Here is a 288358-nt window from a genome sequence, read left to right on the forward strand (position 1 = left end):
TCTTCCTCCAGCAAGGCTCCCGGTTTGGTCATTGTCCTTTTTAAAGTCAGGATATGCCCAAGTGTCTCTTTAATTTAGAGAATGGGACTGCAGCTGACATTCTCCTGCCACGTTTGTCCCTGCCACATTTTATTGTCCCAAGTGGCTGCAATCCACATCCCCTTGTAGAGGTTGCTCAGGTGTATATTTGGATCACGTTTTTTAATTGTTGCTTCCCAAAATGTTACTGCCCCAGGCAATCCCTGAGCTATAAGTGGGCTGGACTTTACTGGATGTGCTCTTTCTGCCAAGTCTCATCTCTTTGCCATCAGGGGACTGGATTTGCACAGGCCTCTGCAACTGCTGGTTTTGTATTCATAAATGCCTCTTTCCTGGGCTGTTTTTTCACTGCCGGCCCCGCTTCCCCCCGGCCATGTCAAGTCAAGTTTATTTATAGTAAACTGTTTCTGCACTCAAAGTGGGTTCACAGTAGATATACTCTAGATATAACAGAACTGTTGGGGTAATTTAAAAAATAAAACAACCTTAGAATAATTTCAGTAATCAATACACAGTGCATTACACTAGATGCAACGTCCTTAAATAGTAAATCACAATTAATTTACCCAAATCATTTATTTATGTTCTTTAGAGGAAAGTGACTAAGGGAGGGGCCATGACAGAAGCTTAAAAAGTTATGCATCAGATGGAGAAAGTCGATAGAGAGGTTCTCCCCCCTTCTCTCAAGGCTTAGAACCCAGGTCATCCAATTAAGCTGAGTGGTGGGAGTTTCAGGGCAGACAGACTAAAGGAGACTATTATTTTTCAGAATCCCTTGCCACTAGATGTGGTGATAGCTTTAAAAGGGAGATTAGATAAATTAGCAGAGATGGAAGAGAGATCTGTCCACAGCTAATGTCTGTGATAGTGAAATGGAACCTCCATGGTCAGAGGCAGTGCCAGTTTATGGGAGGCAAACTGTGGATGCGAGAGCAGTCGCCTTCGAGCTCAGCATGCTGGGTGCCCAGAGGCATGTGGCTGGTGACTGTGGGGAATGAGGTGCTAGGATGGACTCATGGTCTGATTAAGCAAAACATTTCTTAATTCCTATCTTCTGGAAGGCTGAATTTGTGAGAGCTGCCAAAGTGTGAGGTGTGATGCCCTCCACTCCCCAGGTCTCAGTTTCTTTATGTGCATCTTGGAAAGGTGTAACATTAGCATCATCCTGTGGTATCTCTTCCCCCCACCCCGGACATTAAACCTCACTCAGCTGCCAGCCAGTTACTTCATGCAATGAATATTTCTGCAGGAACAGAATCTGAAGGTCCTTTCTGCTTTCCACCTCTCCAATTCTTTCCTTCAGGCAAGCTTGCGTACTCCGGAGCTGACATGGGAGAGGGTGAGGTCTCAGGTAGACCATGTAATTTGGCCTGACGGGAAGAGGATAGTGCTGCTGGCAGAGGTACGTGAGCAGCTGTGGGACCAAGGAGGGCCTTCCAGACAGGGTAGAATAGCCTTTTCACCCTGGTGCGCTCCAGATGTTTTCAACTACAAGTCACATATGCTTTCTGGGGCTAATGGGACTTGTAGTCCAAAACACCTGCAGGGTACCAGGCCAGTGAAGTTGGGGGTATAATATACAGAGATGGGTAGGTGGTACGAGCTGTGGGGAGGGGGGCTGTGCCTGTAATTCAGAAGATGCTCTCCTCCTTCATGTTGGCCAGTGTGGCTCCAGTGCGTTGCTACCCAGTGCTGATCGTATAGATGCTTCTCCAGAGAGCTCACATCCTGGCTGAGTCAAAGACTGAGCTAACTAAATTCTCCTCCTCCTCCTCTTGCTTCTTGACAGTGGAGCTGAATTACTGGTGCACCCTGCAGATCAAGGGGATCTGCCAGTGGAGGAGCCCGTGTTGAATGCGGGAACATGTTTGTCTTTCAGGGGCGCCTGTTGAACCTGAGCTGTTCCACAGTTCCAACCTTTGTACTGTCGATCACAGCAACAACACAGGTGAGAGGGATTTGGAGGAGATAGTCAAGAAACTGACTTTGCCTTCCTGGATCAGAGGAGAGGCCATTTATTTCAGCTGTTTGTCATAATGTTGCGGTTGAGGATTTGCACCAAGGGGTTCCGTTCTCACTGTGCACACGTTATCCAGAAAGGCAGCACAAACAGGTTTGTGTTTTGCACACCTCAGCTCTCACTGTTTAAGGGAAGGAGCACTGAAGTTACCTTGCTTGAGGGTCTCATAAGATCCTGAAGCCAGCACTGCTAGGAAGCTTCTGATTCAATATCTATTGGTCAGAATTTCCCTTTACTTATTGTGCACCCTCCATCTTTGCAGCTAGAGTTTTCCTTAAACCAGGGGTGGGAAACCTGTGGCCCTCTAGAAGTTGTTGAACTCCAACTCCAATCAGCCCAAGCCAGCACAGCCAATGATCACGGATGATGGGAGTTGTAGTTCAACAACTTCTGGAGAGCCACAGGTTCCCCATCTTTGTCTTAAGCTTTCAGTAGCTGAAAACTAAATTCACAGTGCTAGGACTTTGTAGGAATTCTTCAGGAATTTTGTTGCTATTCCCCATTTGTGGCCATTGCGAGCAGTAAGGGATTCTTGCCTTCCGCACAGCCAACATTTTGAAATACCTACACTCCACACACGCACACACACGCCCCTTCTGGGCTGTCAAGGCCAAAGATGATCAGGGGACTGGAAACAAAGCCCTATGAGGAGAGACTGAAAGAACTGGGCATGTTTAGCCTGGAGAAGACTGAGGGGAGATAGGATAGCACTCTTCAAGTACATGAAAGGTTGTCACATAGAGGAGGGCCAGGATCTCTTCTCGATCGTCCCAGAGTGCAGGACACGGAATAACGGGCTCAAGTTGCAGGAAGCCAGATTTTGACTGGACATCAGGAAAAACTTCCTAACTTTTAGAGCCATGCAACAGTGGAACCAATTACCTAGAGAGGTGGTGGGCTCTCCGACACTGGAGGCATTCAAGAGGCAGCTGGACAGCCATCTTTCAGGAATGCTTTGATTTGGATTCCTGCATTGAGCATGGGGTTGGACTCAATGGCCTTGTAGGCCCATTCCAACTCTACTATTCTATGATTCTAAGGGCTCCTATAGTTACAGATCTGCTCCACTCAGTATCATCTGCGACTAAGTAAAATTCCCTGGCGTAGAGAATCAGTGGCTGGATTTCCCTTCACATTTTTTTTATTTTATTTTTATTTGTTTCATTTTTAGACCGCCCATAGCTAATAGCTCTCTGGGCGGTGTACAAAACAGATTAAAAATACAATATTATAATAAAATCAATCACATATATCAACAACAATATTAAAATAAAGCGTAGACATAAACATTAACATTAAAAACATTAAAAAGCCTGGGAGTACAGCCAGGTCTTAACCTGGCGCCTAAAAGAAAGCACCGTAGGCGCTAGGCGTATCTCTTCAGGTAAGCTGTTCCACAATTCGGGGGCCACTACAGAAAAGGCCCTAGATCTGGTAACAATCCTCCGGGCATCCTGGTGAGATGGTACCCGGAGGAGGGCCTTAGATACTGAATGAAGTGAACGGGTAGGTTCATAGCGGGAGAGGCGTTCCACAAGGTACTGTGGTCCCACACCGTGTAAGGCTTTATAGGTCAAAACCAGCACCTTGAATCTGGCTCGGAAACAAATAGGTAGCCAGTGCAAACGGGCCAGGACAGGTGTTACATGCGCAGACCGATTGGTCCTCGTCAATAGCCTGGCTGCCGCGTTTTGCACCAGCTGAAGTTTCCGAACTGTCTTCAAGGGCAGCCCTACGTAGAGTGCATTACAGTAATCCAGTCTAGAAGTTACCAGGGCATGAACATTCAGTATGTTTACCTAATCCCTGCATCTGGAGTTAGCATGGGACTTTTTCCCCTCGGGAAAACAACGGCTACTGAATCTAACAGATGGGGTTGCCAGCTAGTTTTAGCCTGTGATTTGGCTGGCTTTTGAGAAGTGATTTCCTTCTCTGGCCCCTGTTCTTCAGTGCGTGTGCGTGTCTTAGGGGATGTGGGGAGGGATCAGGAGGGGACAGAGGTTGGGGCTGATCTGCAAAAGGTTCTGCTGTGGGACAGAGTCCTGGACTTGGTGGCCTTCTGCTCCCTTCCAGTTCCAGTTCCATTTAAACAACACCCTTGCTGCTCGGTGTTTCCAGTAGATAGCTGGATTTGTGCATGGGTTGACCCAGCATGACGAGGCTCCCTTTTCATTGGTTTCCAGGCTCTGGCTTTGATAGAGCTCTACAACGCCCCAGAAGGACGCTACAAGCAGGACGTCTACCTGCTGCCTAAAAAAATGGGTAAGCCTTGGCCACCCCCACCTTCCTTATGGGCAGAGCAAGGTACTCCTGTGCTTAGCTTCTTCGTGCAGGAGGGAGGTTAGCATTAGGGCTTATTCCCTGCCGCCATATCCCCAAGGCTCTGGGGGAAGCAGTGTTGGAGATCACCTTGCTGCCTCCATGCTGGGCTGCACGGAGCAGTCCTCTGAAAGCTGAAGGCTGGTAGCTTTGCCTGCCCTTTTTTGCCCAGCGACAAATACTACAAACCTCTCTTCTCTTAGAGTCTTCGCCCCTTCTGGCCCAGTCTTGCAAGGCAAGGATCCTTTGAGTCCAGCCCAGGGAAGGACGTCTGCAGCCCCTTAGAGATTGATCTGTAAAAGAACAGAGGATACCTCCACTTAGCCAAACTAATGGTTTCTCTAGGTCAGGGACAGGGAGCCTGTGGCCTACAGCTCTCATCATTTGTGGCCCTTGGTCATGCTGGCTGGGGCTGATGGGAGCTGGGATCCAGCAACATCTGAAAGGTCTCAGCCCTGAGCTGCCTGCCGGTCAGCCAGTCCTCGGGATATTTCTTTGTTCATAATCCCAGCAGTCCAGCAGTGAGGGGTCCGTTGTCTCTCAACATAGATGTTGCTTTTCTGATAGTGGCTGGTAACCACTGAGGCAGTCTTGAGTCTTGTGTTTTGTTGCTGCTGAACGTCGTGTTTCCATCCCGTCCAGTAGCATTGTGGGAGGTTCAGGAGCTTCCTGCAGCTAATTCAGTGCCATTCCTTTTTCCATTTCAGATGAGTACGTGGCAAGTCTTCATCTCCCAACATTCGATGCACACCTGACAGAGCTTTCAGATGAGCAAGCAAAATACTTGGGGCTAAATAAAAACGGTCCTTTCAAACCAAACTACTACAGGTACTTCCCTTTTGTTAGAGTAAACAAAAATGGCAGGCCACCTTGTCCACACAATGCCCCATATACTGGCAAACTGGGAGCTGTTTCAGAGTCTGGTTGGGCTGTAAGCTAGATAGTGACTCAACTGAGTGAATTTGCGGTAAGAGGAGGCAAAATAGGTACAATGAGGCTTTCACGTTTGTCCAGCTCATCTTGGTGTGAGCACAACCCGGATTCTCCGTTAAATCAGACATTTCAGCTGAAGATGACAGGCTCTTGATTCCTAGCAGCTCAAGGAGGTTTGCAGTCACTTAGTGGCATGAAGCAAACAGAACTAGTTCCACTGAACCACAGATTCCACAGCTGCAAAAGTGTAACCAAATTGTAAAAGCAGCAGATTCTACTTGATCAAACTCAGAGCCTGCCGAAGTCATCACTTAGCTTGGGGTAAGCATGGGGGTTGGAAGATTGTCCCAAGAGGCTCGCAACTGGAACTTGATGGGCTTCACAGCGACTTGCCACTACCCAGAATTTATCATAGCTTACCAGCACAGTTTAATTGAATGAAATGAAATTCACTTGTCTCCATGGAAAAACCTTCTACACTCAGCTGAAGGTATGCATTCTGGTTGAGCATGCAGCAGGGATTAGCGATGAGAGAAGAGCTCAAATGTAATGAGGGCAAATTTTGGAATCATTGCATGTGACCCCTTTCCCTCCTACCCCGTAAATGTTTCTTGAAGGAGAGGAAAAAGTGGATACGTTTGATTCATCCAGTTGTTTTGTGATTTTTGAATAGGTATTAATTTCCTGTGACCGTAGCTGGAAGGAAGAGGAGGAACAAGAATCCAGGACAGCCACCTCTCCGTCGGCTACTGTACAGGACGAACCAGTACAAGCTTCTGAAGTTAGAGCCAGGCTTGCTCCCCGTAGTACACAGTGTGTTAGGTTATTTATTTATTAAACTAGAATACTGTAAATGCGGCCTCTGCCAATGGTGTTTTTTAAACTGCCATGGGACTGTGAGATGATGGACTTTGGTTTTTGGGGGTGGGTGGGGGTGGGGTGAAAATGGTAGGTGGGGGTGGGGAAGGAGAGAGATTGTCTGGCCAAATGAATTTTACTGCAGATTATGTCAGCTTCAAGCAGTCTGTTACCACTGTTATGTCTCATCCAAATGTACAGATTAACCTGGGGGTTGATGAAGAAACCAGCCAAATTTGGGTGGGTGTGAGAGTACGGATCAAGGGCACCTGATCACTCTTGGCTTCCTTTGCCTCTCTTGTCTTTTTAAGCCATGGCAGTTGGGAAAGTGGCTGCAGGTTTGCAGGGAAATTAGGAGCTGCCGCTTTAAAATGGAAGCCACACGAATGTGTTGTTGCTCCAAATGCTGCTAAAACAGTTTCAACCTCATTGCAAGAAACCTTGTTCTTAATTTAGCTGCTTGTGCAAGGGGGAAACTTTTGGGGAGCAGGCCAGACAAATGCTGTCCCCCACCCACCTACCCCTTACTGGGATCTGGGGAGTAGACTCTGTTTTTGCGTAAGATCATTGTTGCGCTTCTGCAATAGTCTTGCAGGGTTTATATGCAAGTTAGGATGAGCCCCATTCTTTTCCATGCTTACCAAAGCCATGTTCTTGCAGGATGTCTGGTACCGGGGCATAACGCCCTCATCATGATGATAAGCAACCAAGCAACTTGTTTTGGCCATTGGTGCTTACCATAAACTGACAGTTCATGTGTCGCTACAGAGCAGTGCAGCGAAACGATGACAAAACTGTTTGCGAGGACTCTTGTCTCATGATCCTTCTCTCTGTGCCAAGGGATTGTAGTCCTTGCTGAGAATAGTTTTGAGACGCACCTGCATTTGGTCCTAGGAAACTTCCAAGTCTCCCCTGGTTGGCTGGGCGGTCGTTTGGGGCAGGTGCTTTGGACGCTTACAAACGCCATTTGCCCAAACTCCCAAAGTGACTCAATCTACTTTTGATCTATTCACAAGAACAGAGCAGGTTCTGCTAATGAATTAAACGAGGGATGTTCTTTGATCATTTGGAATTTGTTGACGATAGTGGGCCTGAGCCAGCAGAAACCTTTCCTGCGCACGGTGCATGGAAATGGGTGTGTCTCGGCCTGCCTTGGGCTTGCGGATGTCCCATCCATTTTAAAAGTGCTGGGTGCAGGATTTGATCCTGCTGTGTCCTGATCCTGAGCCCCACCAAAACACAGCATGTTGTTGCTGCGTGGCTGGCTGCAGAGCGTGCCGTTGTTGTGAGGGGGCTTGGAAGAACCAGTGTCCTCATCTCTCCAGTGTAGTCTTGTCCACGCACCTCCACTTGGCTGCTCAAGAGAAAGCAACCATTCCAGCATTTGAATATTTGGCAAGAGTTGTTGTCAGGCAGTAGCTCAAAAGGACATTCACAATGGAGGGGCAGCATTGTATACAAGATCATAAAAAGTAGAGGGGCAAAGCCGCCCTCTGAGTGAACCTTTTTGTGGGACTAGCCCTGACATTGCCTTTTCATTGGAGTCCCCCAAGCATTGCAGTGTCCTGAGGCACGCCTGACCCTGCTTGCAGACTTCCCACAGGGGCATCTGGTTGGCCACTGTGGAAAGAGGATGCTGGACTAGGTGGGCCCCCTTTGGGCTGATCCAGCAGCCAGGCTCCCCTGATGTCCTCAGATGTAGGCAGGCAACCTTAGGTTGCATCCAGACCAGTACACCCATTGGTCTTACTTTTGTGTCCCTCTATGCTGGTTTTAATTTTTGCAAATATCCTGTACTTACCATCTGGCATTGCAGCCTCAAATTACTATTTTTTAAATTGCACCTGTCATGTTTATACCTACCTTAATGAATTTTATTCCTTTTACCAGAAAAGAGGGTGTGATCCCATATTCAGATAGGATCACGAGGAACCTGGATTCAGGGATTGTTTATCTTTTGCTTTGAAAAGCTTACCTTGTTCATTTGATCTGCTGTCAAATGTGCTGGAGCAATAGTGGAATAAATTTCCCATTAGGAAATAGTTTGAAAATAGAAAGCGAAAGGATCTTCTGATGGAGGAGGAAAGGGTGGGGCAGTGCAAAGGGCAAAGCTTGTGTTAGTTTAAGGCTTAAGCTTTTGCCTGCGGGGGAAGAAAAGAGAAAGTGGGATTCAAACAGTGACCCACGTCAGGACTCATTGCAGCCTGAGGTGGCTGCTAGCCTCAGAGTGTCCTTCATGCTTTCAGTAGCATGGAGTTAGTCGGGCTGCGATGTTTCTGGAGGTACCTGAGTGAAGAGTCTGGCTGTGCGATGCTCCGCCATCTTTTGCAAATCTGAAGCTTGGTTTTGTGGTTTGTAATGCCAATTGTGAACTATGTTGGAAGAAGCTGTTGAGCAGTTTTGCTGTTTTAAATACAAACAGGGTTTGTTAACTTTTTCTTTCTTTTTTTTAAAGTCATTATTTTGATTCTTTTGCTTCTCTGTGTATACTTTGCAGCTGCTTGACTTCACCCTGGAGTCTGTCTTGTGTATGTCATGCTTGGGTACTTGAAGAGACACTGCCATGCATTTGATATCTGTAAGACCCCAGACACTGGGAGTGGGTGGGAGTGCAGCTTAAGTGGCAGGAAATATTCAGGATTCAACTCAGAGTTCGGGCCACACCTCACATTTGTGCACTGGAGGCTGCATCCACTTCCAGAATAAAAAATAGTGGAAGAACAGATTCCTTTGCCCTGCTGTAAGGAAGCAGACCCTTTGGAGAGGAAAAGTGCCATGTGAATGTACTACCCACCACACCCCTGACCTGTAATTCTGAGCTGACTGCCCATATGGACTTTGGAATATCTTGACTGCATGAAGCTCAGTATCATCTTTGTCTGCCACCCCAAAAAGCTCAGTTCCTTGGCTTAGTCTGGTCAGGTTTGTCTTGTCCTCTAACTTAGATCTAGCCGTGTTGACCCTACCTACAAGAAATACGGGTACAGTCATAAGGCAGACAAATGGTCCTGTGGTTGGTCCACAGCCCCTCTCCCCATCTCAGCTTACCATACTTCTTTAGGATGCTGTGCATATATCCAAGACCCATGATGCAGCCTGTAGGCTACCGAGTAGGGATCAGGGGTTGCATTCAATGTAGCACTACGGTAATCGTTCTGCCAGTGCAAGGATTTCTCTTTGCATGATGGAACAATCACCCCGCGCTTCCTCAGTCTTTGCAGGGTTTCCCGAAACCTCCAGAGCGGATTTGTTAAGAGCCTAGTAATGCATGCAGCTATTCCTCCTTGTGGCAGGCTTCTCGCCATCCTCTTGCCCATGGATGTGCTTCTCCCACTGGTGTGACAGAATTCTCATCTGCCCCTTCCTTGCCAGCCCGCTGACTTCCAAGGAGCAAGAGTCACTTCTCATAATTACTTTTAAAAGACACAGGAGCACCCTCGTAAGCAGCTGGCAGCTTGGAGGAAAGATACAAATGCAGTCGTATTTTAAACGTATTCTCTCCACTACCCTCTCTAGGATCAGGGAAGTTGCAGCATGAATCATACGTAGGCAACACACATACATCCTCCCTCTGGGTTAGGGAATCTGTGAACTTCCAGATGTGGTTGAACTACCGACTCCCATCCTCCCCAACTGGCTGATGAGCACTGGACTGAGTCCAACAATGTGTGGAGTGCCATAGGTTCCCCACCTCTGCTTCAGGTGACGTTCTGAGCCCTGTGACTTGTACAAGCTTGCATGTGTCTTTGAAAGGAACCTTCTTAAGCAGGACTTAGTCAGATGTGGAATAGTGGAGGAAGGTGATATTTGGAGCGAGAGCCCCAGGGCTGTGTTCAAGCTCCTAGCATCAGGTGACTTACCACCTCTTGTACGGGTTTGTTTTTTTAAAGGGGGGCGTGCTTTGCCCGGGCCTATCTAGTGTCAGTCTATGCATCTGGCCAGTTGCTGGGAAGCGTGTTCTCAAGATTAGGAAATGCTACAGGAGTGGGGAACCTTTGGCCCTCCACACGTTGCTGAACTACAACGTCCATCAGTCCCACCAAGTATGGCCAGGGATGATGGGCGTTGTAGTTCAGAAACATCTGGAGGGCCAAAGGTTCCCCACACCTGTGCTCCATCCTGGACTTCAGCTGATTATTTTTAGGCAGATGAGCTACTTGCAGCCTTGGGGAGGGTGGGCTCTTCATTTGCAGGTAGACAGCCGCTAGCCCTTGTAGTCTGCACTCAGAGCAGGAACAAGAGAGCATATCCGTGTTCTGTGGGGGGTGGCTTTTCCTGTAAGGGAGGAAAGAGGGCAAGAGAGAGCAAGCAGGGTGGTTGGGCTGACATGCCGGTTGAGCCAGCATTCTTGTTGCTTTGTTTTGATTTTGTGGAGGAAAGTTATCCTGTAATCCCCATCACTTAATTTCCTGGAGGGGAAGATTCCTCTGGGTATAGCGAAGCAGCATCTAATCCCCTCCTCCAGGCAAGAGACAACCATTCCACCCATGTGACCCTAAAAGTGTGCAACCCGAAGGGAGGGTGTAGTGGGGAGAGTGTGTGTGCAGGGAAGGGGGGGTCACCTATTCAGTGTCTGTCACTAGCTAGAGCGTGTGATGGTGCTGTACTCATTTGTAAATTTGTTTGTACAAATCATTTTTATCTTTGACGTGGCGGGCTGGGGAAGCAAAAATGTCCCACAGAAAGACTTTTATCTCCACTAATTTTAAAATTTTTCTCTGTGTTCTGCTTATTTTTTATCTGTAAGCTATTTTGCTTGCTCAGCTTTTCCTAATCAATCTGGAATCGCCATATTCTGTGATCATCTCTAAATTTAAACAGTGTAATAAATGTTTTATTTTCTAACGTAACGTTTTAAAGACTATTAAAGAAGACAGATAGGAGACACCAGCAAAAAACCAACAAAAAACCTGCATAAGGAAAAAACAATGAATTGTGATCCGAATATTTGAAATCAGGAAACAAAAATCATGTCATAATTCTCCAATAAGGAAGCTTAAAAAAAACTTAAGAGATTATAATATTTTCAGAAGGATGTTTTAAATATTAATGTCTGAGTGATTGTATTAGATCAGCAATAAGGACTCTGTAATCTCAAAAATATAAATAAAATATTGTAAAAATCCAAATTAGTCTTTGGAAAGTTTTTAATGAGTGAGCTTTTAGATCGGATCCCTTTGGCATACCTGGATTGAGGCAAAAATGGCTGAGGCCTCAAACTCTGATGGCCAAACCACAGGAGACTGCTCTTCTCCAGATGGAAAGAGAATCCGAGTTTTGTGTACTAAGAGCTGCCTGGAAGCTCCACCATCTTTGACGGTGGAGTAGCTTGTGGGAGCATTTCTGTATATTAAAAGGAATATGAGAGTCTCATTCTGAAGTCAAATGAGTTCCCTAAATTGAGATGTCTCTGGGGTTGGGGAAGAACTGAGATGTTGCTGTCACTTCGCATTGGGGTTTCTCTTCCACCATAGCTCCCCTCACGCTTTTTAAAACATCAGGCATTAAATATCCCTGTTTGGGAAGTTGAAAATACACATAGAGAGGCAACCAGAAAATCAGCTGTGAGATGCAGTGCTTTGTGCTACTTTTGGAGAGGATCTGATGCAAATAGGGGACTCTTCATCTTGCAAAGCTCCTCTGAACTTCTCAAGAGTCATATGCCTTATACCCAAGGGTGTCCCTTCTGCTGCCTCTGAGCTTCTCTGTGCGAGCTTTGCAAAAGTAAGTGGGGAAGTGTAAAGCCAAGAATGGCCTTTGCTTCATGCCCTTGGATGCGATGCTCTGCCTCAGTTCCCCACCGAGGACAAATGTAAGAGTGACCTGTCCAAGAACGGTTGTGTATTCTTCTTTAGCCAGACAAAGTTCTGTGTCCAATTCTGGGCACTGCAGTTTAAGAAAGACATTGACAAACTGGACTGTGTCTTGAGGAGGGCAGCAGAGATGGTGGATGACATGGAGACCAAATCCTGTGAGAAGGTGCGGTGGTGGTGAATTTATTTATTAATTGCCTCTCATACGCACTTCTCAAAACACAATAGAAACAGTTAAAAGCAACATTGAAGACAACAGCAGATGAAACGTCAAAGCAGTACAGACACCCGTGGCAGAGACCTATTCATCCAGCTCTGGCAAGGCCTGTCAGGACAAAAATGTCTTCAGTGGTTTCTGCCACGTGCAAATAGTGGGTGTGGACGGAAGGAGATAGGTACATTTGGCTTTGAGAAGAGACAACTGGAAGCAGGGCTGCGGAGTTGGTATGCCAAACCTTCGACTCCGACGCCTCTATTTTTCTACTGTCCGACTCCGACTCCACCCAAAATTGATTCTGACGCCACAGCCATGGAAAGGGCTGTAAATGTCTTTTTAAATTGGAAGCTCTCGTAGGAGCATTTTTATCGCTGCCTGAATATGCGCTGATCTTGGCATCACAGCATTTGTCTTCATCTGGGTCCTGTGTCATACACTGACACACAAAATGTTTTCCATCCTGAGTTATGGTGAAACGCTCAACTACAGCTGACTTCGTGGGAAGCTTCTTTGACATTGTGAATTTCTATTTTAAAAAATTTGTCAATCAAAATTTATTTTGAAGTCGAAGTCGGTACATTTCTACCAACTCCGACTCCACTCAAAATTGCTCCCGACTCCACGACTCCACAGCCCTAACTGAAAGGCAATACAGTAGGGCCCTGCTTTGCGGCGCTCCGCTTTGTAGTGTTCCACCGATAAAGTGCTTGTCAATTGCAGAAAGGCCCCGCTCCTATGGCGCTTGTTCCACTTTTATGGTGTTTTTGGGCATCAGGTGCCATTTTAGACGTTAGTCAATGCGTTCCACTTTACGGCGGATTTCGCTTTATGGCGGCCATCCGGAACGGAACTTGCTGTATGAGCAGGGCCCTATTGTACGATAATGAATAATACATTTGAAGGGTTGCCACATAGATCATGGGGGGAAATTGTTTTCTGTTCCCCTAGAGGGGAGGACACAAACCAATGGGTCCCAATTAACAAGAAAAAACAAGTTTGGCTAAGTGGTTGGAAGACCTTCGTTATGGAACAAGCCGTTCAACAATGGAGACTGCCTTAGAACTGGTGGTAGAAGCCTTTTGTTAACAAGGGTTTAAAAACGCAAACCAGAAGCTGGATAGCTGTGTATCTGGGACACTGTAGCAGCAGGAGATTGGGTTAGATGACCTGTGACACTGATTCTATGAGACAGTAAATCTCTTTATACACAAAGTTATAAAGATGAAAAATTCCAGAACCCGAGGCAATTTGATGAGAAAGGAAGGAAGCAGCAAGGTGCATGCGTTGATTTCTTGCAGAACAACTACAGAATCAGACCCTACAACCACCTTTGATCCTGAATCCACACTGGGATGCCTGCGTGGGGATGGGGGGAGAGGAATGTCATTCTTTAGTGCAAGTGGGACTGGACGAATTGGCACTTGGCTTCTCATTCATTAGTTGGTGACATGAAAGAACTTGAGGAATGGCCCCCTTGCTAGAGTCGTCTGGTACTATTCCTTTGGCACATTTTTGTGGGACTTGACCCCCAGTCTATGCTTGTGCACACAAGGTCTACCGTGGGTGGTTATCTCGGGATGGGCGGCTGGTTGGTCCAGGGTTGACCACCACTCTTTCTTGAGCTTCCCGTTGGGAGTTCTGCCTCTTCATACAGCAGATGAACTGCAGCCTTCTAGGCTGCAGGTGGTGGTGGTGGTTGATGGGGATTGTAGTCCAAAACATCTAGGGGGTACCAGATGGGGGATGAATGGTCTACTTACTGCATGTATTTTTTTAAAAAACCTTTAAAACATCTTGAAAACAATTCCATCACATATGCAGACTGTATGCCATTAACTTGCCATAGCAAATGCTTGAAAGCAAGACAAACGCACAACAGTCGTACATCAGGGAGTCATAGCCTGGAATGACATCCTGGTTTGTGCCTTCGTCTCTCCAGAGAGAGTCCTCTTCGCTTTATACTTTTCACAGTGCTCAAGAGACTCCAGGGTCCTTTCAGCAGACCAGTCAGCCTGTACATAATGTAAATCTACCCTCAGACTTTTCCTAGCCAAGCTGACAGGTGTCCTTGGTGAAGTGGGAAATGTTTTGGCTATTTGTTGAGTTAGGATTCCTTCTTCCCCTTCCAAAACTGCTTGGTGAAACAGCTTAATTGTGCAAAGACTTTCAGGCTTCTTTTCTCTGTGAACAAGTTGACTTGAAAAAAGGGTTCCTGCAAGCTTATCCCCATTGAAAACTGCTGCACAGGAATTTTGTAACATTGCTAATGGGAATTCAAGGATGATAGAGGCTTAATGGCTGGGGTGGGGGAATTGGGTGGCCCTCCAGATATTGTTGGACTCCCAACGTGGCCAGTGGTCAGCGATGATGGGAGCTGTTGTCCAGTGATATCTTGGGAGGGGGGGACCAGTTCTGCACCCCTGATTAGTGGCATCACCTTAATGTGTTACGGCTTGAGAAACTTGCATGACCTCCATCTGCAGTTCTTAAAGGGGCAGGGCTGGCTTAAGAACAGCAGGAGGGGCTTGGTTTTAACATATCCTTGTAGTCAGCAACATTTTAATAATTAGTATCAGCTCATCTCTCTCTTCAACCCACTTAACTGAGTAAGTAATGGAGGGGATTTGAATAATTCAGCAAGGGGAGGCCAGCTGAGGTTTGCTCAATGCGGCAAGCAGTGCTTGTGTGGTTTCACAACTGAAGAGGCTGGAAGTCGATAGCAGCATGCACATTTTTCATGTTGGAGCTTCCCCTACCCCCCATCAACCTCTGTCATCTCTGCTTAAGGCTTCTGCCTGAAAAATCCCAAGGATCTGTACTGTATAGTTGTTGGCTCTCAGGTTTCATATGAGGGGCAGCAGTGTAGTGGCAAATGCAGACATGCAGCGTCCCTTCATGACAGTCACAGCCACATACACCCTTTTTTGCTCCTCCGGGGCCAAGAATGAGAACCTTGCTAATGCCGTCTCCCATAACAACAGATGTTTCTAGGAGCCAATCAGCATGAAAGAGGGGGTGTTAGCTACTGAAAAGAGTCTTCTTAGTGGCTGGCTCACCTTTCACCCTGATCAGGTCCAATCAGCAGGAAAGGTCAAGGAAGCATGTTAGAAGACTCTTCTCAGTGACTAACACACTTCCCTTTTCACACTGATTAGTTTGTAGGAGACATAGAGACCCTGCTGGGACCCTGCTTCCAAAAAAGTAGGGGGACTAAGAGGCCCCAAGACCCTGGACAACTACACCCCTGATTAGGGGTGAGGAACCTCCGGCTTGGGAGCCAAATCTGGCTTTCCAGTCCTCTCTGCCTGGTCCTTGAGACTTTCCCGTGGCCACACTCCTCTTACCTGGCCACCCCCTTCACTGGTCCTGCCCCACCCCCTCCTCAAGTGTTTTTGCTGGGGTGGAAAGTGTCTGTGAACCTGTAATAATGCCTTTTGCTTGCCTGAATGGAGAGGTGTACATGTAGAAACTTCTGACTTTTGCTTGGCTGGACTGTAGCTTGCTACGCATGGCCCCCAGAAAGTTGTGTATGAGGGAATGTGGCCCTCAGGCTGGAAAAAGTTCCCCAGCCCTGTTTTATGTGGTCTACTGGTCCTAAGATAGGTAAAAAAAATAGATTGATTTATTGATTTACCACAATGGTATCCCAGCGTTCACCCAAGCAATTTTTGGGTGGTGTTCATGCCTTCATCTTCATGACAACACCCCTCTGTGGTAGGTCAGGGTGGGAGAGAGTGACTTGCCGCAAACCACCCAGTGAGCTCTGTTGTGACTGGTATTGGGACCACCGCATGGTGGCTCTTCACTGGAAAAAACAGGAGGTCTCCTTGGATGCGGATACAGATCCTAAACCATCTTGACTCTCGAGGCCTTTGGATAAAGACCCACCCACAGATTTGGTTTATCTGCTTGTACCTTTAGCCGCGCAAACAGCAGGCGCCTTCCAGCTCATTGCCCAAGAGAAGGACGAGGCCACTTCCTTTGTGTCCTCTGCTCCTGTAGCCTCTTATCAAGGGCTCCAGGGTGGGCTCTTATCACTCCAGCTCTGAAGGGCAAACTCAGCTCACGGAAGGTGGGGGAATATCTTCTGGGCTGCCCTCCTGACGCAGTCGAGGACTTAGGCTCACATGCTGTTACCTGACACCAGAGAAACATGTTGCAAAAGTCAACACATAGTTAGGCTATGGGATTTATTCCCACAGGAGGCAGTAACGGTCACCAACTTCGATGGCTTCTCTAAGCTGTGTACAGAAGACAAAACAACAGCAAATATTATAAAAATATACAATAAAGCCACAATACAAATACATACATAATACAAATAGATTGGACCTTGACTCTTCTGCATGCCATGCAGGTGATCTGCCACTGAGTTTGGGTTCCTCTCCAATGAAAGAACTAAGAAAGCCTGGGCCTTGTTGCTCTTGAGAGAGCATAATATCACAACTCACAAAGGGAGGCAAGCTTCTCTCTGGGAAAGAACACGGTCATGGAAGGAGGCCTGATCAGACTGTTGCTCCTTTTCCGCTTTGGATTGGCTCCAGAACATCTAACAAGAGCTGGATGCCCTATCTAGATTAATAATAATAATAATAATAATATTTAATTTGTGTGTCGCCTATCTGGCAGATAGCCACTCTAGGCGACGTACATTAAAATGGGATAAAATACAATAGTATCAAATGCAGTCACATTAGTCTCAATAAAGAAAATACTGGACAGTCATCAATACATTTATAAAACATTTACATTTACAGCATATAATAGATGACAAATCATGGAGATTAACCCATCCCAAGGATCTCAAAGGCCTGTTGAAATAGCCATGTCTTCAGGGCCTTGCGGAATACATCCAGGGAAGGGGCATGTCGAAGATCAAACGGGAGGGAGTTCCAGAGAGTGGGGGCCACCACGGAGAAAGCCCTCTCCCTAGTACCCACCAACCTAGCTGTTTTGGTTGGTGGGATTGAGAGAAGGCCTTGCGTGGCTGATCTGGTCGGGCGGCATAATTGGTGGCGGTGGAGGCGCTCTTTCAGGTAAACTGGGCTGAAACCGTACAGGGTTTTAAAGGCTAATACCAACACCTTGAATCAGGCCCAGAAAACAACCGGCAGCCAGTGTAGATCAAATAACACCGGCATAATATGATCATGGCGGTGGCTGTTGGTAAGTAAGCGCGCCGCTGCATTCTGTATAAGTTGCAATTTCCGGGTCGTTTTCAAGGGTAACCCCACGTAGAGCACATTACAGTAGTCCAATCGAGAGGTGACCAGGGCATGTACTACGAGTGGGAGCTGTTGAACAGGGAGGTAGGGTTGCAGCCTACATATAAGGTGTAATTGATACCAAGCTGCCCGGCTCAAGGGAAATATATTTGCAGAAAGGATCTTCTACAACTTACTGGGTAATTCGAGACGCATGTCTTCTGGAAGTAAGCTTCATGGAGTTCAACTGGACTTTCTCCCAGGAAGTGGCAGCTCCATGTCAATGGGGCAGAGGAATCCGCTCCAGGTTTCATTCTGAACTTTCACGGAACTGTCCAAGGTGCTTCAGTTCAGACTAAAACCCAGAGCAGGTTCCACTGACCCACTGCCATGGAGCCCCCAGCTGCCACTGCTCCCAGGTACGTGTGGGGTGGCAAGGGTGCAGAACCTCGGGGTTGGGGGCTGAATGTGGCCTTTCAGGCCTCTCTGTAGCCCCTGAGGCTCTCCACAGGCTATAGCCCATCCTCCCTCTGCCATACCTCTCACACTGGAATAAATGTGTGACTGAACTGGGATGATGCTTTTGCTTTCTGGATGGAGATGGTGTGTGTGTTATGTGCATATAAAAACAGCAATTAAACTCTTTAAAAGAGCTAAAATCATAACACAGCATCATCAAGGATGCTGGATCATGTTCTTTCATAAGAATATGAAAAGAGGCTGGCTGCTGGCTCAGGCCAGTGGCCCAGCTAGTCCAACATCCTGTTCTCACAGGGGCCAACCAGATGCCCCAACGGGAAGCCTGCAAGCAGGACCTGAGAGAGACAGCAGCACTCTCCCCTCCTGTCGTTTCCAGTAGATGGTATTTGGAAGCAGGCTGCCTCGACCGTGGAGGCAGAGCATAGCTAATAGCTGATAGCCTTGTCCTTCATGAATTTGTCTAATCCTCTTTTAAAGTCATCCAAGTTGGTGGCCAGATCATTTCTACCCTGTGCCCAAGGACCCTGACCTCCTTTGCTTCCTTCAGTGAGGAGGAAGAGGAGGAGGAGGAAGGTCCCTTGAACTAGTGCAGAGACTGAAGGCCTGCTCTGGACAGGAGTGACCAGGCAAGGCCTGGGCCTGGCAGGGCAACCAGAGTTTCAAGGACGAGGGTCTGAAGGCACAAAACCATTGTCCTCCTGTTCAGCGCGGGGCACTCTATACACGCTCAGGGAAGAGTCGCCTTGCGCAAACCCCGAGGAGCGCCAGCCGGCCAGCCACAAGCCCCGCCTCTCTCCACCTCTTTTTTCCTCTGCTGCTGCTGCTGCCCTGGTTACAGTTCTCCCACAGGTGTCTCCCTCCTTCCCGCCGCAGCCAATCGCGGTGAAGGGGTGTGCGTGCTGGGGGCCGCCTATAGGCGGTGGCCAGCCAATGGGGGTGCGGGTGGGCGTGACTCCAGCGCTCTGGCAGGGAAGCGCCTGTGCCAGCCCCCCACGTGTCTGCTCCGTTCCGCGGCTGAGCCAGGCAGGCACTGGAGGGCTCCGCTGGCATGGACGAGCCTGGCGGAGGAGGCGGCGTCGGCGCCGCCGCGAACGGGGCGCTGGGCAAAAGCAAGGCTCAGCCCCAGGCGAAGGGCAGGGAGCTCCTCAGGAGCCAGCGGAAGGAGTCAGAGGTAGGAGGCAGAGGTGGCCCGGGGGGGCAGCGAGGGAGGGTTGCGGGGCCGGACTGAGAAGACCCGGGGAAGGGGTTGGGCGAGAGGGGGGGCGCTGGTCTTGGCGAAAGAGGGCGGGGAGGGGGTCAGGGAGCGACCGTGGCGGAGGGGAGGGGAAGGGCTTGGGGGTCCCTGGGGAGAAAGCAGGGGGGAGGCCCTGGGTGGGTGGGCTGGAGGAAGGGGCCTGCTGGCCTTGAACAGGGAGGGGTCCGGGTGGGGGAGGGTGAATCTGGCATATTTGGGGGCGGAGGAGATCCAGGCGTCAGTGGAGGGAGGCGATGGGGGACCCTCTGTCTTGGCCAGAAGGGAAATGGGGAGCTTGGAGTTTTGAGGTGACAGTAAAAGGGGGGCCGGTGAGTAAAGGGGGGGGAGTGCGCTGAGATGACCGGCAGACCCCAGAGCGGACTCTCGCGCTTGGAAAGGAGGGGATTTGACGGCGTGAGCCTGGGGAGGTGGTAGCTCGTCAGGGGGAAACCATGCATCTGTGAGGTGGGGGCTGGCCTCCTTTTCCTTGGGACTAGGGAGAATCTTTGCTGGGGGACGGCAAACAGGCTGCTGCTTGCACCGCCCGTGTGGGGGATATCTGTGGGGTGCCACGGTGGAGCTCCGCGGCTGCTGGGGGGCGAAGGAGCCCGTCTGCCCGCCCGTCTCTTTCTGCGCCTGTTCTGCGCCGTGGAATCCTGTTCGCTGCTCCCGCCTGTTTGCCAAACTCTTCTCCTTGGCAGGGAGGGAAGGCGAGATACAGAACGGTGGGAACTGCTCTCCCTCGCTTGCTGGCCTGGCTCGTTCCCCCTCGACCCACCGCCTTCCCCCTCTCTCCTTGGGCGTTGAGAGAGGCAGGCAGGTCCCTCGTGGATAATGTACAGGAGCAGCTGAAGGGGGGAGAATGAAGGGTGTGTGTGTGTGTGTGCACACGCTGTGCCCGGGAATGGCGAGGCGGAGGCTTCCCTCTGTAGCGCCAGGGCGATTCCTTCTGCAGCTCTTGAGCTGAAGACCAACTGCTGTTGCTGCAAAAAAAAAAAAAAAGGCACCTGCTCACATTTATGATTATTTTTTCTTCTGGGTCAAGTTTTGGTGTTTTGCAAGGTGTGGGTGAGTGAGAGAGTGTATGGGTCTGACCACAGTGGGGCAAGAGATTGGGGGCCTGGGGAAAAGAGATATGCCCATCTCTCTCTTGCAGCCCGAGCAAAGGTGTGCGCTGGAGGATGGCTGTAAAAAACGAGCTTGAAGCCCCAATAGTGTCGTGTTGGGTGTGTAGGCTTTGTGTAGATCACGCTCAGCATCTGCACTGACCTGTAAGCTAGCCTGTTCTAGGATGGCTTTAAACCTGATAACGTTTAGATAATCAGTTGGAGTCATTGTTGGATTGTTATGTCTTGAAATGACTTGAAACCATTGTTTTGTTTTCGAAATGATTGCTGTTGATGTAGCGATTTGCATTTTTGTACTATTGTAAGCCACTTTGAGTATTTATATGGGAAAGTGGGATATAAATTTAAGTAATAAATAAATAAATAAGCTAAGTCTTAAGGCAGCAACAAATCCTAATCCATAAGTAACATGTTGGTCAGGTGCTTTTCTCCCTCAGGAAAAGACAATGGGAGCCCTGTATCTTTTCCCTTTTGGTGGAAAAGCATCTGGGAGAAGGTGGCACTGAGCAGCAAAATAGAAAGAAGGAATTTAGCAGCCTGTGTGCTTTAACTCTGCTCCAAGCTGACATCCTTCCAGGCTGCATTTCTCTCTGTGTGTGTGTGTGTGTGTGTGTGTGTGTGTGTGTGTGTGTGTGTGTTTAAAACCACTCCTCTTGAGAGTTAATCTTTTGTAATGTCTGCATTGGCAGCATTTGACGAGGGGCAGGTTTATTGTATGTGTGTGTGCGCGTGTGCATGGTGGCAAGGAACCCTTTGAAATGGAAATTCCTTCCCAAAGAGGCCTGCCATACAGGCAATTTGCTTTGAAATAAAATATGTCTCACCCCCACTTCCCTGTCAGGTTCTTTTGGACTTATGAGAGAGGGTAAGTGAGAGTTATGTGCCTTTCAGTGGTGGCTGGTGTCCCCTGGGACTGATAGGGTAGAAGGCAGGGAGCCCGACAGGAGGCGGAGCCAGAGCCAATGATAGGCGGAGCCGGCCAATCGTTGTTTTGCTCCCATCCTCCTCCCTGCTGAGTTCTGCAAGGACAGCGCTGAGGAAAAGGAGAAAGCTGACAGGGCGGGCCACCCCGCCTCATTTCTAATGTGTCCCGTACAAATTGGTGCATTGTGAGGAATGTGACTGCACAGAGTATCATGGGAACTGACTGGCTAGCGCTTGTGACGTCACTGCATTCATGACAGGAACACCGTCTTCCAACTCCCCTGCCATTTATAAGAGCTTAAAAAGTGTGTGTTTGTCCTCTTCAGAGGCTCAGGGCAGCCCATTGTGCCCTTCTAGTGTTGGAATTCTGTGCCCAGTTAAAAGGAAATGTATAAAAGTCTTGGGAGGATACCAGAAAGTTCACTCTCTTCTCCAGGTCTCCAGCAATCTTTCTATAAATATATTTCCGTGCTGTGCAGTTCTTTATTGCATTGCTGTGTATAGCACAAAATCAATTCTATTATTTATTGCATTTATGTAATGGTTAGTTTTTTACTACACCCTGGGAGACCACGGTTCGAATCCCCACACAGCCACGAAGCTCACTGGGTGACCTTGGGCCAGTCACTGCCTCTCAGCCTCAGAGGGAGGCAATGGTAAACCACCTCTGAATACCGCTTACCGTGAAAACCCTCTTCATAGGGTCGCCATAAGTCGGAATCGACTTGAAGGCAATCCATTTTTTGTTTTCTTCAAAGAAGCTCAAGACGGCACACATGTTTCTCCCCCCTCGCTGTTTTATCCTCACAACAACCCTGAGAGGTAGGTTGGGCTGAGAGGCAGTGACTGGCCCAAAGTTGCCCAGTGAGCTTCATGGCTGAGCAGGGATTCATACCCTGATCTCCCAGATCCTAGCCCAACACTCTAGCCACTACACCACATGTTTCCAGAAAAAAATAGGATAGTTACATGACTGCATTGAGCAGGGGGTTGGACTTGATGGCCCTATAGGCCCCTTCCAACTCTGTTGGTGGGTTCAGATGCAATGCGAAACCATGGTTTGGCACCACACGAATGGTGGCCCTATAGGCCCCTTCCAACTCTGTTGGTGGGTTCAGATGCAATGCGAAACCATGGTTTGGCACCACATTTCATGGGGTCATTTCCCTCCCCCTCGCTATTCCAATTTAGCAGTGTTACCATAGTTTGCTGTTAGATGTGGATGAGGCAAACGATGGTTTGCCCACACCGTCACTTCTTTGCCAAAAGAGGAGGAGGGAACATCCAAGTGCAAAGGTTGTTCATGCAGTGCCAAACTGGCCTTGGTCATGGCCGCCCCGGGCTCCTGCCGGAAGGAGGGGCGGAATATAAATCAAATAATAAATAAATGAAATCTAGACTTGTGGCCCTCCACTCCTCCTCCGGCCCCTTCCACCCTTGACATGAGCTCCTGGCAGGTTGCCTGTGGGATAATGTGGCCCTTGGGCTGAATACGGTTGCCCATCCTTTCTGTGCATGAAGTAGGTCCCATTGAGCTCAGTGGCGCTTACTCCCAGCAAGTGAGGGAGTTACTAACCCTTGACTCAAATCCAAGCTCTTCTTTCCTCCAAATTAACAAAGGGGGATCATTTCTCCCAGAGCGTATTCATTTTTCTGTCTGCCACCTTTCCATTGTAAGTCGTTGTTATGTGCGTTCAAGTCGATTTCAACTTATGGCGACCCTATGAATCAGCGACCTCCAATAGCATCAGTCATGAACCATCCTGTTCAGATCTTGTAAGTTCAGGTCTGTGGCTTCCTTTATGGAATCAATCCATCCCTTATTTGGCCTTCCTCTTTTTCTACTCCCTTCTGTTTTTCCCAGCATTATTGTCTTTTCTAGTGAATCATGTCTTCTCATTATGTGTCCAAAGTATGATAACCTCAGTTTCATCATTTTAGCTTCTAGTGATAGTTCTGGTTTAATTTGTTCTAACACCCAGTTATTTGTCTTTTTCGCAGTCCATGGTATGCGCAAAGCTCTCCTCCAGTGCTTTTAACGCTTGTGCCAATTCCCAGGTTTGATCCAGCTCATTTTCCTTCGTTGCTGGCACTTGCCGGTGTAAAGGCTCTTCTAGTGTTCAAAGGGCAGGAAAAACACTACTGGGCTCCTTGGGACTCTGTAACTTGCCCACGGCTGCACAGGTGGCAGGGCCCATAACCCCTGAGCCAGTCGCGGTGGGGGTACTTCACTATTTAAGCACGTGCCTGCTTATGTGCTGGTCTCCCTTCAGATTGTATAAATCTCTCCCCTTTTACTTAAATAAGTATTTCTGACCTGATGTTCAATGGGGTGAGATTACCCCTAAAGGACCAGGTCCACAGCCTTGGGGTTGTTCTTGATTCCAAGCTGTCCATGGAGGCTCAGATCTCGGCAGTGAGCCGGGCAGCTTGGTATCAATTACACCTCATTCGTAGGCTGCAACCCTACCTGCCTGTTCATCAGCTCCCACTAGTAGTACATGCCCTGGTCACCTCTTGTTTAGACTACTGTAATGCGCTCTACGTGGGGTTACTCTTGAAAACGGTCCGGAAATTGCAACTTATACAAAATGCTGCGGCTCGACTACTCACAAATTGTCGCCGCCGGGAACACATCACCCCAGTGTTGTTCGATCTGCACTGGCTTCCAGTTATTTTCCGGGCTCAATTCAAGGTGTTGGTATTAACCTTTAAATCCCTATATGGTTTCGGCCCAGTTTACCTGATGGAGCGCCTCCAGCGCCACCAATTATGCCGCCTGACAAGATCAGCCACTCAGGGCCTTCTCTCAGTCCCACCAACTAAAACAGCTAGGTTGGTGGGGACTAGGGAGAGGGCATTTTCAGTGGCGGCCCCCACTCTCTGGAACTCCCTCCCGTATGATCTTCGGCATGCCCCTTCCCTGAACGTATTCCGCAAGGCTTGAAGACCTGGCTCTTCAGACAGGCCTTTGGGACTTCCGGGGAGGGTTAATTTTTAGGACAAATTGCCTATTACTCTGAACTGTTACTATTTTACTGTTATGTTGTATTTTATTTGTATTTTATTGTGATGCATTTTTCAATTGAATTGTACGTCGCCTAGAGTGACCAGATAGGCCAGATAGGCGACACACAAATTAAATTATTATTATTTTTATTATTTCCTGCTTGATTATGAGGAGCTAAGAGCTGCATTGGGCCAAAAGCCCCCTCTGTCCCACAGCCAACCAAATACCTTGGGACAGAAACCCTTCCCTCTTCTCTGTCTCTAGCAACTGGTGGCGTAGTGGTAAGTTTCCAAGTTTTGGCAGGGTATTGTGACAGCTCCACCAGAGCCACGCCCCCAGGGAGAAGCCGCAGCCACCCCAAATGTGTGGGTCTGTATAAATCCCAAATGGCAGCAGTGTCTAGCATAATGCCCAACTGATAAGGATGAACGGACAGTCATAGGCTAGTGAGCTGGCAAAGGATACTGCAGTGGTTGGAAAGATCTGGGTTCTCATCCTTAATGGCCAGTCACTTTTCTGACCTTGGCCTAGCCTGTCTTAAGAAAGGGACTGTGTACCAAGCTAGGCCTCTTCTCCAAATCCTCAAACATACAGTGTTGCGAAATGCCAGCAGATGCCATCATTGTTCCTGCTGTGACTCATATACTCATTTAATCCAAACACCAAAGTTCCCCTTAGTCTAATGCCTGATAACTGCAGTTAGACCTATCATCTCATGGAGGACTGGTGAAGTGCCGGATGACTGGAGGAGAGCTAATGTTGTCCCTATCTTCAAAAAACGGGAAAAGGAGGAACCGGGGAACTACAGACCAGTCAGCCTAACATCAATCCCTGGAAAAACTCTGGAGCAGATTATAAAGCAGTCAATCTGTAAGCACCTTGAAAACAATGCAGTGATTACTAGGAGCCAACATGGATTTATGAAGAACAAATCCTGCCAAACTAATCTCATCTCATTTTTTGATTGGGTAACCTCCCTTGTAGACTGTGGGAATGCTGTGGACATAATATATCTCGACTTCAGCAAAGCTTTTGACAAAGTACCCCATGATATTCTGATTAGCAAGCTAGCTAAATGTGGGCTGGATGGAATAACTATCAGGTGGATCCACAGCTGGCTCCAGAATCGTACTCAAAGAGTGCTTATTAATGGTTCCTTCTCAAACTGGGCGGAGGTAACGAGTGGGGTACCACAGGGCTCGGTCCTGGGCCCAGTGCTCTTCAACATTTTTATTAACGACTTGGATGAGGAGATACAGAGCAAGCTTATCAAATTTGCAGATAATACAAAATTGGGGGGCACAGCTAATACGGTGGAAGATAGAAACAAAATTCAAAGGGACCTTGATAGGCTGGAGCATTGGGCTGAAAACAACAGAATGAAATTCAACAGATAAAAGCAAAGTTCTACACTTAGGAAAAAGAAACCAAATGCACAGTTATAAGATGTGGAATACTTGGCTCAGCAATACTACATATGAGAAGGATCTTGGAATTGTTGTTGATCATAAGCTGAATATGAGCCAACAGTGTGATGTGGCTGCAAAAAAGGCAAATGCTATATTAGCTGCATTGACAGAAATATAGTTTCCAAATTGCATGAAGTATTAGTTCCCCTCTATTCAGCACTGGTTAGGCCTCATCTTGAATACTGCGTCCAGTTCTGGTCTCCGCACTTCAAGAAGGATGCAGACAAACTGGAATGGGTTCAGAGGAGGGCAACAAGGATGATCAGGGGACTGGAAACAAAGCCCTATGAGGAGAGACTGAAAGAACTGGGCATGTTTAGCCCGGAGAAGAGAAGACTGAGGGGAGATATGATAGCACTGTTCAAGTACGTGAAAGGTTGCCACACAGAGGAGGGCCAGGATCTCTTCTAGATCGTCCCAGAGTACAGGACACGGAATAATGGGCTCAAGCTGCAGGAAGCCAGATTTCAACTGGACATCAGGAAAGACTTCCTAACTGTTACAGCCATACAACAATGGAATCAATTACCTAGAGAGATAGTGGGCTCTCCGACATTGGAGGCATTCAAGAGGCAGCTGGTCACTTAAGCTAGAGCCTTGATGAAATGAAAACTGGGAAAGACGTTAATGTTTTCCCTTATTTGTTTGTTAAAAGAAAGGGCACAATCTTCTAACAGTTTCTTCCTGCACAAATTTCATTGAAATAAATTGGACCTACCGGTTAGCATTGCCAGGTTCAGGTCCTGAAACTGATCCTGTATCTTTAGGAGAAGAGAAAGTCAGCCAAGTGCAGGTGTTCTTGCAACCCTGTAATGGGAAAAACCACAAGGTGAAATTCTCCCTTCCCCCTGCACAACCTTTAAAGATCATAAAAGACCTCTTGGTTGCCAGGCCAGGCCTCCAAGAGGTCTTCTGTATCTTTAACAGTGGTTCAGGGGGAAGGGAGAATTCCACCTTGTGGTTTTTCCCATTAGAGTGTTGCAAGAACACCTGCCCTTGGCTGACTTTCTCTTCTCCTAAAGATACGGGATGAGTCTCAGGCCCTGAACCTGGCAACCCTACTACTGGTGCAAGAAAGCTTTTATTATTTATTTATTTATTATTTGATTTAGATCCCGCCCTTCCTCCCAGTAGGAGCCCAGGGCTTTTCCAGAGAATTGTTCCCAACAGCAAGAAAATGCCCCGCTTCAAGGAAGAGTAGTAGATCCGAGTTTTCTACTCTGCAGATTCTGAGCCGGGCTTTTCCTGGTTTGAGCTGTCTACCACCTCAAGCATGGCAAAGCTTACCTGAATGGATTTGCAAAGGAACCAAGCCCTTGTTGAGATTTCTGCTATGATTTAGCATTACAACATCCCAAAAGTTCTGCAAAGCCTAAAAAACCTGAGTTTTTAGATTAAAGCAAAGCACTTTACAATACAGCTCAGGTCTCTTGTGAATGAATCTAGCTCTTTGTGAATCACTTTGCTGCTTAGCTCGCAAAGTGTTTGCCGTTGCTGATCTTGGGCAGCTGCCGTTGCCAGTGAGGTTGTTCAGGAAATTTCAGTGAAGGTCAAAGTGGGCAGAATTGCATCACGTTTAGGAGATCTGTTTTCAAGTGGAAAGAAAAGAAAGCTGAGCTTTAGAACGAGAAAGTTCTTGCTCAATTTGTGCATTTATCTTCCAATGATATATATTATTTATTATATTTTTTATATATGTGTGTTTATTGGAGGTTGCATGTCTTGTGCCTATTGCAACATGCAGCAAAACCAGCCTGAATCGGGGTATGGTTATATTAAAATTCCGGTCAATTAACTTTTCCTTTTTTATTTTATTGACCTTTGCCTGTTCAAACAGGCAGAATTCTGCCATTTGCTCGTTAGGGTGAGCTAATGCTGACATGATGGGGCTTGCTAATAAACTTGAGTTCTCAGTAGCTTTTAATACCCCAAAAGGTGCTTTATCAGCAGTTTGTGCATCTTCCTCCCCCCCTTTGCCTGTGCCTTAAGTGTGGATTCCTTGCTCTATATTATGCAGTCAAAGCCTTCTCACAAACTGTTTGGCTGCAGATCAAGAGCCAGAACTGAGCACTAACGGAGGCTGGGAACTGGGACGTGCCGGCCGCGCTTAGCTCCTGGCCCTCCTGCTGAAACCTCCCTGAAGTCTTGAGAAATTTGCTGGAACTGTGTGCGCGTAATGCAAAGAGAAGGCTGCCAATCTCACTGCAGTAATTGATGGCTTCCCAACGTAAATTATGCTAGTGCAGCCCTTTGGATAATGCTCCTTTTCCCTTCTTTTGGGTGGAATAAATAACCGAACTCCTTGATGTTTTTCCTCCCCACAGTGCCTTCAGCACTTTTGGAGTCTGCGCTCAGAGGTGACTTCAGATGATGGTTCATTGTGGGCGGACTTCTTCTGCATGATCTGGGGTGCATAGGAAACTTCCTTATACTGAGTCAGACTGCTGTTGCTGGAGCACCCTTGAATAGTTCAGCTTTCCCCAACCTGGTGCTCTCCAGATGCTTTGGATGACAGTTCCCATCAGCCCCAGCCAGCATGTGCATCCAGAGCGCACCGTGTTGGGGAAAACTGATCTGCACTGACAGACACTGGTTCTCCAGGGTTTCAGACAGTCTCCTTTTCCAGCCCTCCAGAGACGCCAAGGACTAAATCTGGGGCCTTTTGTATGCAGGGCTCTGAGTTGTGGCCTGACCCTGGCCTCAAGTGTGTTGCTTTTCTTAAACAAAGAAAAAAGCTTTGCTGTCGCAGGGTGTGCTTCTGCATTCAGCAGAATCAAGTGGTGATGCTTCCTTGAAGTTGCTCTGCTCCAGGAAGCCTCAGGAGGGGAGAGTGTCCTTGCACTCGGGTCCTGCTTGCGGGCTTCCCCCAGGCACCTGGTTGGCCACTGTGAGAACAGGATGCTGGACTAGATGGGCCACTGGCCTGATCCAGCAGGCTCTTCTTATGTTCTTAGGTTACAAAGAATACCAATTTTTGCATGCTCCCTCATTGAGGTGGGGAACACCCTGCACCTAAAAGGGGCAATCACAAGCACATTAGGAGGTCAATACTGTGCTGTGTTTATGCCTGTTTGGATGCACTTTTTAAAAAAGAGTCGATCTACATCTGCATCAGAAATCATGTGGGGCAGCTGTTGGTGGACCTTTCCACTTCAGACTGCTGCAGAGGGGTCTTGTTTGTAGGTTTATCTTTCTAAGGGGGGGGGAGCTCTCTGCTTCAGGAAGAAGGCTGTTCTCAAGCCCTTCCCTTTGATAGGCATGGATTTGGTGTGTGTGCGTGTTTTATGTGAAGGGCCATTTAAACACAGGATTTCTTTCTTCCCCTCCCCACTCTGCAGTCTGAAGTGGTAGAGTCCAGTAAGGGCTACATCATGAGATTTGTTCTGATAGTGTAGTTTTGCTCTTTTTGAGTTCCTGATGATGTTGTTTCCTTGTTCTTTTACAGCTCCAGGATTATGTTAACCAGCCTTAAATCCTCTGATGTCAGTGTAATCTCACACAATTCAGATGATGTATCTCTGTTCCATTCCAATTATTTTAAGCCTGTGTGCTTTATCCTTGGCAGAGAGATTGGGCAAACAAGGGTCTTCAGCTCATCTGGGGCGCTGCCTGCGTCCTCTGCTGTTGCAAAACCTAACAAAAACCAGGGAGCCCTGTAGTTCAGCCCCTCACCATGGAATGGGCTGTCCATCCAAGCAGCAACCTATGTCACTCACTAAGGACTAGAGGCCTGCAGCCAAAGATTTGATAATTGCCCGTGTGCTATAACTCTGGAATGTGAGATTTAAAGATCCATTGGCAAGCGTACCATTTTAATCCTCCAAATGTGAATCTTTGAAATGGCAACTTCTGTCATTGTTATTTCACAGAGCGGGGCGGGGGCAGAGTTCAAGTCCCACCTCTGTGCGGCTTCAGGCAAATTGCCCTCTTCATTGCTTTTGATTCCCTTTCATGAAAAATGGGGGTAGCAGCCTATTTCTAACCCTGAGGGACCTGATGGTAAAGGGGCAATGTCATTAACTCATTGTTGAGGCTTTTCTCCTCTCCTCCACCCCTCCCCCTCCATTGTTCATGCCCTAGTAACATTCTGTGGGGCAGGGGGGAAGGACCCCAGTGGCAGCCCAAAGGGACTCTGTCACATATAGGCCAAAGCATCACCACAGGCAGTCCTTAAAAGGCTGGTAAAAGCTCATGGATGCTGTGAATGGGGTTAGGCTCCGGCGTCCTTGTGTTATTTCCCCTCCAGTTGCTGGGACCGAAAAGGAGGGCAGGACAGGATTTCTTGACCTCAAATAGGTTCCCGGGACGATGCATCTCCTGGGCCTTCAGGCAGGTTCTCTTCTCCGCCTGGACCCCCTCAACTGGGGCAGGCACTGATTGTGGCTGGGTTACCCGGAGGTTCTCCTTCATAGGCCATCTCTCACCTGAGCGTCCCGCTCTGCGGCGAGGTGATGATCAGGCTGCGGGCAAGGCGAGGCAGGAGAAGGCTCAGGTGACATGCACGGTGGGCTTCCAGCTGGGTTCCAGGCGAGGTTTCCTCGGGATGCAAAGCAAGGCAGGGCTCAGGGCTTGATGCAAGGCGTAGGCTGCACTGTAGGAGACCAGAGGCGGCCCTGCTTCAGCATCAGACAAATATGCAGTGTCTTTTTGTTTTCCTGTTTGGACGCCGCTTTGAGTCCTATTTTGGGGGGGAAGTGACTGACAAATACTACTACTACTACTATTAATAACAACAACAATAATAAAAGGGACCAGCCAGGCCCAGCATCCAATAAATGGAGCAGGAGTGCTGCTGGTCTCCCTGGCCTCTTCTGCCACAGAGTCCTCCGAGGAGTGGCAGTGCCACGCCCTTGGGCCGGAGGGGCACTGGCCCCGCTGGTGCGTCTGGTAGCCGTGCTCCTGGGCCTGGCTGTGCGTGCCCTTCCCTTCTAGTTTGGACTTCTCAACCCCGTCACCTGGAGAAGGGGGCCCTGACGCAGAGAAGCGCCCGTTGCCAGAGGGGGCTGAGTAGGCGGCCACGCTGGCCTCGTGTGGGACTCACAGGAAGTTCCTGCACTTAAGAGTTCCCTTGAGCCCAGGGTCAGCCCCGACGTTCACCGATTACTCGCTTCCCAGTCCCTATTCTTTGTTTTAGAATATGCCACACTTAGGCCATGAGAGACTTTGCCCATGTGCTGGTGAAGAAATGGAGTCCAATGAACATGTCTTTTTTAGATGTACTTATTATTGTGATTTAAGACAGCAATTGATTTTACCTATTTTATTGCCTTACCTAGGCAGACCTGAATCATTTTATCTTGATTATTTACTAGGAGACTACTCACCTGCGGTGACATTTGTAGTCGCCAAATTTAGTGCTGCTGCTATCCAACGTAGGAAAGCAATGGTGAAACATATAGCTGCATACTAGTTCCTAATGTGAATCAATGATTAACTATTTTATTGTCAAACTAAATACTGAAATTATTTGTACCCATTTTATTCTATTGACATATGTCTTTGTATCTTGTCTGTCTGAAATGGTCAAATGACTGTAACAATAAATTTCATTTCATTTCATTTCACTTAGGCCACATTCACACCAGACATTTATTCCACTATTATTCCACTTTAAATACTCATGACTTTCCCCAAAGAATCCTGGGAAGTGTGGTTTGTGAAGAGGACTGAGAGTTGTTACGAGGCTCCTATTTTCCTCAGAGAGCTACAATTCCCTGCGTGGTTTAACAGTCAATCCCTCTTTCCAGGAGACGCTGGGAATTGACGCTGTGTGAGGAGATTAGGAGTCTCCTAACAACTCTCAGCACCCTTCACAAACTATACTTCCCAGGATTCTTTGAGGGAAGTCATGACAGTTTAAAGTGGAATAATAGTGGAATAAATGTACGTGAATGCAGCCTTAGTATCCCCTTTTATTCTCTCAGTAAAATAGTTTGTGTGGTCAATTAGGCAGACAGATAAATGACTGGTGGGTTTTGTCAGAGAGATTTGTGGACTGTGAGGATTCGAACCCGGGTCTTCCAAGTTGCGCATACTGTCCACTGCACCACGCTGCCTCTCGCCCTCTTGCTTGGGGTGGGGCTGCGACTAAAGGGGTCGCTTCTTCATAATGCCCATTTTCCACACTGTGGAAGCTGAGTCTCTGAGAGGGCAATTCAAAGGGGCTGTGTCTGGATTGGAACCTGTTTTCTAGGGTCAATAGCTGCCCATTGGGTTACATTAGTTTGTGTGTGTGTTGCTGTCCCCTGTGCCAGCGTCTGTTAACTTGGGTCCTCTGTTGCAGGGTTCTGTGGACTGTCCCAACCTGGAGTTCGAATATGGGAATGCCGACAGCTACGCTGCTGAACTGTCAGGTAAAAAGCGCGTGCAGGGGCAATGGCGGAATAAACTCCCTTTGCTGCAAAGGAAACGCATTTCTAAGGCTCTGGGGAGTCTCTCAAAGAAGATAAGTTGCAGATCCAGCTTTCTGCTTTTTGAAAGCGAGGGGGAGAGAGAAGTCCCGCGACGGACTCTCCTGCCCATTCTGACAGTATTTCCAGGTCCCCCTGGAAGCCTCAGAGGCCTGTACAGGTAAAAGCTGGCCTCCGCTTCTGGGATTTCACCTCAGCAACACTAACCACGGGATCTCCCCATGATGAGCCTGTTACTTCCCTGGTTCCAAGGCCATATTCCGAGGCTGGCGAACCTCAGGCATTGGGGACGAGTGTGGCCCTCGAAGCCTCCCTGGCCGGCCCTTGGGACTCTCCTCACACCACGCCTCTTCCCCAACCACACCCCTCTCCCCAGGCCAGATCCCTCCTTGACTGTTTTGCCTGGCTGAAATGAGCCTCGAACTCCGATTATCACTCTTCCTTCCCCGGATGGAGACGGGAGCTTGCGCCTGTGTAGAACCGAGCCTACTCTGCTACAGTCAAATCTGTTTTCTTTGCTCTGCCCGCCTTTGCCTTTAGCTTTACCCACCACTGGCACGTGGCCCCTGGAAGGCTGCCCAGAAGGGAATGCGGCCCTTGGGCTGGAAAAAGGTTCCCCCCACCTCCACCAGATGCCATTTGAATCTCTGGTGCTGGGGCACAACAGCAGGAGGGTGTGCTTGTGCTCAGGCCCCGCTTATTATTATTAGTAGTAGTATTAGTATTATTAGTATTATTTGTATACTGCCCCATAGCCGAAGCTCTTTGGGCAGTTTACAACAATTAAAAACATTAAAAACAAATATACAAATTTAAAAACACATTTTAAAAAACAATTTAAAAACATACTAAAATGCCTGGGAGAAGAGGAAAGTCTTGACCTGGCGCCCAAAAGATAACAGTGTTGGTGCCAGGTGCACCTCGTCAGGTAAATCATTCCATAATTTGGGGGCCACCACTGAGAAGGCCCTCTCCCTTGTTGCTATCCTCCCAGCTTCCCTCGGAGTAGGCACACGGCAGAGGGCCTTTGATGTTGAGCGTAGTGTACAGGTGGGTTCATGTCGGGAGAGGCGTTCCATCAGGTATTGTGGTCCCAAGCCGCTTGTGGGCTTCCTGTCAGCATCTGGTTGCAGGGCTGGCCAGCGCGAGGCATGACTAGGCCCTTGGACACCAGCCTGCCCCAGGGCCCCTCCTGATACAGGTGGTGTGGGGCTAATAAGCCCCTCTGTGTGCCCCGCCTACCTCCCATGTTGTGTGAATGACGTGCACACATGCCTGCCATCAACCAAGATGGCAGTGGGGGCTTTAGCCCCTTAGGGAAGCCCCCACTGCCATCTTGGGGGGTGGTACGTATGTGTGCACGTCATTCACCATGACAAGAGAGGTAGATGGGGCATGCGTGTAGGCTTATTGAACCCCTGCTGCCTGTATGGGGAGAGGAAGATGTCTGAGAGTCCCCTCTCTGCAATCTGCAGCATCCAGACACTACCATAGATTGTGAAATGTGAGCACCACCATCCCACCCTAAGGAGGGGCCCCTGTGGGCTACAGGAGCCCTTGGCTAGCATCCAACCTGGCCAACCTTTGGCACTGGGTCTGTCTGGTTGGCCACTGTGGGATACACGATGCTAGACTTGTTGGGCCTTTGGTTTGTTCCTACTTGAAGTGAGATGGGGAGGGAGTGTACATAACCTGGGTCCTGATCTTGCCCTGCGCAGGGAATCCAGCATGCAAACTAAAGTGTGAACAGCCCCAGAATTGCAGCCCAGTCTTGTGCCCATTTCCTTGGAAGTGAATCTAGCAGGGCGTAACTCATAAAGCATGCTGAGGACTAGGACTGCAGCCAGGATTTAGTTTTTCCGTGTGCTATTTTTATTTATTTATTAAAGGAGCAGATTGCAATCCAGCTACTAGGGCATATTCTAAAATAATAATCATCAAATAATATTCAAGCCACACTGTTAGCAAAAATGCAAATAGGAAAGATCCTGAACATTGTGGAGGAAGAGAAGAAGATGTCATGTTGTACAACATAGAACTGCTTGGCATGTGTATTTGTGCTGTGTAGCCATGCCTCTCTCTCTGCTTATTTTGTTCTCTTCTGTAGGGTGGATTTGTTTCCAAAAAGGCAACCCCATTTGTCATGACCACATATGCTCTGTTAGCTTATTTGAAAATGTCATTTTTCAGGATATTAAAATCTTGCAATGGGATTTTGTTGCCTTCTGTTGCCCTTTGTACTCTGCTCCTGCCTCTCCCCGCCCCGTCATAATCTCTAGAGTTTGCAGAAAAATAAATAATCTCTTTTTAAATATGTGCATCTCAGGATTTAGACAGACAAGACAGGCACAGCTGCATAAGAGCAACTCAAGAAGTAAGCTTAAATTCTGCAGCAGCTGAAATTAATGCACATTTGTCTCCTCCCCCCCCAACTCCATTCTTCTTCCTTTCCTCTGCTACATTAGACTGTAAGACTCCTCTACATTAGACTATAAGCTCATTGGGGCAGAGACCTCCCCCCTTCTGCTTTGTAAAAGCACCATACATTATCTGAGGCCCTCCCCATCTCCCATCACCATCTGAAGTGGGTAATGACTTGGGGGGGGGAGGCCTTTTTGGTTGTGTTGCTGTGACGGTGGAATCCCCACCCCACCCGAAAAGGCTTCCCTAATGCCAGCTTGATGCCAGGCAAACAGTTTTTTTAAAAATTGCCTTGCCATCTTCCATTTGTAATGTAAGTGAGCTTCGTATTATGGCTTTACCCGTTTGTGGATTTTGAGCGGCTGCTTCCACTATTTTTTAAAAATGTTTTGTAACGTTTACTGCATTTGTTCTTTATTGTGCAGAGGGGGCATCCTAGAAATCTTCTAAATCAACAAATATGGTTAGGGCATATTTAGCACTAGCTCTGTTAGAAATGTTTGACCTCTGTGGTATATTTGTGTATCTGTAGGTGGGGGTGGAAGGTAGCGGCTTTTTAGTATTTTGTCCTTTGTATTGATTTTTTTATCCTGTAAATGGCCTTGCTATTTTCTATGAAGGCATTTTATAATGATTTTTTTAAAATAAATTGGTGCTATGATACATTATTTTTAAAAATTAAATTTTATTGAAATAGTAATTACTATTAATGTTCCTTGGTTCAGCAATATATTGAGGGTCAGCAGTGTATCACCCTTAGATCCAAAAGGCGCACCCCAGAATTCTGCAGTGCAGTGGACTGGAGAACCTTTTATACTTTTCTGCTGAAATTTTAAATCCTTTTTGTTTCAAGCGCAGCGTCTGCAGAACTGCACTTTGTTGCAAGCCCTCCCCCCTTTCTGTCTTTTCCCATCTGCTTTTAAAATAGACGCCTGTTGCATTCCAAATCTCTCTTGGACCAAGGCATCGTCAATAAGGGGATGTATAATGATATCGTTCTATGTTTGCCAAGGATGCCCTTCATTGCCAAGGACTCCGGTGACCAGCGCATGTGCCTGTCACGCTGGGAAGAGAGGACTCCTGGCAACATTAGGACAATATAACCAGGGCTACACTATGCTAAAAAAGTGCACGGGGGGGGGGAGGTTGGGGCAGGCATCAGCATGGATTTCCCAGCGTATGTTGTTTCCCTACTTGGCTGCGACATTTCACCCCCTCCGTGGGAGGGTTTCTCAAGATGCACAAAACACATGCACTCTGTCCGGAGTTGTCTTTCCTAAACTGAAATGCTCTGTTCTACTCTGTCGTCCCGAAATTCCTGTCTGTACCTTTAAAGTACCTCGGCACAGTCCTTAACCAAAATGGAAACAATAGTCAAGAAATCAGAAGAAGGCTAGGATTGGCGAGGGCAGCTATGAGAGAACTAGAAAAGGTCCTCAAATGCAAAGATGTGTCACTGAACACCAAAGTCAGGATCATTCAGACCATGGTATTCCCCATCGCTATGTATGGATGTGAAAGTTGGACAGTGAAAAAAGCAGATAAGAGAAAAATCAACTCATTTGAAATGTGGTGTTGGAGGAGAGCTTTGCGCATACCATGGACTGCGAAAAAGACAAATAATTGGGTGTTAGAACAAATTAAACCAGAACTATCACTAGAAGCTAAAATGATAAAACTGAGGTTATCATACTTTGGACACATCATGAGAAGACATGATTCACTAGAAAAGATAATAATGCTTGGAAAAACAGTAGGGAGTAGAAAAAGAGGAAGGCCAAACAAGAGATGGATTGATTCCATAAAGGAAGCCACAGACCTAAACTTACAAGATCTGAGCAGGGTGGTTCATGACAGATGCTCTTGGAGGTCGCTGATTCATAGGGTTGCCATAAGTCATCTCTGCTATCTTTTTGACGCCTTTTGAAGACTTTCCTCTTCCAACAAGCCTTTAAAGTTGAGACCTATCCCAGTCTGCGTCTGTGTTAGAATTGCTTTTAATATGTCTTTTAATATGTCTTTAACCCTTTTTTTAAAAAAAGATGTTTTTAACGTTTTTTTTAATGTTCTTAACATTGTTTTGTTTTAATGTATTTTAAGGTCTTTTTATTATGTTTTAAAGTGTTTTTAGTGTTCCTGTTTGCCTCCCTGGGCTCCTGCTGGGAGGAAAGGCGGGGTATAAATAAAATAATAAATAAATAAATAAGTCGTAATTGACTTGAAGGCACATAACAACAACCTTTTAAAACTGTTCAGTTTTATTGGAGGTATGCCCAGAATTCAGCTTCCTTAGATACAGAGTCAGATCCTCCGGCAGCAGCTCTCCATGGGGACAATCCCAGCCGTACCTGGAGATGCCGGGGTGAACGAGGGACCTTTGGCATTCAGAGCAGACACTTTGCCCCTGAGCTACGGCCCTTCGCCCTTCCCCTCCAGAAAAGAGGCATGACCAGAACTTCGCAGAGTTCTTCAAATCATAGACCAGTTTAAAATGAACAATTTTAAAAAAAATATTTGAGCCCTTTTTATTGGTTGTCTCCCGACTCCCCCTATTTTGACAGAGGGATTCAAGCTCCGTTTAGATTTGTGCAATGAAAGTAGATTAAAGCACTTGGTCACCTTGGCACAACAAATTCACTTTTTAAAAAAACAACATGATTTTTTTTGCAATTAGGTAAAAGTGATGGGGAGATGCACTGAGACACTGGAGGCATTCAAGAGGCAGCTGGACAGCCATCTGTTGGGAATGCTTTGATTTGGATTCCTGCATTGAGCAGGGGGTTGGACTGGATGGCCTTGTAGGCCCCTTCCAGCTCTACTATTCTATGATTCTATGAGAAGTGTGAGGTGAACGAAGGATTAACGGGAAGACGTACGACCACTGTGCAAGCAAATCAAACCAAATCAGGATGAATTCAGGGTGAAATCCTCATCATTGTATAACCCCCCCTGCAAGCTGCCCTCCCCTCCCCCATTCCACACTCAGAGTGGGCTGGAAGTTGACTCTTCCTTCATTGCTGTCAATGGGGCTGCAACTACTTTAATTGTGCAGGAGAGGCCATATTTTATTTATTTATTTAATTTAATTTATATACCACCCTAAGCCCGAAGGCTCTCTGGGCGGTGTACATAAAAGGTAAAAGCAAGCACAATATATAAATACAATAAATATAGTAACTCAAAAAACAAAAACACACAAACAATACGAGAAACAAACAACATCCAGAATACAACATAGTAATAAAATACTGTAAAAATACACTTTAAAATGCCTGGGCGTATAAAAAGGTTTTCACCTGGCGCCGAAAAGATAGCAGCGTCGGCGCCAGGCGCACCTCATCAGGAAGACCATTCCACAGTTCGGGAGCCACAACCGAAAAGGCCCTATTTCTAGTCACCACCCTCCGAGCTTCTCGATGGGATGGTACTCGGAGGGGGGCCTTAGATGTTGAGCGCAGTGTCCGGGTAGTTTCATATTGGGAGAGGCGCTCCACCAGGTATTGCGGTCCCATGCCGTGTAAGGCTTTATAGGTCAAAACCAGCACTTTGAATTTAGCCCGGAAACAAATAGGAAGCCAGTGCAGACGGGCCAAAACAGGTGTTATATGAGCGGACCTTCTGATCCGCGTCAACAATCTGGCCGCTGCATTCTGGACTAACTGTAGTTTCTGAACTATCTTCAAGGGCAGCCCAACGTAGAGCGCATTGCAGTAGTCCAATCTAGAAGTTACCAGAGCATGAACGACTTGTTGATGTGTGTGCGTTGTTGCGTGAAACAACATACATTACGTTGGAGTTAAGTTGAGCAAGAAACTTCTTCAGAACATTAGAGCATGTTAAGAGTCTTTTATTAAGACATTATGGCTTAAGGCTTAAGAGTAAATACATGTAGAGTTTCTTCAGTCACCCCCCCCGGGGGTAAACACAGAAGAGAACCTCTCAGTTCAGAGGCATAATTCAGAAGACACAACTTACAGACTCTGTTAGAACTTTCCCAGTCTATCAGATGGTTACCATAGCAACGGCCTTGGCAGTCCGTTCCCAGACTGGGCTAAGACATAACTCCCCCTAGTTACAGTTTTGCAGACTTGATGGAAAACTACTAGGCCTCATGCCAACAAGCCTCCCTTTTTCCCATCATGTCTGTCAATTACAAAAAAATCTCAACAATACATCTCCACAATACATAGTCATACAGTAATACATTTCTACAATACCTCTTGCAATACATTTCAGTACATTGCATCATACATTCTCAGTTCAGTACAGTTCAAAATTACATCTCAGTACAGTTCAAAACTTTATTCACTCAAACTTTGGTTGAACACATGTCAAATAAAGTGTCTCAGGATCCATTTCTACAACTTTATTCATTCCAGGACTTGTTATTAATCCCACGGTAGATCTTTCAGGCGGTTTGCCTAAATTTGCTCTTGTAGAGCGTCTTAAAGGAACCAGGGCTTCGGCTCTCTCTGCCCCCCCATTTGTGCTTGTACTTGTGCTTGTGCTTGGCACCGCGTGCCCAGGATCTTCCATTTCCTCATCTTTTCGTTTCTTTGATCTGCATTTCCCACAAATGAGCTCATTTAATGCATCTCTGAGAGGAATTTGTGTACCTTCCACTTTAATGTCAAGGTTTGGCTTAAATGTCTGTGCTTGTGTTCGTGTTTGTGTGTCATCTGTTCCTGTAAGAATAACTGTCTGCCTTTGATCCCAAGGCTTTTCTGAGACTTTAATGCTTCTGCTCAGAATTAACTGCTGTGTTTCTGGACACCAAACTCTGAAATATGCATTCTGAAATCCCAAAACAAAACCTTGCTGTGCTCTGGGCGCAAGCTTGCCCCTCCTTTTTCTCTGTGGAATGTGGATCCAGCACCTTGCCCCGAATTTTTGAATGTGTTGTATTTTAGGCTTTCTGCCAGTAAGTTTCTCATAAGGAGACATTCCAAGTGCACTGTGTAACACCCTGTTGTGAATATAATTCACATAAAGAATTGCTTCTGCCCAGAAAGAATTCCCTAAACTGCAATCCATCAGCATGGCTCTCATTGCTTCTTGCAGCACTCTATTCTTTCTCTCAGCAGTTCCATTGGAAAACGGGCTAAATGGAGCAGTGAAATTCTGATTTATTCCCTTACTCTCCAGAAAGTCACTCAATGCCTTATTCGTGAATTCCCCACCTTGGTCCGAGCGTATAGCCCCCACCGTGACGCCGTGTTGAGTTTCGATTCTCTTAATGAACAGTTTCAGCTTCTGCTCAGCTTCACTTTTTATGCTTTAACAGAAAAACATGACAAAATCTTGAAAAATCATCTACCAGTACCATGAAGAATTTCGCACCTCCTCGTGAAGCATTTATTGGCCCTGATAAATCAACATGAACTAGCTGGTAGGGAGCTATTGTGGTTCTCTCAGCCTCCCGGTTTATTGGTGCAATAGTCATTTTAGCTTTATTACATGCATCACAATCCATTAACTGTCCACAATCTTTTAAACGCATGTTTTCACTGTGCAAAGGGGTTTTCTTTATCGTGTCAAGGTTTGCATGCCCCAGCCTTTGATGCCATTCATGGACGCAGCCCTGATGTACCTGTGCCTCAGCATTTAACACAGCACACCCTGCTTGACTGCTCTTTATTACAAACTGTGAATCATTCAGGCTTCCCTGCATGCACACTTGATCTCCCCTCATTACAAAACATTGGTCTTTGTGAAACAAAATTGAATAATTACAACTCACCAGTTTTCTAACTGATAAAATATTATGAGCCAATTCCGGAACAAACAAACATTCTGACATTATTCCAAGCTTGTCAAACTTCACCAGACCTTTAGCTTCCACAGATTTCCGTGATCCATCTGCCAGGTGCACAAAGTCCTGCACTTCTTCTGAAACGTAAAACAAACTTCTGTCTTTAATTAATATATGGCTTGCCCCGCTGTCAAGAATCCAGTTAACAGGTGCTAAATCTTGAGACTTCTGTTTACAAACAAAGTTCACACTGCCTTGCTTCAAGCCTCCGTCCCTGGAGTTGCGCTTGACTGGACATTCCCGCTGTAGATGCCATCGATCTCCGCAAATAAAACAAGCCTTCAGCCTTTGTTGCTGCTCCTGTTTATTATCCTTCGGCACGGCATTTTTCACCTCTTGCCTCCTGACAGCTTCCATCGACTCGGCTCTTTTCGCCTCCTGTCTCCGCTGCCATTCTTGGGTCAGCTTTTCCTCAATAAACGCAACGTTCAAACCTCCGTCAGGCATGGCTTCGAAAGCCATGACCATATTATTCCAAGTCCCATCGAGTGAAGCCAGGATCAGATAGGTCTTCTGAAGTTCAGAGTGTTCGACGCCTCGGTCTGTCAGCTCAGCAAACAGGCGTCTGAATTCCGTGAGATGCTCACTCATGTCGCACTCACCCGTGAAGCGCATTTGATACAGCTTCCGTGCCAAACACAATCTAGATCCCGCAGTCTGTTGCACATGAATGCCTTCCAACCGGTCCCACATCTGTTTGGCGTTTGTAACATCCCTCACGTGTAGCAGTTGAGAGTCTGATAGAGCCAGAAGTATAAAAGCTTGAGCTCGCTTATCGTTCCTAGTCCAAGCCGCTGAAAGGGGTGCAGGGGGTGTACCTTCAATAGCTTCCCATAAATCTTCTTTTACTAGCAAAGCCCGCATTCTCGGCTTCCAGCTGCCATAATTCTTTTCATTAAGCCGTTCCATCGGCAAGCCTCCCCCAGACAGGTTTACAGCCATGTTGCTCACCTCCGTCTGGTTCAATCAATCAAGCTGCCCTCTCTGGAACTCCGTCTGCCGTTCAGACCAGCAACTTACTCCCGTGTAATGCGCTGTGGATCTGGGCCCATAACCCCTGTTGATGTGTGTGCGTTGTTGCGTGAAACAGCATACATTACGCTGGAGTTAAGTTGAGCAAGAAACTTCTTCAGAACATTAGAGCATGTTAAGAGTCTTTTATTAAGACATTAAGGCTTAAGAGTAAATACATGTAGAGTTTCTTCAGTCACCCCCCCCTCTGGGGGTAAACACAGAAGAGAACCTCTCAGTTCAGAGGCATAATTCAGAAGACACAACTTACAGACTCTGTTAGAACTTTCCCAGCCTATCAGATGGTTACCATAGCAACGGCCTTGGCAGTCCATTCCCAGACTGGGCTAAGACATAACTCCCCCTAGTTACAGTTTTGCAGACTTGATGGAAAACTACTAGGCCTCATGCCAACACGACTGAGGCGAGGTCGTCACTGTCCAGATAGGGACGTAGCTGGGCTACCAATCGGAGATGGTACAAAGCATTCCGTGCCACTGAGGCTACCTGAGCCTCAAGAGACAGGGAAGGATCGAAAAGAACTCCCAAGCTACGAACCTGTTCTTTCAAGGGGAGTGTAACCCCATCCAGAACAGGGTGAACATCCACCGTCTGGGCAGAGAAGGCACTCACTAACAGCGTCTCGGTCTTGTCTGGATTAAGTTCCAGTCTGTTAGCTCCCATCCAATCCATTATTGCGGCCAGGCAACGGTTTAGTACGTTAACAGCCTCACCTGAGGAAGATGCAAAGGAGAAATAGAGTTGCGTGTCATCAGCGTACTGGTGACAACGCACTCCAAAACTCCTGATGACCGCACCCAGCGGCTTCATATAGATGTTGAAAAGCATGGGGGACAGTACCGATCCCTGTGGGACTCCACGATGGAAAGTCCAGGGTGTCGAGCAGTGTTCCTCAAGCACTACCTTCTGTTGACGACCCACCAAGTAGGAGCGGAGCCACTGCCAAGCAATACCCCCAACTCCCAACTCCGTGAGCCTTCCCAGAAGGATACCATGGTCGATGGTATCAAAAGCAGCTGAGGGATCAAGGAGAATCAACAGGGTCACACTCCCCCTGTCCCTCTCCCAACAAAGGTCATCATACAGGGCGACCAAGGCTGTTTCGGTACCAAACCCAGGCGTAAAACCGGATTGAAACAGATCGAGATAATCAGTGTCATCCAAGAGTCCCTGGAGCTGGCCGGCCACCACCCGTTCCAGAACCTTGCCCAGGAACGGCTTATGTGGCTTATGTGGCTGTGCTCTTCAACATGGTTTGGGGAGTTGCTGCTGCCTCCCCTCATCCCTCTGTGGGCTGCCTCCCTCTGCCTAATAGCTGGGTCAGGCCTGCCTGCAATTTCTTCCTTGAGTTGAGCAGCTCAGGAGAACCTTTGGGCATGTTTGCAGGAGGCACCCTGATAAAACTGATCTTTATAAAGAGTGGGAGTATCACAGCAGCTAAGATCCAGCTGTAAACCAGGAAGGTCCCAGTTCAACTCCTGCCTCTGCCGTGAACACAATTAGGCAAGGCTTGCTGTCTCTGCTCAGTGTCCATCTGCAATACAGAGATATCGTGGACCAACCTTACAGGGCTGTTGTAAGGATTAGGAGTGCTCTGGACACGCTAAAAACCTACATAAAGCATATATATGGCTGTTATCATCCATCATCTGTGTTTTGAATTTTTTAAAAAAGCTAGATTGCGTAATCTGCATAAATTTAGGTAAAGTGGGATAATTAGCATATATTGTCATAGTTATTTTTCACTCACTTTAGAGTGTTGGGGGGTGATATGGGGCTATAAACCCTCCCTGCTGGATGACTAAGTTGCTTTCCTTCCTCACTGCATTACTGAGACTTCCTCAGGCTTTGTGTGTGTGTTCGTTCATTCGTTCGTGTGTTCGTTCGTTTGTTCGTTCGTTCACCCTTGCCTCCTCAACCAGATACCAAACTTTGCTCTCATACTGTGTGCTTGTGAAGAACTGGCATTTAGTATAGTATTTAATTTAAAAAAATTAACTGGCTTGTCTGTGGCTGAGTTTTTTTGTTTCTTGTTAGGCTGTGGTAATTGTCAGTTCATGCTAGGTTTAGCGGTGTTTTGTCCTGTAATGAAATCCTAATTTTTTTAACTTGTTTTTAAAATGTATTTTGGTTTATTCGTGTATATTTTTGTAAGCTACTTCGGGAAACATTTTTTTGGAAAAGTGGTCTAGATTTTTTTTAAAAAAAAACCGAGTAGATGGGTAGCTTGGTGCAAGGACAGGTGGGTTTGGCAGCTGCTCTTTTGTCTCCTGCAAGCTGCAAGCGGGGCTTGCCCACTCTGTCTCTTCTGTTGTGAATGGGGCCCCTCCAGATTGCAGAGCCCCAACATGCGAGTCTGTGAGGCAAATGGGGTGGGCTGATGGCACATTGCAGCCTTCACCAACCAGGTGCCCGCCAGACGTTGTCCCAGCAGGGGGCATGGAGAATGGTCAGGGGTGATGGCATTTGCAGCCTGGGAACATCTGAAAGGTCCCAATGTAAAGGGTTGATGGCTTGGTCAAGCTGCCTTAAGCAGGGCTGATGGTCCTGGAATGTGCTGGTTCAACCTCACCTCTTTCTTTGTCTCCTCTTCTTTTTAACCTCCTCTAACAGAACTGTACAGTTACACAGAAGAGCCAGAGTTTGCTGCCAACAGGAAGTGCTTTGAAGAGGATTTTCAAACCAAAGGTATCCTCTTTTTTTGGGGGGGGGGTGTAGGTCAACTTAGAGCAGAGGCTTGAAAGAATGGAACTCTTAGCTGCACCACCATCCCAGAGAGCCATAGCTCAGTGGTAGAGCATCTAATTTGCGCACAGAAGGTCCCCTTTTCAATCTCTGGCAGCATCTCCAGGTAGGCTGGGAAAGACCTTTGTCTAAAACCCTAGAGGGATGCTGCCAGTCAGTGTCAACAAAACTGATCTAGATGGACCAACTGGTATAAGGCATCTTCGTATATTTCTGTGTGGGAAGGGTCGTAGGTCAGTGGTTGAGTAAGTGGTTTGCACCTAAAAGATCACAGATCAACCCCTGGCATCTCCATCTGGGGCTGGGGGAGACCCCCACCTGAAACCCTAGAGAGCCACTGTCAGTCAGTGTTGGCAGTACTGAGCTAGGTGGACCATGTTAACAATACCGTGCAATGTTCCTGTGTTCCAAATCCTGCATCAGGAGAACTTTGAGCCTGGAATGCCGCCATTTTTGCATGCTTCGTTCTAAATTTTGATGCTCTGGCAGAATTCTTTTGGGGGTTGCTTGGGTTTGTGTTTTGCAGTGATGTCATGGCAAAATGACATTTGCACATAAGGTGATGCACAATCCCAAGGCAAAAAGTCGATGGTGCTCCACTGCCTCGGATGACTACGTACAGCAGCCTTCCCCAACTTGGTGCCCCTTTGTCGTGTTCTGGCTGGGGCTGATGGAAGTTGCAGTGCAAAACATATGGAGGGCACCAGATTGGGGAAGGCTGCTGTACATAATCATCAGAGGCAGTGGTACACCTTACCCTTTGCCTTGGGAAATAACATTTTCCGTTACTTTATGTGCAGTTTTTTTTTTTCTGTGTGCAGGATAACAGAAGGCCAAGTGTAAATGCATAGGTTCATTTTCTACAGGGAATAGTCTTGATAAGTTTATGTGTCCCTGTGGCAGCGTATTCTTTTACGTGCCCTCTCTGCATGGTGCCCCTGAGATATGCTAACAGAGCTATCCTTACTGTTGTCTCAGAGTTCTCTCACATAATGGTGGATTTATAAGAAGTGGGAAATCTAACCTTCTGGTGTCCTTTCCCTGTAAACCTCGCTCAGTTTAGTCTCTCAGTTACCCACTTTTCTCTTTACAAAGCAGATATGAGGGCCTAACAAGCAAATTCTCCCTGTGCCCCCTCCGAGGGAAGTGTGGAGGGTGGCGACACGAGAAGAGGCTTTTTAAGTGGTGCCTCCCCATTTGTGGAATGCTCTCCCCAGGGAGATATGCCCGGCCATCGTTGTCTCTCTTTAGACGCTAGGCAAAATCATTTCTATTTATCTGGTCCTTTGGGCCTTAATTTGGAGGGCTATTAGTTCTGTCTGTGCCCTTATCCTTTTGTGGGGTGGGTAAGGGAGGGGTGCGTGTGTGAGCATTATACATTTGTATCATTGCTTTTGTATCTGGCTTTAATTCTTTGTCATCTCTGTTTTTTACAAGTTGCTTTAAGACACTTTGGCGTAAAAAGCCATGAATAAATACAAGAAATGAATAATAGGAACAATAAATCGTGCTGTCTTCTGGGTCAGCGGCTTGCAGTCAAAGGCACTTGACCCTTATGTCAAAACCCGCTTCTGTGCCTTGTGTCTTAGCTGGACTCCTGGGAAGCAGGCAGGGATGAGAGGGGGCCATTTGAGAGCGATGTCCAAACTTTGGTTTTTGGGTCCTGCAGTGAAGAACAAGCAATGGCTGGAGCTGGACTTGACTCGCCAGAAGGCGTACGTGATGCATCTTCTGGATGGGCTGGAGGTGGTCAACAGGGAGAAGAGGTTACAAGTTGCTCGGGCCATTCTCTATTTGGCACAAGGTAAAAGCAGCCTCTGAGTGCCTGGAAGACTTAATCTGTATGGAAAAGGCAGCGAAAATACAATCTGTTTTTTGAGCAAAACGTTTACTCTTTTTTAGATGCTAAAAGTATTTCTGAACACAAACCAAAGTCACAGGCAGTCTCTTAAATCTCTAGATACCATGGGTTGCGTTGGGTGTGGGGAAAACCCGTTCAACACCTAGGGAGCTGGAGATAAAACATTCTGCCTCCAGCCAGTTTGCATTCAGACAGATCACAGAGGTCAAAGGGATTTATTCTGAATATTGGCCAAGTGCAATATTCGTGCAAGTCTGTGTTGGAATTGCTTTTTAAGATGTTTTTAAAGCTTTTAAAATATATTTTAATGTTTTTAAGTCTGATTTTAAGATGTTTTGGAGGGTTTTAGTGTTTTTGTTTGCTGCCCTGGGCTCCTGCTGAGAGGGAGGGCAGGATATAAATTTACTAAATGAATAAGAAAATAAATAAGTCTGCGCACCTCACAGAAGCAAATGAGCACTAATCACTACCCAAATGGCCTAGAGGACTCGGACTCAACCATGTTGTCTAGCTGTTTTATTTATTATCATTATTATTATTATTTATTACATTTATATACCGCCCCATAGCCGAAGTTCTCTGGGCGGTTTACAACAAATAAAAACATTAAAAACAAGTATACAAATTTAAAAACACATTTTTAAAAAGCAATTTAAAAACACATGCTAAAATGCCTGGGAGAAGAGGAAAGTCTTGATCTGGCGCTGGAAAGATAACAGTATTGGCGCCAGGTGCACCTCATCCATAATTTGGGGGCCACCACTGAGAAGGCCCTCTCCTTTGTTGCCATCCTCCCAGCTTCCCTTGGAGTAGGCACCCAGCGGAGGGCCTTTGATGTGGAGCGTAGTGTACGGGTGGGTTCATGTTGGGAGAGGCGTTCCATCATGTAACGTCTTGGTGATAGGGTTTAGTTTGGAGGGGTTGTGTCCAGTGCTAGTCATACTCAAGAGTAGGCTCATTGGAATTAATGGACCTAACTAACTTTAGTCCATTAATTTCAATGGGTCTACTCAATAGAACTAAGTTGGGTACAATCCCACATGCTTGAGGTTAGGGTGGCCTTTCACCCCCCCCCCTGCGATTCGTTAGAAGTGGAAGAGCCCAGAGCTTTTGAGCTCTTGATGACAAAAAGGATAAAATCCAAAACTGGTGTGATGTGCTGGTGCAGGGCTGGATAATATTGATCCTCAAAAGCTAAGAGACTCAATCTTTTGATACAAAGAAGACCTTGGCTGCTGGATCAGGCCCAGACTGCTGTTCTCACAGTGGCCAACCAGATGCCCCAAATGAGAAACCCGCAAACGGGACCTGATTGCAGCAGCTGGTCTTTTCTACTTGTGATTCCCAGCAACTGGTGTTCCGAGGGCATGCTGCCTCCAGCAGTGGCAGTAAAACTTAGAGAGCCATTGTGGCTAGTAGCCATTGATAGCCTTATAGCCCATGCATGTGTCTAATCCTCTTTTAGAGCCATCCAACTTGGTGGCCATCACTGCCTCGTGTGAGCAAACAGTTTAACTCTGCGCTATGTGAAGAAGGACTTTCTTTTGTCCTGAATCTTCCCACATTCAGCTTCATTGGATGTCCATGAGTTCTTGTGTTATGAGAGAGGCGAAGAACTTTTCTCTGTCCGCTTCCTCCATGCCAGGCATAATCTCATCCACCTGTTTTCATGTCCCCCCTCCTTATTTGCCTTTTCCCTGTTTCCCAGGGGTCTTTGGGGAGTGTGACACAGAGGTGGATGTCCTCCACTGGGTGCGTCACAACAACTTCCTGTTGTACCAGATGGGAACTTTCACTGCATTCCTGGAGTTGCTCAACATGGAAATGGCGTAAGAAGTCCTTTGACAAAAAGACTTAAAAGCAAAATGCATTCAGTGCTGGTTTCCTTTGCATTTGTTACTGGAAAGAGCTATTTTTTCTTTAAGAAAAGAAGCCGAGGGACGAGGGGAGTCTGCTTAAATATATATATATATATATTGACCTATGGAACTCATTGCCACAGGCTGTTGTGTGGCAAATGCCACGTGTGCAAAGGACTGGATAGATGGAAGAAGAGTGACCAACTTCTTGGGTTCCATCTTAGAGCTGGAAGGGCCCTATAAGGCCATCAAGTCCAACCCCTTGCGTTCCTGCATTGAGACTTACAGGCTCCTTCCAACTCTACAATTTTATGATCCTGGTCTCCAGACAGTGTTCTGAAGACCAGAAATGTATTTCATTGCAAACTGAACTACTCCCCCACTTCACTCATGAGTAGCCAGACTCCATAGCACACTTGGTGCCCTTGAGGAGAAAGAGCTTTCCAGATAACAGAGTGCTTGTAGTCTGGCATAGCCAGGGCTTTGCATATGCAAGTCACAGGGGCCGGCCCTGCCATTAGCCAAAGTGAGACTCCTGTCTCAGGTGGCAGATGGTAAGAGATGGGGAAGGGCACTGAGGTGTTAGAGCTGAGAACTGTGTGTGTGCCATAGCCTGCCCTCAGTTGTGGTGGTGGATGTTGTCCCATTGCCAGCCGTTCAACTGCAGGCCAGTTAGTTTCAGTATGTGGATGAGAAGGGATGAGGGGACATCCTCTTGTCCACTTCATGCAGCAAAGTGTTCTGGGACAGCCCTGAAAAGCTGAAAGAAATGTAACAGCGTGAGGAATTTGATCTCTCTCCCCCCATCTTGAATTCCTCCCACCCATATGCATTTAACTGTGAGCAAACATTTCGTTGCCACTCGCAAGGTCCAGGTAAAACTGCTTTGGGTGGTGGACCCATCCTGTGAGCTGCCAGTCCATTTTTGCCTGCCTTTTTTGTTTTTCCCAAGATTTATATCCTATCTTTCTATAAACCATATATAATCAAGATGCCTATTGGAAACAAACAAAACAGGTAAAAAATAATAACAGTGAAGGAAATGTAATTCATTTCTAAAACAACAATCAAAAGCCAAAACCCAACATCAGTTGGATCTAATTCAAGAGCAGCATCCAGAAAATGCTTAATGAAGTGGGTTTTAGGTTTATTGAATTTATGAATCGCTTCCCACAACAAAAAGTCCCAAAGCGATTTGCGACAAAAATAAAATACAGCCATAAAAATACATACATATATTCAAAACATATTCAGAACAAATACATCCAGTTGCTAGTGCTGCCCAAGTGCGTGTAGAAACAAAAACGTCTTTGGCAAAGTTGGCACCAGGCAGGCCTCTCTGGAGACAGCATTCCATAGACAGGAAGCTACTACAGAAAAGGCCTGTTTTCTTGACACCCTGCTTCCAGACCTCCCTTAGAGGGCCTCAGATGATGTCTCAGGGCCCAGGCATGTTCATATAGGGAAAAGTGGTCCTTTAGGTATAGGGATCCTAAAGTGAAATGGCCTTTGCTGCTTGCAATCAGTGCAGGAGCCTGGTGAACTTCCCTGGAGGCTGTTTGGCATTCTGGGGGCCACCACCAAAAAGGGTTTTTCTCTCTGTCACGTTCACTCACTGTACATCTGACAGCTGGGGGGGGGCATGGGGAAGGATCTCAAAGTGGGCCATGGTGTCCAGGCAGATTCATGAAGGGTGTGTGTGGCATGGTTCTTCACCTGGCCATTCTTTATGTAGAGTCAAGGAATATTGTTGGATATTCACCCTGGTAGTCAGAAATAAAAAAAACTGCCACGATCTGGATTTGTTTGTTTGTTTGTTCATGGCATTTATATACCTCTTAATCATTTGTATTTCTAAGTGGTGTAAAACCATACAGAGAGTAAAACAATAAAAATTCATCATAAAACTGAACATAAACCCAAACACTACCTTAAAATGCCTGCTGGAATAAGAGTCTTTTGTTGTGGGCCTGAAGTTCAGCAAGTACTTTCATTCCATCTGTTCAGTGAGGCTGGATGCTTTCGCCATGTCCTGCTCTTGCAAACCATCTGTCAGTGTACACTTAATTGCTGGTACTAAAGTGTCGGAAAGCAACAGCCTGATGGCATTTGACACCCTTTCCCTCTCTTAATTCCAGCAACAGCGGCAGTGCCCTGAGGAAGCCTGCCATCTCCCTGGCTGACAGCACTGAGCTCAGGTAGGCCCCCTGCACTGCCCTGGGGCTGTTGGCTTGGGATGCACGTGAAAGATCCGGTGTTACAGACCTTCCTCAAAAGTCACAAAGTAGGCTGTTCCTTTGCTCCAGATGCCTTTTGTTGGCCACGTTAGCAACAGTCAGAGGCCCAGGGTTTGTTTATTACTATTTATTTATTTGATTTATATCCCGCCCTTCCTCCCAGTAGGAGCCCAGGGCGGCAAACAAAAGCACTAAAAACTGCAAAACATCATAAAAACAGACTTTTTGTTGTTGTTGTTGTGCCTTCAAGTCAATTACAACTTAAGGCGACCCTATGAATCAGCGACCTCCAAGAGCATCTGTCATGAACCACCCTGTTCAGATCTTGTAAGTTCAGGTCTGTTGCTTCCTTTATGAAATCAATCCATCTCTTGTTTGGCCTTCCTCTTTTTCTACTCCCTACTGTTTTTCCCAGCATTATGGTCTTTTCTTGACTTTAAAATATATTAAAACATTTTTTAAAAAAGCTTTAAAAACATATTTTTTCAAAAAAGGTTTAAAAGGTTTTTAAAACATATTAAAAAGTAGAGTTGGAAGGGAAACATGGGGAGCTGGCTTACGCTGCGTCAAACCATTGCATCAGCTAGCCCAGTATGGTCAGCACTGACTAGCAGCAGCTCTCCAGGGTTTCAGACCCAGGAGAGTCCCAGTCTTCCCTGGAGATGCTGCCAGAGATGCTCTGCCGCTGAGCTGTGGCCCTTCAGCTAAGCACCCAGCTGGTAATGTTGTTGGTCCCATCCCAGCTTCCCTCCCCAACAGCCCCCAATCATCCCTCGCCATTCTCATGGTTGGAGAGAAGATGTGCTGTGAAAAGAGCAAGTTGGATAACTCAAGCAAGTGAGCCAAGCTGCAAAGGAAATGAGAGAGTTCCTATTTGTAGGGTCGAAATGGACATGAGGCGTGAAACTTGTGATGGGATCTCTCAGTATTTGTGTGTTTCACCTTAAGCAGCTGCAGTGTGTGCTGGAAGGGGGAGTGTTCTGGTTTTAATTGGGGCCTAATCCTCTCCCCCTCCCTAATGTCATGTTTCTAATTAAAATCTTAAGCCTCCTCTACCGTGCAAAGCTGCTGAAAGCTTTCGACGATCAAGCAGTATATAAATCCTGTTTATGAAAATAAAAGAAATACATTCCCAGGCCAGTTTTCTATCCTGGGGCAGATGTTGATTGGGAACTGTATAGAGGCCCCCATTTCAGTTCCCCATTGCATTGGTTCTTGAACGTGAGAGTTCCTTGCCCCCACTGGGAACCACGGAAGTACCTTTGCACCAAAGAGGAGGAAGTCGGGGAGGGCATATTTTCTGGGGAGAGTTTTTTGGGGGAGGGATGATCAATGACCAAAATTGGTGGGGGGGTCCCATCTTTCTCTCTCTCTGTGCTGTGGGGCACTGATTTCTCCTCCCTCTGCTTTTCCCTCAGAGTGTTACTCAGTGTCATGTACTTGATGGTGGAAACCATGCGAGTGGAGATGGAGACTGACCCACCACAGTGGAAAGCTGCCCGGGAGTCATTCAGGACTGAGCTTAGTACGTTTTTGTAACTTAGATCTGGCATGGGGAATCTTTTTCAGTCCAAGGGCCACATTCCCTTCTGAACTATCTTCTGGGGGCCACATGCTAGCGTTGGGTGCGGCCAGAGGCAAAAGTCGGTGGTTCAACAAATATAAATTTTACCTTTGTATATTAGGCTCCTTTCCACACATGCTCATCCATCCCTTTCTTATCTCTCACCCAAACAAGCACGCAAGAGGCGTACTCGTTCCAGCCAGGCAAACCCCCTCTGACAGGGAAAGCAGGGCTGGTGAGGGAGGCATGGGTGGTCTGGGGAGAGGCCTGGGGGACAGATGAGAGAGGCTTGGAGGGAGGGAGGCCCAGAAGATGACAACAAGAAAGAGGGCCTTCTCAGTGGTGGCCCCCGAATTGTGGAATGATCTTCCTGACGAGGCACGCCTGGCGCCAACATTGCTATCCTTTCGGCGCCAGGTTAAAACTTTCCTCTTCTCCCAGGCATTTTAGCATTTTAGTATTTGGTATTTTAATATGTGTTTTTGTCTGTCTTAAAATGTTTACAATTTTGAAATTTGGATGTAGTTTTAAAATTGTTTAAATATGTGTTTTAATTGTAGATGGAAGTTTTAGTCTGTACACCGCCCAGAGAGCTTCGGCTATGGGGCGGTATAGAAATTTAATAAAATAAATAAATAAATAAAAATAAAATTGGTGGCCTGCATTTGGGCCCTGTCCCTGTCTCAGAGGGAGTGTTCCGCCAGTGTCAGAGTACCAAGCTGGGCCAGAAGGGTGGGAACAGGTCTCCCCCTCAGCTGGGGACAAAGCAGCGCATGAGACTTTGCCCACCGGTCCCTCTGGACGGACCTGTCCAAATGTTAAGATCAGCAGGGGAGGCCCTTCTGGTGGGGCCACCACCCTTTGCGGTCCGAACAACGGTGGCATGTAGGGAGGGCCTTCTCTGTGGTGCTGCCCCCCCTTCCCCAGTTATGGAACGCCCTCCCATTCAGAGGCGCGTCTGGCACAGCTGTTTTACTCTTTTTGACGGTGTGCCTCTTTGGCAGGCTTTAGGGAGCCGTTCTAGATCTGGCTGTGCCCCCCTCGCCCCACACTCCTGCGCTGTGCTAATCTCTACATTTGAATTATGGTGTTAGATGACGTTTTAGTGTTATATAGTATTTTCTACTGAATGTATGTGTCCCGCCCTGCGGCCTTGCAGTGAAAGCTGGGAAATGTATAAATGCCCAAATAAGGGTTCCCTCACCCCGTAGCCCAGGAAGATTATTGCTTGACCATGCTGAGGCATGGCATATCGCAGTCTCACTCAACTCTATTCACGCTGCAGTGGAACAAATCACAACAGTGAACAGTGCTTGGAAGGAACCCAGATTCAGCAAATAGGGTGGATTGGGGGTGTGTGCGCGTGTGTGCGCGCAGTTGGCACCGCTTGGACCTTGAGGCAAAATGTTGGGCCTGCTCCCGAGTTCTTATGGATCCCTCCAGATTTTATTTTACATTATTTACTTATTATTATTTATTTTTATCATGATTATTTGTGCTCATGGTGGTATTGGGGTGGTTGTACGTGATCCCACTTTCAATACTGTTTGTGCCTGTAAAGTTGTGGGGTGGTCACTTCATTTCCAATCGGTGCATATCCTGTAACTTCCTGCTGAAATCTTATTTATTATTTATTTAAAATATTTCTATCCCGCCCTTCTACCCTATAATAGGGCACTCAGGGCGGCTTACAAAAATAAAATCAAACACGTGCACAATAAAATTGTAAACAGTAAAATCACAACAACATTAAAATAAATTATAATACATAAAATACAATTAAAATACATAAACTACCATATATATATATACACAGAGAGAGAGAGAGAGAGAGAGAGAGAGAGAGAGAGGGAGGGATTGGTACTAAAGGGACTACAAAGGTAAAATTTAACGTAGAAGGCATAACTTTGCATGCTGCAAATGTTCCGGTTTACTTTTGTCCTGTTTTTATCACGCTATAGTGCAAGAGAGACCCTTCAGACAGCAATAATGTAGTAACTTTGGGGAAGCATTGCAGAGCAACAGATAAAGCTGAATGATGTGTGGGTGGTCACTAATGTGCTGCTGTTGTGTCGATGACATGTAGCAGAATGTGAAAACCCCACCAGTCTGGAGGGCTCTATGTCTCTCTCAGCCCCTTGCCTTTTGATGTGCTTCCTCCCCACGCCAGGTTTTCCTGTGCACAGTGAGGAGCCTTTTGCGCTCTTACTTTTCACCATGGTGACCAAGTTCTGCAGCGGGCACGCTCCGCACTTCCCAATGAAGAAAGTCCTGCTTTTGCTTTGGAAAGTCCTTGTGGTGAGTGAGATTCCTCCTGTGCCTGTGGCTGAAATGGGGGGTGCATGTGTTTGGGGTGGGGTGGGGGAATTGCATCCCCCATATAACTTGAAGAAAAAACATACTCTGAGCTTGGGGGTGTTGGGATCTTCATTGCTGCTGCTGTTGGTTGTTTCTTGTACCACTTCAGGAACCTTCTCAGAAATGTTCTGGTCCCTGTTTTCAGATATCATGAGCTGGACGAGAGAAGAACATCAGAATAGCTTTGCTGGATCTGACCCAAGGCTCAGAAGCGCACAAGTTCAGCCCTGCTGGGTTTATTAGTTATATATTTCATTTACTTGGTAAATTTGCCTTTCCACCAAATGCTGCTCAAGTCCAAATACAACGGAATGGCAACATGTTTTTTAAACACACACACACTTGTTGTTGTTGTTATTAATATTCCTAGAATTTATTACCTGCCCTTCACCCAAAGGTCCCAGGGCAGGTTACAGCAATTTTAAAACACATAATTAAAAAGAGTTAAAAACAACCTCAACATCTAAACACAAGGCAGGTAGAACATCAGTCAAAACAACCAGTTGAAACCAGTTGCAGCCTATTTGCAAGGCTGTTTATGGGCCAAAGTCCTGTCTAAATCAAAAGGTGGAGAGTAGTTGGGCACGGGTCCTGCCTGGGCCTGCCCTATCTTGGAAAGGTATTCCAGAGCCCAGGAGCAGCCTCTGAGAAGGGCCATCCTAAATCTTCCACCATTCAGCTTTGTTGGATAGTTTTGGCTTCTAGTATTATATTGGGGGGGGAGGCCCATCTGACTTTCCTGCTTCCGATAGGACAGCGATGCTGCCCCCCTCCTGCTGCTCTTTATCTCCCTGCATCTGATGTTTAGAGGCACACTCTCTTGGAACCTGGAGGTTCCTCTTTGCTTCTCATGGCTGGTGTCCATACATAGCCCCCTCCTACTGCTACTACTGTTCCGCCCCCCCCCGCTTGCTTCACCCCTTTTTTAAAGCCAGCTAAGGCAGAGGCTCCTCCCCCCCAAATCTTGTGGGTGCATGGAGTTGGGCAAAAGGAGGAGAGAGAAGGTAACTTCCATGAGCTGGTGTGAGCTAGATGGCAGAGGGGGCAGAAGTGGAGAAGAGAAGGGAGGGCCCTGCACAGCTGAGGAAGAACTCTCTTTTGAGGATTTTGGAGAAGGGGGAGAGTCAGTTTGAGGCTGGGGGGAATCATAGAATAGTAGAGTTGGAATGGGCCTGTAAGGCCATCGAGTCCAACCCCTTGCTCAGTGCAGGGATCCCAATCAAAGCATTCCTGGCAGATGGCTGTCCAGCTGCCTCTTGAATGCCTCCAGTGTCGGAGAGCCCATTACCTCTCTAGGGAATTGGTTCCATTGTCGTATGGCTCTAACAGTTAGGAAGTTTTTCCTGATGTCCAGTTGAAATCTGGCTTCCTGCAACTTGAGCCCTTTATTCCGTGTCCTGCACTCTGGGACGATCGAGAAGAGATCCCGGCCCTCCTCTATGTGACAACCTTTCCTGTACTTGCGGAGGGAAGAGAGGCGAGGTTGACTGTTCAGGGAGGCAAGGGGTGATGGCTTGGAGTGCTGTGCTGAGCGTTTTCCCCTTGGCTGCAGTGACTCCTAACACCAGAAGTGGGGTTATCCAACAAAGCTGAATGTTGGGAGGTTTGGGACAATCAAGAGGGCGTACTTTGTCACACTTTTGTAACTATATTAGGAGACAGGCAGTGATGGCCATCAATTTGCTTGACTTTAAAAGCAGATTAGACAAATTCATGGAGGAGGAGGAGGCTAGCCATGGGTGCTAGCCACAATGGCTATGTTCTTCCTCTACCATCAGAGGCCAGTTGCTGGGAGACATGATAGAAGTGTATAAAATTATGCATGGCATTGAGAAAGTGGATAGAGAAAAGTTCTTCTCCCTCTCTCATAATACTAGAACTCGTGGACATTCAAAGAAGCTGAATGTTGGAAGATTCAGGACAGACAAAAGGAAGTACTTCTTTACTCAGCGCAGAGTTAAACTATGGAATTTGCTCCCACAAGATGCAGTAATGGCCACCAGCTTGGACGGCTTTAAAAGAAGATTAGACAAGTTAATGGAGGACAGGGCTATCAATGGCTACTAGCCGTGATGGCTGTGCTCTGCCACCCTAGTCAGAGGCAGCATGCTTCTGAAAACCAGTTGCCGGAAGCCTCAGGAGGGGAGAGTGTTCTTGCACTCGGGTCCTGCTTGCGGGCTTCCCCAGGCACCTGGTTGGCCACTGTGAGAACAGGATGCTGGACTAGATGGGCCACTGGCCTGATCCAGCAGGCTCTTCTTCTGTTCTTATGAATTGCAAGTGGGGAGAGTTGCTCTTGTGTTCAGGTTCTGCTTGCTTTGGGGCTTCCTGTTGGGGCATCTGGTTGGCCACTGTGAGAACAGGATGCTGGGCTAGATGGGCCCCCTTTGGCCGGATCCAGCAGCCAGGCTCTTCTGGTGTTCCTCTGGTGCCCTCATGGCTGACTCTGCCACTGCCAGCCATTCGGTCATGCTGAGTGCCCACAGGGGACCAGCCTGCAGTCGCGTCTTGACCTTTTACCTCTTGCCTCCACAGTTCACCCTGGGAGGCTTTGACGCCCTCCAGGCCATGAAGGTGAAGAAGCGGCAGGGGTTGGGCTTGCCGCTGCTGCCCGAGGACAGCATCCAGGTCATGCGCAGCATGCGGGCGGCCTCTCCTCCCGCTTACGCCATTGAGCTGGTGGAGCAGCAGCAGAAACGGAGCCACCGGAGCAGGAGGGTAAGGGCTGTGCAGGGGGGGGGGGGACTCTCACCTTTCCACATGTGGTTGTTGCAAGCATCCCAGACCCACTATCCTCCTCCCCCTCTTTGTAAAAATTAAAAATGTGACCACGCACTGCCACGCCTGTGGTGCATCTGATGTTTGGGGCAAAATTCCTTTTTACAGGAAAAATGGAAAGCACTGGCGAAAGGCCCCTGGGAAAGGCTGAAGCTGGAGCACATCTTCCCATAACTCTGCCTCTCCTTCGCTCACAACCAGGGCTGTGGAGTCGGTATGCCAAAGCTTCGACTCCGACTCCTCTATTTTTCTACTGTCCGACTCCACCCAAAATTGCTTCCGACGCCACAGCCCTGGAAAGCGCTGTAAATGTCTTTTTAAATTGGAAGCTCTCGTAGGAGCATTTTGATCGCTGCCTGAATATGCGCTGATCTTGGCATCACAGCATTTGTCTTCATCTGGGTCCTGTGTCATACACTGACACAGGAAAATGTTTTCCATCTTGAGTTATGGTGAAATGCTCAACTACAGCTGACTTCATGGGAAGCTTCTTTGACATTGTGAATTTCTATTTTAAAAAATTTGTCAATCAAAATTTATTTTGAAGTCGAAGTCGGTACATTCCTACCGACTCCACCCAAAATTGCTCCCGACTCCAACTCTGACTCCACAGCCCTGCTCACAACCCCCCGCCCGCCCCCCCTGCTACAGGGGTCCCCTGTTTCGGGTGGAGTGACAGCAGAAAAGCAGCAGGCTGTTTTCCCACCCACTTACCTGTCCTGGGAGGCATGGAGAGGGGCCTCCTGGGTGCCGCGTCCCAGTGGGGGGTTCCCAGGGGTGGGCTACTCAACTCCTCTCCCCCCTTCCTCCACTGCCTTTCCACTTGGTTGCGTGCAGCCTCTGATGAAGCAGGATAGCTTGGACATCTACAATGAGCGGGACCCCTTCAAGAGCGATGAGGCTCTGGTGGACGAGGAGGAAGCCGAGGACATCAACAATGGGATGGAAGGGGAGCTGGATCTCTTGGAGCGGGACACGGTCATCCAAGCTCTGTCAGTCCCACGCCCGCCTGTCGAGAGGGTCTCCTTCCCCAAGGGGCTTCCCTGGGCCCCCAAAGTCAGGTATTTCCACCCCTTGCTCTTCCCGCTTGCCCTCCTGGGGCCTGGACCAATTTGGGCAGGGTGGGGATTTATGTTTTTGCATGCTTCCCTACGTAAAATCTCTCTGCAAGAAGAAAACTAGCATAGGAAAGTGATGTGATAGTTTTCTACTTGAAGTCTTCTTTTCTTTTTTAATGTGGTAGAACATTCCAAAAATGGTCTCCCACTGCTGCCATCTGTAGTGGTAACTACCCTGAACACGCCCGATCTCATCTGATCTCGGAAGCTAAGCAGGGTCAGGCCTGGTTAGTACTTGGATGGGAGACCACCTGGGAATACTGGGTACCATAGACGTAGAGGAAGGCAATGTTAAACCACCTCTGAATACCTCTTACCATGAAAACCCTGTGAATATATCCAAAAAAGATTCATAGGGTGCCATAAGCCGAATCGACTTGAAGGCACATAACCACTACAACAAATCACCTCATTCTGCTGCATGGTTAGACTAGCCCTGGGAGCTTGGGTTGTAGCTAACCAAGGCTCCCAATTTGCTAAGCTCAAGGCTCTGGTTTTTGGTGTACAGCTTGGGATACCTGAAATATCATTTTACCCCTTCAATACCCAGTTGATCACTGCGCTCTGCAGGTGAGGACCTCCTGCAGAGACGATCCTATTAGGAGGTCCGTTCCACACAACATAGGAAGTGGACCTTTAGTGTGGCAGCACCTGCCCATTGGAATTCCCTCCCCTTAAATATTAGACAGGCACCATCTCTGCTATCTTTTTCGGCACCTACTGAAGACTTTCCTTTTTCAACAAGCATTTAAAGAAAGATCTTTCTCAGACTGCATCTATATTAGAATTGTTTTAGTTGTTTCATTGCTTGTGTGTGTGCCACCCTGAAGGCCTTTATTTATTTATTTATTAAATTTATATACCGCCCGACTAGCAATAGCTCTCTAAACTATGTGGGTCTGTGATTCAACCAAGATGTTCCAGTTCCTGCAAAACAAATTAGAACTGGACGCAACTGAATTTCTCAGAGAGGAAACTATAAAATTGCCAGGCAGCATGTTGAATCTGAGGCTGTATTGAAGTCCTCTAGGCCATTTGGACAGTGATGATTACTCATTTGCTTCTGTGATATACACGGACTTGCATGAATATTGCACTTGGCCTATATTCAGAATAAAATCCTTTTGGCCTCCATGTCATCCGGCAGAACACGAAGTGGCTGGAGGCAGAATGTTTTGTCTTGAGCTCCCTTGATAGCGGAAGGTTCCCTCCCCCCCATAACATGTGGTGTGTTTCTGCATCTTACTTCCCCCTGCTCTCCCTCCCTGCTTCTGCAACATATTGCTTGTCTTCCAGACAGAAGGACATAGAACATTTCCTGGAGGCAAGCAGAAACAAGTTCATTGGATTCACGCTTGGGCAGTGAGTATCATGGTGCATTTGGGAGGAGAACGTAGCACTTTGGGGCTATTTTTACCTCTCTCGTGAATCTAGGAGTCAATTAGAAAAGAAGCATTTAGTTCTTCTCTCCTCCTCTCCACCCCAGCACTCCTCAGCCGTCCAGTTTTGACACTTAACCTCTCTATTCCCCCCTTCTCCACCTCCACCCACTCTTTCAGGGACACGGATACTTTAGTAGGGTTACCGCGCCCCATCCATGAAAGTGTGAAGACCCTAAAACAGGTAATTCAGAAATTCCGACTAAGCGCGCATGTAGCAGAGAATGTCATAGAGTTCCCATGTGGAAAGCCCTTCTGTGATTGTGCTGCTCTGTCTCATGGTAGGGCTGGGGGTCTTGGGAATTGGGCAGTAGTTCTTCAGGCCTCGCTGACACCATCACAGCTGGCAGAAGAGGGAGCGACAGGTATTTTGAGACCCCTAACAGAGGGGCTCTTAGGCAAAGCCTTCTGAGCTCGGGAGCCATGGGGTAATATGTGGCTGGCCTTACCGTGGCTCCTGGCTTGCAAGGCTTTGCCTAGGAGTTCCTGGCAGCTGGCCTGATATGGCTGTAGTCTCCCCCTTTAACCAGCTGCTGTTGTGGTACAATGAGAAAGGAAGCAGCATGGCCTTCTCCCCCCCCCCCCCAGGTCTCTGGTGCCTGACATCATGGACATGAATAGCCCATTGAGTCCCTAGAACAGTGGTTCCCAACCTGGGGGCCATGAAGTAATCCAGAGGGGGCCACAAGCAGTAAAGAAATGAATTATTTATTAAGTTTTTTTTAAAAGTCTTCACTCCCTGGACATTGTCTGCTCCCCACCTCCCCCTTGCTCCAAACAAGAGGGGAGGATTTTTGCTGCAGCGCCAGAGCGTCTCTCAGGTGCACCAAGGGCAGGCATCTGCCTACATAATACATGGCAGATGCCAAAGGAGGCTGAGGGTGGAGGTACCCGGAAGGGGATTACTATCACCGACTCCCGTCTCCTCTCACTGCCACCCTTACTCAGAACGAGAGGAGAGGGCTTTTTGTGGAGCAAAAAGAAGCAAGGCTGCTTTCCCCCTTCCTTCCTGGCAGCCAGCCTGCCTCCCTGGAAGGAGAGGGTCACTAAATGTTTTGAGCTTATAAAGGGGGTCTCGTACTCATAAAGGTTGGGAACCACTGCCCTAGAGCAGAGTTTCCTCTCCAGGTGCCCTGATCTTTTGATCAAAGCCTCTTGTCCTCATCTTGTCCTACAGCATAAATACGTCTCAATCTCTGAAGTGCAGATCAAGAACGAGGAGGAGATGGAGAAGTGTCCCATGTCCTTGGTAAGCATCCTCTGTGCAACTCTGATTCTCAGGCTGTGGCACGGGTTCTAACAACTGCAGCGTAAACTCCAGAAGTGGCCTGCCAAGTCTTGTCCTAAGGTGCAAATGAAGAGTCTCCTAATCTAGAAGGATGCTTGACATTCATTGGATGAGTTCAGAACAGGGACACACTCTCAACACAATACAAATAAGCAAAGCTGTCTTGGAGAGAGCAGGACAGCCGGTCCACCTAGTCCAGCACCATCTATACTGTGTTCTAACCAGCAATAGATTTCCAAGGTATTCAGGCAAAAAGGGGTCCCACTCCTTGCTCTGCTTCAGGAGATTGAATCTGGGAGTGTCTGGCTGCAACATGCATGCTCTTCCACTTCTCTGCTCGGTTAGGGTTCCCTTGCACATCCTAGCAGGGACTTAACCCCTGGACCACAAGACTGAAAGGTCTGATGCTGTGGCAACTGAGCTTCCCAGGGACTTAGAGGTTCTTCCTCCCTCTTGGTTAGTGAGAGACCCGGTGGCTGTGGGTTTCCCTTGTGCCCTTGATAACCCTGTTTTTGGAGTCAGGCTGCCTCTTGGGGACAGAAGTGCAAACGTCACAGTACTTGGGTGCAAATTTTGCAAATTTCACACACAGATGGGATTTGCAGGAAGGCACTGGTGCCTTTTGGAAAGGAAGACTTTCATCAGCCTGCCTCCTTTTCGATCCCTGCTTCATTGGGAAAGTCTTTTGACTGCCGTACTTTGCAGCCTTTAGTTCCTGTCTCTGATCTGTTGTGTGTCAGGGGGAAGAGGACGTGCAGGAAACTCCCTGCGAAATACTCTACCGGGTGATGCTGTACAACTTCCCACAGTACATGGTGAGCATCATCTGTCCGTGCGAGCGTGCAGGGTGAACGAGAGCGATGAGGACTTTTGCAGCGAGGGACTGGGCAAAGGGCAAGCATCCTGAGGAGAGTGTCCACGGGGGGGGGGGGGCTGCACCATCGGGGCTGAACAGACTATTTATTTGTAGTTATTTCTTACATTTATATCCCACTTTTCCTCCTCAGGGAGCTCAAAGTGGCATGTACGGTTTTCCTCATCCCCTGAGATGTATATTTTTAGGACTCACCCTGTTTTGTGATTTTCTAAGTTGTTTTTAATGCTGCGGTTTTACAATTGTTGTAACCCGCCCCGGGACCGTAGGATGAAGGGCAGGTAATGAATGGTGCTGCTAGTAATAAAAATGATGGTGATTTTTGTCCTCACAACAACCTTGTGAGGTAGGGTCAGACTCCCCGGCCAACATGGCCACTGGTCAGGGATGGAGGGAGTCAGAGTCCACCCTTCAGAGAGGAGCAGGTGAGCAGCCATTTCTTAACCTAGGCAGTGAACGAAGGGTTGGTTACTCGAGCGAGGGCTGAGGAGGAGAGGTGTAGCGGAAGACTGAAGCTTTAGGGGTTGTTGCTTCCATTTAGTCCTTATGGAACTATGGCCAACAGTGTTATCCTACACTCGGGTACCTGGGGGGAAAGTGCTGTTGAATTCAATGGGACATTTCTGAGTCAAGAGGTATAGGAAGCAGTACAAGTCTGCTCTAAAGCTGCTGGCTGCAGGTCCACTCCCTTCAGGTAGACTAGATGTGGGAGCTGCAGGCCCAGAGTGCGAATGCCGCCCTCCAGGCTGCTCTCAACACCCCTCAATGGCCGTGTTTTGCACCCCAAGCAATTCGCCCGGCTGCGGTGTGTCCTTGCACCCCGAAAATGCTCTTGCGTGTCTGGATGGAAGAGAGAGAGGGGCGTGAGAGGGCATGTAGAAGTGACCCTGTTGGGCAAAGGTAAAGCCTGCACCCGTTGCTGTGCCTGTCTTTGCCCCTGGCCCCGCCCACCACTCATACATGGCCCTTGGAAAGTTCCCCAGAACCAACTCCGGCCCTTGTACTGGAAAAGTTCCCCACGTCCTGAGCTGGAGAAACGCTTGGGTTTTGGAGCTTCTAGAAAGTGAGCAAGTGGGAAGGCAGGCATCTGTAGGTTTCCTAAAAATGTCTAATTTTGGGTCTGGGGGCGGGGGTTACCCTACCCCTTTCTACAGATAGCCTTGCTAAAGGTCCTTTTGGCTGCAGCGCCAACCTCCAAAGCCAAGACGGACTCGATCAACATCCTGGCAGACGTGTTACCTGAGGAGATGCCGTAAGTCATTGATTGATTGATTGATTGATTGATAGCCAGCTGGGAGACATCCGTGGAAGAACCGCAGTGGAGTCTCTTGGCTGGCTAGAGCTTAGCAAGGGGTGAAGATCTGTCTGGTTTTTATTTACTATTTGATTTATATCCCACCCTTCCTCCCAGCAGGAACAGGAGTTTTTGTGAGGGGCGTTGTTGCAGAGCAACTTTTCTCCTTCACCCATAAACTTTAATGCCCCTCCCTTTTCTTGGGGGTTAAACCTACCCATTTGAAACCTGATATTTTTGGATCCAGAGGGCACATGGGTGTTTTTTCCTCATGTTCCTTCTTTGCAATCTCCGCAGAAGGCTGTGCCATGCTTTGCATAGCTCCAGTGGCACACAGTCACAATTGGCAAACCCACACTGAGTTGTAACAAAAGATTGTCAGCCAGCTGAAATGGAACCCTCCGCTTTTAATTAGGAATGCCAGCACGCTTACCAGGGAGTGTCGCTATTGAATGGCTAGCATGAAGCATGACACCCATCCAAGGGGTGCTTGCTTACTGTTTACATTATTTTTCTCATTCTCTGGCTTCCTGCATGCAAGAGGTGGAGAACCTTAGGCCCAGGGGCCAACATGTGCCCCTCCTGGCCTCTCTTTCTCACCCATGGGAATCTCCCTGGGCCACCAGCCTTGTTTCACGCTCTCCTTGGGTTTTGCCTGGATCCTGCACTGGATAGGCCCTGTGCAGCTCTTAAGTTCTTCATCCTTTCCTTCCCTCCTTTCTGGGTCAGCATCACAGTCCTTCAGAGCATGAAACTGGGGATCGACGTGAACAGGCACAAAGAGATCGTTGTGAAGAGCATCTCAGCCTTGCTACTTCTGCTCCTGAAGCATTTCAAACTGAACCACGTTTATCAGGTGGGCCTTTGGACCGTTAAACGGGCAGACCAGCTTCCTTTTTCTCCCAGGTTTCTTAGATCAGTGTCTGCATTGGTAGTTTTTCAAAGAGATTTTCCGTGGTTCTCTAAGGAGAACTGCTCTAGACTGTGGTTTTTTTGTTTTTGTGGGTCATTGAGGTGATAATAGTGTATTGGTGGTGGATTTATACTGGACCATCTGCACATCATTCCACTTTATTAGTTGTTCTGTAGTGCTTCCTCAACATTACCACATTATTACCGTCTGGAAGGGCACTCTTGTGCTATTGCATGACAAAAATGGGACAACCCCCTCCCCAACAGTTCTGGTATAAAAGTTATAGGATTAATTGGCGGGGGGGAGTTACAGGATTTCAGCAGGAAGCTATGGGGCATGCTCATATTGGAAATGAAGTAGTCCAACCACCCCAAAACACTTGCATTCTCCAATAGTATTGAAAGCAGGATTGTGTCTAATTGCCTTGATACCATCAGAAGCACAAATCATCATGAATGCACAATAAAAAGGACAGGGGTGGGCTAAGAGTACTTTTGCTATGACATTGAGAGTTTTTTCACACTGGGCATATTCCTAAAGAGCGAAAAACTTTTCCTAAAAGTAATTCAGTGGTGGAGAAGAGTGATGCTTGTCAAACATATCTTGAGATGCATGTTGAGCATTTTTTTTAAAAGGCAGAGAGAAATAATCTAAGACTACTTCCTAAAGGTCACTGGTGATAGTAGTTCAGAATTGGAAGGGACACAGTTAAGGAATATCATTAAGTATGTGGGCATGCACACTCCAGGGCTTCCTTACTTAACTGTTTCATTCTGTATTAAATCTCTGTAATGTCAGGCATAGGGATCTACATAGGCTGTCCAAATAAGTGTCCATTAATTGTTGCTTTGAATAAGCTGCACACTCACGCAACCCAGTGCCATCAACTTCTCTGTCCACTCACGTATAGACAGGGGTTGGGGTGGCTGGGATCATCTTTCCAGTGCTGTAATATCAGCCTTCTGGCTACCATGAGGGCTTGTAGGAGCTGGCAGCAATGGCCATCTGTCACTCTCTGTGCTCCTGGGATGTAATTCAATAAAGCATTTTACTTCCGTAAATCACTTGGACTGCCAAGCCAAAAAGAGCTTGAAGGGCATGTTGTGGCTGTATATATCCATTGGCAGCCCCAGGAAGACTATGCTAAGCCTGCAATCTTGGGAAGAAGAGGAATTAGGCAGTGGGGCCAGTCAGCTGGGCATGTGTGAACATGTTGATTGCCTGTAAGAGTTGGAAGTAGCTGTGTGTATGTGAAAACCCTCCTCCTTCTCTTTCCAGTTTGAGTATGTCTCTCAGCACCTGGTGTTTGCAAACTGCATCCCGTTGATTCTGAAGTTCTTCAACCAGAACATCATGTCCTACATAACTGCCAAAAACAGGTATAGCCTGTGTAAAAATTAGTTGCCCTTTCCTTTTACCAACACAGAGGCAATTTTAAACTGCTTTGGCACAAGTCTCTAACGGCAATGAACTGATGTGCGTGTGTTTGTGTCTCCTTTGATTTCCCCTGAAGCATAGCTGTCCTGGATTATCCCTCCTGTACTGTCCACGAGTTACCAGAACTCAACGCTGAAAGCCTGGTAAGGAGAATGATGATTACTGTTTGCAACCCAGCTTGCCTGTGGGCTAGGCAAACTAAAATGTGGTGGCCTCAGTCATCGCTCTGTAATACAGGTTTAAAAATGTTTACGGATTCCAACGTCCGTATTATGGGAATACCTTTAATTAGGCCAACCAAAAATCATTAAAAGTGTATAAGTCTTCAAGTTCCCCAGAATTAATCAGGCTAGATGTTAAAAACCGGGGGGGGGGCAGCAGAGGGAGAGAAAGAAACAAGGCTGTTGGTGTTACATCAAGACGTTCCACCTTAAAACGTACCAGATACAGACATGGGTGGCTTGACTAACCCCTTTTTTCCCCACATCCCTCTCCGGTTTTATTTTAGCACCTAGCCTCATGAAGACTCATGGGGTACTTGAAACACTATTTTGTGACACTTTGGTTGGCTTAATAAAGGTTATTGCCCTAATATGGATTTTGGGATTTTTCCTAGGAGCCAGCCTTTACTCACTGCTAACAGAATTATTGCAAGGATGAACTGGATTTTGAAACACTCCGTCTGGGCAGAAATAGGTGACAGAATAGATGTCTGCATTTGGAGCAGGATGGTGGTGTGTTCCTCCCCCTCCAAGTGAACCCTCGTGGCGGCTGTTCATCAGAAAGCATGAGCCCCTGTGGAAGGAGGGAGGAGAGAGGGTTTGGAAATGCTACTCTTAGCATTTCTGTACTGGCTAAGTCAGTGAAACAAGGCAAGAGGGATAAAAGGGAAATCCTTTGAAATACACTGTGCTGTGTGTGATACCACTGCAAGCAAGGGGGCATTGTTAGGGAGGGTCTTTTCCTCCAGGCCCTGGAATAATAATAATAATAATAACAACAATAATAATAATTATTATTATTTGATTTATAGAATCATAGAATAGTAGAGTTGGAAGGGGCCTATAAGGCCATCCAGTCCAACCCCCTGCTCAATGCAGGAATCCAAATCAAAGCATTCCTGACAGATGGCTGGCTGTCCAGCTGCCTCTTCAATGCCTCCAGTGTCAGAGAGCCCACTACCTCTCTAGGTAATTGGTTCCATTGTCGTATGGCTCTAACAGTTAGGAAGTTTTTCCTGATGTCCAGTCGAAATCTGGCTCCCTGCAACTCAAGCCCATTATTCCGTGTCCTGCACTCTGGGACGATTGAAAAGAGATCCCGGCCCTCCTCTGTGTGACAACCTTTCATGTACTTGAAGAGTGTTATCATATCTCCCCTCAGTCCTCTCTTCTTGTATCCTGCCCTTCCTCCCAGCAGGAGCCCAGGGCGGCAAACAGAAGCACCAAAAACATTAAAACATCATAAAAACAAACTTTAAAACACATTAAAACAAAACGTCTTCAAAAACATTACTTAAAAAAAACTTTCAAAACATCTAAGATTAAAAACATTTTAAAAAGAAGGCTTAAGAGCATTTTAAAAAGCAATTCCAAGACAGACGCAGACTGGGATAAGTCTCAACTTAAAAGGCTTGTTGAAAGAGGAAAGTCTGCAATAGGCCATACTATGCAACAGCTGTTCTTAGGGCCAAACAACCCATTAATGACTGGTTGTCTTTTGAAAAGTCTTACGCAGCCCTGGGCCGCCTGAATTGGGTTGGCGCTGCCACCTTCAACATCTGCTGCTTGAGACAAAAGACACATGTTGGCGATTGAGAGGGCCAGCCGTGGCTATTGCCCTCTGCATCCTAAGGGTACGGGTGTGTGTGTGTGAGGGAACGCTGCTAATCTACATTACATGGGGCCAACCTTGTTTTGCCCTTTCCCACCCTGTCCTCCAAAAGCCCTTTGAATCAAACTGTCTTAACACAGTTTCTGGAAGACTCACTTGGAGGTCTCCAGGGAAAGAGAATCTCCAAGTTTTATTTTAGTTATATTTTAACCTACCTTTGCTCGGAGGATCGCAGGACATTATACACAGTTCTTGCACCCAGCTGTTTAATCAGGGCTGGGGGACCTTTTTTGGCTGGGTGAGCTATATCTTTATCTTCCCCACACACACCCCATGGGCCAACTTTGACTAGTGGGCAGGACCGTAATGTTGCCAAGGTTGACAGCTGGGTAGCCCCACCCACCTGACAAAGTTAGCCTGCAGGGGTGGGGGGAGAAATTAACCAAGCAAGATTGACCTTCCCACGCAATTTGGCCCTGCTTTCTGCAGAGAGCCGTGTGATGCGTCCTTCCCTGGCTCTCCCTGTCAGGTTCCTACCTGCTCGTGGTTACTGCCTGTCTCTAGGCAACACCAGGGACTCCACCAGTCCGGACCGCACTCTCTTATGGTTTCTCTCCCTGCTCTAGCACAGATCTCAACAGATCCCCCTGCTAGGCAACCACCAGTAACGTCCCAATACTAGTATTCCCAGAGACTCTGAATACTCGTATTGTTATTCTCTTCACCGCTGCCACCATTTGTTACAGTTCCCCTTCAGCCTTGGTCATTACCTTACCCTCCCTTCTGGTCTGTGAAACCCCAGCCAAGGATCAGGCCTTTGGTAAACCAAATTAAGTATTTATTACAGATAACAAAGCTAACAAGATTAACAAGATTTCTTCTTAAGGCACATAAGCATATGGTTTTACTCAATACTAATCCGAACTCCACCTCCCTCCTTCTTCACGCTCTCCTGGCAAACAACTCTCTCAAACCCCACCAAGCAACCCACTCTTTCTCTTCTCCCCCCCTATTCCACTCTCACTCCCTCACATTCACCCAGATTTACCTGTCATCCTTTCATTTATACTGTCAGCCATTTTAAACATTCAGCCAATCATCAAGCATTCTATTGCCCATTCACTCCCCCGCCTCTTTCACTACTTACTATGTATACTCTAAACAACCAGCGCTTACCATATATACACTAATATATAGGAACATCACATTTCCCCCCCCTTAAACAACAGCAGAGTATTATTCCTGTTCCAGGATTTATACGTCGCGTTAACAAATAAAAGTCTCTATGGGGAAAATGTCTTTCTTTGTTCCTCTGTCTGGTCACGTCACTGCAGTCCCAGCCACTTGCCTGGAAAGTCCATCGGCCAGTACATTGCCCTTGCCTTTTATGAACTGGAAGTCCACTTGATAGTCCTGTAGGGCCCAGGACCACCTCTGCAGCATATTGTTATGGTTTTTCATAGTCTGCAACCATAACAAGGCCCGATGATCCGTAGTCACTGTGAATCTTCGTCCCCACACGTATGGGCGCAACTTGTTCAGTCCCCACATGACCGCTAGGCACTCCTTCTGGACCGACGAATAGTTTTTCTCCCTCGGCGTCAGCTTGCGACTCAGGTACGCCACTGGATGTCTGGTGCCTTCTCTCTCCTGCAGCAAGACGACTCCCAGCGCGAGGTCCGACGCATCTGTAGCCACAATGAATGGTTTCTCATAGTCTGGTGCTATTAATATGGGTCCTTGGCACAAGGCTTGCTTCAGTAGATCAAAAGCCTTCTGACATTCATCCGTCCATACCACACGCTCAGAACACTTCTTCTTTGTTAATTCATGCAAGGGGGTTGCTATTTCCCCAACATTTCTCACAAACTTCCTATAAAATCCAGCCACACCCAGAAATGCCCTTACTTGTTTTTTGGTTAAGGGGATCGGCCACGCTTGTATTGCCTCCACCTTGCTCCATAAGGGGGTGATTTTCCCACTCCCCACCTTATGTCCTAAATAGATTACTTCCTTTAGTCCAAACTGGCATTTCTTAGCTTTTATTGTGAGGCCTGCTTTTCTTAAGGCCTCCAATACTGTTGTCAGGTGTTGGACATGCTCAGGCACCGACTTGCTAAAAATGGCCACGTCATCAATATAGGCCACTGCAAAATCTGACATGCCTCGCAACACAGTATTGATTAGCCTCTGAAATGAACTTGGTGAGTTCCTTAGTCCCATGGGTAAGGTCATAAACTCATATAACCCATCTGGTGTACTGAAGGCAGTTTTGGCTCTGGATTGCTCGTCTACTTCCATTTGCCAAAATCCTTTACAGAGATCTAGTGTAGAGATAATGGTTGCTGCCCCCAATAACTCTAACATTGCATCTACCCTAGGCATAGGATACGCATCTGGGACAGTAATTTTATTGATTAGCCGATAATCAATGCAAAACCTGGTCGTTCCATCTTTTTTCGGAACCAGGACAATACTTGAGGCCCAGGGACTGATGGATTCCCTGATCACTCCTAATTCCAGCATATCTTCCACCTCCTTTTTGATCTCATTCAAAACTTTCCCATTCACACTGTACGGAACAGATCTGATTGGGGCATGATCTCCAGTATCAATGGAATGTATAACTATACTGGTTCGGCCAGGTTTGTTGCTAAAGAGATTCCTATAGGTTTTCAAAACTCTCAGAATCTCCTCTTTTACTTCCTCCTTCACCTCCTCTGACCATTCCACTTGATCTACCCCTCCTTTGTCTTTGCTTTCCTGTACCAAATCTGGAAGTTCAGGCCCACTTCCCTCAGGGAATAAGGTAACTTGCAACACCTTTGCATCCCTGGTATGGTAAGGCTTTAACATATTTACATGAACCACTTTGCTTTTGTTTAATTGGTCTGTGGTGATTACATATGTCACTGTGTCAAGCCTTTCTCTGATGGTATATGGTCCTTCCCAGTTAGCCTGTAATTTGTCATGTTTCCTGGGTATGAACGCCATAACCATATCTCCCACATCATACACACGTTCTCTGGCTGTTCTGTCATACCAGTAACTTTGCTTCTCCTGTGCATGACTCAAATTCTCTTTCACTACTTCCATCATTGATGTTAATTTATTGCGGAATTCCAATACAAAATCTACTACAGAAGTTTTGTACTCTCCCAGAGTTCCTTCCCATGAATTTTTTAGCAGTTCCAAAGGTCCCCTCACTTTTCTAGTGAACATGAGTTCAAAGGGTGAGAAGCCTGTTGACTCCTGAGGGACTTCTCTGTATGCAAATAAGAAGCATCCCAACCGTTCATCCCAGTCTTGTGGGTGATCTTGAACATAGCTTCTTATCATGCCCTTCAAAACTCCATTGAATCTCTCAGTTAGCCCATTAGTGGCGGGATGGTAAGTAGTGGTCTTTAGATGTTTTAGACCACAACATTTCCACATACATTGCATCACTTCTCCCATGAATACACTGCCTTGATCTGTCAGCACTTCATGAGGGAAACCCAGCCTCATAAAGATTTTTAATAAAGCCTCTGCCACTACAGGGGCTTCTACAGATCTCAGTGCTTCTGCGTCTGGGTACCTGGTGGCAAAATCCACCACCACCACTAGATATTTCTTGCCATGCCTTGTGGGTTTGGAAAAAGGGCCCACCAAATCTATTCCCACTCTATAAAAGGGTTGTCCAATTATAGGAAGGGGCTTTAAGGGTGCCTTGGTCTTTACTCCACTCTTTCCCACCTTTTGGCATATTCCACAAGATAGACAATGTTGTTTTACATCCTTGGAGATATTTGGCCAATAATAATGTGCAGCCAATCTCCTCTTGGTCTTTTTTATTCCCAGATGTCCTGCACATGGGACATCGTGGGCTACCTCTAGCAATCTGGTTCTGTATTTGCTAGGTACTATCAATTGCTTCACTGGTTCACATTCTTCCTTTCTCTCAGCAGGCATCCACAGTCTATATAAAATCCCATTCTCACACACAACTTGATTCCTCAGTTTGTCAGTGAAAGGAATCTGTTGGGTCAGCGCTTGTTCCTTTATCTGCTTCAGACTTATATCTTTATGCAGCTCTTTCCTGAATTGATCTGCTTCTTCCCCAGAGACCACTTGATACAGTTTGTCTTCTTCAGCAGCCTGCTAGTGGTTGCTATGGTGACCTGAGGCTGGTTAACAGATTCCACCCTGTTTGTTTCAGCCCCCCTTAATATGGCTTCTTTTTCTCTGCCAATTTGCTGTCTGGTCACTACATATATTTTCCCCTGTGCCCCCATAACATCTCTTCCCAGTATTACTGGTTCTTGTTGCTGGGCATTAATACCAACTTTATATTGGCCCTTTCGGCCTCTCCATTCCATTTTCACTAGGGCCACAGGCAAACTCTCTGGTTGACCCCTCACTCGTTGGATAGTCACTGTTTCCTGAGGTAATATTTCTTCAGATTTTATTAAATCTGGCCTCAGTAACGTCTGAGCGGCACCAGTGCCAAGCAATGCCCAATAAGTTGCCCCTTGTACACTCACTTCCTCTCTCAGACTTGAATCAAGGTCTGTTACTTCTGTCCAGTTTATCTGGCAAAACTGAACCTTTTTCGCTGTTTCTAAAGCCTTGGGCTCTGTTTTCACTGCCCTTGTCTGAGCAGGATTACTAATGGGGTTGGCAACCTCACATTGAAAACGTAGGTGCCCCGGTCTACCACATTTGTAGCATAATTTCTCCTCACTTTTAGGGTACACAGATCCACTCTGGGGTGTCCTGTGCCCTTCAGATTTTAATGGAGGACTCACTCGCTGTAGTACCACATCCCTTCTGCCAGCACTATATGGTCTGGGTTTAAACTCTCTTGATGTTTTCCCCACCCAGCCAGTTCTATTGGAGGCGAAGTGATCCGCCATCTCTGCGGCCTCCTGCACAGATGTAGGGGAACGGTCTTTGACCAGGAGCCTTATTTCTGGTGGTAACTGATGGTATAATTGATCCAGTATCATGAGGCTTTTCACCTCTTCCACTGACTGAGCTTTGGCACTACTCATCCACTTTCCAAATATATCCATCAACTTTGCTCCCAGTTCCACAAAAGACCTCTCTGTCTGTATCTGGCAGTTTCTGAAAAGCTTTCTAAAATGATCAGGCCCCAGTCTGAATCTTTTAAACACTGCTTCTTTGAATTCAGCATAGGTGACGGGACTGTCTGAGGGGAAATATTGGTATACCTCAGCCAATTCCCCTTTAATCAGGTTTGATAAATACTGCATGTATTTATCTTCAGGTAGCCCCCACAACTGAGCTGCTTTTTCAAAGGTGCTGAGGTAAATTTGAGGATCTTGACCAGGCTCATAGACAGCAAAGTCCTTTGGAGTAATTTTTATTTTTGCTCCATCTCTGTCTTTCCTTGTCTCCTCAGAGTGAAATTTCTCTCTATCAAATTTTAACTTTTCTACTTGTAATTCAGCATCCAATGCTCGTTGCTTCTCCCTCTCCTCAAACCCCAATCTCATTCTCTCAATTTCCAACTCCCTCTGTTTTTCCTTCTCTGCACCTTCCATCCTCAATCTCTCAGCTTCCATCCTCAATCTCTCAGCTTCCAACTCCCTCTGCTTGTCTTTTTCCTCAGCCTCCCATCTTAACTTCTCTCTCAAGTACTCTATATAAGCGGGATTGCTTAAATATCCTTCTGGGGTCTCTTCCCTGCCAGGTTGTTTTTGCCAGGCAGTAGCAAATCCTATAAGTGCTACCCTCAATTCATCTACCCCTTTACCCTCGTGAGGTAAATTGAATGTTATGCACTTCTCCACCAGCTCCTCTCTTTTCATTTTTATGTATTCAGCCATGGTGTTTGAGTTCACTCACTCTTTGCCACACACTCTTTGCCAGTCACTCTCACAAGAAATCTTGTTTTGTTATTTCTGTTTGCCACACCACTGTTCTGGATTCTCTAGTATTCGTATCTGGATTCTCTGTTGTTCGTATCCCACCGCTACTGCCACCACATGTGATGCGTCCTTCCCTGGCTCTCCCTGTCAGGTTCCTACCTGCTCGTGGTTACTTCCTGTCTCTAGGCACCACCAGGGACTCCACCAGTCCGGACCGCACTCTCTTATGGTTTACCTATCCGCTCTAGCACAGATCTCAACAGATCCCCCTGCTAGGCAACCACCAGTAACGTCCCAATACTAGTATTCCCAGAGACTCTGAATACTGGTATTGTTATTCTCTTCACCGCTGCCACCATTTGTTACAGTTCCCCTTCAGCCTTGGTCATTACCTTACCCTCCCTTCTGGTCTGTGAAACCCCAGCCAAGGATCAGGCCTTTGGTAAACTAAATTAAGTATTTATTACAGATAATTACAGGTTGTACACCACCCTGAGAGCTTTCTGCTATAGGGCGGTCTAGAAATGTAATTAAATAAAATAAATAAATAATAAATAACAAAGCTAACAAGATTAACAAGATTTCTTCTTAAGGCACATAAGCATATGGTTTTACTCAATACTAATCTGAACTCCACCTCCCTCCTTCTTCACTCTCTCCTGGCAAACAACTCTCTCCAACCCCACCAAACAACCCACTCTTTCTCTTCTCCCCCCCGATTCCACTCTCACTCCCTCACATTCACCCAGATTTACCTGTCATCCTTTCATTTATACTGTCAGCCATTTTAAACATTCAGCCAATCATCAAGCATTCTATTGCCCATTCACTCCCCCGCCTCTTTCACTACTTACCATGTATTCTCTAAACAACCAGCACTTACCATATATACACTAATATATAGGAACATCATAAGCTGCTTCTCTGTCTGGCCCACACCTGACGTCACCTGCGGGCTAGGTGCGCCATTCTGTGTAATCCGCACAGTAACTTTGTGTGTTGGTTAGGCTGCGAGATGGTGACTGACCCAAAGTTATTCAGTGGGTTTTATGGCTGTGTATGGATTTGAACCCATGTGTGTCTTTCTTCCACCACCACCACTGGCTAGTCTAGTCAGACATCCTAGTCACAAAGAGCAGCTACGGAGAGCGCCTTTCTTTCTGCACACTCTTGCAGACCTGGATTTGATGCATATGCAGTATGTGTAAGTGAGACCTTCTGGTTGATCTGTCGTGATGGAACATAGGGATGGGTGCCGTTTATTAGCTGTGCTGTGCCCAGGCCATTTAAAGCTTTATGAGTCCTTACCAGCAGGTTAAACTGAGTCTGGAAGACTTGTGTGTTCCCAATAATACTGTTACTTGATCAGGTGCATTCAGGGTAGCACGCAGCATCTCAATATATATATATTTAAAAATATATATACATTCAAGGGAAATCACAAAATGATTTATAAAAACTATGATTTATTAAACCATAGCTTAGCATTATGTGTGAGCCAGCCCAGCAGCTTAACAATGGTTCATTAACCATGGTTAAAGGTTGCTTGTTAACCAAGACTTGAAGTTGGATTACAGACCTTAGTTAACATAAACTATAGCTTAACTATAGATGTCTAAATGTTCTGTTAATGTGAGTTGTCAAGGTTCTTTTTTTCGCCCTTTAATGTAACTGCAATTTTAAAAAATAATTTAAAAAACAACAACTTAGCATTATGTGTGAATCTGGACCTCCTCTATAACTATTCTTAAGGAGCTGTCACTGCCGAAAAACTACAGAGCCAAACTACAGGGCTCTCAATGCCCTGCTACACTCGCTTGTGCTTTTAAGTATTCAATGTCAGTAAGCCAGTCTTTGATTGTCTGCCAGATGCCTAGCTTTTTAACTATGGTTTATCAACTATGGTTGAGCATTGTGTGTGAACCAGGCCAATGTGGGTTATTCTTCACATTATGGATGGCACTTTTAATAACCTTCTCAGCTTGCCATGAGACTAATGAGAAAGTTAGATTCTTAGGTAGGTGTGTAGGTGTGTGTGTTTATGTTTTGCCCAAACAGCTTTTCTGTTGTTGTTTTTGGACAGTTGTAACAAATAGCAATGAAATGCGGTGTCTTTTTTCCTTCCTCTTTGTTTGCAGGAAGTGGGAGACAACAACCAGTTTTGTTGGAGGAACCTCTTCTCCTGCATCAACCTGCTGAGGATCCTCAACAAACTGACCAAGTGGAAACATTCCAGGACAATGGTAAGGTGGTGGCGGGCTGAACGGGCCTGTGGAGTTGTTGCACGCTGATCTGAAGTGTCACTGTTGTGTGTATTGTGAGAAGAGCTTTATGTATATACCAAATGTGTGATGAAACAATGATTTATCTACTCTGAGCACCGAGTGTCTAGAAAATGGACCTTGATCTGGGAAATTATATGAGACCACCACACCATCCTCCAGTAATGCAGATGGATTCAACTTTCCATATTTTATGTGGGTTCAGAAACCAATTTTTCCAGCGGCATTCTCCTAATGTAGGCATTTATTTCATAAGTATGTGTTTGTGTGTGTGTATGAATGAATGAACCTGTACACTGCTTTGGAACCTTTTGAAGGTGGGATATAAAAGTGTAAAACCCAACAGATTTGCAAGCTAAACAAAATAGGGCATTCTCAGTTTGATCTATATGGTAGTCATTCATTCACTGGCGATCACTCATGGCCGAGTAAGATTGTCTTCCAAGATAATTTGGCTGGAAGACGCGTGTGTGTGAATTTGTTTTATGTGGGTAGATCAACGCACGACGATCAACACACAATCTTGACAGAAAATGGCTTTGATCCAATGGCATGGATACCACGATGATTGGAAGTCTTTTATCTGCTGCAGTCTTCATCCACCTTCACAGCCATTGTAACATACACATTGTTATCCTCTGCCTGTAGTACTCCACTGCTAGTAGACCAGGGGATCCTCAGGCCTGGTGGCCAGATATGGTCCTGCAGACCTTTCTATTTGGCCTTTGGGACTCTCCCTGGGTTCTGCTATCTCCCCAGGCCATGCCCTTATTCCTCTGGCCAGACCTCTCACTGACCTTGCTCTGTGCTTGGTTAGGATGTGTCTCTTAACTGATAATGCCGCTTGCTTGCTTGGATGGAGAACATACGAAGAACTTGGCTGCTGGATCAGGCCAAAGGCCCTAATCTAATCTACCATCCTGTTCTCAGAGCAGCCAAACAGATTCCGCCATGGGAAGCCCACAAGGAGGTTGGAGAGACGTGGGTGTGCAGAAACCTCTGGCTTTTGTGTGGTTCGAATGTCATCTACTGCACAAAGGAAAGAGTCACATCCATTGCTGTGCCTGCTTCTGCCTCTGGCCCCATGCACCTCCGGCACGTGGTCTCCAAAAGATTGCCCGCAAGGGAATGCGGCCCTTGGGCTAAGAACAGTTCCCCACCCGTGGGAGAGACGATCCTGGATTAACTGGACTTCCTGTCTCAGTCAGTACATGGGCATCTTCAGAGGTTTATACAAACTACAAAGGAGAAACTTAGATTTTTTTTAGAATTAACACTGATGTGGGCGGGATAAATTTTACCACTGATCAGTAGTCAAGAGTGTAACTATTTTTCGGGGTGCCAATGTCTCAGTCTTGGATTTGAAAACATAACAACTGATAAAGGAAATGGGACAGTTGGCATTTTTTTAGCCGTTGTATGGCATAAGCTGTTTTTTAGCAGGCAATTAACTGGGAAGGACTGCACCAGATGAATTAAATGCTGATCATAGGAAGCTGCCTTATACCAAGTCAGACCATTGGTCCATTTAGCTCAGTATTGTCCACACTGACTGGCAGTGGCTCTCTAGGATTTCAGACAGGGGACACTTGCAGCCCTACCTGGAGATGCCAGGGATTGAACCAGGGACCTTCTGCATGCTCTGCCATAATGTGCTATGTTTGTTTTTCCCACTCATGCTGACAGCCTTAACTGTATTGTCTGCCTGCCACTGCAGTCGTTTTCTAAATCATAAGAATGTGTTAAGGACTTTTAGATGGAAATATATCTTATCCCTTTTTTCCTGCTTGGTGTGTTGGTAGATGTTGGTGGTCTTCAAGTCTGCTCCTATTTTGAAACGGGCTCTGAAAGTGAAGCAAGCCATGATGCAGCTCTATGTCCTGAAGCTGCTGAAGATCCAGACCAAGTATCTTGGGCGCCAGTGGAGAAAGAGCAACATGAAAACAATGTCTGCCATCTACCAGAAAGTGCGCCATCGCATGAATGACGATTGGGCATACGGCAATGGTGAATGTTGCAAATACGTTGCTTTTTCTGGAGGGTTCCTGGGCATTGTGACCACTTTTCCCATCCATGTAGTAGCTACCAAATATTTGATCTGTCTCTTTTGCTCGCACAGGGCACCAACCATGTTGCTCCTTAGTGTATTTTTTGTGTCGCAAACTCCATCAGATCAATGTGGTGGTGGTATTACTTTTTGAGTGGGCATTAACTGGGCTCCTCAACTGCTGGTTCTAAGACCCAACAGCATCCCGTTTGGGGTATTTCCCATCGTGACCACATGAAGCTGCCTTATACAGAGTTAGTTCGCTGTTTCATCTCTTACCGGCAGCTGTCTCTAGGATTTTAGATAAGAGGTCTTTCCCAGTGCTTGCTACCTGAGATGCTGTAGGTGGAGAATCTGAGGACTGAGATTGGAATCGTTGGCATCAGGGCTGTGGAGTCGGTATGCCAAACCTTCAACTCTGACTCCTTTATTTTTCTACTGTCCAACTCCGACTCCACCCAAAATTGCTTCTGACTCCACAGCCCTGGAAAGGACTGTAAATGTCTTTTTTAAATTGGAAGCTCTCATAGGAGCATTTTTATCACTGCCTGAATATGCGCTGATCTTGGCATCACAGCATTTGTCTTCATCTGGGTCCTGTGTCATACACTGACACACAAAATGTTTTCCATCCTGAGTTATGGTGAAATGCTCAACTACAGCTGACTTCGTGGGAAGCTTCTTTGACATTGTGAATTTGTATTTTAAAAAATTTGTCAATCAAAATTTATTTTGAAGCTGGAGTTGGAGTCGGTACATTTCTACCGACTCCAACTCCACCCAAAATTGTTAACGACTCCACAACTCCAACTCCACAGCCCTGGTTGGCATGCAAGTGCATATACTCTGGCACTGGCCCACTGGGTCCTCCCCCCATAGTAATGAAATGGCTCCTTCTTGGGACCCCCCAGAATCCAAAGATGCTGCTCAAAAGACCTTTTCTACACTAGTGTGAATAATGAGTCACACAGTGTGGCACCGCTTCCTCTGCACTGCAGAGCTATGGGTTCAAGCCCAACCCCAAAGCAGTCATTCTATTTCACTAGAAAACCTGTCTTACTCTTTTCATCTTGCTTCTCTCTGTCTTGTTGGCACACAGATATCGATGCTCGGCCATGGGACTTCCAAGCAGAAGAATGCACTTTACGAGCCAATATTGAAGCCTTTAATAGCCGGAGGTATGATAAACCCCAGGACTCTGAATTTGCTCCAGTGGACAACTGCTTGCAGAGCGTGTTGGGGCAGCAGCTGGAACTCCCTGAGGATTTCCATTACTCTTACGAACTATGGCTGGAGAGAGAAGTGTTTTCGCAGCCCATCCGCTGGGAAGAACTGTTATGCTATCAGTGACAGTACTGGGAAGTTGAAGTTGAACCAAATGCTGTCTTGGTCTCCAAATAATAGGTGCTGAGTTCCGGGGAAAAGGGGCGGTCCTTCTGTGTTTGGCATTTTTTATGACTGGCAGGGAGCTTTTTACAATGAGTCGAAATGTTACACATCTTAAATATAATGCCTTCATCCTTGCTAGAGTCTTCCCTTTTCTCTCTGACTACTTCAGTCTACTGTAAATGGGCCTGCAAGTAGCAATAAAGGTCCTGATTCTGATCCATTTAAACTGATCTGTCTTGAATATTATATATTTAAAGATCTTATATTGATGAGCTTTCCTCTCCTGCTTGCTTTAGTGTGATGGTTAATGTGTATGCCAAGTTCTCCAAGACTTGGGTCACTATTATGAGCAATTCATGTGTCTGATTTGTCTGAGCAAATCTGTACCTTTTTAAATCTTGTGACACTCCATGCAGTTTGCTTCCCTAGAAACTGCAAAGTCCAAGGTTCATTAAAAACAAGATGCATGTGTCAGATTCACACCTAGCTGTATTCCCAAGGGCATCCAGGCGTGGAAACTACTTATGGGAGTGATTCTTTAAACAAAAAACAGTACACACAGATGTACTTTGGGGATCCAATAACAAGAGAATTTCTCTGTGCATGTCCAGAAAGAAAATTTCTTAGTGTTTGTTTCCATTATCTCTACTTACTCATATTGTAAAAAAGGTTTTACCTGTTCATGTTTTAAGGATGTCTTTGTACATCACACAACCTTTGATTCATAGGATCTTTCATGAGTTATTTAATATTTTGTGTGTGTGTGAGAGATTACCACAAAATGCAGGGTACGGCAGTGGGTGGATTGCTGTGCCGGAGATGAAGCCAAATTAGACTCTGTCAGGACAGCTACAGCCAGCCCTGAAACATTTAGGTTTACTGAAAAATTCTGTTTACTTTTAGTGTGCAAGAGAAATTTTTACAGGTAGAATGTATAACACTGGAAAGTCGCCTTCTCTGTAAAATGCAAGTAAGGGGATTTTAATTCCTCTTTGTTCCCTCTGCACCTATTAGTATATGCATTTGTCAGAATGCCTGGATGTTTGTCCATACTACCTCTTAAAGGTGCAAAAGAGCACCACAAATTATTCCACTGTTTGAAGAAACATGCAAGCATCTTATATAAAGGCGTAGTGTGTTTATTTAGCTCCGTGCTAGATGTGTGAATACCAGAAATTGTTCCATAGTTTATTGGTATTACTGGGAGCCAGATATGCATGTTATCCATTCTGGTGAAGCATCTACATACTTTAAATCCTCTTGCAACTTTAAGCTTCATTTTTAACGTGAGACTTTGTCCTTTTCTCTGAACCCCTCTTGCAGAGCAAATATCTCTTTAAAACAAGAACTCAGTGTTAACTTTTATCAGGGTGGTTCTTATTTGGAAACCAAAAACCTAATTTTTAATTTTTTGTATTGTACCAGCATGTACTATTAGATAGTAGGCAAATACTGCAGATCACTTTTGCGTATTCTTGACAAACAGCTATAAACACAAGTTCCCAAAATACATGTATTATCTGTTACTGTGGAGTGAGAATATTTCTTTCCTAGTGTGAATTGTGACAAAGCATTTTTCAAGGAAATTGCCATATTAAGTCAGTCCAAAAGCACAAGTTATAACCAAGAATAAAAGCTACTCTTCAAGTCTGTGTGCATGCATGTTGTTCATTTTAATGATTTGTATGGGTGCTGCTAGGGTTTTACCCGTGCACTTTGTGCATCAACCCCACATACAAACATGCACATCTAGGTACACCCAAACACCCACACCCTGGGACTCTTCTCCCCTCCCCCTGGGGCTCCCAAACACTCTCTCTCTCTCTCTCTCTCTCCCCCCCCCAACAGGTCGTCATCCCTGGATTACCAAGCCTCCTCTTCTCTTCCCTCCCCCATGGGTCACCGAGCTTCCTCCTCTCCTCCCCTTTAGACCTTCAGCAAGGAAGAGGGAGGAGGCTGGCTGAGTGACACAAGTACAATGGGGAGTGTCTGGCGCAGCACCTCAGCAACCATCCTGCTCTCCTGCCACTTCCTTCCTCCTTGCTTTCTCCTGCTGAAGCCGTTGGTAAGGTGGGCGGCAGCAACAGCAGAGCTGAGGAGCTACCCCTGGCTGCCCTGAATGTTCGTCCATGGCTCATTCAGCCAGCCTTCCTCTCCCACCTTGCTTGCTCGCTCGCCTCATGCCCACCTGTCTATAGTCCTTGCTTGCCTCCCCTCACCACATTTGCCTCCCCCTGCCCTCATGGAATGATGCCATCACATTGCGTGATGGTGTCGTGACTTACAAAAATATTTTATGTACAGTATAGATAGATAATGTGAATGCATCTGTAGGGGGGGGGGTTTGCAGAAGGAATATTTTTTTAAGCTGCAGTATGAACCTCCTACGGTAGCTTAAAATGCTCCAGGGACTAATGTGGTATCACACACATGCAATCTGATCCTGTAGTGAAACCGGCACCAAGTCCAGGAGTAAAAAAAAAAAAGGTGTGTGTGTTAAAGATTCATTATTCCTCTCTTTTCTTTACATTTCTTTTTCCTATTCTACTTTGACACCATGATGGTTTAACATAAGAACTTCAGAAGAGCCTGGCTGCTGGATCAAGCCAAAGGGGCCCAAAGATGTCTCTAGGAAACCCACAAACAGGACCTGAGTGCAATAGCGCTCTCCCCACTGGTAATCTCCAGCAACTGGTTTTCAGAGGTATCCTGCCTCCGACAGTAGAACTGAGATAGCCATTGTGACTAGTAGCCATAGATAGCCTTATCCTCCATGAATTTGTCCAATCCTCTTTTAAAGCCATCCAAATTAGTGTTGCACTTGGCTGGCTTCCCAGAGGCATCTGGTTGGTGACTGTGAGACTACATGTTCTTTGACTAGAAACCAGAAATTTAATGTTTCTGCTGGGTGTCAGGTTTTAAAAATGAATTCAAGTCTTTTTGAAGTAACAGAAACTTTTCTCAACCCCATTGCCTTTGGCTCTTAGGAATAGTCACTGTGGAAACTACTTGAAAAGTGCAGCTGAATTCCAGTAAGTTTTAAAAAATCCATTTTTATTTTCGGTCTGCACTGGAGAGCATGTTTTTGAAGTGGCTTGCTGGAGACACACTGTGTCTCATCATCTAAAAATAGATAAGTTGAGGCTAAACTCTACTGAGGCTGGAAGCAAGCTTCATCACTGCAACTAAAACTCTATATATTGTTTAAAGTGTTACGTTATTATACCTTCCAACTTTCTTTTGAGGAACATTTTAATGCAAATTCCACTTCAATGATTTGTGACGTTAAATCCCCATGACTTTGATGAATTGGTAAAGAACTTGCCAATAAATGCTGCTGGTTGCAAAGATGTTTATCATTTTTATTAGATTTCTATCCCGCCCTTTCTCCCAAATAAGTCCAGCTAATGACCTTAAAGTGCAATCCTACTCATGTCTTCTCAGCAATAAGTCCTATTAAATTCAATGGAACTTACTCTGGAGTATTATTTTTTTATTATATTTATATGCCACCCTTCCAGCAGGACCCCAGGGAGACAAACAAAAGCACCAAAAACACTTCAAAACATCATAAAAACAGACTTTAATATATATTAAAACAAAACATCTTTAAAAACATTTTTTTAAAAAAGCTTTAAAACATTTTTTAAAGGTTTAAAAACATCTTAAAATTCCAATACAAATGCAAACGGAGATACGGTCTCTACTTAAAAGGCTTGTTGAAAGAAGAAGTAAGCCGGGCTATGATTCCAGCAGTAGGCAGAGGCCACCTTCAATTGTATTTTGTTGACTCCTTAAAATCAACTTAACTAGAACTTTTCAGGTGTATAATTCCAGTTATACTGTAGTCCTTGTTATTCCTTCCTGGTGCAGCTGCATCTCCTAAATGATATTTTGCAACCATAACAAAACAGCGGCATCACTAGCGGTAGTGCGGGGGGGTGCGGACCTCCGGCGTGCGCCCTCCCAGGTGCTTGGACGGGGGTGGATGGTCTTGCGTGCGCGCGCACTCACCATGTGCTCCAGGCTGGTGGTGGAAGGCCCATCCCGGCTTCACCGCCAGCGAGCAGGCGCCTGCTGTCAGTCTCGCCTGCCTGCCTCCGATGAGGAGTTGGCTGCGCCGACCCGGAGAACTTCTCGGCTCCTTTGCCGGCCAATGGCGCGGGGCGGCTCTGGGTGTCACCCCCCTCAGGGTGTCACCCGGGTGCGGTCCGCACCCTCCGCACCCCGGTAGTGACGCCCCTGCATGTTAACAGTAAAATAATAATCCATCAATCCTGACTTAAAACATGTATATTAATTATGAGCAGTCCCTACGCCCTATTTAGAAGCTCTAGGTTCTAAAAGTTTAAAATATTTTGAAAAGGTGAGAAGCACAAGGACTATTAAAAAGTAAAAAAGAGAAAAGCACCGTTTTTATAGCAGCAACTTTTGTATCAAAGATGACAGGCGGCTGAATATACAGTATTACATTTTCTCCAGCGCCTCTAAATAAAAAGAAGGGAAGGATCATTTCCCGCCCTTTTCCTTCCCAGTCGCCCGTTAGAGGCAAACGCGGTTCGAACGGAAAGGGGACGGCCGCGCGCACGTTCCCGCCGCGCGCGCGTTCCCGCCCTTTCTTTAACCCTCCACCCATCTCGTGATGGCACAATTTATTCCCCCTCCCCGCAGCTGGTACCGAGTGCGCACGCGTGGGTTTAGGCATCGCTAGATACTCTCGTTGCCCAATTATGCAGAGATGACCTCATCCCTTTTCACCATGGCAACGGGACCAGCGGGAGGTAAACAGAAGAAGGTAAGCCACGCCTACTGGTGGGAAGCCACGCCCAGTAAACTGGCAGCGCGCGGCCGTAGCGGCGGCTGCGGCTGGTTTTGCCGGGCGCTCCGCTTTGAGCTGGAAGGAGTTACGGGTTGGCTGGTGAGTCCGTCTGTGACACTGGAACGCGTGTCGCTCGCGAAACACGTGGGAATCCGGACTTTCGCGTCTTGTGTTATAACGTGGGGTGTAACTGGCCCCAGTCAGGACGCCTGTCGGCTAGGAAATACTTTGCCTCTGCGTAAGGAGAAGGTGGCCAGCTGACCTGAAAGACCAGGATTGGGACGGGGGAGGGAGAGAGGGAGGTGGCCGGCCCGACCTGCCCTGATCACAGCAATAGAGGGAAACATCATCATCCCCCCCCATGGAGGAACAAGGTCACCCGTTGGGGTCACTAGACTAGGCACAAGTTGCTGTGCAGGCCCATGGCCGGCGGCAGGGGTAGCCCCTTTAATTTTTCTGCCCTTTAATTTTTTTTACAAAACTAAATAATTAAATTTATTACAGAAATTTTCTCTTCCCCACTTTTTTTTTGGTGCCCCTTCTCCTAACGTTTAGGCTGGCCTTTGGTGGCACAGAAAAAGCTGGTATAGCACAGTGGGGAGGAGAGCCTGGCTGGGAGTCTAGAGTCTGTGAGTTCAAATCCCCGCTTGTGTCTCCTGGGTGTCAAGGGCCAGCTAAAGATCACCCCCACAGGGAGTGGCTCAGGGGTGACGTGCCCTGCCACCTGTGCAGCCGTGGGCAAGCTGCAGAGTCCCAAGGAGCCCAGTTGCCCCCCAGCTGGCAGGGCTTGTGCAGCTGTGGCAAGCTGAGCAGGCCTAGCCAGCTGGGGAGGACTAGCCTCAGAGGGAGGCAATGGGAAACCCCCTTTGAATATCACTTACCATGAAAACCCTATTCGTAGGGTTGCCATAAGACTGGATTGACTTGAAGGCAGTCCATTTCCATTAAAACCTTTCTCTTCTCTGAGGCATTTTAATTCCTGTTAATTCTAAATTATTATATTTTGATTTTAGACTGTACAGTGTTATTTTTATTGTATTTTTAATGTTCAGCGCCCAGAGAGCTGTTGCTAGTCGGGCGGTATATAAGCTTAATTAATTAATTAAATAAATAAATAAATTTTGGTGGCACAGAGAACCTTTAACCAGCTGAGGCTGGTGTGCTTCAGTAGCTAAACTAGAACTTTCACTAGAAGCTAAAATGATAAGACTGAGGTTATCATACTTTGGACACATCATGAGAAGACATGATTCACTAGAAAAGACCATAATGCTGGGAAAAACAGAAGGAAGTAGAAAAAGAGGAAGGCCAAATGAGAGATGGATTGATTCCATAAAGGAAGCCACAGACCTGAACTTAACAAGATATGGACAGGATGGTTCATGACAGATGCTCTTGGAGGTCGCTGATTCACAGGGTCGCCATAAGTCGTAACTGACTTGAAGGCACATAACAACAACAACATGCAGTGCTTAGATTGCTGACTTTATGATTGGATCACATCTGTGCTGTGCCAATTGCACTGGCTCTCACTCTGTTCCCAGCCAAATAGCTAAACTATGGCATTGTCTCCTACAAGATAGCCACCAACTTGTATGGCTTTAAAAGATCATTAGACAAATTCACGGAGAATAATATCAAGGGCTGTTAGCCACGTTGGCTATGCTCTGCCTCCATGGTCAAAAGTGGTACACTTCTGAATACCAGTTGCTGGAAACTGCAGGAGGGGAGAGTGCTCTTGCACACAGGTCCTGCTTGCAAACTTCCCATCATGGGCATCTGGTTGGCCACTGTGAGAACAGGATGTTGGACTAGATGGGCCATTGGCCTGATCCAGCAGACTCTTCTCTTGTGCCTCCACCATTTGAGGTGAAGGTGGTGGCATCTGGATGGTTGCAACCCAGTTGCAGAACACTCTTCCCAGAGAGGATCACCTGGTATATTTTCCAAGCTTTTTATAAACAAGTTTAATACTGCTTTTAAAAAAGAATGTATTTACATTAAAATTGTTTTATTTACTTATTTATTATTTGATTTATATCCCGCCCTTCCTCCCAGCAGTTTCATTCTTTTTGTGAACCATCCAGGGCATATAACAGTGGTATAAAAATACTTATCAATAATAAATTAAAAAATGCTTTCAGATCACACCACTGTTAAACGTACTGCTACAGAAATGATGGCAGTTTTGATTTATATGCACAGATACTGTTTTTGTTTCATTTTATGCTTGGGTGTGTGTGTGTGTGTCTGGTAGAGCTGCTGTTTTCTTTTACAGCTGTGCAAGATGCAGATATTCAACAAGTGAACAAGTTGACACTTCACTGTATGGAGTACCTGCTGAATTTCTGTTGGCCAGCTGTTGAAAGGCAGAAAAAAGACAAGTTTCGACAGAGGGGGATGACCCCCCCCACTCGCACACATTTTAAAAGCTGAACAGATATGGTTGCTTTCTCTTCCCATGTCCCCTCCCTGCTTTTAGAGTTCACAGTAATCAGAAACTTACTAGAAAGCGAGGGCATTGGTGTTTTGGGGGCACTCCATACATTATAGTTCTTAGCCATTTTTAAAGGTCCGTTGCTCCTATATCAGGATCTTTTGGACAATATTGAAAGTAGGCAAGATACTTTGTGCCAAAGATCTCACTGTGAGCAGTTTAATACAGGTTGCTCAAGCAAGTAAGTCAAGCTGCATGCTATAAGGAAAGATCCCCACACACACCCCTTCAAGATCAGTAGCCACTCTGACTTACAGCTGCAACCATTTTACACTGATCTCGTCTGCTCCCTTGTGTAACTGTGAGGGGGACGTGCAAGCATTCATTTAATGTTTGCAGCCTTTAAGCATGGATGGAGGCAACTGAGGATCCGTGGCAGCTGTGCGACCTGCTCAATTGCCTTCCATGTTCTTGCTCTCCACACAGGGGAATCCCAGAAAGAAAAAGTGCCTGCCTTTTCCAAACGGGAGGCAGCTGCTGTAATAGTCCCCTAGGCATGCAGAGGTTAGATTGGCTGAGCTTTACTTTTTCCTAGCCCATGATGAATGCAGTGCAAGGCATTTTGAGGCAAAGAAGCAATGAGCATCAAAGCATTTTGATGTTAGGTGGATCCTCTGGTTGTGCGGAAGGCTCATTAAGGCTAGCCGATACCAGTTACTGCAATTAGCTTATAACGTTACCTTACTGTACTTTCTAGGGTATAACGTTACCTTCCTGTACTTTCTTTTCTTCATGACAGGCATTACCTTTTGGAACCTTTTAAAAATTAATTGTCTTGCTTGGGACTACACTAGACACAATGGTCACTAGCTCAGTCCAGTAAAAGGACGTCACTATGGTAATGTATATAGATTCCCAGTGCTAAGGAGGCACTGTTCGTGGCTGCAGGGTGGGGGGCCAAAGGTCACTCTTAGAGCTTTCCCTGACCGATTTGCCTCTGCCTCTTCATTGATTCTGGGTGGTGTGTCATTATTCTCCCACCCCATCAGTAGGCTGCATTCAATTATTCTGTTTCATTTTATTAAAAGATATATAAGGCCTTTGCTTTCTAAAATAAATAACAGACAAGAATTGTTTTGGCTGCATTCTGACTCAGTCAGTGTTGCTCACTGATGGTGGCCAGGGGGCGGTGGAGGCGGTGTGGAACCTGTTTTTCCCTGGGCTGTTTGTTCCCAAGGAGGAGTCATTGATACAGCAAACCTTAGATCAGGGAAGGGGAATCTGTGGCCCTACAGATGCTGCCGGACTCCAACTCCCATCAGCCCCAGGCAGTTGGAAGTCGAGGAACATCTGAAAAGCCACAGGTTCCCCCACACTGCCTTGCACAATTATGCCAAGGGCACTGGTGCCCCTTACATCTCTATCCCATGTGGGTCTGCCTTTGAAGACTGGTCCAGCCGCATCTGCAGAGCCACAGGGTCCCCACCCTTGCTCTAGAGCCCTAAACAACTTGAGGTCTGGGTTTCCTTAAGGGCCGCCACTTCCCATATGAATTTGTCCAAGTATTACGACTGCCCTACAAGCCTCCCCCCTGCCCCATCAGAGGTAAGGCTGGCGGTGAGTGAAGCGGAGGCCTTTCTGAATTTCTACTGCCCCCTCCGCACACTACTGGTCTTCTAGATGCATTAGCTTTCATACTAGAATTTTATCCAGTCTCCTGCGTTGCTGTTTTGGATTATTCTCTGGTTTTATCCTATTGCGTTTTTAACTTAGGTGAGCCACTGTTGGAGCCTCATTGCCTGAAAAGCAGACTAACAAGTGCTTTAAGCCAATCATTGTTATAAAGGGTGCAATGGATATTCCAACATTCTCTCCCACCCACCCTGCTTGGGATCTTTGTGTGGTGGAGGTGGGCCTTTCTGGGTGGCACCGGAGGGGTAGCCTTCCCTGGCAGTGGGCATCTTAGCTTCTGGTTGGAAGTCTAGTAGGATTTTGTGCATGTAGCTCAGAAAGGCTCACTGCAAGCCTCCGCTGGTTCCCGTGACACGCAGGCCCTTCATCTACCCACACATCACCTGTTGTAAGGAAAGACATTTGGCTTCTTCCGTCTATGTGAGAGATGTGCACAAAGGCCTTTGCAGAAGTTTGCAGTTTCCTGCTGAAAGAAATATTAAAGAGGGTATTTTTCCTTATGTAGGAATGCATAATAGATTTATGTACTCCTCAGGCTTTGTAATGGTGATTTATTTGTTTATTTATTATTTGATTTATATCCCGCCCTTCCCCTCAGCAGGAGCCCAGGGCAGCTAGATTTCATTCTAGGATTTAAAAAAGCTCTTCAGTTTAAGAGAAGAGTTAAGGTGTTTGCTTTCAAATTTACTTATGCACCAAAAAGTATAGAAACTGTGGGTGGTGTTCAGTACTAGTCCTATTCAGAGTAGACCCACTGAAGTTAATAAACATGATTAACGTAAGTTCATTAATTTTAATGAGTCTGCTCCGAGTGGGACTTAGTTAAATACAAACCCATAAGTTTAAGGTGCCTGCCTTAATTTCTTTACCATGTCAGCAGTAAATGTGTTCTACATATTGTCCTTGCTCTTGGTTCCTCTCCACTTTCCCTTGGTCTTTTCAGCATCGCCCTTTTCCTTTAACTCCCCCCCCCCAAAAATCTACAATTCTTGCAAGGTGGACTCTTGTTGCCAGCCTCATAGCCAGCCACCGGCCGACTCACGTTCAAAAATGTGATGTAGCGGTTAGAGTGTTGGACTATGACCTGGGAGGCCAGTGTTCAAATCCCCACTTGGCCATGAAGCTCCCTGGGTGACCTTGACCCAGTCACTGTCTCTCAGCCTAACCTACCTCACAGGGTTGTTGTGAGGATAAAATGGGAAAGGGGAGAACTGTGTTTTACGCCACCTTTGGAGGAAAGGCAGGATATAAATTTCATAATAAAATAAAGAAAATATTTCTTTTCCTTACAGGGCGGTGGAGGCAAAGGCAAGGGGAAGGGCAAAGGGAAGGGTAAAGGCAAAGGGGGGAAGAAATCCAAGAAGGGGCCAGTTGAGGTGGACATCCTGAGCCCGGCTGCCATGCTCAATGTCTACTACATTGCCCACAACGCCGCCGCCTGCTTGGAGTTCCGTGGCTTCCCGTGGCCAGACTCACCAAAAAAGAAAGGGAAGAAGCGGAAATAAGAATCCAGCCGTAGGAAAACCCCAAGTTTGGGGAGGGAGTCAGCGCACCCTAAAGGGGAGGAAGACTTGTGGGGACTCCCCCCCCCAAAAAAAACCACAAGCAAAATTCACTCAGGTTTCTTGCCTTGCCGTAATCGCTGTGATGGTCAGAATGAAGCAGCTCTTGCTTGCAACGACGAGAAGTAAATGTTGCTTTGAGAAGCCGACCGCAGCACTGCGGCGAGTGTGTTCCTCGTTGTTACAGGAAGTAACCTGCAGAACCCTCCATGCCTGGTTTTGATCATGTGTGCTGGGGGTGGGCTTTGCACTGGTTGCTTCTGCCACTTCTGGGACATTTACTTCCCTCAGGCATGAGGCTCCGTTGTTTAAACCAAGTTGCATCTGCAACTTGGGGGACCTTTTGGGATCCAGGACGTTCACAAGCTCAGTAGTCTACATGCTAGTCAAGGCTGGCCTGAGCATAAAGGCAGGTTAAGGACTTGCCTGGGGCAGCACAGTTGGGAGGGCTGGGGGGAATGTAGACGTCCAGCCTCTCTGCTTCTAGCATGGCCAGTTTCCAGAGAACGTCCCATAATATATTTGTGACATCCCAGGGGATTCCGGGGGCCCAGTGTCACTTCTACATGGGGGCAGCCGTTATAGGATCTTGGCAAGGTTACCAGTCATTAGCATTTTGCCCTAAATGGGATCCTGGTTAACTTGCAGGGGTAGAGATCTTGTATCTTTTTTTTATTCTGAAAATCCCAGGCTTGCATGCTGCACCATGTGCGACTCATTTGGTGGAGGGAAGTAGTTAAAATGTCCTGTAACTGTGTGTCTGGGGTGGTCAAGGATTAGATGTTGGAAGGTGAATGTATGCATAGGAGAAGGAATAAATGGGCAAGAATGTCTGTAGGATGGCATGTGAAGCAGAGCACACGCTGGTTCGGGGCAGCTTGACAGGCTCAGGTGCAGTTTTGTCAGCAGGTTTGGTATTGTTGCCTAAACAGGTTCCCAAAAGTTCAGACTCGAAAGCCTCATCCACAGCAAAGAAGGATTTGATATCTGCCTGAGCTGTGTGTGTGTGGAGGGGGGAATGGTGCCAGTCTGGAAATGTAATGGATACTGGCAGATACATCTCAGTGCTTGCCTTCCCATGCACAACTCTGACTTTGTAGACCCAGCTTACGGGGCCAAAACCTTGGGAGACAGCTGGCCTTACAGCTGTGCTGTACTGATAACGCTTGGTTCAGGAAGACACTGAAGCTGGAGGCTGATAAAAAGGGCACTGCCTATCTGAACCTTCTGCTCCCTCCCTGTCTGCAAGGGGCATGTGCTGCTGGCTTGGGAGAAGGGGCGGGTGCCTTCCTGATGGAGAGTAGGCATTAAACAGGTGTATAATGTTTTGTTCAAATCTGCCCTTTTTACTGTCCATAGTGGCTGTGTTTGGCTTCAGGGAAGTTCAGTATGCCTTTTGGTGCCAGCAGCCAGACTTAGCTTGATTTAACTTAATACAAGGAGCTAAATATTGTGTGTTTTAAATGGTGCTATTAGATATGCCAGTCCAAAAAGGTTGGTTTGAGAAGGAGGTGTATTATTTCATCTTGCACAACCAGAAGCCTACAGATTGTTTCTTTATTAGTTACCAAGGAATAACTATAACGTACAAATGTTTTCCAGTCTGGGCACAGGTAAGAAGAAGCCAGTATGTGCATTGTAAGTTCCCTGGGAGTGCACCCAGGCTGGAAAAGACCATTCACATGTTGCCCATGATCCAGTGTGCAATTAGGTGGACTTGTCCTGTTGCCCTCAGTGGACTTTATCCACACCAAATGTTGGATTGTGGTCATTACGTTTCACTTACTTCTCCCAACATTCTAAGTCTGTCATTGGGTTGCATTCCACTTAGTCCTGCTCAGAGTAGACCCATTAAAATGAATGACCCGGAGTCATGTTCATTAACTTCAGTGGGTTTACTCTGAGTAGGACTAGCACTAAATATTTCCCCCTGTGTCTCTACATATAATTAAGCATATATCCAGGCTTCTGTATAACTTTTCTTTATGTATTGTGAATTTAACCTCAAGAAGTTTTGGATTTTTTTTAAAAAAAATGTCTTTGTTATTGATTCAGAATTACACCTAATAAGTTTGTAGTCCTTTACGCGTTCTAAAAGCACGTTCATCACAATCATCCGTCTCTGCTGCGTAATCCTAGGTTACTAGTGAAGATACATCAGTAGGTTGAATGAAGGCAGGGGGAATACCGCAAGGAAAATGCCTGTTGTCCAAAAGAAGGTGAGGCTGGAGAGGGAAATCCTGTCACGCAAGCAGAAGGGGAACAAAATGACCCAACAGCAATTACTGTACCAAGGCTCTAGAGGAGTTCAGAAGTTGGGGGAAGCAAGCAGATCTTGACAAAACAGGAAGTGAGAGGGAAGTTGATGATGGAAGGTCAAGCACAGGGGGAAGAGGGGGTGAATGGATTCCGGTATCAATTAGGCAACAGATTTATGGATATAGCCTACAGATTCTGTTAGGCCAACAGCTGTATTAGATGTGCCGGGCATTCCTAAGTTGTTTTTCTTTCCCATAGATTAGACTTCAGGAGAGTTAGCTCACATCCACACCCCACACTTAAAGCACATGGCTTTCCCCTAAGAATCCCGAGAACTGCAGTTTATCCCTCCCTCACAGAGCTTCAATACCTTAACAAACCACATTTCCCATGATTCTTTGGGGGAAGCCATATTCTTTAAATGTGTGCTGTGGACGTGACCTTAGGCTAAGCACTTTCCTGTCATTGTGCCCAGACTAGCTGTTGTCTCCCTCCATGCCCATTCAAAACGGAAAGAAGGGCATGATCTGGCTAAGGAGCAGCTCAGAGCCATGGAGAAGACTCCCCCTTTCCCTTTTATTGATATATCAAACCTCTGCCCTACCACAACTAATTCCCTCGCTGAGGGGGATTCTCCTGTTTGAGTTTGGGTTCAAGGGGAAACATGCTGACTCTTGTGCTAATATATTTGTTTCCTTTTATTTGTTTATAGGCTCCTCCCCATCCCCTGCTGGAAATCCTATAAAGGTTTCCCCCTAATGCCCTTCTTGTGCTTACATGGCTTTTTGTACACAAGAGGAAAAAAAAGGCTGACAGTTGTGGAGGGCTGTAATTTGCAACCCATTTGTTCTGCAGTTGTTCCAAAGGCCTGAGAGTAATTTGGTGCGAGGTGCTTCCTGGAATTAACCAATTAATTTCAGACCTATGAAAGGGGTGGAAGGGGGAGATAAAGACCAAATGTAAAATAGGAAAGCCAATGGGATGGTTGTTGTTCAGTTTCCAAATAGTGGATATTTTTACTTCTGGATCTATTTGGAGGTAATAAAATGTTGACCCAAAGCGTCCCTTCTGCCTTTATGGTATTCGCCTGGTCTCCTCCAGGGAGACCATGCTCAGTTTTCTAAACAACCTGCCTGTTAGTTTTGAGCAAAATTTCACTTCCACGGTGTAGGTTCCTGGCACTTAGCATACGGTGAAATTAGGCTTGCCACCTTTTTTATTGGGTCTGCCTAGCACTTGAACTACCAAGTTCAGATAATTGTCAGTTGCCTGCTTTGGATGCGGTTATACTCCCTCTGAAAGAGCAGGTCTGCAGGTGCCCCTGGATCTATCTTTGTCGCTAGAGGCCCAGGTGACCTCTGTGGCTAGGAGTGCCTTTTACCAGCTTTGGCTGGTAAGACAGCTGTGGCCATTTCTGGACAAGAATATCAGCATTAACGTAGCTTCCTGTGCCCACTGTCTTCCCTTTGTTCCACCACTGTTGCCCAGGTGCCAGGAATAAAAGCCCAAATTTGGGTGCAATTGGGATTTGTGGACGACGCAGGCAACGCAACTGCTACTGGTTCTTGCACTGTGGGGCAGCTTAGTTCCTTTATTTAATTCCAGTGTAGATGCAGTAGCTGAAGTGCTCTGTACCCTAAAGTAAGCACTGGGTAACCCCAAATCATACATCCCTGCTAATTGGAGATGAAGAGCCTTGCTGGAGCAGACCAAAGGTCAATCAAGGTCAGCACCCTGCTGCCCACAGTGGCCAGTCAGGGTGCCTCTAGGGAGCCACCAAGCAATAGCCTCTTCCTCATGACCCCCAGTAACAGGTATTCAGAGGCAAGCTACCTGATTCTGGAGACAGCATACAGTCATTACGACCAGTAGCCATCAGTAAATTTAAGCTATCTAAGCCAGCGACCATCATCACCCTTTGCAACAGCAGATTCTGTAAATTATTTACACATTTCTGAGAAGTACGACTGCCCTGAATCTGTCCCACCTTTCCTCCAAAGTGACATACACTGTTCCTTTCCGATTTTATCCTCACAACAACCTTGTGAGGTAGGTTAGGCTAAGAGGTACTGACTGGCCTAAGGTCACCCAATGGGGATTTGAACCCTGGTCTTCCAGCTCCTAGTCCAGCACTCTATCCACTACATCACACCACAATGATTCTAGTGTTATGAGTTGTGGAGGAGAGAATAACTCCTGCAAGTGTTAACAAGCAGACTAGGCGTCACAATGAACTCTTATCGGCAGTAATGCAAGATGGGTGGGACTGCTCCAGCTGAAGCCACAATTACTGTGTCTTGGCAAAACAGGGAGGGGAGCAGGGAGAAGGCTGGCTAATTCTTCCCTATTTGCAAAGAGGGTGCCCTCTTCCTGCTACTACATAGAATAGTAGAGTTGGAAGGGGCCTACAAGGCCATCAAGTCCAACCCCCTGCTCAACATGAGCCCTCTTGGCTCTGAAATTAAGGTTGGGGAAAATCCAAAGGTTCAAGTGTTTGGTGTATGGGAAGATACAGTCACAAACGTTTTCTTCACAGGTTACATACACTATTTGAATGCTACTTTGCTAAGCATTTCTGCAGGCATTAAGCTTTCATCAGGAGGAAGGGCTCATGCACCATCATTCTGCACTAGGATTTATCAAGTGCATGCTATTTGTGTCTGTGCTTGCACCTCCTTGTGCAATGTATGCCTGGGAGCATAAAAATTCTGCTATCCACTGTGTAGTTCATGTATGGAAATTTGTTCTAAACAAACATTACATGTGCAATAAAAATACATTTCTAAGTCACAATATAAACCAACTCCTTTGCCCCCATTGACAAATTCTGGAGCTTATTATAAAGATTATAAAGTTGTAAGCATCTTGAAAACTAGTGATTGCTAGAAGCCAACAAGAACAAATCCTGCCAGACTAATCTTATTTTTTGGTTGGGTAACCTCCCTGGTAGACCATGGAAATGCTGTGGACACAATATATCTCGACTTCAGCAAAGCTGACAAAGCGCCTCATGATATTGATTAGCAAGCCAGATAAATGTGGGCTGGATGGAACAACTATCAGGTGGATCCACAGATGGCTACATAGTTGTACTCGAAGACTGTTTTTCAATGGTTCCTTCTCAAATTGAGGAGAGGTAACAAGTGGGGTACCGCAGGGCTCAGTGCTCGTCAACATTTTTACTAAAGACTTGGATGAGGTGGTGCAGGAAATGCTTAGCAAATCTGAAGATACAAAATTGGGAGGGGCAGCTAGAGGACAGAAACAAAATTCAAAGGGATCTTGATAGGATGGAGCATTGGGCTGAAAACAACAGAATGAAATTTAACATAGGTAAGTGCAAAGTTCTACACACAAAAAAGATACCAAGTGCACTTTTATACTTGGCTCAGCAATACAATGCGAAAAGGATCTTGGGATTCTTGTTGATCACAAGCTGAACATGAGCCAACAGTGTGATGTAACTGCAAAAAAAGGCAAATGCAATTTTGAGCTGCATTAACAGAAGTATAATTTCCAAATCGTGTGAAGTATTGGTTATGCTCTATTTGTAACTGGTTAGGCCTCATCTTGATTACTCCATTCAGTTCTGGACATCGCACTTTAAGAAGGATGCAGGCAAACTGAGGCGGGTTCAGAGGAGAGCAACAAGGATGATCAGGGGACTGGAAACAAAGCCCTATGAGGAGAGACTGAAAGAACTGAGCATGTTTAGCCTGGAGAAGACTATGGGGAGATAGGATAGCTTTCAAGTACTTGAAAGGTTGCCACACAGGAGGGCCAATATCGTCTCAATCGTCCCAGAGTTGAGGACATGGAACAATGGGCTCAAGTTTCAGGAAGCCAGATTTCAAGTGAACCTCAGGAAAAACCTCCTAACTGTTAGAGCAGTATGACAATGGAACCAATGATCTAGGAAGGTGGTGTGCTCTCCAGCACAAGGCATTCAAGAGGCAGCTGGACAGCAATCTTCAGGTACGCTTTAAGTTGGATTCCTGCATTGAGCAGGGGGTTGGATTCAATGGCCTCATAGCCCCCTTTCAACTCTACGATTCTATTTCTGGAGGCCACTGGAAACCATGCTCTCCAACAATTGTTAGCATGTGTGACAGGGACGTACCACACCCTTGCATTCCGTCCTAGGAATGGCCCAGTTGCTATTGTGAGATAGGCTGTCTGTCTCCAGTGTCCAAGGGGAAGGGCTAAACAGGCTTTTCAGAACTCTTTGGCAAATGTGGATGTATTGGCCTGTGAATGTTAACAGTTGTTCACAAGTGCACGGTGTAAAAAGCCACTCTCATGCTTTTATGCAGCATCTATTTATTTATTTATAAGCATTTATAAACTGCTTAATATTTCAGAAATCTCTTAATTGGTAAGCAGTGTACAGTCTAAAAGTTGCAGCATAACATTGTGGTCAGAGTGCCAGACCAGGACTGGGGACAGTCAAGTTCAAATTCTCTCTCTGTCTGTCCTACCTTACAGGATTGTTAGACTAAAATAGGACCAAGGGAGGAGGAAGCTGAGAGAACCAAGTATGCCCTCCAGAGAAAGGTGGAGTTAAACATATGTAACTTAATATGAAAGAGATAGCTGCCTCTTAAGGATTGGATCAGGGAAGCGTAATGTGTGTACTCAATTTCTGCTATGGTTAAAATGATTGTGAAATTGCAAAAATAACACAGGAAGCTCAAATAGGGATGTTCCCAGGTACTTAAAAGATTCAGGTCACAGGCCCATGACTAGAGTTGCCATATTGCCCTGTTAGCCAAGTTTCACCTGAATTCTAGTCATGCTATCCGGTTCCTGCTCAGGCCATTAAGTAGCCCAGATTCCAAGCTTTCATTAAAAAAAAAAAAAAAAAGTCTCTGGCTCTTATGGATCCAGATAAAAGGCAAAATGTGGAGGCAATGTTCTGCCCAATCATTTTGTGACAAATCAGCCCACTCCTACCTTCAATGCAGGGGGGGGTGTAACTACCCCCCCTTAAGACCAATAGAAATGGAGCAGTTGCACTATCTAATGCTAGCACAGCTTAACAGGTCTCTAGAATACACTGCATTAAAAAAAAAAAAGAAGAGGTGCCAAGTCTCCATCAAGTTCCAGCCTTTATCATATGCTGTGTTTCTTCTCTTTCTGATCTGGTATATGAGAATCAGTGCACTAAAGTCACTTCTCATATGCTGACACTACTCTTGTTAGAAAAGTTATTGACTGGACTGATAATATTGAAATCTTGATTTCTATCTGCATTACAATTTCTAGTGGTGTTCATTTCACATTTCCGAATTGTTGGTACAAGCAACCTCTCAGTCACAATATTGCTTTTAATTGATGTTTTGCCTGCTTTTTGTTTTATGCTGGATTTTTGTACTGCTGCATTGACTTGGTTCATGTTTGTTTTATGCTGGATTTTTATTATGTTTTTACATTGATTGTGTATTTTTATTGTTTTCATTATGTTTGTAAGCTGCCCAGAATTCTGTTTTTAACAGAGGAAGGGCAGGATATAAATCCTCTTAATAAATAAATATTCCATGATATTGGAAACGAGCCTAAGCATTTAAAGATGAAAATGTATTTTTTAAAAAATTTCCTCACATCCTCCCCCAGTTTTGGTGGTAATTACTAGGCACAAAAACAAAACAACAGGCCAATGGAACCCTTAATATGCTTAATTTGCATAATTAGCAAGTAATTTGCATGATGTGCAAAGTAGCCCTCCCAGATTTGTGGAACTGGAATATGGCAACCCTATCCATGACACTACAGTATTTGGATAAACTGGCATTTGCTGATTTATATGCATACATGCAAATTTAGGACTCAGTAGATTTCTAACTGAATTTACACCATGAGGGTGTTTCCTAACTAATGAAAGCCCAGGAAGCTGTTATTAACTGTGGGGTACCCTTGGTAAACACCAAAGGATATAAAATAAATATTTGACTGTACGATACGGAACTTCCCCTTAACAGACAAAGGCTGCAGTCCAATTCACACCTGCAATCCGATACACGTCAATTGAGAAGTTCCATTGGGTTCAATGCGACTTACTCCCAGGTAAGTGTGTACTGGATTGCAGCCTACGGGAGGGACCAATGTAGCCCTTGACTCAGAAGCAAGCCCCCCACTGAGTTAAAAGGGAATTACTCCTTTTCCGTGGCATAGGATTGCAGCCTTTTTGACCTCTGCTCTCTTCTAAAACTTAAAAAGAGCGCAGCAGCAGAGCAAAAGCTCCGAACCGCTTTTTGCAAAAAGTATTTCGGAGTCACTCTGTAGTGGTGCCCCTCCCCCTCTCGTTTCCAGGCAGGGTTGAGGCTGCCCGTCATTCCCCCTCCCAACAAGGGGCGAGACCACCTCCTCAATATGACGGCCACAACCCATTGAAAAAGAGCGCCGCTAAGACCTTCCCAACATGGCGCCGCCCTCATTCCCTGCCCTGGAAGGCTCGTGCCCTTCCCAGCATGGCGCCCGCAAAAGAGCTCGGATGGGACACTTCTGCGACCTCCCCAACATGGCGCCCGGCCGCAACCTTAAGACTGTGCGGCAAATCCACGCCGCACTCTCCACCACCACCCCGGGATACGGAACTCTTTCCCGCTTCGCGCTGCTTTCCTTCCCGCAGGCTCGTCGGAGCCGCGGGGCTGTGAGGTCGCCGGGACGTTTCCCGAGAGAAACTTCGGCCCTTCCCATCATGGCGGCGCGGCAGCTCCCCTCACGCCGTGCGTCCTCCCCTCCCCCCTCGGCCTGGTGGTGGTGGTGCTGCCGCCGCCGCTGGACTCGAGTGCCGCCTGCCCGCCTGTGGTAGGCCCGTGTGGAAGCGCGCGCCTTCCTGCTTTTCCCGCTCCCGCCACTGCGGCGGCGGCGGCGACGACGACGCCTCAGCCGGGCCCCCCTCAGTGCCGCGCCCGTTTCTCTCAGCCGGGCGCGGAAGGCCCGAGGGGGGGTGGGGGCGCGCGTCCGCTCCTTCCCTTCCTCCCGCGCTCCCGCGTGTGCGGGTCTCCCGCGCCCAGCCGCCGCAGCCGCCCTCCTCCTGCTCCTGCTCCTCCTCGTCGCCGCTTCCCGCCGAGGCGGCTCCACGGCGCAGGCCCGCTGGAGCGCAGCCGCTCTGAGGTGAGTGTCCTACCGCGCAATCTCCCAGCAGCTCCTCACTCCTCTCGCACCAGACCCGGCGCAGCCGCAGCAACGCGGGGGCCCCGCACCTCCTCGCCCTCCGCCTCCTCCTCCTCCCCCGCGCCGGCGCCTCGGACGCCTCAGCCCGCGCGCGCGCCCCTCGCCCGCCGGCCCCCCCGCCCACCGGCGGCGGACAGGCCTCACTAGGCCCAGCCGCCGCCTTCCGGAGTCGGGATGGGGGGGGAGGGAGGAAGGAAGACCGGCCGCCCGCCGTGTGGAGCGGGAGCGAGGGCGGCGGCGATTCTCTTTCCTCTGGTGGTCTGGGGGACGAGGGAGAAGAAGAACTCCGTCCCGTTATCCCTCAATAGGGGGGGGAGAGTATATTTCCCTTCAATATGGGGCAAAACAACCCTGGGGAGGGGTCTCTTTTTACACACTTGCCCCCCCTCTCGTGGTAGGCCTTGGCTCAGGGGTGATTCCTAACCCCTTTTTAATTTTTATTTTAATCTGGGCGGGAGAAAGGGGTGAGCGCGCCTTTTTTGTGAATCGCACCCACCCCTTTTTACGCACACACATGCACAAGGCGGTGTCAAAATGGGGTCGCCTTCGCTCTCCCTCCGGCCCTCCCTCGTCCAGTTACTTCTGGCTTCGGAAGTGGGAAGGTGGGGTCGCCCCCGATGAGATCCAGGGCGATTATAAACAGCGACAGCCGCCCACCCCCTCTGTCATCCTTTTCCCTCTTGAATGGGGCGATTGGGAGCCCTTTTTGTCCCCGAATTTAAGGAGGAGGGAAAGGAGCAATAGAGTACAATAAGATGCGAGGGGAAAGTATAAAATCAGCCAGCCCCTAGAACTGTACCTGCCTTAGGAATCTGCCTGCTCCCTTTTATGAATAGAGATTTGCTCTCTTCTTCTGTGTAGAGGGTTTTTGAAGATGAAAAGTGGGGTAAAAATGTCCTAAATAAATAAACAAATCTGCTGATAAGAGGGAAGCCGTGGCCAAGCTGGGAATAGGAGCCCTTACCTGATTTCCACTGTTGGGTTTCCTAAATCTTAAGAGGTGCTAATTTCTGTCCCAAGCTTTGCTTTTTGGCTGGCCCTGCCTGATCTCCCCAGTCTGCATACCAGTAAGAGAAGAAAGACGTGTTGTGTAAATTGCTTAGGAGTTTCGGTGACTAAGCAGTGTATAAACTATATTAAATAAATAAATTCCTTCTAGGTTCTGGATGTATGTAAATTTACTTCTTTTAATTTTTAAATACACCCATCCTGAGCCATTTAGACAGGACAGAAGGGGACCCATGGTGGAGGTGTCTAATGTATTCCCAGGGTCTTTTACCCGTGTCTGCTTTGGGGCTCTCTTTTAATAATAATAATAATAATAATAATTTAATTTGTGGGTCGCCTATCTGGCCAATGGCCACTCTAGGCGACGTACAATTTAACAACAATACATTACATCATAATAAAATACATCACAAAATACAATATAACAATAAAACAGTTCCAGTACAGAGTAGTAGGCTATTGGTCGTAAAAATTTAACCCTCCCCGTAAGTCCCAAAGGCCTGTCTGAAGAGCCAGGTCTTCAAAGCTTGGCGGAATACATTCAGGGAAGGGGCATGTCGAAGGTCATACGGGAGGGAGTTCCAGAGAGTGGGGGCCGCCACTGAAAATGCCCTCTCTCTTGTCCCCGCCAACCTAGCTGTTTTAGTTGGCGGGACTGAGAGAAGGCCCTGAGTGGCTGATCTTGTTGGGCGGCATGGTTGGTGGCGCTGGAGGTGCTCCATCAGATAAACTGGGCCGAGACCGTATAGGGATTTAAAGGTTAATACCAACACCTTGAATTGGGCCCGGAAAATAACTGGGAGCCAGTGTAGGTCGAACAACACTGGGGTGATGTGCTCCCGGCGGCGACAGTTTGTAAGTAGTCGAGCCGCAGCATTTTGTATAAGTTGTAATTTCCGGACCGTTTTCAAGGGTAACCCCACGTAGAGCGCATTACAGTAATCCAACCGAGAGGTGACCACGGCATGTACCACCAGTGGGAGCTGATGAGCTGGAAGGTAGGGCTGCAGTCTACGAATGAGGTGTAATTGATACCAAGCTGCCCGGCTCACTGCCGAAATCTGAGCCTCCATGGACAGCTTGGAATCACAACCCCAAGGCTGCAGACCTGGTCATTCAGGGGCAATTTCACCCCATCGAACACCAGGTCAACATCTCCCAACCTTCCCTTGTCTCCCACGAGTAGCACCTCAGTCTTATCAGGATTCAACTTCAGCCTGTTCCTTCCCATCCATCCACTCACGGATTCCAGGCACTTGGACATGGTCTCCACAGCAGACTCTGGTGAAGATTTAAACAAGAGATAGAGCTGAGTGTCATCCGCATATTGGTGACACTGCAGCCCAAATCTCCTGATGATTGTCCCCAGCGGCTTCATATAGATATTAAATAGCATGGGAGAGAGGATAGAGCCCTGTGGCACACCACAATTGAGAGGCCAAGGGTCTGAAACCTCCTCCCCCAATGCTACCTGTTGATGCCTGTCGGAAAGAAAGGAATGGAACCACCGTAGTACAGTGCTTCCTATTCCCGATTCCTCCAGGCGATGTAAAAGGATACTGTGGTCGACAGTATCAAAAGCCGCTGAGAGATCGAGGAGGACAAGAAAGTTATCCCTGACTGGCTTGAGGGTGCTGGTATGGAAGGAGAAGTCCCTAAGTGTCTAAAGAAATGTGTGGCTCACTCTCTGGGGTGAGGATGCTTGCATTTTTTTGCGAGAGGAGATCTGTATTCTTAAAAATGCAGTCAACTGATTCCTTAGATAGGTCTAGCCCCTGGGAGTGGCTGATGCACTGGTTTTCCTTGGGTGTCTCATAGTACTGTTTAGGAAAAGGTAGAAGAATCATGGCAGGAACTGCATTTGCTAAGGGGGTGGACGGCTAGTGCCTGGCATCTGTCCAAAAAGAGAACAAAGTTGCTGATTGATTTCTTCCTCTTGAATCTGTTACTGGGCAAGGAGGAGGCTTCAGATTCCTCTTCCACTCTGCTTCACGTGGTCCTGAAGTAAAGCAAGCTGGGCCTCAATTTTTCTTGTTCTTTATAACAATGCAAGGGCTGCTGCAAGGAAACTCATTGCTCAATCTGCAGCTACTGCTTTCCCGAAGAGCAGGGGGTGGGGCTGCCTGTGGCCATCCAGATGCTGTTAGACTACCACTCCCATCGTCCCTGACCATTAGCCATGCTGGCTGCGACTGCTGGGGGTTGGAGTCCTACATCATCTGGAGGGTCACTGGTTCCCCCACCCCTGCCAAAGAAGAGCAAGCTTGTGAACCAATTCCCTCCCCTGTTAGGACACAGGCCTCCAGATATTTGTCCTCAAGACAATTCCTTTTTTGTTGCCTGCATTGGTCTCTTACCAGCCGTATGATCAGGGACTAGCACAGCCTAAAGTACCTTGCAGCTCTGGATCTGGACTTCAGGGTTGGAGATACCATCAGTTTGTGCATAAGTGTCTTGCAAATATCCTTTCAAAGGGAGTTCTCCCATCTCTTTCCAACAGATTGTCTTGCTTCCCACACCAAATTCATTGACTGGTTAGGAAAATGACATGTGGAGAGGCCCTTAGATTTTTCCCCCACGTTAGGTATGTAGGAAGAGGTAAAAGTCTTGTCTACCATCCTCTTTTCCAAGTACATATCAAAGAATGAGCCAAGGCTCAAGTTGCTATAGCAGGGGAATGGGCTTGTCAGGGGAAGTGGCAATGGCCTGTCCTTTGCAGATCACTAAAAGCTGGGTGTGGTGAAGTTGCCTTAACCTAATCCAGGCTAGGCTTTGAACCATGTGGGGCTTGTGTGCACTGGAGGAGAGTGGCTGACAATGCCTATCAGCCCTATCCTGTTATGTGGGAACAGGTCCAATTGGTTTGAATAGAACTTACTCCATTTAATGCAATTTGGGTGAGAAGTGTAAGATATCAACTATTGTGTAACTTGTTTGAACGTAATGCAGTTAGCTTCTAGTTACCTATTTTTCTGGAGTTTTATTGAATGCTCCTGGGCACCAGGGACTTATGCAGGGCATGTAAAGATACTTTGGTTAAAAAAAAAAAAAACCTTGCATTTTGTCCGGCATGACAGGTGGGAAACAGCATAAACACTAGCCATCAAACCTACAAATTGCATCAAGGTGCAAAGAGTGATCCTGTTAGAATCACAACCTCTCCCCTCCATTCCCTATGCAGTTTTAACAAAGAGGGAAACAATGATAGTAAAACTGGTTTTAAAATGGGCTACTTTGATATGTAGAGGACCCTTAGAAAGTGCTGTCTGGATCCAGGGAAGCTCATCTTCAGTCATTTCAAAAGGGTATCTCCTGAGGTTTTTTTCTGGAAAATGGCAACTTTTGTGTATTAATACTTCCAAAGGCCTCTCTGCCTAGGGAGTGGTGCTTCTGTCTGCTATCTCTGTTTCTCTTTAGGCCTGCTTCAGGCGTGACACATTTCCTACAAGGAAGTGACTGTAAAGTGAAGTCTTAGAAATGGCTTATGCAGCACAATTTATTAAACAAAATTTATATTCCCCTTCATAGTAATAAAACCTCAAGGAGGTTTTTTAAAAATACACATTAAAATTATCAATAAAAGACAATTAAAAACATTCAAAAACTAATTAAAATCAATAAGCTAAAAACAAATTAAAATACATGTAACTTCTAGGTATCTGGATAGGCTTAGAATCATAGAATAGTAGAGTTGGAAGGGGCCTACAAGGCCATCGAGTCCAACCCCCTGCTCAATGCAAGAATCCAAATCAAAGCATTCCCGACAGATGGCTGTCCAGCTGCCTCTTGAATGCCTCCAATGTCGGAGAGCCCACTACCTCTCTAGGGAATTGGTTCCATTGTCGTATGGCTCTAACAGGAAGTTTTTCCTGATGTCCAGTTGAAATCTGGCTTCCTGCAACTTGAGCCCTTTATTCCGTATCCTGCACTCTGGGACGATCGAGAAGAGATCCCAGCCCTCCTCTATGAGACAACCTTTCATGTACTTGAAGAGTGCTATCCTATCTCCCCTCAGTTTTCTCTTCTCCAGGCTAAACATGCCCAGTTCTTTCAGTCTCTCCTCATAGGGCTTTGTTGCCAGTCCCCTGATCATCTTTGTTGCCCTTCTCTGAACCCGTTCCAGTTTGTCTGCATCCTTCTTGAAGTGCGGAGACCAGAACTGGACACAGTACTCAAGAGGAGGCCCAACAAGTGCTGAATAGAGGGGAACTAGTACACGCGATTTGGAAACTATACTTCTGTTAATGCAGCCTAATATAGCATTTGCCTTTTTTGCAGCCACATCACACTGTTGGCTCACATTCAGCTTGTGATCAGCGACAATTCCAAGATCCTTCTCACATGTCGTACTGCTGAGTCAAGTATCCCCCATCTTATAATCTTTTGCCTAACCAAAAATGTTTTAATCAGGCAGCAGAAAGAAAACAGCAGAGGCACCTGCCTGATGTCAATAGGCAGGGAATTCCAAAGTGTAGGTGCTGCCATATTAAAAAGTTTAATTTCTTACAACTGCGGAATGAGTACTATGGGCATCTATAACAGTGCTAATTCCACAGATCGAAGAGGTCAAATGGTCATGTATGGGATAAAGAGGTCCCACAGGTAAACTGGTCTTAAGCATTTTATCCAGAAGCAAGTCTTACTAAGTTCAGTGGAACTTACTCCCCTGACAGCTCAAGGCTCAGAAAAGGGCAACCAAAATGATTTAGGGGATGGAACAACTCCCCTATGAGGAAAGGTTACAACATTTGGGCCTTTTTAGTTTAGAGAAAAGGCGAGCAAGAGAAGACATCATGTGGAGAAAGTGGATGTAGAAAAGTTTTTCTCCCACTCATCATATTAGACCCCAGAGCCATCCCTTGAAGCTGAGTGTTAGAAGATTCTGGGCAGACAAAAGAAAGCACTTCTTTACACAGTGCATAGTTAAGCTATGGAATTTGCTCCCACAAGAGGCAGTGATGGCCACAAATTTGGATGGCTGTAAAAGAGGATTGGGCATATTTATGGAGGATAAAAGCTATCGGCTACTAGCCATGAGGCCTGTGCTGCACCTCCACAGTCAAGTATGCCCTTGAATACTAGTTGCTGAGAATCGCAAGTGGGGACAGCACAGTTACAGTCAGGTCCTGCTTGTGGGCTTCCCATTGAGGCATCTGATTGGCCGCTGTGAGAACAGGATGCTGGACTAGATGTGCCATTGGCCTGAGCCAGCAAGTTCTCTTATGTTGTAAAAAAATCCCTTACCAGTTGGCCTCAGGCCTTTTGTGCACCTGAGTCAAAACATGGCATCGTTCCGGTTAGTGCAGTAGGCAACAGGACCCTAGGAGGAGCAACGCTGCTGCAGTTTTTCACTCTAGATACCCACACACTTGTTCTCGTCACTAAGCTGTAGTTTTGTGCTAACCAAGCTACTATCTCAGTCTAATTTGCTTCACATGAATGCTTGGAGGTAGGGTGAAGTACAAATACAATCTAATAGTAATAATCTGGTTTTAATAGAAGTATCTGCCCACAGTAGCTATGTCATAACGGGACATTTCTGTGGTTTGAGAGTGAGGAACAGTTTTAATTAATCCTGTTTTGGAGAGAGGGGAGGTGGGATTCCAATGAATGTTTTGTGAGTAAAGCAAGAGTCCTCTCAAGTGCAGGTTCTGATGAGAAAAAAAGGTTATCAATTATTGGCCATAATTCTGTTCTATGTGGGGGGAGAAAGGAATATTTAACAGTCAAGGATAAGTGTGTGCAAATCAAAGGACTGTCTATTTACTTTCGTCATCGTACTGGGAGTATTGTAATAAATAGGCCCTACTTTCAGAAAACAGGGAATTGATTTCTTTCCACAGTCTCATCTTTCAATCCCTTTAGCTGCTTCTGTTTTGGCCCGTATCACTATACTAGTACCATTGCTCCCGCTAACCATAATACTTTTGTCTGGCTCCTGCCTCCCCTTGTGGGGAACATGGTTATGTTTTGTGTTTTACTTACACAAACGTTTCCTAGTGGGCAGTGTGACCCACGGCTTCCTCTTCCATTGGTGCATTCCATTGGTCTCTATGTCAGAGTGTGGTGCTCCAGTGTAGCATTCTAAACTCTCACCCCTGCACCATCACAAATATTAAGAGGCTGGCAGAGGATAGGCAAGAACAGAGTAAGACAATTCTGGATCCATAAGTCGTACACATATAAGAATCTGTGAACTGTGAATTCAGGGACTGCTTTGGCCCCAAAATGAGCAGTGTATTCCTGAACTTATGTAGCAACACACAAAGCTGCCTTGTACCAAGTTAAACCATTGATTTATTTAGCCCAGTATTGTCTTCTCTGACTGGCAGCAGCACTCAAGGGTCTTAGGCAGAAATCTTTCCCAGCTTTGCTAACAGATTGTTATGCTTGAGACCTCCCACCTCTGAGCTGCAGCCTCCCTGAGTGTCAGGAGCCCCATGGAGAATTCACGGTGGAGTGTTCAAGAGGAGGGCTGGGACCCAGGGGCCTGCGGGTGGGGTGGGGGGCCAGAAACAGGAGAAGGCTGTCAGCTGTTTAGATAGTGACAGCTCCAGCCCCTGCCTTTCAGCCCTGCCTTGTCAATCGAGCCATCACTCACGCCTTCTGCAGAGGAGGAGGAATCGGAGGCTCAGAGGCAGTGTCAGAAGAGGGTCTGGCTGAAGTGCCTCCACCTCTGGCACCAAGGACACACCAACAGATGCACAGGCACGAGCAGATAGCACCAGCTTTACAACCTGTTTGTAGGAGTGCCTGCTTGCTAACCCAGCCCCATTCAGAGAAAGCTTCCCTATGCAAATAGAAAGCCCACCTGAGCCTACTTAAAGGGTCTCAAGGGGCGTGTCCCATTGCTGATGCAATGTCTTAGCTTAAGAACAAACTGTAAGAAGAGCCTGCTGGATCAGGCCAGTGGCCCATTTAGTCCAGCATCCTGTTCTCACAATGGCTAACCAGTTGCCCATAGGAAGCCCACATGGAGGACCTGAACGCAACAGCAACTCTCCCCTCCTGTGGGTTCCAGCAACTGGTATTCAGAAGCATCCTGCCTCTGGTCTTGAAGGGAGAGTTTAGCCATCATGGCTTGTAGCCATTGGTAGACTTATGCATGAATGTGTATAAGCCTCTTTTAAAACCATCCAGGCTGCTGGCCACCACTGCCTCCATTGTTTAGCTATGGACTGGGTGAAGAAGGACTTTCTTTTGTCTGTCCTGAATCTTCCAACATTCAGCTTCATTGAATGTCCATGAGTTCTCGTGTTATGAGAGAGGGAGAAAAAAATTCTCTGTCCGCTTTCTCCATGTCATGCATAATTTTATAAACTTCTATCATGTCACCTCTTACTCGCCTTTTCTCTAAAATGAAAAGCCCCAAATGCTGCAAACTTTCCTCACGGGGGAGTCGCTCCATCCCCTTGATCCTTCTGGCTGGCTTATTCTGGTTGCTTGAGGAGTCATGTCTAATTAAGATATGTAGAGATGCAGAGTCCTGTGTAACCTGTAAGCTGATCTATGAAATACTCTAAGCTGAGATTCCACATTAAACATAATGGAGAAAAACACACCAATGAGTCCGAGTCTGAATCCTACAGGGCTGTCCAGGACACTGAGCTTTGACTGCTGATGTAGGCCATGATCATTTGCTTTGTCTGATCCCGTTTGCAACAAATTTGAGGGGATATCAGTTAGGCCCAAACAGGACGTCTACAACAGGTGTAGCGATTAGCCATTGGTGTGAACAACATTGAGGACCATAAAATCATAGAAAGCAGAGTTGCAAGGGGCCTATGAGGCCAACCCCCTGCTCAATGCAGGCATCTAAGTTAAAGCGTCCCCGACAGGTGGCTGTCCAGTTGCCTAATGAAGGCCTCCAGTGTTGCAGAGCCCACCACCTCCCAAGGTCATTGGTTCCATTGTTGTACTGCTCCAACAGGAAGTTTTTCCTGATGTTCAGTCAAAATCTGGCTTCCTGTAACTTGAGCCCATTCTGTGTAGTCTTCTCTGGGATGATTGAGAAGAGATCCTGGCTTTTTCATGAATTTTCAATGGCAAATCTGTGTTTGCCACTCCCAGGTACACTTGGGGAAAGCTACAATCAAACTTGGCTGTCAAATAAGTGAATATATATAATCAGTCTTCCACAGTTTTGCTTGCCATGATGCCACATTTCTCTCTAGCTTGAAGTGAACAGGTGGACACATCCTCAAGAGATGAATTGGGCTTCTGATGGGTCAGAGCAACCTGACCCCCAATGCAGCTACAAGCTGAAAAGGAAGATGAAGGTGGCTATCTGGCTGATTTGTGGCAGAGGTGCTCCATGTATTTCTGCTGACTAGTGCCCCCCAAAAGGCCCTGCTCCCCTTCCACAGGCCCAGGTTTGGAGCTACTGGGTGGACAGGAATTGTCTCTGCAAATGTTCTGGCCTTCTGGGGCCCAATCTTGCTCAGTGCAACTGCAGGGGTTCTGCAAGTTCAGAATTGCACTGCAGGGAGAGGGGCAGGATCCTGGTTATTAATATGGCCAGAATCTTTTTTCCCACAATGCTACCACAAATTTTGGCTTGGCTATCTAGGACAAAATAGCACAGGTTGGTTGTCGAGAAGTTCATCACCACTTTACATTTGAGGTGAACACCTAAAACAGCAACCTGTTATGTTTGATATAACCCTTAGATTCTTGGATGTGCAAAGGAGTTGTGGATCTGGAAGAGCTGTGCTGCTGTTTCACACTGGTGCTGACAGAGAGGCCTGCTTTGCTGCAAATTCAGGAACTCAGCAAGCGACTAACAAAGCTAGTTAGTTAGGGAGGGGACATTGGTGGACTTCCACTCCAGCTAAAAACACAGATGCACGTGTGTAAGAATCTTGAATGCTACAGAGGAGCTGTTTATCACAGCTGTGATGTTGTTCCAGGCAACTCCTTTTATGCCCAAGTACAGCTTAGTATACAGGTTCTTTGTCTTCACCTTGTGCACTGTTGGGAACAGCCTGAGCCAAATGTATCTCAGGAGCCTCAGTCTCCATATCAACCCTCCCATCCATTAAGGTTGGAAGAGTAGGCTCTGGCAATAATCTTCTCCTTGCAGGAAGTCAGATACAAAGGAACCTGAGAGAGGACCTCTTTGGTGGTAGCCACTGTACTCTGGAATGTGTTAGCAAAAAGAGAGATCTGAACCTGTCCCTGAAGATTTTTGGAGGAGGAAACAATTGAAGGCATTTCTTTTTACGCAAGCCTTTGGTTGGGTTCTTTTTAGTCCTCCCAGCTGTGCTTCCCTGGAATCAGTCCCCACTCTTTTGCAAAAAGCCTTGCAAAGTCAGAGATCAGTGCCTGATATGATAAGGGGCAGTGTATGGGCTCCTTTCACCCAGTGACCTGCTCTTTTAGTGTTTGACTGTCACTTGTTCAGCTCGTACCTGCAAATGCATATTATGTGACTGCCTTTCTCTTTGAAGAGTGACAATTGTTTGAAATTGCATGACTGCCTTGAATCAAAACCAATCTTCAGGCAAGCAGCTCAGAGCATTTGCTAATGAGAATTCTCCTCGATGCAAAAATTCAACAGCCATTTTGCTGTTAACTTATTTAAAACAAAGAACTGCTTTGTATTCTCCTCTCCGTTTTGCTAGCAGCCCAGACTGTTTTTTCTTGAAGACTCCAATCCTGCTTTTAAAATAAGCTGCTGGAGAGACTGTGCTTTGAAAATGTCAGTCCTGTGGGTGCGATATTTTGGGGAGAGGCTATATGCAGGCAGCACACACAAAAGAGAAGGTGATCTTAACACTAACTCTGGCCCCATTCCTCGAAGCGGGTTTGTTTTTGTTGTGTAGTCCCTGATCAGCTACTAGCTATGAATATTTTCATCTCATATAGGTGATGTAGTAAGGTGGGGAAACACTTTTGGGATAAAAGCATGATGTTTGGGTCAAAAGCAGCATTTGCCATGTTGGTTAAAATAGGATATTGGGCCAACTTGAGTTTGGTAGCAGCAGTTGTTTTCCAAAATGGCTGCTCAAGTGGTGGGTGGACTTAGAGTTGTGGTTCCCAAGACTTTTCCCCCGTGGACCACCTGAAAACCACTGATGGTCTTCCCAGGCCACGTAATTATTTTTCTGTCTGTTGTAGCAATTGTAATGCACTGTGCTATATGCTGTATGGTTTTTAATTGTATTTCTATTGCTTCTTTTAGTTCCTATATTGTACTTTATTGTATTAAAATTTGCATTCCATAGTATTCAAACTGTAATACACTAAATCACAATATAAGGAATAAAAATCAGTAAAAATATAATTAAAACCAACATGAATATTTAATGTGAATGTCATGGCCCCGTCAGAGGACTGCTCAGATGAGGACGACTCGGGAGTAACAGCAGCAGACCCAGGAGCAGCAGGAGACACGGAGGAGCCTCCTGAGAATCCAGCTCCTTCTGCCCCTCAGCTGCAGAGCACCCCAGGGACAGCAGAGGCCCTGCAGCCAGACACAGACAGTGAACAGGATACTCCCCCCTCACCTGCAGAACGTAGACAGCAGAAGGTCAGGCAGAAGAGAGGCAGGCCTGTCTCCTTAAGGCCCAAACGCTGAGGGCTCACACCTGCTGTCCATCCTGCTCTTTATAAGGTACACCTTGGCTGCAGCTTGTTGCTGACTGCAACGTCAGGCATGGCTTTGTGTAGACCTAGTTTCCCTGCAGCATCTCTTTGACTGACCTCCTTGGCAATTGATCCCAGACCTCCACTGACCTCGCTTCTAGACTTCTGACTCGGCAAGTACGCTTCGGATAGGCCTGGCAGATTTACAGCCCGACTGCTGGCTAAGGACTTTCCTTCCCTGCCAAAGACCCAGGAATTTCCAGCCCCCCCTGACACTGCTGATGCAGTGTAGAGCTGACAGTTTGCAGTTAGCCCAAACAAAGCAGGCAACAAAGGAGTGGGGGAAGTGCTGACCATGGAGCAACTCCAGCAGGAAACTTGCTTCTGTGCTCACAAGTAGACCAGCTGCTGTTGGCCGTCCAAGGCTTGCAAACCCAGCTAGCAGCAGCCCCACCCCCTCTCCCTACAGGAAGAGCCAAGTGCCCTGTGACTCTCCCAGAGAAATTTACTGGGGCTTCCGACCAGCTCTCAGCCTTCTTGGCCCAGGCCCAGCTCTTCATGGAGTTACGCCCAGAGGCCTTCCCAGATGATAAGACCCGGGTGGGATTCTTGATTAACCTCTGCACCGGGGCGGCAGCTAGATGGGCCACGCCCCTGCTCCTCGAGCGGAGCCCCGTGCTCAACGACCTAGCCGCCTTCACCAGAGAACTGAAGGCTATGTTCGAGGACCCAGTCCAATCTGCCACAGCCAACCGCCAGATACGCAGGCTGCGGCAAGGCCGACGCCCCTTGGGGGAATATGTAACAGACTTTCATCTATTGCAACAAACCCTGGGCTGGAACGAAGCCGCTCTCATGGAGCAGTTTCAGGAGGGGCTGTCGGATGAGCTCCTGGATGAGCTAGCTAGGGTGGAGCGCCCTGGAACCCTGCAAGCCCTCATACGCCTGTGTCTCCAGATTGACGGGAGGCTGGAAAGCAGGCGTGCTGCCAACCGACCCCGGCCAGTCTACAGAGCATCAGCCCCAGTGGCTGGGCCCTTGGAGCCTGTCGGCAAGGACCCTGCACCCCCGGCAGAACCGATGCAGCTGGGAGGGGCTCGGCCACGTCTCTCTGTGGCCGAAAAGCTGCGATGCCGGCAACAGGGCCTCTGCCTGTATTGCGGGGCCCCGGGACATTTTGCAGCCCAGTGTTCCGCGAAACGACCCACAGCCCCTGCCTTGGGAAACGCCCATGCCCCGGCCTTCACAGGCCCCTGAGCCGGGGCAACCTCATGGTTCAAGGGGCCCGCCACCTCAGTTCCTTACCGCCCAAGCATCTGACCGTGTTGATCGCACTGACAGTCCCCGGAAGGGGGACCCTACAAGTACCCACCATGCTGGACTCAGGATCCACCAGCAATTTTATGGACGTGTCCTTTGCCAAGCTCCACCGGGTTCCTAGTCAACCCATTCACCGCTCCCTCCTGGTGGAGACTATTGATGGCCGGCTTCTCGCCTCGGGCCCTGTAGTACAGGAGACAGTGCCGCTCGACATGGCCCTGGGGGAGCACGAGGAAAGCCTCCAGTTCTACCTGGCTGCCGCACCCCACTTCCCGGTCGTGCTGGGCCTGGCATGGCTCCAGCGGCATGACCCCATCATCCAGTGGTCCACGGGCCGACTGACCCTCGGATCCCCCCATTGCCAAGCCAACTGCTGGAGGCCGAAGGAGCGCATCCTGATGACCCAGGAGGCAAGCTCCGTGCCCGAGGCCTTACCGGAACAGTACCAGGAGTTCGCGGATGTGTTTGCAAAGCAAGAGGCAGACCAGTTGCCGCCCCATCGTCCTTACGACTGTCCCATTGATCTGCTTCCCGGAGCCAAGATTCCCGTGGGCCGGCTGTATTCCCTGTCAGAACCCGAACTGGCAGCCCTCAGAGAGTTCCTCGACAAGAACCTGCGCCGAGGGTTCATTCGCCCTTCCACGTCCCCTGCAGCCGCCCCTGCCCTCTTTGTCAAAAAGAAATGTGGGGAACTCCGGCTGTGCAATGACTACCGCGCCCTCAACCAGATTACAGTTCGGAATTGCTACCCTCTGCCCCTGATCCCAGAACTGTTAGAGCGGCTGCGGGGCGCTCGCATTTTCACCAAACTAGACCTGAGAGGGGCCTACAACCTGGTGCGTATGCGGGAGGGCGATGAGTGGAAGACGGCCTTCCGCACCCGTTATGGGCACTTTGAGTACACCGTGATGCCGTTTGGCTTGTGCAACGCCCCTGCCGTCTTCCAGCACTTCATGAACGACATCTTCCGGGACCTCCTAGACCGCTTCCTGGTGATCTACTTGGATGACATCCTGATCTACTCGCGGAACCCCTCGGAACATAAGGAGCACGTTCGAGCGGTGCTGCAGCGCTTGCGGGAGCACCGCCTCTTCGCCAAGCTCGAAAAATGCGCCTTTGACCTCACGACCGTGGATTTCCTAGGCCATCGGATCTCGCCCTCAGGTATCCAGATGGACCCCGCCAAAATTGAGACCATCCTCCACTGGGCCGCTCCGCGAAGCCCCAAAGATGTGCAGCGCTTCTTGGGCTTCGCCAACTATTACCGCCGGTTCATCTCCCACTTCTCCGAACTCACCACGCCCATATCAGACCTGCTTCGAGGCAAAGAGAAGTTTGTTTGGACCAAGGCCGCTCAACAGGCCTTCCGGCGCCTCCAACACGCCTTTACATCGGAACCCATCCTCCAGCAACCCGACCCTACCCGACCTTACATAGTGGAGTCCAATGCATCGGATAAGGCAGTGGCAGCAGTCCTACTTCAGCCGGTGGGGAGCAAGCAGTCCCTGCTCCCCTGTGCGTTCCACTCCCGGAAACTCAACGCTTCGGAACAGAACTACACCATTTGGGAGAAGGAGTTACTGGCCATCAAAGTAGCCTTCGAGACCTGGCGTCATCTCCTGGAAGGGGCACGCCATCCGGTCCAGGTACGAACAGACCACCGAAACCTGGAGCACCTGCAAAGCGCCCGACGGCTGAACCAACGCCAGATCCGGTGGTCCCTGTTTTTCTCCCGGTTCCAGTTCACGGTCACCTACCTCCCTGGCCGCCGAAACACCCTAGCAGATGCGCTCTCTTGCAAGCCAGAATACCGAGCCGAGCAGGTCGATCACCCCCTTCACCCAATTCTTCACCCAGAGAACTTCGCCGCTACCCACCAACCACAACCCCTCCTGGACCGGGTGCAGGAACAGCAGCAAAAGGACCCCTACGCCCTGGCCCAGCAGCGAGAGCTCCAGTCAGGGATGCCCGCCCAGGACAGCCCCTTTTCCTTGCAGCAGGGCCTCTTGTATCACTGGAACCGGTTGTACGTTCCCCTGGGAGCTCTGCGGGGAGAGGTGCTCCACCTCTGCCATGACAGCCAGTCGGCAGGGCATTTTGGAACGTATAAAACCCTCCACCTGGTCCTACGGGATTTCTGGTGGCCCCGGGTCCAAGCGGACGTCAAGGACTATGTAGCAGCCTGTGATACCTGCCAGTGAGCCAAGAGCCACCCCGGCAAGCCCCTGGGGCTCCTGCTCCCACTGCCTACCCCCCCGGGCCCTGGCGCTCGGTCTCCCTGGATTTTATCACGGACTTACCGGCCTCCCGGGGAATGACCACCATCCTCGTAGTCGTAGACCTGTTCACCAAGATGGCCCATTTCCTCCCCTGTGCCGGCCTACCCTCTGCCCCAGAAACTGCGCAACTGTTCTTGACCCAGGTTTTCCGGTTACACTGCCTCCCCGACCACCTGATCTCTGACCGAGGAGCCAAGTTCACCGCCCGGTTCTGGCAGGCCCTGTTTCGGGCCCTGAACGTCCAGATCCACTTGTCCTCCGCCCACCACCCTCAATCAGATGGACAAACAGAACGTACCAACGCCACCGTCGAACAATACCTGCGGTGTTACACCTGCTTCCAACAGGACAATTGGGTGGATCTGTTACTGCTGGCGGAGTTCGCATATAATAACTCCGTGCATGCCTCCACGCGCCAGACCCCGTTCTTTGCCTCTTACGGCTACCACCCCCGATTCTTCCCCTCAGTGCGACCCCCGTCGCCGGTCCCTGCTGCGGATGTCATGCTGCAGGAGTTGCAAGCCCTGCAGGCAGTCCTGAAGGAGCAGCTGGAGCAGGCCAAGGACACGTATAAGCGCTTTGCTGACCGCCACCGCCAACCAGGCCCGCCGCTGAAGGTAGGCGACGGGGTATGGCTCTCAACCAAATTCCTGCGTTCGCAACGGCCGTCTCACAAGCTGGAGGCTCGGAATGCAGGTCCCTTCCGGATCACCCAGCAAATTAACCCGGTGGCGTTCCGGCTCCAACTCCCTGCCTCCTTCCGCATTCACCCTGTCTTCCATAGATCACTGCTGACTCCCGCTCTCCCGCCTCACCCCTTGGGTAGTCAACCACGGCCCCCACCACCGATACAAGTCAACGGGGAAGAGGAATTCGAAGTGGCGCAGATCCTGGACTCCCGGAGGCATCGGGGCCGCCTCCAGTACCTCATAGACTGGCAGGGGTACGGCCCTGAGGAACGTTCGTGGGAAGAGGCGGCGCAGGTGCATGCCCCTCGTCTGGTCCGGCGCTTCCACCAGCGCTACCCGGATAACCCGGGCCCCGACGGGAGGCGGAGGGTTGGTCGTGGGGCGGGGGATAGTGTCATGGTCCCGTCAGAGGACTCCTCAGATGAGGACGACTCGGGAGTAACAGCAGCAGACCCAGGAGCAGCAGGAGACACGGAGGAGCCTCCTGAGAATCCAGCTCCTTCTGCCCCTCAGCTGCAGAGCACCCCAGGGACAGCAGAGGCCCTGCAGCCAGACACAGACAGTGAACAGGATACTCCCCCCTCACCTGCAGAACGGAGACAGCAGAAGGTCAGGCAGAAGAGAGGCAGGCCTGTCTCCTTCAGGCCCAAACGCTGAGGGCTCACACCTGCTGTCCATCCTGCTCTTTATAAGGCACACCTTGGCTGCAGCTTGTTGCTGACTGCAACGTCAGGCATGGCTTTGTGTAGACCTAGTTTCCCTGCAGCATCTCTTTGACTGACCTCCTTGGCAATTGATCCCGGACCTCCACTGACCTCGCTTCTGGACTTCTGACTCGGCAAGTACGCTTCGGATAGGCCTGACAGATTTACAGCCCGACTGCTGGCTAAGGACTTTCCTTCCCTGCCAAAGACCCAGGAATTTCCAGCCCCCCCCTGACACTGCTGATGCAGTGTAGAGCTGACAGTGAACATGTTGCAGACCACTTGAATGAAGCTTAGCTCACATCTTGGGAACTCCTGACCTACAATAATGGTTGAAGTTTATACTGGTTGCAAATTGACCACTTCAGTGTGCTGTTTTCAAAAAACTGTGCATCTTGACTGCTGAAAGAGAAGAGCTTTCAGAGGCTTTGGGTGTTTTTTGGTGGTGTGTGTATGTGTACATTTTTGTATAAATATTTAACTCGGTATAATAAAAATTCTGACTGAAAATATTTAACTAGTAAAGTGTAACTTCTAGACAAAACTGGACTATGCAATACTTCCAAGAGGTTTGGAAATGGTGGTGCAGGTGGCTGACTTGCTCACGTTTAGCAGGGAGGTTAATTTGGAATCAGTAGAGATATAGGAACTTGACCAAAATTTAGTGTTTTGGCTGGCTGATAGCATAGGAACAGTTATGAATAGCTTTGATAACATTTTACAGCAGGGATGGGGAACCTTATTCAGACTGAGGGCCTCATTCCCATCTGGGCAACCTTCTGGGGGCCGTATGCCAGTGGTGGGTGGGGCCAGATGTAAAGTTTGCCTTTGTGTAGTGAGCTAGTTTCTGGACACACTCCCCTCTATTCCCCAGGCAACCAAAGGGCATTATCAGAGTTCAAGGACACATTTAAGCCAGGTAAAACCACTCAAGGAGGGTGTGAAATAGGGCTGCTGAGGGGTGTGACCTGCAGAGAAGAGGGGGTGTGGCTGAGGAAGGGGTGTGGCCTGGGCAGATTCCCATGGACCAGGCCGAGAGACCTGGGAAGATACGTTTGCCACTGGGCCTGAGGTTTCTCACCCCTGATTTATGGCATGCTAATCAAAGGTTACATAATACTCATTCTGAAGTGCTTTTGTTCGCTTTGTTAATATCTTCGTTACCTTTGAGAAATTAGGCACTGAAAAGCAGAGAGATCTTGGTGATAATAATACACTGCAAGAAGACATTTTAGACAGTCCAAAATTCTTATTATATTGGACTGGTACAGTTCAGATGAAATGGAAATGGACTGCCTTCAAGTCGATCCTTACTTATGGCGACCCTATGAATAGGGTTTTCATGGTAAGCGGTATTCAGAGGGGGGTTACCATTGCCTCCCTCTGAGGCTGAGGGGCAGTGACTGGCCCAAGGTCACCCAGTGAGCTCATGGCTGTGGGGATTCGAACCCTGGTCTCCCAGGTTGTAGTCCGTTCTTTTTTTTTTATCATTAATTTTTATTCAAATTTTCAAAAACAAAACAAACAAAACAAATTAATAACTATTACAATAAAAACTATTGACTTCCGATTTGTCGTAGCTATAAGTCTATAATATATAACAAACCTGTCTCTTAATCAAATTATACAATCACCTTCCTCCAGTGGTTATCTTAATTGGTATCAAATCTCATCATTTTATTCTTTCCACAAAAAGTCAAAGAGAAGTTTCTAATCCTTGAGATATATATCCATCAATTTTTCTCCAAATAGACATGTCAATTAATCCATCTCTTCAGGTCTACTAAGTCCAGTAATTTCAATAGCTCTTCTCCCATTCTCCCATTATCAGTATTGATTGCATCTTCCATCTTCCATCTTTGCACACCCAATAATCTTGGTCTTGCTGCCATGGTCATATAATAAGAGTCTGATAGGGTTTTCTTTCATCACAGATATTTTCTTGCCATCAATTCTGAATGTATTGCTGAAATGTTGTTGTAAAGTTGTATCTCTGTTCCTCTTTTTTACAGAATGCACTAACACATCTCTTGAGAGTTTTTCCATTGTCACATATCTGGAATTTATTCTATAAACTTTCTCTATTTCAAGTTCCATCGAATCCTTCCAATCCAGGAATTTTTTCGAGTCGTTGATATCTTTATCTCTAATCTCTTCACCAATTCCTTCAGGGACAGCGTTGAATTCCAAACAGTAATATTTGTCTTTAGGATCCATCACAACCATAAAATCCAATTTTTTTTCCAGGTCCATATTTGATAACTCTATTCCAATCTCCAGGGCTTGAACCTTCCCTTTGATCTTTCTTTCATCTTCTTTTTCTTGTCCAGATATAGAATCCTTAATTTCTTTCAGCTCCTGTCTCATTTTGCCAAATCCAATTTTCGTCTCTTGTCTGTTCTGTCCCAGCTCTTTTTTCGTTAGCTTAATCTCGTTCATTATTTTCTGAAACATATTTAGAGAGAAAACCCCTTCCTGAACATCCAGGGTCTCAGTCACCTCCTTGATTGTCATTCTTAAAACCAAAAGAACAAAACCCCTTCAATTCCAATATAGTCACTATTCTCAAGCAAAGAACAGTTTATTTCTTTTTCCAGTCACAAATGAGTTAATCTTTCAAGCCAGATGACATCACCCTCTAGACAGCACGAACTGCCTTATCTCTTATATGTCCAAAACAAATTTAGTTCACAGCGTCCAAATGATTAGTGGCATAAGGAATAAGCAGATTCGCCAAAAGAAAAAAAAAAGTAGACCAGAAAAAATAGTCCCAGACATATAATACTCAAATATCAGATAAATCAAATCTTCTCTTCAAATTAGATGCCTCTCATCTGTTTATATCTTTAAAATGCTCAATTCCATGCCAGCTTTTTGCAATAAAAAACAAAGATAAGCTATTTCGATTTTCTTCCTCCTTAGTTCCGTATGTAAAAGAGAAAGTTATAACTCACCCAGGGCTTCTTTGTTGCTGACTCTTTGACAAATCTCTTTTGCAGTAACGATAACAAAATAATGATAATAGACAGGAGGATGCTTGCCTGTTAATTTCCGTTTTTCTTTGAAGAAAAAAAAAGTCTCGTTTAATCAGTTAGAGCCTGTTTGTAATCCCTGGCTCCATCCGCTGCTGGCTACCTTCCTTCATGGGCAATTCCAATGAATTCCAGTCCAACAAACAAAACAAAGCTTTCTGTGGATAATCTCTTCGTTTCTCCCTTGCCTGGGAGAAAATCTTTTCCAGTCAAAAAGTCTTCTGACTGATTTTATAACTGAAAAAGGTTCCTCTGAGACGGGAGCTCGTCTCAAAGGCTGCACAGGCGGAGCGATTCCTCCTGGGAAGTCGGTTGTAGTCCATTCTTGACCGGTCAAACAAAATCCGTAATATGATCTTGAACCTTTTCCTGCTCTTTGGTAAATTGAAAATGTGCTCTGCTTGCAATGAAAAGGAGTGGTGCTGTGAAGAATGTTCTAATATGTTCTCAGCACTTTTCATTACTTGCCAGTCATGAAGAGGAGATCTCAAAGACCTCATCCCTTGTCACCGCCTATGCTAGCACTTGAAGAATTTAGGTCTGGTACAAAGTCTGGACATAGTTAACTGTCTCTGCTTTGCAAAAACTGGTGACACTCATCCTGGCATTGATGCAGTAGTGTTAGACCAGTCTTCACCAACCTGTTGCCCTCCAGATGTTTTGGACCACAACTCCCTTCAGCTCCAGCCAACATGTCCCAAACATCTGAAGAGCACCATGTTGGAGAAGACAGTTCAGTGCTGGTACTGCTGTAACATTTGAGGAATAACCTTAATTGGTTTTCTCGTAACCATACTAAACTAGGTTCTGACAGTCAAACTGTTGTGTGGGACGTATGTCACAAAGGCAAGCTGAAGAGAGAGGCACTGGTGTAGAGTGAGAGAGAGCAACTCTTGCAAGCACAGGTACTCACCAGAGCAGACATGGCTTCTTAAGAGTTAATGAAAACAACACCAAACTCTATGAGTTCACAATAACAGCTGCAACAAGTTCCTGATCTGTGTGTGTGGAGAACTAGTAGTTTCCTTTCCAATATCAGTCATTTTGGCTCAAGTAATCACAAAGAAATGAAGAATAATGCTCTGCTCACAATAAGCTGCTACTGGTTCCTCACAGATTCTGATGAAGACTGTTGACTGTGATGATGTACTCTCCATTTCATTTTTTCTGCAAATTCTCACTGAATAACTTTGGTAATGAGCAGAACTTCAGATACAGAACTTGTCATGATGTTGCCATGGAACTTGGTTTGGAGGAAACCAAAATGGTGTTAATTCCTTCCCTCTCCCCCCCGGACATTCACTGTTTGTGAAACTGCTTCCTCTGCCGGAAAAGGGAAATCATCAGCAATGGGAGATGGAGTCCACTTTCCCAGATCTTTGCAGGCACAACAGACTTTCGCTCTGTGTTGATGTGAACTAAGTCAGCAAAGCATTGATCTATGCTTTCAAACCAGTTTACATACGTTCCTGATGAAAATGGAAATGGACTGCCTTCCAGTCGATTCCGACTTATGGCAACCGTACGAATAGGGTTTTCATGGTAAGCGGTATTCAGAGGGGGTTTACCATTGCCTCCCTCTGAGGCTGAGAGGCAGTGACTGACCCAAGGTCACCCAGTGCGCTTCATGGCTGTGTGGGGATCCAAACCCTGGTCTCCCAGGTCACAGTCCAACACCTTAACCACTACACCACACTGGCTGTCCGTTCCACTGATAGCAGGAGCCTAGTGACAGCACGCCAGCCTGTTCACCAGCGGGTACAGGCCCTGTTGACGGAATAGCTATTCCCACCTCTTGTCAGCATAGAACTGGCATCCAAGTAACATGGGAGAGAAAGCACTTTGGATCATTTTTCCTCGGGTTTAGGGTCCTTGGTGGCAACTGGTTCACCTTGGATATGAGAGAGCATCCTCTGAAAACTGGTCTGCTCCAAAGAATGAGTTGCCACGCACGTTTGTGTGTTTGTGCACATCTCAGAGCTGCAAAAGAAACGGTGTTTACAGGACATGATTTTATTTACGGTCATAGACCAAACTGAAATGGTGTTTAGTATATTTGTGCATAAAACAACTACCACCCTCCCATGCAATAGTTTGCATTAGGATTTCTCACTTTATGTCTCACTTTTATACATTTTCATGACAAGAAATATCAAACCCACCTATTACTTCAGCAGTCAGCTTTTGCCCATACACTCTAGAGGAGCCTTCTCTAGTCTGGTGCCCTCCAGAAGTTTTGGACTCCTGCTCCCATCAACCCCAGCTAGCATACCTATGCTGGGTGGGGCTGATGGGAGTGGTAGTCCAAAAGATCTAGAGGGCACCAGACTGAAGAAGGCTCCTCTAGAGTGTGTCTATGCCTTAACCCTAGCCATCTTGTAACCTTTCCCCCCCCCTTGGAATTTTATAATCTTATGTCTTAATAATCTTATCTTATAATATCATGTTTTAACAATTTTATCTTGTATGTTATTACCACATTTTACTGCATTTTGTTCTCCTGTATATTTGGATCATCTCCAATTATGAGAGTTTTATGTCTATTTTATGCTGGTCATTGATCGTAACAATAAATATTTTGGGGGGGCTGCCTTCACCCATAAAACATGAGAAGAACCAAAGAGGTTTTGCTAGCGTAGGAAATTTTGGCCGCATAAGCAGTTGCTTCAGTTTAAAGAGCTTCAGTTTTCTAACACAAGGCTTGAAGTAAGGATGGAGCTGAGAGGGTGGCTTCCTTTTTGAGGCTGGTTTTGCACATGGGGACAAATATGTATAGTGTTTCACCCTGGACAGCAGCTTAGTACTAGATTATGGCTTCTGTTGTTAAAATCTGTCCCAGTGCTGTAGTTTTTATACTCTGTATTAAAAGGAAATACATTAAATTTTGCAAAAAAAAAATTACCAGAACAATTTATGTGGCAAAGCTGGATGCCGTGACCTGTATAAAACATGCAGATATGCATATTTCTGTATTTTCTTACTAATTTACATAATGGGCTCTGGTCACAACGTTCATGGGGAGGGGCAAGGAGCTGTATGGCATTGGGGCTCCCAATCCCTGACCACTGGAGATCTTAGGAGTGTAGGAAGCTGCCTGTTGTACCAAGGCAGACCGTTGGCCCATCTAGGTCAGTATTGTCTTCACTGACTGGCAGTGACTCTCTGGGGTTTCAGGCATGGGTGTCTCCCAGCCCTACCCTGGGATTGAAGACAGGACCTTCTGAAAGCAAAGTGGATGCTCTGCCATTGAACTACAGCCCTTTCCTATCCTTATCTTGAACAAGGGTAACAGCGACTGAGCTTATAGCTTTCTTCTTTCTTTCTTTCTTTCTTTCTTTCTTTCTTTCTTTCTTTCTTTCTTTCTTTCTTTCTTTCTTTCTTTCTTTCTTTCTTTCTTTCTTTCTTTCTTTCTTTGTATCCCGCCCTTCCTCCCAGCAGGAGCCTAGGGTGGCAAACAAAGAGCTAAAAACACTTTAAAACATCATAAAAACAGATCTTAAAATACATTAAAACAAAACAGTGTTAAAAACATTTAAAAAAAAACAACTTAAAAAAAGGATTAAAAACATTAAAAAACATATTAAGCAATTCTAACACAGATGCAGACTGGGATAGGTCTCAACCTGAAAGGCTTGTTGAAAGAGGAAAGTCTTCAAAAGGCACCGAAGAGATAGCAGAGATGGCGCCTGCCTAACATTCAAAGGAAGGGAATTCCACAGGGTAGGTGCTGCCACACTAAAGGTCCATTTCCTGTATTGTGCAGAACGGACCTCCTGATAAGATGGTACCTGCAGGAGGCCCTCACCTGCAGAGCGCAGTGATCGACTGGGTATGTAAGGGATAAGACGGTCTTTCAGGTATCCTGGTCCTGAGCTGTATAGGGCTTTGTACACCAGAACCTTGAACTTGGCCCGGTAGCAAATGGGCAGTCATTTCCCTCTCCCCGCCTTCCAAACAAATGCTGCTTGTGGGGTTTGTTGCTATTGATGTCTGTCTTGAGAATGACAGGCAGCAGCATCAGATGACATGGCAAAACAATAAGTACAGTAGATGGCTCTTGAGAAAATCTTCATGCTCCATCTGCAGTCGCTCCAGATGAGCCTCTGTGCTTTGTGTGATGTTTCGCTTTTGGGGCCTGGTGGGTGGAGCAGGTCTCCTCTAAATCAGCTCTGGCTTCATCCCCAGAGCCCTTTATCAGTACAGGGAATGGGAGGGCAAATTAAAAGAGAAAGAACAAGCCCTCTTTCCGACTTCACAACAACCCATTTTCAGGGATGTAATCTAAAACCAAAGTTCAAACTGCACTGTAACTTAAAATCCTGAAGTGCGGGATGAAGATCTCATTCAGTATTCATGTGATTCCTTTCCAAGGCTGTCAGGTTACATGCTATACATGTGGTATGAAGTCTGCTAATGTACTTAAAAGCAATGAATTGTATCATGCTTATACCTATCAGCAAGAGGCAGTGTAGCTCTGGATATAAAGCAGGTATGTTCCTTTAGGGGAAATCTGTTGAGGGCTCCTTGCTGGTGGTGGGTGGGGCTAAAACCGAAGTTGGCCATGCTGCCTCCTCCCCCTCACTCCCTGTCAGGGGAAGGAAGACCACTCTTGCCAAAGATCTGAGCTGATTGCTTGCAGAGGACACTCCTACCCTTCCATCACTCTATTATTTCATGCATACCCATTCACCCTTCCCGCCCTTCTGTCTTTCCAGATTCCCCCCACCTGCATAAAATTAGGCCAAGAGCCACCTCTTGTATAAAGTTTATTTATTTATTACATTTATATACCACCCCATAGCCGAAGCTCTCTGGGCGGTTTACAGCAATTAAAGACATTAAAAACAAATATACAAATTTTAAAACACAAAAACAATTTAAAAACACAATTTAATTTTTTTTAAAAACAATTTAAAATACATGCTAAAATGCCTGGGAGAAGAGGAAAGTTTTGATCTGGCGCCAAAAAGATAATAGTGTTGGGGTTGGACCAGTCTTCAGATCTCACCCAAGCATTTGGGCAAGGCTTGGCCTCTCAGTCTATATTTCTCCCACAAAGTGCAAGTTACCATGACCAGTGAACACAAGAATAATGGGAAAGCATTTGGCTCATTAGCAGCACAATCCTACATGTCTACTCAGAAACAAGTCCGATCCAGTGGGGCTTCCCCCCTTCCCCATTAAAGTGGGTATAACAAAAGCCATGATAGCTGTGTAGTCACTCCACCGTTGGAGGTGGTGTGCCTCTGAATGCCAGTTGCTGAGAATCACAACTGTGGAGAGCACTGAGGCACTCAGGTCCTGCTTGCAAGCTTCTCAGAAGAGCCCAGCCATATCTCACATACCCCTTGGGAGTTTTTACCTGCCTGAAATGTGTCCTTGAACTCTGATACTGCCTTTTGCTTGCCTGGGTGGAGGAAAGAGAGGGATTGATGTAAGTAAAACTAGTCTACTGTAGAAAGGTAACATTCAAATTGCCCATCTCTCTCCTATAACATAGATGGAAGCCTGCAGCCCAGAATTTGGGAGGTTGTTTCAAGTCAGTCTGATGCCCATGTGCAGGTCCCTCTGCCCATTCTCTTTGATCTCCTTTCCCCCTCATTCTTCTAGGCCACTCCCATAAGGACATAAGAAGAGCCAACTGGATCAGGCCAAAGGGGGCCAATCTAGTCCAGCATCCTGTTCTCACAGTGGCCAACCAGATGCTTCGATGGGAAGCCCAAAAGCAAGACCTAAGAGCAGCACTCCCCCCTCTTGTCGTTTCGAGCAGCTGGTATTTGGAAGCAGGCTGCCTCTGACTGTGGAGGCAGAGCATAGCTAATGTGGCTAGCAGTCACTGATAGCCTTGTCCTTCATGAATTTGGCTAGTCCTCTTTTAAAGCCATCCAAGTTGGTGGCCATCACTGCCTCTTGTGGGAACAAATTCCAGAGTTTAACTTGGCACTGTGTGAAGTAGTTGCTTTTGTCTGTCCCAGAGCTTCCAAACTAAGTCCCAGCCCTAATGATCATATCCTTGACTTTCCCTTGGTCCGCTGCCTTCTCCTCCTTCCCTGGGCCCATCCATCTTCTGTCCTGCCTTTTTAAGCCCTTTCCGCCTGCCCTCCATCTCAAGGGCAGCCAGAGCTAATTCTGCTTGCCCTGCCTCTCTAGCATTTGGGCAGCTGTTGCTGGAAGCCTCTTCACTCTTGCCAAAATGTTGTAATGGCATAAATAAATTATAAATAATTAATAACCCATCAGCAGTGAAAACGTGCAGAGGTTTTTGTCTTAATGGGTGGTATTCACTGCTGGTCCTACTGAAGCTAATGGACATGTCTAACTTAGGTTTACTAATTTCAGTGGGTCTGCTCTGAGTAGGACTTAGTTGAATACAACCCAATGTTTTCAAAGAGTACATCAATTTCATACTAAAAGGTGTCTTCATAGTTGAAGGATGTATAGTGGTTTTAGTCATCCTTGTCTCGTTTCCACTCATTCCTCTGAGGAGACTCTTCCTGAGGCCTCAGTTCCCAGCTGTGCTCCTGGACGGACACACACACACAGTTCTGTGGGAGGAAAATCCCCTTTGTACCAATAGGGCTACTCTAGAACATTGGTCTTCACCTGGAGGGTCAGGACCCACTGCCAGATCACGGCCTGACCTAAAATGGGTTGCAGCAGCACCACCACCACCAGAGGAGCTGGAGATCATTCATGTGAAGAACTGTTGAAGGTCTCTGTGAAGCCAGAGGGTTCACTCAGAGGGGTGGGAAAAACAGTCAGGTGTGCCTCTCTGAAAGCCAAATTCTCCACTAGGTTTTGCACTGCATGATATTGAGTGAATTGGGCAATAACTGAGGCACGGGCATATTATGAAAAGGTTGGGTGTGAGCTAATTTGTCTAGCTATGAAGAGAAGCCAAAGAGTTCCACTCAGCTAACTGTGGCTTGCAGTCTCCAAACAGCTCAGTTGCACCAGTGAAGTTAACATTCCCAAATTAATGTTCCAATCTGCTTCCTTATCCCAATCTGGTTATTTCCAAAAGACACTTCTGACATTTCCGCTGATATATAAAGCCAGAGAAATGTTGTCTGTCTTAAGAGCTTTTGGCTGAAGGTTGTATAACTAGAGGGTGCCAAGCCATGCTCCTAATTCCTGAGGAATCAGGTATCAAGGTGAGCATTGAAGACAGCAGAGATGAAGGCATCAGTTCATGGGCAAGGATGACCTTAATCAAGAGACTTCACCTTCAGTAAGGTGGGGAGATGGTAGATGACATGTACAATGCAGGAGCTAACCATTTGGAGAGGTGTGGTGGTGGTATGGTGCTCACAGCAGATGCCTTCTGATGACTTAGACCAGAGAGCACTGAATGAAATTGAACAGGGGGAAAGAGAGGTAGTCACATCAAGGATCACTCTCTGCCAATATCATGCTTTTGTAAGTGACCGGCCAGTCTGGTAGCAATGCAGATTCAGCAATCATAAGAACATAACAAAGGCTTAGTTGCTGGATCAGGACAAAGCCTAATTAGTTCAGCATCCTGTTCTCACAGTGGCCAACCAGATGCAAGCAGGACCTTAGCACAACAGCACTCTCTCCACCTGCAACTCCCACCAACTGGTACTGTATTCAGAGGCATACCACCCCCAACAGCAGAGGTAGAACATTTCCATGGTGGCCAGTAATCCCAGAGATCTGATGGACTTGGAGTCCATGTGATACCTCATAGAGTTCTAAATGTTTCATATCTTGGTTAAAACCGGCTGTTTTGAGCTTCCCGTTTTCAGTTTTGCTGCAGCTTTGATTCATCTGTTCAAGGCCCCTTTCTGTTCTGGATTCTGATCCTTGAGATAACTGTCAGGAGTCAGCCTGCCATTTCCTCCGCCTCACTTCTTTCCCTGTCTGTATTTCCTTTCCTCTAACAGTAGCTATTGATGGAGGAACACACGGTGACCCAGACGGAGCACATGGCCACCATTGAGGCCCATGCGGTGGCCCAGCAGGTGCAGCAGGTCCATGTGGCTACCTACACGGAGCACAGCATGCTCAGTGCAGATGAAGACTCGCCATCTTCTCCTGAAGACACCTCCTACGATGACTCGGACATTCTCAACTCCACGGCTACCGATGAGGTGACTGCCCACCTGGCCGCGGCTGGTACGTTTCCTGGTGCTCTTTCCTGTTCCCCCATTTGCCCTGCGCCTTAAAAAGTGCAAGTGTTTCTTGAGGACTGAGTTGCTTCTCTTTTGGGGCGGACTTGACTGGGTAGCACAAGGTTGGCCATATAAGGCCACAGATGCCCAAATAAGAGGGCTCAAATTCTTTAGGACACTCAGAAAGCTTAACATTGTTACTACTTTTTTTTTCCAAGAAGAAAAGGCAGATTTTGAGCACTGAAGTATATACTTGGGTGGGCTTTGTTTCAAGTCAAAAGATGTGGCCATTTTAATATTTCAGATAATAAATTCTCTAAACTCTGATCTATTGATCGTAGGAGGAGACTTCAGTGGGATTCACTCACCAGTCATGGATAGGGATGCCTTTTCTTCCACTCCCTTCGTTTATTTATTTCAACCATTTATATACCCCTTAACATGTAGTCTCTAAGCGGTAAACAATAAGGTTACAAAAGAGAGAGAAAAGCAGTTAAAATTAACCAGAAAATCAGAAAAACTGACTTAAAATACCTGCTGAAATAAAACAAGGCCTTTAGCATCCTTCCTGGTCCTTTCAGTTCATGCTAACATGAATTAAAAGCCTTCATAGTTTCTGATTCGTGTTGCACCCTTAGGAAATATTATCCCCTTTTGACTGGGTTATGTTCTGATATCTACTTGCAAAATATTTATATATTGCTATGTACCTACCAACTTCTCTGTTCACTTCTGGTATCCAATGAGCAAAACTTCTATAAAAGGAAAGGAGCTTTTCTGTTAGAGTTTATTTTAACTTCAAGTGCTAACTGAATGGTTTGGGCAGTTTAAATGTATTTTGTTATTTTAAGTAAGTTGCTGTTGGGATCCTTCTGAACTGGAAGGTGAGATGGCAAATGGTAATTTGCAGGCCACAAGAAACCACTTACTCTCTGAAGTGTTGCAGCTCTTCCCACTTTGTTTACCAACCAATGAGACCTGCAGCAAAATGTTGCAGTGTGGAGAGCTCCTGTTCAAGGTCCCAGCTAGCCCATGCCTTCTGGTCTTGCAGAGGAGCCCACAGGGCAAGGCTGGTCAGTTGTTGCAGCACCACAGAGAGCTGCTAGTGCGCAACTTGCTCCAGCAAGGGATGGAAGGGAACAACAAAGCCCTTTTGAGCCTCTCCCTCCAGTCCACCTTTCCTCGGCTCCACCTCTTGTGGAGAACAAGGGACCCTTAAAGGGCCTACCATCTGGCCTGCACATGGGCACTTCTTCTGTGTTCCATGGTCTCCCGCCTAGTGCACTCCCTGCAGTGTTGGACTACTGTGGCATAGAAGGCACCTGAAATGGTCCTGGCTCCAGCTCTACTGGTCCTGGTGCTGTGGGAACTGATTCCATGAGCACCTGCCTGCCAGCCTCAGGTTTGGCGATCCTCTGATTATCAGCATCACAGCCTCTGGCTCCTTATATCATAGCACTGTAGCCTTCCAATTCAGACTCATTGTCACTGCTGAACTCTGCGATCATGACAGATGCTCCATCCCTTCTCCCCGAGTTTCCATCCCCCTCAACAGTTGGTCAGCTTTCCATGTCCACTGAGCTGGTTCAGTCCTTTTATGCGTTTGGGGGCCCCTAGAGATTTTCTGCAAACCTTGGGGTTCTGCCAAGCCTACTATTGTTTCCTTCTTTGTGTGTGTGTGTGTGTGTGGATGATGTCTTTCGACTACATAAGGATTGGCACTCAGAGAATGGATTCCCTACCAGTATATAGGATTAGCAGCACATTAAACTGAGCAGTTGCAAAATCACTTCTCCGCCCCTCCCCAAGAAAGCTCTAATTAGTGACAGAAAAAGAGAAGGGAGAAGCACAATTTTTTTCACACCAAATGCACACTTGAATGAGGTGCAGATGGCTAGTGCAAGCACACACTCTTTTGTGATTGACTGGTCACAAGCCTGGCTATCAAGACTGCCCTGGAATCCTGTCTGAAAACCAGTTCATCAGGTTAAGAAGAGGAAAAGGAAACCCTTTCCCCATCATCTGCATTTTTTCAGGACTTTTCACCCATGCCCTCAAGCCAGAGTTTTTTTGTATGAAGCCGTAACCAGCAGAGGGCAGTACAACAATTAAAACTGACAATGCTTCTCTGTTTCTAATCTGATCTCTCCATGTTGAAGTTAGAAACAGGAATCCCTATTGACAGCTACTGCTAATTTACTTGGCAGAGTGGTTGTGGAAATGTATGCATGGAGAAAGATACTGCGCACAAGAATTGCTGTAAAAATGATATCCAGAAGGGAAGCTGTGTTAGTCTGTTTCAGCAAAAACAGGCTAGTCTTGTGTCGCTATTTATTCTTTTATAGCATTTATAAAGTGCCCTTTAGCCAAAAAGGTTCTCAGAGTGGCTAATAAAACTTAGTTCTAAGACGGTCCCTGCCTTCGCATGCACAACCTAAAAGGATAAGACACACAAGGAAAAAGGAGGGAGGGAAGAGGGAAAAGCAACCTCAAGCACCAGTTCATAAAGTTCCACTGCTTACAGCCACAATCAATTATAAAGACTAACAAAATAATAAGTATTAAATATTATTATTTATTAATGTCCTTTCACATGTGTCTCAAGACAATTTTGAAACATACCATAAAAGCAGCTAAAATAGCTTTGAAAAGAACTAAAGATAGATTTAAAAACAATACAGAATGTACACCTAAGACCTTTCCATCCAGCTGGAAAAACTTATCCAAACAAAAATGTCTCCATTTGTTTTTGGAAAGTACAGATAGTGGTAGCATGTCATATTATTGTTGTTGTTATATTTATATCCCACCCTTTCTCCCAGTAGGAGCCCAGGGCGGCAAACAAAAGCACTAAAACACTTTAACACATCATAAAAACAGACTTTAAAATATATTAAAACCACCATTAAAACATATTAACACAAAACATCTTTAAAAACATTTTTAAAAGCTTTAAAATCATCTATTTTTTTAAAAAAGGTTTAAAAACATTAAAAAGCAATTCCAACGCAGACACAGACTGGGGATAGATCTCTACTTAAAAGGCTTGTTGAAAAAGGAGGGTCTTCAGTAGGCACCGAATAACAGAGATGGCACCTGTCTAATATTTAAGGGGAAGGAATTCCAAAGGGTTGGTGCCACAACACTAAAGGTCCATTTCCTATGTTGTGCAGAATGGGGCTCCTGATAAGATGGTATCTGCAGGAGGCCCTCATCTGCAGAGCTCAGTGATCGACTGGGTATGTAAGGGGTAAGACGGTCTTTCAGGTATCTCAACAGAGATGCTATTCCAGAAAACACGAGCAGCCATATTGAAAGCCCCTCTCTGGATTACTGGGGAGCGGGCTTCTGATATCTTTGGAACTTGAAGGAGAAACTGTATCAGGCTTTATACATTAGTACCAAAACATTGAACTTGACCCAGTGGCAGACTGGCAGTCAGAGCAGATCCAGAAAACGTGTTATATGCTGGCTGTAGCTTGTCCCCACGAGCTTCCTAGCCGCCATGTTCTGCACTAGCTGCAGCCTCTGGGCCAGCCTCAAGGGTAGCCCCACACAAAGCGCACTGAAGTAATCCACCCTTGAGGTGGCCGATACATGGACCTAATTATGGCATACGTTTTCATGGACTAAAGTTCACAAAATGTTATAGACATGATAATTGCACCTATCCTTAACTTTCCAAATATTCTGTGGAATTGTGTCAGTAGCCTGCTGCAGCATTTATGGCTTAGGGATTCTTCAGCCTATGGTCCATCGAATATTCAAAAGCTATCATTTGTTCACAGGCCCAGTGGGAATGGCAGCTGCCGCTGCCGTGGCAACGGGTAAAAAAAGGAAACGCCCTCACATTTTCGAGTCCAACCCCTCGATCCGCAAGAGGCAGCAGACACGTTTGTTACGGTAAGAGCATCTGAACATAGAAAGCTTCTTTATACTCTCAGACCCTTGGTGGTCCCTCTGGCTCAGGACTGTCTCCTCTAAATGGAAGAAGCTCTGCAAGGGGTTTTTTTTTGGGGGGGGGCGTCTTTGTCGGCCCTGCTAACTGAGATAAGAACATCAGAAGAGCTTGGCTGTTGGATTAGGCCAAAGGCCCATCAAGTCCAGCATCCTAAAAACAAGAGAGCGAAATTTAACAGGGATAAGTCGACTTCCAGTGGGCTCAGTGTTGAGCATTTTGGCTTTAGTTTCCTGACATCTGTCTGCTGACTCAGTTTGGCGTTGGGTTCTGCTCAAAAAGCCTCCATGGAAGTGCATGGCACAGAGCTGGCACCAGGCTGCAAAATGGGTTTGTAGAGTCAGCCCTTCATAAAAGAGGAGGTTTGATTGTTTTGCTCTAACGCCTTTGGTGTCCCCATCTCAGCCTTGCTCGTGCAGATCCTTTGGGTTTCCTTCAGGGATGCTGCACAGCAGTAGTGGCTGTTGGCTCCATGTCAGTGGGGCAGTGGAATCCGCTCCAAGATTTAGTCTGAGCTTTAAAGGAGTTCTTGAAAGTTCAGACTAAAACCTGGAGTAGATTCCACTTCCCCACAGCTGCCACTGCTGCAGAGTGTGCAATATAGCCAGCATTTTCCAAATTAGGGCCCAGGACAAAAGCTCATTCTGTAAGATCTCCCTCTTCTCTTTGCTCCTGAAGTTGATCTGGATATTGGATATTGAAATTGATCTGGGCTCCTGCTGGGAAGAAGGGCGGCATATAAATTAAATAATAAATAAATAAAATAAACCACTGCTGAAGCATGCCTATCTGCACTTATCCAGATGAGAACAATCAGGAAAATGTTGATATCAGACTTGGTGGTAATTGTTTGTACCCCCATTTGGCTACAGAATCGTACTCAAAGAATGCTTATTAATGATTCCTTCTCAACCTGGGGGGAGGTAATGAGTGGGGTACCACAGGGCTTGGTCCTGGGCCCAGTGCTCTTCAACATTTTTATTAATGACTTGGATGAGGAGGTGCAGGGAATGCTTACCAGATTTGCAGATGATACAAAATTGAGAGGGATAGCTAATACCTTGGAAGACAGAAACAAATTCAAACTGCTCTTGATAGGCTGGAGCATTGGGCTGAAAACAACAGAATGAAATTTAACAGGGATAAGTGCAAAGTTCTACACCTATGAAAAAGAAACCAAATGCACAGTTATGAGATGGGGAATACTTGGCTCAGGAATACTACATGTGAGAAGGATCTTGGGATTGTTGTTGATCACAAGATGAATATGAGTGAATGGTGTGATATGGCTGCAAAAAAGGCAAATGCTATTTTAGGCTGCATTAACAGAAGTATAGTTTCCAAATCGTGTGGTTCCCCTCTATTTAGCACTGGTTAGGCCTCATCTTGAGTACTGGGCACCACACTTTGAGAAGGATGCAGATAAATTGGAAGGCAATGAGGATGATCAGGGGACTGGAAACAAAGCCCTATGAGGAGAGACTGAAACAACTGGGCATGATTATCCTTGAGAAAAGAAGACTGAGGCGAGATATGATAGCACTGTTCAAATACGTGAAAGATTGCCGCACAGAGGAGGGCCAGGATCTCTTCTCGATCGTCCCAAAGTGCAGGACACAGAATAATGGGCTCAAGTTGCAGGAAGCCAGATTTCGACTGGACATCAGGAAAAACTTCCTAACTGTTAGAGCCATACGACCGTGGAACCAATTACCTAGAAGTAGTGGGCTCTCCAACACTGGAGGCCTTCAAGAGGCAGCTGGACAGCCACCTGTCGGGTATGCTTTGATTTGGATTCCTGAATTGAGCAGGGAGTGGAATTTATGGCCTTGTAGGCTCCTTCCAGCCCTACGATTCTAAGTTTTAAACCACTGTGAACGTTGTGGTGGTTGTAGTCCCCTTTTGTAAGTTACACATTCACCCTTTTTTCTATGTTGCAAGTCACAAGGTATAACCAGATCCGTCTCAGGTCTGTGGGATGATGCTTAGGAATAAATGAAGGCGTCTTTTGGAATGTGCTTTGCAGTGTCCCTGAACAGAAAGAGGTTAGCTGCTACATTGAGAGCACTTCTATTCCCAGGAAGGGACTCTTCCTCAAGGGGACTCTGATGCAACGTCCAGCTGAGCAGATCCTTTTCCCTCGGCCTGCTGTTGCAATGTGTTGCTGAATCTTGCTTGATGCAGGTTGATGTCGGTGGAATAATCCCAGCAGTGCTTTTGTGCAATTTTGCAGTCCCAGGGCTTCTTTTGCCCCTCATAAGAACATGCACAGCATGTTGCATAACTTTTTGGGGGGCATGGTGTGAATCTCCCCCCCCCTTTTTTTTTTTTTAAGTTTTCTTCTTGTCTGTTCATCAGACAGTCGGTGACAGGACTTTGTTCTTTCTGTGTTGTTGATGAGAAGAAGGGATGCAGAGGGCTTAATTTTTGTTGTGCCACCAGGTTTGGGCCTGCAGGTCTCCAGATTTCTACAAACTAGAGCGGTTCCCAACCTTTTTCCCCGCACGGATCACTTGGAAATTGCTGAGGGCCACTTAATGATTTTTCTGCCTGTTGCAGCAATTGTAATCTGCTGTTCTAGATGCTGTGTGATTTTAATTGCATTTTTATTGCTTCTCTTATTTCTTATATAGAAATGAATTATACAGAATTCAAATGCAATAAAATACAATATAAGAAATAGAAGGAGCAGTAAATTTTTAATTAAAAATCACAATGCAGACCTGCCGCAGACCTCCTGAATGAAGCTCACGGGCCACCGTTTGGAAACCCTGAACTGGATCACGTTATGCTTCGTTCGCAGCGTTGGTGTGGTTTTGGCTGCAGGAAATGGAAATGGCCTGCCTTCAAGTCAATCCTGACTTATGGCGACCCTATGAAGAGGGTTTTCATGGTAAGCGGTATTCAGAGGGGGTTTACCATTGCCTCCCTCTGAGGCTGAGAGGCAGTGACTGGCCCAAGGTCACCCAGTGAGCTTCATGGCTGTGTGAGGATTTGGACCCTGGTCTCCCAGGTCGTAGTCCAGCACTCTAACCACTAGGCCACACCGGGTCTCACCATAAAATTAAAGCACGTGACTTTCCCCAAAGAATCCTGGGAGCTGTAGATGGTTACGGGTGCGCGAATTGTAGCTCTGTGAGGGGTAAACTACAGTTCCCGTGGGGAGAATGGGTTTCAAAGTGCAGCCAAAACCACGCCAGCCTTGAATATAAAGCATAAATGGTCTAAGTCATGGAAGTATGGAGACCTGCAGCTCCAGACTTGGCTGCATAAAAAATGTGCGTCTTTGTGTGTTTTTAGCACTTCCAAAGAAAATCTTTGTTAGGAAAATTTTGCTATTTAAGTGAAATGGAGGTGTAGCTACATGTAATTGTAGCCACAGACTTGATGGAGGAACTAATAGAACATGGAGCCTTTCGCAGGCAATGCCTCTTATGCTCAAACATGTCTTCACAGTTGCCAAAACTAGGAAATGGTTTCGGAAACACATCCAAGCACAGATTTCCAGAAATCTGCACCTGGTACTGCTTTCCAGAAGCATGGCCGAACATGAAGACCTTCTTTGCTGGGGGTTGGAAAATGAATACTTTCCCTACAGTCTATAATTTCCTCTTTGGGAATTCCCTTCCCATGCATGGAAGCAGGAGGTAGGAATTTCATTGGGACCATGTGCCTTAGCTCAAGCCCGTTGTGAGGACCAGTGCTGATTTGTATATGCAAATTTGCACAGAAGTTGCTGTTTTCATTATTTGCATCCTATTTTGCATGCACATGACAGGACCTGGCCATGGATTGTGGGTACATGTTGGTTTTCTTTGTCCCTGTCAGAGACCAGAAATCAGTTTACATAATCCTTGGATAGCAAGCGTTAACCTCAGACTCTCTGAGTGCATGATCAAAGTTGAAATGTCTTGGAAGAGAGTCAGCAACCTCTGGCAAGATCAGGGGCTCTTTCACTCTGCAATAAGTGGTCCTGCAAACTAAGAGCAAGATTGATCTCTCTGAAGTGTGGGCTTCACATTCCCCTGCAGGAATGTGGTGGCTTATGAACTGCTGTGGTTAATACTTAGCATTTATACAGCACTGGGGAAGGGCCTGTAGCTCAGTGGGTAGAGCAATTGCCTTGCATGCAGAAGGTCCCAGCTACAATCCCCAGCGTCTCCACGTAGGGCTGGGAATGTCTCCTGCCTGAAACTCTGGAGAGCTGCCACTAGGTGAACCAGTAAAGCAGCCTCCTATCTTCCACTGTAGGGCATTCACAGTACTTTACATGCATCATTGCATTAATCCTTACAGCAAATGTGTAAGATGTCAATATTGTTATTGCCCATATTGGTGGTGCGTCTGGGGTGGGCTGGGGCCGAGCGAGAGTGGCTTGCCTAAGACCACTGATTGAGTTCATGGCAGAGCCAAGTTTCGAACTGGGCCCTTCTTGGCTCACAGCTCAGTCTCTTAGCCAACATGTTGCGTGCTCTCTCTCTCTCTTTACGCAAGACGCTCATCAGGGGAACACCTGGACACCAGAGAGTTCCTTGTTTGTATAGAGAGGAGCGCTTTTTGCATGATAACAAGCCTGACAGTAGAAACAAGCCTCTGCGGCGTGGAGGGAAGGCCTGTTTTATTACCTCGTGTCACCCTTTCAGCATTCTTTTTATCAAAGCGACTTATTTATTTCATTTATATTTCGAGGAGTTTGGAGCAGTCCATTCATTCATTCATTGGCGGTCACTTGTGGCTGTGTATGGTTTCTCTCCCCGTGCCCCAACCGTTTTATCCTCCAAACAACCCTGTGAGGTAGCTTAACCTGAGATACAGTGACTGGCCCAAGGTTAGCCCGTAAGCGTCATGCCAGGGTGGAGATTTATTTTTTGATTTATTATTATCAGAAACCCTATGTATCTACAGAAAAAGATTATACGTAAAAATGCCCTCATCGATATATTTGCATATAGGTAGCAAATCCTCCTACTGAAGCACACCCTTCATTTATAAATACAATAAATGAAATGCTTCATTACTGCTTTTCAAAACCTGATACTTTTAAAAAAATAATAGCAAGTTCTTCATAAAATATTCAATAATAGTTGACCTGTTTAACATAAACTTGTCCTGCTTGTTGTCTTGTTCTAACAAAAGAGTCCATTTAGCCAGTAAAGTGAACTCTCACATTTTTCTATCCCCTCCCCTCCCCTGACTGTTTTTTTGCAAATAAGACCCTGGCTGCAGTAATCGTCTGTGATTACTGAGTGGAGATTGGAGGTTATCTCTCTCCCCACTGCGCATGTGCGCACATACACACACCCAACCAACCAGTTCAGCCCTCTCTCCAGGATATCCCACCTTCCACCCCCTTTCACGATTGTGAGTGTGGATGCACACACATTGATAAAAAGGGAGGGAATGGGCGACAGATACAGAAGGAACAGTGTCGGAACTGGGGTTGTGTGTTCATAGGAAGTTCATAAGAGTTGTTGTTCTCCCTCCCAAGGTTGGGTTGGTAAGATAACCAGATTTCAAGTTGTGTGGCACTTACCTGCCTCTCTTTGCTTGCCATCTGTCCATTCGGAATCCCTTCTATGAGAAGGAAGGTCTGTGGTTGGTGTTGCCTGTTACGAGGTTTCTTCTTCCACTTACAGAGGGCCATGTCAGACTGTTGCTGACTTTACTACAGTAATCAAAACCAAAACTCTCTTACCCTGGAGAAGCAGCTTCCTCTGCATTCACAGTCGACGTGGTTCACACATGGGCAACACGTCATTGGCCTGGGACACTGAAAGCTAACCCTACCTCATGGAATCTAGTCCAGGAATGGGGAACAGCCCTACAGATGTTGTTGGGTTACAACTCCCATCAGCCCCAACCAACGTGGTCAGTAGTCAGGGACAATAGGAGTTGGAGGCCAGCAACATCTGGACAGCCACTCGCTCCCCTTCCCTCCTGCAGTCGGTATGTGAGAAGTGCATGCTCTGTGATGAAATGGATGCACCCTGCTTAAAGAAGAGGTGACGATATCTGCAATGGGAGCAGGGTGACTGTATTGTGCTTTTACACACTAGAACTCGTGGACATTCAATGAAGCTGAATGTGGGAAGATTCAGGACAGACAAAAGGAAGCACTTCTTTACTCAGCGCATAGTTAAACTGTGGAATTCACTCCCTGAGGAGGCAGTGATGGCCACCAACTTGGATGGCTTTAAAAGAAGATTAGACAAATTCATGGAAGATAAGGCTATCTGTGGCTACTAGCCATGATGGCTGTGCTCTGTCGCCATAGTCAGAGGCAGTGTGCTTCTGAAAACCAGTTGCAGGAAGCCACAGGAGGGGAGAATGCTGTTGCCTCAGGTCCTGCTTGCAGGCTTTCCATGGGCATCTGCTGGCCACTGAGAACAGGATGCTGGACTAGATGGGCCACTGGCCTGATCCAGCAGGCTCTTCTTATGTTCTTAAAGAGAGTGTTTTCTGACTTGAGGCCTAGTTCTGTATGGGTAGCTGCTGGGTGACTGCAATATTTTCAAACTCTACCTGTAACAAGCACATTATTATGTAATAGTGTCAGAAACGCTCTTAGGAAAAGATAAATGTCGGAATTGGCTTTTCTTAGGGTAAATTGTCTGTGTCTTTTTGTCCCACTGATGCAGGAAGCTTCGCGCCACGCTGGACGAATACACCACCCGCGTAGGGCAGCAGGCCATCGTCTTGTGCATTTCGCCTTCCAAGCCCAACCCTGTTTTTAAAGTGTTTGGTGCGGCACCACTAGAGAATGTGGTAAGACTGGGATGTTTCATGGATGATCTGCTTTTGTGGTTCTTATTTTACTTACATTGTTTTGAGATATTTATTGTTGTTTAATTATGTCACTTAAAATGTGAGATGATGAAGATGATTATGTGTAAACAGCGTACAGATTTCTGTTGAAATAGGAAGCAGCATGTAAGTTTGCTAACTAACTAAATAAATAAAACAAGATTCGTTATCCTCTCACTCCACACCATTGTGCCTCATCTCAAAAAGGATATTATAGAGTTGGAAAAGGTTCAGAAGAGGGCAACCAGAATGATCAAGGGGATGGAGCGACTCCCTTACGAGGAAAGGTTGCAGCATTTGGGGCTTTTTAGTTTAGAGAAAAGGCGGGTCAGAGGAGACATGATAGAAGTGTATAAAATTATGCATGGCATTGAGAAAGTGGATAGAGAAAAGTTCTTCTCCCTCTCTCATAATACTAGAACTCGTGGACATTCAAAGAAGCTGAATGTTGGAAGATTCAGGACAAACAAAAGGAAGTACTTCTTTACTCAGCGCATAGTTAAACTATGGAATTTGCTCCCACAAGATGCAGTAATGGCCCCCAGCTTGGAGGGCTTTAAAAGAAGATTAGACAAATTCATGGAGGACAGGGCTATCAATGGCTACTAGCCATGATGGCTGTGCTCTGCCACCCTAGTCAGAGGCAGCATGCTTCTGAAAACCAGTTGCTGGAAGCCTCAGGAGGGGAGAGTGTTCTTGCACTCTGGTCCTGCTTGCGGGCTTCCCCCAGGCACCTGGTTGGCCACTGTGAGAACAGGATGCTGGACTAGATGGGCCACTGGACTGATCCAGCAGGCTCTTCTTATGTTCTTATGCCATTGGTTGTCTAAGAGAAACAAGGAACATTTGAGGTGCGAGAGGAGGAAGACAGTGAGTGGAGCAGATGGGATCAGAACCACGCTTGCCATTAAATTGGAGGGATTCTGACTCCAGAGAGCATTTATCATCAGAGAACTGGAAGGTGCCAAACTCATAATCTCATCTTGCCCCACGGGAACAAGCCTAAATCTAAAACATTCCCTGCAGTTTCCTCATCTAGACTTCCTTTGAAAAACCTTCAAGGAAGGAGAAGCAATAGCCTTCCCAGACAGGGCCGTCTGTGTTGCATGATTACATGATTCCACTATGTCGGTGCTATGTACAGAATTCAGTATGCTGCAAAGTTCAGCTTTTTAAATTTTTATTTTAAAAGCAAGCTTCTAGCTCTGTAGGATGTAAAAATAGATTTGAACGTGTATGTGCTATGTGTACAAGAGAACACGATTTCCAGAGGGCAGGCCCTCTGTATCCAGCATAACTCCACACAAAATAGGGCCATTAATTTTAATGAGTATTCTGATAAATTACTGACCCCCCCCCCGTCACAAGATGGCTGTGCAGGGGCAGAGCCAGTCATAAAATGTGGCAGGTCGAGGCACAGTTTAGCATAATCAGCTGGCAATTACTGGCATCAGTGTCTATTGATATCTAATCCATCTTTGGAAATTGTTAAATTTTTTGCCACAGCATTTTCCTATCACAAGGAGTTCCATAGTTCAACTTTCCTCAAGCTAAGTAGAGACATCTCCCTTAGTTTCCCGGCCCGTGCCATCCTGGCTGAACATATCCAGACCCTTCAGCAGGATGTTACTCCCAGAATTTTTGTCACTGTTGTGGTGCTTCTCTGGATCCTTTTCCTTGGTTCTTCTAGGCGAAGCGTTGACACAGAGAGTAACCCCTAAGGGTCCTGAACAGCATCAGGGCTGGTTTGTGGTTGTACCCAAATCCCGAGCTGAAGGGTGTGTTCTCCAGACCAAGGGCCCTGAGGTCACTTGCTCAAGGGAGGCTTGAACTGAAGACAGAGCAAGGGCAAAGAGACTTTAAAAAACGCTCAGAAGTTTAGGCTCCAACCTTGGGCTACATTGTTCCTGGCTCCAGTCCCTGACAAATGGGAAGTAGGGCCATCTGCAAGTTAAAAATAAACCAGAGTTTCCCAACCCATTGCCTGCAGGTACCATTGCACTCTCAAAGGCCTTCAGTGGTGCCCCTACCAGGTAGCACAGAATCTGAGCGTTCTTTCTTTTTTTTAAGTAAGTTTCTCGCCCTACTAAAGAGAAGTTATGGAACAAAATATCCTCTTAAGTGATTTATGTGAAATGAGCCAGCCTGGCTGCTCCTGCCTGTCAGTGTTATTAGCTAATAAATTAAGTCAGAACCGTGATTGATAAATGAGTTATTTGGACACCAGGCAATAGGAATCCTTTGGGTCCTAAAGATCTGCTGTTTTGCCCTCTCTTTTAGTGCACTTTTCCTGCATCTTTCTTTTTTGCTAGCCCTTGGAATCTCCATAGTTTGCTCTTTTCCCCTAGCAACCAGGGTGCATCTTTCCTGTGCCGGGTTTGCCTGAGATCAGGTGTTGCCTAGAAATTATTTTCCACAAATGCTATTTCCCAATAAGTGTGGGTGAATGTTAAAGAATACCCCCCCCCAAATGCAAAATGTGAATACTTTGCAAAGTTAGGGTTGGTACTGGAGAAAAACAGGGTTCTTGTGCCTTTAACAGCTATATGGCAGGTAGAAAACCCAGCAGGTCAAGCCTTTTCTAGTATGGAAATACAATTATGGGGAAAGTGTCACCATGACTACTCTCTAATTTTGTGTGACGCCATGCCCCCCTGGCAGCCATTCTGTGACTAATGCCCTATCAAAATTTGAAATGTACCCTCTGGTCCAAGAAGGTTGGTGACCCCTGAAATAAACCAATGCGTTAACAGGGGTTTTTAGATGGCCTGATCCCAGAGATTGCCTGAGACTGGTCTGCTAGTATTTGCTCTGACAGGATATAGACCACTAGTGAGTGCTAGTCCACTTAGATGTAAAAGGGACCTGTAACAGACATGCAAGCAACTGTTTGGGGCGATACTGCCTTGCCTCCAGCCTTCTCTATAAATCCTTGCAGTGCTTCCCTTGCTGGTGTTGCTTACAGTTTCATCATCATCATCTCACTTGAATGCACTCCTGGTTTTGAGGGCTTTGGGGCCAGTGGGTATTTTTATCTGGCAGGTGCGGCGTTGTTTGCTTGCTCTGCTGTGGAGCACCACGAGGAAGGGGAATGCACCCCCCTTCCTGTTACTTAGCATCCTCTTCTCTCCTGTTGCTCTCCGCCTTGTTTACCTGAGCCCTTCCGATTCCCCACAGGTGCGCAAGTACAAGAGCATGATCCTGGAAGACCTGGAGTCAGCCCTGTTGGAACACGCACCTGCGCCACAAGAGGTTAACTCCGAGCTGCCGCCTCTAACCATTGATGGGATTCCAGTCTCTGTGGACAAGATGACCCAGGTAAGCAATGAGAAAAGGTGGGAACTCAGAACAAGAAATAAGCGGAGCATTGAACGTCTCTGAACTGTTGATTTTTCCAGTGAAGAATCTCAGTCTCTCTCTCTTTGTCGCACGCAAAACCCCTTGGAGACACACTTAATTCTTTCTCTCCAGGGGAAATTGCAGTGACTCTGCTAAATGGTTCAAGATAAGGTGTTCCCATTGATGCTGCCTTTTCTACAGAGTGTGGGAGAATAGCTAGTGGTGATTACAGTGCCAAGGGCCTGGGCATGCTTAAGGCACTTTGCAGAGAAGTGTATTTATCAGCCTACCTGCTGTAGTGGTTAAGGTGCTGGACTATGACCTGGGAGGCCAGGGTTCGAATCCTCACACAGCCATGAAGCTCACTGGGTGACCTTGGGCCAGTCACTGCCTCTCAGCCTCAGAGGAAGGCAATGGGAAACCCCTCTGAATACAGCTTACCATGAAAACCCTATTCATATGGTCGCCATAAGTCGGGATTAACTTGAAGGCAATCCATTTCCATTTTTACCTGCCCCTGAGTGCCTGTTTGTACTGCTTGCTCAGAAGACCCGTGAAGGGTCATCGCTTTTGGGTAGGCCTTGTGATTTCTAAACATGAAGCACCAGATGCAGTTCTTGGAATGTTCAGCGATACGATCTCAGACTGTCAGAGTTTATTTATTTATTATTATTGCAATTTATATACCGCCCTTAGCAGAATAGCTCTCAGGGCGGTGAACCAACAAGATAAAATACAACATATCATAGTAAAAAATCACAAAAACATGTACAAACAAACAACAGAAAGCACAACAAAAACGAAATACAACACAAATTAAGAAGGATACATGTTAAAAGTAGAAAGATTAAGAAAATTAAAAGATTAAAATGCCTGGGAGCATAAAAAGGTCTTTACCTGGCGCCGGAGAGATAGAAGTGTAGGCGCCAGGCGTACCTCTTCGGGGAGGCTGTTCCACAACTCAGGGGCCACCACAGAAAAGGCCCTAGATCTAGTAACCACCCTCCGGGCTTCCCGATGAGCTGGTACCCGGAGGAGGGCCTTAGATTCTGAACGAAGTGAACGGGTAGGTTCATAGCAAGAGAGGCGTTCCACAAGGTATTGAGGTCCCACGCCGTGTTGGAAAAACCTTTAGCCAAGGTCTGTGCCGGATAGCGTAGATGGTTCTGGGATGGAAGCATTACTGGGATCTGGCAACCTAGGTCAGTTCCTTGGACTCATCTTGGCTATTTGCTAGGTGGAATTTTTGTGTTATGCCAACAACTGTGTCCAAGGAGCCTTTTAAGGTGACCTTTTTTTGTATTGGTGCTGTAGAAAGAGTGTTTAACTCTTTCCCCTCCAGCTCCCAGTAGTTCATAAGAACATAAGAAGAGCCTGCTGGATCAGGCCAGTGGCCCATCTAGTCCAGCATCCTGTTCTCACAGTGGCCAACCAGGTGCTTGGGGGAAGCCCGCAAGCAGGACCCAAGTGCAGGAACACTCTCCCCTCCTGAGGCTTCCGGCAACTGGTTTTCAGAAGCATGCTGCCTCTGACTAGGGTGGCAGAGCACAGCCATCATGGCTAGTAGCCATTGATAGCCCTGTCCTCCATGAATTTGTCTAATCTTCTTTTAAAGCCGTCCAAGCTGGTGGCCATTACTGCATCTTGTGGGAGCAAATTCCATAGTTTAACTATGCGCTGAGTAAAGAAGTACTTCCTTTTGTCTGTCCTGAATCTTCCAACATTCAGCTTCTTTGAATGTCCACGGGTTCTAGTATTATGAGAGAGGGAGAAGAACTTTTCTCTATCCACTTTCTCCATGCCATGCATAATTTTATACACTTCTATCATGTCTCCTCTGACCCGCCTTTTCTCTAAACTAAAAAGCCCCAAATGCTGCAACCTTTCCTCGTAAGGGAGTCGCTCCATCCCCTTGATCATTCTGGTTGCCCTCTTCTGAACCTTTTCCAACTCTATAATACCCTTTTTGAGATGAGGCGACCAGAACTGTACACAGTATTCCAAATGCGGCCGCACCATAGATTTATACAACGGCATTATGATATCGGCTGTTTTATTTTCAATACCTTTCCTAATTATCGCTAGTATGGAATTTGCCTTTTTCACAGCTGCCGCACACTGGGTCGACATTTTCATCGTGCTGTCCACTACAACCCTGAGGTCTCTCTCCTGGTCGGTCACCGCCAGTTCAGACCCCGTGAGCGTATATGTGAAATTAAGATTTTTTGCTCCAATATGCATAATTGTACACTTGTTTATATTGAATTGGATTTGCCATTTTTCCGCCCATTCACTCAGTTTGGAGAGGTCTTTTTGGAGCTCTTCGCAATCCCTTTTTGTTTTAACAACCCTGAACAATTTAGTGTCGTCAGCAAACTTGGCCACTTCACTGCTCACTCCTAATTCTAGGTCATTAATGAACAAGTTGAAAAGTACAGGTCATCTCATAATTTCTGTCTCCCCCCACCCCCACCCCATCTGTCTTTTTCCCCTGCTTTTACTGAATTGCAGCAAATTTATAAATTTATTTATTTATTACATTTGTGTACCACCCCATAGCCGAAGCTCTCTGGGCGGGTTACAACAATTAAAACATTAAGACAAATATACAAATTTAAAAACAGATTTTTAAAAAACAATTTAAAAACACATGCTAAAATGCCTGGGAGAAGAGGAAAGTCTTGACCTGGCACCGAAAAGAGAACAGTGTTGGCGCCAGGTGCACCTTGTCAAGGAGATCATTCCATAATTTGGGGGCCACCACTGAGAAGGCCCTCTCCCTTGTTGCCATCCTCCGAGAAATAAAAATCTGTGATGCCCCAGAAGGGGCAGTCTCTATGCTCGCTGGTCATAGCGAACTAAGGATGGCAGGGGAAAGAACATGAATGATAAAATGTAACATTAGTGTTAGTTTAAACGGTGTTGTACATCAGGAGTGGCAAACTGGGTCTGGCTAATGGGCCGGATCCTTATCTCCTCCTCCACCGACAGGACAAGCTTGACCAGTGGGTGTGCCTCCCACCTGTCAGTCACCTGACTTCACAGTGATATCAGGTGACAATTTTTGCACAGTGCTGGACATGGAAGCCCCAATGATCAGCTGATCATACATCAGGTGTAGGGCACGTGGGCGTGGTTTGGTCGAAACAGGAGATTCTCCACCACTGCTGTACATGTAACATAAGCCTATCAGATAACAAATGTTGCCTGTAACATAAGCAAAAGACCAATTGCTGCCTCAAAGAACTTAGAACGTGTTTTTCAAACCAGAGCTGGGTATGGTGAGAGATGGAAAGGAGAGAGAGAGGCAGTATTAGACAAATTCATGGAGGATAAGAGCTTCAGTGGCCACTACCTCTGATGACCATGCTCTCCCTCCACAGTCAGAGGCAGTATGCTTCCAAATACCAATTGCTGGAAACTGCAGGAGGGGAGAGTGCTGCTCTTGCGCTGAGGTCCTGCTTGTAGGCTTCCTATTGGGGCATCTGGTTGGCCACTGTGAGAACAGGATGCTGGACTAGATGGGCCCCCTTTGGCCTGATCCAGCAGCAGGGCTCTTATGTTAGAGGTGAGCCTAACGGGAGATGGATGAGAGTCAATGCAGATACACATACTTAAGTGTTTTTTGGGGAGCTAAGGACGGAGGGGTTTTGGACTGATGTTGGAAGGAAGGGGAGAAAGAGGTGGGGATGTTCTGGGAAGGAGCTCCAGACATACAGAGCAACGAGGGAGTGAAGACCTTTGGGTGGCTGAAGACAGCAGAAGTGGAGGAGTGACTGTCGTGAGCAGTGTTGGGGAGAGGTCAGGCTAGGAAGCTCTGTAAAGATAGTGGCAAGGAGGTTGGTCCTGGGTGTGGAAGCAGCTCATCATCCTGGATCATCTCACTCCTTATATATACCTAGTTGATCACTGCGCTCTCCAAGTGAGGGCCTCTTGCAGATATCATCTTGTCAGGAGATCCATTCTGCACAAGACAGGAAGCAGACCTTTAGTGTAGTGGCACCTACCCTTTTGAATTTCCTCTGCTTAAATATTAGACAGGCGCCATCTCTGTAATTCAGTGCCTACTGAAGACCTCCCCTTTTCAAAAAGCCTTTTAAGTAGAGACTTTATTCCCAGTCTGCGTCTGTGTTGGAATTGCTATTTAAGATGTTTCTAAAACTGTTTTTTAAAAGATGTTTTTAAGATGTTTTGTTTTAATAAGGTTTTAAAGATGTTTTGTTTTAGAGTGCTTTTAGTGTTTTTGTTTGCTGTCCTGGGCTCCTTCTGGGAGGAGGGCAGGATATAAATTTATTAAATAAATAATAAAAATAACAGCTTAAAAAAAAAAAAATTCCCGGAAGATAGGGATGGTGTTCAGTGCTGGTCCTACTCAGAGAAGACCCACTGAAGTTATAAGATATAACTTCATGTCTATTAATTATTAGAGCCAGTGTGGTGCAGTGGTTAGAGTGTCGGACTAGGACCTGAGAGACCAGGGTTCAAATCTCCACTAGGCCATGAAGCTCACTGGCTGACTTTGGGCTAGTCACTGTCTCTCAGCCTAACCTACTACAGTAGGGCCCCGCTTACTGGTGCTTCGCTTACCAGCGTTCCACTAATGCGGCGGCTTTCATTCCCGGTTTTAAAGCCGATTTTGCGGCATTTTTGCGTGACGCACCCCATTATACTCAATGAGGTTCCGCTTTATGGCGATTTCCGCTTTACGGCAGGGGTCCAGAACGGAACCTGCTGTATAAGCGGGGCACGCCTGTACATCTAAACCTAAAAACATCTACTTTTTAAGATGTTTTTAAAGCTTTTTTTATGATGTTTTTAAAGATGCTTTGTTTTAATACGTTTTAAAGTCTTTTGTTTTTAAGATGTTTTAGAGTGTTTTTTTAGTGTTTTTGTTTGCTGCCCTGGGCTCCTTCTGGAGGAAAGGCGGGATATAAATTTATTAATAAATGAATAAATAAATAGGTGGAATTCTAGCTGGCCACTTTTTTCTAGTCCATTTTGTCACCGGGAGTGGGTGGGCTGGGGGGCAATCAGGCTTCCCTTCTCACAATCTTCCACTACCCCAGCTATTCATGGTGCAGGACTTGTACTGTAAAATATAAGGAAGGGAACGTTTTCTGTTGGAGGAATTGTCCAGTAGTCCTGATACAACAGTTCACAATGGGCTGAATCACGTGTTCAGCACCAAGGGAATCGTTTGCTTGTTATAGATAAATTGGCACAAGTGTGTGCATGTTCTCTCTGTCACACATACTTCTGCAAAGCTACACTGTTTTTTTTGTTTTTATTAAGCGTATAGTAGGCTGGTTGGGATCTCTGAACACTCTAGTCAGGATCATTCATACCATGGTATTCCTGATCTCTGTGTATGGATGTGAAAGCTGGACAGTGAAAAAAGCGGACAAGAGAAAAATCAACTCATTTGAAAGGTGGTGTTGGAGGAGAGCTTTGTGCATACCATGGACTGCGAAAAAGACAAATAATTGGGTGTTAGAACAAATTAAACCAGAACTATCACTAGAACCTAAAATGATGAAACTGAGGTTATCATACTTTGGACACATCATGAGAAGACACGATTCACTAGAAAAGACAGTAATGCTGGGAAGAACAGAAGGGAGTAGAAAAAGAGGAAGGCCAAACAAGAGATGGATTGATTCCAGAAAGGAAGCCACAGACCTGAACTTGCAAGATCTGAACAGGGTGGTTCATGACAGATGCTCTTGGAGGTCACTGATTCGTAAGGTCGCCATAAGTCAAAATCGACTTGAAGGCACATAACAACAACAACAAGGCTGGTTGGGTGCTAGTGAGGAAGCCAACTTTCATGTTATCTGGTGGCATTCCTTACCAAACAGTTTTGAAATCCATTTTCCTGTAAACCAGAAGGGACATTTTGATTATATCCCTAAAATACAGACACTTACAATCCGACACATACTCAGCAAAGTTTTAACATTTGTTTCCAAGCAAGACAGATGCAACTGGCTGATAAATATGATGCTAATACTAGCTAAGATATCCAGCCTAAATATGTATCCAGGGTGACAATGTAGGCCTGTTGCCTGTGAAAAAGGTTCAGCTGGAGCATTTATAATGGTGCATTTTCCTGCTGTGGCTGCTGGATATGTTGCACTGTCACTGTGATGATGCCATGTGAGTGGAGAAACCTGAGTTCTAGGAGAGTCTGGACAGCTGTGGAAAAGCAGGTAAACTGAGGCTAAAGGTGACGTTGGGCCTTTAGTGCTGCACTTGGCTGGCACTCGTTGGCTTAGGGACCCATATAAGGCTTTTGGAACCAAAAGGCCTGATGAGACAATGATGATCTCCGTTCTTGTTATGGTGATAATTAAAGAGGTCCTCATGCCTGAGCAGGCCGAGATGCAGGGCTCCCGCTGATTGTCTCCCTGGTGGCTCCAGAGCCCTTAAGAAGTGCTTGCAATGGCTCAAAACTCAGCTCCCAAGGACCACTAATTAATCCATCTGGAAACAAGAAGTAGTACTTGGCAGTTGCAAAGCAGCATGATGCTGCTGTTTGACTCTAAAGTAAAACTCAACTTCACCTCTTGGACTGCAACAACTCTCCCTTTGCTGCTGTTACTGCCTTTGCTAGCCTGTTTCTCCTTGGAACATGAGACATTCATGCACTATGTTAAAAGCGATACGAAGCATGGCACGAGATCTTTGGGGATGTTTGAGGAAGCACCTGCTTTGCCATCCAGATAGCCCCAGGTCCAACCCCTGGCATCTCCAGTCGGATGGTCTCAAGGAAAGGAAGACCTCTGCTTGGAGAGCTGCTGCTAATCAGAGCTGATGTTAGTGGGCCAGGAAGACCAATGGGATAAGGCAGCTTCATATTTTCCTACAATCTTCAACTGCTGTCACATATGCTTAATGCTAATAATATTGGACCTTCGGACCAGTGTCATGTGTATCAGTGTACTTTGCTTTCTTTGGACCCCTAAGTTACCACCACTGTTTCAGATCACCTATTTCGAAGCTGCGCCCCCATTGTTTCACGGTTTACATTGTCCCCTTTCAGTCTACCAATGTACCTTCCCAAACTCATCCAAATTTCTTTTGAGGAAGGGCTAGATTAAAGTAAACAAATATATTCTAAACCAGCATTTGTTAAAAAATCTGGAAAATGCATCCATATTGTGTGACATTCCACATAGGTAGGAAGGGGAGTTTCATTTTTGATAATCCCGTGGACAAAAGGTTGCAAAGAAGGGAAAAGAAGCTGCCTCTCCCTATTGCGATGGGCCCTGCAGTTTTGATATTGTGCAGCTGGCCCTAGCACAACAGTGCTGTATCCGTGGTGTTTTTGGGCAAAGATATTTACTAGCCAGCTGGATCGCAGCTGCTTCTGAACTATACCTCTGTATATATTCACTCCGTGAACTTTAAGCCATTTGGCTTATCTCGGTATCACTCTTGTATTATGTTCGACTGTCTTCCGTTGCAACATTGCGAGAATCTGGCAACCGGCACAGAAATTGGACTTCTGGGAATCACAATTATTAATACTATTATTTTTAAAGCATTTTCAGGCCCTTGTGGGTGTACTATTGACAGAGCCTGCAAAAAAATCTGTATTTTTGCCTGAGAGGGCCTTCTTAGTGGTGGCCCCCAAATTATGGAACGATTTTCTTGGCGAGGTGCGCCTGGCGCCAACACTGTTACCTTTTTGGTGCCAGGTCAAGACTTTCCTCTTCTCCCAGGCATTTTAGCATGTGTTTTATATTGTTTTAAATTTTTAAATTGTGTGTTAAATTGTTTTTTAAAAGATGTAAAAGATGAGTCCCTCAAGGATCGGTATTGGGACCTGTACTTTTCAACTTGTTCATTAATGACCTAGAATTAGGAGTGAGCAGTGAAGTGGCCAAGTTTGCTGATGACACTAAATTGTTCAGGGTTGTTAAAACAAAAAGGGATTGTGAAGAGCTCCAAAAAGACCTCTCCAAACTGAGTGAATGGGTGGAAAAATGGCAAATGCAATTCAATATAAACAAGTGTAAAATTATGCATATTGGAGCAAAAAATCTTAATTTCACATATACGCTCACGGGGTCTGAACTGGCGGTGACCGACCAGGAGAGAGACCTCGGGGTTGTAGTGGACAGCACGATGAAAATGTCGACCCAGTGTGCGGCAGCTGTGAAAAAGGCAAATTCCATGCTAGCAATAATTAGGAAAGGTATTGAAAATAAAACAGCCGATATCATAATGCCGTTGTATAAATGTATGGTGCGGCCGCATTTGGAATACTGTGTACAGTTCTGGTCGCCTCATCTCAAAAAGGATATGATAGAGTTGGAAAAGGTTCAGAAGAGGGCAACCAGAATGATCAAGGGGATGGAGCGACTCCCTTACGAGGAAAGGTTGCAGCATTTGGGGCTTTTTAGTTTAGAGAAAAGGCGGGTCAGAGGAGACATGATAGAAGTGTATAAAATTATGCATGGCATTGAGAAAGTGGATAGAGAAAAGTTCTTCTCCCTCTCTCATAATGCTAGAACTCGTGGACATTCAAAGAAGCTGAACGTTGGAAGATTCAGGACAGACAAAAGGAAGTACTTCTTTACTCAGCGCATAGTTAAACTATGGAATTTGCTCCCACAAGATGCAGTAATGGCCACCAGCTTGGATGGCTTTAAAAGAAGATTAGACAAATTCATGGAGGACAGGGCTATCAATGGCTACTAGCCATGATGGCTGTGCTCTGCCACCCTAGTCAGAGGCAGCATGCTTCTGAAAACCAGTTGCCGGAAGCCTCAGGAGGGGAGAGTGTTCTTGCACTCGGGTCCTACTTGCGGGCTTCCCCCAGGCACCTGGTTGGCCACTGTGAGAACAGGATGCTGGACTAGATGGGCCACTGGCCTGATCCAGCAGGCTCTTCTTATGTTCTTATGTATCTTAAATTGTATTTGTTTTTGGTTACTGTAAACCGCCCAGAGAGCTTCAGCTATGGGGCAGTATACAAGTATAATAAATAAAATAAATAATAAATAATATTTCTCAAGCTGTGATCCTGACCTGCACATTTACACTCCTTTAACTACCTCTCACTTCACCTTCCTCCTTGTCCTGCATGCTTGCTCTTGTTTTGTTTTGATGGAGGCTTTTCTTTTTACAAAGTTTGCTAGACCAGAACATCATCTTCAAAGTAAAGCATGCAAATGAAGCGGCTATCCAATACAAGCATATTTGCATACATCGTAGCGATTGGCATAATTTGAATCTGACCTTTTTTTGGCACACACTATTAACAGAGCCTGGTGGTGTTTACATGTCCAATAGTCGTGGATGGATTACCTGGGCTTAGGGCATGTGCTTGTGTAAATGTGCAGCCTTCCACATGCATGCTCCCTCATCTACCCTGTTCACTTTTGGTTGCCTATATATGCTGTGGTCAAATTCTTGGGATATGTATACAGAATCGCTAGATGGCGCTATAGTGTCATTTGCATAGGTGCTGCATTCATTCATGGAACATACGACAACACCTTGACAACAGCCCATCCTTTATGTAATATCTGTGGTAGGGAGGAGAAACCATTCCAGTCCTGTGGGAGTATATTGCAGCTATTTCATCATATCGCTAAGGAAAGACAGAGCTCCTGTGAGAGGACCTTCAGCAGGATGGGGAATCTTAGGCCCGGGGTCCAAATACGCCCCTCCAGACCTCTCTATCTGTCGCTCCGGACTCTACCTGGTCATGTTCTCTGGCCAGGCCACACCCATCATTAGCTGTGCTCTGCATCCTTCTTCTGTGCTTTCCCCTGCCAGAATGTGTCCTCAAACTGTGATGATCCCTTTTGCTTGCCTGGGTGGAAAGATGTGCTTGAGTGCGTAGGAGTTTTTTACTTTTGTGTGTGTTCTTTTCACATAGTGGCCAACCAAATGGCCCAGTGGGAAGTCCCTAAGCAGGACCTGACTTACTCTCCCCACTTACAGTTCCCAGCAACTGGCATTCACAAGCAATCTGCCTCTGATAGTGGAGACAGAACATAGCCAAGATGGCTAGTAGCCACTGATAGCTGCCTCCTGCATGAATTTGTCTAATCCTCTTTTTAAACCATCCAAGTTAGTGGTCATCGCTACTTCTTGTGAGAGTGAATTCCATGGATTAATTATGCGCTTTGTGAAGAAGTCCTTTCTTTCATTTGTCCTGAATCTTCTAACATTCACCTTCATTGGATATTTTTTTCCCTATCTGCTTTCTCCACACCACAAATGATTTTATACACCTCTATCGTGACCCCGGCCTAACTCCCCTTTTTTTCTAAGCTCAAAAGCACCATGGGCCTGATATTGGGAGATTCATAAATGCATCATTGGACATAAAGTTTAGCAGGTATCCAGAATTGTGGGTGATTCTCACATCTGCAATACTTACTAATTGCCCTACTAACTGGGCTGCTACTGGAAGGAAGGGCAGGATATATATCTAATAAATAAATAATAAATACCTATGTTCAAGTAGAGCCTCAAGGCAAGATCTCTGTTCAGTTTAACTGACATGACTTGTGTAAATAAGATAAGCAGTTTGTGCCAAGAAGCTAACTTGACTGACAGGAAGAGTTTCCCAGGGGGAAACCTGATGCTGATTAATAAGCACATTAGAGAAGGGAAGCTTAACTAATGCCAAGCAAAAATATCCTCACAACTGTGATAGAAAAAGTGGCCTCTTCGTAAGTAAAACAATACATCATGCATTCCTTTTATGTGATATCTCAGATGTCAGTATCCAAAATCGCAGCCTTTCAGGATCACAGTGGTCATCTTTTTTTTTAATGTGCCTCGCATCCAGGACCAGACTGTATGTTGTTAAAATAAAATCCCAAGTCTCTTGGACAGCTGCAACTCCAAACTACTCCAGCTCTGAATTTTCAAAGAAAAAGCTGGTGGTAAAAGTCAGAATGTCTCATGTTCAGAACATCTCATGGTAACTGGCAATGCTGCCCTCGTGTAAATGTTGCCCCTGACTCAAGATGAAATCAGGAAAATTGCCTTGTGTTTTTCTGTGGAGCGGATCCAGTAATTCCTTTGCAACGTTGTATAATCTGTAATGAGCCAAGCTGCTTCTGTGGAGCTTTGGTTGCCAACTTTTTGTTTTATCTTATGCCACAGGCACAGCTACGGGCCTTCATCCCTGAAATGCTGAAATACTCAACGGGTCGTGGGAAGCCAGGCTGGGGAAAGGAGAGCTGCAAACCAGTTTGGTGGCCCGAAGATATCCCGTGGGCCAATGTCCGCAGTGACGTCCGGACAGAGGAGCAGAAGCAGAGGGTGTGTGTTGATGAATGTCCTCTTCCTTCAGCAAAGGGCTCTTCCTTGGTATGGCAAGTGGAAAGGCTTGGCTTATAGATATGTACTGGGGAGTCTGTGAAGTGGTTGTGGCAAATGGCTTAGATCAGGTAAGAACACAAGAGAATTGCCAGCCTAGCTCAGGCCAAAGGCGTGCCTAGCTTAGCTCTCTGTTTCCTGTGGGTTCACCCAGGTGCCCCAGGAGTTTGGAAGCCTGGCATTTATGCCATTAGCCTTCCCAGGTCGTAGTCACCAGCAATTGGTTCTAAGAGGCATACTATCTATGAACACAGTGGTGACATTCCTGGTCATCCTGTCGTGCAGCTATTAATAACCTGGGGTTGGAGTCAACCAAATCCTACTCAGAGTAGACCCATTGAAATTAATGAGCCTAAGCATTATATTATTTATCTCTTAAATTTATATCCTGCCCTTTCTCCCAGTAGGAGCCCAGGGCGACATACAAACAAGGTTCTCCCCCTCCCAATTTTATCTTCATAACAACCCTGTGAGGTAAATTAGGCTGAGACAGTGACTAGCCCAAGGTCACACTGGCTCTAATAAATAATAGATATGAAGTTATGTCTTACACGTTCAGTGGGTCTTCTCTGAGTAGGGCCAGCATTGAATACCACCCCTATCCTCCAGGATTTTTTTTTTAAAACTGCTTTTATTATTTATTTAATAAATTTATATCCCGCCCTTCCTCCCAGAAGGAGCCCAGGGTGGCAAACAAAAACACTAAAAGCACTCTAAAACATCTTAAAAACAAAATACTTTAAAACATATTAAAACAAAAATCTTTAAAAACATATTAAAAAACAAAACATCTTTAAAAATCAGTTTTAGAAACATCTTAAGAAGCAATTCCAACACAGACGCAGACTGGGATAAGGTCTCTACTTACAAGGCTTTTTGAAAAAGGGAGGTCTTCAGTAGGTGCCAAAAAGATAACAGAGACAACACCTTTCTAATATTTAAGGGGAGGGAATTCCAATATATTGGTACTGTTACGCCTGTGCCATCAGAACATCCTGTGGCAGTGAATTCTGCAGATTCTCCTTCAGCTTTCAACAGCAGGCTGGGTCTGCCCCATTTACTTAAGCTAGTCTTTCAAATCCTGGAAGGTGAAATCCAAACTACTTCTGGAAATGCAAAGAGCAGCAGTGGTATTATTACAGACTGGAGCCACTGTGAGTTCCCCTGCAAAATGTTCCCCTTCAGGCTGTTCCATTGTCCACATATTCTTTTTTTTTTTAATTTTGAGCCTTCCCCATCCAATAATCTGGTTTATAGGGCTCATCGGTAGATCAAATCACTGCATCCTTGAAGCTGCATGCATGTCCTTTTTAGGATTCTAGGATTACAATAATTTAAATTGAAAGGCTTCAGTTGCAACCTTTGATACCTTTAGTTAAGGGATATGTAGTGGAATCCTAATTATGTTTACTTAGAAGTAAGTCCCTCTGAGCATAATCAGACTTAGGCTGCAATCCTAACCTACTTAGCTGGGAGGAAGTCCCACTGAATTCAGTAGGACTTACAGATATGGTTAGGATTGCAGCCTTCCTCTCTAGTAAAAGTGGTATCTGACTAAATCATACATTAGTTGCGTGTTTAGGATTGCAGTAGGAGGACTAGAGGGGAATGCTGCCTGAACTCTTCTAGAGGCTTTCTGCGAATCAGTGGTAGATACAGACCTATTTATTTATTTGTATCAAAATTTCTAACCTGTCTTTCTGTGTCAGCTATAGAATCATAGAATAGTAGAGTTGGAAGGGGCCTATAAGGCCATCAAGTCCAACCCCCTACTCAATGCAGGAATCCAAATCAAAGCATTCCTGACAGGTGGCTGTCCAGCTGCCTCTTGAATGCCTCCAATGTCTGAGAGCCCACTACCTCTCTAGGGAATTGTGTCCATTGTCGTATGGCTCTAACAGTTAGGAAGTTTTTCCTGATGTTTGGTCAAAATCTGGCTTCCTGCAACTTGAGCCCATTAGTCTGTGTCCTGCACTCTGGGATGATCAAGAAGAGATCCCGGCCCTCCTCTGTGTGGCAGCCTTTCATGTACTTGAAGAGTGCTATCCTATCTCCCCTCAGTCTTCTCTTCTCCAGGCTAAACATGCCCAGTTCTTTCAGTCTCTCCTCATAGGGCTTAGTTTCCAGTCCCCTGATCATCCTTGTTGCCCTCCTCTGAACCCATTCCAGTTTGTCTGCATCCTTCTTGAAGTGCAGAGACCAGAACTGGACACAGTACTCAAGAGGAGGCCCAACAAGTGCTGAATAGAGGGGAACTAATACTTCATATTAATAATAATAATCAAGCTAGCTTCCAGCATTACAATAAGTTACTTTGAAATAACTATGGACCCCAATTTTATTTTCACAATCAATCATGAAGGCTAGAATCACCTTTTCACACAGCAACAAGCAGTGAAGGGGAGGGGGGGAATCTGCCCTGTTTGTCCCCCTAGCAGTACTTGCCAGAAGGTGGGGAAAATGTGAAAGGTTAGCTACATACGTACAGTGATTTTGGGAGGCCATCACTTGAGTATCGACTGATATGTTTTCATGATATAATGCCTTTGAAAACAAGTTACTGGGAATCTCAGGTGGAGAGAGCACTATCGTGCTCAGGTTCTATTTGTGGGTTTCCCACTGGGGTATCTAGCTGGCTACTGGGAAAACTGGGTGCTGGACTAGACGGACCTTTGGCCTGATCCAGCTGGGCTCTTCTTATGTTCTTAATCTTGCCCCGTTGGAAGTATTTTTCTGCTTTAAAAACTCTTTATGGAGTAAAATGTACCAGAGGAGCCATCTCTCATTCAGGGACATTACAGAGGCTGGTTATTACTGTATTTCTGCTGCTTCTATTTTTGTGACCAGATCTGATACCCCTGCATATGCCTTTTCTTTCTTTCTCTCTCCCTCCTCAGGTGTCTTGGACTCAGGCACTGCGGACTATTGTGAAGAACTGCTACAAACAGCATGGCCGTGAGGACCTGTTGTACGCTTTTGAGGATCAGCAGACACAGCCTGCAACAGCCACACACAGTATAGCACATCTGGTACCATCCCAAACAGTGGTCCAGACATTCAGCAATCCTGACGGCACAGTCTCTCTCATCCAGGTGAGCACCCACAGCAGTTAACTTCTCCCACAAAGAGGAACCAGGCCTCAAACTGGCCTAGAAGCTGTGCTTTCTGACCTGAACACCCATCCTGGATGTGTGGGAGCCAGTTGTGGCTCCTCAGTACTGAGCAAACCATATTCTCTGTGCGCTCAACAGTTATGAAACATGTAACTTTGGGGTTCAAGATCTGAACAGGGTGGTTCACGACAGATGCTCTTGGTGGTCACTGATTCATAGGGTCGCCATAAGTCATAATTGACTTGAAGGCACATAACAACTGTGGGGTTGAACTCAGGCAATTAGTTCTAGGCCTAATTGGTGAATTCCGATTCACATGAAGCCCTGAGTAATCTGAATCGCTGTCCAGAATATTGGTGGGTGTGTAGCTAACATGGAAATTACTCGTTTTTGGAACAGTATGTTTGAGTCAGAGTGAAGTCTTGGTCAGTTACATCATAGTCCTATGCAGATTTACTCAGACATCCATCCCACTAATCTCAATGGAATGTAACCTCCTAGGAAGCGTGCATGGGATTGCACTCTGACAGTGTTACAAATGACAGAGCTTTGCTCTTACACTGGCCTGGTTTACACAAGTATGTTTTACCATCACGGTGTAAACGTGTTGGCTGTCACCAAGAAGCTTGCACCTGCTTTGCTCCACCCTGGGCTTTTTAGGTCAGTGGAGGGTGGCAGCTAAGCAAGGCTAGGGCCATAGCGCAGCGCCAGAGCATCTGCTTTGCATGCAGAAGGTCCCAGGTTCAATCTCCAGGTAGGGCTGGGAGAGGCTTCCTGCCTAAAACCGTGGAGGGCACCTGCCAGTCAGTGTTGATAATACTGAGCTACAAGGACCAAAGGTCTGACTCCGTATAAGGCAGCTTCCCAAGGTTTGGCTTAGCATGTCATCCGAATCCAGGATCATGGTTAAGCTCTCCTTTGCTACAGATCATGGTTGAGGAGGGACTGTAACTTTGCTACAGATCTGTAACCAGATGACACGTGAAGCCAAACCTTGGCTTAGCTGCTGTGCCGAACTAAAAAGCCTGCGGCGGAGCAAAGTGGCTGCACTCTCCTCCTCAGGAGCCAGCACAGTATGTTTTTGCATTTGCACTAAGCCATTGTTCAGTTTGGTGTGAACTCAGTGCAAACTCGGCCAGTGAAGAGGATTAACCCAATCCAGAGAAAGTCATTCTTGCTTGATTTAAGTGGGACTTGGCTTACTCGTGACTAGCCTGCCTCATTGATTTCAGTCTTGCTTAAACATAATTAACTTTCTCTGGGATTTAGACCTATACATACTGTATGCTGTATAAGATGCATAGAGATCATTTGTGTTTTTTCCAACGTATTTTCTTTTTTTCTTAAAAAACGAATTTTAAAAAATAACCCACAGCCAGCTGCAGGGCTGAAACAAGCTATAAGTCTGAATGAATAGAGAGATACTGTGATTGGTAACTTAAGCCACATGATGTCAGAAGCAGCGGGCACCAAGGTGCATCTCATTGGTGGCATCTCATTGACAGTCATTTTGTGGTGGTATTTTGTAGGTTGGCACAGGAGCTACGGTGGCCACCTTGGCAGATGCCTCTGAATTGCCTACCACTGTCACAGTCGCACAAGTCAACTACTCTGCAGTAACTGACGGAGAGGTAAAGGGTGATGTTGGTTGTCAAGAATGTAATGACTCCTCCTTTACTTTAGCCCCATGCTTAGATACGTGACATCGCACATTTAAAACATCCCTGGTAGAACCCTCTCTGGCCATTTTTTTTGAAATTCCCAAGGAAGGAGTTTCCACAATCTCCCATGGTGGATTATAAAGTGGATGAACCACTAGGCAGCTAGGAAGTTTAGGGACAGGCCAGGTCCTCCCTCATATCCTGTGGGCCAACTTTGGAGCTGCCCACCTGTCAGTCACCAGATGTCATTATGATGTCAGCAGACAACATCAAAGGGACTTTCTCTCAGCACAAATTAACTGATGAATCCAAACTGCACCTGCAAATAAACCTTGAAGTTGCGCTGTCAGGCAAGGGTTTTGCAAGCACCAGCAATCAGCTGATCATTGCCACTTGCAGAGGCACAGGGCTTTGTGGGAGTGTTGATTGATGGTGCCTGTAAACCCTGATTTGTCATCAGGTGTAGGGCAGGTGGGCATGGCTTTGCAAAAATGACCTCTTGAGCCAAATTGCGAGGCCTGCCAGGCCTAACTAGGCCCACAGGCTGGAGGTATGTGGTGCCCTGAGTGAAAAATGGCTGTTGTGAGAGCTTTTTTTTTAAGTAGAAAAGTGATTGATACATTTTATAAAACAATTATATTTACGTTTCATCCACCTAGATACAGATTCATGAAAATAAAGAACTGTGGCTTTGCTGCCAAGGGAAATAGATTCAGCAGAGCACTTTTTTTGTCCATGTACAGATTTTGTACAGTGGCTGACAAATCAAATCTTTGCTTGAACGACTCTAAGCGCTTTACATATTTTATGAAGAACCAGACAAGCAGATCTATCAAAGACAGTTGTTTTCAGAACAGCTGGCCAAAGTGGTGTTTTGACTTTTGTCACCTAAGATCCCCTTTTCTGTTAAAAGTGATGTTTTGACTTTTGTCACCTAAGATCCCCTTTTCTGTTACTCTTGTTTAATCATGTCGATTGTTTTCTCAGCGCCATCATTGTACATGGTACTCTAGATTGATGGCTACGAGTAACAGATATGCAGAAAGATGGCTCCCTACCTCCAAGTGCTTACAGTCCATGTTAACACAGTACTAATTTCATCGTGGGGATGGTGGGAATCGGGGTTAAAGCACAGTCTACCCAAGGGTGACATCAGGTGTTCTGGGTGAGGCAAAGTGAGCAGCTGAGAAACTGAAAAACCCAGGCTGGGGAAACAACATTCCTAAAAGGTAGCGGTGGGATGGGGTGGGAAGAAAAGATCTTGAGCATTCCTCTAACCGAAGCTGGCAGCAGCTTTCTTGCCTGCCCCTTAGAGAGAAGCTTGTTCTTTCTCTTGGACTCAAGCCCAGGTCTCCAGGCCTTTGTGTCAGAGTGGAGTGGTCAGCCCCACTCTGCTCTGGAAAGGGATATAGGATTCTCAGGGCAATAGGTGGCAGCACAAAACAGCTTTGTTCCCCCCTCCCCTGGAGCCACTGGCATTTCCATTTGAAAGACTGGCTAGAAACAGGTTGTTTTGTTTGAGATTTCTGGCCTTGAAAATTCCCTCCTATTCACCAAAGGGGATTTAGAAGACAAGCCCCTCATTGTCTAAGTAAAAGCAGGCACCTTCCACCTTGCCGAACATACTTGTTTATGTCTGAGCATATGAAGATATGATATGCTGAGTCTGACCATAACCCATTTCATGCAGTACTGACTACTCTTTGACTAGCGTCTCCAGGCAGGAGCTTTTCCTGTTGCCTGAGATGCAGTTTTAGCTGGAAATGCCAGGGACTGAACCCGAGACAGTATATGCAACACATGCGCTCTAGCCTTTTACCTGTGGAACTTTTGGAACCCCCACATCCTTTGGTATTGCAGGTGAATTGTCTGATATGTTAAAATAGCCTTCTCAGGAAGGGACGTGCAGCTGAGTGTCTTCACTAGCAGGTAGTGTGAACTGTCCCGCTCGGTGGTTTCCTCCATGCAGCTATATAGGCACATGTCCCACATTGGGCTTGTTGGAAGTGGGGCAAGAGCAACTCCTGTTTGGGTGCTTTTGTTTGTATTCCAGAGGGAAGGTAGAGTTAGGGTCCTCCAGCTGGCTAGACTTGCCTACCTTTACCTGTGCTCTTCCCTGCCTAACTTCCTTCTGTTGTAAACTGATATGCTCAGGAAGCTGACCTGCCCCTCCTTCCTTTGTCGTCTTCTTCGACTGTCCAAGCAGAGAGGAGACATCTTTGTCTTTGCTCTCTCTCCTGAGCCATGAGGGCAAAACCTATGTCTGGGCACTGCGCCTCCAACTTAGTTAGTTAGAACTAGGTATGCCTTTCCTATCTACTATGTATTTCTCTCAATAAAGTAGCTTTTCTTATTTTACTAAGTCTTGTGTCTCAGTGATCTCAATGCAGGGTAAAAGCCTACTCCTTAGGTAAATGCACACGCTGGCACACACACAGCTCAGACCACTGACGATCTCTGCATATATATATTTCCATAACACGGCTTTCGAGCAGGGGTGGGCGACCTGTGGATGTTGCTGGACTCCAGCTCCCATCATCCCTGACCATTGACCATGGTGGCTGGCAGGGGCTACTAGGGGTTGGGAGTCCAGCAATATCTGGTGGGCCGCAGGTCTCGCATCCCTGCTTCTAGAGGCGTCACCACCCCAACGTGTACACAGTAGAGTGGAATTGCCTTCCGCTGTGGTCTTGACACCTGGCACACTTTACCAAGCAGACTGGGCCTCGCGGAGGTGGGAGCCCAAGATAACTTTACTGTATAGGTAAGGCCTGTTATCATCCAGACTGGAAACCTCTTCTCTTTTGTTTCCCAAAGTCCTTACCCCAAAACAATTTCTCCCAGGTCTAGTTTCTGCCTTAACCACATGGCATCTCTATAGTTGGTTAATTTGTCACAGGAACTAGTTTTTGGCATGGTCATTTGGAATGAACATTTTTGTTTGCCTTCAGCCATGGGAGAGGCCAGACCAGGTGCTTAGGAACGTAGAACTGTGTTAGGCCAATAGTCCGTCTAGCGCAGTATGGTCTGCACCACTGCTGAGGAACCTTTGGCCCTCCCGATGTTGCTGGGCTACAACTCACATCATCCCTCGCTATTTGCCATGCTGGCTGGGCTGATGGGCAACATCAGGAGGGCACCCACAGGTTCTCCATACCTGGTCTGTGTTGAAGGGCAAAGATTTTCCAGGTTTCCAGACAGGGAGTCTCTCCCAGCCCTACCTGGAAATGCTGGAAATGGAACCTCGGACCTTCTGCATGCAAAGCAGATGCCTTATCCACTGAGCTGCAGACCTTCCACACACCCCCAAACCCCTTTCGCGTCCCTTCTGTGTCCCAAACACTTTAATGTGGGAGGTGCTCCAAATAGGAACGGTACTGGGATAGTTCCTGAGATGATGGAAGTTTTGTCATGCCTCTCTCGCCTTCTCCGTCCCACCAGGTGGAGCAGAACTGGGCAACGCTACAGGGGGGAGAGATGACCATCCAGACAACACAGGCCTCAGAAGCCACGCAGGCAGTGGCGTCCCTGGCAGAAGCCGCAGTGGCGGCATCGCAAGAGATGCAGCAAGGCGCAACAGTCACCATGGCCCTCAACAGGTATGCAGGGAAAGGGTAGCTCTGGGAACATGGGGAGTGAGGCATCTTTAGGCAGACTTGATCCCTGGGCTAGGAGTCCAGCTTCAGCACTGCACCTTTTGGGTTCTGTTATGGAGAGCAGTTCCTTGCTATCTACACTCTCTAAAACTACATGCAAAAGAAGCAAGGACCCTTCAAATAAAGTTGTAGAAAGTAGCTGGAATTGGCCAAAATATTCATAGAATCTCACCTTGGATAGTTTTTAGAAAAGTTGGTCTCTTTTATTATCTATCTGTCTGTCTGTCTGTCTGTCTGTCTATTTATCACCTTCCACACACAGTTTTTAGGCACAATACAGCTGAGAGACAGTGTGGTGTAGTGGTTGAGGTGTTGGACTATGACCTGGGAGAGCAGGGTTCGAATCCCCACACAGCCATGAAGCTCACTGGGTGACCTTGGGCCAGTCACTGCCTCTCAGCCTCAGAGGAAGGCAATGGTAAACCCCCTCTGAATACCGCTTACCACGAAAAGCCTATTCACAGGGTCGCCACAAGTCGGAATCCCATTTCATTTTTCACAGCTGTTTTGCACCATTGGGTTCCAAGAGACTAAGACAATCCTACATACAAAATGCCTTTTTAAAGGAATTATTTTTTCCCTTGGAGGTTTTGCCTCTTCTAAGAGAGCTCTGTAACTCTGAAGCACAGCACAATGTCTGTTTGTTTGTTTCCTTAAAGTTCCATCCCACCCAGTGAAAGAGTTCGTCCCGATGGGAGCCCAGAACGGCTAACAATACAAATGTCACAATCAAAAGCAACAATGAAATATCATTAGAGGGTCACACCAGTATCTCCTCCTCCTCTTTCTTAATAGGCACTGCAGAGATGGGGTGATAGCCTCTTGTGCTATTCATTATGCTTAAGAAAATGTAGGGATCAAATGATAGTGTGGTGGGGTAGACAAATACATATTTTTATTTTTAAAAGAGGGGGGTTAGAATTTGTTCACGAATTTTCAGTTTAAAAAGACCCACATTTGATCATGCTAGCAGATTGCTACAGGCAGTAACCAGTTCACAGCAGGCATGTTTCTAGTCGTTCTTTTCTCCTCCATCTCATAACTACCTCATGTTTTAAAAAAATAATATTGTGATGCATTTCAGTGCCCCCCTCTACACTAAAGAAATCAACATTAAATTTCAATCACTTTTTGGATCCCGTTTTAGTAAACTACAAATTGAAATTTATTGCAGAGGTGATGCATCTTTTTTCAGTCCGAGGGCCACATTCCTGTCTAGGCAGCCCTCTGGAAGCCACAGTCCTCCTCAAAGAGAGACCCTTCCCCTAAGCATCCTGACCAGCAGGCCCACCATCCGAATGTGGTCACCTGTGGTGGCAGGTCATGAGGTGCCCTGTCTCTCTCCCACACACATACAGTAGCATAACCGTCGTCTGTTGCTTGCAGACTTGACCTCCCCCATGGCTCAGCTATTAAGCTGTAGATGGACAGGAGTGTCAGGGGGCTCAGCAGGAAGAGCTGCTTTGTGGTGGGGAAAACTCAACCCCTTTTTCCAGGCTCTTCCTGATGGCAACAGATATAATAGCATCCCCTGAGGGTTTGTTAACAAGCCTCCAAGCTCCTAAGCCTGGCTCGAGCCATTGTTGTGTGGGAGTGAGACTGTGGCTACCTGGAGGCAGCTGGGACAGGGCCGGGAGGGAACTGTGTGCAACCTGCAGATAGGAAAGAAAAAGAGAGGGGATTCTTTCGAGAAATGGCAGGAAGACTTCTGTGTGGGGGCAGTTGTACGCACAGGTGAGCATACCACCACTGCCACAGTCTGCTCTTTGAATAAGATCCTCACGTTGCTGGGGACCTCTGTAGCTGGGGATTTTCCAGGGGCCTGACTTGTGCGCTGCTTGTGAACACAGGCACGTTCCCCTTCGTCTCCCCACTGTTGTGCTTGGCCGTGGGAGGATACTCCGATGGCCACAGTTCTCCTACCTACAGTGAACCAAAGCACTCTGGGAAAAGCGTGGGGTGCACCTCCCTGTCCTTGCCACTTTCACACAAACACACACAGGTCAGGGTTAGGGGGCTCACTGCCTGCCTTAAGAAGACTCCGCTCCATCCACCCTCCTTATTTTATAGCTCCCTTCTCAGTTGGAACACAGCAAAGGTCAAAGCAGGTGTAGGGATCTGTTTCTAGGTGATGAACCAGATGCTTTGGTCCCCTTACCCTTGTGGACCATTTTAACAGGTGGGCGGAGCCTGTCACCATGACGCCACCCTGTGCTTTTGCGGACGCTGGCGGCCAGCTGAGCAGCAGTGTTTGCAAACCCTTCTCTTGGCAGGGAGCCATCTCTCTACTTGCCCCACGGACCTGATGTCATATAAGGTGTCATATATGATGCCATGCATGATTTTCGGTGTAGTTTGGCTGAAGCGGTCTCATGGGCCAAATGGGGAGGCCTCCTGGGCCTAATTGGACCTCTGGGCTGGAGCGTGTTAATGGTTTCTGTAACGTGTTTGGGTTTCTCAAGACTCCCCAGCCCACCCCTCTCTGTGCTGCACCTCCTCCACCCTCCATTACACTCAGTATCTCCAGTTTGGGATTGCTCATCTGGTAGCCCCTTCTAAGCCAATGGGAGCAGTTCCTCTGAGCTCAGTGACAGCTGCTTTCATACCCCATTTTAAGGTACATCTTAAAAGGATATAAGGAGCTGCCTTTATAGTGAGTCAAATCACTGATCTGTCTAGAGTGTTAGCTGATAGCAGCTCTCTAGGCTTCCTCAAACGTCAGAGTCAGAGTAGGAAGGGATGTTGGAGGTCATCTGGTCTACCCCCATCCTCAATGCAGGACAGAACTACAGCATCCCTAACTGGTGGCCATCTGGCCTCTGCTTAAATACCTCCAGTGTAGGAGAGCCCATCACCTCCCACGGCAGCCGGCTCCACTGTCAAACGGCATGTACTGTTAGGGAGTTTCTCCTGACATCCAGCTGAAATCTTTTCCTGCAATGTCCACCCCTTGGTTCTAGTCCTGGCCCTCTTAAGCAGCAGAGAACCACTCATAAGGTCTGGAGGTAGTGGATAGAGAAAGGTTTTTCTTCCTCTCTCATAACATCCATTGGACATCCAGTGAAGCTGAATGTTGGTAAGACACAGGAGAGACAAAAGGAAAGTCCTTCACATCGCATATAGCTAAACTTTGCTCTCACAAGAGGTGGTTATGGCCACCAACTTGGATGGCTTTAAAAGAGGTTTAGACAAATTCTAGGAGGATGAGGCACTCAGTGGCTGCTAACCCTAATGGCCGTGTTCTCCCTCCAGGGATGGAGGCGGAATGATTCTGAATGCCAGTTGCTGAAAACTGCAGGAGGGGAGAGTTGCTGTTGCGCTCAGGTCCTTTGGGGGGCTTCCCATTGGGGCACCTGGTTGGCCACTGTGAGACCAGGATGCTGGACTAGATGGGCCACTGGCCTGATCCAGCAGGCTCTTCTTACGTTCTTATGTCTTTCTCATGCCTGCTAACTTGATTTAGGTAATTTTTTTTTCAAATCTCTCAGTGCTAGAGATTAAACTTGGGACTTCTATACATACAAAGCAGGTGTTTCAAAAATCTCTCTTTCTTTGGTAATCTCTGTTCTTTTTGCCTTTCTTTCAGTGAAGCGGCTGCCCATGCTGTAGCCACGCTTGCGGAAGCCACCCTTCAAGGTGGAGGGCAAATTGTCTTGTCCGGCGAAACTGCAGCAGCTGTGGGTGCACTCACCGGGGTTCAAGATGCGAATGGTAGGCAGATACGGCTGTGTAATTGCGTTTCTTCCTAATTCCTGTGTAAACTCTCTCGGACTGATGAACGGGGTGCAGAGTTCCACTGACCCCAAGAAGGAGATTCCTGGCGAGAGCAGTAAAATCTGCTTGCTTTGTCAGTTTTTTGCCTTGAAAGGAGTACCTTCCTGATTGGTCGGGCTCTCTGATTGCAGGAAAGTTTACAAATGATGGGGCGTTACTAATTAGCTTCTCTTTTTGTCGGCCTCTCTGCTTTTTTGGTCTACATATGCAGCATCTGAGAATGAGGCCATGGGACTTGTGAAGGGGGGAAGGATGCAGCTTAGTTCTTTGCATGGAGAAAGTCACCAGCTTCTCTAGGAAAAAGGGTGAGAATAGCAAATGGCAGGAAAAAACCTCTGCATGAGGGACTCTGCAGTGGCAGTCAGTGTAGTCAGCGTTGGTTGAGGTCAGGGACAGGGAACCTTTTCCCGCTTGGGGGCTGCCTTCTGGGACCAGAGGCAAAGTCAGCTGAATGACAAATGTGGATTTTTACCTGGGCCACTCACTGCCTCTCAGCCTCAGAGGGAGGCAGTGGTAAACCACCTCTGAATACCGCTTAGCATGAAAACCCTATTCGTAGGGTCACTGTAAGTCAGGATCGACTTGAAGGCAGCCCATTTCCATTTTAAGGACAGCTCGGATGACGCAGACCCCTCGCCCTCCCCTCCCTGTCCTCCAAGCAAGTGGTATGGCCAGAGTTCAAGGGGACATTCCAGGCAGGCAAAACCACTCAAGGGACCTGCAAGGCAGGGCCGGTGACAGATGTGGTCTAGGGAGAGGGTGCCGCCTGGAGAGAGTCCCAAGGGCCAGATAGAGAGATCTGGGGGGCCTGAGGTTCTCCTACCCTGGTCCAGATGGGCCAGTGGTCTGGTTCAGTATAAGGCCATCTTGACTCTCTGTGTGGTGCAGACTTAACCTTCCTTCTGCTGTTTACTCCGTTGTGTTTCCTGCTCCAGCCTCGGGGCAGGTAACAAGCATAGAAATGTACATATCTCTCTGTTTGCTTAATGACTGTGTTTCTACTCCACTCCCAAGAGCCCAGGCACCTTACTGCTGGTAAACAAGTCAAAATACAATGTGCCCAAAATGTTCAGAACTATACGATTTGAAGCCATTCCCTTCCTTAAGAGAGCAAGCAGATCTCTGCTAAATGGCTACTTCAGCCTAGCCCAGCAGAAGGCTTCCTCAACAAAAACAGTGTATGTAGGACATCTGCAGTGGATCTCTGGCAGGCCTCCAGAACCCTGGAGCCACGAGCTCAAGTGCCTCATTGCACTGTTTTTGCCTGCTGTGCAGACGCTCCTTTTTAGCAAGGTGTCCCTAGCCCATCTGAGGGCTCATATGAAAAGGGGTGCTTCCTAGGATGTTGCAGCCCAAGCCATTTAGAGACGTGTTGGTTGGGGGAGGGCTGTTAATGACCAGCACTTTGAACTGTGCCCAGGAACAAATAGTAAGCCAGTGCAATTGCTAAACGGCTGATGTGTGATCTCTCTGGCCCGCATGTGTCAGAAGCAAACCTGACCGTGGTCCAACCCAGCAGGTCAGGGCTGCTCTTAAATTCTGTAGTGCATAAATCCCCACTGCCTTACATCTTGCATCTAATTGTTGCAGCTCCTGTTGCCTCAGAGGAATTGGGGAGTGAAGCCCTTGCTGACCCAGTGAGCCTCAGTTGGGGCATCCCCCTGGCACACTCCTACATCATCTGGCCCGCAGGAAACAGCACGGAAAGGACCTTGGCATCCCTTTTAAACTAAAGATTGAGATGGGGTTGACAGAGCTGCCAGTCCCACCCCCTGAGTCATTTTGCCTTGTCCATTCAGAAATGAAATGGTTTCTGTCCGAGAGGCTTCCATTTCCATCAGAACTGGCAGTCCATTAAGGAGGGCTGGCAGGCACACTGGTCACATGTTGCCCGTCGAATGCCTGTTTGGTCAATTATGGTCAAATGTTCCAAGGAGGCAAGAATGCCAATGTGCTGGTGGCAGCTCACCTTTTTTTCAGATTCGTGATGGTGCCTCTTTCTTAGCAAGGGCTGGTGTGGGGGGCACTTGCCCCCTGCCGTAGGCAGGAGCGAATTCAGCGTGATTGCAAAGCTTCTCCTGCTGGCCACCTGCTGGAACTGCAAGCAAATCTCCAAACCGGGTTGCCGCAACAGTCATTGATGGCAAAGGGCCACCCCTGACTCGCACTTGGCTTGCTGCAGGGAATGGCGAAGTCCCCCCCCCTTTCCCACATGACCTGGCTGTAAAGCTTCTGTGAGAGGCCGAACTTTAGTCTGGAAACGTTTTTAACTTTCAAAAAGTTAATTGCGTTGTTTCACAATAACAGTTAACTACTTTGTTTTTGTAATTAGCATGAGCATCAAATCTGTAGATGATTAAACTATCTTTTGCTGTTGTAATAAAGTGAATACTTGAAAAATATTCGACCATTATTTGACCAGTGTTTGACCAGTGTTTGACCAGTGTTTGACCAGTCAATTGACCAAATCTTTTTTTAATCCCTCAAATCCCCAACTTGAGCATTAAGGGAAGCAGTGGTTGCTTGGCTAGTTTCCCTGTCCTGCAACCCCGGCTTGCACTCTTGGGTGATGTGAGGGGTCTGTGCCTCTGGCTAAGCTGCGCAGGTGTGTGGGGGGGGAGTTCTTGGAAGCATGGTGCTATTTAGGGTTGTTATTTTTATTATTTGCTTTTCCCCCCAGAAAGATGATCTCAAAGCTAAACTAAAACAAGCATTAAAAACAAGAGTAAAAACAAGAGTAAAACCACCTAAAATACACCAATAATGTATATATAAGTTCAGATCAAACTGAACCCCCACCCCAATAAAATGAATGAAATCTTTATTGTTCAGAGCCATAGGCCACCACAATTAAATACATTTAAAAGGAAAATATAAAAAACATATTAAAATACAGATCATATTACAGTAAAACACCCCATTAAAAGATAAGCAGAAAATTAAGGTCCAACAGCCTGGGTGGTTAAGAATGTTTTTGCCTGGCCTCTTAGAAAATATAGTGATGGCACTAGGCATGCCTCCCCGGAGAGAGCATTCCACAAGTGGAGAGCCACCACTGAGAAGGCCTGCATTCGTGTTGCCATCCTCTGCACCTCCCTCAGAGGGGGCACACGGAAAAGGGCCTTGGATGACAAACGCAGGGTCTGGGTTGGTTCATGTGGGGAGAGGCAGTCCTTGAGGGACTTGGGTTCAGAGCTTCATAAGGCTTTATAGGTTAAAAAAAATGGCAGATCTCTTTCCCTTTGGGGGCAGTGGCAGGAGGCAGTCGTCCTTTGCTACCTCCCTGTCTCTGGGAAAAACGGCACAGAGTGCAACGCTCAGCATCCCGGCTTGTGTCTTAAGATTTTTATTTTTAACTTCTGGGCAGGGTAGTTCTTTCTCCCAACTTCCAAGGAAGGATCTGCCTGGTTATAGGCACGTCAGTTCGCTGGCGTAGCCAGTCAGGGAGATCGTGTCAGTGTGGAACTCGGTCAGCACAGAAGATTAAGGAGGAAACAATCAGATTGGTCACAAACAGCTGCGTGAAGGAGGCAGGGAAGAGCAATGGAATTAACTAGCCAATTCTGCCCTAGATTTGATACCAACAAATGGGTTCGTTAATTTTACATGTCCTGTGGACTGTCCTTCACTTCTTAGCAAGAGCTTTGCCAAAGTTCTGTAATCCTTCAAGGAAATAGCCGTTATCTATTACCCATGTTATCGCTGGTTAGGGGAGTCAGGCGTAGTACTCCTCCCTGATCATAAAACGAGTCCATGGCAGAGGATGTAGAGGGGACACACTCTGGTGGCACACCTAAGATGTTGTTCAAGGATAAGTATGCTGCATCTCTGCTGCCATGGGTTGTTTTGCAGTTTGTGTTGTGTTTATGCTGGAATCCATTGGACACCAGATTTCATTTTTAAGGAGTGAGGTGCTGGGCCTTTATCCGGATAGCCCTTCTGCCCTTCAGTGTGGTTCTCACTGAATGTGGTTATTCAGTGGAAGAGAGAGGGCACTTGCTTCGCCACATCACATGTCGCTGGGCCCAGCCCTGGCACTGAAATGTGAGCAGTGAACCTTGGCAACTTGGCACAGTTGTTTGGGGAGGTCGGTACCCATTAGCCGGACCAACTGTTGAAGCCCTGTCCCCAATCAATCCAAACTGTGCACCAAGAGAGGCTGAATTTTGTGACCTGCGTGATATTTTCCATGATTGCTGATTCTAGATTGCTAGTTATGGGTAGGGAACAATGCTGGTCACTGACGCCCCAACCACTGGAAATCCTAGTCAGTCATCTTTCTGGCTACTGAGGGGTCAGCAGGCACACACCCATAAGGACTAGGAACTTGCTTTTTTAAAAAGAACAGCCAGTTGAGATTCTCAAAGAGGTGAATTCTGCCCGTGTGGTGTTTATTCTCTTCTCCTATGGAACTGCAGCATGGATACAATCCTGACCATTCGTTCCATAAATAGAGTGGAAAGTAGCTTTACTGAATGATCTATCATACTCCAGGCCTGGGAGGTCATGTGATCATCTCTTCTTCCCCTGTCTCTAAATATGACTTCAGTGGCTTTCAGGACTTCCTGGGAACATTCAATGTGGTGTGTTTAAAGGGGGAAGGTCAGGGAAGCAGAGTACATTTGGGCTTCTCCACTCTGACTGTGGAAAGCTGTGTTTGCAATTTGGTGTGTTCACTACTCTCCGAGGCCTGCTTTGCTGCTCCTTCCCCCCTGCCACTGTATCCTCAGGCATGGCCAGTGCCAAACAACCTCCGTTCCCTTCTGTGAGGTAAACGCTGCCCACTACAGCAGGGCCCCACTCATATGGCAGGTTAGGTTCCAGACCCCTGCCGAAAAGCAAAAACCACCAAAAAGCAGATCAGCTGTAGCGCAGGGGTGTGGAACCTAACCTGCTGATCGCTCTAGAGGAGGGAAAGATCAGCTGTAGCGCGCTCGAGCTGACCTTCCCCTCCTCCGGTGCAATCAGCTCAAGCGCGGGAGTCTGATCGCGCCAGAAGAGGAGATCAGCTCGAGCGCGCTACAGCTGACCTTCCCCTCCTCCGGTGCGATCAGCTCAAGCGCGGGAGTCTGATCGCGCCAGATCAGCTCGAGCGCGCTACAGCTGATCTTCCCTTCCTCCAGCGCGATCAGCTCGAGCTCGGGAGTCGGATCGTGCCAGAAGATGAGAAGATCAGCTGTAGCACTCTCCAGCTGAACTTCCCCTCCTCCAGCGAGATCAGCTGGAGCGCAGGGAGCTCCAGCCCCCGCTGCAGCTGATCGCCCCACTGGCACTGTATTAATGGAACACCGAAAAACAGGGTGACAAGAAGCGAGGCCCTACTGTACAAATCCCAGCCCTTCCACATCATGTTGTTTGCTCATTGTCTTAAATTGCTCCTGGGCATTAATCCTTGCCAGTTAGGAACTACACATGTTCCACTTAAGTCTGGCACAGGGCCCTCAGTGGGCATTGCAGCACTTGACTGGGACATAGCATTAGCGAAAGGCTGGAGGCTAGGTAGGCCTGATGAGCGCATGTCTAGAGAACCTGACAGCGAACTCAGTGGCACCAGCCATGCCCTTTAGATCTGGCACCCAGGTCCATCCCAGTGGGGCTGAAGGGATCTGGCTTCATAAGGACATAAGAAGACCCGGCTGCTGCTGGATTAGGCCAAGGGGGGCCCATCTAGCCCAGCTTCCTGTTCTCTCAGTGGCCAGCCAGATCCCCCAGTGGGAAGCCCGCAAGCAGGACCTGAGCGCCACAGCCGCACTCTCCCCATCTGCAATTTCGAGCATACTGCCTCTGACAGTGGAGGAAGTCTTCTGCCGTGTGCAAGCAGCTGAGTTCACCATCTGCAACTTGGGAGTGGTGATGCTGGCCACTTACAGAGAGAAGTACATATTGACCCTCTAAAGCGCAGCATAAATAGGACAATTCAGTGTGTTGCCCCTTTTGTCTTTCAGCTGTTAAAGAAGCTTGTTTCCCCCCTCCGCTCCTTCCTCCCCTGCTGGGAGTCCTGGCATCCTCTACCATTAATGGGGCTGCTCAGTCGGTCCCTCCAGCTGTCACAGGCAATGGTGTCATGGTGGTGTTGTTTTTAAGCACAGGACTGTTTTACCTTCCACGTGGCCTGAATTAGGGGAAATGGACAGGAGGGACAGGGTCTGTTTAAAAATTAAAGCTGATTACAAGGCATTAATGTTGCATTTAAAGGAATAGATGGCCGTCCTCTAGTGCTTGTCACTTGCTGCAATATGTTCCTTTTTGTTCTGCAACAAGGAATAGCAGCCTGTGCAATACAAGTAGAAACCAACAGCCATTTTGGGGCTTAGCGAACAGGAAAGCTAAAAAGTTGCTTGGAGGTTTAGGCTGCCCCTGAACGCTGAAAAGCTGGTCCTCTTTCACTTAGAGTGCTTTTCGTTGGTTGTTTCGCAGGCTGGATTCTGAGTGTACAAATGAGTCCTTCCAGCTCAGTCCTGCCTATTCGGCGGGCTGCAGCTAAGTCAAGGGTCTTCTCCCAGCCCTGGTACCTACAGTTCTTTAGCTGGAGATGCCAAGGTCTGAACCTGGGACCTTCTGCATATCAAACAGGAATGAAGAGCCTGTGGCCCTTCCAGATTATGCTGGACTACAACTCCCACCATCCCGGATCGCTGGCCATGCTAGCTGGGGCTTTTGGGAATTTGAGTCCAACAGCATCTGGAGGGTCACAGGTTATTTGAAATATTTATAGACAGCTAAGCATTACCAAATATTATAGCGGTGTACAACAGCAATAAAATACAATGAAGAAAAACAGTTTTCCAAAGAGCAATCCAAGACTGCCCACAAGTCAACTTATCCTTCTGGGAAAGCCTGTAGAAATAGGAGATTTTTTAAAGCATCTGAAGAAAGGTGTATAATGTCCAGTGTCAGCTGATGCCTCCATGTCAGTGGGGCAGTGGAATCCACTCTGTGTTTTAGTCCAAATTTTCAAGGAGTTGTCCAAGCTTCTGCAGATGAAACCCTTTCTCCTTTCCCCTCTGCTTCTTGGGGTCAGCATCAGGTCAGCGTAGCAATATGAAAAGAGAGGGATTAAAATTCTGCATGAGGGTCACCCAGATCTTGCAACCTGTAGCAATTAATGCTAATCAAACAGATGTTATTGGACTCAAATTCCCAAAAGCCCCAGCCTCATCTCAAAAAGGATATGATAGAGTTGGAAAAGGTTCAGAAGAGGGCAACCAGAATGATCAAGGGGATGGAGCGACTCCCTTACGAGGAAAGGTTGCAGCATTTGGGGCTTTTTAGTTTAGAGAAAAGGCGGGTCAGAGGAGACATGATAGAAGTGTATAAAATTATGCATGGCATTGAGAAAGTGGATAGAGAAAGTTCTTCTCTCTCATAATACTAGAACTCGTGGACATTCAAAGAAGCTGAATGTTGGAAGATTCAGGACAGACAAAAGGAAGTACTTCTTTACTCAGCGCATAGTTAAACTATGGAATTTGCTCCCACAAGATGCAGTAATGGCCACCAGCTTGGAGGGCTTTAAAAGAAGATTAGACCAATTCATGGAGGACAGGGCTATCAATGGCTACTAGCCGTGATGGCTGTGCTCTGCCACCCTAGTCAGAGGTAGTATGCTTCTGAAAACCAGTTGCCGGAAGCCTCAGGAGGGGAGAGTGTTCTTGCACTCGGGTCCTGCTTGCGGGCTTCCCCCAGGCACCTGGTTGGCCACTGTGAGAACAGGATGCTGGACTAGATGGGCCACTGGCCTGATCCAGCAGGCTCTTCTTACGTTCTTATGTGCATGATTTCCCCTTATTGTGCACAATTTAGTCTGGGTTTTTTGTTTACTAACTTGCATAATTTTGTCTTGACTATTCATGGAGAGGGGAGAGTCTATACAGGGCACAAAAATGTCAACTATTGGAAATATTTATTCAGCCAATCTGTGGCTTTCATATTTTTCAAATGTGTGTGCATTCATAAGGACTAAAATCTTGCTTCTCTCCTCTCCCTCCCCCCCACTTTTAACTGAAACCTGTGATTCTTAGATTGCTGAATTTTGTGCAAGATAGTGGATTCTGTGAGCTGCAAATTACAGCAAGCAGACAGTCCTGCTCTTGGTCCTCAATAACCTTAACCTAGACAAGTTAGCAGAAGTTAACTCTGCGGCCAGAGTTCTTACTGGGACAAAAAATTTGATCATATAACACCTGTCCTGGCCCAGCTGCACTGGCTACCAATATGTTTCCGGGCCAGATTCAAAGTGTTGGTTCTTACCTATAAAGCCCTTAACGGCATCGGACCGCAATACCTGGCGGAACGCCTCTCCCGCTATGTACCTACCCGGTCGCTGCGCTCGACGTCGAAGGCCCTTCTCCGTGTCCCAACGCATAGGGAGGCACGGAGAACGATAACTAGAGCTAGGGCCTTCTCAGTGGTGGCCCCCGAAATATGGAACGCCCTCCCTGATGAGATACGCCTGGCGCCTTCTTTGCTATCTTTTCGGCGCCAGGTAAAGACCTACCTCTTCGCCCAGGCATTTTAAAAATTTTAAAATTTGAATTTAAAATTGAAATTTTTTAATTATGTTTTATTGTGTTTTTGTATTTTAACCTGTTTTATTATGCTGTACACCGCCCTGGGAGCTTATTGCTATAGGGCGGTCTAAAAATGTAATAAAATAAATAAATAAATAAAATAATAATAATAATTAAGATTTGGCAATGCAATGTTAGCAGCTCAGACGTGACATATTAAGCCAGGATTGGCTTAGCCACTGTGCTGAGGCAAGCAGGCCCCTGCTGTTTTACTGGCTGTATAAAAGGGGATGGGACAGGAGAGGTGGCGGTCCATGTTCCCAGCTTGTAGGAGAATATCAGGAACCCAGTGTGCGCTGGGAGGGGAGGCTTGCATCTCAAAAACCCTGGCCTTGACTGCCGTGTGCATTTTGTGACTTGGTTTCATCATCAGTCACTCAGTGCAGGGCCCTTTGGGTGGCTCATTTATAATGTATAAGCCTTTCGTTCTCTGGTTGCCATGCAGAGGAGAGACAGTAATTGCAACCGTTTGTACTGAGAGAGGAGCTGTTGGAGGTCAGGAAGGAATGCTGGGTTCTCTCTGTGGGCAGCAGTTGTCCAAGGAGCTGGGGTGCTATGGACATGCAATAAGGCTGCTGTGTTTTGGTTGATGAATTGGTTAGATTAACTGAGTGCAAACCTTCCTGTGCTGTGCAATGCTAAGCACATTTACTCAGAAGCTGTTCTCTCTGAGTTCTGTGGTATTTACTCTCCTGTTCATGAGTTTAGAATTGTGGTCTAAAAAGAGGCTTATGCACACACATATCCCATTAGTCAGTAGCAAAAGGTGCCGCCTTAGAAGAGATGATTCTCCTCCTCCTTTTCTTGCACAAGAATAGGGATGAAGGAGAATTTTGTTTGATCCACATTTTAAGCAGACTGACCTAATTTGCATCTCCCAGACTAACTCACCGATCAGAAGATAATTACCCTTCAGATTTCGCCCTTCTCTGAATTTTGCATTATGCTGCTTGGCTCAAAAAACTTACTAAATTGTATGGGGAAAAATACATATATTGGGGTTAAGTACATTTCTAAATGTATACATTGCATACATTGAGATAAAATATATATAACACGTGTACATTGTGATAAAATACAGATTAAAGTACAGATTCTTTTAAAAATGCAAAGATTTTTACGAAAACAGAATGGGACAGATTTATGAATGACCACATGCAAAATAGAATGCCTCTTCCAAGAGGGCTTCTTCCAAGATGGCACCTGCTACATGTAAAATACTGTATGCACCAGCTTTCTTCAAAAGGGCAAATCATGCAAATGTAAAACTCGTACAGTGGATTGATTTTAATATTTCCTTGGTCAGGTCACAGTCTGCTTTTTGTTTTTACATTGTAAAATTATTTGGGGCCTCCATCCTATGCATAGGCTTGAGAGGCAGTGGGAACCTCTTGCTCAAAGACAGGATATCCCATAGCTAAAGGAGAGTGGCTCAAGTGCGCACCGCATGGTGTGTAGACGGTGAGGTTGGTGGCAGGATTCAGTGGGGTAGAGCCCTCGTCCATCAAGATTCATCTCAGCCTCAACCTCTGGGCACTCTTGCTTTCTGAGGTGGGGATGAAGCCGCCTTGTCACCCTTAGAAACAGAGGAAGCTGCCTTATACCAAGTCAGACCTAGCTCAGTATTGTCTACACTGACTGGCAGTGACTCTCTGGGGTTTCAGGCAGGGGGTCATTCCCAATCTTACCTGGAGGTGCCAGGGATTGACCCTGGGACCTTCTGCATGCAAAGCAGGTACTCTACCCCTTTGCTTAGTCCTAGCCCTACGGCTACGCTGCTGTGTGGTCGCAACGGTCCTCAAGCATCACTGACTGATGCCTTTCCTTGAATATCTTCCTAGGAAGGCCATTTCCTAGCCTTCCTGGACTGCTTATTCTAATACTGAATTCCACATAAAGACATTCATCTTAATGTTTTGCCCAAATCTACTTCCATGTAGCTTTAAAACCCACGAGATACTACAAAGCAGCCTCCTCAACTGGGAGGTTTTTAGGACACTGTTCAGGGGAGAGGAGGAGATAAGAACATAAGAAGAGCCTGCTGGATCAGGCCAGTGACCCATCTAGTCCAGCATCCTGTTCTCACAGTGGCCAACCAGATGCCCCAATGGGAAGCCCGCAAGCAGGACCCGACCACAACAGCAGCTCTCCCCTCTTGTGGTTTCCAGCACCTGGTATTCGGAAGCCTACCACCTCCAACAGTTGAGACAGAGCATAACCATCATGGCTAGTAGCCACTGATGGCCTTTACCTCCTTGCATTTGTCTAATCTTTTAAAGCCATCCACGTTGGTGGCCACCGCTGCCTCCTGTGGGATCGAATCCCATCGTTTAACTGTGCCATGTCTGACCTGTGGATCATAATCCAGCAAGAAGTTCTGCCACGTATGTCTCATTTGAATGAGGAGAATTTCCCACCAGATTAGGGTAGCCAACATGGTGCCTTCCAGACATTGCTGGACTCTAGCTTCCCTCATTCCTGACCATTGGCCATGCTGGCTGGGGCTGACGGGAGTTGGATGTCCAACAACATCTGGAGGGCACTAGATTGTGCCCCATGTTAATTAGGGCAAGGATGGAAGGAGCCCTCTGTGTAGATGATATGCATGTCATTCTGGTGCACAACAAAAATACTGTTTTTGCTCCACTTTCTGTCCCAGATCCTTTTACGTGCAAGAATGCTTTGACCAACCCCCCTTCTTTATCTCCCCCCCCCCCAGATTGCAAAGCCAGCTCCTTCAGCTATTCCAAGCTGACTCACCTTGCAGGCTTTCTGCCTAACCCTGTCGCCTTCCTTTGAATCCTTCCTAGTTCATCAGCATCCTCCTTGAAGGATGGCACCCAGAACCGTGACCTCAGTATCACACAGGAGGTCTGATTGGTACTGTGGTAAAGTTTTGAACCTGGTGGTTATCTTAACATCAGTGCTGTAAATTGTCACTTGTGTGCTCGGGACAGGTTCATGATTCTCCACCCCATCCCGAGAAATGGTGCTAGAACGAGTTAAGAACAGCCGAGGTATTTTCTTAGTGTGCCACTGTTGGAATTCTCACTGCTCAGATAGACTGGCTGTTTTGTGGAAAACTCGTTGAACACCTTCACGGCCATCGCCAGCAGTTTTTCAATGTCCTCTATTGTGTTAGGCTATAGGCCCTGGGCCAATGGAAAGCTGTGCGGGTGTTCTCTGCCTGCTTGGCCCACTGCCCTAACTGAGCCTCTGAGTGTGTTGATTCTTGGCTGTTCATCTTCCCGCTTGAAAACAGGCTTTATTCCAGTTATTCCAAATGGAAATGAAAGTATTACATATTTTAATGAGAGCCAGTGTGGTGTAGTGGTTAAGGTGTTGGACTACGACCTGGGAGACCAGGGTTCGAATCCACACATAGCCATGAAGCGCACTGGGTAACCTTGGGCCAGTCACTGCCTCTCAGCCTCATGAAAACCCCATTCCTAGGGTTGCCATAAGTTGGAATCAACTTGAAGGCAGTCCATTTACATATTTTAATAACTGTTAATACAGCACACTTAATACTAAGTTGCGCCCAGGGCAATTGCCCCAATTTCCCCTCATCTAGTTGTGGTAGGAACACAGGAAGTTGCCTTATACCAAGCCAGACCAGTGGTCCCTCTCGCTCAATATTATCCACATTGACTGGCACAGGAAGGGGTCTCTCCCAGCTCTACCTGGAGATGCTGCGGATCAAACCTGGGACCTTCTGCATGCAAAGCAGATGCTCTGCTGCTGAGCCATGGCCCGTCCCTGAACCTGCAGTACTTCTTAATGCTGCCTGGAACGGCCTTGGCTCAAGCTGTATTCAGAATGGGATTCAGGAGAAGCCCAGCACCGATTAAGGAGAGCAACTGGCACGCACCAACTGCTTGCGCGTTGCATTCATGTGTAATCTTATTTCTCCATAACCCCTTCTTCTCCAGCGCCACTTTTCCCATCTCGCTTGAGTGCAACTCGAGAAGTGAACAGTACGGGGAGAGGCTGGTGAAGCACTTTGCAAGCATTTGCTTTCACTTTTGTTTAGATGGATGGCGAAGAACGGAATGTACTGACATCTCTCTTCTGCGTGGTACCAGGAACTTTGCAGCAGTGCTGTAGCCCCTTTTGGCTGCAAATCATGCCCCTGATGCACTGCGGAGGGTGGTGCCCACCTGCCTGCCTTTTTCTCTCTTACACCCCACATCTCCCAGTGACCTTCTCGTTCCCAGGAACAGCTTGGCTTTGTTGGAAAGCAGATCATGTGACTGCAGTAATCTGTAGCTAGTAAACAGTTGCGCAGGGCGTTTGCAGGAGAAATCAGCCTCTTTCCCCCACACAAACATACACTTTGCGCTGCAGATTCTGAAATGAGAACAAGAGGCCACGGTGCAGCCACTGCTTTGTTGAGGTCATTATATCTAGCACACCTCTGAGGTCAGCCGGTTGGGCCTCTTCTCCAAGGGCCCACTTTGCCCTTGGGAACTCAGGCTGGCCTTTGCCATGCATTTTGGGGGTTTCCTATCAGTTGTTGCTGTTATGTGCCTTCAGGTCGATTATAACTTATGGCAACCCTATGAATCAGTGACCTCCAAGAGCATCTGTCATGAACCACCCTGTTCAGATCTTGTAAGTTCAGGTCTGTGGCTTCCTTGATGGAATCAATCCATCTCTTGTTTGGCCTTCCTCTTGTAGAGTTGCTACAAGCTACTGAGACTGAATCTGTCCAAATTTTGACAAACATTTGTCAAGAAATATGGAAAACGAAACAATGGCCCACAGACTGGAAGCGTTCAATATATATCCCAATTCCAAAGAAAGGGGATCCCAGAGAATGCAGTAATTATCGAACTATTGCCTTAATATCCCATGCAAGTAAAGTAATGCTCAAGATTCTACAACAAAGGCTCTTAACATATATGGAGTGAGAAATGCCAGACATCCAAGCTGGATATAGAAAGGGAAGAGGCACCAGAGATCATATTGCAAACATACGTTGGATAATGGAATGGAGCAAGGAATTTCAGAAGAAAATCACCCTGTGGAGTGCTTTAAAAGAAATGAAGGTGCCACAGCACTTAATTGTCCTGATGTGCAACCTATACTCTGGACAAGAGGCTACTGTAAGGACAGAATGTGGAGAAATCGATTGGTTCCCAATAGAAAAGGGTGTGAGACAGGGATGTATTTTATCACCCTCTTTGTTTAATCTGTACGCAGAACATATCATACGGAAAGCAGGATTGGACCAAGATGAAGGAGGTGTGAAAACTGGAGGAAGAAACATCAATAATTTAAGATATGCAGACAATACCATACTCTTAGCAGAAACCAGTAATGATTTCAAACGAATGCTAATGAAAGTTAAAGAGGAAAGCACAAAAGCAGGACTACAGCTCAACGTCAAAAAGACTAAAGTAATGACAACAGAAGAGCTATGTAACTTTAAAGTTGACAATGAGGACATTAACAGTCATTAACCAAAATGGAGACAATAGTCAAGAAATCAGAAGAAGGCTAGGACTGGGGAGGGCAGCTGTGAGAGAACTAGAAAAGGTCTTCAAATGCAAAGATGTATCACTGACCACCAAAGTCATTCAGACCATGGTATTCCCGATCTCTATGTACAGATGTGAAATTTGGACAGGGAAAAAGGCGGATAAGAGAAAAATCAACTCATTTGAAATGTGGAGGGGAGCTTTGCGCATACCATGGACTGCGAAAAAGACCAATAATTGGGTGTTAGAACAAATTAAACCGGAACTGTCACTAGAAGCTAAAATGATGAAACTGAGGTTATTATAATTTGGACACATAATGAGAAGACATGATTCACTGGAAAAGATAATAATGCTGGGAAAAACAGAAGGGAGTAGAAAAAGAGGAAGTCCAAACAAGAGATGGATTGATTCCATAAAGGAAGCCACAGACCTGAACTTACAAGATCTGAACAGGGTGGTTCATGACAGATGCTCTTGGAGGTCACTGATTTATAGGGTCGCCATAAGTCTTAGTCGACTTGAAGGCACATAACAACAACAAAGATACAGGATCAGTCTCAGGCCCTGAACCTGGAAACCCTAGAAACACTGGAGAGCCTCTGCCAGTTAGTGCAGCCCAGCTGTTCTCCGACTGTGGTCGGTGGACCGCCAGTGATCTCCAGGCTTCATTCAGGGGGTCCACAGCTTGTCTGTGAAGATCCTTTGCCAAAGTGTGGGAACTGCAGGTGTAGACAGTGCTAAGCTAAATGAACCAGTGGTCCGACTCAATATACGGCTGCTTCCTGTAACCATAATTCATAAGAACGTGTTGCTTTGCTACAATTTCCCCATCTCTGGTCGTTAATTTCTTGCCTCAGTACAAGAGAGGAAAAGCCCGGTGGGGACAAAGGGTGAGGCTTTCCTGGGATATACCTCTGCTCCCTCATTGGACTCCTGCATTGAACAGGGGGTTGGACTGGATGGCCTTATGGGCCCCTTCCAATTCTACTATTCTATGATTGCCCGTTAAGGTGCGTTTGCTGGTTCTAGTAGATGTCCCTGTTGGTTAATTATTGGTAGGGTTTTGCATACGTGGGTGTGTTTGTGTGATATACTCACACATCTAGCAGCTTTTCCAGTCTGGTCTTGGGGAGTTGGGAGGAGAGTCCCTCCCAAGGAGAAGCCAGTCAGCAGCTGGCCCTGCCCCTTGCTCATGGGAGGTGCTGTGTGGAGGCTGGTCCATTAGGGAAAATGAGGCGCTGCCCTGCCAACCTCAGCCAGCCCTCACCTGCCCTGCTTTCTTACTTACACCCAGAGCAGGGGGAAGCTGGAGGCAAAACTAAAATGAGTTGGCTCTGGCGCCACCTACTGTTGGGCCTCCCTGCCTTCTGCCCTACCAGTCCCAATGGCCACCAGCCATCACTGGGTTATCCTGAAGAATTGTGCCTGCTCTCCTCCTGCTCTTCCTCAAGAACAGCACTTCACGTAAGTACAGGATTCCTGTTTTCTCTCTGGCGGGTCTGCACAGCTCTGTGGAGAAACCCAGCGGTGACCTGGTGAATGGCCCGAGGTGAGCACCGTCAGCAGGGCATGTGGCCGAAACACCCCGGAGCTCCTTAATCGGGCAGCCAGGCGGTAGCAGAGGCATGGAAGGCAGCGAGGAAGGGCGTTAGGCCAACCAAGGGCAGCGCATGGGGAAGGAAGGCCAGGGAGCTTCCCCCACTTTCCTGGACTGTGTCCTGTCACCACTTTATTTATGCCTGGCTGAGTCCCAGAGCAGCGTCCTGCCTGTCTTGGTAGGAGAAGCATTTCAACAGTCCCTCTCACCTCATTCACGCAGCAGCACAGCCTTCGCCAACCTGGTCCCCTCCAGATGTACTGGACTACAACTCCCATCAGCCCCAGTCATGTTGGCGAAGGCTGCAGTAGCAGCAGTGGATCTGAAAGAGCTCCTCTTTCCACTAAAGAAAGGCGTAGATGATTTGCAAGCCATTCATTGCTTGGTCAGTAGTACGGATTGCAAAGAATACATTGCCTTGTGAGCAAGCCATAGAATGGGTGCAGTAGTTCCTTGGCCTGTTATCTGCCTATTTATCACAACAATCCTATGAGGTAGGTTAAGCAGGCAGAGAGAGAGAGAGAGAGTGACTAGCCCAGCACCTGATGCAAAACTACAGCACAGCAGCAGGTAAAATCAATTTTGTCTCATTTGAGAAAAGTCCTGAGATGATTAAAAAGGGCTTTTATGCTGAAAAGACATGAGGTGGTAGTGGTGCTGTTGTTATTAAATTTATATCCCGCCCTTCCTCTCAGAAGGAGCCCAGGGCAGCAAACAAAAACACTATAAAACATTATAAAAACAAACATTAAAATATATTAAAGCAAAACATCTTTAAAAACATCTTTTTTTAAAAAAAAAGCTTTAAAAACATCTTAAAAAGCAATTCCAACATAGACGCAGACTGGGATAAGGACTCTGCTTGTTGGAAGAGGAAGGTCTTCAGTAGGCGCCGAAAAGATAACAGAGATGGCGCCTGTCTAATATTTAAGGGGAGGGAATTCCAAAGGGTAGGTGCCACAACACTAAAGGTCTGCTTCCTATGTTGTGTGGAACGGACCTCCTGATAAGAGGCCTTCACCTGCAGAACATAGTGATCCACTGGGTGTATAAGGCATAAGACGGTCTTTCAGGTATCCTGCTCCCAAGCTGTATAGGGCTTTATAAAGCAAAACCAGAACCTTGAACTTAGCTAAGTAGCTAATGGACAGCCAGTGCAATTCTTTCAGCAGTGGTGTGACATGTTGGGGATACCCTGCCCCAGTGAGCAGTCCCACCACCACATTTAGCACCAGCTGCAGCTTCTGGACCAACCTCAAGGGCAGCCCCACATAGAGCACATTACAGTAATCCAGCCTGGAGGTTACCAGTGGATGGACAGCAGTGGTCAGGCTATCCCAGTCCAGAAACAGCCGCAACCATCTTACCAGCTGAAGCTGGTAAAAGGCACTCCTAGCCACTGAGGTCACCTGGGCCTCTAGTGTAGCACCAAACTAGCCTCCCTAAGGAGAACAGCTGAGAAATGAGGTGCCACAAATAAGAAGGCCCTTTCTGTAGCGGCTGCTCACCTAACCTTTGAAGAAAAAAACCCTCTCCTGAAGGAGGATCTCCAGTTGGGCAGGCACATGCAGGAAGAAGTAGTTCTGGAGCTACCCAAGTCCCAAACTGGCTCCCATCAGCCCCAGCCAACACAACTGTGATTGGGGAAGGCTGGTACAGGCCTTCAAAGTGATCTGCACGGTGCCTGTGAAGCTGTTTCAAAACCTGTAAGAGGCACCCCCTAAAGCCGGTCCTGGTTAGTCATCCACCTAGCAGCAGCAGCAAATTCTGAGCTCACTGAATTTTCTGGGATGCCTTCCGAAGCACACTCTGGGACCGCTCCCCTTCATTCCCTCCTCCTCGTGGATTGCACCCAGAGTTTGTGCACCTCTATTTGTGCAGGATGGTTCCAGCTGTAATGCCGGGGAGGAGCACCAGTCCTTGCAAACACTCCCACCCACCTACTCACCCTGCCCCTCCCCAAGTTGTGAGCAAGGGGATTTTCTCTTTAATACCATTGAAAGGGTCCGAAATACCAAGATTTAGATTAACATGTGCCAGCTAGATTAAAGCTAACCAGAGGGGCAGATGCGACATAGTGACAATCCCGGGCCTGATTACCATGTCTCAGGGGCTTTAATCATGTGCCTCCCAAGGGCGGGTGGCTCTGCTCTGCTCTTGGGTACAGCACACCACAGGACCCTGCCTGCCTCCTCCCCCTTTGGATGCCCCCTTGCCCACTTTTCAGCACTGCAGCAGCAATTTGCATCAGATGCTGAGGCTATTTGGCTCACTCCCCCTGTGCAGTAAAGGACATGCGTGCACGTGTGTGTGCTCCCCATTTGCGCTCTCTCTCTCTCTCTGTCTCTCTCTCTCTCTCTCACACACACACACACACACACACAGTTCCCATCTATAAGCTTCCATGCTCTGTGTGAGGTGAAGCCAGGTTGAACGACTGCATCAGAGAGGGTGGGCCAGCCTGTTTGCTTGAGAGGTCATGTTCGTAGTTGCCTTGTCGCACGCTGACCTTTTTGTTTTTCTTCCTTTCATTCAGTCTTGCCCACTTTTTCTTTTCTTTTCCGTCTCTTCTGTCTTTTTCCTGACTGACAGTTCCAGATTTGTAACTAAATACACTCTCTGCCCAGTAACAACAGAGCAGCTGCCTTTTCCTTTCACAGGTTTATTCATATTTTTAATGAAGTGACACAACAGGCACGGTGACTTCAGAAATACCTCTGAATATTGCAAGATGCAGAAAATATAAAAAACGTTTCTCCCTCCCCATTCAAATTTAGATTGTAAGCGCTTTGAGGCAAGAGCTTTTTGCTCAGATTATTCTGTGAAGGGCCATGTGTGTTAATGGCACTGTATGAATCAGCTTTTGCCAACTTGGTGCCCTCCAGATGTTTTCAACTACAACTCCCATCAGCCCCTATCCAAAACATCTGGGGGGCACCAGGTTGGCAAAGTTTGGTGCAAACTAATTCTTATGCAGTAGGGCCCCACTCATAAAGCGGGTTACGTTCCGGACCCCTGTTGTTAAAAGCGAAAACCGCTGAAAAGCGGAACTCATTGAATAGAATGGCACGCGATTCCCGAAAACCACTGTAAAAGCAGAACAAGCGCCATATGGTTGGGGCTTTAGCCTAATTGTGTCTAATTGAGACCGCCGCATTAGCGAAGCTCCGTAAAGTGAAGCTCTGTAAAGTGGGGTTCTACTGTAATATTTTTACCACAAATTCTGGGCTTATGTCCCTAAATGAATCTCTGCTGTTTTTAAATGAATTAGTGGGGGGGGGGGTGCAAACTTAATAGTGGGCCATGTTACTCTCTGGCCTGGAACTTTGGCTTTATTTCCTCTAGAGCTATTTTCTTCCATCCCCACCGTTTGCAATGTTCTTGATCTTTGCTTGTGGCTCATTGTGATCTGGATTGTGTAGTGGGTCGGAGTTTAGAGCCTTAGCACGTTTTAACACCTTCGTCTGGCATCTATTCAAGATTTTTAAATTGCCAAAAAAAAAAGCAGCTTAATTTTAAGACCATTTCTTGTGGTTTACCCTGACCATATCTATAGCAAAGCTATCTGCACAGAATAACAGGTACTTCTTTTGGAATTGTCTTGACACCTATAGCTGATGTGGAGGCCTATTTATAACAGAAGTCACTAACACCTTGGCTCAGTTGATAGTTTGCCAGGCTCAATTGTAACTGTAAACTGTGCTTTGGTCAAATCAGGAAGTAAGTAACTAAATTAGTGTGAGGGGGGGAGAGAAAACTATGAGCACATGACCAATCCAGATAAGTTTCTCTTAACTGGCCTGTACATAATAAGCTTTTCCTATCAGCTTTGGAACGGTGGTGGTGGTGGTTTTCATGGGGAATTTGGCACTTGGGGAAGAGGTTAAATTGTCTCCTCGCATTGTAGTTCCAGTCAAACTTCCACGTCCCTCCTACTGCTATTTGCTAAACTATAAACATCTTGGATGTGTTGTCTAGTTTGATTCCGTAAGACTATGAATCCATGTCAAAATGTTCTCAGTTGCTCAAGGAAATTCATTTCAGTGTCTCCTACCGGAACAACTTTTTGGCCTAAAGACTCCCAGCCCAGTGCTTCCAGTATGCTGTTGTTTTAAGTCCCATCTGTCTGTCTTGGGCAGGCTTCTACCTGCTTGCCTGGGCAAGGTGGTGTTACGTGGCGGTGTCCCAAGACCTCCAGGGTCATCCAAGAAAAAGCAACCAGGGCAGGGCCCACAGCTGCCAAATTTGGAGTTGCCTCGGACACCAGATCAGAGTGCTTAAGACATAAGCTTTCCTGTCTGCGCAGCAGAGTGACATGAGGACACTCAATCATATTCTGTTGCCTCCTGTTGTGAAACAGTGACCTTCAAGGAATGGAAAGCCTAGGAACGGAACCAGCCTCACCGAGAAGGTCCATGGTGGGTCCACTTGGTGCCTCCTCCAGAACTTGGCTCAGGGATTCAGCTTCCCAGATCAAGATTTTTGTTAAAGATGCTTTATCATTTTTAATATGGTACTAAACCAATAGCCTTCAGCCTTTTCAGATCTGGGGCCCACCTTTAACCCAGACGTACATTGGGGGACATGTTTTTATTTTACTTGTTTTTACCACATATTTTTATGGTGGTAGTGCTTCTGTTGCAATCCATCTTAAATCAGGCTGTGATCCTGTCATGGTCCTGACCCACCAGTTGAAGACCAATGTTCTAGAGTAGCCCCAATGGCACAAGAGGGGATTTTCCTCCCACAGAACTGTGTCTGTCTGTCTATCCATCTGTCCAGGAGCACAGTTGGGAACTGAGGCCTCAGGAAAAGTCTCCTCAGAAGAATGTGTGGAAACGAGACAAGGATGACTAAAACCACTATACATCCTTCAACTATGAAGGGACCTCTTAGGATGAAATTGATGTGGTCTTTGAAAACATTGGGTTGTATTCAACAAATCCTACTTGGAGCAGACCCATTGAAATGAATAAACCTGTTAGACAGGCCCACTAACTTCAGTAGGTCTACTCTGAATAGGACTAGCAGTGATACCCCCGTTGTCTTTGGGCTTCTTGTGCAGATGGCCCTTTTGAGTATATGATCACTTCTGACACTTGCCTGTATGATTTGTTTGTTTACTGTTGATTCATATTTTCCTGAAAATTAATATTATATAACATATAATATAAATAAAAGGGTGTCTGGAGTCCCAAAAGCAGCATTCATACCTTTCTGCCTGTGGCACAGATTGCCTAGGCCAGAGGCAGGGAACCTCCAGCCCAGGGGCCAACCGTGGCTCTCCAGGCGACTCTGTCTGGCCCTCAGAACTCTCCCCAGGCTACAAATGCTCCTGCTTGTCTGGATGGAGGGGGAAGAGAGAGAGAGAGTGTGTGTATATATATATTTATTATTATTTAATTTGTATCCTGCCCTTCCTCCCAGCAGGAGCCCAGGGCGGCAAACAAAGCGCTAAAAACACTTTAAAACATCATAAAAACAGATCTTAAAATACATTATCGAAAGCAGCCTACTATATGAAGGTAACATTTGCATTCATGGTCCCACCCACCACTGGTCTGTGGCCCCTGTAAGGTTTCCCAGAAGGGAACGCGACCTGTGGGCTCAAAAAAGGCCTCCTTTCCTAGTGTAGGCTGATCTGTGGGGCAAAGGGGCCTAATGGCTTGATAGGGCTCTTTTTATAGATGGAGGGTTGGTCCCTTCTGCTTCTCTTGCGCTTTGTCAAATTGTTGCAGGAATTTTCAAGTGCCTCATTCTCCCTTCATTGTGGCCATTGTCGGCCTTCGTCAAAGTAACCCTCTTTTCTCTCTTTGTCACTGCAGGGCTCGTCCAGATCCCCGTGAGTATGTACCAGACGGTGGTAACCAGCCTTGCACAGGGGAATGGCCCTGTCCAGGTCGCCATGGCGCCCGTGGCCGCACGGATAACAGACAGCACCGTCACCATGGACGGCCAGGCGGTGGAAGTTGTGACGTTGGAACAGTGATGGCAAAGCGGCAGGATCATGATGCTGCAGCTTCCTCCTCTCTTGTGCAAATAGTTTTTTCTACGCCTCTGTGGAGATGCAATCAGGTGGCATTTGAGTCTTGCAGATTTGGAAGCGAAAGATTTTGTTAACAAAAAGGGGGGGAATGGAGAGAGCAAAGGGGGGTATATTGGAGCATGGCCTTACAGTGCCTCTCTGGCCTTGCGAGACTGAGAAGGCCTGACTGGGACAGGCTAAGCCAAGCCTTCCTCTCCCACTGCATGGACCACCCTTCCTTAAAGGCGGGTTGAGATCTGAACGGGTTTATTGCCCTCCCTTCTCAGGGCTGGGGGTCCATGGTAGGACTCCCTGCAGACTTTCATGGCCCCAGCCTTGCAGAGGCTCCCAGAGGCCAGGCTCTTCTGCTGTCCTTGTGTTGAGAATTAGGTGTCATTTTAACATGAACGTACATTTAAAAAAAGAGAGAGCAAGGTTTGAAAAGACAAATTGGGAAAAGACTACTTTTTTTCCTTGAGAAGGCATTAAAAGAGTAAGAATCTCCTGGAGGAGATGGCGAGGGCTGTGATCTATTGACTCTGGATCCCATAAGGAAGGGAAGGGCCTTCCTTCCTTCCATAGCTCTTTGGTGACCTGTCGAAGCAGATCCTGCCCTCCCTCCTTCCTTTTTAAGTCCACACTTGAAGCTCCCCCACCCCAAAACCTTTTCCTTTCCCCACGGATAAATTTTGCTTGCATTTTTTAAGAACCTCTTTCCTTGGAATGACACGCTCAGAAAGGCGTAAGGGAGCCATGAAGGAAGGGCCCTGAGGGTGTTGGACAGGGACACAGACAACACTTCTGCCCACCTTCCCTGGCTGTCCACTGGACCCTCTTTGGCCTCGTGGCTGAGATATTGGCCGTTGGCTATTGGTGGCAGGTTCTGGTGAGGGACTTCTGGGTCATAAGCCAGATATTTCCCCCCTCCGCCCTTCTAACGCCTGCACTTGCTCCATGAAACTGCAAACTGCTCTTTCCAACACCACATCAGCCATTCTCACTTTGATTTCCTTTTTGTCACATCGCACCCTGTACAGCTGCTCAGCCTGGCCAGAAACCTGTCCAATATCCCCCTTCTCACTAGGTGGGCCATTCAGACTATCTCAAGCCCACCACACAAGCCCAACAGTGCACATCCCTTCCCATTGCCAAGGAGGCATCTGTGCACCTTGGTCAGCAGCTCAACATCAAGTGCCAGCAGCTCTTTGTGCTGCGCACAGGCGCATGATCAAGTGTCGTGAAGTGATGTAGGTTGCAAGGCTGGGCACCAGCAGTCACTATACAGAGTAGGTCAATGGAAAGGTGATGGCCCCAGGAAGGTGGCCCAGAGGGTGGGCTGTCCCGTCCCACAGCTGTGTTGAGCAGCCTCTCCCCAGGACGTTTTCAGTAGCTGATTTTTACTTGGCTCACACTGGCCCCTCGCTAAGCAAAACTCTGTCATTGCCACACAGATGGGGATCACCCTCTTTTCTTAATGCAGTGCCCCCTCCAACTGGGACAGCGCACCGTGTTTCATTTTACTCCTTGTTTCATTTTATGCAGTCATTTCCACACTTCTCCATGGCCGTCTCAACCTTTTGAGGCAGGACTTTGCTTTTTCGAGGTTCTTGTATTTAACTTCAGCTTTTTTTTAATGGAAAATCTCAAATGTATACTCCCCTCATCCACCCTACCCCTGGACTTAAATTGAGGGGAGGGAATTCTTCCCATAGAAACAAAACCCAGGTCTCCAATTTAATTTTTAAAAAAATATTATTTTTTATTATTGTCGTCGTGAAGATGTCAGGTGTGACTTTAAAGTCAATGTTCCTTTTTTTGGCAATGGAATAACGTTCTGATAGACTGAGACATTACTCCCCAAGACCCAAAGAAAAACCGTCCTCGTTTCCAGCCGCCGCCCCCCCCTCCTGTAGCAGAGCATGGAAGTTCCTGCTGTTTTCCCCAATTCTGTCTATTGCCTCATTCAATAAATTGTTACAGACGTGTCTATAACTTGCCGTTGTTGAGTCTTCTCTCCATTCGGTGACAAAAGGCAGAGCTTAATATTGGGCTTGTTTGTCTCATGTAGAGCTCAAATCTCTGAAAGTCTTTTTATGTATGGGTGTGTGCATGCTTTTAAAGCAAGCTTCTAGTCCTCATGGGTTGCAGAGATGCATTTGAAAACATGGAAGCTACATGGAGCACTCCTGTGGGAGCAACAGCTTCCCATTCATTTTAGGGCAAGGGACATCTAGGACTTCGAGTGTTCACCAGAACCCACACGATACCAAAGCCATAGTGTTCAGTGGGTAGCACTTTGATGCCTTGCCTCTCCCTCCCTCTGGTTGCGCTCCCATTGCGTGCTCAAGCCTGCCCTCATTTTCCCAGCTTCCTGTCTGGCCATCATCCTACACCTTTCCCAAGCGCATTGCATCCCATGTCTTTAAGAAATGGTGATGTTAGGCTTTAGATGAGAAACATAAACTCCCCTTGGGAAAAGGCAATGACTCCATAGTGGAGCATGTGGCTGAATCCCCTGGCACCTCTGGTTTTAAATCCCAGATGGGGAAACCTGATGCTCTCTTGAGGTTGCTGGACTCGTTCCAATCATACCTGCCTGTTGGTGATGCTGGTTGAGACTGATAGGAACTGGAGTCCAACAGCATCTGGAGAGCTGGAGGTTCCCCATTCCTGCCCTACAGGCAGCAAGGCCAGGCATACGAAATGGGCAGCACTGGAACTGAATCGACCTCCTTAAGTGCATACGAAGCCGTCTGAATGAGTCAGGCCGTGGATCCATCTGGGCCAGGATTTTCAACTGTTGACTGGCAATAGCTCTCTCAGCCCTAGGCAAAGAAAGACCTTGATCTTAGAGGGACAGCACTGATATATTGAGCATAACTTAAACCTGGTGGAACAAAGAAACCCAGTAGGATACAGTTATCCTTGGATGTAAACTATTTTGGAAGGATGTAGTGGAGGTGGTGTCGCTCTGTACGTGAAAGGGCATTGAATCCAACAAGCTAGAAGTCTCAAGGGAGCAGACTCTTCCACAGAATTGTTATAGGTGGTGATACCAGGCCCCAAGAGTAATTTAATACTGGGGATGTTCTATCATCCCCCTGATCAAAATACTCAGGAAGATCTTGAGATGAAAAATGAAATCATCCAAAAGAGGAAATGTTGCAGTAATGGATGGTTTCAACTACCCTGACATAGACTGGCTACATATGTGTTCCAGTCATGACAAAGAGGTAACATTTCTAGATACCCTAAATGACTGTGGTCATGACCAGAGGGACAGCGACCCTGGACTTAGTCTTAAGTGGGGCCCAGAACCTGGTGCGAGATGTAAGTGTTGTTGAACTGAATGGGAGCAGTGCCCATAATGCTATTAAGTTAAACATGCATGTAAGTGGCCAATTGCCAAGAAAATCCAACACAGTCGCATGTCACTGCAAAAGAGGAAACTTCCCATAAACGAGAGGATTGGTTAAAATAAAGGTGAAAGGCCAAGGCCAGAGGGTCAAATCACTTAAAAACACTTAGGAGTTGTTTAAAAATGCAATTTCAGAAGCTCAACTGGAGTGTATACCACAGATCAGGAAAGGTACCACCAGGGCCAAGAGGATGCCAGCGTGGTTAACAAGCAGAGTCAAAGAGGCTATTTAAGGCAAGAAGGCTTCCTTCAGAAAATGGAAGTCTTTTCCAAATGAGGAGAATAAAAAGGAACACCAACTCTGGCAAAAGAAATGCAAGAAGACAATAAGGGATGCTAAAAAAAGAATTTGAGGAGCCCATTGCGAAAAACATTTTTTTAAAAAAATCTTTAAATAAAATCTTTAAAATGAAAGCAGGAGACTGTCCAGGGAAGCAGTTGGATCCTTGGATGACAAGGGAGGCAAAGGTGTGCTAAAGCAGGACAAGGAGATTGCAGAGAAGCTAAATGAATTCTTCACATCTTTCTTCACAGTGGAGAATATAGGGCAGATCCCTATGCCTGAACTAACCTTTGCAGCTAAGAAGGGAGCCTGAGCAACTGAGGCAAATAGTGGTGATAGGAAACAAAGCAGAGAGGAGGAATATTTGTTCATAAATGATCTAGAGTTAGGGGTGAGCAGTGAGGTGGCCAAGTTTGCTGATGATACTAAATTGTTCGGGGTTGTGAGAACAAAAAAAGATTGCGAAGAGCTTCAAAGGGACCTCTCCAAATGGAGTGAACAGGTGGTAAAATGGCAAATGGAGTTCAATGTAAACAAGTGTAAAGTTATGCATATTGGAGAGGAAAAAATTAATTTCATATATATGCTCATGGAGTCTGAACTGGCGGTGACTGACCAGGAAAAAGAGCTTAGAGTTGCAGTGGATAGCTAGATAAAGATGTTGACCCAGTGTGAAGCAGTTGTGAAAAAGGCGAATTCCATGCTAGGGATAATTAGGAAAGGTTTTGAATATAAAACTGCCAATATCATAATGATGTTATATAAACGTATGGTGCGGCAGCATTTGGAATACTGTGTACAGTTCTGGTTGCCTCACCTCAAAAAGGGTATAGTAGAGTTGGAAAAGGTTCAGAAAAATGACTTCCCTATGAGGAAAGGTGCAGCATTTGGGGCTTTTTAATTTTGAGAAAAGGCAAGTCAGAGATGACATGATAGAAATGTATAAAATCATGCATGGCATTGAGAAAGTGGATAAAGAGACATTTTTCTCTAACACTAGAACTCATGGACATCTAGTGAAGCTGAATGATGGAAGATTCAGGACAGACAAAACTTCACGCAGTGAAGGACAGTCCTTCGTGCAGTTAAACAGTGGAATTTGCTCTCACAGGAGGCATTAATGACCAATGGCTTTAAAAGAGGATTATTTATTTATTTATTATTTGATTTATATCCTGCCCTTCCTCCCAGCAGGAGCCCAGGGCGGCAAACAAAAGCACTAACACTTTAAAACATCATAAAAACAGACTTTAAAATACATGAAAACAAAACAACTTTAAAAACATTTTTTTTAAAGCTTTGAAGACGTCATTCTAAAAAGTTAAAAAACATTGTGTGTGTGTTTTAAAAAGGTTTGTTTATTTATTTATTTATTACATTTATATACTGCTCAATAGCCGAAGCTCTCTGGGCGTTTACAGCAATTAAAAAAACATATTAAAAAGCAATTCCAACACAGACGCAGACTGGGATAAGGTTTCAACTTAAAAGGCTTGTTGAAAGAGGAAGGTCTTCGATAGGTGCCGAAAAGATAACGGAGATGGCGCCTGTCTGATATTTAAGGGTAGGGAGTTCCACAGGGTATTTGGAATTTGGATTAGACAAATTCATGAAGGGTAAGGCTGCCAATGGCTACTAGCCACGATGGCTATGTTCTGCTTTGATGGTCAGAGGCAGGCTGCTTCCAAATACCACTTGCTGGAAATCACAAGAGGGGAGAGTGCTCCTGCACTCAGATACTGCTAGCAGGCTTCCTATAGGCATCTGGTTGGCCGCTGTGAGAACAGGATGCTGGACTAGGTGGGCCACTGGCCTGATCCAGCAGGCTCTTCTTAGGTTTTTACGTTTTCCCATCACCTGTTTGTACCTGTACCTGTTTTAACTGGAGATGCCAGCGACTGGACCTGAGATCTTCTGCATGCAACCAACCCTACACTATGGGCTCTCCACCTCTGCAGATTTTTTAACCTGACACTTTCCTCTTGCTCTAATCTGTGCCAGCCCTGGCTCCCAACTTTACCTTCCTTCCTCCTTGCCCATTTCTTGCAGCACATTAAAATACTGATGGAGGTTTGCCGGAGGAGGGAGAGGGTTACATAGACTGTGGCAGCTGCAAGCAAGCAGGGCTTAAACCGGAGGACTGTGACCTTCTAATTAACAAATGATTAGTGAAGGTTAAAGGGCCAGCTATGATCCTATTGAGCAAAAAGGGCTGGCAGGGTTGAGAGCAGGTGCTCCGAAGAAGCAGCTACCTGTTTGAGAGTAACAGCTCTGGATAATAAAGGGTCTCTGGGCAAGAAAGACTGATGTTAGGAAAAGCTGTAAGTTGGTGGCAGTCACGCTTTGTATGGCAAAGGCCCCAGGTTCAGTCCCCGACGTCTCCAGGTAGGGCTGGGAATGTCCTCTGTCTGAAACCCTGGAGAGCCACTGCCAGTCAGTGTAGGCTGTACTGAGCTAGATGGACCAATGGTCTGACTCAGTATAAGGCAGCTTCCTGTGTTTCTATTAATGTATTGGTGTAGGAGTGGGGGAATCAACATGGACATCATCTTTGCATCTTCATTTTAGCTGTATAATTTGTCTTGGGGAGGTCAATTTGGGAGTCTTCAGATCACCCACTGGTAGCTCCCTATCCCACTTCTGCCCACCCCTGAGCTAGACCTCTAATCAGAAATAGTTTTAACGTAGGTCCACTGAGGTGCACTAAGTCTCTAGGTTGGCTGCTGTTAAGACCCTCAGGCCCACTCACAGCTCCTTCCATACACCTACCCACAACAGAGGCTGATGGAGTCCTTAGGACAGGGCTGGAAAAATTTTGTGGCCTTCTGGTTGATGTTAGAGTCCATCTCCCATCAGCCCTGGCCAGCAAGGCTCATGACCAAGGGTAATAGTAGTTATTAACTATTACTTCACTGTAGTAAACCACCTGGGGAATGTATTCTTAAATAAAAACTGGTATAGAAAATGTTTTTAATAACCATTTGGAGGGCCACAGATTTCCAGTTCCTCGTCATAAGAAGAGCCTGGCTTCTGGATCAGTCCACAGGGGACCCATCTAGTCCAGCATCCTGTTCTCACAGTGGCCAACCGGATGGCACAATGGGAAGCCCACAAGCACGACCTGAGTGCAACAGCAACTCTCCACACTTGTGATTATTCAGTATTACTGAGAGGCATATCACTTCTGACAGTGGAGGCAGAACATACTCATCATGGCTAGTAGCCATGAATAGTCGCCTCCTCCAAGAGTTTGCCTAATCCTCTTTTGCAGTAGTGCCTTCAAGTCAATCCTGACTTATGGTGACCCTATGAATAGGGTTTTCATGGTAAGCGGTATTCAGAGGTGGTTTACCATTCCCTTCCTCTGAAATCGTCTCTTAGAGACATCCAAGTTGGTGGCCATCACTACCACAGGAGAACTATAAGAGCTGTGTGAAGAAGCCCTTGTGAAGAAGAACCCTCCCTTAGGCCTTGGCACAGGGACTGCCATTTCCTTATACCTCGTGCTGAATTATACAGTTGATGGGGAGCCAGCAGGCTGGTCACTCTAACTTCATGTTGTGGAGCAGGAAACCAGCAACCTAGAGGATCTTTGGGCTCTGTTGCTTTGGCTTGACGGCTCTACATAGACCTGAAGGCTCCATCACCTCCTCCCGGCAGTGGTTCCATTGCTGCGCTGATCCGATGGAAAGCTGTTCCTCACTGTTTGACTCAAACCTGCATCTCTGTAACCCAGGGATATGAAACCTGTAGCTCTCCAGATGTTGCTGGACTCCACCTCTCCTCAGCCCCAGCCAATGGTCAAGGATGGTGAGAGCTGGAGTCCAGCAACATCTGGAAAGCCACATCTCTGCTGCAACGTAGAGCACAGCTCGTAGCCCTGCTCTTAGAGGGCCAGGATGAATCGGCCTCTCCTCTCTGTGCTCATGCCAGCTGAAGCAGCCTTACCCTCAGCCAGACCTTTGGTCTACCAAACTCAGTCAGGGCCAGCACAAGGCATTTTGGAGCTTGGAGCAAAGGTCAAGTTGCCCTTCACTCCATTCCACATACAGAAATGGATCAGACTGACAGATGAGTCTTGTTTCAGCACCGGTGATGGGACAGGGGACACAGGGCCGACAAGGCCAGCGTCTGTTTAAGAATATGTTGTTATGTGCCTTTAAGTCATTTATGACTTATGGCGACCCTATGAATCAGCAACCTCTAATAGCATCTGTCATGAACCACCCTGTTCAGATCTTGTAAGTTCAGGTCTGTGGCTTCCTTTATGGAATCAATCCATCTCTTGTTTGGCCTTCCTCTTTTTCTACTTCTGTTTTTCCCAGCATTATTGTCTTTTCTAGTGAATCATGGCTTCTCATTATGTGTCCAACATTCACATCCATACATAGAGATCGGGAATACCATGGTTTGAATGATCCTGACTTTTGTGTTCAGTGATACATAGGAGAAGAGCCTGCTGAATCAGGCCAGTGGACCATCTAGTCCAGGACCCTGCCCTCACAGTAGCCAACCAGATGCCCCAATAGGAAGCCCGCAAGCAGGACCTGAGCGCAAGAGCAGCTCTCCTCTCCTGCAGTTTCTGGCCACTACTTCTCAGAAGCATACTGCATCTATGTTCTGCCCCTCCCCCTACATCTGCCACCTCAGGCAGCCGCCTCCCTCTGCCTAACGGTAGGGGCCGGCCTTGAGCTCAGTGCTGGTCTACTGTGACAGGTAGCACCAGTCCAGCGTACTTCTGGAGAACCTTTTGGCTTCTGGGGATTGAACCTGGGACTTTCTGCATGCCAGGCAGGTGTCCCTCAGCAGCAGGCCCTTCACTTTGATGCTTTTCTGCAATATTTTCACAGAAAGTTGAACGTACCTTCAGCTGTGCCTTTTCCCAAGTTGGTCTACAGCCATCTTATTTTATTTATTTATTTATTATTTGAGTTATATCCCGCCCTTCCTCCCAGCAGGAGCCCAGTGTCTTGAAAATGAACACACTCCTTTAAGTCCTTACACATCATAATGCAAATGGGGCAGCTTAGCTTCGTGTGAGCAGAGATCCAGGTTTTTGCTTGTTCAAACCTTGCTGCAGCTTGACCTGTAGCGAACCACGTCTTTCAGATTTGACTTTCCTCCCCCAGTCCACCAAACCGTGGTGTTTGCAAAGGGTTGTGTGATCTTTACTGGTATTGCCTTCACAACAATCCTGTAAGGTAGGCCACTGTAGGTCTCCTTTTACTGTTTCCTCAAGGGAGGGTTTCAGGTTCAGGGAGCCCTTGCCAACATGTGCTAGCTAGAGCTGATGGGAGTTGCAACCCAGAGCATCCAGAGGGCACCCACTTGCGGAAGGCTGGGTCAATCCACCAGATCTAGATTCAAAGCCTTGCTCAGGTATCAGTTTCATTGGGATACTGTCAGGCCCAGGATGTGACTCAGGAACCAGACCAACGGCTGTAGTTAATTCGTGTTTTATTAGGGTAATGTCCAAACAAAGACTGCGTTTTCTCATGAAGCAATACAGGGATACAGGTCCTGCGGCATTGGGAGAAAGTTGACAGAGCAAGGAACTTCTTCCCGCCTGCTCTTTAAGAAGGGGCCAAACGGGCGCGCAATCTTTCGCTCCTCCTTAACTGCCCCTCAGGTACTGCCCGCCTTCCCCCCCTTCTCTCCTGTCTTTTCAGCTGTCTGCGTGTGCGCGGTGAGGGGGGAAGCATCACCCCCTCCTCTTCTGAAGTTTCCGATTCCAGGATGGGGGATAGGGGAGGGGCTGATGGTAAACTGCCTCCCCGCTTTTCGGCTGTGAGCAGCCCTCCCTCTTTCCCCTCTTGCTCTGAGCCTGAAAGAGGGGGAGGCGTGAGAATGTCCAGGGAGGGCTAAGGCTCCCCGTCGCTAAGCGACCTTATCACTGGCAGTTCCTCTGTTTCATCTTCGCTCCAAAGGGGGGAAGTTCCTCCCCTTTCCCTCTGCCATCCATCCGAATACTCTTCTCCCAACTCTCCGGGATCCAGCTCCCCAGGATTGGGACCCCAGCTCTGCCTTCCGACACCATCCCCCCTCCCAGGCTGTGCCCCCCTCCCCTTGTCTGGCTTGGGACGGTGGGGAAAACGTTGATGGAAAAGTTTTACCAATTCTGGAGCATGCACATCAGCTGCATCTTCCCATGATCTGTCAGCCACCCCATAGCCTTTCCAGTGAATCAAGTACTGCAGCTTGTGGCGTCTGATCCTGGAATCTAAGATCTCCTCAACTTCAAACTCAAGCTGCTCATTTACCAGGAGTGGAGCTCCGGGAGGTTCCTCCGGCTGTAACTCACTGGGAGGGGCGGCTTTCGTTAAGAGGGATCGATGGAACACAGGATGTATTTTAAACGTTTCAGGCAGCTTCAGTCGGTACGCCACGGGATTGATTTGAGTTTCTATTTCGAAAGGACCCACCCTCTTGTAATTTTCTACATTTGCCCGGCATCTGGAGGAAGCGGGTGGACAGCCATACCTGGTCTCCCGGTTGAAGGGGGGGGCCCTCCTTCCTGTGCAGGTCAACAACTCGCTTGTACTCCGTTTTGGCTTCGTTTAACTGCTGTTTCAGTGTCTGTTGCGCCGCTTGCAATTCCTTAAGGAAGTTCTCAGCTGCCGGTACCAGCATTCCTTCTGAGCTGCTTGGAAAGACTTTAGGATGGAATCCATAATTAGCGAAGAACGGGGTTTGTTGAGTGCTGGAGTGCACAGAATTGTTGTAGGCGAACTCTGCAAAATGCAAATATGATACCCAGTCAGTCTGTTGATAGGACACATAACTTCGTAAATATCTTTCCAAAACGGCGTTCAAGCGTTCCGTCTGCCCATCTGTCTGGGGGTGATGGGCAGAGGAGAGTTTTAATTCCGTCTGCAACTGTTTCCACATTGCTCTCCAAAATTTGGCTGTGAACTGAGTTCCTCGGTCTGAGACTACGCTGTTTGGCAATCCATGCAGCCGGTAGACTTCTTTTATGAATAACTTGGCCGTTTCTTTAGCCTCTAAGGCCCCTGCACAAGGAAGAAAGTGTGCCATTTTGGTAAGTAGATCCACCACTACTAAGATGGCTGTCATTCCTTGGGACTTGGGTAGATCAGTTATAAAATCCATGGAGAGGTCCTTCCAGGGTTCGTGTGGGACAGGCAACGGTTGTAACAGTCCTGCTGGTGTCCCTGTTTGTGTTTTTGTCCGCAGACAGACAGAGCAGGACTTTACATAACTCTCGATATCCCGACGCATTTTAGGCCACCAGAAGTCCTTGGCCACGTTCTGAATGGTCTTGTAAATCCCAAAGTGTCCCGCTGTGATGGAATCATGACACTGGCGTAGGATTCTGAGCCTTAATTCCCCTTCTGGCACATATCTGGCGGTTTTGAACCATAACAGTCCATTTCTCCAGTGAAAGGTTACTTCTGAGTCTTGACCTTGTCCCGTCTCCTGCTGATATTTTAGCATGTCTGCATCTTCTTCTTGTGCCTTTTTGAGTTCCTCTTCCCATGAAGGCTGGCATACTCCCAACGTTAATTTCTCTGGTGGGATTACGTACTGAGGCTGGTCCTCGGATTCACTTTCTTTGTATTGTGGCTGTCTGGATAAGGCATCCGCTCTCTGGTTTTTGGCTTGGGCATGGTAAGTAATCTGGAAGTTAAACCTAGTGAAGAACTGGGACCATCTTATCTGTCTCTGGTTCAGCTTTCTGGCGGTTTGGAGGCTTTCAAGATTCTTGTGGTCAGAGCGCACTTCAATTCGATGAGAGGTCCCCTCTAGGTATTGTCTCCAGTTTTCAAAAGAGTCCTTGATGGCCAGCAGCTCCTTCTCCCAAACTGTGTAGTTCTTCTCTGCAGGCTTTAACTTCCGAGAGAAGTACGCACAGGGGTGCAGCTCCTTCCCTTCTTGGTCTAATTGTAACAGGACCCCCCCGATGGCAAAATCTGAAGCATCTGCTTCCACTACGAAAGGGCGGTTCGGATCAGCAAAGCGCAGAATGGGCTCAGTAGCAAACCTTCTCTTCAGCTCCTCAAAGGCCTCGGCGGCGTTCTCTGTCCATTGAAACTTCTTCTTCCCCCTTAAACAGTCAGTCAGAGGAGCTGTTAATTTGGAAAACCCTGGAATGAACTTTCTGTAATAATTGGCAAACCCCAAAAACCGTTGTACATCCTTTTTGGTGACAGGTTGGCCCCAGTCCAATATGCAGCTTACTTTCCCTGGGTCCATCTCCACGCCTTCCGCTGAGATTCGATATCCAAGGAAGTCTAGAGACTTGAGGTCAAATCCACATTTCTCTAATTTAGCATACAGGTGATTTTCTCTCAGTCTCTTCAACACCGTCTTCACATGCTGGTCGTGGTCTTCCTGGTTCTTTGAGAACACCAGGATATCATCTAAGTAACAGATTACATACGTGTCCAACAAGTCTCTAAACACGTCGTTCATGAATTTTTGAAAAATTCCTGGCCTTCCACAAAGCCCGAACGGCATGACCAGGTATTCATACTGTCCGTAAGCGGTCAAGAATCCTGTTTTCCATTCATCTCCCTCCTTCATTCTGATCAGATTGTACGCTCCTCTCAAATCCAACTTCGTGAAGATTTTTGCAGAGCGCAGTCGGTCCAGCAACTCTGAGATCAGGGGCAGCGGGTAGCTGTTGGGGATGGTGATCTGGTTCAATGCGCGATAGTCGTTACAGGGTCTGAGTTCCCCCCCCTTCTTTTTCACAAACAATAGTGGCGCTCCAGCAGGGGATTGTGAGGGGCGTATGAATCCTCGCCTCAGGTTTTTATCCAGGAATTCCTTCAGGGCCTCCCTCTCATTCTCTGTGAGAGAGTAGATTCTCCCTGATGGGATGCTGGCTCCTGGCACTAGGTCAATCGCACAGTCGTAAGGGCGGTGGGGGGGTAAAGTCTCTGCCTCTTTTTCATCAAACACATCTTTGAATTCTTCATACTTTGGCGGCAGGGTCACTTGCTCGATCTCTTGCACTGCCCCCGCTAAGGTGTTCTTGATTCCTTCAGGTTGACAGTTCTCCTGGCAATACTGTGAGGTGAACCACACCACCGCCTCCTTCCAACTTATTTTGGGTTCATGCTTTGCTAGCCAGGGCATTCCCAGAATCACCTCAAAGTTCGAGAGATCTGACACGTATAGCGAAATGAACTCTTCATGCCCAGGGATTTGAAGTTTCACTTCCTCCGTGGCTTGTGTCACCCCTCCTGACTTCAGGGGTCTCCCATCGATAGTCTCCACAGCTAGGGGAGCATCCAGTTTCCACCGGGAAATTCCATGACGCTTGACTAACTTTGCATCAATAAAATTTGTGGAGGCTCCACTGTCAATTAAGGCAGTGGAATTAAACACCACTCCTCTGGAAGTTGTAATCCGAATAGGCAAGACCAACACCCCCTTTGAGGGAGGTTGGATCGTTGGGGGGCCTTTATACAACGCTGCCCCCAGTCCACCGGCCTGCACGTGGACTGGGTGTTCTAGTTTCCCGACGGCTCGGCTTTCCCCCCTTTCAGTCCACAGTCTCTGGCCACATGGCCCGGCTTTGAACAATAAAAGCATAAACGTTCCCGGCATCGTCTTTCCTTTTCTTCTTCCAACAGTCTTGGCCTAGCCCCTCCCTGTCCCTCAGTTGCATTACCTGCCATCCCTGCAGTGGGAAGGGTCTTGTTGCGGGATGCCGAGGCTGAGTATCTCGGGACCTCCTGCTTCCTTTCCAGGCGCCTTCCTTCCATCCGGTGATCTATCTGTAGGCATAGCCGGATGAGCCCTGGTAGGTCAGTGGGGGGGGAGGTCCTGGCCAACTCATCCAGGATTTCAGCATTTAATCCACTCCGGTACATAAACATCAGGGCGGCGTCATTGTAACCAGTTTCCTGGGACAGAATTTTAAAAGCGTTAGTGTACTCAGAAACAGTCCCTTTATCTTGTTTCAGAGCGCCTAGTTGCCGCGCTACTGTTTCAGCCCTTTGTAGGTCTTGAAACATCTCGGTCATCTCCTGTATAAATCCTCTGTACCTTCCTAAGACAGTATCCTTTCTCACGAGATACGGAGTCACCCATTTTGCAGCTTCTCCCTCCAGGAGGCTAATCACGAAAGCTACTTTAGCCCCATCGTCTGGAAATTCCATATGCCTGACATCCAGATATAACTCACATTGAGCCACGAAGATTGCCAACTGATCACTTTGTCCCGCATATTTTGGGGGCAATCCAATGGGAACCTTTACTACGGCAGCTGGAGGGGCTGTTCGCATCTGGTCTATCGTGGCCTTCAAGGTTTGATTATCCGTCTTCAGCACCTTGACTGCTGCTAGCAGGGCTTGAACATCCGTCTGCAAATCAGCTACCTTAGTCCTCAAGAGTTCCACTTCTTCCGTCTCAGAAGTGGGGTTCGTCCCCCCCGCTGCTCCCTTTGACATCTTGTCCCAGTCAAGTGAAGAGAGCGTTGAGGGTGATTTAGGTGGCTCTGTCAAGCTGTCAGGCCCAGGATGTGACTCAGGAACCAGACCAACGGCTGTAGTTAATTCGTGTTTTATTAGGGTAATGTCCAAACAAAGACTGCGTTTTCTCATGAAGCAATACAGGGATACAGGTCCTGCGGCATTGGGAGAAAGTTGACAGAGCAAGGGACTTCTTCCCGCCTGTTCTTTAAGAAGGGGCCAAACGGGCGCGCAATCTTTCGCTCCTCCTTAACTGCCCCTCAGGTACTGCCCGCCTTCCCCCCCTTCTCTCCTGACTTTTCAGCTGTCTGCGTGTGCGCGGTGAGGGGGGAAGCATCACCCCCTCCTCTTCTGAAGTTTCCGATTCCAGGATGGGGGATAGGGGAGGGACTGATGGTAAACTGCCTCCCCGCTTTTCGGCTGTGAGCAGCCCTCCCTCTTTCCCCTCTTGCTCTGAGCCTGAAAGAGGGGGAGGCGTGAGAATGTCCAGGGAGGGCTCAGGCTCCCCGTTGCTAAGCGACCTTATCACTGGCAGTTCCTCTGTTTCGTCTTCGCTCCAAAGGGGGGAAGTTCCTCCCCCTTCCCTCTTCCATCCATCCGAATACTCTTCTCCCAACTCTCCGGGATCCAGCTCCCCGGGATTGGGACCCCAGCTCTGCCTTCCGACAGATACCTTCAGCCAATAACTTTCTCTCAGCCTAACATACACCTATTAAAGGGGGTGTGGGTGACTGTGTACCCTACCTGAAACGGAGAAAGGGCAGGATAAAAACTACTTTTTAAAAAAAATGAAAACATTGGCTAAGCCTTCGAACTCCTTTCCCTCCTACTTACCTGCTTCTAGGATTTGATTTCAGATGTTCCACATCCTCCCACCCAGCATTTTGCATTAGGCTATAATCGATCATCTTTATGACCTCACCAACCCTGCGTTTTGTGTTTTGGCTTGGCACCTCGAGAGCCCCCTTCTCCTTGGCCTGCCTTACTTTGGTGCCCTCCTGCTGTTTGTTGTAATGAAGTACTATGTACAATATTTTATATTATTTATTTATTTTATTTCTTATTTGATTTATATCCTGCCCTTCCTCCCAGCAGGAGCCCAGGGCGGCAAACAGAAACGTTAAAAACACATCATAAAAATACCTTAAAATACATTAAAACAAAACAATGTTAAAAACATTTTCAAAAAAAGCTTTAAAAACATCTTTTTTTAAAAAAGGGTTAAAATATGATTAAAGAAAATATATTAAAAGCAATTCCAACACAGATGCAGACTGGGATAGGTCTCAACTTAAAAGGCTTGTTGAAAGAGGAAAGTCTTCACAAGGCGCTGAAAAGATAGCAGAGATATCTTATAGTCTGTTTTATGTTAATATATTTGTTACTGCTACATTCTGCATTTAACTGGAGTTTCAAATCGTTTAAATGTATTTGCATGTAAACCACTTTGAGTACAGGAAAAAGACATCTTCTATTCCTATTTAAAATCATCAGCTGACACAATACTGTTGTCTTAATGGGACCAGTAAAATACCGATTGCTTGGCAGCCCTATCCAATTGCCGTCTTGCCCCATAAGCCTTGTCTCCGAAGCCCACATCCCTTTAGATGCCAGCCCTCCCCCTCCTCAGCCGGGAATCTGAAATTATTTTTAAGTGCTGAAAGCCTTCGGCCCCTAATCCAGACTTCATCCAATATCCAAACAGCTTATTCTGAAAACACCGCAGTCAGCCGGCAGTGGCCTAGATTTCACTTTCGGCTGCAAGCCTGGCCTGGCCAGTGGTAAACAGGAATCTGTGTTGGCACCTTACTTGCTACAGTGAAGGACAGATAGCGGACAGGCAGGCAGTAAGCATGTGGGAGGAGGGTGTGGTCAAGGCTGGCACCAGGCACAGCTGGGCCCTTGCTCACCAGCCTGCCACAGGCCTGAGGCACCAAAGCCCCCCCACAGGTGGTATGGGGCTAATAAGCCCACCTGACATCCCACCTACCTCTTGTATTGTGTGCATGACCTGCGCGCATGGCACACATGCCTGCCATCAACCAAGATGGCGGCGGCGATATCAGCCCCTTAGGAAAGCCCCCACCATCATCTGGGTGATGGCAGGCATGCTCACACAGATGGGAGAGGTAGGTGAATGGGGCCTTATTGAAACCCATGATGTCTGTACTGGGGGGAGGGGCCAGGAAACTCCCTCTCCACAATCTGTGGCATGGTCGGGTTGCAGGACCCGAAGGCGCTTCGTATCATGGAACAGGAGCACCACCGTCACAGACCAAGGAGGGGACCTTCAGGGAGCCCTCTGGGCTGCAGGAGCCCTCACCCAGGGCCCAGCCTGGCCGCCCTCTGGCACTAGCCCTGGGTGTTACAAAAGTGGAGAGGGGGAACGATGGGAAAAGTAAGAAGAAAAAGACAATATTCTTTAGTTAGATTAAGTCGGAAACCTTTTTCAGCACAAGGGCCGCACTCCTTTGTGGCAACATTTGGAGGGCCATATGCCAATGATGGGTGGAGCCAGAGGCAAAAGGTGGGCAGAGTAACGAATGTGAATTTTACCTTTGTACAACAGGCTCATTTCTACACACACCCGCACCCCCCTCTGTCCTCCATCCAGACCAGCAAGAGGCATGATGGGAGTTCGAGGGCACATCCCAGCCAGGCAAAAACACTCTGGGTGCAAAGCAGGGCTAGTGAAGGATGAGGCCTGGGGAGAGTTCCAAGGGCCAGACAGAGAGGCCTGAAGGGCTGCATACAGTACCCAGGTCTGAGGCACCCCAGGCCTGAGCTAGATGGCTCTCTGTGTGGAAGTGCAGCTGAAACCAGGGGTCGCCAGAAGGAAAATGGCTCCCATCTCCTCAGGTGAGGGCAAGACAGATGTGTGTGGCAAAAGAGAACGGCCACTCAGAAAGTCACCACACGTGTGAAGAACCACCCACAAAAATGTGACATCACAATGTGCTTCAGGGTGTCCACAGTAGGGCAATGTACCATTTTATGATGTACATCCCCCACCCCACCCCGAGATTGGGAAATATGTATTAAATGGGGGGGGGAGTTGAAGGTTGATCTTTGGACAAGGATGATGTCGTGTGGACAACACCAAAAGTGTGCACACGAGGGTGATTAAATCCATGTTAAACTGCTGCTGTGCATGTACGTGCCTGAGGGCACAAGAGTTGGGGAATCCAGCAGGCCGTTCTCCTGTGCAAACACCCTTGGGAGGAAGGAAGATGAGGTGTGCAAAAGCACCTTTCTTGCATGAGATCCTTCTGCTCTTAATGCAGGCGTGGGGAACTTGTGGGCCTCCAGCTGCTGTTGGCCCCCCAACACTCCTCAGCTCCAGCCAGCATGGCCAAGGGGCAGGGACAGTGGAAACTGTAGTCTGGCAACATCGGGAGGGCCACAGTGGGCCGGATAGTTTTTTGATAATGAAGCTGTGGTTAGATTGTATAGCTGTTGCGACACAAGCTGCTTGAATTTGAAAATAAACCAGACTGATTTCCAGCAGCTTCTGAGGGAGTTTACAGCTGCAAACTTCTTTAGCTCTTTTCATGAACAGCAAAAACAGAATATACAGGATATTCCATCTGTCATAAGAGGCAGATGAAAAGTGTTCCATTTTTCCTGCCTTAATAGCAGTTGGGGACTGGTTACCTGGGACAGGTTTATTTTTCTGTCCCCTGCTTAAAGTAAGCCAAGTCAATTGATTGTATGACTTTAATTCAATTAAATTTGCATAAATTTGCATCTGAACATCCACTCATTCTGAAGATAAAAAGTCTCTATCCTTTGTTTGTTAATTGGGTGTTAGAACAAATTAAACCAGAACTGTCACTAGAAGTGAAGATTATGAATCTGAAGTTATTATACTTTGGACACATCATGAGAAGACATGATTCACTAGAAAAGACAATAATGCTGGGAAAACCAGAAGGGGGTAGAAAAAGAGGAAGGCCAAACAAGAGATGGATTGATTCCATAAAGGAAGCCACAGATTTGAACTTACAAGATCTGAACAGGGCGGTCCACAACAGATGCTGTTGGAGGTCACTGATTCATGCCATAAGTCGTAGTCGACTTGAAGGCACATAACAACAACAACAATCCTTTGTTTTTAAAAGATGCATGCCCCAAGGGAAATATCAGCCAATGTTTGTAAGTACTCCTATGGTAAGTAGTTTCCATTTTTTAAAAGGCTGGTTTTACAGACACATACTCAGTGGCCGCTGGTGGCTCCATCTCAGTGGGGCAGTGGAATCCACTCCACATTTTAGTCCAAGCTGAAAGCGCATTGGGCACTGCCTTGAAAGTTCACACCCAGAGTGGATTCCACTGCTATGGAGCCACCAGCTGACGCTGCACCAACCCTTCTCTAGCCTCCATCCAGGGAAGCGGAAGACATTATCAAAATGGAAATGGCCTGCCTTCAAGTCGATCCCGACTTATGGCAACCCTATGAATACGGTTTTCATGGTGAGCGGTATTCAGAGAGGGTTTCCCATGGCCTCCCTTTGAGGCTAGTCCTCCCCAGCTGGCTAGGCCTGCTCAGCTTGCCACAGATGCACAAGCCAGCCCCTTCCTTGTCTGCAACTGCCAGCTGGGGGGCAACTGGGCTACTTGGGACTCTGCAGCTTGCCCACGGCTGCACAGGTGGCAGGGCACGTCACCCCTGAGCCACTCACTGTGGGGTGATCTTTAGCTGGCTCTTTACACCCAGGAGACACAAGCAGGGATTTGAACTCACAGACACACACATACACATACCCATTTTTTTGTTTTAGATTTTCAGTGGTTGGCAGATCTAAAAGCCAAAACTCAACAGCATACCCTTGTAACACCAGGAGATCTGCCCATCTTATTCTTGGCACTCTGTATTTCCAGCCCAGAGAGTGCCTCTGGTTGTGTTCAGTCCTGTTGCCACAGGAGACACCTGTCAAAATCGGCTCCTGGATCATGCATAATTTAATCCATCAGCTACAAAAGCAGGAGCGAAGCCCAAATTGGCAGAAGACCCAGAATGCAAACACCTGCAAGACACCAAGGAGGGGAGGGGATGATTTTCCACCTTGAGCAAGGAAGGAATCAGTAACTTGTCTTACAGCAAGATAAGTCAGGGCCGTAAAGGAGGCCCTCAGAAACACTAGACTAAAAAGCAAATGTGGTTTATGGAAGACAAATAACAAAAAAGAGAATTAGCCCTCTATCTGCTCTTACAGTCCAACAAGGGTAAATATTTGAAACAATTAAGGTCTGGAGCACAGTCATCCTGAAAGTCCTGCTTTCCAGTGTGGAAATCCTGCCCTTCAAGGAGGAGGTGATGTGGCTCAGTGGCAGAGCATTTGCTGTGCATGCAAAAAAGATCTATGTTCAGTCTCCAGGTGAGCCTGGGGAAACACTCCTGCCTGAAAGCCTGAAGAGCTGCTGCCAGTCAGTGTAGACAATACTGAGCTAGATGGGCCAAGGGTCTGACTCAGTATTGTTGGAAGTGGGGCAAGAGCAACTCCTGTTTGGGTTCTTTTGTTTGTGTCCCAGAAGAGAGATAGCGTTCAGGTCCTCTGCTGGCTAGACTTGCCTATCTTTACCCATGCAGTGCTCTAACTTCCTTCCTTATAAACCGATATGCTCAGGGAAGCTTATCTGCCCTTCCTCCTTCCGCCCTTTTCTTCTTCTCTTCCTCGACTGTCTGCGGAGAGAGGAGACATCTTTGTCTTTGCTCTCTCTCCTGAGCCATGAGGGCAATTCCCAAGTCTGGGCATTGTGCCTCCAACTTAGTTAGAACTAGGTATGCCTCTCCTGTCTACTATGTATTTCTATAAATAAATTTAAAAAATGTAAATGCAATGCCTTCAAGTCGATTCCGACTTATGGCGACCCTATGAATAGGGTTTTCATGAGGCTGAGAGGCAGTGACTGGCCCAAGGTCACCCAGCGAGCTTCATGGTTATGTGGGGATTCGGACCCTGGTCTCCCAGGTCGTAGTCCAACACCTTAACCAAGACACCCCACAAATAAATTTAACTTTCCTTATCTTACTAAGTCTTAAGTCTCAGTGATCTCAATGCAGGGTAAAAGCCTGCCACGTAGGTAAATATAATAATAATAATAAATAATAAAATTTTATTTTTGAGTCGCCTATCTGGCCGAGTTAACGGCCACTCTAGGCGACGTACATAAAAGAGTAAAATACAACATATAAGTCAAAAGCCCAATCTATAATTAATCTAAAACCACCCACTTTTATAACAAGTAAAACTAATCCGCCCCTGAAATCTTATAGGCCTGCCTGAATAGCCGGGTCTTCAAGGCTTGACGAAAACTTCCCAGGGAGGGGGCATGGCGAAGGACATAGGGCAAGGAATTCCAGAGGGTGGGAACCACAATCGGAAATGCCCTCTCTCTGGTCCGCACCAGCCTAGCTGTTCTAACTGGTGGGACCGAGAGAAGGTCTTGTGAGGGTGATCTCGTCAGGCGGCATATTTGGTGATGCAGGAGGCGCTCCTTCAGATAAACTGGGCCGAAACCGTATAGGGCTTTAAAGGTTAACACCAACACCTTGAATTGGGCCCGGTAAACAACTGGTAGCCAGTGTAGATCTCCTAACACTGGAGTGATATGATCACGGCGACGGGTGTTCTTAATCAAACGTGCCGCCGCATTCTGTACCAGCTGTAGTTTCCGGACCGTTTTCAAGGGTAACCCAACGTAGAGCGCATTACAGTAGTCTAAGCGAGAGGAGACCAGGGCATGTACCACTCGAGGGAGCAGATGGACAGGAAGGTAGGGACGCAGCCTCTGTATTAGATGTAATTGATACCAAGCTGCCCGGCTCACTGCCAAAACCTGAGCCTCCATGGACAGCTGGGAGTCTAAAATGACCCCGAGGCTGCGGACCTGGTCCTTCAGGGGCAATCTTACCCCATTAAACACCAGGTCTATATCACCTAACCTTCTCTTGTCTCCCACGAGCAGCACCTCGGTCTTGTCTGGGTTCAGCTTCAGCCTATTTCCTCCCATCCATTCACTTACGGACTCCAGGCACTTGGAAATGGTATCCACAGCCAACTCTGGTGAGGACTTAAACGAGAGATAGAGCTGGGTGTCATCCGCATATTGGTGACACTGCAGCCCAAATCTCCTGATGATGGCCCCCAGCGGCGTTACATAGATGTTAAATAGCATGGGAGAGAGGATAGAACCCTGTGGCACTCCACAATTGAGAGGGCAAGGGTCTGAAACCTCATCTCCCAATGCTACCCGTTGATGCCTGTCTGAGAGATAGGAACGGAACCACCGTAAGACAGTGCCCCCTATTCCCATTCCCCCCAGGCGGTCCAAAAGGATACCGTGGTGGACGGTATCGAAAGCCGCTGAGAGATCCAGGAGGACGAGGAATGTACATTCTCCCCTGTCCAACGCCCTCCTCATATCATCCACCAGGGCGACCAAGGCTGTTTCAGTTCCATGTCCAGTCCTGAAGCCCGATTGGAATGGATCCGAATAATCTGCTTCATCCAAGTGTGTCTGTAACTGTGTGGCCCAATGCACACACTGGCACACACACAGCTCAAACCGTTGATGATCTCTGCTCATTTATAGAAATTTCCATAACAAGTGTGAGGCAGCTTCTGATGTTTGTACGATGGTCAGCAATTGCTCAGTGCTGTACAGCAGGCATGAACCAAAAGGCAGATTATGATCTACCATTGGACCACTGGCCAATTTTTGGTGAACAACTTCTTGCTAGAATCCTAGCAACCAGTAGCACTAAATGCTAAATTAGGTAAATCTTGTGCAGGCTGGGGCTGATGGGAGTTGTAGTCCAAAATATCTCAAAGTTGGTTGATAAAGGCAGGTGTATATTCAGGATTACTCCTTGTGTGCCTACTCCAGCTTTGTGTAAACATGCTAGTGGACTACAGGGATTGATGAGAGCCGATGTGGTCTGCATTCAGTCTCCAGGCCTGAGGTACCTCTCCCCTGGAGCAGTGCTTAGAGTGTTGGACTAGGACCTGGGAGGCCAGGGTTCAAATCCCCACTCAGGCATGGAGCTCATTGGGTGATCTTGGACCAGTCACTGCCTCTCAGCCTTAAAGGGTTATGAAGATAAAATAGAGAGAGGAAGAACCATGTATGCCACCTGAAGGTCCTCAGCAGAAAGATACAAACACATCATCATCCTCTTGACACAGATGAACCTAGACCTGCTCATACTTGTTGAGGTTGTTCATTTCTCCTAGTGTCAGCTTTTTCGCCTGTAATCTCAGTGGCTTCTTTTACATCTCTTTGTTGTAACATCTCACAATGTCATCAAGCACATTTGCACCAGTCTTTCACTTCATTATGAGACGGCTTTCCTTATGGTCTTACAGGATGCACATTTGGGGAAGGGCCATAGCTCAGTGGTAGAGCACCTGTTTGGCATGCAGAAGGGCCCAGGTTCCATCCCCAGCCCATCCAGGTAGGGCTGGGAAAGACTCCTGCCTTGAAACTCTGGAGAGCCAGCCACTGTAGACCGTAAGAAGAGCCTGCTGGCTCAGGCCAGTGGCCCATCTAGTCCAACATCCTGTTCTCACAGTGGCCAACCAGGTGCTCATTATGGAAAGCCCACAAGCAGGACCTGAGTGCAAAGAGAGCTCTGCCCTCCTGCACTTTTCAGCAAATGACATTCAGAAGCATTCAGTGCTCCAACAGTGGAGGGTAGAGCAGGCCATCATGGCTAGTAGCCATTGATAGCCTTTTCCTCCATGAATTTGTCTAATCCTCATATAAAGCCATCCACACTGGTAGCCATCGCTGCCTCTTGTGGGAGCAAATGCCATCGTTTAACTATGTCCCGTGTAAAAAAGTCCTTTCTTTTGTGTGTCCTGATTCTTCCAACATTCAGCTTCACTGGATGTCCCCAAGTTCTAGTGCCATAAGAGAGGGAGAAAAACCTCTCTGTCCGCTTTCTCCATGCCTGATTTTATACACTTCTGTCATGATGCCTCTGACTCACCTTTTCTCTAAACCAAAAAGCCGCACATGCTGCAACCTTTCCTCCAAGGGAAAGTTCTTTGCTGCTTTTGCCTTGCATTTTCTGCTCACAGCAGTTCTATTCTTCCCATTATACAGATGGGCTATTGAGGCCGAGAGGCAGTGAGCGTGAGAAATAGGAAACAAACCTGATCTCCCTCACCAACACTCCCTAAACAATGATTGAAATGAATGTGAGCAGGGGAAGAAAGCAGCATTTGCATTTCGACCTACTCTAAAGAACACTCCAAGTGGAATTGTGCTCTTGCTGAGCAAAAATCTGATCATGGAAAAAGGCCAGTAGACTTTCAAAACAGTTTCAATTCCCTTCTTAGCCAAGTATTTGCAGAATGGCCACTGGAACATTTATTACCCCTCATGAGACAAGTCTTGTATTGCCTCTCAGGAAAAAAAATAGGAGAGATTTACTATCCAGGCAGTAGCAGCAGCTGGTGCTTCCATGCCAGTTTTAGTCCAAGCACCTTGGACAGCTTCTTAAAAGGTTGGACTAAAACTCAGAGTGGATTCCACTGCCTCACTGACATGGAGCCACCACCGTTGCCTTTAGGGGAGGATCCCAGACATCAGAAAACATTTTTAATGTACAGTATCTGTAAGGAGTGATGTTGAAGCTTATAATTCAGTTCCTGCAGAATTTGGAGTGTGCGTGAGGGGGGGGAGAGAAAGGAACCAGTTTACCATCTTGAGGTGGGCAAAAGATACACATCAGAGGAGATGTATATTGGGAAAGTAACTGAGCTAGAGACCACGTAGAAGCTAGTACGTGAGACAAATAAGGCACATGAGGCCAGCTCCCCGCTGAAGCGAAGCAGGGTCAGGTCTGGTCAGTGCCTGGATGGGAGACCGCCTGGGAACCATATGGAAGCCGCCTTGGGTTTCTAGCATGAAAAGAAAGGCGGGGTATAAATGTAATAAATAAATAAACAAGCAAACATTCATGTTATTAAAAAGAGCCAATTTCTAGCCTTCATGAAAGTCTTCAAATATTTAGGGTATGGTGTCTGAACAGGACTCTTCAGTCCTTCCTTTACACCTTCCATAAATATTATTATTATTATCATTTCAATTGTATCCCGCCCTTCCTCCCAGCAGGAGCCCAGGGCGGCAAACAAGGCATTAAAAACACTTTAAAACATCATAAAAACAAATCTTAAAATACATAAAGACAAAACAGTGTTAAAAACATTTTAAAAACTTTTTAAAGGGTTAAAAACATTATAAAAAACATATTAAGCAATTCTGACACAGACACAGACTAGGATAGCTCTCAATTTAAAAGGCTTGTTGAAAAAGGAAAGTGTTCAAAAGGCACCGAAAAGATAGCAGAGATGGCGCCTGCCTAATATTCAAGGGGAGGGAATTCCACAGGGTAGGTGCCGCCACACAAAAGGTCCATTTCCCATGTTGTGCAGAACGGACCTCCTACTAAGATGGTATCTGCAGGAGGCCCTCACCTGCAGAGCGCAGTCATCGACTGGGTATGTAAGGGATAAGACAGTCTTTCAGGTATCCTGGTCCTGAGCTGTATAGGGCTTTGTACACCAACACTAGAACCTTGAACTTGGCCCGGTAGCAAATGGGCAGCCAGTGCAATTGTTTCAGTAGCGGGGTGACATGTTGGTGATACCCTGCTCTAGTGAGCAGTCTCGCCGCCGCATTTTGCACCAGCTGCAGCTTCCAGACCAACCTCAAGGGCAGCCCCACATAGAGCACATTACAGTAATCCAGCCTGGAGGTTACCAGTGCGTAGACAACAGTGGTCAGGCTATCCCGGTCCAAAACTGGCCTCAGCTGTCTCACCAGCTGAAGCTGGTAAAAGGCACTCCTAGCCACTGAGGTCACCTGGGCCTCTAGCAACAAAGATGGATCCAGGATCACCCTCAGGCTACGGACCTGCTCTTTCAGAAGGAGAACGACCCCATCCAAAGCAGGCAACTGACCAATTATCCGAACTTGGGACCCACCAACCCAAAGTGCCTCTGTCTTGCTAGGATTCAGACTCAGTTTATTGGCCCTCATCCAGCCCACCACCGAGTCCAGGCAGCAGTCCAGGGCTTGTACGGCCTCTCCTGATTCAGATGTTATGGAGAAATAGAGCTGGGTATCATCAGTGTACTGCTGACACTTGCCCCAAAGCTCCTGATGACTGCTCCCAAGGGCTTCACATAGATGTTAAACAGCATGGGGGACAAGATGATACCCTGCAGCACCCCACAGCACAGCTTCCAGGGAGCCAAAAGATAGTCACCCAATGCTATTCTCTGAGAACGGCCTTGGAGATAGGATTGGAACCACTGTAAAACAGTGCCTCCAGTACCTATCTCACCAATGAGAAAGATACCATGGTCAATGGTATCAAAAGCCGCTGAGAGATCAAGTAAGAATAACAGGGTCGCACTCCCCCTGTCCTTCTCCCGATAAAGGTCATCCATCAGGGCGACCAAGGCCGATTCAGTCCCATAACCAGGCCTGAACCCAGACTGGGATGGGTCAAGATAATCTGTTTCATCCAAGAGTACTTGCAGTTGCTGCACCACAACCCTCTCAATCACCTTCCCTAAAAAGGGAGTATTTGCAACCAGTCAGTAGTTGTCACAAACCAATGGGTACAGGGTGGGCTTTTTCAGGAGTGGTCGAGTCACAGCCTCTTTCAAGGCAGCTGGAACCACTCCCTCCTGCAATGATGCGTTGACCACACCCTGGATCCACTCGGTTAGACCCCCTCGGCAAGCTTTAATAAGCCAAGAAGGGCAAGGGTCGAGAGGACACGTTGCTGACCAACATTTATACACGATAAATTCAAGATGGCAGCCTTCATTTTCACCAAGGCCTACAAGCTCGAAGTCCTGGGAAGGACAACTTCAACTTCATTTTTAAAAGTAAATTTCTAATCGTCATGGGACAAAACAAACAATGATCTTGCCTTGAAAAGATTTCAGCAAACCTGTGCCCCACCCTGACTCCCCTGAACCCAAAGCATAGATTGGGGAGAAAGCACACTGTTTGAAGGACTAGTAGCTCTGTGACTGTGAGCGGGCAGAGACTTTGGAATCTCACTTCTGGCTGCACCTGCTCTCGGCCACTAGCAGGAAGAGCTGTTTGCTAGATGTTCCATATTTCTTCTTGAAGCAGGACAAGTGGTCAACAGGTGGCCCAAAAGGTGGCTGAGGGCACAGGAGGCTTGACCCTCAGGTTGTAGTTGGCAAGTCTAGAACCACCGGATCCTGATACCTCAACCAGTGTGAGTTCTACCATTGCCAAACACAGCAAGAGAGAGAGAAAGACCAGGTGAACTCTAAGACGAATGACTGGAAAGCGATGCAGGAGGGCACATCCTGATCAATGCAAGTGCCTGCAAAAGAGGAGAGGAGTGGGCATTCCTTGATGAAATCCACGTTGCCTCTGTTTGCTCTTTTCTTCTTCATACCTTTGCATCCAGGTTGAAGTTTGGGTTGATGTTTTCATGGAAGGCCAAAGATGAGCCCATGGTAAGAAGTGCCTTGCCTGAAACAAGAGAGATAAATGTGCAAGACACAATTGAATTTGGCATTCAGGAGACAATTGCTTTAGGGTCTCCCTTGATTTCCCAATGTGGAATGTCAAGAAGTCCCATTGCCACAACCAGCCATCACGCCCACAACACTTGCCCTATGGGTCTGGGTGGAAATTGGAGAGGGCGGATTTGGCCCTGAGACCTCTAGCAGCTGATGTTTACCCTAACCAATCTGGGCCTAACACATCATAGCGAGAAAGTGTGTGCGCGCCTCATCTCCTATGTATTGCCTCAGTCTTTAAGATCAACTGGGGGACTCTGCTTCAGTGCCCATCTCACATGAGATAATACCTATGAGTTCTTGAAGCAGGGCCTTTTCAGTGGTAGTGACACAACTCGGGAGTAGCCGCCCCAAAGAGGCCCACCAGGCATCCCCACTTTATTTTTTATGCAAAGTTTTAAAATGCTGCTGTTTGTGGAGATTATCCATTTATACAGTATTTATTCCCCTGTGCTTTTTAGTTTTTCTTCATTATAGCACCTTACTCCATGTACATGATCCTGTGCTTTTCTTATTTTTTAACGGAAATGTATTTTTGAATTGTATTTTTCAATTGTAATATAAACTGCCTTGGGAGATTTTACAGGGCTATCAGGCAGGATATAAATTTTGAAATAAAATAGACAAGGTATCAGTAAAAATGCACCTCTTTACCTTGGACTTTGACAGCTAAGATTTTCTTTATACCTCCCTGCTCTATTTTCTGATTTAAACTGTATTGGTTTCTTATTTAAAATTACTTTATCTGATTTTTTAAATGGTATAACTCTATTGTTGTAACCTGGCCTAGAACCTATGGTGAAGGGCAATGAAGAAATCCTATAATAAATAAGATAAAATACATAAAACCCCAAAGACCTGTTTTTAGAAATTAAAGACTGCTGTCATCGTTTGACAGCTTGTTTCAGACTCCTCTGGAGACGGCCATTTTCTAGTCTCCATCCACATCAGCACCACCTCAAGGCTGCTTCTGTGTCCTGCTCTTTTCAAAATGGCTGCATCCACAATCTCCAGCGTCGCAGCTGTGTGTCAGAAGGGACTGAAGTGAAACACTTCTGAGCATTAGCTTTGACACCACAAGGGAATAAACAGCAGAGCTTACTCCTCTTAAACGAAAAACAAAATGAGCTGCTAATTAGGTTGTTTTCATGCTGCTAGGGTTGCCAGGTTCAGGGCCTGAGACTGATCCTGTATCTTTAGGGGAAGAGAAAGTCAGCCAAGTGCCGGTGTTCTTGTAACACTGTAATGGGAAAAACCACGAGGTGGAATTCTCCCTTCCCCCTGCACAACTTTTAAAGATACAGAAGACCTCTGGGAGGCTGGGCCTGGCAACCAAGAGGCCTTCTGTATCTTTAAAAGTTGTGCAGGGGGAAGGGAGAATTCCACCTTGTGGTTTTTCCCATTACAGAGTTGCAAGAACACCTGCACTTGGCTGACTTTCTCTTCTCCTAAAGCTACAGGATCAGTCTCAGGCCCTGAACCTGAACCTGGCAACCCTATGCTGCATGGCTGAAACAAAATGGCCTCCGTCTCCTCAGTTCCCCACTCAGTTCCTTCGTATAGAGCTGCCCGCAAATTTCCAACAGGCTTGGCTTCTCACTCCCACCCTCCTGAACAGCCCACAATCTTGTGTTTCCTCTTCTTGCCTGGCCACTGAGGGCAGCCTAGGCTACAACACGGCCTTCAGCAGACTCATGGAACCTGACGAAGCAAGAGGCAGTTTGAACTGCAATGTTAAAGAAATTTGGTGGTCAGTCTTGCCACCATAACAGCATTCAGAAATCACTTTGTAGCCCTTTCCTGCTGTTTCTCCAACTTTCCCTTCGCCTCTCCTACTAAAAACAATAAAGAGTCCTGTGGCTGCTTAAAGACTAACAAATTTGTTGAGATTTCTCTATTTGTTGCTGCAACAGATTTGTTGCTGTCGCACAGCTACCCCTTTGGAAATTTATTTCCTATTAAAAGCTACACAGAAACACCCTGTTGGAGCAGGAGAGATCTGTCTGTGTTAGAAGACTTAGTTGTGCACATGTAATGCTCTCCTCAGTCTTACTGAACTGACTTTCAACATGGATAGGGAAAAGACTGCATGTCTCCATCTAGGAGCCACAGTCGTTATGTGTCACTGGTGGTCTGTGGCTGCAGCTGAATTTTGAGCAGACTGCATTTTCTTAAAAAACAGATTTACGCATTTCAGTTTTTTTTATAACTTTTCAAACTAAGTTTCCAAAGATAACCCCATTCTGAATTACTCATTATTAGCATATTAATGTACGCAGCATCAGTGTACATAGCACTGTAGAAATGCAGATCCCTGAGGCACTTACAATTAAAATGTCAATGGAAAGGAGGGGAAAGAGAGGTGCAAGTCACCAGAACTAAATGTGAGCTTAAGTAGTGTTTCAGTAGGTCAGGGCTGGGGAACCTGGTGCCCTCCAGACATTGCTGTACTACAACTCCCATGTTGTAAACTGCCCAGAGAACTTCGGCTATGGGGCAGTATACAAATGCAATAAATAAATAAATATATCCCTGACCACTGGCCATGTAGGCTGGGGCTGATAGGACCCAGAGCCCAGCAACATCTGGAGGGCTATTCCTGCAATAGGGGATGAGGGCCAAGGGGTTCAGCCAAAGAGGTTGGCTTTTGGTGAGGGATTCAAAAGCAGGGAGAGAAAGGGGTGATACCATACTGGTGTCTTGCAAGAGCGTTCCCAGCATGGAGAAACAATAATGTAAAGCTTATGTTCTGACCATTCAGAAATGAGTCCTCTCCAGTCTTGGGAGTCCTTGTTTTTGTTGGTATCATACACAAAAGTAACATCTCCCTCTGAGATTTCCCCCAAAACTTTTGGATTTCTGCACACAAAAATCCCTCTCTTCTAGAACCCCATCGACAAGGAAAGCAAAACAGCTGAACTGGTTCCTCGCCAATGTCATCAGAAAGCTTGAAGGAGATCTCTCGTGGTATTGAGCTCCATCAACTCTTCCATTAGGCCTTCACTTCTCTGGTTTGCGGTTTCGCAGCCCAGTGATAAAAAAAAAAGATGGAAAATGGAGCATCTGAGTTACTGCAGAACATTTGACAGGAAGATCTATGGCAGGGAAATTGATCCAATTTCCCCTGCATGGAGATGATGAGCAATAAAGTAGGGGTGGGGGATGTTTGGGAATGCAGAGGCAGTGGAGAGAGACTGTGGAGTGTGTGTGGGAGGAGAGCAATCAGGGAATAATGCAGTAAAACAAATCTCCTTATGAATGACAGCTTAAAGGGGTGATTGGCCTTCAAATGGGCCTTCAAAGCATCTCAAGCATAACAAGGGCAGGGGGAAGAGGGACACCTTATCCCAAGTATGACTTGGGCTAAGGTGTGAGGTGGGCATCAGGTTTATATCATATATAAATAGCCCATCATTCAAATTGTGTTAAACTGTGTAATGCATGGTGACAGGAAACTGCCTTTTGTTCTGCTCAGTTTCATTGTCACTGACGGTTTCCTAAAAAGCATTGATGGCAATTAAGCCAGAGTTTATTCTAAGCTTTTTTCCCTACTGCACACTCCTGAACTAGTCAAATAATTAGTTCCATAATATACTATTAAAATAAGGTTATGAAGATTTGAAGGAACCGGTATTTATCTTCATTTTCAACTTCTTTTTATCTTTTCTCATCTATTTCTTTTTTAGAAACAACCTAGCTCCTAATTAAATCCCATATGCTCAACTGCACAAACACCTATTTTACACGGCACAGTTTTTTTGACACTGCACAAAATGTGTCTATCTGCACATTAGAATAAACCCTGAATTAAGCACGTCCAAGAACTAAGCTAGCTGGCTCAATGCAAAGTGCTTTGCAACATAGTTTAGCTCTTTGGGAGAGAATCAGCCTGCAGTTTGCCACACAGCTTAGCTCTTTCGTAAGCCAGGAATTGCTGTGCTTCCACATTTTATCATAAATCACCCTGGCAATATATTTCAAGGACAAGGTATAGATCATAATAAATAACACTAATATTACTAAATAATTATTTTTACTCTTTATCACTAATAACATTGTGATGATGTGCTGAATATATATAACACACATAATGACACTTTGTAGAATAAGAGTTGTCCTCACCCCACGATAACATCTCATATTTGGTAGGAACTGTTGCAGCAGCAACGTTTGAAACACTTTTTGGGTTAGAAGTGGGTTAGAGTGTTGGACTACAACCTGGGAGACCAGGGTTCGAATCCCCAGACAGCCATGAAGCTCACTGGGTGACCTTGGGCCAGTCGCTGCCTCTCAGCCTCAGAGGAAGGCAATGGTAAACCCCCTCTGAATACTGCTTACCGTGAAAACCCTATTCATTGGGTTACCCATAAGTCAGAATCAACTCGAAGGCAGTTCATTATCGTCATCATTGTGGCATTTTTAATTGTTCGGGGAAACTGAAAAATAAGAGAAAGGGATACATTCACATAATTCTTCACAGGATTTTTATGTTACATTGCTTTTAATTAAGTAGAAGAATGAATTCAGCCACTCAGCTGCAATATTCTGCAGGATCTCGCCACAGCCTTATGCATTTCCTCCTTTTCCCCCTTGCAGTTAATTTTTATTATCTTTCTTTTGATCTGCAAAGAAGATGCAAGTTAAATAAAAGACCAATGCAAGTAAAAGAGACCATCCTAGCCCCTTTTCACCCCGAACAGGCTTCCTTGTCTTTCACTCTCCTAGGATACTTTTCATGTCACCTTTGACAGACATAGGGGTGACTGCTGCACAATGCTCCCATCAATTTTTGTCATTCATTCATTCACTCAGATTATCCATACACTCTTGGTGGTTCCTCCTCAGTTTGAGGTGTGTGGTGTGAGGACCTGGGAAAGTGCAGTTTCAGTTGTGGCTCCTCAAAAAGTCCTCCTTACTGAGGTTCATCTGGCTCCATCGGTCTACAGTTTTAGCCAGCTAGTTAAGACACAACTTTTGCAGCAGGTGTTGGCAGAAAGAGAGACCTAGATGGAGCAATGGTCTGATTCAGGATCAGGCAGCTTCCTATGTAAGTGACCAAAGCAATGGGTGGCAATTTTTTTCTTAGGCTCCATATTTTGTAAAGACACCAGCCCACCCTGGACAATCAATGTAATTATTTGCAGGACAACCAATACTTTTAAAATAGTTTCAGGTGCTGATGTCACAGCTGGTTCAGAAGAGTTCTACACAGGATTCCAGAACTTGCATAAGGCAGAGACTATTTTGCACAGTCCAGTGGATATCCTGTATTGTGTGGAATGCTTTGCCACACAAACAAGACACAAGGAAAGCCAACTGATGTTCACTGTGTATGTCATACAGATTGACCCTGAGTCATGGAGTAGCTGCCGGAATGGGAATACTGAAAACAGTGAGAGAAACAGAAGCAATTTGAAGATACTGACCTATTAAAAGATGCTCCTGAGGACATTGTTTCAAGATCTGATGCTAAACCATAGAGCAGCTTTCCCCCAACCTGGTGCTCCTTCAGATGTTTTGGAGGGCACCTCCCAACAGCCACAGCCAGCACTGCATACAAATGCTCCTGAAAATTCCTATTCCCCTACTCCATGGGGAGGTTGTGGGCTTGCAATGAGCATCCGATTAGCCACTATGGAAACAGACTAGATGGGCCTTTGGCCTGATCCAGCAGCCAGGCTCTTCTTACATTCACAAGATGGAAATGGAGTTGAAAACGGTGGAGGAACACAGCACTGTTAAGGAAATTATGAAGCCTACTTTGTGCTCCCAGTAATCAAGAAAAGGTGGGAAATATGAATAGATCTTGAAAAGCATAATGAAACTGTATTCAGTATGAACTTCCAACACCACAGGGCCTTCTCCTAAAAGTGAGAGAAACTAAAATGGATGCATTAAGTTGTTTCTAACAAAGGTCTTCAACAAACCAGAGAGCTAAAGTGACCACATTTATCACATCCTTTGGGAAGTTCTGTTTTATTTCAATATTTGCTCCTGAGATTGTTTAAAGGAATTGGACAGATCTCTTTAGACACATAGAAAAATGAGTCATTGTCTTCATGGGTGACATCTTAATACATTGCACATCAAGACCATGGCATTGTCTTGAATCAGATCCATGAATCTGGACTCTAGTTAAGCAAAGAAAAATCCATTTTTTGCCAAGGCAAAATACAGTTTTGGGGTTATTTAGTCACATAACATGGGACAAAGCCAGGCCGAGAAAAAGCAAACAATCAGATTGTTGAAAGCATTGACTAACATTACAGAAATGAGATGCTTTTTGGGAATTGCAAGCTATTTACATTTATTTTTGCAGGACATCTCCACCTGTTGCTGAAATCCACCACTTTTTGAGGGCCAGATCAAGAGGCTGGTTTTATAAAGAGACAGAATGTGATGTTCAATGCCCCTATCTTATCCTTTTATGATACCAGTAAGGTCACAATGGTGAGCACCAATGCAAAGAGCTACAGACTATAAATCAGTCCTACGGTACCCTCTAGAAGTTGTTGGATTCCCAGTTTCCATCATCCCCAGCAAGCATGGCCAATGGTCAGAGATTATGGGAGTTATAGTCCCACATCATCTGAAGGGCACCACACTGGCTACCTCTGGACTAGGTAGAGTGCTATTACAACTTTATAGATAAGAATGGATGCCAGTTGGATTGTGTTCCAGAACCAAAGCAGAAAAATGTCATGCACAAATTAAGTGCCTTGCCACTGCTGGGCATGTAAAACATTTTGCAGGTACCTATTTGATCTACCTTCTTTCAGACACCTCACCGGCTATAAAACTATTGGTGACCTTAATAAAAGGGGAAAATGTGGCTCCTGTACCATTATGCTGCCATCTAAGAATGATAGCATTTAACCTGATGGTAGAGTAGGTTCCAGGCAAAAAGCTGGCCACAGGAGACACCTTGATGTGATGTCCCACAATGCATGTAGACATGTTAGAGGAAAACGTTACAATTTTATGCTATGCATGCTTTATCAGCATCCAAAAATAGCCTTTGTCAAACCTAAATGGCTACTCATGGAGATCAAGAAGTCTTATACTGCATAGAACCAGTGTGGTATAGTGGTAAGAATGCTGGACTAGGGCCTGGGAGACCAGAATTCAAATCCCTAGTTGGCCAGGAAGCTCACTGGGTGACCTTGGCTCAGTCAAGTCTGTCAGCCTAACCTACCCTGTGATGTTCCATGCATATATGTAAAGAGGGAGGCAATGGTAAACCCCCTCTGAATACCGCTTACCATGAAACCCTATTAATAGGGTCACCATAAATCGGGATTGACTTGAAGGCAGCCCATTTCCATTTTTTAAAGTAAGTGATGAGTGTCGGGAAGGGAGAATGAGTGAGTAGAATGCTGGAGTGTGCTGGACAGTGATTGGCTGAGTGACTGAGAGTGGAAGGTTTATATCTGAGTGGTGACAGTTTGGCAATTCGACTGGACTGTATTGGGAATTGGGCTTAGAACAACGATGGTTTATTATTTAGGAATTAGATGGTGAAAGGGTGGAGATAGTTTAGGAATATTTTAGTGTGGGTAGGACAGGTAGGATTTTAAGAGCTCAAAGGACATCAAGTGAAAGAACAAGAGAAGTGTATTGAAGCCATGTGCTTAAGAACAGAAAGTGAACGTGCTCTTTTTAAATACGTCTGCACTTTAATAAAGAGTGTTTAGTTTTTACACACACGTGCCTCATCATTGGCTATGCTAAGTGTGACTCAGATACATTTCTCTGTGGTGGCAGGAAGTGCCTGAAGGAGTGATGCAATATCAGGTAGGTTACAGGGGCTCATCTCAGAGCAATGGGCTTTAAAGAGACAAAGTGCCACAGGGGAGTGGAGGCTTGCCTGGGTACCTCAGCCATGATAGCCATTATAGCCATTATAGCAACAGGGCTGGGGAAACAGAGAAAGGTATCCCTAACACAGCAGTGCTATATTTGGTGTGTAAAAGTAGAATGTGTGTCCCCCTCTGCTAAAAGAAGTGTGTTGGCAAGGTGAGCGGAAGGCCTTAAATGCAAAAGAGAACTGTATTCTTGCACCACAGTCTATGAAGAAAGCAACCCTAGGCATTATCCGCCAAAAACTTCAAGAGGTAACCAAATGCTATGAGCAAGCCAAGCAGAAAGTATAGTGGCCTAGTACTGGGAGTGATAAGAACAAAATGCTATCCTGTGACCACTACTGCAGAAGAAATAGATGAAGACAATGGAAGAAACCTTTAATCCCTAATACAAGTCTTTGCCAACCTGGTGCCCCCCAGATGTTTTGGACTACAACTTCCATCATCCACAGCCAGCATGGTCATGGCTGTGGATGATGGTAGTTGTAGTTTAAAACATTTGGAGGGCACCAGGTTGGCAAATATTGGATTACATCCTTACTTAATTGCATTACTTCCTTGGAAAAGGCTAGCAACAAATTAGGAGATCAACACTTATTGGTTCTCATGGACTACCATTCTGAATATATTGAGATATTCCCTTTGCCTGACATTACCTACTTCAGTGTTATTATCCAGAATACCTTTGTTTGCTTTGGCATTCCCACTGAAATTGTGACAGACAATGCAACCCAATTTACAGTAGCAGAATTCCAGTCATTCTGGACACCTTACAACTATCACTGCTAGCCTTCACTATCTTCAAGCAAAATAATAGTTGGCCTTTGTTTTTATTGTATTTTTAATGTTTGTACTGTATGATGGTTGTTAACTTGCTGTAAACTGCTTTGATGTTTTTAAGTGACATATATATACATATATTTATATATATATACATATATATTTATAAATAAATAGAGAGGCAGAGAAAAAGCAGTATATACTACAAAGAACATCTTGAGACAGAATGTTCCATGCATTGCTCTTTTAGATCAACACCACTGACAGCTACTGGATATATCACAACAGAATTGCTAATGGGGAGCAAATCAGAACAACCATTCCAACCCTAGAGAAGAAGCATATCATTCCAAAGTGTCCTGAGCTGGAAAAAGTTGCTTCTTCAGCTTATTATGGGTGCTTCTTTAGTGTGGCAGAAACCTACCTTCTGGACTTCCCTTCTATTACACATCAGCAGAGCTTGGAAAAGTTACTTTTTTTGAACTAAAGCTCCCATCAACCCAATCCAGTGGCCATGCTGGCTGGGGCTGATGGGAGTTGTAGTTCCAAAAAGTAACTTTTCCAATCTCTGCACATCAGATAGGTGCTGTCTCTGTTGTCTTTTTGGTGCCTATTAAAGAAAAAAACTTCCTTTTTCAACAGCCCTTTAAAGTGGAAATCTTTATCCCAATCAGCATTTGTATTGGATTCAAATCTGTTCTTACGTATGAAATTGCTTTTAGTTGCTTTTATATATGGAATTATATATATGGAATTGTTTTTAGTTGTTTTAATCGCTTATGTTTTTACTGTGAAATTGCTTTGAGGTATTTTATGGGATGTGATTCATAAATGGAATCAAATAAATAAATACAATCAGTTCAATTCAGTGCAAGAACTACCACACACATAGGCTACATACACACCACACATTTAAAGCACATTACTTCCCCCAAATAATCCTGGGAACTGTAGTTTGTTAAGGGTGCTGGGAAGTGCAGCGCTGTGAGGGGAAACTACAGTTCCCAAGATTCTTTGAGGAAAGCCATGTGCTTTATATGTATGGTGCACACACAGCTTGAGAGACAAGAGTCAGAGTTGATATAAAACCTGATGGAGAAAAGATACAGCAGACGGCAGCTGCTATATTAAGAAAAAATGGAACACTCAAGTTCATATTTTGTTGAGATCAAACATGGCATACGTAACAGAAACCAATGATGACTTCTTTCTCTTGCTAAGAGGATGCAATCATCAAACTTACAAGTAGCACCTGAACACTCAAGTTCATCTACTTAGACTCTGCCTGAGCAATCTTACAAGACTGACAGCAATGCTAGATCATGCTTTCCCAACCTGGGGCCCTCCAGATTTGGATAACTCCTTCCATCACCCCCCAAATACATCAATTATCCATGTTTGCCAGGGCTGGCAGAAGTAGGAGTCCAAAACATCTGGAGGGCACCAGGTTGGGGAAGGCTGACTCAGATCATCACTTGTTCTGGTTGAGTAATTTGGAAGCCCTTGAGATTTACAGATGAGTGGTCCATTACTACAATTTATTTAATGGCTGTTAAACAAAAGTAGGAGAAGATGTGTGGATAGTGTCCTTATTTAGTTTACCAAGAGGGAGCAATGGATGGTTATATCCAAGCAGAGCCAGGAGTTTCCTATGTCTGCTCTTATTTAGTAGTAGCAACTCTAAAGTCTAGTCTAGCTTTCTGTCTGGTGTGTCCTCTAAGCCTTTCATGACAGCTATTTTTGATATTGCTGGTCTCCAATTGCGTTTGGTGAGAGTCTGTTCTAGCCTAGCAAAATTAACTATTGGGAGGCAACCTAATGAAGTAGCTCTGTGTACTATTGTAATAAATAAATCAATAAATCAAACTTTTGTCGTACTACGATTAGGTTCTTCCTAGTCATTTAGACATGTTGAGAGCATTCCCATAAATGGTACACAGGTCCCCTTCATCACTGAGAATGGGCAGAGATAGACACTGAAACTAGCACCTGTCCCTCCAAAATTGTACTCTACTTTTCTCCATGACTCTGTTTAAAATATCTAGAAACAATCAACCACAGATCACTGTCATCAATTTTAAAAAATGTAGCAGTGTGCCAGAGAGCATCCCTGTGCATAGTGTCCTAAGTTCATAGAACTCAACTGCTAGACATTAAAAGAGGAGCATTTTGCATCATTTTTCATAATGTTGCTATCAATAGGTGAGCCTGTTTGGGTAAGGGTTTTTTCCAAATAGAGAGCTACCACCGAAAAAGCTCTGCTTCATTCTTTCCATCTCACCAAAACAAACCTACCTACTATCTCTGAAGCACCTTGACTTCAGTCAACTTTGAGGTCGAATTTCAAAGATTTGAAATTTCGGATATAACAACAATAATAGCAGCAGCAGCAGCAGCCGCCTGCTGCGTCAGGCCAAAGGCTTCTCTAGACCAACATTTTGTTCTCACAATGGGAAGCTCACAAGCAGGACCTAAGCACAACAGCACTCTCCCCACTTGCGATTCTCAGCAACTGGTTTTCAGAAGCATACTGACTCCATCAGTAGAGGTAGAACATGGCCATTATGGCTAGTGGCCTCTGATAGCCTTATCGTCCATGAATTTGTCTAGTCCTCTCTTAATACCATCCATATTGGTGGCCATCACTGCCTCTTGTGGGAGTAAATTCCATAGTTTAAATATGTGCTCTGCTCTTCTTAACTATCATGGTCAATAGACCTGCTCTCCATGAATTTATCCAATCCATTAAAAAAAAGGCATCTGGTGTCCACTACCTAATTTTCTGACAGTGGGATGCTTGTTAGTTATGCACTATGTGGAAGAAGAAGGGTCCACCCTTAAATCAACCACAAAATCAGCTGCCCTGCAGGTAATCATTGATGTTATCTTCTATTAAAAATGGCAAAGGCCCCCAGTTCTCCCTTGGTCTAGGATTTGAACCCAGAACCCAGGACACAAGGGGATTGAGGAGGGGGCTGGACTCAATGGCCTTATACAATCCTATGATTCTGTGAAAGGAAGCCAAAGTATAAGCTGGGAAGACACACGATCCACAACTACAAGGATTTGCAAAAGAAATGTGAAATGCTATCAGCTGTAGCGGCAACGCTAAAATCGTAGTGGTCTCCATCTTCTCCCATATTGGCACTACACATAATTGCTCAAAGTATATATACAACAGCAAAAATGTGCTAGTGCCAAAAAGGGCCAAGCAGAAAGTTTTCGGCTGATTCCAGATCTCTTCCCTGGAATACCATACGTACGTGGAGCCGTTGTGAAGATGGCTGTTTTGGGCAAATCTTTGCTCAGCTGCCATCGCTCACCTGAAGCACGAAGGATAAGGAAGAGCCAGAAATCTCAATCTCCACAAAAACCAAACAATTCTTAAGGACAAAACTGGTCTGGTAAGTGACGCAAAAGGCATGGGGTGGTATTTAACACTATTCTACTCAGAGTAGATCCATTGAAGTTAATTATTAGTCAACTGGGGGCTTTGGCAAGAAGGCCAACCAACAAGAAGGACTCTCGGCCATTGAAGGGGAAGATGATCTTGTGGTTCTTTCTCTGCTCTGTTTATGGCCCTATGGTAATTCACTGATAGAGTCTTTTCACAGTGAATTCTACCAGTGCCATACACAGGACAGGAGTGAGTTTCGCCCCAGGTCCAACCTGCCATCGGAAAGAAACTAGAGAACAGGAGACGCTGGGTTTCCCTCAACAGCCTCGGGGAGAGAAGGGTCCCATGGCTGTTCATCCTTTGTACATCTTCACAAGTGACCTTGGCTCAAGCTCCACCTCTGCCTCATTATGTGGCCTCGGGCATGTCAATATCTCTCAGGACTTCTGCACATGTTCCATTTGTAGGTTTAGGGAAGGACCATGGCTCTAGGGTAGAGTACAGGATTTGTAAACAGTGGGGTCCAGGGTCCACTTCTTGCCATCACCAGTTAAAGGCTCACTCTCAAGTCACAATGCTGGAAAAGACCCTCTACAAAGAACCACAGTCAGAGAAGACAACCCTGGGCAAGAGGAGCTGCTGGAAGGAGCCCTTAGGTCAGCGGCAGAACATCTGCTTTGCATGCAGAAGATCCCAGGTTCAGTCCCCAGCATCTCCAGATGCACCTGGGTATACTCCTGCCTGACAACCTGGAGAACTGCTGCTAATTACTCTAGAGTCCATTCCAAGGGATGGGAAATCTATGACCATCAAGATGTTGCTGGACTCTGATTCCCATCAGCTCCATCCAAACATCCATCCATCCATCCATCCACCCACCCAATTTATACCCCGCTCTTCCTTCCAGCAAGAGCCCAGGGCGGCAAACAAAAACACTAAAAACACTTTAAAACATCATAAAAACAGACTTTAAAGTACATGAAAACAAAACATCTTTAAAAGCATTTTTTAAAAAAGCTTTCAAAACATCTTTTTAAAAAAGGTTAAAAACATTTTTTTTAAAAAGAAGTTTTAAAAACATATTAAAAAGCAATTCCAACACAGACGTACACTGGGCTAAGGTCTCAGCTTAGACCAATGGTTAAGCAGCAGGCATTTGCCAACTCAGTGGCAGACCTGGATTGGCCCTGCATACTGTGTGGAACAAACAGCCTTTTCCAGCCTCCGTTCCAAATTTGGGGGAAATCCTGACCTCTTCCACTGGTAAGGGCAACTGCTTTGAATCTTCTTCTCATAATCCAGGGCATAAAAACCGAGTACAGTCTCTCTTATTAATGCACACAGGTGAGCAGCGGAGACTGGCGGCTCCAATGTCAGTGGGACAGTGAATCTGCTCCAGGTTTTAGTCCAAACCTTCAAGGAGCTGTCCAAGGTACCAGTCTCCATTGCAATGAAGGAAGTCTTAATGACCTTGCGAAACAAAAACGGTCATGTGAAAAGGCACTGAATAAGGATGGCAACCGGAAGGTTACAGAAGGTGAATCCACTGCAGCAACTTTTGCATCTGAGAGGAAAGGCTAAAAAAAACAAAACCCTCCTCACAGCACCACCTTAATTGCATCTCAGCAGTCCTGGAGCGGACCATATGCTTTGTTGATCAGCTAGCACAGATCCATCAGAGTCCCTCCCTTCTTCCCCAAAGCAGAGGCTTCTCCCGAAAGCCTGCAGGCTTTTGGCTTGATGAAAATCTTCTAACTGTAAGCTTGGGAGGATTAGATTTTAATTAGGAAGTACCTGATCCACTTGCTCTACTTGGCAATTGCAGCCTGTCTCTCCACCTCCTCACTCCCCCGTTCCTAACTACCATGCAAAATCACATAGCACAGCCTTCGCCAAGCCTGTGCCCTCCAGAAGTTGTGGACTACAACTCCCATCAGTCCCAGCTGGCACAACCCTTCCCAAATATTTTATTTATTTATTATTGCATTTATATCCCACTTTTTCTCCAAGGAGCTCAAAGTGGCTCAAAGTACACAGTTCTCCCCCTCCTAAATCCTCACAACAACCCTGTGTGGTAGGTTAGATTGAGAGGCAGTGACTGGCCCAAGATGACACAGGGTGCTTCATGACTGAATAGGGATTTGAGCCCTGGTCTCCCAGGTCCTAGTCCAAGACAGAGTCAGGCCACTGGTCCATCTTTTCAGGCGTTCTTTCCTGGATGCATGAAGAGGCCAGGGGGGCTAGCTCCACCCCCTTGATGACAATATGTGCAGTCAGGGTTCCCGTCCTCATGGAGGAAACCATCTGAGCTCCATTCAGGGGCTCCCTTCAGATCAAGCCAATCCTGTGTTGGTTGCAGGTGCCCGTCACCTAAGAGGGAGGGCTGGCCCTACACATTCCTGCTTGCCCTTTCAGAAATGAACACTGGAACGGTGCTCTTCTCTCAAAAGGAGTGGGCAGTATTTTTCAAGGCCTTCCTATTCTGGAGTCGGAGTCCACATATTTGGGGACTAAATTTCATCTTCTGAAGTTTTCCCTTGCTAGATCTTTTGCTATCCGAAGGAATGTGAATTACACAAAGTCAGGTGCTGTATGGGGCACAACAAAAGACACAGGTCAGCTTGGCCCAAAATGCTTGTCCTTCTTAGAGCTAAGAGCAGGCTCCATCCCGGGGAAATCTGTGGCCCTCCAGATCTTCCTGGATTCCAACACCCATCAGCCCATCTAAGCCAGCATGGCCAATGGCCAGCGGTGATGAGGGCTGTAGCTCAGCAACACCTGAAGGATCACAGGTTCCCCACCTCTGCCTTACACAGTTGATTAAGCTCCCCCAAGGAGAGTGATAAAACCTCCCAGGTTTGAATCAAGTCAGTTTGTTGTTGTTATATGCCTTCAAGTCGATCCCGACTTATGGCTACCCTATGAATAGGGTTTTCATGGTAAGCAGTATTCAGAGGGGGTTTCCCATTGCCTCCCTCTGAGGCTAGTCCTCCCCAGCTGGCTAGGGCCTGCTCAGCTTGCCACAACTGCACAAGCCAGCCCCTGCCTTGTCCACAACTGCCAGCTGGGGGGCAACTGGGCTCCTTGGGACTCTGCAGCTTGCCCACGGCTGCACAGGTGGCAGGGCATGTCACCCCTGAGCCACTCCCTATGGGGTGATCTTTAGCTGGCCTTTGACACCCAGGAGACACGAGCGAGGATTTGAACTCACAGACTCTGGACTCCCAGCCAGGCTCTCCTCCCCACTGTGCTATACCAGCTGTCATCAAGTCAGTTTAAGTCCCGGTTTTAAGTCGTGTACTTGGGGGTGGAGGGGCACAGGTCAGCAGCAGAGCAAATGTGTTGCACGCTGAAGGTTTCAGATTCAGCTCCTACTGAAGGCAGGCAGGCAGGCAAGGGCTGGCTGAGGGCAGACAGGTTGGTGGGGCAGCACCCCGCTCGACCTAACAGACCAGCCTCCACCAACTTGACAGGACACTCCCATGCAATCTGAGGAATTGTGGTGACATCTAGAAATGGAAGCCGGGTCTCAGTGGCACATCTGTCTGTCTATCTACTTAATAAATTTATATCCTGGCCTCCCTCGCAAAGGACCCCAGCTACAAAATGCAATTAGAAACAAAATAAACTCATACTGAAAAGCAACAACACACAATAAAGCATGTAAAATGAATTTAAGAACAGATCTCGTAGAATCATAGAGTTGGAAGGGGTCTATAAGGCCATCAAGTCCAACCCCCTGCTCAGTGCAGAAATCCAAATCAAAGCATTCCTGACAGTTGGTTGTTCAGCTACCTCCAAATCATGTGTCTGGATAAGCCCACTGAAACAGAAAAGTTTTCAGCGGGCATCTAAAGGAGGCTACAATGATGGTGCCTGCCTAATGTCAATCAGCAGGGAGTTCCAAAGTACAGGTGCTGCCAACTAAAGAAATGACTCCTTTGAAGCATGGAAGGGACATTGTGTGGCGCTTGTGGAAGTGGAAGGTCCCTAGCAAATCCCTAACACACCCTTGAACCAGTTTAATAGAGCCTCTCCCACTTTCCCAGGAGCCACAGTTTTATGTAGGGAAGGCACTCTCCAGAGATCATTCTCAGCTTCCCCACCAAACTCCAGACTTCCCAGAATTCTTTGGGGGAAGCCATGACAGACCAATTGGAATGAAACTAACACATTTGTTATGAGGTAAGCCTAAGATAGCTGTGGGTCAAGGATTGTCCTTTGTGACCTGCAGCTCTATGCAGACAGCCAATGTCCTGATCAGTGTCCAATGGGAGAGGTACAATTACAGTGGCAGGCCCCACCCTCAGCCACCATGCACTGATTGCACACCCGCTGTATTAAGGGCCGTAGCTCAGTGTCAGAGCATCTCCTTTGCATTTGCAAGGTCCCAGGTTCAATCCCCAGCATTTCTGGGGAGGCTGGGGGGGACTCCTGCCTGACACCCTGGAGAACGGCTGCCAGTCAGTGTCGACAATACTGAACTAGATGGACCAATGGGGGTGAAGCTGTCACCATGATCCCCCCCCTTGATCTATATGGACATTGAATGCTTACATATGTCATGCTATCGTCTCTTATTTTTGGCTTCCCCCTCACCCTCCGTCAATATTCAGACTATAAGTTCCATAGGATAATGGCCTGTCTGTTTACTGCCTAAGCTGCTCTGTAAAAATCTCACATATATTTCTGGTGCTTATATAATACAACTCTCATTGCTATATAGGGGAAACATCCCTTTTTCCATGCTAGCAACATCCTTGTGTAATTCAGAGTTTCTTTATAAGAACAAAAGAGTGATGTCTGGGTCCCAAACAGATACCATCTACCATTTACATGGAGCAAGGCTTTCAGCATGTTGGACAGGTCCTTGAAAATCCGCCGTAAAACCCAGAGCGGGTTCCACTGCCCCACTGGCATGGAGCCACCACTGCTGATAGCTAAAGGAGAACCTCCATACGCACAGGCAGTATACCTTGAAGTACTGGGTGGCCAGGATAAACAAGAGGACATAGACAGCCAATTCCTGTTCTGCTTATGAGCTTCTCGGTGCCTGGCCACTGTTGAATTTAGAACATCTGCCCCAGTTTGCCAGGAACAGTCTCTCTCTGATGTATGTGTCATAAGAACATTTCTGCTGATCCAGGCCAGTGGCCCAGCATCTTGTTCCCACAATTTGCCAGCCAGATGCCCGTGCAAAGCCTGCGAGCAGAACCTAAGCACAACAGTACTTTCCTCACCTGTAATTCCCAGGAACTGGTTTTGGGGGGTGCCTTGTTAACATTTTGTTAGATATGAGTTGCTAGACTTCAGCTCCTTCCCCAGGGTCCCCCAGAGAAGGGGTTTCCAAACTGTGGTCTGCAAAGCACTGGTGGTCCACAAGCGTCATTCAGGTGGTCTGCTGCATGTCTATGGATTTGTGGTTGAAGACTGGGAGTGGTGGTGGTACATCCATTGCGTTAAATATCCATATGGATCTTTAATTGTATTTTATTGTATCACAATCTGAACTCTATGGAATTCACATTGTAAAACAATAAAATACAATACATAAGAAATAACAGAAGCAATACAAATATAATTAAAAATCATGCAGCATCTAGTACAGTGCATTACAATTGCCATAGCAGGCAAAAAAAAGTATTAAATGGCTCGCCAAGGCCCACGGCAGTTTTCAAACAATCCATGCAAAAAAAAAAAAAAGGCTTGGGAATCATTGTCTTAGGCTGCAATCCAATACATGTCTACTCAGAAGTAAGCTCCATTGGGTTCAATGGCACTTACTCCCAGGGAAGTGTGTATTGGATTGCAGCCCTAGAATCTCTAAGGGGTGTGTCCATGTCGACTGTACTGCACTTGCGTACAAATGTGCACACAATGAACCTGAAGACCAGATTCATATTGCAGTCACTGCAGTTTCCAAGGTATCTTTTGAGCGGCGATAACCCTCCAAATATTATGGAGTTTGAATATATACTTAGCCACAAGAATAAACACCGTATTGGTTTCTAAGTTGGTGGAAGACAGATTTAAACTTAAGGGGTTTATTACACACATCTCTAACAGGACTCCTGCAAAGTTGAAGGCAAAATTACCATCAAGCCCTCTGCAAGCTAAGAAGTGCCAGGGAACAGATTTCTGAAGGAGAGGGTGAAGAAAAGAAAGCCTACATCCTAAGATCCATGTGAGCTCTTGATGTGCCTGCAAAGCCTGCACATGCTCAGATTTTCCCATTTCCTTCCATGTCAGTTTGGAATAGAAAAACCTGTAATTTCAGGTTTTTTCAGGCAGGTTCTTTCAGATGCTCATTTTCCCCCAATCATAAATTCAGTTCAACACATTTCTGCATTAGTTTACCAAAAAAAAAAAAAAATCCTCATGAAAATTCATCATCGTTTTAATGCTCACGTCTTCCCCAGATTCACATTTCTGTATGCAAGTTGGCCCAACACACACATTTTTGCAAGCAATTTCCCCTAATACAAGGCCTGCTTGTGTGTTATGTTCTTAATACAATGCATTTTAATGCATACTGTACCCTAATATATGCAATTTTGTATACATTTTTGGGTTGGAGAACTGAGCTGCAAAATGCTGAGAAGTGTAAATTTCGAGGAATAGGTATGTTTCAGTTCACATATTGTTTCAGGAAGTGCAAATTAGGTTTTTGTTGTTGTTATGTGCCTTCAAGTCAATTACGACTTACAGCGACCCTATGAATCAGTGACCTCCAAGAGCATCTGTCATGAACCACCCTGTTCAGATCTCGTAAGTTCAGGTCTGTGGCTTCCTTGATGGAATCAATCCATCTCTTGTCTGGCCTTCCTCTTTTTCTACTCCCTTCTGTTTTCTCCAGCATTATTGTCTTTTCTACTGAATCATGTCTTCTCATGATGTGTCCAAAGTAGGATAACCTCAGTTTCATCATTTTGGCTTCTAGTGACAGTTCTGGTTTAATTTGTTCTAACACCCAATTATTGGTCTTTTTCGCAGTCCATGGTATGCGCAAAGCTCTCCTCCAACACCACATTTCAAATGAGTTGATTTTTCTCTTATCCGCTTTTTTCACTGTCCAACTTTCACATCCATGCATAGAGATGGGGAATACCATGGTCTGAATGATCCTGACTTCAGTGTTCAGCAAATTAGGTTGACTCGCATTAAAGTGCAAGCTGCTTTCCAAGTGGTGGTACTATCAGGGCCAGACTTTAGGGCAGAGGTCAGGGGGTCCACTCTGCAGAATGAACTGGATGGGCCCCGAATGCAGCCAGGCTGGGCTTACCACTTTTTGAAACAAGCAAAGTAAGACACAATACTACCTAAAGAGGTAAGACCGTTAAGTCCAGAGTCTAAAATTACCTAACCAGATGACAAGAGGCCTGCTGGCTCAGGCCCAAAGGTGGCCCATTTAGTCCAGTATCTTGTTCTCACAGTGGCCATGCAGATGCCCTGATGGAAAGCCAACAAACAGGACAACAGTCTCACTCTTCCCAAAGCAAACCTGCCTCCAGCCCAAGGACAGAGAAACTACACAGTGGTCTCAACTAGAGGCAGCATTTCATTGGTGCCCCGCCGGAGGGAAATGCTGGGACCTTCTGGCCTTCCCTTTCTCAAATAGAGCCAGTAGAGAGCCAGCCACCCAAGTTCTTATCAGCTGGAAAAGAAGAACTGTTCCCCCTCCCTTCAGTTTAGACTGTCTGTTGTCGTTCCCACACAGTAAAGCAGAGAAGGTGGGCTACTTCCTAGTGTCTAAGGCATCTCTGCGGTTTGTTTGCACAGTAAATTTCCCTTTTTCTTTTTAAACACAATGGTTTCCATCATCTCTGATCTGGACCCACTGAAAAGCTGGAAAGTTTTAAGGCAAGGCCCAGGCCCCGAGCCGCTGCAGCCGCCCCCCAACATGAACCAGTAGCAGCGGTGACGGCAGCAGCAGCAGCAGAAGCCCAGGGAGTGGATGTGGAGATGGAAGCAAGCCTATCCGGACACTGGGAGAAGGCACTGCTACCAAGGAATCTGTTACAGCCTTCTTTGAAGGATATGGGCTGTTATACAATGATGGGACTTTACTGTATATACATATATATATATATATACATATATACATACATATATATATATATGTATGTATATATGTGTATATGTATATATATATATATGTGTATATATATATATATATATATATGTGTGTGTGAATATATATATATATATATATATATATATATTCTCTGTCTGGGGTTGGACTGGATGGCCTTAGAGGCCCCTTCCAACTCTACTATTCTATGATTCTATTATTCTCTCTGCAGACTAGATTGATTTGAGATTTTGGGCTGTTTCGTGACATTTTGTGGTGTTATTTATTGACACCGTTGTAGTTTTTTATTATTATTACTATGTTCTCAATTGTTTTTATTATATTGTTTTGTTCTTGCTATGGAAGCCGATTTGAGGTCACCTGCTGATGAAAGTGGCATACAAATACTAAATAAATAATGAATGAATTAATGCTACAGAGTGTGTCCAGCAATGCTCCACTCCCTGCCTCATCCCGGATGAGAGAAGGGGCAGTAGCTGAGGGATGGAGGTTCAGTTTTGCGTGCAAAAGGGCCCCAGTTCAATCCCCAGCACCTCCAGGTACGGCTGGGGAAACCTCTGTCTGATACCCTTAAAGAGCCACATGCAAATCGATGTACAAACTGGCCTAGATGGACCAACGGTGGTCTGATGGACCAACGGTGGCTGCCTCCTCTGCTCCTGTAGATCTTAAAGCTCAAAGCTATCGATTAAATTGCTTCCGCAAGAAGGAACTGGGGAACCAATTCATTGGCGTAAAACAACAATGTTACATTGACAGTATCAGAAACATTGTGTTCTGAACAACTCCTCCACCGCCAGGACAAAATTTAAATGACCTAACCCTGGGGGCTGACTGCGTGGATCTTTCCTGTGCAGTCGACGCTACCACCATAACATGCCCATAAGGTGCCCATTCCGGAGGCCAGGACCTCTTTTCTTAGCTCCCAGCCCCATGGTCAAGGCAGTTAAACTTTCTCCCAATTGTACGGGAGCTGCTCATGGGGAAAAAATGTTTCCTGTGAGTAACATTTAAAAGGTCCCCAAGACAGGAGTTGTCTGGAAATGGAAGCCAACTCAGTCAGCCTGGAGATTGCAATCTCCTTCATTTGACTTTGCCTCTGGATAATCTGAGTACTTGTCTGGGCTAATAGCCAAGTTCTGTCATTCTCTGCATCCGCGCTTCCTTAGGCCGTGAAGGCTTAGAGGCCACATAGAAGATTTGTGGCTACCACAGAGACAGAAAAGGAACTACAATTTCAGACTCTTACAGACTTTGTCAGCACTTCCAGTCAAATATTGAACTGGCTTTCCGCTCTAACTTCTATCTATCAATCTATCATCTATCTATCTATCAAATTTATTTGTCGCCCATCTGGCTGGTTATCCAGCCACTCTGGGCAACATACAAAATAGACATACAAATACATTAGACATTAAAAATCTGAAAACAATGATAATAAAATCTAACCCAAAGCACAGAGGGTTTTCACAGTAGAGGTGCAAAGGGAAAGAGTGACACCACTCTGACTGTTAAGAACCATGGCCAATTATGGCTTTCAGGTTTGACTAGAAGTATAGGCTGTGTCCCTCCCTATCTCTATGGTGATGGAATCAGGAGCATTTCCATTTTTCCCAATAGCTAGAGTTGGCAACTATCTCTACAGAAACACTCAAGTAAGAGCCATGGAAAGAACCACCAGGCCCTATGGAGGTGCAAAAGCCCCAAACATCATAAGACCCTTGGGACTGACTTGTGGCACATTTATCTCAGTGCCCTATCTGCCAACAGTGCCCAGTCAGTTGACTTAGAGAAGGTCTCAAGCAGGCCATCATTGTATTATCCATTGGCGGCTGGTGGCTCCATAGAACCATAGGATAGTAGAGTTGGAAGGGGCCTACAAGGCCATAAGGCCAACCCCCTGTGCAATGCAGGAATCCAAATCAAAGCATTCCCGACAGATGGCTGTCCAGCTGCCTCTTGAATGCCTCCAGTGTCAGAGAGCCCACCACCTCTCTAGGTAATTGGCTCCATTGTCGCATGGCTCTAACAGTTAGGAAGTTTTTCCTGATGTCCAGTCGAAATCTGGCTTCCTGCAACTTGAGCCCATTATTCCATGTCCTGCACTCTGGGATGATCGAGAAGAGATCCCTGCCCTCCTCTATGTGACAACCTTTCATGTACTTGAAAAGTGCTATCCTATCTCCCCTCAGTCTTCTCTTCTGCAGGCTAAACATGCCCAGTTCTTTCAGTCTCTCCTCATAGGGCTTAGTTTCCAGTCCCCTGATCATCCTCGTTGCCCTCCTCTGAACCTGTTCCAGTTTGTCTACATCCTTCTTGAAGTGTGGTGTCCAGAACTGGACGCAGTACTCAAGATGAGGCCTAACCAGTGCTGAATAGAGGGGAACTAATACTTCACGCAATTTGGAAACTATACGTCTGTTAATGCAGCCTAATATAGCATTTGCCTTTTTGCAGCTACATTGCACTGTTGGCTCATATTCAGCTTGTGATCAATGACAATTCCAAGATCCTTCTCAGGATATCCATATCAGCAGGGCAGTGGAATCCTCTCCAGATTTTAATCTGAACTTTCAAGGAGCTGTCCAAGGTGCTTCTGGGCAGCTCCTTGAAAGTTTAGACTAAACCTCAGAGCAGATTCCACTTCTCCACTGACATGGAGTCACCAGCCACCATTGGTAATATTCATCTCCACTTCTTTTTCTAAGTCCCCAAATGTGAACGGGGCTTAGTTAACCCGAGAACGCTTCTGCAATTTCTCTCCTTGTCTCTGCCATTATAATGCTCATAAAACCACCCATCAAACTGAAGCCATTTCTTCAGTCATTTTGCCGTATAGGAGTGATCTGATGAATGCTTCAATGTATGTCCTAGTCAAAATTCAGCATATCTTGATGCATCATACTTTTCAAAGGATTTTCATGCTGCAAGTTGATTTCACCTCAACGTGATCAAATGCACCCATCAGTTACATTTGGCCAACTTCAACAAGCAAAACTGGTAGTGTGACTTGGTCCCCAAAGTTTCTGCCTTTGTGGTGTCTGTTTCTCCTCCTTGTGTCTTGAAGAGTGCCTCTAGTGTTAACCTAGCCCAGTCTTCCCCAACCTGGTGTTGTCCTGCTGTTTTGGACTACGATTCCCATCATCCCTGACCACTGGCCATGCTGGCTGAGGCTGATGGGAGCTGTAGTCCAAAACATCTTGAGGGCATCAGTTTGGGGAAGGCTGACCTAGCCACTTCCTTCAGATTGCTCCTCAAACCATCTCCTTGGCATTAGATTGCTTAGACAACTCTAAGAGGATATCCTCAGTATGAATAACTGAGCCAGAAGCGGGGCTAGAATATTTAGACTTAAATTATTATAAATAATGGAAGACCAGAGTTCGAATCCCCCCAGAGCCATGAAGCCCACTGGGTGACCTTGGGCCAGTCACTGCTTCTCAGCCTCAGAGGAAGGCAATGGGAAACCCCTTCTGAATGCGGCTTACCATGAAAACCCTGTTCATAGGGTCACCATAAGTCGGAATTGACTTGAAGGCAGTCCATTTCCATTTTTATTATAAATAAAATAAACAGGTATCAGTTGCATCCCTGCCCCATTGCACCAAGAAAACATCTAATTTTTAAAGAAAACACACCGTTTAAAAAACATAAAACTTGATAAAATAGAAGATATGCACTATAAGTCCTAAAAACTGCCAGAAAAAGGAGATTTCACAGCATTCTTCCTATTATTACCATTTCAGAGCAATTAATTTATAAAATGAAAGGAAACTTAAGCCTGCCTGTAAGCCAGGGGTGGAGAACCTGTGGCCCTCCAAATTTTGTAGGAATCTAACTCCCATCAGACTTCATAATGGTGGGAGCTGCAGGTCCACAGCATCTGCAAGGCCACTGGTTCCCAAACCTTGCTATAATTTATGGTCTGTGCCCCAGAAATCTTGCCATGTGACCTCATGGAAATGTGGGATTAGTCGATGGGGAAGAAAAAATACTCTGCACACGACTGGGTACATTCAGCATTCCTTCTTGGGCTATATTATTAACTATTAATAGGCTGATTTTCTCATCGAGTGACCCAAAACAAGTTACATAACCAATTAAAACAGAATCCATAAAACCTAAAAACACCTCTGACCATTAGAACTAAATTAAAACAAACACAGCCAATACAAAGAAAGGGCCTCACTGAAACAGGTCATCAGGGGCCAAAGGCCTGGGTGTAGAGGAAGGTCTTTACCTGGTGCCTAAAGATGGCACCAGTTGCACTTCCCTAGGGAAATAATTCCCCAGCCTGAGGGCCACCACTGAAAAGGCCTTTTCTCGTGTTGCCACCCTCCAAACCTCCTGTGGAGGGGGTACACAAAGAAAGGCCTCTGATGACGAATGCAGGATCTGGGCTGGTTCATATGGGGACACTGGTCCTTGAGAACTGGAGTCCTGAGCTGCATACGGCTCAGCCCAAGCATATATTGGAGAGCCCCAGCACTGCATAAGGCTCCGGGACAGACTCTCAGCTCACATGAAGCTCTCCTGCTAGGAAGTGTCTCTTGCTATCCAGTGCAAACAGAAACCCCTCGTTCTTCCTTCTCATTACAATTATGCAAGCCGTACTCAAGACAGAGTACAAAATAAAGCAACATGGGAAGGAGTTAGTGGCAGAAAACCAGGACCACCTTCAAACCAGCTTTCTTGGCTTAGTAGAAAAATGGGAAGGCTGAGGGGGCCGTGATGCCAGGGTGGGGAGAGGTCCATACCAAAAACATTATGTGGATATTTCTCTTTTCTGTAGTTCATGCAAAAGCCATCAAACATCTGTTGAAAAACAAAACACAAATGGCCCCAAACAAGAACAGCTTGCCTTTGACTTCACAAGATGGGAATGGATGGAAACTCAAGAAGTGCATCCCCTGACAATCTTAATGGGTGGAAGAGCTTACCTAGCACTCCCCAGGAGATTCCGTGGAGGAAGGAAAGTTCGAGTGCTACTCTTTGGGGGGATTGGCTGTAGCTCAGAGGGAGAAGCCCTGCTTTGCCTATAGCTGGTCCCAGGTCCAGTCCTTGGCACCTCCACATTGGACTGGGAATGTCCCCTGTCTGAAACCCTGAAGGGCTGCTGCCAATCAGTGTTGACAACACTGGACTACATGGACAAATGGTCTGTCTCTGTATAAGGCAGCTCCCTATGTCCCCTCTGCAGAATTGTAAACTAGCCTTCTACGGCAGCCCTTAATGTTTATCTCTCAAAACAAAAGCAATGCATAGCATTGATGCAGTGCTTTAGAGAATATAAGCTACGTGCGTAGATTAGCTCTGATTTTACAGGACATCCTAAATGGGACAATATAATCCGCATGTTGCTGAGGGCTACCGAGCGGCGTTCATGGCAGGCACAAGATCCAATCTCTTAGCTGCAAGACTGCACTCCGCCATGGCAGCCCCTACAGCAGGTATGCTTTAACTCCCAGGACCGCTCTCATTTACGGTTGCCAGATTCAGGGCCTGAGACTGATCCTATATCTTTAGGAGAAGAGAAAGTCAGCCAAGTGCAGGTGTTCTTGCAACACTGTAAAAGGAAAAACCACAAGGTGGAATTCTCCCTCCCCCCTGCACAACTGCACAAGGTCTTCTGTATATTTAAAAGTTGTGCAGAGGGGAGGGAGAATTCCACCTTGTGGTTTTTCCTTTTACAGTGTTGCAAGAACACCTGCACTTGGCTGACTTTCTCTTCTCCTAAAGATACAGGATCAGGATCAGATCCTGAACTTGGCAACCCTACTCTCATTTGAGGTACTAAACACTGGATAAATGAAGACATTCAGAGGATGTATTTTGCCTGTTGCACAGGATCATTGCAAGATTGACAATTAAAGAGAGGCATTATGGGTGGAAGAAGAGCCCTGCTGGGTCAGACCAAGGATTTATCGGTACCAGCATCCTGCACACCACAGTGGCCAGCCAGATGTTCCAGTGGGCAACAGCTCTGATCTTCTTCTTTGCCCTGAAGCAACTGCTATTCAGAGATCTATTGCCATTGATTTGATAGGCCTATCTACTCTCCTCCATTCATTAGCTTAACCCCCTTTAAAGCCACCTAAAGCTTGGGCTATCACAGTGGGGAGGAGAGCCTGGCTGGGAGTCCAGAGTCTGTGAGTTCAAATCCCAGCTCATGTCTCCTGGGCGTCAAGGGCCAGCTAAAGATCACCCCACAGTGAGTGGCTCAGGGGTTACATGCCCTGCCACCTGTGCAGCTGTGGGCAAGCTGCATAGTCCCAAGGAGCCCACTTGCCCCCCAGGTGGCAGTTGCGGACAAGGAAGGGGCTGGCTGCTGCAGCTGTGGCAAGCTGAGCAGGCCCTAGCCAGCTGGGGAGGACTAGTCTCAGAGGGAGGCAATGGTAAACCCCCTCTGAAGATCGCTTACCATGAATACCCTATTCATAGGGTAGCCATAAGGCAGGCCATTGCCATTTCAAAGCTTGGGCCATATCCTGCACCAGCAAATTCCCAAATCTAAATACAAGGAGGGGAAAAAATTGCTGGTTTTTATGCTCTGAATTCACTGCTGATCCATCAGTTTGAATGACGTGCCCCCCCCACCATGTTCTAGTGTTGAGAGATGTGGGGGGAGCGGCTCTTACCTGGTTTTGCCACAGCACGGGCATGATTTTATAAAACTTTGAGTTCTCTTTTTAAAAAACTAAAAACATTGGGAGCGATATCCAGTGTCATGCAATCTCCCCTAGCTCTCAAGAGCAGATGGGGGGGGGAGAGAAGAAGGTGAAGCCCCCACTATCTGAGCAGACATCTGTTCTGCTGGCAGACAGACAAAACTGGACGCCATTCATTTTCTATAAATTATAATTCAGTGGATTATAAAACTTAAGGTTTTAAAATCCTCGCAGGGCCTGCAGTTCACTGAGTAACCTTGAACAAATCACTCTCAAGATTTATTTCCCATGCCTTAAGGAAAAAAATTATTAATATTGGACAGTAAAATAGAGGCAAATTCAGAAGTGCAGGGTCCCTTCGTGGTAATTACAGCCATGCCCTTCCCCGTTTTGTTGTTGTTGTTGTTGTGGGGTTGAGAATGAGATCCTTGAAAATGCCTAAGAACTAATAAGCTTGAAAGAGGAGAGTGTTAGCTACTGAGAAGAGTCTTCTCAGTATTTGACTCACCTCCTTTCACTCTGATTGCCTCCAATCTGCAGGAAAGGACAAGGAAGCATGTTAGAAGACTCTTCTCAGTGGCTAACACACTCCTCTTTCATGATGATTGGCTTGTCGGATGCTGGAGACATAGGGATCCTGCTGGGACCCCCTGCCCCCAAAAAAGTAAAGGGTCTAAGACACACACCCCTAGACTCTGCATGACTACACCCCGATACTGAATAATACCTTGTTCGCTTGTTATTTTTAAAGGTGGAAACCGATTAAATGGCAACTGTATATACATCTCTACACACACACAAATGACCATTGATAAGAGCTATAATACACTTTTTAATATTATGATACCTACTTATTTTATTAGGCAGACACCAGTGGCAGGCTCTCATTTGCCATAATGGACCAGCCTCCATTGGCAGGCACCCTGACTATACTCTTTTAGATGCCTGCTAAGAACTTTTTTATTTCAGCAAGTCTATCCAGACACATCATTTAGAAATATATACTTGTTTTTCACATTTGCTGGTTTTATCTGTGTTTTAGTTTCACATTGTTTTATGTACAGCACTTGGAGGTTTTCTTGCATTTGTTTTATTAAGTGGGTAATAGATTTATCTAAAACAATTAATAACTGCTGCTACCATGATGAACTGGCCTTGTCTCTAACAAAGTGGAATTCATGCTCAAGGCAAGTCGCGCTGAATGTACAAAAAGAAACCAATAGGCGGAGAATATAAATTGCATAAAAATACAAACAGGACATCCATAACAGACTTTTCAGAGTGGTTATAGTTACAGGTAGGCAATTAAATCTGGATTTTGGACACACCAAACCAAAAAGTATTGCAAAAAAAGGCCAGCAACAACAACAAAAGCCTAAAGTCAAAACTTCCACAAAAGAAATAGGAAAATAACCAGGAGATGAAAGAAAGACACCATTCTCTCTTCTCCCCCCCCAGTTTGAAATTTTCCTGCTGTTCATCTTGCCAGATGTCAGTCTGACCTCAACAAGTAGTATTCTTGTGTGCGTGTCATTCTCTGTCTCTCTCTTTTACCACCACGGAGGCCTATAGGCCAGCAAACGAGGGCCAGCATTTGGGCCAAGTGCCAGCGGGCAAATTCACCCAGTACTAAAATCTGTCACCATATGGCCAGTCTGCAAGACAAAACTGCCTCAGGAACTCCTCGACACAGTATACGTGGACATGCTGTTTGAGACGCTTCTGTCCGTGCCTCCAGGACAGACTTCCATCTTCCTTTCCCTGCCTTCACATTCAACTTGGCAGGCGCACCATTGATCTGAAACCCCTTAAAATGAATGCTCTAAAGGATTTCGCCTCCTTCTGGCTGAAGTATTGCCCATTTCTGCAGAAATCAATCTACACGGGGTCAAAGGGATAAGAACAACTCCCCCAGTCTCCTCTCCGCCCCCCCTTTGTCAGATCACAATCCTTCCTCTCTCTCTCCAAACAGACTTATTTTCTGGTATGGATCGCCTTAGGGCACAGGTTGGGGAGGGTGAAGATCAATTAGAAGGATTATTAATATTTTACGATCTCTAAGCGGTCTGCTCTGCCCAGTTCCCCGGGTGGCAGTCAAGATTTTGGAGCACTTAGATTGATCTGGAGCAGGGAAGGAATGGGGTGGGCTAATGAGCCCTTGCTGCACACAGATGGCCACTTGTAACTCTTCCAGCCAGAATGTGCAGGGCTTCTAAGGCATATGTTGGCTCTTCAAGTTTTTGAGATGCATAGATGGTTACCGGAAGCTCAGCTCACCATAGTGGCTTGAATCCAACACGTTTTTATAGTTTTGGATCTATTTTATATGTGATCAAAAGGAAAGGGGGGATATGATTTATTCTAAGCATGGCTACAGATGTTCTAGGTTCTGGAGAGTGCTGTTGCGTTCAGGTCCTGCTTGTGGGCTTCCCATTGGGGCATCTGGTTGGCCACTATGAGAAGAGGATGTTGGACTAGATGTGCCCCTCTTTGACCTGATCCAGAAGCCAGGCTCTTCTTATGTTCTTAACAGCAACTACTCCTGTGCACCCAAGTGCACCTCTTTTATTTTATTTTATTATTACATTTATATCTCACCTTTCCTCCAAGAAGCTCAGGGTGGAGTACATAGCTCTCCCTCTCCCCATTTTATCCTCACAGCTCCCCCCCCCCATGAGGTAGGTTAGGCTGAGAGATGACAAGTGGCCCAAGGTTACGCAGTGAGCTTCATGCCTGTGTAGGGATTTGAAACCTGGTCTCCCAAATCCCAGTTCAACACTACGTCACACTGGTTCTCTCATGCTGGCTTATCCCATAACTGCTAAATTTGCTCAGGAGCCTTTGGTGAGGGACTATGTCATCCACTATCCCAAGATGTGATGATGGCCATCAACTCAGATGGCCTTCAAAAGAGGATTAAACTAGTTAAAGGAGCAGATGGCAAGCAATGGCTACAAGTCAAGTTGGCCGTGTCCTACTTCCAATATCAGAGGCACTTTGCGTCAGGCTGCCAGTTGTGGGGGAACCACAGCAGGAGAAGGATATTTGCACTCAGGCCCTGCTTGCAAGCTTCCCAGTCCAGGCATGTTTGGACGCTGTGAAAACAGGAAGCTGGAGTAGGCAGACCCTTCGGTCTGATCCACTGGGCCCCACAACTGCGCAACAACTTCTGCACACCCAAGAAACGTTTGCCCTCGTTTAAGAAAGAACTCCTCCCCAAGAAGCCAGAGAGAAATGCTCTCTCGTTAGAAACAGGGACTGCCCAAAGAAATGGACAGACAAAATATTAGAGAAAGACAAAACCACAAAAGGTATGTGATCCGCTGACGCAGGACATGGCAACAGCATTGGGCTTGTTCGTGGGAAAGGAGAGGTCTACCAACATCTGAAAATGTTGTAAACCACCAAGAGAGCTTCGGCTATGGGGTGGTATACAAATGAAATAAATAAATAAATAACAACAACAACAACAACAATAATGGCCTGTCTTCAAGTCGATCCCGACTTATGGCAACCCTATGGATAGGGTGTTCATGGTAAGCAGTATTCAGAGGGGGTTTACCATTGCCTCCCTCTGAGGCTAGTCCTCCCCAGCTGGCCAGGGCCTGCTCAGCTTGCCACAGCTGCACAAGCCAGCCCCTTCCTTGTCTGCAACTGCTAGCTGAGGGCAACTGGGCCCCTTGGGACTATGCCGCTTGCCCACGGTTGCACAGGTGGCAGGGCACATCACCCCTGAGCCACTCACTGTGGGGTGATCTTTAGCTGGCCCTTTACACCCAGGAGACACAAGCGGGGATTGGAACACTAGCCATTAAAACTTAGAGCCTCCTTGGTCAGAGGCAGTATACCTCAGAATACCAATTGCGGGAGCCAGCAGCAGGGAAGGGCTGTTGCTTTCATGCCCTCTTTGTGGGCTTCTGCGAAGCTTCTCTTTGGCTTCCACAGGAACAAAGGTACTGGATTTGCTGACTCTCTGATTCAGTCAGGACAACTACATGATCATTGGCTGCAATCCTGTCCCATGACAATGGAAGCTTTGCCATTGACTTCACCCCTAGAGATCTGCAAACATGCAGCCCAAGCTTGCATCGGCTTACTCAGAAAAAAGCCCCAATGTATTTAGCAAGGCTTACTCCCCCAAGTAAGTGAGCATTGGATGGCAATTCAACCTGCTAGACAGGGAAAGGGAAGGAATCATTGCTTTACAAAGCAACCCTATATTTACTCAAAAGTAAGCTCCAAGTTTAATTGTGCTATCTACCAGAACAGGGTGCACAGCATGACAGCCTTAAGATGGGAATGCCGCAGATCCATATGCACTTATCTGAGAGTGAGGCACATTGAACTCAATAGGGCTTCCTTTGAGTAGGCTTGCCTAGAATTGCATTGTTAAGCAACACCACCATGCACACTTCCACAGGGTAAGCTTCACAGAAATCAGAGGGCCATGCTCAAGGTTTTGGACTGTGTCCTTAAATGAGGGATGTAAGAATGTGGCATAAAGGTGGTTAGATTTGGCTGTCCTTGTTCCACACATAGTTATAATACGTAGCTGAGAAATAAGGGCCATGAAGAGTTTGAAACAAAACGAAACAAAAGACAGCATTTTAAAAATAGATATCTTCTAAGGAAGTTTCCAGCCATAAGGGATGAAAAACTGTTGCATATTGTGTTTGAACAATCGTGCGCTTATGTCTTTGTACTGTTTCATATCATGAGATTTTTAGATCTGGCAATGTGGGAAGCCGCCCTGAGCGTATGAGGAGGCAGGCTAAAGAAAATGTTTTAACAAATAAATAAACTGGAGCTGGAAAGAAACAAAGAGAAGCTATACATCAGGATATGAAAAATAATTATCAAAACAACAGCACAATCCTGTGTACAGAAGTAAGCCCCACTGAATGGGACTTACTCCCAGATGAGTGTGTATAGGACTGCGGTCTAACAGTGCAATCCTATGCATGTTTACTCAGAAGTTAGTATTCAGCTGGGCTTAAAATGCAGCCCTAATCACACTTGCATTGAATTCAATAGGGCTTACTTCCAAGTAGACATAGTTAGGCTTGCACTGTAAATGTATCATATTTTAATTCATTTTCCAATGCACAACAATACTCTGCACATCACTCTCTTCTTTTCAACAAATGGCCAGTTATAAGTTTAGCAAAATTGAGCAACATAAGCCATACTCAAAGAAATCAATGACCTTGAGTAACTTACGTCGATTTATTTCAATGGGTCTACTCTGGTGAGTAACTATTAATATAACCCAAAATAAATATATATACATGTATGGTATGTTCCATGGGTGATGATCAATGTTAAGTAATGCTCAGAGAAAACCCACTGAAATCGGTGGACATGAATCACTTAAGACCACTCGTTCCAATATATCTACTCCAAGTGTGACTTACATTAGATATCACCCATTGATATTTAGTGGAGGGGATGTGTGTTTGAATTCAAAGCAAAATTAGAAATCACTAGATGTTGGCACTTCACTTAAAAAAAAAAAGCTTGCATTTCAAGATGGTTTTGTCTACCCCAGCTTGCTTCTCAAAGCCTAGGCTGACACAAAGCCAGATGAAATATGATCCGCATCCCAGGAGGCAGAGCGGCTAATGTTTTAAAGTTACATCATCCTCTACCAAATGTACTGCATACGCCTGAACAGCCAGTTAATACTGTCAGTGAGGCAGCCTGAATATTTGACAGCAGATTAAAAGGGGAAGATTAGAGTTGGGAGGGGGGAACCTCCTAGGGTCTGATCCAGCAAAAGCTAAGCACATCTGAGTCCTGTTGATTTCAATGGGAGTTAAATTAAGCACTTTGCTCATCCTCAATGAAACTAAGGGGAGTTCCTTGCCTGAATCATATCCCAAAGAAAGGATGAGTGAATCAGTTTGGTTTTATCTCACATTTCATTCTGCTTTTGTACTTTTTTGGAGGGAAGGGCGAGATAGAAGGAGAATAACCTATGGATGTAATCTAGTAGGAAGTGCCTTGTGAATACAGTTAATAGCCTACTGGAAGTCAAGAGCACAATTCCTACTGACTTGAATGGAACTGGATTACATTCTTACAAAACAAGTAATCTTGGCCGGACTAATAATTTTAATAGCCCCAAGAACCTTAAAAATCTACAGGGTTCCTCAGTGGCAGAGGAGTCCAAAGCACTCAATTTCATTACAGTTTTTCTCTGGTCATCTAATGCTGAGACTGAAAGCCTGTAGGATTTCTTTAAAACAACTCAAGCTGATCTATTAAAAGGGCACTATCACGGATCATTCTTGATTCCTCCTACCCGTTTAGCTGACAACCCTCTTGAAAATAACAACTCTATAGTTGTTTTGATTACAAAGGCTTGGGATATATTATCATTGTGGATTTTGCTGTTTCCCCTTTCATCTGTTGACTCAAAAAGCTGTGAAAAGTTGTTTAAAATGTGCATTTCCAATTTTAAAATCAGCTTATTTTATTTGGAGAACTAAAGGTGCAAAGGGTTTTATATAGGAAAAGAAATAATACTTTACTAGTCTTATCATATCCTAGTCTCAAGGTCAGATATACTGGCAACACCTGGATTATTAATCACTCTGCTTAATCATGAAAATATTGAACCAGACTAGTTTCCCATCCATTTGAGTCAATTTTATCAGTTTTCAGAGGATTCCTTAAAAATAATTATATTATAATTTCTTCAAGGATCTACTGTTATAATAATATCTTAAAAACTGATGAAATTAGGGATATAAACCCATACTTAAAGTTGCAAATTATAATACAACAATGGTGATAGCGATATAAATTGATATTGCAGTTAAACTGAAGAACTGCAGAGCCTTGGTTTTGTAGCTGACCGTAAGGTTTGAGTTTCAAAAATACAGATTGTAACAGAAGATTTAATATTTAAACGTTTGTTGTCCTGTGTGTTTTTTAAAAAAATACCTTAAGCATATTCTTAAAGATGCTATAGTTTTTCTTTTCAGAATCAAATTCTTATTTCCTTTGTTGTGCTAAAAGAATCCCAATAAATGTCTCTTGCCCATGTCCATTCATTCTATGAATGCTCAAGTAAGAGTTTTGCAAAGCTTTGCTGATCATTGCAACAACAATAAAATAACCTATTTCTGCAATAAATGCACGGAAAGAGTCAAAATGCATAATTTCAATTGGCTTTTAAAATGCTGGACAGTAAAGACTCTCTGTCTCTCTCCACCACCTAAAAATGTCAGTTTCTTTTCACCCAAATACATACCTTTCCCCCACCCCACCCCCTCCCTCAAAAAACGTTTTCATTCTTCCTCTAGATCTTTGGTTTGATCTGACTTGGACTTTCCACTCTTTACATCAAAACGCAAGCAAACCTCAGTCCCTTTGTCTGAAAGGTTAAATCACCCTCTCACCCCCCAAATTTCCCCTTCCTCCCCAAGTCCCAAGCATCTTCGATTTTAATCTCATTTAACTGGGATTATAATAGGTCCTGCGCCAGTGCTTTATTAAATTGGTTATTTTTAAGATGCGTGTTATTTCCAGAAGAAGGGAAGAGTTTTGGAGTAGCTCTATGGGGGTGGGGAAGGAAGGGGAAAGGGGAAAGGGTGGGATGGATAGATAGGTAGAAGGGCCAGGCAGGTACTCACTAACCTTCCCAATGCCAGTAGAGAGAGGCGGAGAGGGGTCTGATCGAGGAGGAAGGCTTGGCTCGCACTGCCTGCCCTTGGGCGATTCCACCAGCAAGCAGCCTTTGCTCTTCCCCTGCCCTCATCCACACCCCAAGCCAACTCCACCCTCCCCATCAATCACGCAAGGAAAAGACGCCACTGCGGTACCTCAGGCTCCTGCAGTCTCTTTGGAGAGGCATCTCCTGAAGCCAGGAAGGCTCCTCCTCCTCCTTCTCCAGGCCAATAGCAGGGGGGTGGGGTGGGGTGGGGTGAGGCTGGTTTAATCTGCCTGCAGCAATTCCCCCCCCTCAAAAAAAAAAAACCCAAACGAACGTCCGCAGAAGTTTGGTTTCTAGAAGATTTCTCTTCTCGCCACCTCCGGTTCCATTTCAATGGCGCAGAAGCCTTGGGGCAATTTCAACCGAGTAAAACAAGCAAAAGAATTCTGGGCCCCTGACAGGTCGGAGGATCGGATCAAGAGGACTGCAGTCTCCGAAGGCTTAGGTCGTTACTCTTGTGTAAGGTGTCACAAGACATTTCGTAGCACTTTTCCAGAACTGAATAGGGTATCATAATCTAGTCAATTTCAACAGTCAGCTAGTCAATTTCAATAGACCAGATTGTATTGAAAAATGAAAATGAAATTTCCCCGTTTCATTTTTCGGTAGAATCTTCAGGTCACTTTCTTCTGAACCCCCCCCCCCCCCAATTTATATATTCTGCTGGTGGAGTGGCAGAGAAGCCAACTTTTCTATCGTTCTTGGACTCCTTTTGCCCAATATGACCACTGATCTAAGATCCTTTTAATGTTAACGGTTAACTGACAATATGACCGAAACAGAGACTCGCATCTACCTGGAAAATACACTGTAGTGATGCAGAAGCCGCGCTTCCCTTTTCATTCTAGATGCCTGGGCTATTCGGTAGGGAGGAAAATACCCCTTGCATTTGATCAGAGGCACCCATCTATTACTCCAAGAATCACTACCTTACTCAAGTCTCCTTACTCAAATCCGTTTCCAAATCTGACACGTCACAGTAAGCTCATAACTTCCATCGTGGCTTGGGTGTCAGGTGGAGCGCATATCTGGGGTCGCCAGGTGACCCTTGATGCTCTGGTTCCTAGCATTCTATTGCTGGGAAGTGAATCCAAATCTTCCAGAAAGTGGTAAGGAGATTTTCGGAGGTGGAGGGGACCTCAAGAGCTCATCATTAAATGGCTTCAGAAGGCTGGACTTTGCTTCTGAATTGGTAAATTCTAAATTCCTAAAACATCTAAATTTTGGAAAAGGAGAAAGGGAGGGGCGGTGTGAAGCTATTAGCCAAACAGATTTGTCTCTAAGACATCAGGAGCTTCCCAGTCCAGTCTTATATTTTAAAGAGAAAAGAGTGAGGCCAAAATGGGGTGTGTGTGTGCGAAGTGTGTGAGGGGAAAAAAACAAATACAGTTGTCGTATCAAAAACAAAAACCGCTGATGCACCATCCAGGGAAGGGTCTCCCAAAACAAGGATCCAGCTTGTTTTGCCAGATCAACCCTATTCATTTTTTCTCACAAGTAGTTCCCACTGGGTTCCGTAGGGCTTACTCCCAAGCAAAGTGTGCACAGGATTGTCAGTGGAATCAGTTCCTAGCCTCGCCAAATAATGTTTAAATACCATGCGTGAGCTATGCACGCACATGACATGCCTGAGATGTGTATAAATATGAATATGATCCCAGCGATCATCTGTAGAAATGGGATGCGTGTCCTGGTTAAGGAAAGCCCTTAAAATTAAGGTTTTCATTATAGAACACACACAACCTGACTAAAACAAGACGGAAAGGAGATGCTCCGTCGGCTCCCATTACGCAATTTTGAAACGAACTTCTAAAGAAAGGAAAGATTTCGTTATGTAATTTGATCTCTGTCGGCACCCAAGAAACAGCAGCTATTTATATACCTTGCGGTTCAGCCACGCCTGACAAAAACACAATGTTGGTATTTAGAAGAAGGCCGGCGAGGAAAACAGAAAGAACGAAAGGAAAAATTCCTTGGTCAAAGCCAGCCAGGAAAGGAACGATTATCATATTTTTTAAAGCGAGTCCCAGAACAATCCCTACAACCACCACGGGACTGAAAATACAAAACAACAGCAACAAAAGCAACCCTTTATCAGGAGAGGATTCCTGACGACGACCAGCACAGAACGTGACGAATTATTTCGCCGCCGCCGAAATTCTAATCTTGCCCTTTAAGAATCAATGACAAATTTTATCTTTTGACGCCTGGGGGGGATTTTTTTTAGGACACGCCCTATTTTGTCTGATGTTGTGATTTTAAGGGGGGGGTTGTGTTGTATTTTCACCTATTGTCACCAGTCCTTGAACGGAGGGTAATGAACTAAAATAATAATTACAATAAAAATAACAATTTTGGTCCGGCTTCAACAGGAGAAGGGGAGAGAGAGAGACAGTCTCCATCTGAAGTACTGATTTGGACAGCCTTCTTGCCCTTCCTCTCAGGAAAGAGAGCCCACTTGGAGAGATTCTCCTCCCCGCGCGCTCTGGGCATCTCAGGGGCGCACAGAACGCCGACTGACCCCCTTCTGTGCCGGCGAGACCCTAACCCTTTCGCTCATCTTTTTTTCCTGAAGCAAAGACCTCTTTTCTGCCTCACCCGATTCGGGCCCCCACCTCTCGAAAATCTGGGGAATCCTCCTAAGAGCCCCACATAGAGATGAGCTTTGCCAAACCAGTTATTAAGCGTTTCGGAAACACCTTTTAAAAAAAGAATAAAAGGTGCAGAGGTCCCCCACTTTCACGGACCCACAGAAGGAAGCAGGGTCCTTTCCGCAGTTTAAATCTATGAACAGCGCAGGCCTACTCAGAAGTAAACCCATTTAGTGTGTGCTGGGGCGGCAGCCTAACCAACTTGGCTCAGCCCCTCCGTTATATAAAAGGGGGGCATGCGTTAAAAGCGTCCCTTCCCTATATCTTCGACCTGTCCAACGCCCCCCCTTTTCTCTCCAATACAAAATAAAGCGGATTATATATGTGTGTGTTAAAAAAAGGAATCCCACTTACCAGCTCCACCAGACGGACTGAGAATTGCCCCTCCCTTTCTTAGCAGGGGCCAGGTGTGGGTCTGAGAAGCATCTTTCAAAAGAGCTTCTTTTCAAGGGCAAAAACAACAAGGTTTTGTCTTGGTTTTAAAAAAATCCCGATCTCACAATCTTAAAAGGGAAAACAGAAGGGAAAGCTGTGCCTGTGAGCAAGCAAATTCTTTCCCCGGGTATAATTTTTTTTGTGGGGGGGGGGGCTGAAACAGAGAAGGATTCGCTCCCGACGCCCGCAGGTATGTCGCCAAAGCAAAACGGTCCAGGTCTTTCCGCCTTCCCGAACTGTCTCTCCCCCCCACCTCAACCTACACACGCGCACCCCGCCATTGCAGGAGATGTCTGGGGGGGGTGGGGGCAGAGAGAGGTAGAGAAAGGAGTCCTTCAGCTCCAGCTGACTTCCGGGGGATCAGGTGTCGCTGAGGAGCCGGAGGGCGCGCAAAGTGCCTCCTGGAGAGGAGGGGGGTGGATGGGGCTGGCGGTGTTCTCCCCTCCCCCCTCTCTCCTGCGCCGTCTCCTCCTTCCCTTCCCCATTGGGCCCCCCTCCTTGCACAAAAAGGGCCCCCCTCTTCCTCCGCCCCCCCCAAGCAGGTAGACTTGCAAAGCTCCGGCTTGACGAAATGGAAAGAAAGGAAAAGGGAGGAGAAGGGGGGGGAAGGGCGAAAGCTCCCCGGCTGGCCGGCGGCGTCTTCCCTCCGCAGCCGAGGACGTCGGTCCCGCACCGGAGCGGGCCCGCCTGGCGGCTGCAGTTAGCTCGTGTGCCGGGGAAGCGGCGGGCGCGCGCGCACGGGCTCACCTTCGGGGCTGAGCAGAGCTGCCCGGAGCGCCCCGCCCCTGCGCAGGTTGTCTCGCCGAGCTCCACAAGGCCGGCCGCTCGGGCCTGGGCCGGGCTTCCTCGGGAGTAAGGCCCCTGCCCCCCAGCTCGGCCGGGGCTTGGACCCGATCCACAGAAGGGAGCCCCTTCGAGGAGGACCCGCCGGCGGCGTCCAGGCGCTGCCTTTTCCAGACGCAATCCGAGGGAGACGCTTCTGTGGGAGTCGATGCCGCTGGATCCAGCGAGGCTTCCTTCGGGGAGAGACCCCGAGCGCTCGGGGGGCCCGCGGCGCCCTCACCCCTGCCCGGCGTCCATTCCAAAGCGCAGGCGAAGCCTCCCTCGAGCTTCCCGCCTTCCTCCCTCGAGGGCGGCCAGAGCGCAGCGCCCTCCTCCCTCCCTCCCCACACACACCCGGTGGGCCGAGAGGAGAAGCCCCTCGCCCGTTCTGCCTGCCTGCCCGGGTCGCCGGTCCCCCTGGCCCGGGGGCGCATGCCGAGGTCTGCGCTCGCGCTTGGTTTCGGAGCCTGGGCCCTTTCAAGGGGCCGGAGGTCAGCCCGGCGACAGCAGCCGAGCAGGGAGCGTTTGACCGCGGGCGAGGAAGGCGCATCGCGGTCGCGGTCGCTCTTGGCGGCGGTTTGCGAGGGCACGACCCGACATAAGCCCCGTTCCTTTCCAAGCCTGGCGCCCGAGCTATTGTGCACCTCGAGCGGATGGGCATTTTTCACTGGAGGTTTTTTAAAAAATTTTTTTAACTTAGGACACTTAAAAAAAAATACACAAAGTAATTCTCGCCTGTACGATTTCATCTCTAACCCCGCATAACCGGACTGTTGCCTGCCCTCGTTCGCGGAGGCACAACCAAATACCTTTTCGCTTGCACCATTTAACGTTCGTTGCAGCCCCGAAAAGGAGCTCGTGGCGCTGCCCCTGCTCTGCCAAAGGGGTTTGGAAGGTGCAAAGGGGGTGGAGTCGATGATCTTCCGATCACCCCATACACCGAATGAAGGAATAATGACAATAACGATGCTTCCGCAGAGCAGCGTTTTCTGGCGGTCTGGCTGCCCCGACCATCCGCGGCTTTACTCGGACGCAGCCTGCCCTCCTCGTTGCAAACGGGATTGGGTTCCTAGTCAGTCCGTCGCCGCCGCCGCCGCCGCCTTCAAATCCTTACTTTAATCTGAGTTGTGTTCTTAATTTTAATTTAAAGGGCATTCAATGGCAAGATAGCAAAACGTTTCACTCGCCTGCTGGAAATCCGGGGAAAAGGTCTCCGGATCGGATCATTTCGGGAGACGAACTGGGGAGATGTCTCGGCAGCCCGCAAGCCAGGCAACCTCCGCCTCCTCGCTACCGGAGGTTTTGGTTTTTGGTTTGCCCCCACCAATTCGGTGGGCAGACAAAGAACGGCCTGTCCCTGCAAAACTAGATCTCCTCTCCAGCCCGCGCGCCTAGTCCAGCCCTCAGCAAAAATTCGAAATCAACATATAATAATCCGCCTCTCTTTCTCCTCTCTTCTACTTTTCCAAGTGTCAAAAGCAATGTCTTTTCTTCTCCCTCCCCGCCCCAGTTCCTCTATCCTTTCGGGGGGGCCCCCTTCCCTTCATTCTACTGAAAAAGAGCCAGCCTCGCCCGCTGCACCACCAGTTCGTTACTGGTCTTTGAGGTTACTGGGTTCCAGTAATTGCAAAAGGCTTAGTTGGCGGCGCGCCCCGCGGAACACCAGCGGCCCTGCGCGCGCGGGGGGGGGGGAGGCGCGGGAGAGAGAAGGAATCTGCAGCCGGCAAATAATAAAGGGCGGGAGGCACGTTGTGAATCGAGCGAGTCACGGTTGGGCGCGGGATAAAAATGAATGCAGCTTGACATCCCCTTGCTTGGATCATCTTCATCAGGGCGAGAGTAAAAGCAAACGATTTTATAAGGCAATATCAAATTCTTTATTTCTGGGATATTAATTATTTATACGATAATAATATAATATAAATTCTTATTATTATTTCCCCCTCTTGACATATTAATGGTCATTCTCTTTTTTTAAACCAAGTAATAAATAAATCCGGATTTTATTAGACTGGAGCGAGATTTGGGCTCTGGATCCACCAGGATCCATCTTACCCGTTGAGAGGAACAGGGCCCGTGGATTTCCAAGGGGTTTGTGCAGGATAACTTCCCAGCGGGTTGGGCCCCCACAACAACAAGTCAGTATTGGAGACTCGATGCCGTTCCCCGCCCTTCTGTCTCCGCGCAGGCAGAGTCGTGTTTTGCCGGAGGAAAGAGGCCCTCTCTTTCCTCACCTTTGCTAAACGTGGCTGCCAAAAGAGCGGACTCCAGAACACCGTAGCGATGGAAGGAGGCGTTTTCGGTTCCATTTAAAAGTGGCCAGAAGACGCCTCGCCCGGACTGGGCAAAGCGACCCAGGGCAGCGCTGGTCCTTCTATGTCCCATTCAGTGCAATGGGAGAGATGTGCAGGCTGTCGCGCCATCCTTCATCTGCCTACTCGGAAGTCAAAGTCCTCCTGACTTTAATGGGGCTTGCTTCTACTCCGAGGCACATTTGCTCAGAAGTAAACGCCGCTGAGCTGGAACTATTTCCCATTGACACCAATGGGACAGGGGGGCAACATAATTGCTCGTCCTGGGGTCTCTTTCTCGTTTTCAACCTCAGGCCCAGCAGCATTTGATGTCGACGGGGGGGGGGCGAGAATCCTCTGGATGTTTTGTTGAATTCCCCCCCATTCCCCCACTTTAATCCCTCTTAGGGGAAACGGACGGAGATGGAAACAGATGATTAAATTCTACTGTGGCCTCCATTTGCGAAGCGGGGCTTTAGGTCTCCTCCCCCCCCCGTTCAGAGATACAGCCAGGAAGCCTCTGAGCCATTGCAGTGCTGCAATAATTGATTCCAAGATGCCTGATGAAGCAAACCTATAGTGTCTTTAAAATGCAGCATGTTCGGAGGGTGATTGGCCAAGGGTGAAAGCATTCGTTCTTCGAGTCTAACATCGATAGATTAAAAAAAAGGGGGGGTAAGGAAACTATCAAATGCAAAGATGTATCACTGAACACCAAAGTCAGGATTATTCAGACCATGGTATTCCCGATCTCTATGTATGGATGTGAAAGTTGGACAGTGAAAAAGAGAAAAATCAACTCATTTGAAATGTGGTGCTGGAGGAGAGCTTTGCTCATACCATGGACTGCGAAAAAGACAAATAATTGGGTGTTAGATCAAATTAAACCAGAACTATCACTTGAAGCTAAAACGTTGAAACTAAGGTTATCATACTTCGGACACATAATGAGAAGACATGATTCACTAGAAAAGACAATAATGCTGGGAAAAACAGAAGGGAGTAGAAAAAGAGGAAGGCCAAACGAGAGATGGGCTGATTCCATAAAGGAAGGCACAGACCTGAACTTAAAGATCTGAACAGGGTGGTTCATGACAGATGCTCTTGGAGGTCGCTGATTCATAGGGTCGCCATGAGTCGCAATCGACTTGAAGGCACATAACAACAAGGAAACTATCGAACTGGGCCTCCAATTTAGGCACAATTATTTAGACTTTAGTGGCACTTACCTCCTTCTGAAGCTGCTTCGCGGGACAGAGCGGAATGATAATAAAACTACTTGAAATGTCAATAAAATTTACACAATTATTGGAAATAATTATTGCAATAATTAATTAATAATTATTAATAAATAATAACTTGGAGGTCGCTGATTCATAGGGTCGCCATAAGTCGTAGTCGACTTGAAGGCACATAACAACAACAACAACAATAAATAATAATTATTGCAAACACGCCCAATCTCGTCTGATCTCGGAAGCTAAGCAGCATCAGGCCTGGTTAGTACTTGGATGGGAGACCGCCTGGAAATACCGGGTACCGCAGACTTAGAGGAAGGCAATGGTGAACCACCTCTGAATACCTCATACCATGAAAACCCTATGAATATATCCAAAAAAGATTCATAGGGTCGCCATAAATTGTAATGGACTTGAAGGCATATAACAACAACAATTATTGCAAAATTACTAAATTAAATGTATAATTTCATACAATGTGCCAATGTATGTAGATTTTTACAGATTATGTTTGCGTCGTTTATCTGATCCAGCGACGTAACAGCGTTCGTGGGCTCGTGTCCTAAGGGAAGCCAGAGGCTGAACACCCCGTGGAAGTCGGGGTCGTGTGAGCACGCACAGGATCGGGCCGCAAGTCTCGGTGGGTTTTAATACGTTGAGGTTAAGCACCTGCTTAACTCTCCTCCCCTTGAAACCAATGGGACTGCAATTTATGTATATTTGGAGGGATCCCCTCTTAACTTTCAGCTGGAAGGTTGTCACTGCCACAGCGGAGGAGAGGGAGGGCGACCCTGGCCAGAACGTCTCCCATCTGCGAGGAGCGTCCCACCCGGGTGAGGGGCATCGGGGGCGGCTGGCCCTTTAAGAGAGGCTTCCGCACTCCAACGATTCAGGACGATCAAGTAACAGCCAGCCAGATGGTGCTGGTGGTGGAGGAGGGGGGGCAGGCCAGAGCCATGCTGACAGGGTCTAAGAGCCTTCCCTAACTCAGGCTGCAATCCAACAGGCCATTACCTGGGAGTAAGTCCCTTGGAACCCAAGGGAGCTGACCTCACATGTCTACTCCACTGAGTAGTAGTTGTAACCTCTGCTGAATTCAGTGGGACATTCCCAGGTAAGTATGGATTGGTTTGCGGCCTAAGTCTATGACTATGAATTAGTAGGATTTCTATTGTAACCTTAGCAATCACCATCAACATCATAATTTATTGATTATTTATTGTTTATTTATTTAAATTTAAATTTATTGCCGCCCTGGGCTCCTGCTGGGAGGAAGGGCGGGATACAAATAAATAAATAAATATCCCACCCTTCCTCCCAGGGTGGCAAATAAAAACACTCCAAAACATCTTCAAAACAGACTTTAAAACACATTAACACATGTTAAAACAAAACATCTTTAAAAACATCTTTTTTCAAAAAGCTTTAAAAATATCTTAAAAAGCAATTACAACACAGATGCATACTCTATATTATTAATATATTTGTTGTTGTTGTTAACCTGCCCTTCACCAGGGTGGGTTACAACCATTCAAAATTCATTGTATTAAAAGCAGTTAAAACAAATGACAGTCACAGGAACAGGGTCCCACTGATCTCAATGCGAGTGGAAGAGAGAGGCAGAGAGCACAATTCTGGGCTGGTTTCAGAGTCCCCCAAATAAATCTACAATCCAATACATGTTTACTCAGAAGTAAGTTCTATTGGGTTCAATAGGACTTACACCAAGGTAAGTGTGCATCGTATTGCTGACTAGTGCAATCCTCACCTTGTGTACTCAGAAGTAAGCCCCAGTTAGCTCAGTGGGAATGACTCCCAGGTCAGTGTGTGTTTACTGGTTGCAGCCTGACTCTCCCACTAAAGCCGCTGGACTTAAAAGTGTTTGCCTTTGAATAAAATAATTCCTAATATATTCTTAATAATGATACCAATTATTAATTATACTACTAATGATACTATATTGATAACTAATTATACCAATTAATAATGGATCAAAGACAATGTGATCTATGGAGGAGAGGTCTAGCAGTGACTACCAGTTATGATGGCAAGGTGGAACTTCCAGATCCAGTGGCAGTGTACCTCAGAATTGCAGTTCTTGGGAAGCAACAACGAGAGAGTGCTAATGACTTCTCACCCTGGTTTGTGGGCACCCTGGAGGCTTCTAGTGGGACGCTATGAGAAACAGGCGCTAGACTAGGACAAATCTTGTTTCCATAGGGCATTAGGGATCCTGCTTATTATTAACCATGGGGGAGGGGAGAATATTTCCTAAATTCTCTTCTCACAATCCTGACAATTTGGGTTTTGGTCACTGAAGAGCTTCTAAATGTGGATAGCCCACCCTCCTCTAGTTTCCTGGCCTTTTACAATTGTATTCACTTCTTTCATTTTCTTACCATGGTGGGTTTATAGTTTGTGGGGTCCTCCGCACAGCCCTTTTGGGGGCCCCTATCTGCTCACCTTTACTACAGTATTATTAAACGGTCACTACACTCTAATCAGGGGCAGGAGGAATGAAGAATGGAGACACCCTCAAACCCTGCCCCCCCCTCCAGACAGGTGTTTTACCATCAGCGTCTTCTGCGACACATTCTTGGCAAAATAATAATGCATTAGTGGTGGATTTATTCTGCTATAGTTTGTTCTGTGATGCTACTCCGGAGGGGCTTTTGCACAACAAAAGCAGGGCAAAAATAAAATAAACCAGAACATTTGTGCTATAAAAAGTTACAGGAATCCATCCACTGGGAAGTTACAGGACTGATTGGAAAGGAAGCAGCCTGATGGCCTCTGAACCTTTGCAGGCACAAACAGTACTGAAAGCAGAATCGTATGTGACCAGCCGGTGGCATCATGAGCACCAATCACCATGAATGTGCAATAAAAAGGACATTTGGAAGGGCCTTGAATTCAATGGTGGCAAACCATTGTTTGTTGTCACCTTTCCAAGGTGCCCTTTTAGGTAAGGAGGGTGAGGCCCAATAACTCAGGGGCCCTCCCCAGTGCAGGACCCAGTAACTCAGAGGGCCCTCATCCATACGGGGCCCTCCTTCTGCAATTACGGCACATCCCTATAAATCCACCCCCCATTTTCTCACATTCACATCCCACCTGCCTTTCTTCATTTTCTCACATTTATTCCCCACCTTTCTGCCACCACCTCCAACAACCTCCTGTGGTTCCTAGGCAATCTCCCCTCCAGGCACTGACCAGACCCAGACCGGCTTAGCTCCAGCAAGCTGGTGGCCTCCTGTGCCTTCAGACCATAGCTCCATTGAAGAAACCCAGGAACTCTTTGGTAGTGAATGAAATGCTGTTTCAATGATGCCAAAATGCCCAGAAAAGTTTAAAGCTCATCAAAATCACAGGAATCCCAAGGAAAGACATTTGGAAACCCCGGCTGACCCTGGAGAGGAGGGAGGGGCTTGATGGCAGGGGTGGGCCTCCGCCTGGTTGGAAAGTATGAATGAAGGTATAGACGCCAACCAGTGATAGCGGCCGGCTGTGTGCCAGTGGGGCAGTGGAATCTGCTCTGGGTTTTAGTCCAAACTTTCAAGGAGCTGTCCAAGGTGCCTGGAGAGGATTCCACTGCCCCACTGACATGGAGCCACCTGCCATCACTGATACCAACAGCGTTGGTCCGCAACAGGACTGCTGTGGAGAGCGAAGACTGGCAGGACATCACCCCCCCCCAAAAACCACATGAATTCTGAAATATTCATTGCTCCAGCAACTCTGAAACCTTTCTGTGCAATGAGCCAGGGTACAAGGCTAGTTTCCTTATTTTCATGCCTTTCTGTCTCTGATTAATCCCCAGGCCTCTCTATAGCCCCTTTCCTATATTAAATGTACACCCAAGAGAGCAGGACTCCCCCTCTGCACCTGCACCGCCTGCACTGCCCCTGTTGCATGTTCTCCTTAAACAGTAAGTATAGGCCAGCCTTTACCAACCTGGTGCCCTCCAGGTGTTTTGCACGTGTCGGCTGGTGCATCTGGAGGGCACCAGGTTGGCAAAGGTTGGTATAGGTGGCTTATTTATTCATTTATTTTATTTGTATCCTGCCCTTCCTCCCAGCAGGAGCCCAGGGCGGCAAACAAAGTACTAAAACACTTTAAAACATCATAAAAACAGATCTTAAAATACATCAAAACAAAACATCATTAAAAACATTTAAAATAAAACAACTTTAATAGCGATGTGGTCTTGCCTCCTGGGACCCAAATGGTTCCCGTTTGCGTGGAAGCCTGTGCACATAAAGCCTTTTGCCTTCCCTTCAGATGTTTGCGCTGCAAGGGGTGCCCAGTGGAGAGCCGGGTGCTGCTTCCAGCAGGCGTGACTGTTGAGTATAAACCCTGCAGGGGGCTTTTCTGTTGTTCCACTCTGCACTCCACCCCAGCTAGCTCTGTCCAGCCAGTCTGCATCCATCCCCCACATCCATCCATCCATCCATCCATCCATCTCTCTCACACACACACTCTATTTCATTCCCACAGATTCTTAGAGGAACGTTTTGTATTGATATATCTGAGCTAAAGATAGTGCTCATACTAATGTTTTGACTCAGAGTTTCTCTTGGAAACCTGTAACTAAGGGCACACAATCCAGCTGCCATTTTTATGCCTGGCTGAGGAGAGCTGGATGTGGCAGATCTCCAGATGAGCCGGCTGGGTCTTAGCTCAGCTGGGCTAGGCCAGCCTAAGTCCCTCAGCCTGGCTCAGCTGGGATTGGCCTAAGTGAACCCTGGGGTAAATCCTGGAAAAGGGGCATGTTGGGTGTGTGTGTCAGGGTAGGAACTGAAGTGAGGGGACTTAGGTCGCATCCAACCCCTGTTTGGAGCGAGCTCCTGCAGGTCCCAATTCAGGCAAAAGTTATGCAGCGCTCTAAGAAAATAAACAGAACAGGAGTCAATGGAGAGGGCTTACTCCCTGGAAAGGGGTATTTCGCTTTTACTTTCGGGTACCCGCGCGCAGCTCCGGCTGGAGCCAGCCAGAGGCTCCTGAAGGGCAGCTGGATGGAGCGGAACTTTACTCCGGCGTTTCTTGCGCGCGGCGCCACTTACGCCGGCTTCGCCAGAGCCGGATTGCTCTGGAGTACACGCGCTTTCTCCCCCCCTCGCCGGCCCCACACTCGCACCCAGACACCCCCGTTCTCTCTCCCGCTTCCCGCGGCTTGCTCTCCTCCTCGGCCCAGCGGCACAGCCTCCTCTTTGGGGGCTGGCTCGGTGTCCACGTCACTTTCCCCCTCCCTCCTCCCCGCCCCACCTGCGGAGCTCCCCTCGGGAAGCGGCGAAGACGCGTCCTTCCTCGCCGGCCCGCCGGCCTGGGCTGCCCCACAACTCGGACGGCCGGATCTCCCAGCAGGCGGGCGCGGCTTACCTGTACCTGTGCCTGTGCCGTCTCGTTGCCCCCCCCCCCGCCGGCCGGGCTTTTTGCGGGGGGGAAAGACCCAAGTGGCCAAAGGGGGCAGGCGGCGGAGAGGGACTGAGAGCCTCCTCTCCGACGGCCCCTTTCTCCTCCCTTCCCCGGGTCCCTGGGTCTCGCTGGCTCCGATTCCTTTGGGGTCCGCTCCAGAGGGAATTTATACAGCTCCCCAAAGCCCGTGGAGGGGGGGCTCCTCCCCTTTGCTCCGCGTTGTGTCCACTTACCTGCTGTCGCTAACCGGACACCTTTGGCAGGAGACGAGAGATTCCCCCCTCCCCCTGGGACACCTGAGCCCTGAGCTTGGCCGCCCGGCGGGCCGGGGATCAGGTTTCCTCGACGGGCCTCTGGAGCGCTTTCTGTCTCTTGAGCAAAGCGCGGGGGGGGGGCATGGAAACGAGATCTCTGCCCCCCCCCAGCTCTTTAGTTTATTGTTTTGTCTAAACTGATGGGGGCTGTTTAAAAATTGAAAGCCGGCTCCTTCCGACGGGCCGGGCCACCTTCGAGCGGCGGGAGAGGAGGCTGTCCGGGCCGCTTTTGTCCGCCGCGAGGCCCCGCCCCGCCCGTCTGGCCGCGGGACCCTCCCTGAGCTGGGGCGAGCTGGGGCAAGAGCAGCAGGAGGGAGGCGGGTCCGAGCGAAGCTGGCCCGTCGGGCCTGGCCGTCCGTCCCACGCGGCCCCGAGAGATCCCGGGCGCGGGAGCTGGAGGGAGGGGGAGGCAGACGGGGGAGAGAGGGAAGGAGGGAAAGCTGTAGGGATGGAAGATGAGCATGCAGTGGGGGGGATCAGTGGGTGGGGGAGACTCCCCAAGTGGCGGTGAGAGGGAGGTGGATGACGCGCCCGCCTCACAAAGAGAGAAAATTTGGATGGGAGAAAGAAAGGTCTGCGTGAGAGAGATAAATAAATGTGTGATAAATAATAAATAAAAAGGCATCATCATCATACATTCGTAACAAATAATAAATAAATTCATAATAATAAATATCTGTGTGTGAGAGAGATGGCATGTGTGTGTCAGAAAGAGAGAAATTTATATTGAAAAAATAAACGCCTGTGTGAGAGAGATAAATAAATGTGTGATAAATAAATAAAATGTCGTCATCATCATACACTGATAATAAATAAATAATAAATAAATTCATAATAATAAATGTGTGTGAGAGAGAGAGATGGTGTGTGCGCGTGTCACAAAGATAGAAAATTTATATTGGAGAAATAAACGTCTGTGTGAGAGAGAGATAACTGTGTGATAAATAATAAATAAATAATAAGTAGTAATAATACATTCATAATTAATAAAGAATAAACAAATTCATAATTAATATTTATTTTATTTATTTATTTGGTTACATTTATATACCGCCCTTAGCAAATAGCTCTCAGGGCAGTAAACAGCATAGGGTAAAATACATACATGGCAATAATAAAATCACAAAAACATATATGACATAAAAACAAATACAGTTAAACAGAAAATAAAAATAAAGACTTAGTATACAAGATTAAAAAGCTAAAAAGATTAGAGTGATTAAAATGCCTGGGAGCATAAAAAGGTCTTTACCTGGCGCCGAAAAGATAATAGTGTAGGCACCAGGAGTACCTCTTCGGGGAGGTTATTCCACAACTCAGGGGCCACCACGGAAAAGGCCCTAGATCTAGTAACCACCCTCCGGGCTTCACAATGAGTTGGTACCCAGAGGAGGGCCTTCGATGACGAACGAAGCTAATGGGTAGGTTCAGAGTGGGAGAGGCGTTCCACCAGGTACTGCGGTCCCACGCCATGTAAGGCTTTATAGGTCATAACCAACACCTTGAATCTCACCCGGAAGCAAATAGGGATCCAGTGCAGGCGAGCCAGAACAGGAGTTATATGCGAAGACCGACTGGTCCTCGTCAATAATCTAGCTGCCGCATTCTGCACTAGCTGAAGCTTCCGAACTGTCTTCAAGGGCAGCCCAATGTAGAGTGCATTACAGTAATCCAATCTCGAAGTTACCAGAGCATGGACAACTGAGGTGAGGTCGTCGCTGTCCAGATAGGGGCGTAGTTGGGCTACCAAACGGAGATGGTAAAACGCATTCTGTGCCACCGAGGCCACTTGAGCCTCAAGAGACAAGGAAGGGTCAAAAAGAACCCCCAGACTACGGACCTGTTCTTTCAGGGGGAGTGTAACCCCATCCAGAACAGGATGCACATCCACCATCTGAGCGGGGAAGGCGTTCACCAACAGCATCTCAGTCTTGTCTGGATTGAGTCTCAGTTTATTAGCTCTCATCCAGTCCATTATCGCAGTCAGGCAACGGTTCAGCACATCAACAGACTCACCTGAAGAAGATGAAAAGGAGAAATAGAGTTGCGTGTCATCAGCATACTGATGACAACGCACTCCAAAACTCCTGATGACCGCACCCAGAGGCTGCATGTAAATATTAAAAAGCAAGGGGGACAAAACCGACCCCTGAGGAACTCCACAATGGAGAGTCCAGGGTGTCGAGTAATGTTCCCCAAGCACTACCTTCTGGCGACGATCCGCGAAGTAGGAGTGGAACCACTGCCAAGCAGTACCCCCAACTCCCAACTCCGCGAGTCTCCCCAGAAGGATACCATGGTCGATGGTATCAAACGCCGCTGAGAGATCAAGGAGAATCAACAAAGTCACACTCCCCCTGTCCCTCTCCTGACAAAGGTCATCATACAGGGCGACCAAGGCTGTTTCAGTGCCAAAACTGGGCCTAAAACCGGATTGAAACGGATCCAGATAATCGGTTTCATCCAAGAGCACCTGGAATAAAAGCAAATATTTTGTGATAAATGTGTGTGATAAATAAGTGTGTTGTACTTACAAGACCTCAACAGGGTGGTTCATGACAGATGCTGTTGGAGGTCGCTGAGTCAAAGGGTCGCCATAAGTCGTAGCTGACTTGCAGGCACATAACAACAACAATAAATGTGTGTGAGAAAGAGACAATATGTAAGACGGCAAAACATTGAGGAGGGGATTGGACTGGATGGCCTTCTAGGCCCCTTCTATTGTGAGAGAGAATGAGGGGGGGAAGTAAAGCAGGCAGAGAGACAGGCCAGCCTTGTGGTTCCTCTGCAACCGGGAAGGACTCTCAAGGAACGGCTCTGCAGACTGAGAAGGAGAAATGACGTTTCAAAGAGAAGCTTCCACGCAGATACTTGTCAGAAATCCTGGCCCCTTGGAAGAGGCTTTTTGTATGAGAGAGAAGTCCTCTTGTAAGAGGCCATCAAGAAAGAAAGAAAGCCTATTGCCCCCCTCCCCCCACCCTTGAAAATGGTTGGGGGGTGTTTTGTGTTGCTTCTCTCAGGATTTCAACCATACATCAGTTAATTAATCGACTAAAATATGAATAATCGGCCATGATCTCTTGAATTCAGCGACAGCTCCTCTAAGAAGCAGGTGTCTGGGGCTGGCTGGCTTATTGGGAAGAGCTACAGTTCGGCCTCAGTTCCTCCACCGCCCCCCGCAAAAGCCCCTGAGGCAGACCCCTCCTCCCCACCAAGGGGGGCAGAGCAGACTGGAAGGCTCATGGCCCCCTCCCCGACAAAATAAATAAAGCGACGATATTGATGAGATTAAGCTTCTTGGGGGGGGGAAGATCCCCTCCTTAACTTGTAATCCAAGGGGGAGCTGCTGGCCAGAGCCTTTCTCTGCTCGCCCCCCACATGGCGGGCAGGCCGGTGTGTGTGTGTGTGTGTGTGTCCTCCAAGGATCTCAAGGTGGCATATATGATTCTTCCTCCTCCCCATTTTATCCTCACAACAAACCTGTGAGGTATGGCAGATTAGGCTGAGACAGAATGGCTGGCCCAAGCTTTATGGCTCAGTGGGGATTTGAACCGTGGTTGCCCCGGGTACTAATCCAGCACTCTAACCACTCCACCGCACTGTCTGGCTGTGTGATATGTCCCCTGTGATGAACACAAATCGTCATCAACTCATCCCACTAACCTTTGCAGCCCCAAAGAAAAACCACTGGCCCAATTGTACCTGGCAGGGCTGAGGACGCATCTGCAGGGCTGTGCTTTTAGAAGCGTGTTCGTCCCCCATAGCCTTGGAACATGGATTTCCTGTGAAGATGAACAGAGGGAACAGACGCTCTGGCTTCGCCTTCCTCCGAGCGAAGCTCGTCCAGTCTGTTCTATCTATGGTGAAAATCAGTGCTGGAAGGGGGAACGGGCTGACGGGCGCTGTAGTACAAAACATCCAGAGGGCACCAGGTTGGCGAAGGCTGGCAGACAGCTTTCTCCAGAGTGTATGCAAACCCATCCAACAACCACCGGTTTAAGGGCGCTGACACAAAAAATATTGCTGTTCGTTAGGCTGCAGTTCTGCGCACCCTTCCCTGGGAGTAAATCTCATTGGACTGGATGAGACTTCTTTTTAAGCAGGCGTGGATCAGGCTGCGCGGTGGAAAAGGCTTTCCTGGAAATCGCTCCGTTACAACCAACTCGTGTGAAGTCCTTCTCGCTTTCCCCTCCTTGTGGTCTTGCCCACCAGTTCCGTTGGGCTCCACTCCACCCGCAACGGACTGGGGAGTCCAGTCCCCATAGCAAAGCAGGGGTGCCCTTCCCAGTCACAAATGCAGGCTGATCCACACATGCCTGCGTGCGACCTGGTCTCTGTACACGTGTGAACTGATCCCATTCGAAAGCAGGGCGCTTGAATGTTCTCTGGCTAAGGAGCTCTCTGCGAGGGTCAGTGTGGTCAGAGTGCTGGATGAGGGCCTGAGAGACTAAGGTTCAAATTCCCACTCAGCCATAAAAAGCTGGCTGGGTGACCTTGGGCCAGGCAGTGCCCAACCTACCTCACAGGGCGCAGGGTCTTGGGGGGTCTTACACCCTTTACTTTTTTGGGAGCAGGGTGCCAGCAGGGTCCCTCTGTCTCCAGCATCCTGTGAGCCAATCAGCAGGAAAGGGGAGTGTGTTAGCTACTGAGAAGAGTCTTCTAACAAGCTTCCTTGTCCTTTCCTGCTAATTGGAGCCAATCTGAGTGAAAGGAGGTGAGTCAGCCACTGAGAAGACTTCTCAGTAGCTGACACTCTCAAGCTCATTAGACATCTCTTCTTCCAGGCATTTTAGGATGTTTTTAATTTTTTTAAGTGTTTTTAAATTTGTATATATGTATATTTGTTTTTAATGTTTTTAATGGTTGTAAACCGCCCAGAGAGCTTCGGCTATGGGGTGGTATACAAATGTTAATAATAATAATAATAATAATAATATAGTGGGAGGAGGCATTGAGAAAGATCTCATTCTCAACCCCGCAACAAAAAAGGGGTGTGGGTGTGGCTACAACTAACATGAGGGGACCCTGCACTTCTGAATTTGTCACTACACTACTGCACAGGGTTGTTGTGAGGAGGAGAACCCTGTAGGCCACCGTGAGCTGCTTGGAGGGGGGGGGATATAAAGGTAAGAAGGAAAGCGATGGCTCCTGGCTTTCTCAGGTTTCGGCTGCTGGTCCAAACCGTCTGTCATTTGGGGCTGTCCCAGGATTGCTTTTAAATTGTGCTCTTCCTCACAGCATCATGCCAGTGATACTTGGCCCTTTGCACGGCATCCACCGGCCCGGAGGACTCAAGTCCCACCCCCAACGGCGCCTGAAATCCTGGAGTGCCGCTGCCAGTCAGGGCAGACAATACTGAGCTGGATGGTGGATCAGTGGCCTGACTGTCATTGGCGATCACTCGTGGCCAAGTAAGATTGTCTTCCAAGACAAGGTCTTTGCTTGGAAGATGCCTGTGCGTGAATTTCTTTTATGTGGGGAGATTGGCGCACTACAATCAACACACAATCTTGACAGAAAAAGGCTTTGATCCAATGGCATGGATACCACGACAATTGGAAGTCCTTTATGTGCTGCAGCCTTCACCCGCCTTCACAGCCGTTGTAACGTACACACTGTTATCCTCCGCCTGTGCTGCCGTTGAGGACTTTCTTGGATCATTCTTTGTCTGGTTCCTCTCCCTTGACCTTACCACCATGTTGGGAGTAGAAGGCATCGCTCTCAGGGTTCATGGGAACACGCAAGCCCTCTCAGGTGTGACCCATCAACCATGAGAGGAGAGGTGCGTTTGGGGCGGGTCCATTCGTACTGCAAATGAAAGGTGCAGTGCCTGAGGCTGCGAGGGACCTTGTCTAAATAAATATCTAAACAGTCGGTACAGAAGCACCTAAACCAGTGTTGAAGTTTTCTGCGTGTGACTGCCAAACTTGAAAAATGTCATAAACAATAAACATAGGGTAGTAGTCAACGCGAGCCCTACTCAGAGTAGACCCACTGAAGTTAATCAACATGACAGGGGGCTGCAATCCAACACACACTTACCTGGGAGTAAGTCCCATTGAACCCAATGGAGCTTACTTCTGAGTAGACACGTATTGGCTTGCAGCCTAACTCGGACTCATTCACGTCAATGGCTCTACCCTGACAAGGACTTAGATGAAGACCACACCATATGTGTGTGTGTGTTTAAAATCTCGATTAGACTTATAAAATAAATCATCTGGTAAAAACCGAAGTGTCACTCAGCCTCATTTCATCACTTGAGGAGGAGGAGGCTACTGTGTGTGTGTGTCTGTGGGTAACGCTTGTGCGTGACCTCACCTGCCTGGCCCTATTTTTGCCTCTTTGTGTTCGAGGGGTGAGTGAGTGAGTGAGAGAGAAATCTTGAGGGGGGAGAAAAAGATCTGGCTTGCATCGGTCTCTCTAGAAACGAGCCCAGGAAGGGACTGGGAATCCAGGATAAGGAAACCAGTCGGACCAGTCGGGGGAGAGAGGCGGGCGGCTGGCCGGCCTACCCGTCCCTACCCGTCCGCCCGCCCGAGGTGGGATCGGATTGCTAAAAGCCTGCCCTGCCCTTCAGGATTACAGCGGAAAAGCATCAGACGCCGGGCGGGGGCGGGGGGCGATCTCCTCTGCATGGGCAGAGACGAATAATTTGATTATTTGGGTGGGGAACCTTTCCTCTCCTGCGCTTCTCCCCCCACCCCACGAGGTTGCTTTGTTTCCTTTTGAAAAATAGCCTCATTCGTCTGCAGCAGAAGAAATATCCCACCGAAAGCAAAGAACGAACTATAAAAAAAGTAAAAGTAAATTCAGAAACGTGGCAGGAAAATAATAGAGTTGTTAAATGGCCTAGAGTAGATCATAGCAAAGGAAAGTAACAAAACGCGGGCATTTCTGCTAGATCTCCCCCCGGCCCCGCCCCGCCCGCGGATGGAAAAAAGGCGAATGGGATTCTGGTTGGTGGAATCCCACCTGTGTTCCAGAAAGGTCACGAATAATTCCTGTTTTGTCCCTGCCTTTCTGATTTCCCTTTTCCCTTCATGAGTGCAGGCAGGTCTTATCGATGGATTGACCTCTTATACTGCTTTATATTTCGAGAAAACTCAAAATCAAAATAAAAAATCAACATGTATTACATAAAAACACAAAATTCCACATGCAATACAGTTGCAGCTGATAATAATAATAATAATCTGCATTTAAAGTAATGTAACTGAGCAAGAAATCTCTAAACAATGCACATAAGAAAATGAAAGGAAAAGCAAATCATATGCAAATATGCACTTACCTGGGAGTAAGTCCCACAGCGCTCACAGGGACTTACTCTGGAGCAGACATGAACAAATCCCTGGTGTCAATTTTGTTACTATGCGCTGCAATCCTCTGCATGTCTACTCAGAAGTAAACCCCACTGAGTTCAATTGGATTTGCTCCCAGGTAAAGGTGCAATCCTAATCCTGCTTTCCTGGGATTAAGGCCCTTTGAACTCAGTGAGTCTTGCTTCTGAATAGATGCGGTTAGGATTGCGCTGTGAGTATAGCAAGCATAAGCAACATGGTGCCCCCCAGATCGCCAGGGATGTTATGAATTGTAGTCTGCACCAGCGTGGGGATAGTTTTTAGATGTTTTAATTGTTTTATTGTGTGTATGTTTGCAGACCTGGCTCCTTTGGGCAAGGAATATACATTAATTTAAAAAAAATAATAACACTGAATATAATAATTAATAATACTCTAGCAATACCATGTTGGCTACCCTTAAAGTACAGAATTGTAATCTTAACTATCTTGGTTAGATGCCATGTTTTCCATAAAGTATATTTTCTGGTTGGAATATTAGACTATTCTTCTGTCTTGATAAGATAGTCAAAAGTACTTCAGATATGGACGTCCATTCTTTTGCAGGCTCCTGCAAAGTGGGGGTGAGTGGACAGACTTCAGGACTGAGGAATCTATTTTTTTAATAGAACCCCAAGATCCACCACCCTGAAACTTGTGCAAGAGACACAGAATTAAAGAATTCTGAGCATAGGAATTTGCTTTGAGTACCAGAACTGAATGGAGCCTGCAGCCACACAAGAATCCACTCCCAACTTTTACTACTACTAGGCTCCTTCTGGGAGAAGGGTGGGATATAAATTTAATAAATACTACCACCATTACCACCACGCCCTTCAACCTTAGGTCCCAGGTGCTGGAATATATGGGGTTCAACTCCAGCTTGTGGGTTGAGGCTGCATGGGGCTAAAGGCGTAGCTAGAGAGGAGACCTCTTGGTTGCTAGGCTACATCTGTCCTTTGATCTCCTGCTGTCTCTTCCTTCCTGCTAGACTGATATGCAAAGAATGTTGATCCCTGTTCCTTCCCACCTTCCACCAGTCTTTCTTCTTTCTCGAGAGGGGAGCAGACATATTTTCTTTCTCCTCTCAACCAGCATGAGGGCTAGCACTGGGACCAGTGCCGGCTGCTCCAACATAGCTAGTTAGCTAGATATAGAACTCTTTCCTGTCAAGTATGTACTTCCAGAATAAAGTAGTTATAAAGTAATAAAGACTAATTTGCAGGGAAGGTAGAATCTTAGCAAAGATTCAAACACACACACATAAGCTTGCTCAAAACTCTTCATTCCGCTACGCAACTCTCTGCAGGGTCCTACAGGACATTGGGCCCAGCCTCCTATACCAGGGTGGGTCCTAAAAATATGCATCTCAGGATGTCAAATATAATTGCAAACATATTTCAGCAATATACATTTTGGGGGGGTGCATTTAGTTGTTGCCATTGTTAAACCACTGGGGGAATCAGAAATCCACATCTATTTGAAACTGCCCAGATTCTGTAGCTGTAGATCCCAATCTACCTTTAAAGCAGCCTTTCCCAACTAGTGGGCCACCAGATGTTGTTGGACCACAATTCCCATCATTCCTGACCATTGGCAATGCTGGCTGAGGCTGATGGGAGCTGTGGTCCAATAACATCTGGTGGCCCACTAGTTGGGAAAGGCTGCTTTAAAGCATCCAAGGGAAGATTATAACCTATAGGTTTAAAAGAGAAATTAGAGGTAGTGACAGACAGGCCTATAGCTGGGGAGGGGGGCTGGGCAGTCCATGCCCCCCTAACAATTTTCAGCCCCCTAACATTTTACAAAAATTATTTAAATTTACTATAGAAAAATCCCCTCCTACTGTTTTGGGGTGCTTTTCGACTGACTATGGACCTGGCAACATATTGAGACCTATGAAGAATTGATCTTCTTACCCTTCTCCACCCCTATATTTGTTTTAATGCTTTTAGTTACTGTAAACCGCCCAGAAAGCTTCGGCTATGGGGCGATATATAAATACAATAAATAAATAAATAAATAAATAATCTAACATAAGGTCAAATGAATCATGAAAGATGCAAGGATTAAATTCAACATGCAGATGTGTTTGGAGAAAAAAAATATAGTTGAGGGTAATTTCTAAAAAGAGAAAAAGGCAGGCAGAGGATGAGCTAAAGCAGCCTTCCCCATTTCAGTGCCCTCCAAATGTTTTGGACTACAACTCCCATCAGTCCTAGCCAGCTTATTGGCTCAATCTACATGATGCCACGAGCTGTTTAAGACCATCAGAAGAGCCTGGTGGATCAGGCCAGTGGCCCCTCTAGTCTAGAATCCTGTTTCCACAGTGGCCAATCAGACGCAGGGCACCACTCTGCATCTTGGGACGCTACAATCAACCAAATGCCCTGATAACGTACAGAGAATCGTTTTCAAATGTGCAGTTCCAGTTTATTTTTGCAAGAGAGGAAGCCGGCACCAGCAGGAAGATGTCTTGAGGAAAGGCTGTCGCTCATTTGTAGAGCATCACCTTTGTGAGCAGAAGGTTCCAAGTTCAACCCCCGGCATCTCCAGAGAGGGCTGGGGAAGACCCCTCTCCGAAATCCTGGAGAGCTGCTGCCACTCAGTGTAGGCAGTACTGAACTGGATACGCCAATGGTGTGACTCAGGCCGCTTCCTATATATTCCTTATTCAGCAGACTACAAGTCCTGACAACAGCTCTCTGGTGCTTAGAATCATAGAATTGTAGAGTTGGAAGGGGCCTCTAAGGCCATCAAGAGCAACCCCATGCTCAATGCTTCAGGGAGGGGACGTTCCCAGCCCTACTTGGAGTTGCCGGAGACCAGATCCGGCACCTTCTGCCTGCAAAGGAGATGCCCAGCCGCCGAACTGCAGCGAGCCACCGAGCCACCGTATTCCAAAAACAATTCTTATGCAAGCAGTGGTGACTAACATGCTAACCCCAGATAGAGACTCAGAATAGAAAAGGGCAATTGCTTTTAGCTGAAATCGATAAAAACCAGAGGGGAAGAGGTCTCTCCACTTTCTGCACTGGATGCAGTAGGCTGTTTCTGCCCTGTGGAGCTCACGCAGCAATAACATAGCTGCCTGCCAGTCACCGGGTGTCACAAAGCTCTTTGTTGTTTTACCTAGTCAGCCTGGGGAGCTGAGAGAGAAAGCCACTTCCCAACCCAAGAAGACCCCTCCTAGAGGAGAGCCACTATGACTCTATGCCAGGCAAGGCTGCTGATACTAAGCAGGACCCAGCCAGTTCTGGGAGGTGGCCCTGGAGTGGCAGGTAGCGATGGGTTGTGGGATGTGGAACAAAGTTCATCTGAAAGACATGTGAGACCACTCAGTGGGCTGCTGCATGCAACTAAATCTGTGGGTCCCAAACCTCTTTTCCCTCAATGGGCCACTTGAAAATTGCTGATGGTCTTGGCGGGCCATTTAATATTTATTTTTCCTGCCTGTACGTTGCTGTACGTTTTTTAATTGTATTTTTTATTGCTTCTTTTGTTTCTTATATGATAATTAATTAATTAATTGATTGATTAATTAATCACATTTCTATCCCGCCCTTCCTCCCAGAAGGAGCCCAAGGTGGCATTTCATTGTATTACAATTTACATTCCATAGAATTCAAACTGTAACAATAAAATACAATATAAGAAATATTAAAAATTAAAAATCAAGATGAATATTTAATGCAGACATGCTGCTGTCCTCCTGAGTGAAGCTTGTGGGCCACAGACCACGGTGTGGGGACCCCGAAGGAAGCCACTGTGCACATAGATGACTTGCATGAGCACAACAGAATTGTTGGAAAATGTGGTTCATCTCGACCTGGTAGGTTGAGGCTGCATGGGGTTAAAAAGGGTAGATAGAGAGAAGACCCCTGATGGCTAGGCTAATACCTATCCTTTGATCTTCTGCTGACTCTCCCTTCCTGATAGATTGATATTCTCAGGATGTTGACCACATTTCCCGGCTTCTTCTTTGGTCTCTTGAGAGGGAGAGCAGACATCTTCTCTTCCTCTGTCTCTCTCCTCCCAGCAGGAGGGCAAAAACTAGGCTTAGTGTTTGGGTCTCCAACTTAGCTAGTTAGCTAGATGCAGAATTCTTTCCTATCAAGTATGTACTTCCAGAATAAAGTTGTTATTTCTTATTTTGGAGCTTAAAGTCTCAGTCTGACTAATTCCAGGGAAGGTGTAGTCTTTAGCAAAGATTCAAAAACACAAAGCTCACTCAGATGCTCAAGTGCCTAATTTTGCTACTCTGCAACACTTGCTGCGTAGACATGTACAGGATTTCGTCCCACAATTTCTTTCATTGGGAGACAGCCCTGGGGGGGGGGAAGGGTTCTCTGTGTGGTACCCAGGAGTCTCCCTCGGCCACATCCTCAGTGGCCTTGCTTTCCACGCTGAGGGTTTCTGCCTGGCTAAAAGGTGACCTGGAACTCTGAAAATGCCTTTTGTTGGCTTAGATGGAGGGTGTGTGTGAGGGTGTGTAGAAAGTAGCCTATGATACAAAGGTAAAAATTGCACTCATCGCTCTGTCTGCTTTTCTTCTGGCTCAGCTCACCCCTGGCCCCTGGCTCCTGGCCCGGAATGCAGCCTGTGGCCTGGAAAAGGGCCCCCACCTCACCCCACCCCCTGACTTAAGTTATTTAAGAATATAAGAAATGACTTGCTATCCCATGGGCCAGTTGTGGGCTGCAGGGCCTCCACTCCTTGCCCCCAGCTCCAGCCAGGCAAGCAAATACTCTTTTTTTAGAGAAAGAAAGGAAGGAAGGAAGGAAGGAAGGAAGAAAGAAGAAAGAAGCTTCAGTTGGATTCTAGTTCAACATTCTGTGACCAGCAATAGCCCCCGAAATGCCTCTTGGTTCTCACAAGCCTGGCATGCTGGCATTTCCCTGTTTGTTATATTGTTGGTACATAAGACGTTGAGCTGCCAGGCCTAGTAGCCACCAATAGACCTCCCCTAATGGGTCCCATTGGCCTTTCTAGTCCAACTTCCTGTTTCCACAATGGGCAACCAGATGCCCCCATGGGATGCCCACAAGCAGGACTGTCAGCAACTCTCTCCATTTGTGAATCCTGTCAATAAGTATTCAAAGGCATACTATAGATACACACACATACAGTTTTTTTGTGACATTACTCACTGATATGGAGTACCATCACCTCTTTTTGTTGTTGTTGCCCATGGCAGCCATTTTGTGCTGGCATTCACGGCATTTCTATCTATCTATCTATCTATCTATCTATCTATCTATCTATCTATCTATCTATCTATCTATCTATCTATCTATCTATCTACACATAGAAACACACACATATACATGTACACTTTAGTACCACTCCCTATATATATGTATATATATATACATATACATGAACGTAATTGTGATTAACAAAACAGAGGTTTTTATTGTATTAAGAAAACGTTTCAGCTTAAGAACATAAGAACATAAGAAGAGCCTGCTGGATCAGGCCAGTGGCCCATCTAGTCCAGCATCCTGTTCTCACAGTGGCCAACCAGGTGCCTGGAACCAGCTTCCACCTTCATCAGCTGCCAACATACAAATGCTGTTACCAAGGTGGTAGATATAGAGCTTTGAGGATGGAATGCTCAGAGGCGCTTCCTTTGCAGAAGTAATGTTTGTACTGTCCTCCAAGTTCAGGCCATGTGGTGCCAATGTGTCCAGAGAGTAAATCCAAAAGTTCTCCCTTTTGGCCAATGCTGCTGGATCTGCTGGCATCTCTATCGCTGTAATGGAAAAGTCCAACAGGCTGTGACCCTCGATGTTAAAATGCTTTGCAACTGGTTGCTCCACTTTTTTTGTCAAAATTGCCGACTTGTGGTTCCTGAAGCCCGTGTGTAGGTCCGTTGTGGTCTTTCCTACGTATTGGATATGACATCCTGGTCTTTTGCACTCGATGATGTAAACTATATTGCAGGACCTGCAGGTGATGTTCTGTTTGATGTAATATGTCCTGCCTGTATTTTAATTGTATTTTATATATTTTAATTTATTTTAATGTTTTTGTGATTTTATTGTTTACAATTTTATTGTGTACGTGTTTGATTTTATTTTTGTAAGCCGCCCTAAGTGCCCTATTATAGGGTAGAAATATTTTAAATAAATAAATAAAGAGAGAGAGAGAGAGAGAGAGAGAGGGAGAGAGAAATACCTCAGGTAACAAATGCTCCAGGAAAGAAACTCCTTTTAACAAAGTCTTTCTTGAGTGCAGGGGGCATGGGGAGGTACACACTCTGACATAATCAAAATGTAGCTTCTTGTCTACTGGATTGTGGCTGCTGCAGGCAGCTCTCTTACACATGGCTGGAATGGCACTCCTTGCCAGTTGATGCAGGCGCCTCTGCAGTAAACAGTGCTTTGGGTGCCCTGGAAGTACTATTTACTGCAGACGCATCTGCTCGAGTGTAGGGGAGGATGGCACAGAGAGAGAGAGAGAGAGAGAGAGAGAGAGCAAGCACAGGGTGGTGGCAGTGGCTGCCCCTCGCCTTCCTGCTTGAGTGTATGGAGAGGAGACCTGTGCTCAAAGCTTTAGATCGCTATAGCAAGATGCTACATGATGAAAGAATAAAAGCAAGGCAGGCATCCCTGGATGCATTTCGGAAGAAGCCTTCAAGTGGTCTGTATGCAAGACTTACCTGAGCTGGTTGCTTCATTTCAGACATGCATACTGTTAGTTCTGAATAAAAAGTTTGCTGAACTATGTTGAAGTGCTCTTCTTTTTTGAGATGTTCTTACCTCTGGTACCAAAGTTTCTGTTAAAGAAGTAATGTCCAGGAACACGTATGCTTTGCTAACTGAGGTATTACTGCATATGTCATTTTGCTGTCATTTTGGATTTTAATAACAGACAGGTTATTATCAGACTAGCAGGAGGAGAAAGGAAGAGAAGTTTAAATGAATTAATTAACTGAGCGGTGGCTTCTCTGATGCATTGTCGACCATCCTTCCCCCTCCCTGTTCTGTTCTGCTCTGAGTGATAATATCATGTTACTGCAATGCTCTCAAGAGTGTTTTCTTCTCTCTCTCTCTCCCTCTCTCTCTCTCTCTCTCCTTTGTATGGAGGACAGATGCCACACGATAGCATTGCTGCTATAGAGAAGATGAGGCTGGGTTTGTTGTGTTGTGTTCATTTTTTTAAAAAAAATTAAGCCATTGTTTCCTTTAGGGAGAGGATTAAATCCGCTATTGAGTCTGTTCGGCAGTCTCAGATGGAGGGAGGGAGGCGATAGAGATGGCAATGATGTAATATTAATGGAGCAGAGGATAGAGAACCATACTGATAACGTTTCTCAGGTGGCATCACTGAGCCCACTGCAGTGGCTGTTTCAGAGCTCGCCGGCAAAGGCCTCTCTGTGGCTTCCTGTATGCAAAGCTAACACACCTGCTTTTAATTTTTTCTTTTTACTGTTTCTTTTCAATATCGATTGCTTTCGCTTGATCTTCTGCACCAATGGCGCAGTTAGATAATTTTAGACTCTGGACTTGGTGATGTCATGGAAGTCCTGTCTGTTTAGATGGCAATGGGTATTGTTTATTTATCCATTTACTCCCATTTATGAATTGCTTTCTATAAAATATCTCTGATTTAACAATAATAAACATCAGCAATAAAAGGAATTACAATAATTTCATATATAAAACAATGTAAAACCATTTCGGATATAAAAGCAATTAAAACCTTTCCATACACACACACACACATGTAACTGTGATTAACAAAACAGAGGTTTTTATTGTACTACCAAAACATTTCAGCTCCTGCCTTCATCAGCTGCTAACATACAAATGTTACCGAAGTGGCAGTTATAGAGCTTTGAGGATGGAACACTCAGAGGGGCTTCATTTGCAGAAGCTAAGTGAGGTTTATATATATATATATATATATATATATATATATATATATATATATATATATATACATATACACACATACACACATACACAAAGAAAAAAAAGGAAATGGACCACCTTCAAGTCGATCCCGACTTATGGCGACCCTATGAATAGGGTGTTCATGGTAAGCGGTATCCAGAGGGGGTTTACCATTGCCTCCCTCTGAGGCTAGTCCTCCCCAGCTGGCTAGGCCTGCTCACCTTGCCACAGCTGCACAAGCCAGCCCCTGCCTTGTCTGCAACTGCCAGCTGGGGGGCAACTGGGCTCCTTGAGACTATGCCACTTGCCCACGGCTGCACAAGTGGCAGGGCACGTAACCCCTGAGTCACCCACTGTGGGAGTGATCTTTAGCTGGCCCTTGACACCCAGGAGACACGAGTGGGGATTTGAACTCACAGACTCTGGACTCCCAGCCAGGCTGTCCTCCCCACTGTGCTATACCAGCAGTAAATAATGTAAATGTACTGCCTTCAAGTCGATTCTGACTTATGGCAACCGGACTGAGAGGCAATGACTGGCCCAAGGTCACCCAGTGAGCTTCATGGCTGTGTGGGGATTCGAACCCTGGTCTCCCAGGTCATAGTCCAGCTCCTTAACCACTACACCTCTCTCTCTCTCTCTCTCTCTCCAATTTCAAATCCAACTGGGATCAAAAATCTCCACTTAAAAGGCTTGTTGAAAGAGGAAGGTCTTCAACAGGCACAGAAAAGACATGAGAGAGACAGTGCCTGTCTGTTATGTAAGAACATAAGAACATAAGGAGCTACCTTATACCAAGTGAGACCACCGGTCCAACATTGTCTGCACTGACTGGCAGCAGCACTCCAGGGCTTCAGGCAGGAGAAGATAGGGACTGAAACAGGGGTCTTCTGCATGCAAGGCAACATCAGAAGAGCCTGGCTGCTCTGGAACCTGTCAAAGTCCCATCTAGCCCAACATCCTCTTCTCTTCTCACAGTGGCCAATCAGATGTCCCAGTGGGAAGCCTGCAAGCCTGCGTAACAGGAGGGAATTCCAAAGAGCAGGTGCCACTACACTAAAGGCTTGATTCCTCTATCGCACAGAACGGGCCTGCTGATTTATTTATTATTTGATTTATATCCCGCCCTTCCTCCCGGCAGGAGCCCAGGGCAGCAAACAAAAGCACTAAAAACTTTAAAACATCATAAAAACAAACTTTAAAACACATTAAAACAAAACATCTTTAAAAATGTTTCTTAAAAAAAGCTTTCAAAACATCGTCTAAGATTAAAACATTTTACAAAAGAAGGTTTAGGAACATCTTAAAAAGCAACTCCAACACAGATGCAGACTGATGAGATGGTATCTGCAGGATGCCCTCTTGGGGGCTCCAGTGTCTGTGGAGCAGTGGAGTCTGCTCCGGGGTTTAGTATGAACTTTCAAGGAGCTGTACAAAGCACCTTGGGCAGCTCCTTGAAAGTCTGTACAAAAACCCGGAGCAGATTCCACTGCCCCACTGATGTTGCAGCCGCCAGTCTCCACCATGTACATGCAACTTTATTTCTTGCTGGGGCGTGTGTGTGTGTGTGTGTGTGTGTGTGTGTGATAATCTGGGAGAGAAAAGTGTCAATGCGGAGGTGATAACAGCAATCACTCAAAGACCCAAATGTCCCTGCGCTTCTAAAAATAGCTGGTGAGCCCTGGTTTCGGGCTTTAAAGGTCATCACCAGCACTTCAAAATTTGGCCTGGAAATGCACCGGCGACCAGTGCAACGGGTAGAGTATAGGTGTGTGACATAATCCAGGGGTTCCCAAACTCGTGGTCCGTGAGCATCTTTCAGTCATTTCATGTGACATGTCTGCATTAAACATTCATATTGGTTTTTAATTGTATCTGTATTGCCTCTTTTATTTCCTATATTGTATTTTATCGTATTAGAATTTTAGTGCAAATTATAATGCATTAAAATATAAGAAATTAAAGAAGCAACAAAGATACAATCAAAAAACATCCAGCATCCAGCACAGTGCATTAAATTGCTACAACAGGGCAGGAAACTGTACTCCAAGACCCTCAGCAGTTTTCACGCGGTCCATGGGGGAAATGTTTTGGGAAGCGCTGGCATGATCCAATTCCCCTGGCCCCAGCCAGTACCTGGACAGTTCCATTTTGTACAGTGCTTTGCATTTTATTTTATTTTGACAATTTATATATTGCTTGATTGCAACAGTCTCTAAGCGGTGTACAAGCAACTCATTGCACTAAAGATAAAAATCAGTTAAAACAATAAAAGCAGAATTTAGTAAACATGCCTGCATTCACAGATGGTGCCAGTCTGAGAGGAATGGTTTTATCCCTAACTAACAGGGGGCAGATTTTCAACTCACCTTTTGAAAATTATTTATTCAATCAAGCACACAGCCTGCACCATTGTATAGGCTCGGAGAAGGTAATAATTAATTGAAATGATGCCCAGTAACAACCCAATTTCCAGTTTCCCACAGGTGCATCTGGGAAGCCTACAATGCTTCCAGGTGTCCAGGGCAAACCCCATAAGCAGGGCATTAAGGCAACTATCTCTTCCGTTGTTGACCACTAGCATATGTAATATAGGGATACACTGCCTCTGAATACGGAGGCTCACTCTCGTCATCATAGCAAATGCCTATTGACAGACCTCTCCTTGACAGCAGTACCAGTCAAAAAGGATCTAGGGGTTTTAGCAGGCTACAAGAGCAACATAAGCCAGCAGTGTGATGCAGCAGCTAAAAAGGCTAACGCGATTCAATGTTGCAGCAACAGAACTGCGTAGTGTCTAGATCATGAGAAGTAATGGTACTGTTCTATTCTGCTTCAGCCAGACCTCACCTGGAGTACTGTGCCCAGTTCTGAGCACCGCAATGGATTCAAATGACAAGAAAAAGGGTTTAGAGTAAAAATGAGGATGGTACGAGCAGCGTGGTGGTAGGGCAGTGGTGCTCACCTGACCTCCTGACAGTTGAGTTGTTGCTGCTTACTGGGAAGGACAGGGGGAGGGGGGGTAGCAGGGAGGCCACCATGGTGCAAACACACCAGCAGGAGCCCCTGGTCCAGTTATTTGCTGGTATGCCATGTGCAACCTACAGCTATCTGCACCCTGTACCACACCTGAGGGCCACCTCTGGGGCAGGCTTATCCTGTCTGCCAGCCTTCGGCCACCTAGTGTCCTCCAGATGTTTGGACTACAACTCCCATCAGCCCCAGCCAGCATGGGATGATGGGAGAATGGCTAGGCTAGCTGGGGCTGATGGGAGTTGTAGTCCTAAACATCTGGAGGGCCCCAGGTGGCCAAAGGCTCCTGCCAGATGCAAACAGCAGCACTCAGAGCTTAATGGCTTTCAGAAGGAAGAGGATATCCAGGCAATTATTTTCCATGTGGCGCCTGCATTTCTGGGGAGTTGCAGAAGAAGCACGTTAGCCCCACAGGAGCTTGCCCCACTGCTCGTTTTCAGCCCCCGAGTGCCTGGGGCTCAGCCTGTCTCACCCTTTCACCCTCCATCTCCTCTTTCCCCCCTGCACCCCTCTAACCCCCTCCCTCCTGAAGGAGATGACTTCATTCCCTCTCTGTGCAGCAGAGATGCCGTAAATATTTCATGATCACAAGACTGTATCGCTGTATTGCACAGGGCAGAGAGGGGAAGATGCTGTCTGCCAGCAACAGATGATGGACAGGCACGTTTGTTTGTCATATAAAATCCCCTCTCTGACTGAGTGCGCCAAGGGGTGTGCATATGTGTGGGTGTGGGAGGTAAATCCAAGAGATGCCAAAGGGTGGTTTGTACCAAGTAGGACTGGCCCAAGAGTTTGGCTGCCTTCCTTTCTTTGTACAGGATCTGACTGGACGGGCAGTTGAGTCTTACTGCAATACAGGGAACAGGATAGTGTCCTCCGCCAGTCTTGAGTGCATCAGGCTAGCTTAGGGGTGCAGGTCAAGCTGTGTGGCACTACCTTCAAACAGAACAGCACAGCCAAGGAGCTCAGTTATAACAGCAGGGGCTGCCTCCATTGCTGCCCCCCCCAGCCCCAGCATCTGCTGCCTGAGGCGGTCTCCTCACTGCCTAATGGTAGGGCCAGCCCTGAGCCCAGGAGAGCTGTTGCCAGTCAGTATGTCAGATCCAGGAGTGGCCAAAATGGCATCCTTCGGCTGCCACTGAACTACATCTCCCATCATCCCTGACCAGTGACCATGCTGGCTGGGGCTGATGGGAGTTTGACGCCAACAGCACCCTCTTTTAAAGCCGGCCAAGTTAGTGGCCGTTGCTGCCTTCTATGGAGTTTGCTCCTGCCAGAGGCAGTGATGGCCACCAAGTTGGATGGCTTTAAAAGAGGAATTAGACAAATTCACGGAGGATAAAACTGATAGTTCTGATTTAATTTGTTCTAACACCCAATTATTTGTCTTTTTCACTGTCCACGCTTTTCAGGAATACTGCAAAGCTCTCTGCCAACACCAACTCATTTGAAAAAATTGGGTGTCAGAACAAATTAAACCAGAACTGTCACTAGAAGCTACAATGATGAAACTGAGGTTATCATACTTTGGACACATCATGAGAAGACATGATTCACTAGAAAAGACAATAATGCTGGGAAAAACAGAAGGGAGCAGAAAAAGAGGAAGGCCAAACAAGAGATGGACTGATTCCATAAAGGAAACCACAGACATGAACTTACAAGATCTGAACGGGGTGGTCCATGACAGATGCTCTTGGAGGTCGCTGATTCATAGGGTCGCCATAAGTCATAATCGACTTGAAGGCACATAACAACAATGTGTGGATGTGAAAGTTGGACAGTGAAAAAAGTGGATAAGAGAAAAATCAGCTCATTTGAAATGTGGTGTTGAAGGAGAGCTTTGCGCATACCATGGACTGATTCATAGGGTCGCCATAAGTCGTAATCGACTTGAAGGCACATAACAACAAAACTATCAATGGCTACTAGCCATGATGGCTCTGCTCTGACATACAGAGGCGGTATACCTTGGATACCAGTTGCTGGAAACAGCAGGAGGGGAGAGTGCTCTTTGCACTCAGGTCCTGTTTGTATTGGTATTTGGCCACCTGCTATATCTCATCTACATTAGAACCTAAGAAGAGCCTGGCTGCTGGACCAGGCCAAAGGGGGCCCATCTAGTCCAACACCCCGTTCTCACAGTGGCCAACCAGAGCCCCCAATGTGAAGCCCCAGAGCAAGGCCTGAGCACCAGAGCACTCTCCTCACACTGTGGTTTCCAGCCACTGGTATTCAGAAGCCTCTTGCCTCCAAGAGAGGAAGCTGAACACAGCCCTCATGCCTAGACGGTATCCTTCATGAATTTGTCTAAACCGCTGACATTTTCCTTGAGGGGTTGATCCAACTATGTTCAGTTCAGATGTTTTTTCTTAGCATCGATGATAAAAGACATTTTTGCAAATAAACAAACACCTTGTAGCATTATGTTTGCTTCCTGTCTATAATCTATTTGGATTACAGAAGCTGGATTTCCGCTGCAAGAGCCTTTTGGGGAGGGAGAAGAGGGTGGCCACAGAAAACATCCAGTTGCAGCCCAAGATGAGGCAGAATGTGGCTTCTTTCTGCCCCCCCCCTTTTCCTTGAGGCCTCCCCCCCTCCCGATCTGACCGCTTTCATCAGAACATCATGCATTAGTAATGGCCACTGATCTGGCCCTGCTCTGACAGCCTTTTTTTCCAGCTGGGGGAAAGGTTAGGAAACGTAACCCGAACTCTGGGCCCAGGGACCGGCTCAAGTGTCATGGCAGGTCTCAGTTTCCCGGCTGGTTTTGATCCGGGGGAAGTGTTAACACACAGGACCAGCCTGCCAGCCAGCAGCCTGCTGAGTGGGCAGAGAAAAGTTGTTGGCTAGAGGCTGGGGAGTGGGACCCTATTAAAAGCTCTCATTTCTTTGCATACTTGGAGGAACGTAGGACACTGCCTTGTCAGACCACTGATTCATCAACCTTAGCATTGTCTACACTGACTGGCAGTGGCTCTCCAGGGTTTCAGGCCTAGGTCTCCCCAGCCGTACCTGGAGTTGCCAGAGATTGCACATGGGACCTTCTGCATGCAAAGCAGAGAGTGTGGGTGGGTGGCTCCAGGTCAGTGGGGCACTGAAATCCACTCCGGGTTTTAGGCCAAACTTTCAAGGAACTGTCCCAGGGGCTTCTGCAAGGCATTACAGTCACTACAACAGACAGAAGAATCATTAAGTGGTCCACCAAGGCCTTCAGCAATTTTCTTGGATTTTGTGGGAATAAACGTTTGGGAACTCCAGGCATACAGTGAGAGGAGACAGGGTAGAGGGGCAGTTGCTGCTTCCTCCTCCCACATGTCTTTTTTGTGTGGGTGCAAAGATGTGACTCTTACCCCTAAATGTATATGGGAATGTGGGGCAGTGGTGGAGGAATCATATGTTTTGCATTAATGGGGTTGTCCTCTCTCTCTCTCTCTCTCTCTCTCTCTCTCTCTCTCTCAAATATTCACACAAAGAAACCAAGGGAGTACAACCCCATCCAAAGCAGGCAACTGACCAATCATCTGAACTTGGGAACCACCAAACCACAGCACCTCCATCTTGTTAGGATTCAGACTCAGCTTATTGGCCCTCATCCAGCCCACCACCGAGGCAGCACTCCAGGGCTTGCATGGCCTCTCCCGATTCAGATGTTACAGAGAAATAGAGCTGGGTATTATCAGCATACTGCTGACACACCTCGCCCCAAATCTCCTGATGACCGCTCCCAAGGGCTTCATATAGATGTTAAACAGCATGGGGAACAAGATGGTACTCTGTGGCACCCCACAGCACAGCTGCCAGGGGGCTGAAAGACAATCACCCAATGCTATTCTCTGAGAACAACCTTGGAGATAGGATAGGAACCACTGTAAAACAATGCCTCCAATACCCATCTCACCAAGTTGGCCCAGAAGGATATAATGGTCAATGGTATCAAAAGCCGCTGAGAGATCAAGTAAGAATAACAGGGTCACACTCCCCCTGTCCTTCTCCCAATAAAGGTCATCCATCAGGGCGACCAAGGCCGATTCAGTCCCAGGCCTGAACCCAGACTGGAATAGGTCCAGATAATCGTTTCATCCAAGAGTACTTTAAATTGCTGCACCACAACCCTCTCGATCACCTTCCCTAAAAGGGGTGTTTGCAACTGGGTGGTAGTTGTCGCTAACCAATGGGTCCAGGGTAGGCTTTTTCAGGAGCAGTTGGATCACTGCCTCTTTCAGGGCAGTTGGGACCAGCCCCTCCCGCAAAGACGTGTTGACCACACCCTGGATCCACTCGGTCAGACTCCCTCAGCAAGCTTTAATAAGCCAAGAAGGGCAAGGGTTGAGAGGACACATTGCTGCTCGCATCATCACAAGCACCTTGTCTACGTCATCAGGCCGCATCAACTGAAACCATTCCCAAGAAATTGCAGCAGACATTGCACTGGACACCTCACTTGGAACTACAGTAGATGTGGAGGGGGCATCAAGACTGCTATGAGCAAATTTACCCTCAAAGTGCCTTGCAAACAATTCACAGTGGGCCTCTGAAAAGTCTAAAACTCCATTTCCTGGAATTTATGTCAACAGACCCCTGACAATACGGAAAAGCTCCACTGGACAGTTACTTGAAGATGCGATGGAGGCAGAGAAGTGGGCCTTTTTTGCCACCTTCACCGCCACACAGTAGGCACGGTTATGGTGTTTTTCTCATGCCCAATCGGCCTCAAACCATGTCTTTCACCACTTGCTCTCTAGCCGTCGTCCAGCCTGTTTCATTGCCCTTAGCTCACTGGTGTACTAAGGTGCAACCTGGGCTCCACAATGCTAGAGAGAGTGCTCCGGGGCAACCCTGTTAACAGCCTGATACGTCTCATCCCACAGCATGACAAGGGCTTCAACAGGGTCACCTGCTCTGCCTACTGGAAACACGCACCCCGGGCACTCAGGAATCCAGAGGATTTCACTAGTCTCTGCAGATGATGGACCATTGTAACCTTTCCACCACCTCTGCAGGGGAGGATTGGAGCTGTAAGTCCAAACTTCACCAGGAAGGTATCTGACCATGACAATGGGGTGACATCCACCCTCCCCTTATTTCCAGAAACCAATTTGAGGGTGTGCCCTGCCCTTGAACATGAGGCTACCTGGGCCTTCAGTGACAAAGCTGGGTCCAGAAGCACCCTTGGACTGCATACCTGCTCCTTCAGCAGAGTACAGGGCAGGTAAGTCACCAATTTCTTGGACAAAGGAATCACTTGCCCACAGTGCCTCCATCTTGCCAGGATTGCCCGGGTGCTTGCCTGGCTGGAAGACAGAGAGGCGTGCCTGGGTGTGTGTAGAAACGACTGCACTGTACAAAGGGAACATTTGCATTTGTTGCTCCACCTACTTTTGCTTCTGGCCCTGCCCACCACTAGTATGTGGCCCCCAGAAGGTTGCCCAGAGAGAAATGTGGCCCTCAGGGTAGAAAAAGGTTCCCCACCCCCGCTCTTTTCAAAAAACTGACAAACCAACTATGTTCACAGAGGGAGAACAGCTACGAAGCCAAAGAAGGCCGTCGCCATCCTTCTCAACACTCAGGGCGATTTTTGGAAGAACATCCTGGGATAAACATTTGTGCTTACATGCGGATGGGTCTGTTTGGTGCCATGGCCACTGATACTGAAACAGCATACGCCACACCCAGTTTCGTTTCGTTTTTTAAATTCCATGCATTGCCTCCATTTCATTTTTCCATTTGAGTGACTGCATGATGGGTATGTTGGGGTTCAGTTTGAAATGTGTGTAAATATACCTGTGGAAAAATAAAAACAAAGGGGCTTAAAAAAATAACAGGGTGATCCAATTAAACTCTAATCTAAGCTCAGGGGCCTAGACTCAAAGTGAGACTGCCCAATCAGGTGGTAGATTTGGTGTGACATTAAAGGTGCTAGTCCACTCTGTGTTATGATGCAAAACTGACTCATGGAATTGGCTGTCACAAGATGCGGGCTCAGATGACTTTAAACAGATGATTTACTTCATCAGTGATACCCAAGTTGATTAGCCATGATAGCTGAATGGAACCTCCAGGTTCAGGGGCAGTGTACCTCTCAATTCCACTTGGGGGCAAACAGCAGGACAGAGCTCTTGTCTTCATGCTCTTCTGTATGCATCCACAAGACCATTAGAGCAGCCCTACTGGACTTGTATATTTGTTCATTAATTCAAAGCATTTATATCTCACTCTTCAGCTGGAACAGCTTCCAGAGTGGCTTACAAATCTTTTTTCTTTTAAAGCATAGTTCCTGCCGCCAGGCTTACAATGTAAAAGGACACCACATAAAAGGAAAGGGGTGGGAAGGGAAGAAGAAAACAAATAGGTCTTTTATGTAGCTAAGCTGCCATTCCCCCCCCCCCAAGGGTTTAGAAAACAAGAATATTGGAAGTCAGGACCATGTGATGAAACTGATGGGCAGGATGTTTGGGGCAGATACAAAGGAAATAATTCCTCATAAACCTCTCCGGTAACCTACGGAACTGGCTGCCACAAGATGTGGTGATGATGAGCACTGACTCACTGGCTTAGATGGTTTCAGAGGGAGGCAATGGTAAACCCCCACTGAATACCGCTTACCATGAAAACCCTATTCATAGGGGTGCCAAAAGTCAGAATTGACTTGAAGGCAGTCCATTTCCATTTTAGACCATGGGTAGCAAACATGGTGCCCGCCAAATGTTGGGCAATGGTTGGGGATGATGGGAGTTGTAGTCATCTGGAGGGCACCATGTTGGATAATCCTGTATTAGTTCATATTGGTTGCTTTCAACAAGGAACGCGAACAAAGGTGGGAGGGGGCAGGGTTCAAGGGAGGGGCCTAAAAGAAGGACCACTCTTCTCAACAGATTTCCCTGCTTCTTATAGCTCTGATGCTCCAAATCCACATTCCAGGTAGCCCAGCAAGGAATGAGAATGAGGTTTGTTTGTGACAGGGTGAGAGAGGAGAATTGCATCATCCCCCCCCCCCGCAAACAGCGATAAATTGCATGGTGGGAAAAATGCAAGTTCCTCTTCACCAGAGAAGATGGACGAGTCAGATTTGATCCATCCAGCTCACCCTGATTGGCAGCAGCTCTTCAAGTTTCAGGCAGGAGTTGTTTCCAGCCTTACTTGAAATGCTGCCAAGGATTGAACCTGGCACCTTCTGCGGGCAAAGCAGGCGCTCTGCCACTGAGCTACGGCCCTGGCCCATCAGCCACACCCTGGGAAGGGTGAAAGTCCCACCCCACCCTGACCTCACCAGCGTTTGGCCTAGCCTTCTTATTGCAACCCTCTGCCCCACGCCACCCCCACATTTTCAGCAATGTGCCAAGTCGCTCAAGGTTGATTTGCTAGAAGAGCTTCATGCAAGACAGACAGAGCGTCCTCCCGCTCAAGACTTCAGCCTGTCCACTTAACCTTTCCCACAGTCCACCCACTGTCTTGATCGGCTTTAAAGAGGATCAGACAAGGGAGGATAAGACTATCAAGTGGCTACTAGCTGGCAATGAAGACATTGAACTCATCAAGGATTATCAGTACCTTGGCACAGTCATTAACCAAAATGGAGACCATAGTCAAGAAATCAGAAGATGGCAAGGACTGGGGAGGGCAGCTATGAGAGAACTAGAAAAGGTCCTCAAATGCAAAGATGTATCACTGAACACTAAAGTCAGGAACTGTCACTAGAAGCTAAAAAGATGAAACTGAGGTTATCATACTTTGGACACATAATGTGAAGACATGATTCACTAGAAAAGACAATAATGCTGGGAAAAACAGAAGGGAGTAGAAAAAGAGGAAGGCCAAACGAGAGATGGATTGATTCCATAAAGGAAGCCACAGACCTGAATTTACAAGATCTGAACAGGGTGGTTCATGACAGATGCTATTGGAGGTCACTGATTCATAGGGTCGCCATAAGTCATAATCGACTTGAAGGCACATAACGACGATGTGTGGATGTGAAAGTTGGACAGTGAAAAAAGTGGATAAGAGAAAAATCAACTCATTTGAAATGTGGTGTTGGAGGAGAACTTTGCGCATACCATGGACTGCAAAAAAGACAAATAATTGGGTGTCAGAACAAATTAAACCAGAACTGTCACTAGAAGTGAAGATTATGAATCTGAAGTTATTATACTTTGGACACATCATGAGAAGACATGATTCACTAGAAAAGACAATAATGCTGGGAAAAACAGCAGGGAGTAGAAAAAGAGGAAGGCCAAACAAGAGATGGATTGATTCCATAAAGGAAGCCACAGACCTGAACTTACAAGATCTGAACAGGGTGGTTCATGACAGGTGCTCTTGGAGGTCGCTGATTCATAGGGTCGCCATAAGTCGTAATCCACTTGGAGGCACATAACAACAACAAAACCAGTTGCCGGAATCTGCAGGAGAGGAGAGTGCTGCTCTTGCACTCAGGTCCTGCTTGTGGGCTTCCCATAAAGGGCACCTGGCTAGCCACTGTGAGGACACGATTGGCTAGATGGGCCACTGGCCTGACCCAGCAAGGTTCTTCATTTGCTTTTAGGACTCTGAGCCATCTGAGCAAGGAGAGACTTTTCTTGTCCTTTGAAAGCAGGACAGGAGGGCCCAGCTTTCCAGAACATGTTACCCCACTTCTCTCCCCCCACTGTGCGGCACCCGCCTCTTCTCTGTCAGCATCCGCGACCCAGCCAAGGCAACCTGCATTCCCCTCGCTAAGCCTCTAAGCCACCTGGACACCGTCCGCTGCCTGTTAGGAAACAGGCCTGACAAAGAAAGCAGGTTAAGCTCCACACATGCGCACCCCCACCCCATCCTTTATGCAACCAGGAATTGGGGCAATTAGGTGGGTGGGGGTCATCTCTTGGGGAAAGCAGGTCTGCAAGACAGTGTTTTCCCTCACTGTGCTCCCCCACTCCACCCAGTGAAGTGTTCCACCATGAGTATCTTAGCATTGCTAAGCAAATTAACATCTGTAGTGGGAGAGAGAACCATTGTCTCTGTTCAGATGAGAATGAACAGAATCAAAGGGAACCTCCCCGCCCCCTGGAGAATGGCAACTTTCAGGTCAGGAGCAGAGTGCCTGAGGAGACTGATGTCCTTGCGGTGTCCCATTTCCATAATGATGACACTTAAGAGTGACTACCACAAATATCATGCAACACAAGGGCTTCATTTTTATTTTTTTTGCAAAGAGAGCCTTTTTTCCCAGTGCAGGTGTGGGGAACCCCTTTCCACCCAAGGGCTGCACTCCCTTGGGGGCAATCCTTTTAGGAGGGTGTCACATGCCAGTGGTGGGTGGGGCCAGAGACAACAGATGTGGTGCAATGGAGAGGACCCTTTTGCTTGTTCCGTAGGCTGCATTCCAGCCATGCAAAAGTCAGAGGTTTCCACACACACACACATTTGTCCATTTGCCATCCATCCATCTGTGAGACATCATCACAGTTGAAGGACACACTCCAGGCAGCCAAACACTCTGGCTCCAGCCAGGAGACCAGGGCTGAGGAGGGGGCGTGAGCGACAGCCACGTGCCATATGCAGCCCCTGGATTCCCCAACCCTGTCCTAGAGCATAGGGAGGAGTCAGACTCTTGGTCCATTGAGCTCAATATTGTCTACACTGACTGGCAGCGGCTCACCAGAGTTCCAGGCAAGGAGTCTCTCCCAGCCCTACCTGGAGATGCCAGGGATTGAACCTGGGACTTTCTGCATGCAAAGCAGGTGATTTATTTTACAGCCAGACATTCCGCTCTGCCTTAAATGGCAACTCTTCAGCTGCCTTCAGGATTGAAAAAGAGGTGGTGAATAGACAGGAAGGCCTCCGACACTCTCTGGGGACACTCACTCATCAGGGCATTCACCAGGCGAGATTTTGCCCAGAGATGCAGATCTATATAAGCTCCAGGTTCGCCCCTTAAACATCTATGTGCATGAACGTTGGTATGCAAAGGCATACAGGGTATGCTTTTTCAGTACCTACCCAGCTCCTGCCACTTTTAATTGTTTTTAATACAGAATTTTAAATTGTTGCAACCCACCCTGGGACCTGCTGGTGAAGAGCAGGTAATAAGTAATTCAATAATGCAAGTAAAATGAGATTGAAAGATCATAGAATCATAGAGT

At 46.7% G+C, this 288358-nt stretch overlaps 4 protein-coding genes and 1 pseudogene across 9 annotated transcripts in view; all 5 read left to right on the forward strand.

Annotated features, from left to right (window-relative positions):
- Nucleotides 1-11298, forward strand: part of AHCYL2 (adenosylhomocysteinase like 2) — a 148413-nt gene extending 137115 nt beyond the window's left edge. Inside the window, exons 13-17 of the mRNA XM_061638017.1 lie at nucleotides 1343-1441; nucleotides 1919-1987; nucleotides 4243-4321; nucleotides 5086-5206; nucleotides 5985-11298. Of these exons, the coding sequence (XP_061494001.1) occupies nucleotides 1343-1441; nucleotides 1919-1987; nucleotides 4243-4321; nucleotides 5086-5206; nucleotides 5985-5991 (375 nt within the window). The 3' untranslated portion in view covers nucleotides 5992-11298. The remainder of the gene's footprint in view (nucleotides 1-1342; nucleotides 1442-1918; nucleotides 1988-4242; nucleotides 4322-5085; nucleotides 5207-5984) is intronic.
- Nucleotides 11299-18823: 7525 nt separating this feature from the next.
- Nucleotides 18824-80145, forward strand: STRIP2 (striatin interacting protein 2). 3 transcript variants are annotated; one of them, XM_061638018.1, is made up of 21 exons: nucleotides 18824-19054; nucleotides 31931-32000; nucleotides 43936-44010; nucleotides 45737-45871; nucleotides 47637-47757; nucleotides 49926-49985; nucleotides 51443-51549; nucleotides 53759-53886; nucleotides 56482-56664; nucleotides 57562-57785; nucleotides 59139-59204; nucleotides 59402-59465; nucleotides 60459-60530; nucleotides 61310-61384; nucleotides 62598-62695; nucleotides 63467-63593; nucleotides 64929-65029; nucleotides 65164-65230; nucleotides 74932-75036; nucleotides 76878-77082; nucleotides 78222-80145. In XM_061638018.1, the coding sequence occupies exons 1-21, from the start codon at nucleotides 18932-18934 to the stop codon at nucleotides 78470-78472; spliced, it is 2457 nt and encodes an 818-aa protein (XP_061494002.1). In that variant the 5' UTR covers nucleotides 18824-18931; the 3' UTR covers nucleotides 78473-80145. The 3 variants fall into 3 exon arrangements, with proteins under 3 accessions (XP_061494002.1, XP_061494003.1, XP_061494004.1); XM_061638019.1 differs by lacking the exons at nucleotides 47637-47757; nucleotides 49926-49985; nucleotides 51443-51549 and having other exon boundaries at nucleotides 18825-19054; XM_061638020.1 differs by lacking the exons at nucleotides 18824-19054; nucleotides 31931-32000; nucleotides 47637-47757; nucleotides 49926-49985.
- On the forward strand, nucleotides 58000-58117 carry LOC133363437 (5S ribosomal RNA; annotated as a pseudogene).
- A 3104-nt stretch (nucleotides 80146-83249) lies between the features above and the next one.
- On the forward strand, nucleotides 83250-92328 carry SMKR1 (small lysine rich protein 1). The gene is made up of 2 exons (XM_061640318.1): nucleotides 83250-83429; nucleotides 88752-92328. The coding sequence occupies exons 1-2, from the start codon at nucleotides 83250-83252 to the stop codon at nucleotides 88962-88964; spliced, it is 393 nt and encodes a 130-aa protein (XP_061496302.1). The 3' UTR covers nucleotides 88965-92328.
- Nucleotides 92329-97869: 5541 nt separating this feature from the next.
- On the forward strand, nucleotides 97870-187534 carry NRF1 (nuclear respiratory factor 1). 4 transcript variants are annotated; one of them, XM_061638022.1, is made up of 11 exons: nucleotides 97870-98396; nucleotides 125986-126214; nucleotides 129999-130113; nucleotides 136807-136933; nucleotides 140150-140290; nucleotides 151445-151651; nucleotides 154558-154752; nucleotides 156303-156404; nucleotides 159876-160033; nucleotides 163677-163801; nucleotides 185343-187534. In XM_061638022.1, the coding sequence occupies exons 2-11, from the start codon at nucleotides 125992-125994 to the stop codon at nucleotides 185504-185506; spliced, it is 1557 nt and encodes a 518-aa protein (XP_061494006.1). In that variant the 5' UTR covers nucleotides 97870-98396; nucleotides 125986-125991; the 3' UTR covers nucleotides 185507-187534. The 4 variants fall into 4 exon arrangements, with proteins under 4 accessions (XP_061494006.1, XP_061494005.1, XP_061494007.1 ...); XM_061638021.1 differs by having other exon boundaries at nucleotides 97871-98396; nucleotides 125983-126214; XM_061638023.1 differs by lacking the exon at nucleotides 185343-187534 and adding an exon at nucleotides 165455-166264 and having other exon boundaries at nucleotides 97873-98396; nucleotides 125983-126214.
- The last annotated feature ends 100824 nt before the right edge of the window (nucleotides 187535-288358 follow it).

The sequence above is a fragment of the Rhineura floridana genome, chromosome 8 (assembly GCF_030035675.1).
Source record: "Rhineura floridana isolate rRhiFlo1 chromosome 8, rRhiFlo1.hap2, whole genome shotgun sequence".
In the NCBI taxonomy this organism is placed as follows: Eukaryota; Metazoa; Chordata; class Lepidosauria; order Squamata; family Rhineuridae; genus Rhineura; species Rhineura floridana.

Excerpts from the sequence above, each read along its gene's own strand:
- STRIP2 (XM_061638018.1), top strand. The coding sequence starts at position 18,932 with ATGGACGAGCCTGGCGGAGGAGGCGGCGTCGGCGCCGCCGCGAACGGG. Across the intron at positions 47,758-49,925 it reads TTGCTCAACATGGAAATGGC|CAACAGCGGCAGTGCCCTGA; the intron begins GTAAGAAGTCCT and ends TCTTAATTCCAG. Across the intron at positions 59,466-60,458 it reads GTGTGAAGACCCTAAAACAG|CATAAATACGTCTCAATCTC; the intron begins GTAATTCAGAAA and ends CTTGTCCTACAG.
- SMKR1 (XM_061640318.1), top strand. The coding sequence starts at position 83,250 with ATGACCTCATCCCTTTTCACCATGGCAACGGGACCAGCGGGAGGTAAA. Across the intron at positions 83,430-88,751 it reads AAGGAGTTACGGGTTGGCTG|GGCGGTGGAGGCAAAGGCAA; the intron begins GTGAGTCCGTCT and ends TTTTCCTTACAG.
- NRF1 (XM_061638022.1), top strand. The coding sequence starts at position 125,992 with ATGGAGGAACACACGGTGACCCAGACGGAGCACATGGCCACCATTGAG. Across the intron at positions 130,114-136,806 it reads CAGCAGACACGTTTGTTACG|GAAGCTTCGCGCCACGCTGG; the intron begins GTAAGAGCATCT and ends CCACTGATGCAG. Across the intron at positions 154,753-156,302 it reads GCACAGTCTCTCTCATCCAG|GTTGGCACAGGAGCTACGGT; the intron begins GTGAGCACCCAC and ends GGTATTTTGTAG.